Source organism: Camelus dromedarius, chromosome 11 (genome assembly GCF_036321535.1).
Source record: "Camelus dromedarius isolate mCamDro1 chromosome 11, mCamDro1.pat, whole genome shotgun sequence".
Classification (NCBI taxonomy): domain Eukaryota; kingdom Metazoa; phylum Chordata; class Mammalia; order Artiodactyla; family Camelidae; genus Camelus; species Camelus dromedarius.
Genome location: NC_087446.1, coordinates 4381502 through 4636216, shown reverse-complemented (window position 1 = coordinate 4636216; position 254715 = coordinate 4381502). Strand labels below are relative to the sequence as shown.

Below are 254715 nucleotides of genomic sequence, written 5' to 3'. Positions count from 1 at the left end.
TGCTCTTCACTTATGACAACCTGCCTTCTAACTGTGTGTGTGAGTGATTGTCCATGTGAGCAGGTAAGTGATATGTTTGTTGAATGAATGAATGAGAAGTAACAGGCAAACACCCAGTTGCTACCCAGTATGATGACTCTACTGGAAGAGCATCCAGGGATGGAGAGACACCCAGGAGGTGACCAGCCGGGCCTGGGAGACAGTCAGGTGGGAGAAGGCAGGTGGGGAGAGAGCCACCTGCGTGTGCAAAGCCCTGGGGGTGTCGAGGATGGCTTGTTTAGGACAACTGTGAATTGCTGTTGGGGGAGATGGGGCACAAAGTTGGAGAGTTAGAAGGTGCCAGGACCGTGGAGGGCCTCATCCACCAGGCCAAGGAGTGACTGGCCGCACTTGGGAAGCCTTTGAATAATTAAGCCAGTGATCAGACTTGGGTTTGGCTGATTAGGAGACCTTGGCCTTGGTCCAGATAAGAGACGACGGGTTGCGGGAATGAAGTCCAGCTCACAGAGGAGGGCTGTATAAGAGATGTGAAGGCAGATCGCCAGCACAGCTGCAGGTCCAGGAGAGGGAGGAGCCCCTGGTGACCCCCCATTCCAGCCGGGGGACTGCCTGACCTCGCTAAGCACGGCAGACCTCGGTGATAGCCTCCAAATATGGGTGGTCTCCTTTGGGGAGCACTGCTCTGCTCCCTTGGCACTGGTGTTGGACAGAAGGTCCAAAATCAAGGTCCCAATCCCCAGGGCCACACTCTCTCTGAAGGCTCTGGGAGAATTTTCCCACACCTTTCTCTAGCTTCTGGTGTCGCGGGGAACCCTGGGTGGGTGTTGGCTTGTGGACGTAGCACCCCCACCTCTGCCTCCATCTTCACACAGGCTCTCCGGGTCCTATGGACTCATCTTGACTCGATCACGCCTGCAAAGACCCTATTTCCAAATAAGGTCACATCCCCAGGTACCAGGGTCAGGGTTTCAACATGTTTTGGGGAAACAATTCAACGCATAACCACTGTCACTACGTAACACGCCCTGGGAAGGACTGAGCAGGGGATGGAGGAGTGAAGTGGGCAGCGGAGAACAGAACATCCTTTCTAGAAAAGTGTCTGGGAGAAGAGAGGCGGAAGGTGAAGGGGTCAGGATGGGAGAGACCCTCAGAATGGCCTTGGGAGCCTCATTCTGGTGACAATGGATCCTTTACTAAAATGAGGAGCTGGGTTTCAAAGAGAGACCTTTATACGTAAGTGGGGGGCCAACCGCCCAGACCCTCACAATGGCCCTCTGTGCACGGATGGCCCCGCACCTCCTCCCTGTCCTGCTGCCCAGCTCCCACCGGGTCACCCTTGAAGGAAAAGGGGGAGGACAGGAGAGTGGCCAGCACGTGATTTTTTAAAAGAAATTATTTGAAACAAGTAGTTGGATGATTTCAAAATACATTGCAAATGCCAGCAAGCTCCCCGGCCAGGGCTTGGGTTCCCACTGAGCTTTTGTTCTTGTCGGATCCGGGCTGCGCATCTTGTTAATACAGCTCATGTGTTCAAGGGATGTCTTCTGAACATCAACATTTCTGAGAAAACAAGTGGTGTCCCTGGGGGCAACTTTCTTATCCCAGAAGCTCGGGCTGACCCTTTAAGAAAAGAGTACGGTATAGCTGGGCCACTCAGAGTGAGACACAGGAACCGAAAAGCCAGAGGCGTGGGCTTCCCTTGGCGCTGCGGTACAAATGCAGGGTCTCGGTCCAGCCCGGCCCTCCTCCTCCAGGACCTACAGTTTCTCACGGTCCCCAGGCGACCTGTGTGCATTCAAGACTGAGAAACGCCCGGGAGGCTTGAAGTCAACGTGGTTTGATCCCTTCAGGCCTCCCTCTCTTTGCAGACTAGACCCCAACCCTCCTGCCAACATAGGCTTCGTCAGGCCCCCCTTCCTTCCTAACAGGCAGCCAGAAAGCGAGTGACAGTAAAGCTTTGCTTCCTAATCTGTCCTTGTATTTCCACCCTATGCCGCCTTCCTCTCTCATTTCCTCATTGCTAAAACTGTCATCTGGGCTGAGTGTCAGAAGGAGCCATAAATAATTTGCATCAATCAATAAACGCTCTTCTGCGTGGATGCAAATGTCACAATAATCCCAAGTGGCAGGAGTAATCTCCGGCAATAATTACCACCAACCTCCTGTCAGTCATTTGCCTTTCATCAGCCAGCCAGCCAGCCAGCCAGCAAACACGGACTGAGCTCTGAGTGGGTGCAAGGCTTTGGGTGGGGTGCAAAGGCAGAGATGATATTGCCTGTCTGGGGGAGAAGGGCCATGATGGGGTCAGCTGGGAGCTCTGGGAAAACTGGAGGCAGGAATGCCACAGGGGGATGGGGAGGAAGGTCAGGGAGGGGGAGAATGGGAGGAGGATGGGGGAAGAGGACGGTAGGAGGGAGAATGTGGGGGAGGATGGGGGAAATGAGGGGATGGGGAGGAGGATGGGGGAGGGTGGGAGAATGTGGGGGAGGATGGGAGGATGCTGGGGGGGGAGAGAAGGGGGAGGATGGGAAGAGGACAGAGAGGGCTCAGACTACCTGCAGCCCCTTCTTCTGAGAAGCATTGTTCTCTCCTGCGCCCGCTCTGCAGTTCAGCTGGGGACCTTCTTGCAGGGCTGTGCAGCCCACACTGGAGGCCAGGGTCTGTGTGTGTTTCTCCCCATCCCTGTCTCCACCCTCCCCTCCAGGATGCAGGTGCAGCACTCTTTCCTTCTCTCTTTCCCCAGGGCTGGCCCTCTGGTGCGCCCTCTCCTGCCTCTCAGGACCTTTATTCTCCGCTCTCCCACACTTGGCTCATCAGCGTGACCTTCCGTCTCTCTTTCCTGTTACTTCTCCTGCCTAGGAAGGTCTTAGGCTCCCCCACACCCCAAGGCAGTACTTTTCTGTTTATTCCATTACCTTTACTTTCAGGGCCTGATTTATTATTGGGTCTTAGATGCAGGCTTAAAAAAATAGTGATAAAATATACATAAGGGAAAATTCTCTATTTCAACCATTTACAACGCACAGGTTAGTGGCACTGAGTACATTCACACTGTTGTGCGGCCATCACCACCATCATCTCCAGAACTCCGTTCACTTTGCAAAGGTGAAACTCTGTCCCCATTAGCACTAACTCCCCATCTCCCCTCCCCCAGCCCCTGACCACCGTCATTCAACTTTCTGTCTCTGTGAATCTGACTCCTCTAGGAACCTCGTGCAAGTGGCATCCTTACAGAATTTGTCCTCTTGTGTCTGGCTTATCTCATTTGGCATAGTGTCCTCGAGATTCATCCATACTGAAGCGTGTGTCAGACTCTCATGTTTACATGTCTGCATAGACCACACTTTGTTTATCCATTCATCTGTGGTGGACGTTAGCTTTGTCTCTACCTTTAGAGACAGGCTTTTATGATTCATCAAATATTTACTGAATATCTACCGTGGGGAAGGCATAATGCATCTAGGGAAAAAAAGACTCATTTTGCATTTTTCTTTCTGATTACAAGAAAGCCACTGCATTTAGTTGTAGAAAAGCATTTTGAGTTGCGATCGCCAAGGCTGACTTTTAGAACCCTCTGCAGGTTGTATTACGGGCAGCTGCACGGTCAGCCACCCGAGGGCTAGGGCCTGGGCCGGCTGCAGCTGCCATAGTGCTTCTGGGGAAAAAAAATCAGCTGCACATTTGAACAGTTCTTTATAATAAATATTTAACTAGCACTGATGATCGAATAGCCTTTTCAAGCCTTGCATTTTACTGATTTCCTTGCAAATTTGAAATTTTGACAGTCTTCAGATAATCTATCACACCGACTTGAGCTTCACATTTTAATACTCTCCTGACGCCAGAGCGTAATTGGCTCACAGCCACTCCGCCTCCGGGTCTCTGTTAGCCGCGAACTACAGCAGGTGTGGTGGGCGACCTCGGGACACGTTCTAATGTGCGAATCGTGAACCGGAACAAAGGGAAATCTGTCTCACTCATGCAGGAGACCGCATTTGCAGCAGAAGATCGTGCGCCTCCTGTCTGAGTATCCACTTTCTCCATCAAAATGCATTCGGATTAGTCCTGAAGTCAGTTCCATTTGCTCTGCATAAATAGTTTGTAACGCTTGTACTGAGAGATAGAGAGGCAGGGTTCAAATCAGCCATTTCCTCTTGACAGAGTATTTGAAGATTCAAAGTTAGGCCCCCATAAAGGTTTATATCTATGTAAAATAAATGTGTATATGTGCACACACATATGTGTAAAATGTACACACATACGTACATGGGTCTTTTCAATGGCTAATTTAATTCCCTTCCCATGGAAACATCAGCCCCACTGGGCACGCCTTCTTGGTTTTGTGCACGGTGTGTCCCAAGGCCGGGACTCACGCCCCACACCCACCTTGACACCCAGTGTTTGTGGAATGAATGAGCACAGAAGCGTGAGAAGTCAAAAGCACAACTTGCTTTTCTCTGAACCCCGCAACGCGGATGGGGTCACAGGCCAGTCACATAGCTCCACCCCATACCCCACAACGTCCCCGAGCCCCGCTGGACTCTGCTGTGACTTGTGTCATCGCAGCTGCACGTTTTGGTGGTTCTCATTTTCCAAAAAGACAAGCCACACTGCAACAGACTCCTACCTGTGTATAACAGTGCAGACAGCTCTACAGACAAAATTATATAAAAAGTGGAATTGTTACCGACCCACTTTGGAAGTGCTGTGTTCATAGTGCATTTTTAATGTGAGGAAAGATTTTGTGTACTTCCTTGGAGTTCAGAGCAGCAGGATCTGAATCACTGGCACCTTAAAACGTTGGCTTGCAGTGGTACCATCATCGTGACAACTATTAGGACTTTCAGGCAAAAATGTGCTGTGAATGAAATTCAGTTTTGGCACAACCTGCTTCCAAATCCCACCCAGTGCCGGCTTTTGCCCAGCCTGTGAGTTAAGAATGGGTTTATGTTTTACATATTTTGAAAAATAAAATCAAAAGAATAGTTCGTGACACATGAAAATGATAGGAAATCCAAACTTCTATGTGCAAAACAAACTTGTATGGCAATATAGCCACTCACTTGCTTACATATATTGCCTGCAGCTGCTTTCAGATCATGACAGCAAAGTTGACTAGTTGTGACAGGCTGTATGGCCCGACAAGTGGGAAATACTTCCTGTCTGGCCCCTTACAGACCCCTGCCCTGGACCCCTGTCTTCCCCAGCTCCAGTGATGTTCTCATGACATGCTGTCATGGCTAAGTCTCCTGCTCCATCCGGCAGCCGGCAGCAAACTCACTGACCCAAAGTGCCCCCATTCTTCATCGTTCTCCCCTCCACCCAAAGCACAGTCCTCATTCCCTTACTGTGCCCAGAATAGATGGGAGGAGGAAAGCAAAGCCTTTTATTTTGCAGGCAGGTGATACAGCTGTGGTAAATGTATGGTGGGAGAAATTTAGACTAAGGTGTGACTGTCTACTAGGTCTGGCCTTTGTTCTCCCTCCCACGTAAGAGGTACTGGCATTTTTCAAGGAACTTGCTCTCTGAAGCTAGCTAGGGTGGCAGACCTTTTTGAAGAGGGTATAATCTTTTAGGGGGCTTTACTAGTTCTCCTCCATGGAAGATAGGTAACCTGGTGCCAACCTTTCATTCATTCCTCATCTATGAAATATTGACAGAAACAAAGTGTATATGTAGTCGCCTAATATGCAAAAAGAAAACTCAGAGGAGTTGCCAATAAATGGAAATCCAACTTCCCTTGTCTCAAAGTTTGCTGATGTTTCCAAAATCACTTGAGTGAAAGGCTGTTGATCACTGCAGTCAGTGATTTGTGTTGCTCATGTGGTACAGGAAAAAGTGTGAGAACCACGGTTTTAAAATTCCAGGCAAGTATGGTCATCTCTGCATGCTCCTAGCATTTAAAGTGAAAATCATAGGTTCCTCTCTTGCCAGATCACTAAATTAGCAAACTGATTAAATAATGCCGTTGAAAAGACTATTTTGGATGTGATGATTACAGCAGGCTTGAAAATGCTGCCCCGAAGGGCAGTCAGATTGCATCAGAAGTGTAACCTGGGGGAAATACGGCATTTTCTCCATCACTGAATCAATTAAGTATTTCCATCACTTCCCTACACACTTCTAACTCTCCTGAAATTGCTGGGAGGTTTGAAAATGAACAACATAAGGAAACATTTCACAGTCTCAGAGTGCCCTCAGATGAGCTCCCCTTCCTCTCCCAAAGAGCTAAAAGCTGCTTTCTGTGTTTTGAAAGATACCATTTCATTTTAGTTATACGAAGGGGAAATGAGAGAAGGCAATGAAGCTTTTAAACCTCTCTTTAGGTGCTTGCCGAGCTGCCGTATTACCACAGGAGACGTGTTGATAAGGAATGAAACCTGAATGCAGGTGAGGTAGAGAACTCAACTTACCCTGCCTAAGGGTGTCATGTATTCGCTTTCTTTTCCCCAAGACTTGATGGAGGTAAAACGACAAGCAGTGAAATGCACAACTCTCCAGCGCCCCCAGTGATGCTTTCTTACTTCGCTGCTAACCTGTGTGACCACCGGCCCGTCCCAGGTACGGATCACGTGCATCGCCCAGCGTTTCCCGGGCCGTATCCAGGCAAGACCTTCTCGCCACAAGGGTGACCCCCTCTCAACATGGAAAAGAGACCACCTGTCACTGAGCTTCAAATAAGTGGATTTGCCCACTGTGTGTTCTTGCACGTGGCTGCTCTGCTCGGCATGTTTCCGAGATACATCTGTGCCACTGCCTTCTTCGGTGGCTCGCTGGTGTTCCATTGTATGACTTACACCAGCGGCTTGTTCATTCTCCTGCCTTATCACTGCTAAGGCTATTTGTGCGGTTTGCCTCAGCTGAAGGGTTAGGACCAGTTACATCCGTTTGCTCACACAATGCCTGTCCATTCGGGGAAGGCGGAAAGAATGGCAAAAATACTGAGGAACTGAGGTTGACCCAGACCGCACAGTATGGGGCATCGCCCAGGGTCTGGAATCCGGCACGTGCTCGTGGAATGTTTGTTCCTTATTCTTAATTAAGCTGATGAGGAACTGGACTCTTTGGAAGCCACAGTTCAGAAGCAAATCAAATGGTTTTCCTTAATGGGGCAGCTGCATGTAATCTGATTTTCATAATTATTCTCCAAATGTAAAATGCATGCTGGCGGTGGCGTGGGCTGTATGTGCGTAGCATCCTAAGGCATGGAAAACGGAGATGATGGGGACAGGAGCTAAGATCATATTTCTGCTTCTCGTTAAATTCTCTTTCTTATCAACAACCAAGAGTTTCCAACCTTCATTCGAATATAGATGTTTGCTGTTCTGAAAGCAATTTGGAAAGCTGTTCTAGTTAGACTGCTCCCAGGAGAACGCTGTGCAAATTCCCCAGAAGCCAGGCCAGGAACGAGGGAAAATTTCTGGGGTTTAGATCATGGTTCCTCCATCCGCTAAACCTTAAGGAAAAAACCTAATTTATCCACAGACAGCAAGTCATTTCTTGATTGTCATCTGCGGAGCACATGAGTCCAAAAATCTTTTACAACTAAAGCAATAATTTTTTTAAAAAGCTTCCAAGCTGCATTTAATAAGCAGTCATACTCTTCTCTAGTCCAAGAAGTGCAGGGGAAACAGAGCCCACGAGTGCAGCTTTTTTGTCTAAGACATCACAGGCCATCCCTCACCTCGGGGAAGGGAACGGCCATGAACTTTACCGAGAAGTCGTTGCTTTGCATAGATTTCTCAGCACTAAGTCCCACGCTTGCATTGGAAATATGATTATGTCTTTGCATATGACATCTACAAAATTCCAGAACCCTAATGTCATGTGAGGCTTGGGTCACTTCCTCTTAAAATGGAGAATCACTTCATTGTAGCGAGTGGTCCTTCCTGAAGTAGGTGAGCTGTCATCACAACTTGAGTTATCTATCTTCCAGAGATATTCTTTCATAGTCCAATGGCTGTTTCCTTTTATTGAAGTATAGTCGATTTACAGTGTTGTATTAATTTCTGGTATACAGCATAGAGATTCATTTACACATATATGTGTGTGTGTGTGTGTATGTATGTCTATGTGTGTGTGTGTGTATATAAAATGGCATTTTTTTAAAGTAGGGATCTGACCTGTCTTTGTGTATTCAAATTAGCAGTGATGAAATTAAAATTGTAAATTCTGTGTGTCCACTGGGAAGCCCGACTCACTGATGGAACCTAAACAATCAGTTATTTACTGGGCACTCATGTCGTGCCCAGGAGTCTCTTTTCCATTTTCTTTCCCTGGGTATCTTTTCTGCTCACTCTCTCCTGCGTGCAGGCTCTCCATCTGGGGTCTATGGCTGTGCTGAGGGCAGTGGGAGGGTGGGGATGGGGTGGATGTGGGCGTCTGGAAGCGGTGTGCAGTCTCATACGTGCGTTTCTCTAGAGTAGACTGTCTGTCCCGTGCATCAGATTCTCAAAGGGTCCAGGGACCCCTCGCTCTAGGTGACTGTATCCCTCAGCATTCAGAGCTGTCACGTCCCGACTGTCACGTACCATTGGGATCTCAATAGCCACATTCATCATCTTTCCATGTTTTCTCCAGTTTGGTTAGTGACATCCCAAGTCAGGCCATGCAGGTAAGAAGCCTCAGAGCCCTCTGACTCTTCACTCTCCCTAAACCTCAGCCATTTGTTCCCCACGTGTTGTGGTTTGCAGCCCTGAAGGTTCATTCTTTTAAAAAATTTCTAAAATTTTTTTAATTGAAGTATAGTCAGTTTACATTGTTGTGTTAACTTCTGGTGTACAGCATAATGTTTCAGTCATCCATATATATCCATATATTCCTTTTCATATTCTTTTTTATTATGGGTCACTACAAGATAGTGGACATAGTTCTCTGCACTATACAATATATACTTGTGGTTTATCTATCTTATATATAGTAGTATCTGCAAATCTGGAACTCCCAGTTTATCCTTTCCCATTCCCTTTCACCCCTGGTGACCATAAGTTTGTCTTCTATGTCTGTGAGTCTGTCTGTTTTGTAAATAAGCTCATTTGTGTCTTGTTTTAGGTTCCCACATGTAAGCAATATATTTGTCTTTCTCTTCCTGGCTTGCTTCACTTAGAATGACAATCTCCAAGTCCATTCATGTTGTTGCAAATGGCATTATTTTATTCTTTTTTATGGCTGAGTAGTATTCTGTTGTATATACACCACAACTTCTTTATGCAGTCATCTGTCAAAGGACATTTAGATGGTTTCTATGTCTTGGCTATTGTAAATAACGCTGCTGTGAACATTGAGGTCCATGTATCTTTTCAGCATATGCCCAGGAGTGGGATTGCTGGATCACATGGTAAGTCTATTTTTAGTTTTTTAGGGGATCTCCATACTGATTTCCACAGTGACTGCAGCAAGCTATGTTTGCACCAACAGTGTAGGAGGGCTCCCTTTTCTCCACACCCTCTCCAGCATTTATCATTTGTGGACTTTTTAATGATGGCCATTCTGACCGGTGTGAGGTAGAACCTCATTGTAGTTTTGATTTGCATTTCTCTGATAATTAGTGGTATTGAGCATTCTGAAATTTCATTCTTATCTGTCCCTTCCTGCTGCCACAGGCACCTCTGGCCTCGCCCGGTTCAGCAGCTCCCGCATCGGGTGTCTGGCTCAGGGTTTGCTTCCATCATCCTCTGCATCCACCCTCTGCTCAGACCCCTCCAGTGGCTCAGGGTTCCTTGGGCAGGCCCTCCGACCCCATTCCCTCACCCCACTCACTCAGTCACACCAGGCAGCCTGAACTCCTGTCTTGTCCCCTCCCCTCACCCCTCCCAGGTGCCCGTGTCTTTCCTTGCATTCTCCCTTCTCGGACGGAGCCTGCTCTCCCTTCACTGAATGAAGGCAAAAGTTCCCTTCATTGTCCCGTCCTTGTCCCTTCATCTGCATCTTCTCTGCCCGCTCCCCTCCCACCTTGGTGGGCTCCTGACTGCAGGACTCGGCATCCTGCGCCAGTGCGTGGTGTGCACGTGCTCCTGGATGACAAGCTTTGCAGGGCAAGGCTCTGTCCCTGTGGTCAGTGCACTCCCTGCGGGAGGACAGGCCTGGCTCCCATTTGGCCAACAGAAACGTTTGCCGAGGGGAACTGAAGGGGTTAGAGTGCTGTGGGGCACAGAGCCAGCACAAAGAGAGATGGAAAAACAGCCTTAACCACACGTGCAGACCTAGAATCCCCGGCTCCTCCCCCACGGGACCTCCTCTGATAGTCCTTATCTGCTGGTGAACGACTCCACCCACCATCCTGGGCCGGACTGGAAACAGCCTTATCTCTTCTCTTCTCACTCCTTCCAGTTTGGGTCCCCTTCCACCCAGGAGCCTCTCCAGAAACCTGTTCACTTCCCTCCTAAGTCACTGGTTTCTCTGCCTCCGACTGTACTCTTTCTCCACTCACTGCCACACATCACCCAGAGTCAACACGTAGAACCCGAGTCGGCCACATCACCTCCATCTTAAAACCCTTCCTCGGCTTAAAAGGCCTGCCTCGTCCTCTTCCCTCTTCGCTCCCTGGGGTCCTCACACTGTCCCCTCTGGTCCAGCTCTTCCCCGGGCCGGAAGACCCGCCCAAGAGTCCGCGCCAGCGCTTGTGTCTGTGTGTTCACCGCGCCTCCTGGGGAAACATCCCGAGCTCGCCTAGGACAGGTGAGGTGTTCACCAGAGCGGCTCTGCGCCGGCGTTGCCCACCATGCTGGAAGCTTCTTAAGGATGGGGACAGTTCACAGGGGTTCCCCAGCCCCAGTCCTGGTTGTGGGTAAAAAGCTCAGCCAGTGAAATGACTTATGTGTGTGGTTATTTGATGGACGTTGGCCGCGCTGCCTCCTAGAGCCCGGGTCCGGTCAGCAGAGCCCGCCAAGCCCAGGGCTCAAACGTTAGAACAAAAGAAGGCACGGCGAGCCCTCGATCTGTCCCAGCGGCGGCCCTGAGGAGCGGACGCACCGCTTCCCTCGGAGAGCGAGTGTGACGCGCCGCGTGGGAACGGCGGGCAGCCCGCGGGCTGAAGTGGTGACCGCACAGCCCGAGGCGGCGCAGACCTCCGGCGGCGGGAGCCGCAGGGCCGGGGTGGGGTGGGGTGGGGGGGCGGGCGGGGGGCGGGGGCCGGCGTGGGGCCGCGCCCTCCCGGCCACTCCCCGGGGCGAGCGGGCGGCGGCGTTGGCGGCGGCGACCGGGGCGGCTCTCACACGCGCTGCGCCCGCGCCCGGCCGCCGGGGGTCCCCGCGCGCCCCATGTCCTCCGCGCCGCTGCGCTCGCCCGCCCTGCGGCCGCACAGGATGAAGAAGGACGAGTCGTTCCTCGGCAAGCTGGGCGGCACGCTGGGGAGGAAGAAGAAGGCCAAGGAGGGTGAGTGCGCCCGCCGCCGGCCTCCTGCCGCGCACGCGCCGCGCCCCGCCCCGCCGGCCCCGGGCGGGAGGCTGCTCGGCCCCGGGTGGGTGGCTGTCCCGCCCCGCGCGCACGCGCCGCCCCGCGCCCCGCCGGCCCCCGACGGGCTGGCCGCCGGCACCGCGCGCCCGCTGCTCTCCGGGCCCCGCGCGGCGCGCAGCCGTGACCTTCCGGACAGCCCTTGACCCTGGCTCGTTCCTCCTCCCGAGACCTTTAAGCGCTGGCCCGGAACCAGACGCGAGGCCCCCTCCCCCAGCGGCTGGTCGAGTCCCTTTTGGGCTCCTGGCGTCGCCCCGAGGCGCATCGCCGGCTCCTGCTGAGGGCAGGACGCGGAGCCAGCGTCGGGCGAGGCCTTGGTACGCGGAGGACAGCCCCGCGCCCACCCCGGCCTGAGTCGCCATTTACTTAGCCCCGCTCTCGGGCAGCACCGCCCGCAGGCCGGCCCATCCAGCCGTACCTTCTCACCCCTCAGGGCACCCGCTGCGGTGTGGGCACCGGCCCGGGCCCCGCGGTGGTCGCGGATGCGTCCCCACCCGCGGAAGGGGAGGAGGGAAGGGGACGAGGCGCGGCCGGCCTGAGGCTGCGGGGCCTGCCGGCGAGGACTGCAGAGGCCCTCCTATTTTTGACTGCACGTGCCCACGAAAATAATTTAAAAACCCTTCCAACCTCCTCTTCCATTTTAAAAGTTGTTTTTAGAGTTGTGAGAGATGTGACTTCTGGCCTCTTGTGTGTGTTCTTTCAATACTGAGGTTCCCTGGGCTGCATTCCTGAGTTTTCCCTTTGTTCTGGTCAGCAGGTTCTTCCCCTGGGCCAGAGTCCCCATGGGTGAGGGTGAGCTGTGCTGGGGTGGCTGTGAAAAGCCTGGGGGGCGGAGGGGGGCGGAGGGGGGCGGAGGAGAAGCCCAGGAGCTGGCCTCAGGCAGGACATTGGGAAAGAGAGGATCTGGAGTCAGGGGTGCGCAGTGAATTCCTTAAACCTGCCCGCCAGAAAGTCTTCCTGTATTTCCGGATGAGTACCCCCCAGGGACGTGTGTCCCCCAGGGACACACTGACAAGGACCCTGTCCTTGCGTTCATTTCTTCCTCAGAGCTGTGTATTCCTAGGGATGCTTGTGGCACGTTTACCTCCAGGGCTGTGCCTGCCCCACCCTGGGACTTGGGTGGGTGGGTGGGGGTGTGTTCATGCATTTCCCACCAGGGGTGCTTTTACTAAATTGGATGATGCAGGTCCCTGAGGGCAGGGCCTTTCACCTTTGGTTGTTCCGCCATTTAGGATCCAAACTGGCTTGTATTAATCTCTATCAAGTCACACCTCCTAAACGTGAGATCGGTGGCCAGTCGCCCTTCCCCTGATCATTCGCGCTGCCTCTCTGATCTTCAACCTCATTTGCAGACCTCGTGGCCGTCACCAAAATCATTTCAGTTCTTCTTTATGCCTTACAACAATCACAGACATTAATGTCATTCCCTTTCTGGTTCATTCCTTGCCTGCCGCGGGACCCTAGAATAAAAGACAGACAAGGCTCTTGCTTTCGTGGAATAGGGCGTCAGTGGTAATAAGCAAACAGACGAGTCGTGCTGTCATAATACGTGCTAGGAAGGAAAAGTCACAGTACAATCAGATGGATGCCCGGGGAAGGCCTCAGAGCAGGTCAGGTTTGGGTTGAGACCCAAAGGAACCAGGAAGGAACTCTCGGAATAGCAAGTAAGCAGAATGTTCCGGACGATGGTGGCTTTTTATAGGTGACATTTATGCTCCTGGAATACGAAGAGCACATGTCTGAAGTCAGGCACTGGTCCCAAGACCCATAGCGGAGTCCTTGTCCCTGCCTGCATGAGCTGGCGTGTGCCCAGAAAATTGAGGGCCTGTCTGGCTTAATTTAAATATACCAATAATCACAGTAGTCAAAGCATCCTGTGATGAATAAAATAGACATGAAAACAGGAGAGAGATGCTTTCACAGTATAGCTGGTTTTTTTTTTTTTTTTTTTTTTTTTTTACTGAAGTGCAGTTGATTTACAATGTGTTAGTTTCAGGTACACAGCAAAGTGATTCAGTTTCTTTGGTGTGTGAGTTAGCTGGGTCCCCTGCCTCGGTTCTCAAGTTTGGGGTGCCTGGCACCCTCAGGGGTCCCTGATACGAACAGGAGGTTGAAAACACTAATCGGGCTTAGACGTAGGAGTTAGGGGAGGACTGGACTAGGAAGGGCTCAGGGGCTCGTCCAGTCTTGCAGAAAGTGGAGAAGGAGTCAGAAGTCGGAGGCTGAGGTGTGGAGGCTGAGGTGTGGAGGCTGGATTGGAGAATGAGGTCCTGGATGATTGAGAGCTGCCAGTATTCCTACAGGCCTGTTGCCTTGGCAACTTGTCCTCTGTGCCACTCAGTGTGGTTCAGGAGCTGGAGTGCATCCTGGCCCAGACTCGGGGCCCCTGTGGGAAGGCACTTATTTGCCTACTAGGGAGCGATCAGGAAGGGGGTGCTTCGAGGTGTACTGGGGCGCTGCCAGCTGCACGGTGGGTGGGTTTCGTTTCCTTTTTGTTAGAAAGTTGATGGTGAATTCTGCGTGGGGGGAGGTGTGGCCCTTGTGGGGGAGGCTGGGGAGAGGATGCTGGGAAGAGGACGGCACTGCCGGGAAGTTAGAGATTCGGAGGTGCCTATAGCGTTCGACTCCATCCAGGTGGACAGAGCTTGTGGTTGTGACAAGGCACGGAGGGACGAGTTGGGGTGACTTCTTCCAGGGGAGGTCATTTTAGAAAATGCATTCTGGGGTTTGGAGGAACCCATGCAGGAAGTGTCTGTGGATGAATTCACAGCGTGATTAAGGCTGATGTTCTATGGGAGGGAACCAAGTTGTGTCATGTGTTGGCCCAGTTTAGAAAAACGGAACTGTGACTAACTGTGGGCATTGGGAAAAGTGGAAAGGAACACTTAAAAGACCCCAAAAGCTCCAGGTAGAAGGCCCGGAAACTGTTACTATTAAGAGCCACTCATTAGGGTGGTCTGCTTTTACGGGAGCTGGATGGAGAAGGCGCAGAGGGAGACTCCCCACAAGGGCCCCCTGGTGACCAGCGGGCCAGGAGGGGGCAGCTGCTGTGTGGAGTCCTTACAGGCAGCGGCCACCTCTGGGGCAGGGAGGTCCTGGGTGGAAGGGCAGGATGGAGTCCACTCCCCACGGGCCAGGAGAGACCCCCGCCTGCACTTGGCCTCTGCCCTCTGCCCAGACACCAGTGACCAACACCAGGCTGCACGGATCGGATCCTGCCGCAGCCGGGCCTGGAGGCCCTGTCCCTCCTGCTTTCCCAAGGAAGGCAAGTGTTAAGGGAGTTCCTGTTTCCTGATTTCCTTTCTTTCTTTCTTTTTTTTTTTTTGTATATTTTTGAGAGCAGTTTTCTGCTGTCGTTCCCTAATGACTTACAATGTGGAGGTCTTCTCCTAGACTCATTTACCATCTGTACATCTGTGGTGAAGGGTCTGTTCAGATCTTTGGCCCATTTTTTTTAAATTGAGTTAATCGATTTTTTCTAGTCGAATGTTAGGGGTTCTGGGTGTAGTCTGGATACTAATCTTTTGTCGGGTGTGTCTTTTGTAACCACTGTCTCCTGGTCTGCGCCTTGTCTTCTGGTTCTCTGACCCTGGTCGTCTTCTGAGTGTTGGGTGCAGAAACAGAGAGAAGTGAGCAAGATATTGACTGAAACCTCATAAGTTAGATCTAATGAGATGCCAGGTGGCTGCCACCTTGAACTGAAGGTTGAAGGTATTATGTTTCTTTTGTGGACTTTAAATGGCTTCCAGGAGAAAAGCTTGGTCTAAACCACCACACAACATTGTAAATCAACTATACCTCAATACAAATAAAATAAAATAGAATAAAATAAACCATTACTGTTAACCCCAGCGCATTCCCATCAACTCACTCTGTCCTTGAAAGAGTGATCAGCTGTGTGGTCCCTAGGCCCCTCCCACTTCAGCACTGCTCTGTAATAAGAGTACCTGGACAGAGGTGCTGTGTAATTTCGCCCTGCAAGGTAGAAGTTTTCACCTACAAGGTAGGATTTCTTCCTCATTTTGTAGTTGAGGAAACACACCCTTACCTGGTAGCCACTTCATGGTGGTTTAAACCAGTGGTTCTCAGCTGGGGGGTGGGGGGGGGTGAGTCTGCCCCCAGGGGACACTGGCAGTGTCATGACTGGGATGGGGGTGCTGGTGGCATCTGGTGGACGGGGGCCGGGAATGCTGGTAAACATCCTGTGACGCACTGGACAGCCACACACAATGTTGGGTCATTGTGCTGAGGTGGAGAAACCTGGTGTTTGTTTCTTGGGGTGTCTCAGGAACCAAGAGAAGGTTGACTGGCCCCTGGGGTGGAGAAGCTCCTCGGGGCCCTCAGCCTCCAGAGTCTGGAAGCGCCCCCTGGAGTCTGCTGTGAACCCCCTCTCGGCCCAGCACCTGGGGTCCTCAGCTCAGTTTCTGGACGGGGAGAATCCACACACACCCCCCGCCCCGGCCTGGCCGGCCAGTCACAGGCAGATGTGATACGAACACTGAGCCAGCCAGGGAGTGGGGGTCCTGGGGAGAGATGGGGGACCTTGGCAGACGCCCTCTCTGGAGGTGGAGGTGAGAGGACATGGATGACTGTTGTGGAAGCCCAGAGGAAATGCAGATTCTCCGTAACTGCGTCAGGTGGTAGACAGGACGGGGAGGTGAAGGACCCCCCCCACCCCAGTCCCAGGTCAGCCGAGGGAGGAGGGGCCTCGTGAGCCCCCAGGGCCTGAGTTCCCAGGGAAAAGAACCGTTACCTGGCTGGCTGGGAGCTGGTGGCGGGCGGTGACCCAGCCCAGGCCTGTCCTCAGGAGCCTTCGGCTGCTGAGGGGAGGAGACAGGCTGGTGTGCCGGAGACCCACGAGGGACATACAGCCTGGATTTAGGGTTCTGGGTTCTGGCTGGAGGAAGTGGTTCCCTGGTTGCGTGTAAAGGCTGGCCAGGAATTAGGAGAGGAGGGCCCTGGAGGACACCCCAGCTAGTCCCTTTGAGGAAGTGCAGGCAGTTCAGAGCGGCTGGGCTGCGGTGTGATGTGTGGGCCGTGGTCAGCCACAGGGCAAGCTGGAGCGGTCAGTGGGCCCTGTCATCCTTGGAACATGGGAGCAGCAGGTGCCAGTGACCAATCTCAGCTACTTTAGAGGGTCCAGAGGCCGCGGTGGGGTGACCAGTGAGGAAGTGGCTCGAATGTCGGTGCAGGCAGAGTGGGCTTCCCGGAGGTGGAGGCAGCGACAGGGCTGGGAAGCAGCAGGACTCCTGAGACAGCCAGGAGGCAGCAGCTGCAGGGCCTGATGCCGAGGTAGCCACCCAGGGGCTGCCCACAGGTGGAAGGAATTTTGCATAAAAACAGATTAGATGGAGCACCGTTCTCCAGGGCCCCTCCAGACTGGTGCACTGGGGAGGCTTGGAGCCCCCGGCTGTTCAGGCGTTTGCATAGAGAACTGATTGGTGCAAATAGTGACTCTGAAAGACTTTGAAGTGATTTCCACATCCTGTTTTAAGCAGGTCTCGACAACCCCTCCTACTTACCTTTGAAAATAAAACCAGAATAGCATCTTTTGTGGCAAGATCTAGGGAAAGGATTTGTGATGAGTTTGGCCTCCCTTGGCCGGGGACGTGGCCCTTTTAGGGGGGGATCTTTCCCATTTCCGGTCTCTCTCTGCTCACGTGATCGCCTGCAGGGCCCTTAGGAATTACCTACAGATCATGGTTAAGGTGGGTTGGACTCCTAACTTGTGGGAAGGGAAAGAGAGTGGCTGGTCAGAAGTGGAGGGATGTAAGCAGGCAAGGGGCTGGGGCCATGGACACAGCGGGTTCTAGAATGTTCTGTGGGAAGAGATGCCAGTGTAGATCCTATCTGGATCCAGTGGGCTGTGAGGTTCTCTGCAGACCCCACCAGTGAAGAGAAAAACAATGCCACCCCCCTTTCTCCAAACCCTAACGTGTCTTCCTTGAGCAGGGCTGCCTCTCTCCATGGGGGCAGCTCTTGGTCTGAGAGGGAGGTGCTGTCTGCCGGCTCCTGTGTTGCAGCTCGGTCCCCAGGAGTCCCTGGCATCACTGAAATTCACTGTTCTGTTTTCCTCTCTCTGGCTGAGAGGAAGTGGCTTTCAGGAGGCTTGGTGTGGCTTTGTCAAGTTTCCTTTGATTATTATTCTGATTATAATCTTCAAATCCAGCATTTCTTCTTGGTTGTCCCCCAGCTGTCCACATGCACCCGGGGCATTTAAGAGAGAAACACGTAGGCACGGCAGCGTGTCCCACGCTGGGCTTTTTTCTTGGCAGTCTACTGAAATCTCTCGGAAACTTGGCTTCAGTAGAGGACGGAAACGGGGATGCTGGGCCCCGACTGTTCTGTTCCTTACCTTTCTGTGCCGAGGCAGCCAACTCTCCGTGGTGCTCCTCGCATCTTGGCTCTACCTGCGTGGTCCCCAAAGAGTCAGGTCACCTTGGCAACCCCACATTCATTAGAGGAGCTCTGCTTTGAATTCCTGTCTCCGCTCCGTGGAATTAATATTTATCGCACATCCCAAAGTTGCTAACCCTCACGCTCCCTGTCCAGTTGTCAGAATCATTAAGGGATGGTTAGAAGATGTGAGGGGGTACGCGCCTGCTGTGAGCGGGTTTTAAGTGCGCCAGGTGATTGATTTCCCCCTGCTGTGGTCGGCAGAGGGCGGCTGCCTTCACCCAGCTATTGTCTTGTTTTCAGGTGCACGGTTCCATCACAGGAAAGACGTACCCTAAGAAGGGATGTTTTCTCCTTTCATTAGCCGTAGACTTTTTAAATTTCAGATGAAAAATGGCTTTACTTCTTAATGAGTATACTTATTATTTATTATACTATGGAGAGGCTGACAAAACATGTGAGTAAGTTTAGGAGTACGTTATAAACGTACGTTGGCCCGGTGGTGTAAATCTGCGAATCTATACTGAGTGCTCTTGAGGCAGGAGAATGTAAGCATGGACTGCACTCAATTCTAGACGTTTTTGGTGGTTTTTGCCTCATTGCGGTGCTCCTTCTCAGTAACATGTCATACGAGGGACCACTTTCGGGTTATAAGAGAAAATGAGGTGAGCAGCAGGCTGCAGCATCATTGGGTCTCTGGGGCTCACAGCACCCGAGACGTCACGTGGTTGGCGCTGGGATGCTGGGGTGCCGGTGGTCCTTTCAGTTTCTCCCTCCTCTGAGCGTCGAGGGCCATGGAAACCTTCAGATGCTATGTGTTTTCCTCTCTGAGTTTGAAAGCTTTGCGGCCTCACTTCCTCATTTGTGAGGTGGGGAGAGGGAGGGCAGGACCAGCTCTGTCTTTCCGAGCTGGTTCCCAGACGGGCAGTGGGTTCCTGCAGGAGGCTGCACACGGGCTGGTGCAGCCAGGTCTCCGCTCACATCCTCACATCCCCGCTCCGTGGGGCTGTTATTCCATCTCTCTCGGGCTGTGCCTGACCAGGCCCACGTGGACCATGGTGGCGTTGCCCTGAGGGGACGTGAGGATACAATGAGATGAAAGAAGTGAGGGCTTATCAGCAGTCAAGTGCTCCATCAACGTTGGTTATTGATAATGTGGACAAGTGAGGTATTGACCCAGACACTGGCTCCAGAGTGGGTTGGTGGTGAGGGCAGGGCTGGCAGGCAGTTTCCGCCTGAGAGCAAACTCCGCTCTGTCGATAATGGCTGCCTGCCCCTGTGTTAAGGAGGATTCTGAGGCTGTATCTGAGCTGGGGGAAAGAATGCTGGGACTAACTAGTGAAGCCTGCAGTGTGTATGGGAGGGTTAGTTGCTGAATGATTGTCATCCCCCTTTCTCACTCTGGTTCGGTCTCATTTTAACAGCTGGCTGCTTCTTTCCCAGTGTGTCCCATGAAGGCGCTGGTTGGCGGTTGGTAACAGAGTTACTTAAATCCCTCAGCATGTGAACATTTGGGGAACGTTGGTATCCTCCTTCTTGTCCTGGCCCACTGTGACCAGGAACACGGTGCACGCGCATCGGAGGGGTGCACTGCACGGAAGTGGAGGTCCATGCGTTTGCAGAGCCAGCAGGTGTCTCTGAGCGGGGAGGCGGCATTCCTGGAATGTGAGGCCAGCTCAGCAGGGTGCTGGCCCACCTCGGCCTCTGGGGCGCTTCCTTGCCAGCAGCCCGAGGAGTCAGACCATCGGGCAAATCTCAGCACTTTACTCTGCGTGTTAGTAGTCGAGCGCCTGCTCGTTCGGCTCGGGCACTCTGAAACCACTGTCCTTGGCTTGGCTCTTTCCAGCTGGACTTGCTAGTCAAGCAGAGGTGTCAGGAATGTTAATTTCCCCACGGAAGACCGTCTCAGCAGTTTATGCCTGTTCTCATAAGTTGTGTGCTTTCCTACTTTCATCTGAAAAGTTACAATTCCAAAGGACCTACCTTTTTAAACTCTAATGCTAAGGTATTAAAAAGTTAAAGAGGGGCTGACCATTCCTGAACTCCTAGGGCTTGAATCCAGCACTCCTGGAAGCAGCTGTCTGGTTGCTGGAGCCAAGGCCACCCTCAGCGTTTGCTGCGTCTCCCTTACCGCAGAGTCTGCTAGGAGCGTCCAGGCGCTGCTTTGATTATGCGGACAGAGCACCCTTTGAGCAGGCTGGGGGAGGGGGACACCGTACTTGTGGTGCTTGTAACCCATTGCTGGTATATATGGACGCGGAGGGATGTCTTTCTCAAAGCCCAATTCGAAGTGTCTTCATCCCTCTATTTTTTCTTATTTTGAAAATTAATATTATCTTTCAAAGCAAGACCTGAACGCATCCATACTTGATATATACAAACTTAATAGATGATCATCTGAGAAGTAGTGAGGGAGAAGTTAAAAGAAGAATTAAAAAAAAAAAAACAAACACCCAGAATGGAGTCTGCAGTGGTCATGCTCATGGCTGGGGCTTGTTGGCACCAGTGATGTTCCAGGCCCAGTGCTGAACACTGCACACGTTACCTTCTTTGATCTTTACCCCAAACCAGGGTACCACGTGGTTATTCCCATTTTGCAGGTGAGTAAACAGAGGTTCAGAGACGTGAAGTCTCTTGCAGGAGGTCACGCTGCTGGTGAGATTAAAACCCCCGCAGCCATTCTCTTAATTGCCACCAACCTTGTAAACTGGAAGAGTGATTCAAATGCGAGTTATCTTCCCAGCTGGCTTGCAGTAGAGTCATTATCATTCCTGGCATTTGAGATGCATTCAGCCCTAGCAGTAGGAAGATGCTCTGGAGGAGACAAATGAGATCTGTTTTGTGCTGAATGGACTGGTTGGCATTTGCAGAAAGAAGACAGAACCCCAGTGGCTTCATGCTGCTTCAGGACCCAGTCCAGGTCCCCGATGGCCCTCCGTTGCCTGCACAGCTCTCGGCCAGTCTCCCCTCATCTTCCATGGCTCCGGGCCCTCCTGTGCGCTGTTCCCTCTGCTGCATCGGCTTAAATGCCAGCCTCCAGCAGGAGGGGACCCCACGCTGCCCACTGTCCTCCACATTCTGTGCCTTCCTGCCAGAGGTTGTTGGCTCCATGACTGTCTCCTGATAGCCTGTGTCCCCCAGCCCGGTGTGTTGTTGTCTCGTCTCCAGAGATGACAGTGAGAAATGCTTCTGGCCGCTTAGCATGGTCTTTGTGTATTTGCTTGAGTGGGCAAGAGGCAGACTGTGCAATGGTTACAGCCACTGACCTTGGGACCCTCCTTTGAGGGTCTCAACTCATCCTGCTGTGCTCTGGGGCTTTGACCTGAGGGAAGGTCCTTCCCTGCCCTGTGCCTCAGTTTCCTCTTCTGTAAAGAGTACTCAACTCATGGGGTTATTGGGGAATTGAGTTATTAAATGAAATGATGCAATTTAAACTGAGCCTGACCAAGCCACAGAGTGGGAGAAACTGTTCCTGTGATTCAGGTACCAAGTCCACTTCTGATCACCAGCTGTGGTTCTGACACCAGTCCCGATGCGTGTGGGCGTTTTGCCCACACCAGGCACGTCTCTGACACTCGTCGGTTGCCCTGCGATTTGGTCCAGTTCGCGCACCATCTATCGGGAGGTAGCATCCGGTCCCGTAAGTTAAGGGTTTAGTCCCACACGACTGCCCCCTACTTGGGATGCTGATCACAAGTTCAGGTTGTTGTCTGTGCTTCTGACCCACTGGCTATAAACCAGAGGTTCCTACGACCCCCTCCTTGGGTTTGATTAATTTGCTAGAGCACCTCACTGAACTCAGAGAAACATTTTACTCACTAGATTACCAGTTTATTATAAAAGGATGTAACTCAGGATCAGCCAGATGGAAGAGACACAGAGGGCCAGGTATGTGGGAGGGGGTACATCACTCACCCAGCAGCTCCGTTGTTCAACCACCTGGAGGGCTCTCTGGACCCAGTCCTTCTGGGCTTTTACGGAGACTTCATTATACAGTCACGACTGATTAATTCATAGGCTTAGAGATTCTCCAGATCAATCTCCAGCCCCCTCCCCTCCCTGGAAGTTTGGGGGTGGGACTGAAAGAAAGTACCAGCTCTCTAATCGCACGGTTGGTTCCCCTGGCAACCAGCCTCCATCCTTAGGTTACCTAGGGGCTTTTCCGAAAGTTACCTCATTAACACAAGGCCTCTTTTTCGCTCTCAGCACTTTTGAAATTCCTAGAATTTTAGGAGCTAGGGCCAGGAATTGGGATGACAAGCAAATGTATGTATTTCTTATTCTAAGTCACAATTATCACAATTCCTAGAACACATGAGTGATAAAGGACCAGTGTCCAGGATGGGTAAAGAACTCCTACAACTCGGTAATAGGAAGACAAACAACCCAATGAAAGAGTAGACAAAAGATCTGAACAGATGCTCCACCAGAGGAGATGTACAAATGGCCAGGTGGGTCTGGAAAAGACCTCAACTTCAGCATCGTTGGTCGCCTGGGACATGAACCACAAACGAGGTGCAGAGGGGACACACTGCACATCTACCGGGATGGCTGAAAAGAGCCCACCACGACTTGGCGAGGACGTGGAGCGGCTGGGGGCGGGGTTTACAGTGGTGCCATCACTTAGGGAGTAGTTTGGTAGTTTCTTTAAGAATGAAACCTACGTCCTCCCTGTGACCCAGCAGTTTTGATCTGAGATATTTACTCAAGAGAAATGAAGACCTGTGTCCATATGGAACCTTTTGCAAGCATGTTCATAGCACTGTGTTCCTGGCAGCTAAAACTGGAGATGGCTTGGCTGTCCATCAGCAGGAGAATGGAGAAGTGGGTGGGGCCATGCTTCGGAGACAGAATATTATTGGTCAGTGAGAAGGAACAAGGGCCAGTGCACACGACACGGCGACTCTCAAAACCACTGTGCCCAGCCAAAGAAGCCAGACCCAAGGAGGGCGCACTGTGACCCCATTTCTGTAAGGTGAAGGGGTTCCAGATGGATGCAGCTAATCTGTAGTGGTTCTCTGGGGTGGGATGGGGCCTGGCTGGGAGGGGCGGGAGGGACTCTTTTGTCACTGTGAAGAAGTCCTCTGCCTTGATAGGGGTTTAAGGTACACAGGTGCATGCATTTGTCACAGCTAGTTGAATGTGCACTTAAGAATGTGCATTTCAATGTATGCAGATTTTAACGCAAAAGAAAAAAGAATTATAAATAATTCCTGCACTCTAGTTAGTGATATAGACGCTTAGAGGGGACGGTATCCCTGTCTGCAGTTTACTGTGAAATGCAGAAAAGTTAAGACGGTGTGGCAGGCCAATTAATGGCCCCCAAAGATGTCCACACCCCAATACCTGGAACCTGTGACTACATCACCTTACGTGGTGAAAAGGACTTCGCAGATGTGATTAAGTTAAGGACCTTGAGATGAAGAGACTCTCCTGGATTATCCAGGTGGGCACGAGGGTCTTTTTTTTTTTTTTCAAAATGGCGTTACTGGGGGTTGAACCCAGGACCTTGTCCATCCTAAGCACCAGCTCTACCCCTGAGCTCTCTCCAGCCCCCAACAAGAGTCCTTATAAGAGGGAGGCAGGAGGGTCAGTGTAAGAGAAATGGAAACAGAGGTCAGAGTGATGCAGGGCCACAAGGCAAGGAGTGTGGGTGCCTGCAGAAGCTGGAAAACAAAGATCCTCCTACACCCTCCGGAAGGAACATAGCCCTGCTGACACCTTGATTTTAGCCAGTGAAGCCTATTTTGGACTCTGGCCCCCAGAACTGTAAGATAATGGATTTGTGTTGTTGTAAGCCACTGGATGTGTGAACGTTTGTTAGGGCAGAGGCAGGAACAGACAGATTGCTGGGTAGACAGAGAGATGGATGGATGCATGATGAGACAGTTACAGGGAAATGTTAGTGCTAGACTCCATACAGCCCAGGTTGGGGGTACAAATGTTCACTGTCCGGTTCTTTACATGGTTCTATATGTTTGAAAATGTTAATAATAAAATTGGGGAAAATGCCTGGGCCAGGCACGTAGTAAGCATTACAGAGTTGTTAACCATCATTCTCATTAGCATCTCATTATCATTACCACTATGGCCACTCCTGCTTTATCCATCAAATACAGAAGAGGTGCAGAAAGAGAAGAACATGGGCTGGTGGTAACTGGACAGAAATAATAAAATATAATGAGACCATCATGACCTGTTTGGATCATTGCTTCCGTTTAAGAACACTTGAGGGGAGAACTCAAGTGAAGGGATGGGAACTCAGGAGCTAGAGTCCAGTCAGTGTGATTTCCTACGGTTCCCCCATAGGGTCCAGGAGGCAAGGATGCGCAGAGATGGGACGGAAGACACGGTGCTCCGGGGGCTGTGCCGTCATCCTCAAGCCCCCTGCACTGCTGCTCCTGAGAATGTCTGCGCTTTGTTAGGAAGAGAGTGTTTTAGTTAAGTCTAGCTAGAAAACATATTATTAGTATAATGAGATTTTAATGATTTGAAATTTTGTTGGAGCCACACACAGAATTTCAATCTTATTGTGTGCAGCTGGGCTTGGTTTTGTTTTATTTTTTTTTTTGCTCGTGCCTCATTGCAAGGACACATTTCTCCAATTATTATTTAGGTTTGCTTTGCGAGCGCCCTGCTTTTCAGCTGCTCTTTATTTTCTTGTTTAGAGGATCCCTTGGAAGAAAAGAATATCCTTTCTGCAAACACTCAGCTGGCTTGATCAGAAGCAGTGTGTGAGGGCTGTCATTGAAGAGGTTTATGTTTGTTTAAGGTTCACGCCAGTGTTCTGCTCATCGTTCGTAATTGTCATGAAGTGGAAACAACGCAGTTGTCCATCAGCAGCTGAATGGAAAAACGCAGTGTGGCCTGTCAATGCATTGGAATACTATTCGGCAATAAAAAGGAGCAACGTGCTGATGCAGGCTACAGTACAGATCAGTGCTGCCTGGGATCCTCCTTGTACTGTTGCAGAAAAATGTGTTACAGCTCCGTGTTACAGCTCAGTTGTGACAGCAACCTGGATCTGGGCGAGAGACCAAGCAGCACTCTGAGAGTTAGAGAACTCAGGTTTGTTACGCCAGCAGGCCCAAACGAGTTAACACTCCAAGCTCTGGACCCCCTCTGTAGGTTTACACAGGCCTTTATAGGCTGCCAGTTTTACACTTTGCAACATCATATGCAAATAAGATATAACAAAAGTTGACCAACTAGGAAAAAACTTTGTAGAAATAGACCAATCAGGAGTGAGAGTAATAACCAATCAGGAGTGAAGGAAATAACCAATCAGAAGTGAGCTCAGGGAACCAATAGAATTTTAGGGGTAAGTAAGCCGTTTCAGAGGTAAAAAGTGAGATAGAGCCTCTGGGCCGTGGAACCAGATGGTGCTGTCAGGAGAGCAGTGGCCCTGCTTGGGGGTCCTGCCGGTCTTTTTATGGGGCTTCCCGCCTCAGTACGGGAGGAGCTGGGGTGCTTGTCCAGCCTCTGCCCACCCCTGGCTGGGGATGATACCTCGGAAGCACAGTGGAGGCACAGGAAGGTACCCGGGCCCCCGCCACTCCCAGACGTGGGTTTAATGCCATTTGGGGAAGTGACTGTGGAGGATGGAGGCAGATTTGTGGTTCCTGCACTGCCTTCTGTAACGAATACTGTGAAATGGAGTGACTTGTTCATTCATTCATACCTTTATTGCGTGGCCCCGGGAATAAAGCCTGGAATGTACCTGCGCAGCCCCTGCCCTCAGGTGGTCCCAGACAGTAAGGGACTAGGCAGACCAGACCCCACGCTCCCCAGGGACGAGGGGACCTCAGTGCACGTGGTGGGTCCAGCCGGGGCCTGGAGTCAGGGAGGGCGCCCCTGCAGGGGTGCTTCTTGAGCTCCGAGCTGGGGGATGAGTTGGATTTAGCAGGAAAGGTGGGGACGGACAGCGGGAACAGCATGTGGGAAGGCTGCGCGGTGGGTGGGGAAGAGGGTCTGAGCTGTACTCCCCAGGTTCAGGTGCTGAAGCCCTAACCCCTCAGTCCCTCAGTGTGTGTGAGATCTTACTTGGGGGAGGGTCTTTGCAGAGGTAACTATGTCAGAGTAAGGTCATCCGGTGGGCCCTCAGCCAGTGTCAATGCTGTCCTTATAAGAAGGGGAAACCAGGATGCAGGGACACACTGAGGGAAGCAGTGAAGACGCAGGGAGAAGACAGCTGTTGACAAGCCTGGGAGGGAGCCCTCAGAAGAGAGCAGCCCTCGGTCTTGGACCTCCAGCCTCCAGGACTGTGTGGCAGTAAACTTCTGGTGTTTCAAGGCCCCCGACCCCCATCTGTGTACTTCCTCACAGCAGCCCCGGGACAGGAGTATCGCGTGTGTGGTTGGAACACGGAGGGAGTGGGCTGGGGGTTGTGGGCTGTGAGGCAGGGGCCATGCAGAGGCAGGTCCTGGGCCCGTGCCCACTGGGTGGCAGAGGTGACCCTGTCCTCTCAGGTTGAGGACCGGCCACAAGCCAGGGAGAGGGCTGCTCCTTTCTGGGCCTCCTCTTTCAAGGTGTGTGTATTTTTAAAGAGGATGCCTGGCAAAGCAGATTGAGTCACGGGGTTTGGCTGTGGCGTGACCCCAGTGGGGCCAGGGCGAGCAGAGCTGTTACCTCGGGGGCTTTCGGGGCCGGGGGGTCAGTCGCTGTTAGGGGCAGAGTGGTCCTGGTCGTGGCTGTCCATCTCCCAGTGAGCACTTAGGGCTCTTTCCATCCCAGAGGTGTGTATGAGCAGCCTTTACTGAAAACCCGACCAACAGAAACAGATAAAACCCCCCAAACCAAGACGGAAGCCAGGTCAGGGCCTTGCATTTGAACGGGGTGAGATGTAAAAGAAATCCTCTTGACTGCCTCATGGCGGGAGCGTCCCAGCTCTGAGTGGGAGAGGCGCCGGTCGGAATTGTTCAGGTGGTGAGCAAGAGACCCTGCTGCGTTATTTCAAGCGGGAACGTTCGGCTTAGGTGAGCGAGCCTCGAAAGAGACAACAGGGCTGGTCTGGGGAGGCCTGGCCCAGAGATTTGGCGCTGGTGTGACCCTGCGCGGCGTGTGTGGCTCATGTCCCCACAGCATCGCAGGGAACTGCCTCCCCTCCCCCTCCTCCGAGTTAGGTCCCAAGTGCACCCCCAGCCAGCGTGTCCTGTCCTGTCGCCGGGGTGGGCTGTGGACTGTACTTAAACCTGGACGATTCCAGCACTAGGGTCCCCAGCTGTAGGGCCAGGCTCTCTGGCTCCAAGGCTGTGCTCTGTCTCATGCCTCCTCCCAAAAGAAATCAAATGAGAATTGAGTCCCATTTGCAGATGAGGAAACTGAGGCCCCCGAGAGGGGGTGGGGAGCCAGGTCTCTTGCTGTGAGCCTTCTCACTGTAGGTCCCTGTGGCCGACTTCTGTGAGCACAGTGTACGCAGGTGTTGAAATGAACGCTGCCAGCCGTGAATGCGGTGGCCAGTCAGCATAAAAGGGACTCCTTTCCTCCTCCCTTTTCTCATCGCAGACACTGGACGAGAGTGGATGGTCCCCTTCTCAAGGTTAGCCTCGGTCTGATTAGATTTGAATGTCCTCCCACGCTTTGAACCGGTGTAAAAACATCCAGCAGGTGAAAATGTGAGCGGGGGGCGCACACAGTGCAGATGGCATTTGGAGGCCGATTAGATTTCTCCAGCGCTAAAAGTCCCCCTGAGGCAGCGTCCCTACCGCTGCGGTGGCCCCATGATTGCTTTTATTCTCCTCAGCATTGGAGTTATTCAATTTTAAGCCCCATTTCTGAGCGTGTTGCAAGGAACTTCGGGGACCACAGTAGCCCTGGAGAGAGTCAAGCTGGAAATCAAACTCAAATTGGTGCTTCATTCCTATTAAAGGCGGCAGATTTCCGCCCTGAATGCGGGCTCAGCCAGCCGGAACGGGGAGCGAGTGGATTTTAGTGCCCAAGCAGTTGGAGCCTCAGGCTCAGCCTCTGGTGTCTCCGGTGGGGCTTGGTTCTGGATGCTCCCTCTGGGAATGAGCCCTGTGCGGAGTTTCTGTTTTGATGTCGTGGGCGTTCAGGGCCTTGGGTGTGTGCCAGGGTCTGGACTCACCCAAATTCCTTCCTCTGCTTCCCAGTCATCATCTACAGAGGGGTCTGCAAACTTTTACTGTAAAGGGTCAGGAAATATTTCAGTCTTGTGGCAACTGCTGAACCCTGCCGCGACAGCCAGCCAGCGGCCGTAGGAAATGCTGAACGGATGGCCCTGGCTGTGTTCCAACGAAGCTTATTTACCAGGTCAGGCCAGGGGCCGCATTTGGCCCTCACGGCCGTAGTTTGCAGACCCCTGATCTATGACATAGAGTCTACTCTTTCGATTTGGGGTATGTTTTAGCCCTTTCTGTTTTCTTAAACTTTAAATAAGAAGAAATGCCAACAGACCCCCTCCCCAACAATGATGTCCTGCACCCTTTAAGACTCCATAGTTGGCGGGGAGAGAGACAAGACCTGGGTCACTTGTCCCCTCTTGGTTTGGTGACCTTGAGCTGGGCTCAGCCTCGTTCCCTTCTCTGAACAAGGGGTTTGATGGCAGCAGCTCCCTCACCGACCTCCAGGATGGCTTCAAGAGTTAAACTCGATAATGTGTGAAAAGAGCCTCGTGAGCTGCCAGGTGTCATCTAAGTGTGCAGACATTTGTCACCAGGCACACGCATGGAGGAGCACACTGGGCAGAGGCGTGGGAACAGAAGCCGAGGCCGGGCACTGCTTCCGCTTGAGCCACCCTCACGGCCCTCTCGGGCGCTGGGTCTGGCTGTTGCTGTCCCGCCTGTGGACTCCGGTCCCGGGCGGCCTGTGGCTCTCCCTTGCGGCTGCTGGCTTCCTGGCTCCATCTGTGCTGAGTGACAGCCGCGCAGGGGAGAAGCGTAGATCTCCATGACACTTCAGCCAGGCAGCCGTAAAAGTCCGTCTGCCAAGTAGTAGAAAAGGTCTCGTTTGACAGGTGCCGGGTAATAAAAGACATGTGCTTCGTGGCTGCAAATTCCCTGCTGCAAAATCTATATAATTCTTACAAAGTGAGAGAGAGAGGGCCCGGAAGAGCTGTTCCGCTCAGGCTGTTTATAGGCACTGGCGGGACTAATAACACAGCGGAGAATGTTCTGCTGGCTAAGCTGTAGCTGCACATAGCCTGTGACTCTGCCCCTGGGCGTTTGGCCACTAAGGAAGCTGTGTCGGCCCAACCTTGACATGTGCCGGGTCAGTGGTGCCGTGTGTCAGTGAGCACGTGGGCAGGTGATGGTGGTGAGCGAGCACGGCTCTGTGTGTCCAGCTTTGCCACAGCGGGAAGGGGAGAGAGGCAGCTACCCACGTCCCCTCTGGATGGGAGGAGCCGTGTGGATGGTCCGCACTGCACTTAATAAACGATGCTCAGACCAGGAGCACTTTGCTTTTGTTAACATACGGCTTCTCTGTTAGGGCTTGAGTTGTGCGCCCCCGAAAGAAGTGTTCAAGTCCTGATCCCTGGGGCCCGTGAATGTGCCCATTTCAGGAAATAGGATCTCTGCAGAAGTGAATAAGACGTACGTGAAGATGAGGTCATCTTGGAGTCGGATGGGCCCTAATCCAGCATGACCGGGGCCCTTAGAAGAGGAGGGGCAGAGAGACCCAGGCCCATGTGGGGAGGAGGCCGTGTGAGCACAGAGCAGGGACAGGAGGGGTGCAGCCCCCGGCCAAGGGCTGTTGGCCGCCGCCAGCCACTAGGAAGAGGCAGGAAGGGCCCTCCCCGGGGCCTCCAGGGCGTGCGGTCCTGCTTGCACCTCGATCCCAGACTTCCGGCCCCCGGACTGGGAGTAAGTGAACGTCTGTTGTGTTGAGCCTCCCAGGCTGTGCCCGCCTGTTGCAGCAGCTCTCGGACACTGATGCCGTCTCGGCGGGCCTCTGACTTGCTGGTGGTCAGGTTTTCCAGCCAGTGAGGTTGTGAGTGAAATCTGCTGGTCGGAGGGAGAAGTCAGGTTAAACTGCGGGTGCTCCATGAAAGCTCCGTTACCCGAGAGGTGGTGAGAATGGGGACAGGCAGGTGACGCCGGACCTGCTCAGTTGTCGCTGGTAGACCCAGGAGAGATCTCCGACTCCAGCCTGCTCCGACTCTGAGAATGCCAGAGGAGTTCCCGTTCCTGCTGTCACCCCAGTCCTAAATCCATGCCTTAAAAATATTAAGAGATTGTGTTATGATCTCTGTTAATCATTGAAAAGTCGGCAGTTTTTTCTGGAAAGGTCCAAAGAACAGATCCTGTAGACTTCGTGAGCCATCTGGTTCCTATAGAAATGACCCCACTCTGCCCTTGTGGCATGAAAACCACCAGAGAGGATACACAAGCGTGTAGGTGTGGGTGTGCTCCAGTTAAACCTTCTCCACAGAAGGGGGTGGTGGGCTAGGTTTGGCCCCCTGGCTGCACTTTGCCAATCCCTGGTTTAAACCAACAATTAAAAAGACCCCCACGTTTGTATGACATGTTCTACTTTCTAGAATGTTCTTAGAGCAATGGCCATTTAAAGTATCTGTTACTGCTCCCTGTGCCTTTTACAGGGGTCCCCTGAAACGAATATCAGAACATAATGTGGTCAGTGTGGATAAACAGTCACCGTTATCTTCCCCGTGAGAGGATGGAGGGCCTGGTGCCCAGGAGGTACTTAGTGTGTGTCTTGTCCCAAGCTCCCTCCTTCTTGGGAACCCAGGAGTTAAAAAGTATGTCTTGACACAGCTTTGCTAGCAGTGGCCCCAAAGTGAAGATAGCCCACGTGTCCATGGACAGAGGAATGGACAAGAGAAATGTGCTTTATCCATACAAGGGAATACGATTCAGCCTTGAAAAACGAGGGAAATTCTGATGCACCCTCCACCGGGGATGAATCTGGAGGACATCACACTGCGTAAAGTAAGCCAGACACAAAAAGACAGGTACTGTGTGATTCCACTCAGGCGAGGTGACGAGAATAGTGAGATTCTAAAGACAGAACGTAGGATGGTGAGGGCCGGGGGCTGGGGGAGGGGGTGTGGGGAGTCAGTGTTTAGTGGGGACAGAGTTTCAGTTCGGGAAGATGCAGAGTTCTGTGGATGGATGGATGGTGGTGATGGTTGCTCAACAGTGCGGATGGACTTTGTGCCACCGAGCCGTACGCTTAAAGATGGTGAAAATGGTAAATTCTATGTTTAAAAAGTGAAAAAATATTGTGGAATATATTGCACTTACTGAAGAGTATGTACAGTGTATAGAGTAATGAATAAATTCCTGTGGTCCTGCGTCTGGGCTTGGGTGACATTGCCTGCGCCCCTCCCCCTTGGGGCTCTTCTTCCAGCAGAGGGGACCCACCACCCCCTTGAACGTGCCCTTAACATCTGTGCCTTTTCTTGTGTGGTTACCACTTACGCACATGCTCATCTACGTTTTCAGGCTTTGCCTGATTTTGAACTTTATGTGCCTGGAGCCCAGCTCTGCACCCACAGCTCAGCCCAGCCCCACCAGGCAGCCCCGCCACCCACCTGTGTCACATCCCTCAGTGGGACCACTGTCACTTTGGAAGTCAGGAGAGGGTGAGGCTGTGCCTGGGCTGCACGTGGATTTCCTCTGGCTGAGTTTTGATTCGAGGCAGGAGGGCAGGTGGCGAAGGGAGCTGACCCCGACGCTGGTGCCTGGCTCCCAGCTCTGCCCGCACGGTTCCCTCCCTGCTAAATCTGGCCAGGCAAGTCACTCTGCCTCTCTCTGCTTTCGCCAGTTTTCCTAAGCAGGTGATGGGACAGCGTCAGCATGTGGGTGAGGGTGACTCCGTCAGATGCTCAGGCAGGCAGCTGGGTGAGAGCAGGCGGCCGAGTTCTTGTTGGACAGCCCCTGATGCTGGTGGCCTCTCTCATTTTTTTTTGCTGCTTGTCTCAACCTGGCCAAAATGCTCGGCTTGTAAGCCTGTAGTTCCATTTGTGGGGAAATTAAACACATTTAGGAGCAAATTAAATTAAGGGATTTGTGATCGTTAGCTAAGCCAATAATTTTTTGAAAAATGTAATGTGCCAGGCAGGCTGCAGTGCACGGCGGCGTCACAGTATTTGTTAGGGTGAAGGATAATTTTACAAGCCAGTCAAGGCACCTATAATGGAGTTATTTGGCTCTGAAATGAATGAAGTGACTGCAGAGCAGAAACGGCTGCTAAAAATAAGCTGTGTGCTTGTAAAGCGTCCAGGGACAAGAGACGAGGCTCGTGCTGGGTCTCAGCCCGGAGCGAGCTGCTCGCTGTGTCCTAGGGGGCATCCAAGGGGGCACTCGTGACCGTGGTCCAAGGCCTGAATTTTCAGCACTTTGTCTGATTCAGGGGTGACCTCAGCCACGCTCAGGATTGGTGGCTAGAACTGGGGTGCTCACTTTCTAGTTTACAGTGTGTCTGAAGTTCAGCTGGGATCCTGTCTCTGCCCTCACACCTGGGAGTGTGGGGCTGGAAGTGGGGGGACCCTTCTTTGCCTTTTCCTAGTCCATGTGGGTGTGGTGTCATGGTGTCTTTGGCTTGTAGACACAGCACTCCAGCCTCTGCCTCTGTTGTCTCTTCTTCCCTCTATGTGTGTCTGTTTCCAAATTGCCTTTCTCCTATAAGGACACCAGTAGGGCCACCCGAGTCCTGTATGACCCCTTCTTAACTTGGTTACATCTGCAGAGGTCCAATCTCCAAATAAAGTCGGGAGTGGGGAGGGGATAGCTCAGTGGTACAGCACGTGCTTAGCACGCACGAGGTCCTGGGTTCAATCCCCAGTACCTCCATTTAAAAAGAAATAACAAATAAATCTAAATAAATCTAGTAACCTTCTCCCTGGTCTCCTCCCCAAAGGAGAAAGGAAATGTTCTTCAATGAATTATGGTGATGATGGCAGAGCTTTGTGAGGATACTGAAAACCACTGAATTGCACACTTTACAAGAGTGAATTGGGGGGTGGTTGTGCTCAGTGGTGGAGCGTGTGCTTAGCTGGTGCAACTGGGTGCAATCCTCAGTACCTCTGTTAAAATCAACAAGCAAATAAATAAATAAATACACCTAATTACCTCTCCCCCTAAAAAACAAAAAAGAGAAAAAAACATAATTAGTTAAAAAAATAAGATCATATTCACAGGTTCTGGGTGGATGTGAATTTTGGGGGGACAATATTCAACCCATAGTCCTCTGGACGTTGTAAATGTCTAAAACCCTATTACTATTTAAAAATTTTTTTTAATTGAGCTATTGTCAGTTTACAATGTTGTGTTAAATCCTGGTGTGCAGCACAGTGATTCAGTTATGCATAGATATAAATGTTCCTTTTCACGGTCTTTTTTATTATAGGCTGTTACGAGGTGTTGAATGTAGTTCCCTGTGTTCCCCAGGGGGGCGTTGCTGTTTGTCTGCTTTATACATAGTAGTTAGTATATTATTACCATGATTATTACTTTCTTAGAAGAGAGAGTGATGGGATAGATCATAAACACACAGTGGATCATATTTCACCTTGACTCTGCACACTCCGTGGTTCTTCTGGAAGACTGTTCTTGGTTTTGGAGGAAAAGGGCGCAGGAGGATTGGTCCCTCTCTTTTCCTTTGACAAAGACTGTGTGAAGCTTGTGTTTGCAAAGTGCCCACAGCTTACAGACCGACAAACCCTTTTAGATGAACTTCTTTCTGCTCTGTGATTTCATTCTGTTGCACTTTCTTAGTCGCAAGACAAACAGCAGTTTTTTCTGACGTATCCGCCGCTCTCTGCCACCTCGGGACGTTCTCTGAGCTGGTAGCGTGACCATTCTTGTTCCTGGGGGAGGAGAGACGGCGTTGCCGCGGAATGTGGGTGTCGGGTGGAAACCCAGAACCTCATGGACTTGCCGTCGGGGGTGCTGGCTGGAAAGGAGGTGCCGTCATCCCCTCCTCTGAAAGGTCTCACTCTGCTTGTTTGACAGGTACGGAGGATGTGTCATCAAACAGATGCAAAGGCTGCTGTCACTTGGTTTTAAATAGCACTTGTCGCTCTCCTCGTGGTGTGTTGCTCAGCGTGAGGCAGGGGGGTGGGTGGGCTGTCGCGGGTCGCACTTCCCTCTGCAGCGACACTTTCTCCACTTGTCGCGGGAGGAGATCTTCTTGCTCATGGACTGAGAAGCGGGAGAGGACATTCAGAAACGAAAAGTGGCTTCTCACGTGAGAATTCCGTGGTTGATTGTCACAGGGGCATCTTCGGCTGTGATACTTGGGGCGAGGCGAGCTGCTCCCAGTAGGAGACTCGTCAGCGTGTGAGGAGGAGAAGCTGGGGCTGAGCTGGGAGCGAAAGCAACCGGTGGTGAGAAAGGTGGTGGGGGCGGGCGTTTTGGGGTCCGTGTCCCGGTGTTTCGGGTGTGGGTGTGCGGAGGCCAGGGCTTCGAGGGAGTCACACCCAGCGGGACTTGCTGGGTGAAGCCGTCGTGTAACAGAGCTGCGGTAGATGTCAGTACCTACGCGGGGGTCGGAATCAACTTGGGTTCTCGGGCGCAGGCCAGGGCGGTGCGGTTTGATGTGTCTCAAGACAAGAAAGCGGAGGGACCCCACTGACAAGGTGGCCAGAGTGGGCTGCGGGATTCGGATGTCTCCTTCCTCAACGCCGTCTGCTCTGAAGTCGCCACAGACCCCGAATTAGCAAATGCTGGAACGCTGCTTGGGGGGAACGCAGAGCAAGGTTTCTGGTCTCTGTCACCGTGTTTTATGTGTGCTTCTGTTCAGAGACACCTTATTAAGTGTATATTGCTGGCTCCTTAACGTGGAACTCCAGGCCACCAGCACTGTGACTCGTGCCTGAATGAAGCGTGTCGGACACGCGTTTTCCCCGCGAGGCCCCTCGCTCGCAGCGTTCCCGCGCGTGGGAACCCTAGACAGCACCTCACTGCGCCTGGGGCCACTTCAACGGTGGCCTCACCCACAAAAAGCACAAACGTGCAAAACGTGGCCCTCAGTGGCCACGGGGAATCCTGATTTTCTGCCGTTCTGCTGCATGTGTCTGCAAATGCCCTGTACATGTTAGGAGGACTGATTTGGGGGTTCTAGGTCATTTTAGTGAGTCGGCGAATTGGCAGATGCAGAGTCTGCGATCAGTGGGGATGGGCTGTACTTGTTTGGCAAGTGTTTGCGTTTCCTCCAGGCCTGCCCTCCGCCTTGCAGTTAGGAGGCAGGCAAGTGGGGATGGTCGGGGTGGAGAGCGCTCCCCGGGGCGTGGCGGTCCCCAGGGTCAGACCCCTGCCTGTGGGCGTGTGTGGTGGTCCAGCGCTGTCACAGCTGGCCTCTGGTCTGGTCACTCCTCCGAGGCTGCTCTGTGTGGGGTCCACGCTCAGAAAGGACAGGGTCTCTGCTCTTGGGGACCCGGCCGTCAGCTGCTCCTGGTCTAGAGGACACCGCCAGCCCCCCGAGCATGTGGCCACACCTTCCTGGTTACGTGGTGACAGTCGGGTCACTGTCATGGTTCTGTGTGAGGGGGTGTGTCATTCCGGGTGGCCTGGTCTTCCCAGCCCTGGATTCCTTTTCCCTTCGACGTGCTCTGTGGAGGGAATAACACGGGACCTGGACCTGGAGGTGACGTGAGCTGAGCAGAGAGGGCACAGCAGGCTGACGTTTGTCGAGAGGCCCTGCGAGTTTCCCCTAGGCCGGGCTTAGGAGCGTCTGGAGCTTTGGATCTAGAGGCCATCAGAGGTTGATGTCCGATGTCCTGACCTGGAAGGGGGGTTGGCGGGGCTGGGAGGGTCCCTGGCTCTGAGTCATGTGGCTCTGAAGCATCCGTCAGCTTTGCAGGTTATTCTGTCCGTCATTTCCCAGGTTTGACTGATTGCACGAACTGACTGGGGCTGCGGGAGACGAAGGAGGGTGGCGTTCCTCGGGCTTTTCCTGGGGTGGCGCTGGGCGAGGCCCTCAGAGCCCCTGTGGGCATGAACCCGGCCTGCCTCCCGAGAGACGTGTCTGAGGCCATCCTGAGACGGCCAGGAAGAATGAAAATGGTGAGACAGCCCAACGTTTATTGAGTATATAGGCCGACGGCTCCAGTGTATCTTCTGGTTCAAAGTCACCTTCCAACCTGGAGATGATCACGTTAGACAGAGAAAGACAGTTATCATATGATATCACTTATATGTGGAATCTAAAAAAAATGACACAGATGAACTTATTTATAAACCAGAAACAGACTCACAGACAGAAAACAAACGTGGTTACCGAAGGGGGAAAGGATTGAGGGGGAGGGATAAATTAGGAGTTTGGGGTTACCAGATACAAACCAGTATATATAAGATAAATAAACTGCAAGGACCTACTGTAGAGCACAGGGAATTATATTCATTATAATTTTTTATTTTTGATGGGGCAGTAACTAGGTTTATTTATTTATTATAATGAGAGCTGTATTCAGTATCTTGTCATAACCTACAATGGAAAAGAATCTGGAAAGGAAAATGTATGTGTATAACTGGGTCACTTTGCTGTACACCTGAAACTAACACAACATTGTAAATCAACTGTGCTTCAATAAAAAAATAAATAAATGCAACTGAACTGAGGGGGAGAAATAAAAAAAAACAAAGTCACCATCCAGGTCACCCTCTTTCCTGACACACGTTGTCCTTCAACTTAACGCTTTGTTTTCTTAGAACTCAGCAGGGCTGGGGTCTCTCCTTGGCTTTTTTTTAAGTTTTTATTCCCCCTCGGACCTTGTGCACACCAAGCGTGAGCTTTACCACTGCGCCATATCCCCCATCCCCTCTCCTTGGCTTACGGACACTGCCCACCGTGTCCTCACGTCGTTGTCCCTCTGTGTGTGTCTGTGTCCTCATCTCCTCTTCTTAAAAGGACACCAGTTGGGTGGGTTTAGGGCCCACCCATATCACCTCATTTACCCTTGGTCATCTCTTTAAAGACCCTCTCTCCAAATTCAGTCATCTTCTGAGGTCCTGGATTTTGGGGGAACACAGTTCACCCCTAATAAGCTCCTACATCAGGTGGCCCAAATCGAGGGACGGTTAGACCAGGATCAGCTTTGGGACCGCCTTGGCCTTGGGTTCCTCGTAGCTGCTACCTTGGGAACTGGATCTCGACTCTGGATGGCCAATGGTTTGTACCGAGTCTGGGGACCCCGTCCTGCTGATGCCTTTGCCTGGGCTCAGGTGGGTCCACCAGGCAGCTGTGGGAACAGGCGGGTGGGTCCCACGACTGCCGGCTGCCCCAGAGGCCCTGCCGGCAGAGGGCCCACTCCGGGTCCATAGTCCCTGTTAGGCTCACGCATTCCCTGCTTGAGCAAACCTGGAAATTGGCCCGTCAGTCAAGCTACACCTACAGGGAACATGCGTTTCCCTTGGGATGGGAGGATTGCGAATAACCAACATAAATAGGAGTTAGCGACGCTTCTTCCTGGGCACCATACAAATTCATTTATCCCTGCGGCAACCCTGTGAGGTTGGTCATTGTCATCAACTCCATTTTACAGACGAAGGAACCAGACACAGACAGGTGGCCCACCCGGGTCACCCAGCCAATAGGTGGCTGGCCCAGCTTTGAGGTGGGACAGTATGTCCAGTGGCCAAATCGAGGAGGAGTTTCAGGCAAAGGTGGGTGTGGTTCTGCTTCTGCCCGCACCCCCCCCACCCCCCCTCCGTTCTGGCATCTTCCTTGGTCCCCCACCCTGAGTAGCCAGTGCCACAGGAAGCAAATCTGCCAGTTTGGGCAGCCTCAGCTCCCGCTGCGGCTTTGTTTCTGCTATTTGATTTCCGTTGTCGTGGAAACACGTGACAAGTGTCCCTCGTTAGCACTGGTCCTCCTGACCCAGTCAGCGTCCAGGAGATGCGGCGTGGAGGATGCGGGCCTGCATTCTATTCGGAGTTGGGACAATGAACCAGGCCTGTGCCCACTCGCAGACCCTCCTGTCCACCTGCCCCGCAGCCGGGTCTCCAGGCCCAGGCTGAGATCGAAGGCTGATCGGAGGCCAAAGTCTATTGTTCAGTTTTTTGCTGAGCCAGATAAACACGTCTTAAGTCACACACAGGAATGGGTCCTCCCTTCCTTCCTTCTTTGTGCCTTGTGGGTTGGTTTCCTGGGGAGCAGTGTGCTGGCCCGTGAAGCCGTTGGCAGCAAAGATATAAATAATACTTTGTGGTTAGCAGACCCCTATCATGTAAAAACACCCCAGTCCTCCCGGCAGCTGGATCCTTTGTGGTCTTCTTCAGAGTCACCCCAAAGGGGCCTTCCCCTCAAACTGCAAGTCATGGCGTGGTCTCTGCCCACGCCCCTCTGTGACTGTGCTGTGTGTCTCCTCTGTGTCCCCCTGCGTGCCCACCAGCCTCACGCTCGTCTGCATTTCAAACGCCTCCTCCGGCTGCACCCTCTTCACCAGTGAGTGCCCCTGTTTCTTTCTTAGCATTTCCAGCAGGTGCTAAACCCGGCTGGCCCTTATTCCTTCTCTGCTTTATGGAGGAGGGTCATTTAGACCGGCGTGGACCCTGGGCTAGCCGTTTGACTTTCCCCAGGAAGGTGCCGAGGACCTGGTATGAGGACAGTGGGGAAGGGGGCCCTGGTATCCGCCTCTGCCCAGACGGACAGGCGCCTGATTTGCGGAACGAAGCACGCTGGGAAGTTTGCATCACTCTAGAGGGTCGTGTGGGACTTGGGGCTTAAATAGAAGAACGGTGTTGGGAGCATTTTCAGGGACAAGCTGCAATTTGGATTTTTTTGGGGGTATCTGATACAATGGATTTCTCTTTAAGGATCTTTTGGTTCTGTCTTTCCCTTTTAACTGGCTGTTCTTGGCCAGCAGCTGGCTTTCCTCGTCACCTCTGGGAAGAGATTCTGTCTGTCTTTTCTTCGGAAGCAGAGTCAGTGGAAGGGGCTTAGCGTTGGGCCCTCTGGGGGTGAGTCCAGCCTTGCCCTTATTAGCACCAGTCTTGGCAGTCGGCATAGTCACTCTGACGCTCGATTTTCCTGCCTGGGAAATGGGCACAGTGGTCCAACCGAGGTGTGCTGAGCTCCCTGGGGCCCAGGGACTGTTCCAGTCTCTTAACGTGCTTTGTCTCTTGCAGTCCTCGTAACAACTTTATTTTACAGCAGAGGAAACCGAAGCACCGAGAGGCGAACTAACCCGCCCGAGGTCACACAGAAAATGGGAATGGGAGTCAGGATGTTAGTTGGTGCTTTTAGCCTCTGATTGAGGCTTGAAGGCCATCTTCCCGGGACCTGCTGGGGGACAGAGAGAGATGACAGTTATTCAAATGCTCCTGCGCCTCTGACACCAAGAAAGCTCCCCATAAGTGCTCCTTCCTCTCTCCAATGGAATAAAGAACACATACCTTCCCTGGGCTCTGCCTGGTATGTCCTTAAAGAAAGGGACATTGGTGCCCGGGTCCGCACGTGACCGAGACAGGAGCCCTGCCCTCAGGGAGATCACAGACTGATTTTTGCGTTGATTGTTCACATTCCTTTGAGCAGGTTGTCACAGGTGTGTGGGTACGTTCCGAGAGGACAAACCAGCAGTTGAGGGAGGGCCTTAAGGAAATTGAATGCAGGGGGGCTCTTAGTTCCTTCTCTGAAGTAGCTCGTCAGGGACAGTAGACCTCACTATCCATGGCAGAAAGTGATGGCACCAGGCCGAGTGGCCCTTCCCGTGCGACGCTAGGAGTGGGCAGGGATGAAAGGGCTTGGTGGCTGATGGAGAGGCGGGTCCTGCCCGCCCTTCCGGGGCTGTGCTGGGCTTTGTGCCTCTTGCTTTTTCTTACTGGGGGTGGGGTGGGGGGGTGGATGACTGCGTTCTCTGCCCTCCCCTGGGAGAATCACAGAGTACGTGAGTACAGTCAAGGCTCTGAGAAGTCCTGCAGAAAAAGACAGCTGTTTAGCTCTGCTTCACCCAGTATTTCCTCCGCTTCCCGGACCCTGGCGTAATTCATGCAAGACCTAGGGACGTCCACGTCTGTGGCGTTCTCTCGGGGAAATAATCATGGGGACCAAATAAACAGGTGTCTTGCTCATATATATACCGCTGTTTTCCAGTTTTTCACAGTTTCCATTGGACTTCAGAAAACGAGTTTAAAAGCTGTGCTGAATGTGTTTTCTCTGTCTGAAGAGTACAGCTGCTGATGCAAGGAGGAGGTCTGTTAAATTTGCTGTTAGAAAAGGGATCCCCGGGCTCTGAAAGCTTGGGGATCCGAGCTGAGATCCCCCCTCTGTTGTGGCTCTGTGGCCACCTGCCCCCACCCCCACAGCCTGCTGATCAGCCCCCCGGCTCTGTCTTTTCACCCTAAGGTCTTTTCTGGAATAGCTCTGGTCATCGGTGCGTTTTGTCCCCTCCTTCCTGGCTGATGTCTGCTGCCTGTGAGGACTCAGAAGTTGTGCTTGGCTCAGGTCAACGAGTGTGTGTTTGTTCTGGATGTCCAACTTTTTTGGGGTAAGCAGGCTAGGTCCTGGCTCCATTTCTTCCTAGTCACGTGACCTTGATCTTCCTCACTGGTAAAGTGCCTATGACCAAGGCAGTCCACTCGCTCTATTGAGGACCCCTGTGGCCGTCCACGCCTGCCCAGAGCAAGACCTGGGAGAGCCAAGCTGCCTCCTCTGTATCACTGCCCACTGCTGTTCTGTCTCCCCAATCCCTCTCCTGGCTAGCACCTGCCTCTGGCGTCCAGGACCATAAAAGCTTTCTGAGGATTTCTTCAGTGTCCGTGACTTCCCCATATCTCTTATTTTGTGGAGAGGACCTTGTAGTTGGGTGGCCCTGGTTCCAATAGGAAAGTCCGCATTTAGTTGCCTCCTTGGCTGAGTCGCCTGCTTGCTAAGCTTCCATCAGCCGGTCTGTAGTGGCACCCTGGTCCCTGGCTGTCGGGAGCCTGAGTGAGCTCAGGTATGAAGGTGTGGGTAGGCAGGCCCTCGATAGAGGCAGACTTCCGTCCTCCGTGGCACATGCCTGTAGTCTCTGTTCCCACCCTGCGGGCCTTTCTGGGTTGGGGGATTTCAAGTTGGGTGTGGAATGGGACAAGACAAGGGAACTTGAAAATGAAGAGCTGGCAGTTAGCTAAACGGGACTTCAGAAGCACCCTCTGTCTTCCTGGCTTGTTAGCCAGCCTCCTGCTACAGGGCGACCCAGGACAGAAGGACATGCCTCCCCTGCCTGCTAGGAATGTGGGGATGGAGACTGGCAGCTTCTCCCTACACCCTGTGGGCCAGGCTCCTATAAGATGTGACTGCAAAGTTTCCTCCTCCAGGAAGCCTGCCTGAATTGTCTTCCTGGGTCCTTGGCTTCCTCACATACCTCCATTATTTGTCTCCTGGATGCTGAGGCCCTTAGGGGCAGGACCTGGGTGTGAGTCCTTGCCCGCTGATCCAGCGCCAGGCCTGACATTAGTGGACATCCACTAAGTATTCGTTGGATGAGTAAATGAGCAGGTGCAAATGGAGCCAAATCCCATCATGGTTACATGGTTACACTGTAAAACATGCATCGAGAAATCAGGCTTCTTTTACTAAGTGGAGGAAATTAAAAGTTAAAATCAGTGAATTAATGCAGCCATACCTACTCTTCCCCGGCCCCTGACTCTCTCACCTCTCAGACGCCAGCTCCAAATAAAGGGAAATGAAGGGAACCAAGAGCTGAGATGTGTCCCTCCCATTATTTTCTCCAAACAGAAGTTTCTGTGCAGTGGGGGAGGTGGGACAAGCCTTTGAACTTGGGGTACACTTGCACAGAAGTGTTAATCACTCGTAGAAGGCACAGAGGCGTCTGGGGAGGGGAAGGAACGTCCCTCTGAAAGGCAGGGAGCAGGCGGGTGCAGGAGGCTGCAGATCCCTCCCCTCCAGCCATGCCAGGGACTGCCCTGCACACAGTAGGTCCACAGAACTCTCACAGTGTATCTGCTGAAGGCCCTGTGATTATCATTTTACATGTTCTCTCATGAGTCCACAACCCCGAGGAAGAGGATGTATGCTTACGATACATATTTTACCAAGTATTCTGAGGACATCTTTTGAGAGCCTACTATGTGCCAGACCCTGAGCTGGGCTTTGAGGGTACAGACAAGGGACCCTGTACTCAGGGACCGTGTGTTCAAGTTGGAGACAATTTATTAAAACATGAAATAATAACGTCTGGGGCAGGAACAAAGTGGGGTGCTATGCCAGTCACCCAGGGGACTTCAGGGTGGGCGTCCTGGAAGGGCTCTGGGAAGCATGAGAAGGGACCAGACATCTCAGGCTGGCACGAGGCTTCCAGCAGGTGGACCAAAGGAGGCCTGGCTGCATCGGAACAGGCGCTGTTGTTCGGGCCTCTGCGGTTCATTCTGCCGTCCACATGGCTGACAGGAGAAGGTCTCTTGGCGCTGTGACCCCGGGCTTGGGTCAGCGGAGCCTCCAGGCGGCAGCTGTGCTGGTCGCTCAGGCTGTTGGCTGTACACTTGGCTGGTTTGGCTGTCCTTGCCTTGCCCCCAGCTGTCACCAGTGTCCAGAGCCCCCACCCTGCCGGAGCCCTGTGGCGTCCTTGGGGAGGGAGGGTGCCCGGTTGCTAGGGCAACCAGAGGTGGGAGGCCAAGGCCTCGGGCAAGTGGCTGAGCTGCTGGCAGCCCCAGGGAGCAAGGACCAGGGCAGGCTGATCCTAGCCTTTGGGGCAGAACAGTGACCCCCGCTAGCACCTTGCCCCCTAGGATGGAGGCAGGTGCGGGATGGAGGAGGGAGTGTTGGACGTCGCTCACTGCCTCCTCCCCGTGCCTCCCAGCTTCCTGCTGCAGCCACTGGCTTGGCTGGTGAGGGTGTGTGGGTGGGTAGCGTCTGCCAGGGCCCGGTACACAGTGTGATAACGGAGGTGGATGGACACGGCTGTGGGGCTTGCCACCTCGTGTCCACACTGGGCCAGAAAGCAGAGGGACAGAGAAGCCTAGGCTGGCCTGTGTGCCGAGGAGTCCCACCCTGTGGGCTCCCTGGAGGTGGGGGCTGGGTGGCAGCAGGTAGGAAGGAGCCTGTCCCCTGAAGGGTCTGGCGGCAGGGACCCTGCCCCACCTTAGTCTTGAAGCTGAAAGATGCCCGCACTGTAGTTAGTTAGCACTTACAGTCTGCTGAGCGCGGGATGGGGTTTAAGCCACGCAATGACCCCAGGAGGAGGGGAGCGTAGGGCTGTGGCCCCGGGGGATTCCAACGGAGTGGAAGTGTGAGGGAAGGTCCTGGGCTGCCTGCGGAGGTCCCCCGGCTGTGCGGTGTCCCGAGCCCTCGCCTGTCCAGCCTTTCGGGGGCTCCCGAGTGCGCCCCAGTGGGGTCTCCACCTGGGCTCTCTGCCCGCTTCATGCTGGGTGATTCTCCGTGGGGGGCAGCGGGGGTCCCGGGCATCGCAGGTGTTGAGCAGCATCCTGGCTTCCATCCACTGACGCCGGTAGCGCCTCCTACTTCCAGTTGTGACAACCTCTAGTGTCTCCAGACACTGTCACACGCCCCTGGAAGGCAACATTGTCCCTGGCTGAGAACGAGGGACAGTGTCCTTAGGACCCCCACCCCAGGAGTAGGGGACCAACGGAAGGGAGGACCCCTGGCAACCACTGACCTTTTTTTTCTGGGGCCCTCGGCATACGGGTGCCCAGAATCTTCCCAGAACACACATATGCAAACCCTGCGACCCTGAAGGCGTTTTAAAAAAAAAAGGACTTTATTTTTTAGAGCAATTTTAGGTTTACAGCAATATTGAGCAGAGGGTATACAGAGATTTCCCATACACCCCCCCACATGCACAGCCCCCCTCATTCTCATGGCCCCCACCCCAGCAGAATGGTACGCTCACAACCAGAGAGCCTACGCTGACACATCCTTGTCACCCTAAGTCCAGAGTTTAAGTTAGGGTCACTCTTGGTGTCGGACGTTTTGTGAGTTTGGATAACTGTATGATGACACGTATCTTCCATGACAGTGTCACACAGAGAAGTCCCACTGCCCTCAAAATCCTCTCCTCCACCTGTTCATCCTTCCTCCCACCATCCCCTGGCAGCCACTGCTCTTACTGCTTCCATAGTTCTGCCTTTTCCAGAATGTCAGAGACTTGGAATCCTCCAGTGTGTGGCCTTTTCAGATTGGCTTCTGTCACTTTGTAACATGCATTTAGGCTTCCTCTGTGTCTTTCATGGCTGGATAGCTCATTTTGTTTTAGTTCTGGGGGATATTCTGTTGTCTGGATGGAGCACTGTTCACTTACCCATCAGCTCCTGAATGGCCTGCTGCCCTTTTTGCGGGTGTGCAGCTCAGGCTCTGCTGGATCGGGGCAGCAAGGTTGAGCATGGGTGGGAGCCCAGGCCTGGTGCTTGAGGTTGGAACCCTGAGGCTGGAGGGCGAAGCCAGGGAGGGGGCTGCAGGGGGTAGGGGTGGACGGTAGGGGTGGGGGAGAGAGAGCCGAGCCTCCCCAGCTGAGTCAGGTGGATGCCTTGTAGACCTGCTGTCGGTTGATCCATAGTCCTCAGTGCTCGTCCTGCGAGCCCACCCCGGCCCTGTCTGCCCAGAAATCCCCTGTGCTCACCTCATTCAGGCCTGGAGACCCATGGGGCCCAGTAAGACACAAGGGATCCCCTCCAAGTACTCTGGGCCACGCACAGCAGAGCCCAGGATGCGTTTTGAAGGACGCCTGTTGGACCGGCTCCGTGCGGGAGCTGTGAGTGTGTCCTGCGCCTGCCAGAGACCTGGTCAGCAACCCCCATCTGCTCCAGCCCTCTGCGCGCAGACCCTCAAACCCCTCCGGCACGTGCCGCCCGCAAGGTGGATCGGCCACGGTGCCTCCCCCGTTTTCGGAGGAGGACTGGAGGATCAGGAGCGCTCCCAGGCCTGTCGTTCCCGCCCTGCGGCGTGTTCCGTCCCCCGTGGCGTAGAGGACGGCCCAGGCCGCCGTGCTGGGCGTGTCGCTGTCTGGGACCGCTGGTTTTTGCATGTCTAATTGTGATATTATTCACTGCTGAGTGGTCCGGGCTCAGCCCGGGGCAGCCTGCTGTCTCAGTGTCCCAGGGCTGTACGCAGTTGGAGGGGCTTCTGTGATGGAAACGTGCTCTCTCACAGTCTGGGGGCCAGAAGCCCCACACCAAGTTGTGGCAGGGCTGCGCTCCTCCTGGGAGGCTCCCAGGGAGGGTCCTTCCTGCCTCTCCCAGCTCCCGTGGCTCCGAGCTCCGGCTCTTGTGGCCCCATCCTTCTGTCTCTGCCTCTGGCCGTCTTCCCTGAGTCTCAGTGTCTCCGTCTTCTCCTCCTTTAAGGACACCGGCCACTGGGGTGCCCTTCCTACGACCTCATCTCGACTTGCGCACACCTGCAAAGACCCCATTTCCAAATAAGCCCCACTGAGGGCACTGGGGGTGAGGACCCCGGCGTGTCTTTTGGGGGATACGGCTCTACCCGTGATGCGTAGTGAGTTCTTCCCAGGCTTCCACGTCTGTCTGCTCCCAGGGCGCTGGGGCTCCCAGGGGAGGCTGCCGTCAGCTTGGGATGCCTGGCGGGAGGTCCTCCCCGGGATGGGAAGGGAGGCGTCGGGTGGACCCCCGGGAGGATGAAGGTGCCCAGGCGCTTGGGGAACTGCATGGCTTGCTTGTTCGTGTTGATAGAAAGGGTGTCTGTATGTGGCTTTAAAAATTAGAGGTAATATCAGCAGGTAGCTAGGCTTTACAGCTAGGGGAGCAGTTGTTTGAGGAGAGGCAGAAAGCTCAGCTGGGCCTGTTAGTCAGGCTTGGTGACGGAAGCATGAACACCAGGCTGAACGCCGGGGTCGGGGGCCCAGTGCAGAGCCGTGGGGCCGGGGGGCCCTGGATTGGAGTCTCAGGCTCGGGCCGCAGGGCCTGGCCCTCCGCCCTCCTTCGGGGCCTGTTTGCGTGCTTGGCGGGGGTCTCTCTCCCCCGCTTCCAGGGACGGCCTCATTAAGGTTGTGTCTCCACTTCTACTAATGACAAAAGCAGCCCTTGGAGAAGTTAACTTGCTCAAGGTCACACACCCAGGTGGTGCTGAGACCCGGACCTGCCTGAGTCCCCCTCCTCCCTCCCCATCACCCTGCCCCTTCCCCGGCCCGCGTCCTCAGGTCAGGGCACGCGTGGGAGAGGTAAGGGGGGGTGTCCGGATGCAGCAAAAGGTGACCGGTTTCCTGCGAGGAGCATTCTTTTCTTCATCGACTTGCTCACATGCTCCCAACACTGGGTGTAGACGGGTGAGCCTGGGTCCAGAGCCCTGGAAACAACTCTGACATTGGGGCTAGTTTTTATTATTTTTAGTGACTTTAGTGAATGATGGCCTGGGGAAAGAGCTGGTGGACGCTGTAAGCATTTGAAAATGGCCAGTCTGCTCCCCGAGGACCTGCCATGGGGTGGCCGATTCCTGGCAGGATCCTGGCAGGATGAAGAAGACCGGTGCTTCTGGGACAGAGAGGACACACAGAAGTCCCCGGGGCAGGGGGAGGTCGTGGGGCAAAGCTGGGGCCGACAGGGTCAGGCGATGAGCGCACCCCTGGCTGCTCTCCTGAGCACATCCGACAGCCAGGCCGAGGGGCGGCTGGGCGGTCTGACCCCCGACTCCGCCTGCGCCCGAGGCTGCCGTGCCGAGAAGCCCCGACTTCTCATCTTGCAGCTCGTGAGGCTGTCCTGCTCTTTCGCACGTAGGATGGTATGTTTCTGTGGATTTGCCGTTGGGCAGCCACCCTCCTTGGGCCTCCCTGTCGCGTGAGCCGTGACCTGTGACGTGTGGGGACAGTTGTGTTTTCATCCCCGGCTTTGGTCCGACTCGTGCTTCTGTCTGTTCTGCTCGCGGGACCCAGGCGTGCCTGTCTCAGTGACAGTTGTGTCCTCCGAGCTTACCTGGTGCCTCGCACAGAGCAGGTGCTCAGTAAAACAGGTGCAGCTGAAGAAGGTTCTGGGCCTTTAGAACTGGCGAGCGGAAGCTGGGGCTGTCCCGAGGCTGGGTGAGTCTTCTGTGGCTGCTGGAACACACAGGTTCCGTGGCTTAAAACAACACACATCTAACATCTTATGTTCTGGAGGTCGTAAGTCCTAAAGTCAAGGTGTCGGCTGGGCGGCTTTCATTCTGGAGGCTCCAGGGGAGAATCCGTTTCCTCGCCTTTTCCAGCTTCCAGACGTGCCCACATTCCTTGGCCTGTGTCTCCTTCCGTTTTTGAAGCCAGGAGCCTGCACCTTCCAGTCTGTCTCTGCGTGTATTGTCACGTTGCCCTTTTCTCACTCTGATCCCCCGCATCCCTTCTGTAAGGACCTTGGTGATGGCACTGCGCCCACCCAGGCGATCCAGGATAACGTCCCATATCACAGGATCCTTGAATTAATCACACCTGCAGAGTCACTTTTGCTTTGTAAGGTCACAGTTTCCAAGGAGAAGGACGTGGACAACTTTGGGGGAACGGGGACATTATTCACCATACTGTCGAGCCCCCCAAAGAAGTAGAGAGTAGCTCCAACGAGTTCCAGAAAGAAACACCAGAAAGGGATGTTAGGGTCCTGAAACATTCGTTCAGTCATCCCTTCACGAATTCACCATTAACCCTCCAGCTGTCTCTGAGTGCGTCCTCTGGGCTGGACCCCGTGCAGGGGGCTGGGGAGACAAGCACCGTGGACATTAATCCAGTAACGCAGACTCACATGCACCTCAAATGTGACAAGACCAGAAAGGAAAGGGGTGGAACAGAGCAGGTGCAGTGGGGCTGTGTGTGTGCGGTGGGGAGCCTGGCTTGGTCTGGGCTGGCCGGGAGGGAAGCTCCACGTGCCTTTGGCTCCCAGCTGCTCCTCTGGGGCTTTCCCTCCAAAGGCCTAGCCTCAGGAGCCCAAGTGGGTCCTGAAGGTCCTTCTCCTTTGTTGCCTGAGTGTCCCCAACATGCTGGGTGGAGCTGCCAGCACCAGGGACGTGTGGCTTCCAGCATCTCCAAAGCCACGTGCCTGGGAAGGCAGCTGCCCCGCAGCCAGATTCTCATGTTGAGGTGAAACCTTTGCAGACTGCACCTCGCTTGCTTTTACAGGTGGAGACAGGCCGCTAGAGGGCACTGTGCTTCCAGTGTTTTCTGCGCGCTGGTCCCAGGTTCCCTCCCCGTGGAGCGTTTCTGTGGCAGGTGCACAGAGAATCCGTTCTTTCTCTTAAAATGACTTAATGATTTAATCTTCTTATTTTCCCAGCAGAGCACACTTTGGACTTCCCCGGATACGGTGGGGCATTACCGATCAGACTAATTAATACAAGTTTCACTGCACAGGGACCAGCCAGATTTGCTTCACCCGCCTTATTTTTCCCACCGCCGCTTCTGTCTTCTCTTCAGAAAGCACATTTCTCTCTTACCGTGTTAACCTCCTCGGGCTTGTCCTCCTGAGGTTTCGCTGCATCTCCGCGTCGGTGGGATGCATCACACCGCTCGGCTCCAGGGGCCTTGACCGCGGCTGGCAGACACAAGGGGAGACGTCTGTGTGACTTTGTTTTAAACTGATGTGTAGTTGACTTACAACATTGTGTTAGTTTCAGGCCATTTGCAGCAACATGGATGGACCTAAAGATGATCACACTAAGTGAAGTAAGTCAGACAGAGAAAGACAAGTATCACATGATATCACTTATAAGTGGAATCTAAAAAAAATACAGATGAACTTATTTACAAAACAGAAACAGACTCACAGACATAGAAAACAAACTTATGGTTTCCAAGGGGGGAGGGGGTGTGGAGGGATAAATTAGGAGTCTGGGGTTAGCAGATACACACTACTGTATGTAAAATAGATGTGGCTTTTTTTTAGATAATTCTGAGTTTCTCTCGGGTTTCACCCTGCCTCCACCTTCCATTTTTTCTGGACTTTTTTTCTCTTATCAGTAACTAATGATGGATTTTCATGACCAGTGGTTGAAACCGCTTTTATCTACTTACTTGGAACCAGCACAGTTGACTGGCAGGAATGTGACAGACAAGCCATCCTTAAATCCAGGGAACAGACTGCTCACATCAAAGGATCTGCTATCAGGGAAGGATGAATTCGACTAGGATGCAGTGACTGCCAGGGACTTGAGCTAAGGGGGCTGAGAAAACCTGAAGCAGAACGAAAGATCCTTTTAGGGGTCGGGGGCAGCTGGCCTCAGGGGTGTAGTCCAGCTGTTCATCAGAGGGGTGATGGACACGTGTCTGGGGGCTCCAGGAGAGCTCCCGCTACACGGTGTTGGCCCTCAGGGTCCCCGGGGTGGCTAGCACCCTAGCACGTCCCCAGGCAGGCATGTTCTCCTGACCCAGCCTGCTTGGCCCCCCTCTGCCTCTGGCACGCGGCTGCATTGTAATTTCACTCTGAGTCACTTGAGCAGTGCTTCCCAGCCTCCTGTGGGCTCTGAGCTTCCTGCTCGTGGTCACTGGTCACTGGTCCGGTTCCCGGCGGCCAGCCCGGGCTGTCCGCTGGCCGACATCGGGAGGCACTTTTCAGAGCAGGCGTGGAGGGGGGTGGTTGAGTCAGGCTGTGCTGCTGGCCCTGTCCAGTTGCCATCCTGAGGTTTTATGTAGAGTTGAAGTTCTGTTATAATTCACCTAATTAGTATCTATTTTAAATGCTCAGCGACCTTAGAAATGTTCGTGGTGATGCCGGAGCAGTGAATTCAGGGTCTCCGAGCTTCGATCGTGCCTGGTTGCCGTGAAGCGGATGTTTTCACGTCTGGATTCTTGAAGAACTGGTGACCTGGGGGGTATGTGGCCCCTCTCATCCGAATAGTTAATTAATGAGGCCCTTTCACACCTCGATGCTGGCAGATAACTGAGGCTTTCGGGATTTGTTTTGATTCGGTTCCGTTCAGGCGAGCATGCTTTTGTGGGGTCTCCTCCGTGTGCCGGGCCACCCTCTGGAGGCACAGGAATGGTAGGACTTGACCTCTGCCTTTTAGGAATTTATAATCCAGAGTGAGACACCCACACAGCTGCTTGATCAGTAAACTCGGGAGGTGGGGGGCTGCCCGACCCTGCGGCCGGCGCGGGGCTGGTGCGCGCGCAGACTTGCCGAGCGGGAGACTGAGCGACACCAAGTGCTCCCGCTTCCCCAGCGCAGGTGCTGGTGACGGGCTGGGAATGCGAGATGCGGCAGCATTTCCCGCGAGACTGCTGCTTGATGCAGCAGCTTGTTAAGCTGTCAGGACGATGGGCCTGGTTCCGACCCCTCTGCAGAGCAGAAGTGGTGAAGGACGGAACAAGTTAGAGTGTGTGCCCAAGGTCATGGGGACGTTTTGTGATCATCCCCCAAAACCTCCCGTCTGTCCACTATTCTGTCTGCAGCGGGCCAGGGCTTTGGAGGAGGGGCAGGTGCCTTCTGAACAGGGCCACGGAAGAGGGAGGTTTGCAGTGGCTCAGAAAGTGCGGTGTGTTGGGCACCAGGGTGTAGTCACTGGATGTGGAGCTCCTGGAGGGACACAACCTGGCAAAGGCACAGAGGTGTGACCGCGGCTGGCCCTGAGCTCTGCAGTGGAGGATGGGGGTGCGATGCCGTGGGGAGGGGTTTGGACTTCGTTTTGGGAGCGGTGGAGGACCAGGACTGTCCTGCGTTCTGGGGAGGAAGCCTGGAGACACTGTAAGGGGTGGATCAGAAGAGGAAGAGACTGGGAGCAGGCGCCCCGGCGTCCGCAGTCCGACCCCCCCCCGTCTCGGGCCCCTGAGGGCTTTTCTTCCTGATGCATTCCTAGAGGTGGCTTGACTGAGCTAACCCACTTGCTTTCTGCCTGAGAAGTCGACCACATCACCACTCGTCCCTAAAGGCTCGGCCATCCTTTTGAGCAAGGAGCTGGCCCCTCCCGCGTCCTGGTTTCTGCTCGCTGGGCGGTTTACATGGTAAACCTGACATTTTAAGTTCACCTTGAAGTCTTTCTTCCTCTCGTCCTTCCCACAGACAGTTCCTTTTCCTGTGGTTCTCACATTTCTCTGATCACCCGGGGCAAAGGGGAGACAAGGGCTGCTTCTGTTAGACATGGGCTTCTGGGCTCCAGCCTTTTTGTGTTCATGCCTAAGGCCCCTCGGGATCCGGGAGACCTGCTTTCCTTCCCGGTGGCCCCCGCCCCGGAGGCGGCCGTGTGAAGGCGCTCGGCCCGCGAGGTGTGGGAACGTTGCTCTGAAGGCGGGCTGTCCCCATAAGCCCCTAATTGCAGAGCTGAGTCCTTCCTCTCGGGCCCTCACCCTCCGCAAGGCCACATCGCAGTAATTGGGTTCTTGGTGACCCAGGACTGCCGGGCTAATGTAAGCCTTAATGGAAACTCTCTTTTTCCACCCAGTTAAGTGGCTGGAGGTGGAATGTTTTTGCAAGAACAGCCTGTTCCCAGTTCTCCTGACTTTATGCCTCTTCACTAAGCTCTCTGTTCAGCTCCATCATGCCTACATAAACACGTTTGCAGTTGTTTATTCGTTCTGTGAAGGTTTAGGGACTCCTTGTCATATGCCAGGTTTTGTGCAGGACACGAGGCCATGGCCGTGAACAGCACCTGGCCGCGCTACAGCTCCTCGGTAGGGGGCAGAGAGGCGGGCACAGCCCACAACTTCCTGACAGGGGGTAAGGGCTTGTAGCTGTCACGTGCACAGGGAGCTGTGGGAGCCCAGAGGAAGGGCTGAACTCCGGCCAGGGAGTGAGGGTACAAAGAATGTTTTCCTGATGAGTCTGGGCGGTGGAGTGGAACTGACTGAAGTGGAGGGCATGTCAGGTGGTGGGGATGGTTGGGACAAAGGAGTGGCCTCATTGGAAGGTGAAGCAGAAGTGTGGGAGCTGCATCTGGGTCACGAGAGGTGGGGTCTGCACATCAGGAGTCTGGGTACCACTTTGAGGGTTTGAGGGTTTTATCCTGGAGCCGGGGGGAGCTCTGGGGTGCTCTGCACCAGGAGTGACAGCCAGACATTGAGTCTGCAAGTGACAGAAAACCCAGCTCAAAGTGGGTTAAAAACAAAATGGAATTCATTTGTGCATTTGACGAGAAAGGTCCAGAGGTAGCCAGCCTCAGGTAAGGCTTGATCCAGCATGACAGACAGCGTGGCTAAACTGTGTTCTCTTAGCTCTGTTGACCCAGTGCCTTCATCTCCAGGTTCTGCATGGTGGTAGGAAGATGGGCAGCTTCCAACTGTATCCCTTCTGGGTCAAAGCCAGGGGAAAGTGTGCCTGTCTCATTACGCATTCCCTAGCAAAGCCTCCTTGAAGCTGTTGGCTCTAATTGGGCCAAGCCCATCCCTGACTGTGTTCTGGGGAGTGCGGTGTGCCCGTTGGCTGAGGTCTTGGGATGCCTTAGTCCTGTATGACCAGAGGAAGGGCACTTGGATGCTGGGGCTGAAGACCAGCAGAGTCCAGGTGGTCATCGGTGGGAGGGAACAGGCCAGCTTGGGGTGGGAAGAGGCTTAGGCAGGGTCTGCAGGAGGCCAGCTGGCTGCCTGGTGAGAGGTCCCCCCGGTCACCTCAGAGACAGGACACGAGATACAGAATCTGCAGAGGCTGGTCCAAAGTCCAGCATCCTGGTCTCTGCCTCTTTCTTCCCTCACTTGCACACGAGGTGGGGCCTTTTGCCTTTAGTCGTGGTCCTGGAATCAGGTTATCATTTGCAGCCATTCTGCATGTTCGGAACTGTGCCGTGTGCGTCCCTCTCCCAGCTTCTCTCTAGGTTGCTGCTGTGTCTCCTGAGGCTGGCAGTGCCTCCGGGAAAATCCCCAGCCTCCCCCGTGTCCCAGAGCCATTTCTGCTGTTGAACCCATTTTGCTGGGGTCGAGGAACCAGCTCTTTAAAACAGAGGTCTGGGGAGAAGCCAGGGTGGCCAGTGAACACATTCGTTATTGCTGCCGAGACGGCAGCTCTGCATTTGGCTCAAGATTGATGACAGGGGTTCATGGAGGAAGAATGAAGTTCTGGGTTCTCCCCACAGGCAGGAAGTGGTCTGCGCTTCCCTCTGATCCTGCTGAAAGCTGGGAGACGATGTAGTTGGGGGGACCGCAGGCCTCGGGTGGGCTGGATCCCCCCCTGCCCAGCTGGGCCAGCTGGGGTGTGACTCAGTCTTTGGAGAAGAGCTCACTTGTCATGGGAGCTCAGCGTGAGGGCGGGCGAGGTGGGCGCCTGCCTGGTCCCATTCCTGAATACGGGCGCCGCGGCAGGTGCTGGCCCGGCAGGGAGCTGCTGAAACTCGGCCCCTGTGTTGATCTGTAAAGGGAGCACAGAGAGTCGCCCACCAGCTTGGGTTTCAGGAGCAGAGGCGTGTGGGAGTGCCCTCCAAGTTCTTGCTTCTCAGGTGTGTTCTGTGGACCGGCATCTGCAGCGTCCCCTGGGAGCTGGTTCGCGGTGCTGCATCTCGGGCCGCCCAGACCTGCTGGGTCAGACTCCATGCTAGCCCGGGGCGCCCAGGTGCGTGCGGTTTGGAGCCCTGGCCGGGCGCTCAGGAGGCTGAGTGGTTCGCCAGGGCTCCTGGGCAGGCCCCTGCTTATGATGGAGGGGAGGTGATGGGGAGGTCCCCGTGGTGACAGGGTCACTCACAGGCGCCGTACCAGAGCGGTCCTTTTCACCTGCAGGTCTCCCGTGCTGGGACCCCCGAGGACAGATTGCCCAGGCAAGCCCAGGTGGCACTGCACTGCCTCTGCGTCACTCGAGACCGACGTTTTGGATTGATCGGTTCAGTGAAAGTGTGGGTGGGCTTGAAATGGTCCTGAGGAAAGGTGATTCCGAGGTTCTGAGCTGTGGGGGTGCCTCTTGCATCCCGAAGAAGGGGTTTTCCTGAGCCGAGGTGGTGACAGAGTTGCCTGGGGAGATCAGTTACTCCACCCCACAGACGTTCTGCTTCTCTGTTGCCCACACATGAAGGGCGTGGACCGCGTGGCCATCTGCGACTCACTCAGGGGGCAGCGGACACACGGGCTCTCTCCCTGCGGGGTCTGAGTCCTCCAGGCCGACGCTGCACCCAAGGCAGGTGGGGACCCCACGCAGGCCTGGGCGGCTGCACAGCCTGGGTTTAGAGTCCCGCGTCTCGGCCTTTAGAAACCGCCGCTCACCTCCCACCCAGGGGCTGAGCGCCTCAGGACGGGCTCAGCTCCGCAGGCAGGTCACCTCCTGTCTGCTCTGATCTCCTTCCCTGTAGGACGGGCTGTCACCTCCCTGGGTCCCAGCTCACGCCCCCTTCAGTGCGTCTGTTTGCTGTCCCTTTCTTTTAGTTTCTCAGGTGAGACCCGTGCACAGTCACGGCAGAACCCCCCAATCTCCCCCTTTCCCTCCATCGCACGTCCCTTCCGGAGCTGACGCTACCCTGATTCTATATTTTACAAAAATACCACACTGTGTTGTTTCAAAACCTGCTCTTTGAGACCCAGCACCATTGCATTGCACTTAACTAGTGCTACCTTTGTTCCTTAAGAGCCTTCCCCGTGCCGGGGGCTAAGCCAGGCTGTTGGGTGGAAGAGGCCGGGACACGTCCTTCCCATATGTCTGTGGCCGGCCTGCCCTGTTGGCTCTCGGCCAGTTTGTTAGGTCAGTACGGCTGTGAAACCCGGGGCTCGCCGCTGCCTCAACAGGACAGATCTTCAGCTGCGAGCTCTCAGTGCGCAGCCAGTAGTGCCTGCTGACCTCCTGTGGATCTTGCCTTATTGAAATGCTCACACATTTATTTTAGCCTCTCATCTTATTTCATCAAATGGGATGGAACCTTGTGCCCCAGCAGAGAAAACCCCGTAAATCAGGTGTTTCAGGCTGACTGGTCCTCACGCTCTTGTCAGTGCAGATCAGAAACTCGCGCACCGCCGAGAAATTACAGCGAGTTAAATGTACATAAATACACTGAGCTCATTACGAGCGGCTGGCGTCCTCGTGACAAGGTGAGAATCTCATCCCTCAGTTAAAAAAAACAAACCAGATCCTCCACTTTGAAGGTCAAGAGGCCCTTTCTCTGAGGTTGAGCTGCACGGATGCTGGAAGTAATTTCTCTCTTTCCCCACATCTGGGCCAGGAAGGGCAGCTGCTCTCTCGGGGGCTGTTCGCTCTGCCCACCTGGGCAGGACGTGGCCATCCATCCACTGTCATCCCCAGAATCTTGGGGATGGAACCTGAGTTCTTAACCCCCGAGAAGGGCCGGGCCTCACATTTTCAGGCCTTTATGAGGGTGAGTGGCGGGGACTCACTCACCTGCTTGGTGATCGGTCGCTTGTTCTGGTCACCTAGGCTTTGGGTACCTGCCGGGAAGGGCTGTCCTGCTTCGCTGACCCCTGGCTGTCCTGCCTGTGGATGTCAGCATTCTTGTTTCAGTCTTATTTGGGCCCCATTTTAACTCCACTGAACTGTGAGATCATCACACGAAGTACACTTTGGTTTATTTTTAGAAGAACTGCTCTGTTCAGAAGACCTTCATGGCTGATGAATTTAGTTATTCCCATAAATTGTAACACCTGCGGAGAAGCAAGCCCACTGAGTGCAGATGGGAGCTGGAGGTTCGTAGGAAGCGCGCCCTTCCTGGCGGAGGCCTGCAAAGCCTCATTTTACAGCGACCTTGTCAGGTCCTACTTAGACACTCAGAGCTAATCCCTGCCCCACCTCCCCGGCCGGCGGGGGCCTCAAACTCTCGGAGAGATGGGTTTGTCTTTATCCTCCTTTATTTTTCCTGGCAACTCTGAGGACCACTCCGTTTTTTGAGTGGGATCAGTTCTAACTAGAGTGGGTACGTCTTGAGAAAGGCTGCTGAAGTGTCCAAAATTGAGACAGCTTTCCTGCCATTTCCAAGCTCTTCCAGACGCGGATCCGGGTGGGGCCAGCACGGCCGTTTTTGTTGGGGTTTGTCTTTGATCTCGGTTCAGAGGGGCCCGCTGGAATCTCTCCCCCTGATCTTTTGTTCTCTACGAAAACCAGGATGGGTAGATGTGGTGTAAAAAGCCTCATTGGTGGGAAACCATCTCTGCTGTGTTGAAATGACACACTTAGAAAAATGTCAGAGAAACGGAGTGGTCACGCCTCAGCCCCCGAGGGTCGCGGCTCACCCGCCACCAGGTCTTTCTGCTCTTTGCTGAGCCCCGCAGGTGAGCCCCAGCGAGCTTCCCGCGCCTGCCTTTGTGGGGGGTGCGTCGTGATCCGCCTCCTGCTCTGTGCCCCTCTTGGAGTGAGAACCTGTGTGTCTTCAGATCTGTGCTTCCCTTCGCAGATCACCTTGCTCTTTAAGGCAATCTGCTTTCAAAGTTGCCTTTTCCTAATAATGTCAAAAGGGAAAAAGAAAAAAAAAAAAAAGCTGCCTAAAAGCCTTTTTGGGAGGAAAGAGCCTGGGCATAAATAGATAAATAAATAAATAAGTGGAACTCGTACAAAGAAGATTTAAAAAAAAAATCAAAGATGGAGCCTTTGTGCTTGGCCTGGGGTGTAAACGGCCGGCTCTTTGTGAAATGTTTGAGGTTTTCGTTTTCGATGCTCTTTCCTCCTTTTTATGCGCTTGTGATTCCAATAGGAGAGGTGGGGTTTGTTTTCAAGCCTTGCCCAGGCCCTGGGTGGAGTGACGGAAAGAGAGCAGGCTTTGGAGACTCTCACGTCTCCCTCCATTCAGCAGCTGGCACTGACCGAGAGATGGTTCTGCCGGCGCATAGCCTCTCTTTGGGGTGTACCAGGCCCTGTGTCGCAGGTGGAAACTGAGGCACAGAGCAATTACGTAGCTTACCCAGGCTCACCCAGCTTGTCAATGGCCGAGCTGGGATCTGAAACCTGCAGACTGGCTCCCGGGTTCTAAGCTTTTCATTGTGCTGCTCTTCAAATAAAAGAAACTACTATGCACAGGGGCTGAGTTAGCACTGGTGTGGGCAGACGGTCTGAGAAAGAGATAGTTACAGAGCTGGCTGTGTGATGCGAGCCAGGCAGAGGGGAGCCTGGGATGGGAGGGGGCACCCAGGAGGGCTTCCTGGAAGAGGCGGCCAGCAAGCTGAAGCTTGAAGATTGGGAGGACTTAGCTGAGCATAGCGAGTGCAAGAACAGGTAGAACTGGGTTCATTTCTGACTCCAGGGCTCATGGGTGGTGTCCATTAGGTGCCTTCACATCTGGCAGACATCAGCCCAGCCAGGACCCAGCCAGGACCCAGCCAGGACCCCGCCAGGACCCCGCCACTCCCTCGCAGACTTGTTAGGATATCAGATGAATGGAAGGCATGGAAGGTGCTTGGCACACAGTAGGTGCTCAGGAAACGTTAGTGACCCTGTCCCACTGACAGGCAGGAACGTGGGCTGCACATTTACTGTGACTTAGGGTTGTAAACCGGTGGCCCCTGGTTGGGCCACAGTATTTGAATTACTTGTTCACATTTATAAACTGGGAGAATCCACACAAAACCTCAGATTTCCAGCTTTTTCTGAAAGCTCCTGAGATCTGGTGACGGTGGTCTGCACGTCCCACACCGTGCCGCTGGGCTGAGCGAGGAGTAGCTGTCCCTACGGGGCACCTGTGCTGCCAAATGCTCCCCCTCGGCTGCCCCCTGAGCCTGCCTCCATCCTCTCTCCCTCCTGGCGTTTCCCCAGCCCTGTGTCCCCTTGCGGCCCGCGGCCCAGGGTGTCACTGCTGGAAGGTGAACTTTGGTGCATCGGAAGTGCGATGGCTTCAGTTCCCTTGCAGTCGGCTGCTGGGTTTAGTGTGGTCAAGGGCATTCATCTCCAGACAACGGCAGGCACTTAAAAAAGTGATGAATCCCTGGCCCTGTGACCGCGAGCCCCAGCCCCTTTGAGCGCCCACACCCGTCGTGCACGCCAGAAGCCTGGGGATCTTTCTCTGTGACCCAAGAGAGGCAGCGTTTCGAATCTTTGAAGTGTGTGACTTTCTGGCAAAAGGACCAGTCCTTTCAAAACCAAGGCATTCCCAGGATTAGCAGAAAGCCACTGACCTGGCAGAGCGGGGTCCTTGGGGAAAAGCCATGGTTCAAGGGGAGCCCCTCCTTCCAAATGTCGGACGGACCCTCATAAGACGATAATCAGATTTCAACCGAAAGCCCCTCGGTGAAGGGGCTGTGTCCCTCAGAGAACCCAGCCCGCGAACAGCAGCAGAGTCCCAGAGGGGCACTGTGGTTCAGCAGTGTCACTTCCAGAGTCCCAGCTCTGATCTGCCACCCACATACTTTACCTGGATTCCCAAAGTCCCTTTTTTGGATTTTGCCATCTTTCAAGGCCAAGTTCAATTGCTGCCTCTTCCGGGAAGCCTTCCCTGGTTCTCCCTGGGATGAGTTCACTTCTTCCTCAGAAGCCCCTGCGAGGTTGGTGCTGCCGCCACCCCCACGTTACAGACCAGGACACTGAGGCTTAGCAAGATGAAGGAACTGGCTGGAGGCCACACGCCAGCACGTGGCACAGTGAGACCTGAACCCGGGGCTCCAGGCCCCAGACCATCCTTGTTTTCCTCTGCCTTATGCTTATCAGGCCTGTGGAATGTCCTGTTGGCCCGAGCCTGGGCGGTTCTGGGAGAGCATTTCTCCTTTATTGAAGCTGTGAGATCCTGGGTCCTGTTTAGTGTTATCTTTGATGTTCAAGGCCGGTGTGGAAATGTCTCTGTTTTCATGTGACCCAGTTTCTCTGCTTTGAAATGCCGTGCCCGTTCTCCTCCCCTCTCCCTGTGTTTGAGATCAGGCAGCCGGGCTCCTGGAAGCATCTCTTTATCGCCGCAACAGCCACCCCCCCGCCCCACCCCTCCGGTCGTTCCAGTCCTCATCCCATGTCCAGGCAACTGGATGACCTGTGCGACAGCTCCAGGGCTTCTGAGAGGAGGTACAGGCTCAAGGTGAGGACTCATCTGCATGGCTCACCTGTGCCCCGAAGCCCACCTGTGCGGCCCTCCGCCTACAGGGAACCAGGGTCTTTTGTTCTTCCTCTGCTGTGAACAGAACCATCGCAGACAGCCTTGACCCACGGGGACCCCCCTGGCCTCTCTGTCCTCCTGTGATGTTGGCCCAGGAACCGGGAGTGGGGAGCCCCCCGCCGCTGCCTGCACCCGCCTCCCCAGTTTACAGACATGCCTCTCACATACGCAAGGACTTTTTGTGAAAAACCCCATTTCCCTCCTTCCCTTTTCTACCTTTGGAAGCTCTTTGTGGGTTAAAAGACTCTTTGTAACTCATAATAGAGTAAAAACAATAGCTGAAATTTGGTCTCTGTTTTCTCAACGTGCCCAAGTGACGGGGTGGGGTGGGGGGGATCTTGGAATGTTGTTAGGAGACTGGGGTGTGGGCTGATCTTGGGCTCATTTGCCCCGAAGGTGTGTAACATGTGTCTGCTTCTTGCACTGAGGGCAGCTCAGGATTTGGGGAGACGAAGGTGGCTGTGCGTGGGCTCTGCTCTTAGGCTGTGCCCTGCGGGGGGGGGGGGGTGGGCGGGGCGGGGACTGCGCCTGCTCCTGCTGCGGGCTGACCTCCAGGCTGCAATGTTGTTGGGAGGGGCCCACCTTCTCCCCTCTCTTCTTCTAAATTGAGGTGAAATATGCGTAACAAAATTTAGCATTTTTAGCCCCTCTTGCTCCTTTTTAGGTGGACAGCTCAGTAGTGGTGTTAAGTACATTCACATTGTTGTGCATCCATCTCCTGAACTTTTCCATCTTCCCAGACTGAAACTGTCCCCGTTAAACGCTCCCTCCCCATAATTTCTCCTTTCCGTTGCTGTGAATTTGACTCTCAGGACCTCACGTAAGTGGAATCAAACAGGATTTGCTGTTTTGTGTCTGGTTTATTTCACTTAGTATAATGTCTTCAGGGTTCACCCACGTGGTGGCTTGTGGCAGAATTTCCTTCCTTTTTATGGGTGAATAACATTCCATTGTATGTCGGGACCGCATTTGTTTATCCTTTCATCCATCAGTGGACGCTTGGGCGGTTTCCACCTTTGGTCTGCGAATCGCTGTGTAAATCATCACTGCTGTAGACCATGGTTGTGCAGGAGAGCCCGTTTCTTATCAGTCCTGTGTCAGGGCCTTCCTGATGTTAGAAGCTGTGTCTCCCTTGTGAGGGACAGAGGGTGGCTGGTCCCCAAAGCTGGGTCTATCGCTGAGTCCGGAGAGCCCGCCGTGTGCTCGGCTCTGGGCTTGGGGCCTGACGTTTGTCATTTCATTCGATTCTTCCAGAGGCCCTGATGTTTTAAGGAAACGGGGAGAGAGGTTACCAGAGGTGCCTGGGGTTGGGCCACCATGACCTGTCCCCTGGCTACTCTGCCCCCTGCCCCTTCGAGTCCTGGAACTGGAAGTGTTCAAGGTTCAAGGGTATGGAAAGAGGACATGGGTTTCCACCTCTGAGGACGTTTTGTTACGGGGGGGGGTCCTCTGCCTGTGTCACTGGTGATCGCTGACGGAGAGGGCTGGTTTTGTGGCACGTGGTCGGGGACTGTTGCCCAGCAGTTCTCAGCCAGGACTGGGAAGGCGGCAGGTGCCCAGCCTCACCTGTACCCTTTGAGTGGGATCTCGGGGCCGGAGCCTGGAGTCTGATGGCAGCTGGGCTGGTGTGACTCAGGGTGCTTCCCGGGGGTCTCTCTACTGTGGGATCGAGGGGTCCTTTCTGCACGGCAGGATCCACGCTACCCCTCCCATCGCGTTGCCCTGGGGGCCCTGCGACTGTCCACCGACTGCCCTCTAGACAGGGATCCTGTGCTGCCAACTCTGACTTCTGATCCAGTTTGTTAGATCCTGTTGCTTGTTCCACTGCCCCCGACCCTGGGCATCACCTGGTGTCAGCCCCTCAGGATTCTGTCCCCGAACCTGGGCTCGCCTGTGTGCGTGCTGGGGTTGGGGGTCTTCACACCCGGAGTCCACAGCCGAGGACACAGCCGTCCAGGTGGGGAGGGGAGCTGCCTTTTCAGGCCCTGTCGCTGTGATCCAGGCTTTGTCCGTATCAGGAGCCGTGGGCGGATCTGGAAGCATCCAGAAGCTTCTGCGTCTTCGTCATGTATTCCAAAAAGCAGTGAAGCCCTGGCAGGGCTTGGCGGGACGCGGGGACTGTTTGGCTGGGGGAACAATTGCAGAATGTATTCTTGGTCCGGAGCATTCTTCCTTGGACTCTTTTTCTGGGCAGCAAGCCATTTAGGAATGTTTGTTAAGTCCTTAAAAAACAGGAGTTGATTTCTCCATGTTTCCCCTGCCAATGTGTGAGGCCACAATATTCCATTTATATTGACCGGCTTTTTCCTTTCTCTTTCTGATCAACAGTGAGTGACCTGCAGGAAGAAGGCAAAAATGCCATCAACTTGCCGATGTCCCCTGCCTCGGTGGAGATTCACCCTGAAGACACCCTGCTCGGTACCGTGGGTCCTGCCAGCTCCCTGCCGTGGGCCAGCTGAGCTGCCGGGGGGTGTGGTTCACTGGGGGGTCGTGGCCATTTGATCAGATGTCACACAGGGTGGCATTTGAGAGTCTGCACTCTCAGCTCAAGGTCATGTTTGGGAAAGTCTGTAGTGGAAAAGCCAGCCTTCCGCTGTAGGTTTCTGCCGCTCTGATTTCGAATGTCAGTTTCGCTATTATTGAAGTGCGGATCAGGAGACTCCTGCTGCTGAAAAGATGGTTTGCTACACGCATGGTTCCCACGGTGAGGAGGGAGGGCGCTGGGGTTGGACAGGAGGCAGAGAGTGAGGGGGAAATGTGAGCAGAAGCCTTTCTTGTGGATTTCACGGAAAACAGCGGGGAGGCAGAGGAGCAGGTTTGGATTGTCTGGTTGAGGTCACTTCAGGGGCCACTCTGAGTTGTCTGTACCTGGCCTTGGGGTGATGAGGGCAGAGGCTACAGGCTGGGAGTGTGAGGGCCCTCAGTACAAGAGGTGGCTGGGGGATGTGGGCTCTGCACTGTCGTTTGCATTTGAAAGGCACTCATAGGGGACACGTTTGCTGTCCTGGGAATCAGCTAGCTCTGGGAGGGGCAGTCCCTCCAGGCCCCCAAGGCCCCAAGATGTCAAAGCATCAGAGAATACAGAAAATAAGTAACACGATTAATACATGCCCCCCCCCCCAATCTCTGCACGGGCCAGAGCAGCCCCAGTGCCAGGGGCTTGCGAGGTGGCACCTGCCAAGTGGTGACAGCCCCACACCCACACCTACCGCCTGGGGACCGAGTCACAGCCGGCACTGATGGGCGATGGCCTGGACACGCGTTCCTTAAAGTGTGTTTTGAGATTGGTTGGCTCTGGAAGACAGTCTTGGAACATCCACTGTTTCCAAACCCTGGTTCAAAGGGAAGTCCTGACCTATCCCTGTGTCGTGGTTCCCAGCACATGGCCAGGCCAGCAGGAGCTCGTGGGGAAGAAACACAGACGCCGGTTCAGTCCGGCTGACCTGACGCCCAGTGCTGGACGAGCTTGGGGCTGCCCCTGGGGTCCCCTGCGTCTTCCCCTCTCCTCTCGGAAGCAGCCCCTTCACTGTTGGCGGTGGTACATTGTCTTCAGTCTGGTTGGAACTGCTGCCCAGGGAGGTGACCCTCTTCGAGGGGAAACTGGGATGAGCACAGTCTGAAAATGACCCTGATTCAGAACAGGGTTCCCTCCACCCCCACGCTTGGCACTGTGGATGGTTGGCTCTGGATGATTCTTTATGGTGGGGCTGTCCTGTGTGTTGTGGGGTGTTGATCAGCACCCCTGGTCTCTACCCACTAGATTCCAATAGCATCCCCCTCTCTACCAGTTGGAACAACCAAAAATGTCTGCAGGCATGGCTGCATGTCCTGTCCCCTGGGAGGAGGTGCGGGGGGTGAGGGGGCGCAGCTGCTCTGCTGAGAACCCTGCTCTAGGCCAGCAGGAGTGCTCAAAACCGGATTTCTCTTAACTGTGTGGCAGGCTTTTGTTGTGCCTTGGACCTGCTTTTCCCTGGGCCCTAACCTCCCTGCCTTAGTATTTTGCTCAGTAGCTACTCTTGGGGCTTACTTTGCGCTGTAAGGTTCTGCTGGCCCCTGTAGCTCTGTGGCCTTGAGAAGAACTGGCCTGGTCAGCACCTGGAGCTGAGAGCTGAAGGGTGAAGGGGACGTGAAGTGTGGGGAGAGTGTTGGACAGGGAGCCGCAGGTGCCAAGGCCCAGGGGCCGGAGGTGCTGAGAGGCTGTCAAGGAGTCAGTGGAGGCCGGAAGGGCTGGACTGGAGGGTGTCCAGGAGAGCTGGGGAAAGAGGCCACAGAGGGCGGCCACGGGGGAGGATGCCGGCCTTGATCTCAGGAGTGATGGGAGGCTGCTGAGGGCCCTCAGCAAGGACATCACAAGGGACCGCCATGCGGTCCCCTGCGTGTTACCTGCAGCATCTCTCTGAAGCATCAGGTCTAAACATAGTTGGTCAGGTTTTAAATTTTGCTGTGGTGAAGCCTCTGTCACTCAAAGTCATTTCATTCCCACCGACGTGGACAGCGCCCCAGCCGTGGGAGCTTAGGCGGTCCCGGGTGCGGGTCATCACCACCTGCACGTCCTGGGGGCCCTGGCTCCCACCTGGAGCCCGCACTGTGTCTCCTTCCTTTCCTTTTAATGCCCCGTCAGCTTTGTTCCGCACCGTGTCTGACCCTGTGGGTCTCGCCCCTCTGCCAGCCCCTTCCCCAGCACCACGTCTCCCCCTCCGTACGCGCTCGTTGGAGCCCGTGGTCCATGGGTCAGGCCAGAATGCGGAGGGAGGAACAAACAGATAAACAGAAAAAGATATGGGTGAACAGTTTGCCATGAGACATCTTCTTTTTTTTTTTTTTCCGGTTCTTTCTAAGATTTGTCTCCGTACCTCCTTACGCAGTGGTGAGCTTTCTCAGAGAGTGACGGTGGATGAGGGAGCTTTTCCCACAGATCCAATTCAGACCTGTGTGTATGTCCCCAAAAGATGGGGGTGGACACCCCATCGCCTCCCGGAAGGCAGGTCCGCGCATCGGCCGCCCGCCCGGGCCGCGTGACTGCTGCAGGGCCGTTTGATTTGGTCTGTGCTTACTGAGAGGACCACGGGGGTCTGCTTTCAGCGCCCCCCATCTGTGTGAGGGAAGCCGCCCGCCCCCACTGACACTAACCTGACTGTCCTCTGTCCCCCAGAGGAGAACGAGGAACGCAGGGTGATCGACCCCACCTCCAGGGACGACCCCAGATTCAAGGAGCTGGTCAAGGTGAGGATGAGGGTCTTGGTCGGTCTATCCCTGGTAGGGCAGATCTTGGGGTTCAGGCTCTTGTGGGCAAAAGAGCAAAGCCTAGGGGCTGGTCCAGGGGCCTCAATGCTGCGTTCCGGGGAGGGTGAGGAGGCTAGACGGCCCGGAGTGCCTCCCAGGGGCCCAGCCCCACCCTCGAGGCTGGGAGCAGCCGGAGTGAACTCTTCGGCACCTTGCAGACTGGTGTTCAGGGCGGTCCCGCTCTTGCTGGAGCACAGAGGTGGGGGGAGTCCAGAGGAGGCTCTGAAAAGCAGGCACGTGGGCCCCTCCGGCCAGCCCTGCTCATCCTCCTCTCATGTTGCTGCCCCTGCCTGCGCTGGCCGGTGGTCAGATTCTGAGAGTCCTGGAAGCGAGGACAGGCAGGGGGGGGCTGGGGCTCTGCGGCTCTTCGCTGGGGCTGTCGAGGGGGCGGGTGAGGGGCTGGGGGGGTGGGGGCAGCCCTCTTCTCCGTGGTGGTTTCTCAAGCTCCAGCTTAGCGTCGAGGCTTTATTCCAACGTCTGTCCGTGTCCGCGTGCGAATTGCAGTTTTGATGGCTCTGACTGAGTCACAATAGGGCTTCAAAGATAACCCCGGCCGGCAAAGGCTCTGACAGCATCCTCACCCGGTCAGACCCGATGCCAGGTCCGGGGCAGGCAGCCGTGGAAAACGCCCACCTCTGCAGCCCCCGCCAGCCCAGCTGACCCCTGGCTTTGATGACAGTGCGCGCCACAGACAACTTCTCTTAAAAGGACGTTTTCAAAAGTTTCTCCACCTTGACCGTGGCTGTTGGGCCTGACGTGGAGCGCAGCTGCCTTCTCACAGGGCTGATTCAGGACAAACAAAACCTTCGCGTGTTTTACCTTTTAAAAAATTGAAATGGAGAGTGTCATTTTGGGGCCCATCCCGAAATGCTGATTCTTAACAACTTAAATTGCTGAGTTTATTTTGTTAAGAATTTTTCTTCTCCCCTGGACACCCACTTTGGTATTCTGAACAGAAGAGTGTCGGTGAGGAAGGCGACCTTGTCTTTCAGGCACCAGAGTGTTCTCCACAGGCCACGTCTAAGTAGTAAAAGGGGTGCTCTGTGTCTGTCGGGGCTCTGCAGAGAGACGGAGCCAGTGGGTGCAGCTCTGTGTCTGTCTGTCTGTCTGTCTGTCTATAGAGGTTTATTCCAAGGATGGGCGCACGTGACTGGAGGCTGAGTCCCGTCAGCCCAGCTCCTCGTCCCGGCCGGACACCTTCTCTCAGCTTGCACTGCCTGGAACTGTTGTGTGTTTATTTGCTTGGTTTCGGTCTTCCTCCTCCATCTAGAATCTACTCCCCACGCAGTCGGACTGTCAGCATTTTGCTCCCAGGGGAGTCCCCGTGTCAGGAGGTTGCCTGCGCACAGAGGTGCTGAATGAGGGAGCGGGGCTGGCAGTGCCCACCCGAGGTTGTGCCTCAGGACCAGCCGGGAGGGCGTGTGGCCCGCAGACAAGGCAGGCTTCTGCCCCACCCCGGACCTCCAGGGTCCGAGTCTTGGGAAGGGGGCCCTGGGAGGATGGGGTGGGGGGGGGAACCTGTGAGCTGGATGCTGATATAAGTGGTCCCCAGAGCCGCCGTGGGGACCCAGGGGTGAGGATGACCTGTCCTGGTGGTTCAGACAGAACACCTCCATCCACGTTACCTGTGTGATCCTTGCTGCTGTTCAGAATGTCCGTCTTGGCTCTAGGCCCTGATCATCCAACCTCCGACTGATTAAATCTGAGGAGGTCCCAGCAAAGGCCGCCTCCCAGGGGATCCCCATAGGGATCTGACCCAGGAACGGTTGTTCTTGGTGCAGAGCGTGAGCCTGACCAGGCCAGGGTGAGGTCCAGCCGACATCCTCACGGCTGGCACGCCCCGGCCTTGGGACCAGCGCGACCTTTCTGAGGAACCACAGCCAGTCTGCTTGCTTGCTTTCTCTGTTCTCCATCATCTGTACTTTTTTTACCTCTTGTCTTGGCCCCTGTCCTGTCTCCCTCTGTAGCTTTACCCCTGCTGATCCTGACGCCTCAGGACTGTCACTATTTAAAATATTGTGACCTGACCTCTGCTTCCTGTTTAAAAAAAAAAAAACAAAACGCGCTGGCTCTGGCTAAGCCAGGCATTACTTGAAACATTCTCCGAACATCTCTTGTGTGTAATGCGGTGTTACGGGGTGCAGGGGCGTGGTGGGCTCTGGAGTTGGCTTCCTGGATTCAAATCCTGGCTCGGATTAAAGTGGGAGAACAGTAGTGCCCGTCTGCAAGTGTGAGGATGGCATCAGATGCGACTCCCTGTCCTCAAGGTGCCAGGTGCTGGAACCGGGGCACAGACAGGGCAGAGCCGGGACGGAGGTCCACGGGCAGGTCTGTGGTTCAAGTTTAGATGTGAGCACAGGTATCCTGTGGGTTCGAGAACGCAAAGACCTAGCCTGTCTCCTCTTTGCTGGGGTTTCGTCCTGTGGTCGTTTTCGCTAGCATCCTCCAGAAATGCCCTGAGTCTCTTCCAGGGTGAACAGCTGGTGCTGCCCGGGGAAGAGAGCAGTTTATGGATGAGATCCTTTATATGTTTAATGACCCTTGAAAGAAGGAATGGCAGACGTCATGCTTTCCAGAGTGAAGATCCAGAGAGGGGCCTCCGCACGTGAGCATGCTGGCCCAAGGCAGGCTGGTCGGGTCACTGGGGGGGTACCCGTTCCTCCCCACCAGCAGATTTCACGTCTCCTCTTCCAGTTTATTGGACCAGACTCTGCCGGGTTGTTAAGTTCTGTTTTCTCCCTCCCTTTGTCCCCATGAAGAAAGCTGCATGGAGACGGTCTGGGCGGAAGACGGCGTTGTCACCGCCAGGGGGAGGGGGGAGACACCCCGTGCCGCGTCTGGCGCTGCACCTGGCCGGGATGGCCTGCTGCCTGTTGCAATAAGCCTGCGTCCTCAGTGGATTAAGCCACTACAAGCCTGTTTGGAAGTGATTAAAACATAACTGTCATGGCTTTTGGGGAGACAGGCTGCAGATCCTGATTATCATTCAGAAGGAACTCCGGGAAATTTTGTATTCTGGTTAAAGTAAGCTTGAAAAAGATCCCTGCAAAGAGCACTATGCCGAGGGCATCATTGGTCTGCGTCCTAGACGTGTGCCTGCAGGAGTCGGGGTGTGCAAATGAGTACGTCCCTAAAATCATGACCGGTGCCATGTTTAAAAAGTCTTTTGTGAAACAGGGGATTGAGATGGATGACCTGGGCAGTGCGAGGCCAGGGTGATGATGTGGCCAGGAGGAGACTGCGTATCTGCAGGGGCGGCCGTGAACCTGGGCCGTGGATCTGCGTTTGCTTCCCAGAGCTGACCTCCGTGGCCTGTTGTGTGCAGTTTGCCTTTCATCCCTGTCTGCCTGTTGTTTTTATATTTGGACTTGGACCAGGTCAGAAATCCAGATGGGATTTTTTAAGTTTTAGTTCCTTCATAGCAGAAACATCTCTGGAGTCTTTTCCGACAGGACTGTGCTCTGGGCGAGGCAGCCTCTGGAACCAGGCATCTGTGTGCCCGAGAGAACCTTCGAGGTCTGGGCAGCTCTGCTGCTGATTTGAGCACCTTCCACGGGTCTGTCCCTGGTGTAGCCCCTGGGGCTAAGCCCCTGGGGCTGTGGCATTGAGCAGAGAAAGGCCCAGCCCTCGTGGGGCTGGCAGCTCAGCTCGGGGAAGACAGGTGGAGGGACGAATGCTTCTGTGACCAGGAGGCGTGAGTGCTTGGAAGGAAGCTAAAGCAAGAAGCAGGATGGTTTCCTCTCCCCTCTGCTTTAGTCGCTGAGCAGAGACCTGCTCATTGGTACCCAGGGGGAGTGTGTGACTGGCAAGGCGGCGGTGGGTACAGAGGCGCCATGGGATGCACGCTCTGGCCTGCGTGAGGGCCAGCGAGGAGGGCAGTGTGGCTGGAGCCTAAAGAAAAGGGACGAGGGTGGTCAGAGGTCAGATCAGAGATGGGGAGGGTGAGACATGGTGCCTGACTCCCAGGGGGTTGGTGGGGCGGGGGTGGGGACCAGCTCCCTCTAGTGGCCGTGGGAGGACCAGCTGGGCTTGGGGCCTGGTCTGCCCTTCATGCTGGGGCCCTTCCCTGTGAGCAGCTGTGACACCCAGCTGCCCTACGTACGGCAGAGACTAGGTCATGTTTCTTTCTATATGCAGCACCTATGGTGGTGTCCCCGTACACCAGGTGCTGCTGGCGATGCTGAGTCTGTCAGAACGGGGCTCGTGACATGCTGAGAACTCCCGAGACGCGCTGCTGACGTCTGTGTAGATCACGGTGGTTGGTTAGCACTGCCGACTGGATAGTCACCCAGGTCCTCAGAACAGCCCTGCAGAGGCAGATGCAAGCACCTGCATCCCAGAGATTAACTTTTATGACAGGTTTATTGAGGTAGAATTTACATACTGTACAATTCAGTGGCGATTGGCATACTCCCAGGGTTTGTTCAACCACCGCCTCAGTCGATTTAAGAACATTTTCATCACCCCCAAAACAAACCCCATTCCCATCAGCACTCAGACCCTATTTCCCTGATTCCTGGTCCTAACAACCACTTTATCTCTATAGAATTTTTCTGTCTCTGTAATTTACATGTTCTGGATATTTCATATAAGGGGAATCATACAATATGTGACTTTTGTGTCAGGCTTCATTCATTTGGCATTGTGTTTTTAAGATTCATCCATATTGAAGCATGTATCAGAACGTCATTCTTTTTTATAGCCGAATAATATTCCATCGCATAGATATACCACAGTGTGTTTATCCATTCTTTGTTGATGGCATTTAGGTTGTTTCCACATCTTGATTATTTCGAAATAGTGCTGCTACGAACATTGAGGGGTATGAGGTTTTGTGTGAACTTAGGTTTTCAGTTCTTTTTGGCATATACCTGGTGTGAAATTGCTGTGTCCTATGGTGATTCTGTGTTTAACCTTTTGAGTAACTGCCAGACTGTTTCCATAGTGGCTGCACCATTTTACATCCCCCCAGCAGTGTATGAAGTTTCTTTCAATTTCTCTGCATCCTTGGCTACACTTTATTGTACGTCTTTTTGATTATCGCTGCCCCAGTGGGTATGAAGTGGTATCTCATTGTGGTTTTGATCTGCATTTTCCTGATGGCTAATGATGTTGGGCATCTTTTCATGTATTGGCCATTGGTCTGTCTTTGGAGAAATGTCTACTCAGATCTTTTGCCCATTTTTAAAATTGGGTTTTATTTATCTTTTTATTACTGAGTTTTAAGTGTTCTTTATATATTCTAGATACAAATCCTTTATCAGATGTGTGATTTGCAAAGTCTTCTCCCATTCTATAGGTTGTCTTTTCAGTGTCTTGATAGTATGTTTTGAAGTACGAATGTTCTAAATTGTAAGTCCAATTTATCTATTTTTTGTTTGTTGCTTGTGCTTTTGGTGTTATAGCTAAGAAATCATTACCTAATCCAAGGTCATGAAGATAAATCTCCATGTTTTCTAAGAGTTTTTAAGTTTAGTTCTTACACTGAGGTCTCTGATCCATTTTGAGTTAATTTTTGTATATAGTGTAAAGTAAGGGTCCAAGTTTATTCTTTTGCATGTGGATGTCCAGTTGTCCCAGCACCACTTGATGAGACCATTTTCCACCAGTGAATTGTCCTAGCCCCCTTATGGACATCAGTTGACTGTAATGTGAGGTTTATTTCTGACCTCGTGTCTGTTCCATTGGTCTCTGTGTCTACCTTTTTTTGATGCCACTACCATATGTTTCGATTACTCTAGCTTTGTAGTGAGGTTTGAGATCAGGAAGTGTGAGTTCTCCAACTTCTTTCTTCTTTTTCAAGGTTGTTTTGGCTTTTGGGGATCTCTTGACTTTCCACTTGCATTTTAAGATTTGCTTGTCAAGTTGTGCAAAAAGAAGCCATCTGGATAGTGATTAATTTTTATAAATGGCATCTATTATTATTTTTTCTAATTACCAAAGTAATATACACTGCTGAAAACCTGGAAGACAGAAAAAGCAAACAGAAGGCAGCGGAAATTTAAAAATTTTTGTCCCTCCAGGCTTTTTTTTTTCTCTTGTGTATTCAGCTTTTCTTATGCAAAATTTGGAACCATTCCAGAGTTGATAAATGTCTGGGAGCACATTTGGATTCATACCTTGGGAGAAGCTTCTGGAACTGGAATTCCTGGGTCACGTAGCACACACAGGGAGGGGGGTTGCTTTGTCTTCTTTTTGGGGGACAGAATTAGGTTTCTTTATGTATTTGTTATTTATTAAATGGAGGTACTGGGAATTGAACCCGTGACCTCCTGCATGCTAAGCACACACCCTACCACTGAGCTGTACCCTCCCCTACTATGTGTACTTTTGTTCAAGTCTGTGCAGGCATCCGGTTTATGTTTCAGAGAAGTGCCTTAAGTGATGTCAGCCAAGTGGAGCTCTGTTTGGTGGGAATCCTGTTTCTCCGCAGATTTTTCACAATCGAAGCTGTCTTCTTTTGTGATACATTACTCAGTGAACTGAATGCACACCTTGTTGAGAACAGGCTGGTCTAGAGAAATGAACACAGGTGCCCACATGCAACTTGGATGCCCGCGTATATAGCAACTCTGCTCATAACTGCCGAAAAGTGGTGACATCCTGAATGTCCCCAGCTGGTGAATGGATCCGAGAAGTGCGCCTCTCCGTACAGTGAAATTCAGCCCTGAGGTGGAAGAAGTCCTGACACGTGCTATCACCTGGGTGAACCTTGGAAACTTCTTGATGAGTGAAAGAGTCCAGATGTAGAAGATCACGTGTGATGTGATTCCATTCATATGGCGCATCCAGAGCAGCTACATCCAGCGAGAATGTGGTTCTGTGGCTGGAGTGAGCTGGCGAGGGGAGGATGGAGAGTGACTGCTGATGGGACGGAGTTTCCTTTGGGGGATGGAAATGTTTTGGCGGGGAGGGTGTAGCTCAGTGATAGAGCATGTGCTTAGCATGCACGAGGTCCTGGGTTCAATCCCTAGTACCTCCATTAAAAAAAACTTTAAAAAAAAGGGTGAATTGCGTGGAATATGAATTCTATGTCAATAAAGCTGTGAAAAAAATAGTATGCCGCTGAGAGTAGCATCTTGCTGGTGAGTAACACCCGCACGGAATCCCCTTTCTCACCAGAGCTCTGGGCTCAGGGTGATGGGGGAAGGTTTGGGTGCAGGTATTAAGGGAGAGAATTCTATTATTTGTTATGTTATGATGGGCAGGATCTGTGCTGTCCGGCCCATGGCAGGCATGTTACTGATGGTTCCTCATTTAATCCCCGCTCCTCCTCCACGCTGTGATGAACAGATCATCACTTTTTTTGGCTGAGACTCTGCACCCACTCAGGTCCCCGCTAGGAGGAGGCCAGTCCCACCACGGTGCTACCCTCCACCTGCTGTCCTGTGAATCCCATGGGGGTCCCGGCAGCCCAGGTTCGGGGGGCCCTGCAGGCTGGGAGAACCTGCCTTTCCCCTTGGGCTCGCCTGGCCCTGCACTGGGGCATCTCGGTGTCCAGCGGCCCTCAGTTCCTGCACTTGCTCTGGTCACTGCCTGGTCCTCAGGGCACAGCTCAGTGGTCGAGGCTACCACACCTGTCCATCCTGCAGGTTCTCATCGACTGGATTAACGATGTGCTGGTGGAGGAGCGGATCATTGTGAAGCAGCTGGAGGAGGACCTGTACGATGGGCAGGTGCTGCAGAAGCTCCTGGGTGAGTGCACGGAAGGGCGGGCCCAGCCCCTGCAAAGGGCCACAGCGAGGGGTGGCCCCAGGCTGGACCGCACGATTCTCTACATGGCGACATCTGTTACTCGTCCGGAGAGTAGATTTAAGCCACAGCCCTGAGCCCACGGCTCCCAGGGCTTCGTTTGGGCTCCAGGTCACCTGACCTCTCCTCGTCTCTCAGGTGGGCGTCCCCCAGAGCTCCAGCCATGGGTCACACACAGCTTCCAGAACCATCTGCGGCCTCTGTGCTGTTGGGTGCACATGTCCAAGGGGCGCTGTGTCCTCTGGGTCAGCCCTCCCTGCCAGCCTTGTGCCCGTCCAGCTCTGAGCACCTCCAGGCCTGTGCTGGCTCATTCAGGCTGGGAGATGCCGGAGCGGGGCAGGTCCTCAGCTGTGCCCTTGAGGGACATGATTTGGGGGTGGGGGAGGCGAGAAAGGAGACTGACTTGCCGACGCTCTTTTCATGTCTGTCCACTGGGGACAAGTTCCTCAGTGAAATGTACGTAGAGCACTTAACACGGTGCTGGGCACACGTCCTGGAGTCAGGACAGGGTCGTTAACAACAATAGAGGCAAAGACAAAGAAATGAGGGGTCAGAGCAGGGCTGGAGGGTCCCCAGAGTCCCCCTGAGTAACAGGCTCACGGTAACTACATGTTGACCAAGTCAGTGAAGAAAGCCCTGTGGTTTTGTTTCCGGCAAGGACGAAGGCTCCCTTCACAGGAAATGAAAAGGCAGCAGGTAGGTGAGGCTTTTTCTGACTCTGTTGGACGTTGGCACCATCCAGATGCTCCAGGAGAGATGAGCTGTCTGGTGGACAGTGTCTCAGTCCCCAGGAAGCTCTGATGTCCCCAGATCCCTGCGAGGTGGCGTGGAGGGCTTGGCGTCCCCTTGCCAACTTGGATCACTCCCTTCCCAAAGGGCTGTGGCTGGCCCCGCCCCCCGGCATCAGTGGGGCTGGCAGACCTGCTGATCCTGGTGGAGGGGGCTCCCTAGCACACTGCCTGGAGGGTCCCTCCTTCCAGGCAGGTCTAGCTTTGGGGGTGCTTTTCACCGGGAGAGACACCAGAGGGAGAGCAGTCAGGCAGGGGCTGGGGCAGGAGGGGAGCATCCCAGGGAGGGGTGACCCTGGGACCACAGGACGCAGCCCCTGCAGCCATGAGGGCTGTGGCCTTGGCTGAGCATCCGCGCCCTTCCTCGGACCGGGTGCCTCGGGGCAGGGTTTGCGCACACTCAGCACAGTGGCTCTTACAGACGGCCTGAGCTTGGAGGGCACCTGTGGGTCTGTGGGGAGAGGAACTGGGTCACGTAACTGGCTTTGACGACATGGTGATTGATGGCTCACACATTGTTCTGTCCTTATTCAGTCAGTCCTCAAATGGCACATTAGAAGGGACCAGATTTTGTGTTTATTTTGGTCATCCCTTCGCTCGTTGAACAGATATTCTCTGGCCTACTATGTGGCAGGTGTGGCTCTGAACCCTGGAGACTGGTGACAGAGGGAGGAGATCTTGTCCCTACCACCAACACACATCTGGCAGAGGGGAGAAGGAGAGCCATTACAGGGTGGTTCATCCTAAAACAAATAGATGCTTTAGGAGAGTGACAAGCACTAGGGAGAAAATCAGAGGGTCACGGGGTGGAGGGGCTGAGTGGGGTAGAGGGGCTGGGCAGTCCAGGCCAGCCCTCCAGGGAGCTGACATTCAAGCAGACATCTGCATGGTTGGCATGGAAAGAACATTCCAGTCTGGGACCCTGAAGTGAGGAAGAGTCTGTGGTGTTTAGAGTGGCGGAAGGAGGCTGCAGGAGGCGGGGGTGGACAGATGGGGCCAGATCCTGTCCGGCCCTTGTAGACGAAGGCTTTTATTCCAAGTGACAGGAAGCCACCAGAGGTTTTGAGCAGGGCCGTGACCTGATCTGAGTTAGAGTTTTAAAAGGTCGCCTGGGCTTCTGGGTGCGGGATGGATGAGGAGGAGGGTCAGGTGCGGGAGCTGAGAGGTCAGTCAGGACAGCCCAGGCTCTGGATGAGTGGCTCGGTCCAGGATGGAGGTGCGGACTTGGGGAGGTATTTTGGAAATTAAAGCCGCCCGAGGCATCAAGGCTGATGGCCAGGTTTGTGGCCTGAAGAAACTGGTGAATGAGGAAGCCCTTGGGACTAGCATCGGGGGTGGGGAATGAGGAGGGAGGTGTTGCAGCCCACCCGAGTCAGCTGTGGGGTAAGGGTGGAGGTTGGCAGTGCAGAGATGTTTAATGCTGTGGGACTGATGGCCTCACCTGGAGAGGGTGTTCCAATTTCAGTATTTGACTGAACGCCATTGGCCAAGAATTAAATCTCTGTTTGGCTAAGCTGAGAACCCCCCATCTTAGAATGAGCTGCTTTGGTACAAGAATACATCTAAAATTAAGTTATCAAGATTGTTTAATAATTGTCACAATTTTATTATTAAAAATGTTGGTTGGAGCTTTGTTTTGTGTTGTGTCGTTCCCAGCACCGTCAGGTGCTAGGTTGCTCTCAAGGCCATCAAACTGGAATCTGATGATACACTCACTTTCCACACAGGAGGAGAGAGGGGGCCATGGCTCTTAGGCTGACACTGTCCACAGGGATTCTGCTGATGGTGAAGCTGCCCTGGGTATCAGCTTCCTTCCCTCTCTATCGTAAAGACCTAGTTTCCCTTTGACTCTTGGACTTGAGAAGTTGGCTATTGGTGACAAAGCTTGTTTTTTAAAGTAGTCCTTTGAACTGGTTCTTTGTTCACTGCCCAAAGGAGATACTTTCTAATATTTTCAGAAGCAAACATAAGAGTGTTGTCCTCACTTGCATTTTTATTTCTTATTCTTTTTGCGTACACTTCTGGCTTCACCCACCCAATCATTTGAAAAAATTGTGTCCCTAAGCCTTAGTTCTAGTGGCGTGGCTGTGGAGTCTGGCTCTTAGGACCACAGGGCCAGCTCTGGGTGTGCATCTGCACTCAGCCTTAGGTGCTTGTGAATGGTGCCGGCACCCTCCACGGAGGAGAGTGACGGGCATCTAGGGGCAGGTATCCCATTAGAAATCCTTGCCTGCTCAAGGCACATCCTTTTGGTCCCCACTTCAGTTGGCCCCAGCGAATGCGGCCCTTGCTCTGAAGCTGCTGTGGTCATCAGTGAATCCTGCTCTGTCCATCTTGTTATCTGTAATGTAGAACAGGAGGCTGACTTGGGCTCGGGCAGCCTTTTTACCGTGAAGTGGCTGCAACTCTGTCCTGTTTGAGTATCTTGCATAAGGACTACTTGATTAGGCAATTCTCAAATCTCTTGCATGTCAGGTGGTTTGACATACCGCTCTGTGTGAAGGCTAGAACAATGGAAGAGAATGTTCAGATGTTAACAGAACAACACAAGGTCTTGCCTGATCGTATTAGTGCTGTGGTTACACCGACGAGAGGCCTTAATAATCTATGCGATCACGTGACTCTAGGGCCCACGGATGCCAGGAAGGACACTGATGGAAGCGGTCAACTCTTCATTTTCTGAAGGTGGACGCTAAAGCCCAATAGGAGATTCTGGCCAAATGCCAAAGCCAAAGCTGACTTCTGTGCATTTGTAGAGAGAAGAGGTCTGGGGACTGGGCCCTGGGGGAGTGGTCAGTGGTCAGAAGAAGAGCCAGCACAGGAGTCTGAAGGGTCCATCTGGGAGGGAGGAGGAGCCAGGGGAAGGATAGAGAAGAAGAGATTTCAAGGAGGCAGGAGTGAGGGAGGGGAGGACAGAGAACGGACCTCTGGGTTTGGCCAGGTGTGAGTCACCAGTGGGCCCCTCAATGAGCCCCCTCTCCTTAAGAGCAGATTCCGGGAGCAGCTCTCAGGCCCTCTGCCGTGGGCAGGTTTCAGGGGGTGTAACTTGCAGCCTTGTCCAGGTGGACCACTTGTGCGCAGTGAGGGTCCCCACACCGGCGCGTTGAGGGCGCTCAGGGGTGGGCTGTCGTCCTGCTCCTGACTCACGGCACACCCTTCTTGAGGAAAGATGCAGGACCTCCCTAGAGTAATTAGCATGTGCAGCCCCACATTCGGCCGTCGCCACGTTTGCCTGCCACATTTTCCTCTGTCTCTTTCCCTGCCAGGAAGGTGGGGATCCTGGCCGTGCCAAAGCCCCAGGCCATTCCTGCGGCCCCGTCAGAGGGATGCTGGTGACGGGCGGCCAAGGACCTGGTTCTCTTCCACACTGGAGGGTCACCCGAGACCCCGCTGCAGGCGGCACCAGGCACGGCCAGCCGCCTGGGTTTCTGTTACGGGCTGAGCTGTGTCCCGCCTAGAATTCATATGTTGACGTCCTAACCCTCGGGACCTCAGAATGTGACTGTATTTGGAAACAGGGTTTTTACAGTTAAGATGAAGTCATTGAGGTGGGCCCTAAACCCGTAAGACTGGTGTCCTTTAAAGAAAAGGAGATTAGGATGCAGACACGCAGAGAAGGGTGACCATGTCAGGATGTCTATGCGCCGAGGAGAGGCCCAGTCTGCTGACACCAGGACCATGAGGAAGTGAATCTCCACTGTCTCAGCCCCCCATTCTGATGCTTTGTAACGGCTAATGCTCTTTCCTCCCCTTCCCCGTCCTCTCCTCCTCCTCCCCTCGGGCGCCACATTCAGTCTGCGGGGGTGGCTGAGGAAGGGGACGGTGGGGACGTGCCAGGCTCCTCGTCTCTCCCAGTGGGCGAGGCTCTCGGACCACCTGGCTCTCTCAGCCTTGCTTCCTTCCCCAGAGGCCCCAGCTCTGCCCTGTCCCTGCCTGTTGAGCACCTGGGGACCTGTGGTATGTGTTCAGGGGGTTCGTATGGATAGAGAGCTGTGGATTATTCATCTAAGACCTATTAGATACAGGTGGAGGGAAGTCAAAACGCGTAAACAGGAATCACTTCCATCCCCAGCAGGATGCGCTTTGTCGAGCTGCTTTGTTCTGCCCCCAGCACTCACTGCTCCCCAAGCTCACGTTCTCCAGGTGGGGCTGACCCCACCCCACACTAGAGCCCTCTGTGCTGTGTCCGGCCCTAGGACAGTGCCCGGGGCACAGTCGGTGCTCGGGAACTGTTCTGTGAGTGAATGAAGGAATGAATGAATGGTTGACGGAGTATCCTGAGCCCAGCAGGTACTGCTGTGTGATTATAGGGTCCTGGAAGGAATATCAGACTGCTCGTTCTTGTTCTAATGGAGGGAGGGGAGGACGTGGGGACGGGCTTCCAGCGAAAGCGCCTGAAACAGAACTTTGCTGGGGGCCACTTGCAAAGCGGAAGCCCTGTTTGTGCCCAGCCTGGACCCGACTGCCTTTCCGATCTCCCTCCCATCAGTGCCCCCGACAGCAGCTCTGTGCCAGAGTCTTACGGTTCGTCGGGCTCTGTGCCCAGGACTTTGTAATCACCCTCTGGGTTCCTGAGCTCATGATGTTCTGTGATGTGGCTTCTGTTTTGCGGAGGAGACCTATCAGAAAACCCCTAGGTCTTAGAATAAACGAATAGAAGAGAAGCCTGGCCATCCTTCCCCACTGCCCCTCCGCAGGTGTGGCGTCAAGTGTCTCTCCTGCTCCTCTCATCTCAGTCACTGCATCTTGAGCACACGTGACAGTTCTTGTCTGGCTCCTCCAGATCTGCGTCCTGCTCACTCCTGGCAAGAAAATAGTCACGGGTACCTGAATACCTAAGAATCCTTCTTCCCGTGGTGTCCAAGTGATGGAGAAAGAAGAATGGAGGGCACATGTGCAGGGAGGGGGAAGGCTGCATCTGAGACCCTTTTTATTTCCTCATCAAAGTCCTCTTCCCTCTGGGAACCCGCTGGCACCGCCCCCTCACCTCCCATCCCGCCCCTCAGGGCACCTCCTTGCCTCCCAGCTGCACCTTGAATCATCTGTCCGTTCTGTGGACATAGAATGTTCCTGGGTGGGACGCCCCCAGTTTTATCCTTGAACTCCCCGCCCCCTTTCATCCCAGAGTGACTTTCTAAGGAATTGGAGTGGCTTGGAAGTTCAGAGTTCCAGGCTCCATGTCTTGACCGCTCCCCACTGTTGTGTGGGGACCTGCTAGGTGTCTCTACCTGGCGGAGGCGGCGGGGTGGGGAGGTGCATTGTGGCTGGTTGACCAGGTGTCCCTGAGTCCCTGCAATTTTCCCTGATGCTCTGCCTTTCGCTCTTGTCCTTCTCGATGCAGAGAAACTGGCAGACCGCAAGCTGAATGTGGCCGAGGTGACGCAGTCCGAGATAGGACAGAAGCAGAAGCTGCAGACGGTGCTGGAGGCGGTGCACGAGCTGCTGCGGCCCCACGGCTGGGCGCTCCAGTGGAGCGTGGACTGTGAGCGGCCGCCGGGGCTGGGGAGCGTGGGGGGCCCGGCCTCTGAGCTGGCCACCTGGTCATTCCCCTTCGCGTCTGGCCTTGCACTTTAAAACCCGGTCACACTCCTGCTCTGTGAGAGGCAGCCAGGAGAGGAGAAGGCGTGTAGATAAGGGGCCAAGTCACACCCGCCTTGGACTTTCCCAAGCTCCGCAGTAGAGAGGTGTCCTTTCTGGTTGGCTGGATCAAGCAAGGCTTCCAGAGGCAGGGCGGGAATTTGCGTTATAAGACACAAGAAGGTTTCTGGGGTTCTTGGAAGGGCCCGCACCCCCAGGATACGTCTTGGAGCGTACTGGCTTTAGGAATCTGTGGCATGATGATGTTTCCAGCCGAGACACAATACCAGAAAAGTGAAGCACTAAACCAGGAGAGGCTGGAAAGCTCTCTGTCCTGGTGCCCCTGCCCCAGACCCATCCCCAGGGCAGGGCAGCCAGAGTGAGGCTTAGAGGCTATCCCTGCCACCAGGGGCCCCTGTGCTTGGGGGAGACCAAGGCTGCAGTCAGATTTGCCCCTGGTGTTTTGGCCTCGAGACCTAGGGCAGACCCAGGCTCGCTTCTTGGGTTGCAGGGCCGGGGCCGGGGAATCCAGTGCTTAGGAAACAGTAAAGCCCCGCACAGGATGAGGGTGACCACACCTTGGTCCACGTCCTAGAGAAGAGCTGGTGGAATTGGGGGTGGCAGCCAGGCCCCAGGCAGGGCAGGAGTCACTTCTGACATCCCCAAACATCTTTTGCCCTTGTAGCCTGCCCTGTGGAGATGGCTGAGAATTTTAAGCATCCGAGATGCTTAATAATGCATTGTTGCTTATTGCAATAATGCTTAATAATAATATATTATTGCGCTGGGTAAGTGGCCAGGCGACCTCTTTTTCCGGCTCATTCTGTCTCCTTACCACCCAGTTCACTTTTTTTTTTTTTTAACAAACAGCCTGCTTTTGAAAGTGATTGCGCAAGTCACTGGAGGCCAACAGGAAAGCAAATAAATCAGAAGCTAGAACTAAATTCACACAGGCTGCCCGTCAGTCCAGCTTTCCGTGGCCTGTGGCTTTTCCCGTGGTTTTCCTTTGAGGTCTCATTTGCACTCAGCATCTTCCTTGCCTTTTGGACGTGGGCTCCGGGTTCCCGTCTAATGATCTAAACCAGTCCCTTCTTCCCTCTCGACCAGCAATTCACGGGAAGAACCTGGTGGCCATCCTCCACCTCCTCGTGGCCCTGGCCATGCACTTCCGGGCCCCGATCCGCCTTCCTGAACACGTCTCCGTGCAAGTGGTGGTCGTGCGGGTGAGTATCGCCAGCCTGGTGGTCAGCTTGCCTGCAGCTCTGCCCGCGAGGCACCGGAACTTGTTCCTCCTCTAGTTTGCCTGCTTTTTCCTTTGTTCCCTAAGAGGCTACCATCTATTTTTTTCCTCTTGACAAAATGTACGCCTCGCCCTGGCTTCAAGGTAAATGATGGAACAGGAACAATGGCACTGATTTGAAGAGAGGCGGATGCAAAGGCATAAGTGCGTTCAGGTTTAATTTGCCACATTTTTGAAAAGAGCATTCATTTCTCTGCAAAGCCAAGTAGCTGGAAATCAGTCCTCTTGAGTAAGCTTATTGATCACTGGAGAGGGTTGAGAGCAGCGGTTTGAAGTAGTTACCCTGATGCCCCAATCAGAGGCGGCTGCTGCGTTTGTGCCCAGTTACATCCATCATCTCCCAGTGTCTCCTTTTTAGGGTCATTTCTCTTGTTTCACTTGGGAAAATGTAACTGGGAGCCAGGGTCCTCCTGACGGAGGTGGCGTCACCTTTGCTATCTGCATTTAAGGGGACAAGCCCGGCCTTGACTTTGTGTGTGCAGTCTCACCCAGTAAACGTGTATTAAGTGCCTACTGTGTCCCTGGCCCCCCGCCCTGGCTGTTGGTGGGCACTGATGAGGAAAGCATGCTTAGGTCCTGAAGGAACAGCTGCTTCTGCCAGAGCCTTGAGGTTACATTTGGAACCTGGATGTCTCCTGTGTTTATGTTACTGGAGATGTCCAGCTCCACACTCTCCTCTAGTTTTTAAACTTATCACTCCTGTGGTCTCTGTGGTCTGTGAGGCTCTGGCTGATCCTGTGTTTTCCGAAGCCGCCTGACCCTCCTTTACCCTGGGAGCTCGGCCCCGACCCGATGGCTGGGAGTGCCCCTTTCTGGCATCAAGCGAGGGTTCCCTGCCTTTTGACCCCGTTTGCTTCCTAAAGGGGAATGTTTGGGGTTGGAGGTGGTGATGGGGACACGGGGCCATCCCTGCCGCCTTCGTCTTGGATGCTCCCTTGAGGCGACTGGCTGGGAAGGCCTTCCCAAAGACACATGAGAACATGGTTCCCAAACCCATGTACGTCAGACTTGGGGCTCCACAAACGCTGTGCAGCTCAGTAATCAGGATGTTTCCTTTCAGGCCTGCACTTTGGTCCAAGAAAATCTTTTGGGTTTGCAGGACGCTTTTCTGGCCCAGGCAAGCACTCGCGGGGGCTGCCTTCTGTGACCGGGGTTACGGAAGGATTCTTTGGGCCACGTCCAGAGTGGAATGAAGAGGGGAGGAGAGGGCCCGGGAACTGGCCAGACTCAGGCCTTCGACGTCGGGTTATCCAGTCTGAGACGGAGAGATGTGAGGAGGGTGGCAGTTTGTGGAGAGAAGGAATGAAAAAGGGACCGTATTTGCTCCCTGGCAGCGTGGCCTTGAGAGATCACTTGGTTTCTCTCTGAGCTGCAGTGCTTTGCCCGGAAAATTGAGATACTACTACAGACTTAAAGTATTCAGCCCCGTCTGTCCCGTAGCCAGGCCTGCGCCCGGCATCCAGTCGGTGCCTAGCGCACCTTTGACGTGTGCGTAAGTGAACACAGTGTCTCTGGGCCTCCCTCATGGCACCCCTGAGAGTCAGCCAGGGCGAGGCCCCGGGGAAGCCGGCAGCTGCCCTGTGGTGGTTACTCTCCATCACGAGAACCAGCGGTGAGAGTTCCCTGGCGGCCAAGCTTAGGAGAGGTCGGGGAGCTTGGATCTCAAGAGGGGTCCGTGGTGGGCTGCCCCACAGGAAGTGAGCTCCCTGTGCCTCGAAGGGCTCTGGTGGGGGCTCGTGGTGGTGGTTGGGTGAGCTGGCCGCCCCGCTCCGTCCGGAGGTCCGGGCCGCACGGGCTTTCTCTGCCCCGCCACCACCCCGCCCCCTCCCCCTCCCCCGCCATCCTTTCCTCTCTGCTCCTGCCCGGCCCCGGGAGAGGTGTGTCCCGCACCGTGTTAGGGTCCCAGGGCTGCTGTAACAAAGTCCCACCGACTGGGTGGCTTTAAACAGCAGACTTTGCTCCCTCACGTTGCAGAAGCCTGGCATCGACGGGGGCCCTCCGACGGCTCCAGGGAGGACCTTCCTTCCCTGTTCCGGCTGCTGCGGTGCCGGCCTCCTCCCCGTCCCAGCCCTCCAGGCTCTGCCTCTGTCCTTGTGCGGCCTCTTCTCTCGGTGTCTGTGTTTCTGTGTCTCTGTTTTCTCTCTTATAGAGGACACCAGTCCTGGATTTAGGACCCACCCTCATCCAGTATGGCCTCATCATAACTAATCACATCTGCAAAGACCCCATTTCCAAACGGGCCCATTCTGAGGTTCTGAGTGGACCTGGCTTCTGGGGGGACCCTGCGTGTTTCATCCAGTGCTTCCCTCAGGCTCCTCGCCTCTCCTGGCTGCAGGACGTCGGGGATTCCTTTGGGAGCTGGGGTGACCAGAGATACCCCCCCCCCAGCTGCCAGCTCTCAGGGCAGCGTGGAGAACAGGGTCGGGGGGGAGGTTGGAGCAGGTTCTGGCCACCAAAGGGTCACGCTGTAGTCACCTGCCGTCTGTCTGCACCCGGCTTCAGCTGCCCTGCCTGTGATGTGCCGCCCTCTCCGCCTGCCCAGGTGTTCATTTATTGTTCGTTCTGGGATTTGCAGAAGCGGGAAGGCCTGCTGCACTCCAGCCACGTCACGGAGGAGCTGACCACGACCACGGAGTAAGTGGGCCGGCTGCGCTGCTCCGGCCGGGGACCTGCACACCTTGGGGCCGACTTCCACTCTGGGTCCCTTGACCTCGGGATGGGGTTTTCTCACAAGCGTCCGCCCTGGCTTTCCATCCTCCACTCACTCTCTTCACAGTTTGCTTTTGTTAATTTTAGTGTAGTTCTGTTTTTGTTTTTGGTAACAAAGGGCAAGATAGCAGTTTGGTTTGGTATTTAAAAGCGGAATGAACAGATCTTTTATTTCTTCCCCAATAGAAAAATAAACAAGTGTGTGTGGCATAGGAATTAGAAGTTATTTAGGACACCCGCAATCTTTTCTGGAATGAGACGGGGTATGATAAACAAGTAAAAATATAGTTGATCCCATTCAAAACCTCTTTATAAAGAGGAAAAGGGTGAGTGGAAATCTAAAGCAGTGAACTTTCATAGAATAGGTTTGCTAAAGACGTCAAAGTTTTTAGTGTTAGCACTAAGTTATCCTCCAAAGACTTTGAACTTGTCATTCCTTATTTTAGGAGGTGAACTGCAAGCGTGTGGAGAGGGGAGGCGGTGTTTGGAATGGTCAGAGGGGCCCGTGTCCTGACTCACTGACCTGTCTACCTTAGCTGCGTGAGAAGGAGGGAGCCACACGTCCAAGCTAGAACCTGCCTTTGAGATAGTGCCGGGCCGTCCCTTGTCTCTCAGAGAAGGCCAAGAACTGTTGTTCTAATTAAAAATTTTTTAACTCATTTTTATTTATATTTATTATTATTTTAAATGGAGGTACTGGGGATTGAACCTAGGACCTTGTGTATGGTAAGCACACACTCTACCACTGAGCTACACCCCCTACCCCAGACGGTAGTTTTCATTAAGTCTAAAAGGCTTCACACCTATTGAAAATAGCAAATCAAATGGTATGTTTTGCACGTGGCTTTTAGGAGGCCTTAGGACACCCTGTTAGGGATCTTTAAAATTCCCTGCATTGGTGCCTCTCGACTAAATCTGTTTCACATGAAACAGAACATTAAAAATTGATTGTCTGGGCTAACCCACCCGCTCAGTTCACGGAGTGATTAATTACTGTGTCATGAATTCATGTATGGTCTTTCCAAAATCGAGCTGACACAGGAAACCGCTCCCGGCATGGGAGCTGTCAGGTGAATTGGAGAGACGCTGGCCTGTGGCCTGATGTGTGTGCACATCTGTTCCAAGCCCCTGGGAGGGAGTTGGGGGTGGGGGGTGTGGGGGAAGGAGGGGGGACAGGGACGGGGTGCTGAGCCTGGCATGGTGGCCCTGGGGCAGCCAGCTCGGCCTGCTCAGGAGCGGGAGGAGGGCAGCTTGAGGGGCCCTAGGAGTGGGGTGGTGTCTAGTTATCCATCATGGTGTAACAGACCACCCCAAGGCAAGGGGCTTAAAATAACAGTCAGTTTATTTGCCTACAGTTCTGTGGGTCAGCAGTCTGGGTGGGTCTCAGCCAGTCTGGTGGTCGGTGCTAGCCGGTGGGGGGGCCCCTGTCCCTCCCCGTGTCTCTTGTCCTTGCAGAGCCAGGCTTCCTCCGGGTGCCCTCAGGGTCCCCAGAGAGTGAGAGGGCAACTGCATGCCCCCAGACTCCCTGGACCCCCACACACTGTGTCCTTACATTCTGTGGGTCAGAGCAAGTCCCAGGTCACCCTGGATGGGGGAGGGGGAGGGAGAGGGAGACCACACCTGCTGAAGGCAGGAGCAGCCAGGCCCATTGAGGGGGTCGAGCAATGATGGGGACAGGCTGTGCCCGTCTTCCCCAGTCTGGCAGGGGGTGGGGGAGCCCCGAGAGGACAGCAGAGGGCAGTGGGGGCTCTGTCACCAGAGCTGGCTGGTGGGAGATTGGTTTCAACGATTCACAGCAGTGACCAGCACCCAGAGAGCCTGCTATGTGCCAGGCACCGGTACTCGGAGGCTGAGAGGATGGGTTCCTCTCCTCGAGGGTTAGCAGTCTAGCTGACGAGAAAGGACGTGTCTGAAGTGTGATATCCAGCCCAGGGACCTTGTGAGAAGTGCTGTGTGGCCCTAAAGGAATTTTAGGAGGAGGGGGAGTGCCCCAAAGTCAGGGTGCAGAGATGTTTCCAGCAGAGGTCACCCAGCTTCCTGCCTGGTCTCTCAGACTCCAGGTTTGCTCTCTCCTGTCCTTTCCCCTCCACGTGGCCCCAGCCGATCTGATGGAGCATCTAAATTATCAGATGCCTTAGCGCCAGCCCACTGTCTGCCTGCATCTGGCTTTATTTCCCTCAAAGCTCACCCTCCCTGCAGCTCCAAAGACCTACCTTCGGTTTTTCAAGGCTTTCTCCCCACCTCCCATCTAACCTCAACATTCTTCCCATTCCTTTCTTTCTAGGGGCAGCGCTGAGGTCACCTCCTCCAGGAAGCCCTCCCTGTTTGCCAAGCAGGCTTGGCCGGCTTCCTTTTAGTTCCCGTTGCATCTCCTGTGGGTCACATTTCTGGTGCACATGGGCTGTGTTGAATTGTGGGCTGAGGAGTCTCTCTCACCATCAGGCATTACGTGGGCAGGGCTGGCGGGGAGTGTTTATTTCTGTAGCTCCATGGCCTGCACATAGTAGGTGCTAAGGAGACTATGTGTTAAATAAGATGGAACCAAAGGGCTTGCTTGAGTCTAGAGGGATTTGGGGGACAAAGCAAAGGTCCCTGGCTCTCAGAAAGGGAGTGCACAGGAAGGACCTGTGCATTCGTGCTTTCAGATCCCCAGGGAGGAACTAGCTACCCGTCCTTCGCGGTTTCAGCTCTTACCTTGAAATCAGGGCTGAGCCTGTGGTTTTCCAGGATCCTTTAGTTTCATGATTCCCCAGAAGTGCATCACTGAGTGTGATCTCTGGATAATCTGCACCCTGGTATTTTAAAGTTTAAACTCAACAGCTTCTAGAAGACTCATTTCCTGCTGAAATGATCTCCATGTTAACCCCTCCCATGACTTAAGTGTCCCCCAAATGGCATTAAAATGGTGGTTTAAATAATGCTGGTGATTTGCTGCGGTCTTGTGCAAACATTTAGAATCCGCATAGGCACCTCTTGTTGGTAATTAGAGCAGAGAGAGTTTATCACAGTGTGACTCACATTTTTATAAACAGCCCTTCGCCTGGGCAGTTCAGGGCTCCCACTTAGGCTTCGCCTCCCCCTCCTCCAGTGCTGCTTGCTAAACTGGGTTCTGAGCGGCCCGTCTGATGATGGTTCTCTCTGTTCTTGTTTGCAGGATGATGATGGGTCGGTTTGGTAAGTCACCTGGGGGTGGGGTGGGGAGCCTGAGGTCGCCGGGCACTGTGGGGCTGTCTCAGAAGCCCCCGGGGTTCGTGCAGTCACACACGGGCAGCAGGGCCCTGGGTGGGTTTCGCTGCTCCCAGCAGTTCTGGAATCTTAGAGAAAGAGTGTGGTTCCTCCGGGGGCCCTGCATGATGGGCGTGTGGCTTGCTTCTCAGAGCTGCGGGAGGCCGGGCGGGGATCAGATGAGTACGGTGGGTAGTTGGAAGCAAGGACGGGGGAGCGTCTGGGACGTGGCACGTGGTCTCACTGGTGGCGCTGGAGCAGGGAATGGACCAGGAGGAAAGGGAGGGCAGGGATGACCCAGGAATACAGAGCATGATTAGCTGGACTCCTTACGAGGTGGAGTTTTACATGTAGTTGTCCACCTTAAAATCTCCGGCTTAACAAACCTCTTTAGAGCCAGGCAGCCTTGGCTCTGGTCCCAGCTGGGCAGCTTCTGGCCAGCTCCTTTACCTCTCTGTTCCCCAGCTGTGAGATGGGACCATGGGGTCGTTGAGGGGATTTCTAGGGATAATAAGTGTTCGCTCTACTTGGCCCAGGATCCAACACTCGTTCTCTGTTGCTATTAGTTTTCAGCGGCTGTTCCCCAAGTGATGGTCCCTGCCCTTTTGAGGCCCCATCTTCATCTCAGTGAGGATGGCAGATAAAGGGACAGCTTGTGGCAGCGTTTAAACCCTCAGGGATCGGAAGTCCCCAGCTCTCAGCCACAGCCAGAGGCAGCCTGAGGCAGACTCACTGCTTTGGGGTCTATTTCAAAACAAAAAGCCGTCACCCACTCCAAATGCCACACTCACCAGGGAGCAGAGCGGGCAATGCAGCTGCTCGAAGAAGAGTGGAGACCAGGTGGAAGTTTCCCCTCATGCCGTGTGAGCTGCCCCCAGAGCTGATCCCTGGCTGCGGGGGCCTCTGGGTGAGGGGTGCCACCCCAGAGGCACCGCTGGGCTTGGCTCCCAGGCTCTGTCCCTCATGGGTATCACGGGGACCGATGGCTGACACAGTCTCGCGTATGAAGAGGGACGGTGCCCTTTGGTCCTCAAAAGTCTTGAACGAGTGAAATTGCAGCAATTACGTGTCCTTAACTTCCTTAAGCAGGCCTTGCGCGGTGCTGCGGAAATGCAGTCTTCACTGTTCTTTCTAAGTAGCAATTCAGTTCTCTTGAATGTCTTTATTATTTAAAAAAAAAAAACATTAAAAAGGAGGAGAGGAGAGGAAACCCTCCTGTGTCCAGTTGCTGAGGGCTCAGAATAGCGCGGGGGTGCGGCTCACAGGGCTGGCGTGGGGGGGCGGTGTGGGCCGCCCAGCCCTGCCCTGTGTCTGGGGGGCCCATTTGGGGGCGCTGTGCACCCTTCTGTTGCCTCCCTATCCTTCTGCCTGGAGGGGCCCAGACGCCGTGGGGTTGTAGAGGCCTAGAGGTGACCCGGTGGGGCCGTGGAGCGTCTTTAAGTGTGGCTTTGGTTTCCTGTAAGTTGTCACTTCTGTGGGGGATGGGCCTGGTTCAAGGTTTGGGGGACTTGGGGAGAATCAGTTCGGCGGGGGGCCGTGTGTGGCAGCCCAGGCAGAGGGCGTGAAGCCCGGCAGCCCTGGGAAGGGGTGCATGAGGTCTGGTGGACCACATGGTGACTCGCTGCGGAGAGCCAGGGGTCGCGGTTTGACACCGGGGATGGACGCCTCTGCCCTGCTGCTGAGCCCAGGAGGGGCCGCGGCACCCCGAGAACAGTGTGGAGTCTTCTCAGTGCTTGATAGGCCTGCCCGTGCTTGTGAAATGCAAACAGGCTATTAGTGGGTGACAGGCGATTAGCTCCAGCCCGGCTCCTGCTTCTGCTGACGCAGGCCCCCAGGTCTCCTGGTCACCCAGGCGCGCAGTGGCTCCCGCCGGCCCTTTCCCCGGGGCCTCGTGGGCCCCCCAACCCACGCCTCCTGACACCCCTCATCTCTCTCTCTCTCTGGCCTCCTCGCTCTCCCCAGTGTCTGTGCTCCCCCAAGAGCACCCCAGGGGCTCCCCCTTCCGGCTTTCGCACTTGCAGGACCCTCGGCCTGACGTGCTCTCCCTCTGGACCCCCCCGTGGCTCAGTCCCTCAGCTCCCCCGGCTCTCAGCTCACTTTCCAGGGAGGCCCTCCCTGACCACCTGCCCGAATCACCATCCGTTCTCCGGCTCGCCCGGCCCCGGCCCTGCCTAATTATTTCTTTGCTTATCTCTGCTCACAAGGAGCGCCTTGCTGTGCTCCCGTGCCTGGCAGCCTCGGGTGCCCAGGCACTTGGGGCCTCTCACTCAGCCCTTCCCTCTTCCCCTTTGCACATGGCTCCTTGAGCTGTAAGCATCCTGGGCTGGAGTGTGTCTTCCTCCGCGTGCATCTCCAGCCCTGGGGAGGACACCTTCCAGGAGCTTCTGGAACACCAGGCAGATCTCCCACCGGGCTGCGCACAGAGCCAAATTCTGGGCCTCAGTTTCTCACATTAGCGCTCGGGGCAGGGTGGTTCACTCCCCCCCAGAGACCCTCCCCCCTTACCTCCTGAGGACATCACAATCCTGACTGAGGTGGATGGGAGGCCCGTCTCTCCCCAAGGGAACTGGGATGCTGTAGTCTGATCTCCATGGCAACGGGCTTGCTGGCTGCCTCTCCTCCGTGGGCCCCCCTCCCCCTCACCGGGCTGCTGGGAGTTGGGGAGAAAGGAGGAGAAGCTTTCTTCCTCTTCCTCCTGGTCTCCTTACAGCCCCTGGTCTCTCCCCCTCACATCTCCCTGTTTCTGCTAACACTGCAGCTGGATCATGCCATTCCTGGTCACCGCCCTCCACAGCTCCTCACCCCGAGGGACCCAGCCCCTCTTAGCCTCCCCCAGAGGCCACACTACCTGGAACCGACTCTGGCTTTCTCATGCCTCCCTTTGTGCTGTCTCTCCCCTCTGCCCAGAGTGCTCTTCCTGCACTTCTTGCCCCAGCGAGCCCCAGCTCAAACGTCAGGGCTCCTGAGTGAAGCCTTCCTCCGTCCCCGGCCCTGTGACCATGGCCTCAAGCTCAGGTGCTTCCAGGGGCCAGGCTGGGGACAGGGAAGAGGGACGTGGCTGGATATGAAATGAGGAAGGGCTGGGTGTGGTGGGGAGTGCTGGGGTCTGGGGCAGACGGGGGCGTCTGCACCCCCACTTCCACAGGTAGCCTCTTAATGCTGGGGAGGAGGTGTGTAGGCTCACTGTTGCCTCAGCTTCCAGGTCTTCAAGAGAAGCCAGAAATTCAGAACTTTGGGACAAATCTTCCAACTTAAAATGTTGACTCAGACGGACAAAACCCACCTTATTTGGAGTAAACTCAGCGTCCCTGAAGTTGGACTTGGGTGGACATGGGGGCCCCTGGCTGGTTTGGCCCCTTTCCGCATCTTTCTGGACTTTTTGGTGCCCATCCTCTTTGTGCTTCCCAGCCTGGGCCCCTCCCGGGGCCAGGACTGTCCCTGGAGCCTGCGGGGAGATCACCGAGTGCCAGTGACACCCCTGCCAGGTGGTGGCGGCTTGGCCCTTTGTTCACCATCTTGCTTCATTCTCACCCCGCCAGTGAGCCAGGGACTGTTTTTGCTTCTGTCTTATGGAGGAGGGAAGCGCCTTGCTTAAGTCATGGGCACCAGGATCTGGACCCGATCTGTTTTCATTCCCAAGGCCAGGCACACCGCCCGGCCGTGACGTCACCCAGTCTCCCGGGTGCAGGTGAGCGGGGCATGGGGGCGCCGGCCTCCAGACCTCGAGATGGCTCCCCTGCCGCCCTGACTGCAGGCCCAGCGGTGGCCCAGCTAAATATACCCGGCTGATGTCAAGGCTGCTCTGCTCCTGGGGTTTTTCTTAAGCTGCGTTTAAAGTTTATGTTTTGCTTTGTAAAGATTTAGCTTTTTTTCCCCCTTATAGCAGGCTGTCTGAGCATAATCTGGCTTAGATGATTATAAAAATACTTTACAGCTGCTGCGGTGGGAAAGCTAGAGGAGGGGATTCTGCGGGGCTGGGCCTTTTGGTTGCTGTTGGCCTTTAGATGAAAGAATTGGGGGCGCCCTTTCCCCAGCACCCCCCAGGCCAGGTGCACACGTGTGTGTGCGCACACCACACACAGACGCACACACACCCTTCCTCTTGCTTCTCACCTTCCTTCCTGCCACCCACCCCCAAGGCCAAGGAGGAGGCTGCCTGGGCTGGGCTGGGCTGGGGTGTGAGCTGCCTCCCGGGGCCCTTGCCTGTGGACACCGAGCACCTGCCTCTTGGCACAGGCTCAAAGGAGTGGCCGGGATGCTCCCTCCAGGTGAGGACCCAGCTCTGGCTCACTTGGTCGTGACCCACCTTCTCTTTCTCATTTCTCCCCCATCCTTCTCCCTGGGTCAGGCAGGGCCGTGCTGAAGCAGGCCCCAGGCCGGCTCTGGTTCTGGGCTCCGGCCCCCTATAGACAGGTGGAGGGGACTGCCTACCCCACCTCCCCCATCAAACTGGTCTCCCCAGCCCCCTGAGCGCCACACTGGGTTTGGGCCCAAGTTTCAGCTCGTAGTAGAGGGCCTCTACTGGCCGAGGTCCTCTTAGCATGTACCACCCCCAGGCACCTTGAAGGGATGGGCAGCTCCTTGAGGACAGAAGTGGGGGTCCCAGGGCCTTCCAAATGCCCTTCCCCCATCTTCCTCTGTCCTGGCAGTGACACCCCCCAGCCCTGTGTCCACCCTGGAGACTTCAGCCCTCCTGGTTGGGGTCCAGGCTGCAGTGTGCTCTGTCCAGCCTCCACGCGACCTGCGTGGCAGTGTGAGGCCAGAACCAGGCCCCCGGCCCTCAGCCAGCCCTGCTCCTATCTTGTCCTCTGAGACCCCGTGCTGCCGTGGTCTCCAGTGGCCTCACCATTGAAGAGAAGGGATTGATTCTGGGTTAATTTGGAAGCATGATTGTGCCCGTGAGTGGCAGTTAGAGTGGGTCGGGGTCCCTGTGAGAAGGGAGGTGGGTGGGACCCAGTGGAACGGCCCACTCCAGGCCCTGCAGACGATCCCACAGAGGGGGACACTCCGGGAAGCATAGGTCTGGACGATTCTCAGCAGGATTTCCTGGCTGTTTCATTTGCTCTGAGCACTGGCTGCGGGCCCTTCATTGATCTGGGAGCCAGTGACAGGGAACAAGTGAGACAGTGGTCCCAGCCTGCAAGGAGCTGACAGTCCAACAGATAATACACAACAGACAAATAAAAATAAAAGGTACTCTCAAAGTAGTCATTAGGTGCTATGAAAATTGCCCCAGGGTAAGGGGACAGGGAGCGGAAGTGGGGTGCTCTTGTAGAAGCAGATGGTCGTGGAAGGCCCCTCAGAGGAGGTGACATCTCAGAGCAACCTGAAGGAAGTGAGGTGCGTGAACAGCAGGTGCAAAGGCCCTGTGGTGGGCATGTGATGGAGGAGCAGCCAGAAAGCTGGTTAGTGGATAGGGGTAGGGTGAGTGGGTGTGCTGGGGGCGATGCTGAGCCCATCAGACCCTGTGGGCCCATGCGGGAGGGGATGAATTTTATTCGAGGAGTGGTGAGAAGCTGGTGGAGAGTTTTAGTCAGGGCAGGGATCGGAGCGGGCAAGAAATGATGCAGTTTACATGTTACATGGCTCTCTGTGCCTGCGAGGGAGAATGGATCGGAGGGGCTAGGAGTGAAGGAGGGAGACCAATTAAGCAGGAGGTTGTAGCTGCTCCCAGGTGAGAGGAGATCGAGCTTGTATGGGGGTGGTCAGATTTATCAATAAGATTTACCAGCAAGACAAGGAACGTGGAAACAGAGAGGCAAGGACGCCTGGAGTCCTGGGATGTGATGGGGGCAAATGTCCAAGTGCCACCCGGTGTATTTCACGTTAAAAGATAGAAACTGAGTTAGGAGGAACCTTTGAAGCATCTTTTCCTTGATTTTGCTCCTCGTCAGCACCGGCCCCTGGGTTCTGACAGGAGTGACAAGGATTCTAGGCAGGCTGAACATCCCATGGGATCAAAAGCAGCTGGGTCCCAGGGTTGGGCGGGGCTGAGAGCAGCACCCGGGTCTCCCTCAGCCGTCTCTGTGTCTCCACTTGTCCGCAGAGCGGGATGCCTTCGACACGCTCTTCGACCACGCCCCCGACAAGCTCAGCGTGGTGAAAAAGGTAAGCTCTCCGAGGGCGTGCGTTTCCCTCCCGTCTCCCTCCGAACTCCGTGCTGGGAGGAAGGTGGGAAAATGTTTGAAAAATCTCTGAAATGTTTGCCGCTTGGATTGAAGTGTAATTATAGTCAAAAGCGTAACTACAGTGCATAAAATTGGCGACTTTTAACTCAGCATCTCCACTGCCGGGTACCTTCCTGTCCACCTGCCCCGCTTCTGTGGAGTGAACTACCAGCCAGCGCCGGGGAGTGGGGGGTGGTTCATTCCGAATCAAGGCTTTTTTTTTTTCACGTGGAAATGTTTTTCGGCACGGCAGCCTGCTGGCTGGCACTGGCCGCCTTACCCGGAGCTGCAATCATGACGTGCCTGGTAAACAAGCAGGCCTCTGCTGGCAGGGCTGTTCCATGCAGCGTTTGGCCTGGTCCCCTGAGATAGGAGCACGGAGCGGGAGGCCCTCCCTCCGCCCCGGCCGCGTGCTGGTCAACCTACGATTGGAAAAAACTGGGAGCACGAGGCTCTGGAGTCAGGGGCTGGGGAATGGTGGGCTTCCGGGGGGATCTGCTGGGAAGGCTGGTTCTCCCCCAAAAGGAACGGAGACGCTTCTCCCCGCATATGGAATTACCTGAGCGCCTGCAGACCTCGCATTCAGGGAGGCAGCGGTGGAGCAGACGAACTTCCCCTCCTGCCTTTACAGTCTTGACCCTGGGAAGAGAGCTTTGTCTAGGGCGATTTCCCCAAACAGGTTTCTTAATGCAGGACTTCTCAGAGCCTTTAATATGCTGACAAGCATTGGGATTCTCCCAAGAGGGCGCTTGGTAGGCAGCATTTTCCACACTTGTTTGTCTGCAGTGAGATCCGTTTATTTATTTTGGAGTAGAACACATTAAATCCCATGGAACCTGCATTTGGCAAATGTGGGTCCAGGTTGGGACAATGAGATTTTTAGTTTGTGGAGCACTTTGCAAAACGTGGGCAGAACCACCCAGTGATCCTCCTGGGGTGGAGCCTTCTTAGCATCCTTGGGTCATGAGCGACATACCCCCGGGCCTCAGAGCAGTGCCCCCCACCCCCACCCCGGCCACATCCGGCCCCCAGAACCCTGGCAGAATGTGTCCCGTGGACGCACAGGAAGAGGATTCAGGTCTGGCTCCCCACTCCTCAGCTGTGTGACCTGGCAGATTATAGCCCCTCGTCCCAGGTTCCCCATGTGTTGGGACAGAGGCAGCTGCTGTGAGTGCCGTGCGGGAAGAGGGCAGAAGATTGTGTGAATATGATGTGCTGTGATGTTCATCTTTCTCTAGATCTGGTGCTGACTCGGGCTTTGAAAAGGCACGTGTGGCACTGGGGGCCCCAGCAAAGACCAACACAAAATCCTTTGATTTGCCTGATGGCTTCCTCACCTCCAAATTGAAAATTGCTGTGTCAGTGGCTCCCGTACCCCAGAATGAAAGTAGGGGGGACCCTGTCCACCTCTCCAGATCCCTCCAGGGTCTCTCCCATCCCACCCCCATCCAGCCTGGGCCAGAAGATCCCAGGGGGTTCGCACATGTGTACGTGGCCTGGGTGGCTGCCCCGCCCACTCCCCCCACTCCCGTCTCCCACATGGCCCGTCCTCAGCCCAGCTCAGATGCTCCCCCGGCCCGGCGTCTTCCAGGGATCCACGCACCTCCCCCTGCGTGTGCATCACCCCCCCCATTGCGTGTTTCACACGCTTTGGGGTATCTCTCGATTTCTCCGCTGCCTCCGCTGGGTGTACATGTGAAGAGTGACGCCTCTGACTCTTCAGGCTGGGGCTCTGTCTGACTGTCTTGTGTCCCCGGCACCGAGCAGAGTGCCTGGCGCATTTGGGTAGAATGGATAAGGAAGTGGCATCATGTCCAGGGCAGGGAGGGGTGGGGTTGGTACTGAGTTTCCATTAAAGTTGGGTTTGGAAGTTACAGGGGGCAAGTTTTAAATGTTTGCCAGAGAGGAGAAGCCAGTGGTCCTTGGTACGTGCGTACCATGACTCAGAAGATCCCTGCTCACCTCAGCTGAAGCCCTGGGTAGAGTCTGCTTTACTGAACCCGAGATGGGTGTGGCCCGAGGCAGCCTTCCTCCCTCAGTCTTTTGTAGTTCAGGGTCGTTTCCAGGATACGTGTAAACATTTAATTCCCTCCCCTGACAGTCTTTTCCTTCTTGAGGGCACTGATTATCTTCGGTAGGGCTGTTAAATATGGCGCGAGTGTGGATCGCGTGCATGCACGGGCTTGTGCATAGGGATGTGCGTGTCTCCTCCAGCTGGGCTGGATTGAGGCATCATCCTGTTGAAACCGAGGGTTATTGTGAGAACATTTCACTTTAAACATGAGCTTTTTATTTTAGCAAACAGAGGAGACTGTGGAAGCGTCTCACCAAGCCACTGATGGCAGGCGTCGAATCCGTCCTCCCCATGGGAGCTGAACCTCACTCACGGTTCCTGTGTGTCTTTGCCCCCATAGTCTCTCATCACGTTCGTGAACAAGCACTTGAACAAGCTGAATTTGGAGGTGACGGAACTAGAGACCCAGGTAAGCGGTGTTCCGGGCTGAAGGATCCTTTGTCCTGTGCCATTTGCAGCCAGCTTTCTGATCCCAGCTGGGCCACGTGAACAAAACAGACACCACTGTGTTCGTTGAATAAGGACTGCCCATCCCGTAGCCAAAACAGCCCCCGACGTGCTGGCCTTCTCCCAGACCCTCTGTCTTCACTTCTTAGGGCTGCCGGGACAAAGTACCTTAAACACAGACGTTTCTGTCCTCTCAGTCTGGAGGCCAGAAGTCCCAGATCAATGTGTCAGCAGGGCTGGTTCCTTCTAAGGACCGAGGGGGAATCTGTTCCAGGTCTCCGCCGGTTTCTGGCGGCCTCCTGGCGACTTTTGGCGTTGGCTGGGTCTTTAGTTGTACCACCCCCGTCTCTGCCCTCATCTTCACGTGACATTCTCCCGTGTGGGCGTCTGTGTCCAGATTTCCCCTTATTGTAAAAGCACAGCCATGCTGACTAAGGCCCGCCCTCATGACTTCATCTTAACTCGATTACTTCCGTAAAGACTCTATTTCCAAAATGAGTTCCCACTCACAGGTTCTGAGGGTTATGATTCCAGCACCGCTTTTTTGTGGGGGAGACAATTCATCCATCACACCCTCTGAGGTGCCCCCTCACTGCCCCTCGGCCTAGGATGTTCTGGCCCCTCTACTCCAAGGCGGTCCTACACTTAGAACGTGGCCGGCACCTAGCAAAGACTTGCTAATATCCCACTGATGAGTTTGCACAAAATACTTCTCCTGCAGTGAGTATATAGAGCACACCCCCACCCCCACTCAGAGCTCAGCGGCATCGTGAAAATACGTTTCGAGAGCTTGGCAAGCATTAAAGACAAAATATAATTTTCCCAGGATTAGCTGGGTGCTTAAATTTGGCATCTTTTGAGTTCTCGGCGCAGATTTCTCTAATGCGTGGCTGATCCTTCTTAAACCCCTGGGTGATTGCATTCGTTCCTTTCTCTTTCTTTAACTTTTCTCATTTGCTTTTCTAATTAAAAAAGTAATTCAGGTTCATGGTAGAAATGTCTGAAAATGCAGATAAGCAAAACAAATAAAAATCATCCGTAATCCCATCATCACCCAGAGATAACGGTGCTGGGGGCTTCGTTCCACATCATTTCTCTACACGGACGGCTTGTTACACGCAGCTTGGGTCTGTGTTTGAAAGCCAAATGGTCCTTTTTTAATGTGTCTGTTTATTTGTGCATTGTTTGCAAATGCACTTTTTGTTTTAGCGGTTTACTAATATTGCGTATTTAGCCTCTGATTATTTGCAGTTTGACATACTAACTGTCCAAAATCTACTAATTGCAAAGGAACGATCCTCCTTTCTTCTCCCTACCCCCCAACCTCCCCCGTCATCCTGTCCAGAGGTAACTAACTACAGTTAGTGGTTGGATGTGCATTTTTCTAGATGGTTTGTGTGCTGACGTGTATTTTTTGAAATGATGATGGACCACACTGTGTAGTTGTTTTGTGAAGTGTTTTTTGTTATGAAATACATGGTGGGCATCCTTTTGTGTGAGTGTGCGTGTGTTTCTGTCTCATCCTCTTCGTGTTGCCTGGGCTGTCTACAGGCATCACTTTTAACAGCTGCCTTCTATTCTGTCCCAAGGCTGTGCTCCATTAAACCATCCCTCATGATGGCGCGTTTCCCACTCTTGTAAATAGCTGTACAGGGGGCATCTTTGCACACAGCTGCTTGTGCCCTTGTTGACTTCTCAGGACAAACTCCTAGCAGTGGGGTCGTTAGAGCAAAGGCAGGTGGTAACACAGAGGGCCCAGGAAAGTCTGCCCACCGGAAACTCCATCAGCAGCGTTGAGAACCCACGTCCTCGCCAGCGGTTCCCAACTACGGCTTCCCAGATGGGCCCACACCCCAGTATTAATAGCCAGACATCTTAAACTGAGACTCTAGCCTTAAATTTGCATTAATCTTTATTTACTCATTGTCTCCATTTTTTTTCTATCACCACATAATATAAAGTAACATCCTCAAAACATTTTGAACCACTGGTCCACCAGAAAAGATCACTGGCCACAGAAATGCAGTTTTTTTCTTTTGTTACAGAAGACTTTGAGTATTTTTATAAATATGTTCATCATTAAAGTCTTTTTTTTTAATTTTCTTTTTTAAGAAAGTTTTATTATTGTATTATTTATTATTGTATAATTATTTTATTTTGGGGGGTAATTAGGTTTATTTACTTTTTAGAAGAGGTACTGGGGATTGAACCCAGGACTTCGTGCATGCTAAGCATGTGCTCTACCACTGAGGTATACCCTCCCCTGTCATCATTAAAGTCTCATTGTCCTGGAAGTCAGAGAGACCTGGGCTCAAATTCCTGCTCAGGGTGCAGGTGTGCATACATGTGTGTGTTGTCCTTTCTTTTTAAAACCACTTTTGTATTGTGGGCAGCTTCCTAGCTCTGAGGCAGTAACTCAGCCTCTCTGAGCTTCTCCCCACATGTTTCAGCTGGAGACGGTAGATAATGGTGTGGCTTCATGGAGATAACGCATTTAAAATGTTGGTCATAAGTGATGATGAAGACAGCAGTGATGGTGTCTTGGGGCCTCTGTGGGGATTTCCATTCCCTGCAGAGCCGCACCATGGATTTCTGAGTGAGGGCACCCCATCTGGGACCACTGCTCTTGTGCATGTGGAAAACGGAGGTTTTTTAGCTGATAAGCCACCGCACTCTGCTTGGCCCTCACCCTCCTGGGGGCCCCGTCCCTTCCCCTGCCTTCCCTTCTGCATTACTGTCTCTCCTACCCGCCTGTGACACGGGGGTCCTGGGGCGGGTGGGTTAGAAGGTGCCTGGGAAACCAGCACCCACTCTGCCGGTGTGCTATTCCACCAGCACCGCCGCAGCGGGGCGCACGTAGTTTTTACAGACCCTTCTCATCTCCTTAAGGAGCTGAGTTAGCGACTTCTTCACGGCGTGGAAGCATGGACCTCGTGACACCCAGGCAGAGGGTCATTCATCAGTCAGATCACGTTAAACTGGGGCCTGGAACACCTGCCCGGGAAGGACCTGCTCGTTGGCACATCATGATCGTGTCCCTCTGCCTTGGGCTGTGTTTCTTAGTTTCCCCGTCTCCTCCCAAAGGACAAGGCTTCGGGAGATGAGATGCTTAGGATTTTGACTTTTCATCTTAATGCCGGGGGCCTTGGCAGCCTGGCTAGGATGGTGGAGGGAGCTGCTGCTGCTGACTTTTAAAAAGTCCTCCTTTCTGCACGTTCCCATTTTACCCACTGCAGTCGCTGGTCTCGGGAAGCTGAAGGCCTCCTGGGTGTCCAGCGCCTCCCAGCCGTGCCGTTGTCCTGCGTGACAACCTAGCTCAGTGCTGACCATTTCATGGTGAAAATGTTCTGTTGCTGCACCATCTGATACATAAGCCACTGGCCACGTGTGGCTGTTGAGCACTTGAAACCTGGCCTGTGTGACTGAGGAGCTGAATTATTTTTGAGGGGGGAGGTAATTAGGCTCGTTTATTTTTTTCTTTATTTAATGGCGGTACTGGGGATTGAACCCAGGACCTCGTGCATGCTAAGCATGTGCTCTACCACTGAGCTATACCCTCCCCCCAGAATTATTCTGATTCATTTTTTAAAATTTAAATTTAAGACTTTTGGAGATTGGTTGCACAACAGTGTGACTGCGCTTAGCATGACTGAAACTCATGCTCAGACTCAAAATGGTTAAAATGATTAAATTTCATGTCATGTATGTTTTACCAAAATAAGTCCGCATCATTCAAAAAAAGTTTAAAAAAAAATTTCAGTAGGTCCCTGTGGCCAGTGGCTACCAGATTGGACCATCTGGAGTCTGGGGTCCTCATAAGCCCTGGATGTGCAGGAGACCTCAGGGACACCATGTCTGTCTCTGTGAGGATGAGCGGGTCCTGCCTTCCCTCGAGTGCTGCCAGGCCCTCCTCCTGCACCTTGGTTCTCTCCTCCCCTTGGGCAGATTGTTTGGCCCTCCTTGGTCTCCACTGCTTTATCTGTAAAGGGATGATCGCTCCCTGTGCTGGCTTATTGGCTGGAGGGGGTGGGGCTGGCAAAGAGCAGTCTTTTGTTCTAGATTTTTGGCCCCCTCTGTGCGTGGGAGGTGCTGGGCTAGGTAGCAGGTTGGGGGGCTAGGAGGCTGGGGCGAGACTGCAACCTGCAGATCAGGGCCCAGTTATGATGGACACTACGTGCTGGGTGCTCACAAAGGCTCTTTGTCACCACGAAGAGTCTACAGCGTGAACACTGCTCGAAGAAGGGGCTCAGGAAGCTGAGAAAGTGAGAAGGGAGAACAGGGCAGCAAACCCCAAACCAGAGCATAGGGCTCCCTGCAGGCTGTGCATTAACCATGCCAGCAGCTGACCCTGATGAAGTGCTCGCTGTGTGCTGAGGGCTCCCTGCCCCTCCTCTCGCCGGGTCCTTGCAACAACCCGGAGAGGTGGGAGCCAGCGCCATCCCCAAGGTCAGGGGTCCGGTCCTGCCCTCCAGCCGCAGACACACACGGCATCACGTCCAGTCCCGAGCGCGCTCTTTGCGCCCAAGTTCTTCACCTGATTGCTTTCTTTCCTCAACAAGGGGTGGATTTTTTTTTTTTAAACATCTTCCTCCTCCTAACTGGAGACAGCATTCACTGCCTCCGTGCACGGCCTGGGAACGCCACCAAGCGTCTCTCTGTAGTTTGCAGACGGCGTGTACCTAGTTCTGCTCATGGGTCTTCTGGAAGACTACTTTGTGCCCCTGCACCACTTCTACCTGACCCCGGACAGCTTCGATCAGAAGGTATGTGCGGACACTCTTCCTGGGGTCTAGCTGCGTTCTTCAAAAAATAAAAACTGCCCGGAAATGGTATTGCCGTAAGACGCAACCCTCAGGGAAGGAGGGAACCCTGGGCAGTGCCTGATGCAGCCAAGTGTGGTGAGCCCACTCTCTTTGGGGTCCTTCCCTCGGGGTGATGCCGTTGTTAGTAACTGTGCTCAAATGTCAGGGGGGTTGTGGGTCCTTCCCCTGTTCGTACCGCATGGACGTCACGTCTGGTTCTCCTGCTGCTTCGTGAGCTTCCTAAATGCCGTCGTCAGTGGGGCACAGAGTCTGTGGAGTGGCTCTGATGCCACTGTCCCCCGTTCCTTCCCCACTTTTGGGTGATCAATTTGTTTCTGTTTTTTCCCTGTTAAATCAGTAGGGGAACATCCTGAACGTGTATACATATATGTGTATTTTTCTTCTATTCTTGTGGATTGTTTTCTAGGACAATCCCTAAAAGAGGATTGTTTCGGTCAAAGGGCGTGACCTTTACATTTGGGATGTCCTTTGGTTTGCCTCCTGCCGGGGCTTCCCCAGGTCCAGCTGTCCCTGTGGTGTTTAGTGCATCGCTTTTAGCAACTTGGCTGGTGAACTGACCATATTGCTTGAACTCAGGAGCATCTGTCATTTCATTTCCCCAAAGCGCTAGACCCACGAGTCGGAGAGGCAGACAGTGCAAGCGGGTGGCGGCAGCCAGAGAAATGTCGGAAGCCGGGCCAGTGTTTATCAGTCTGCCCGCTTCTGACACCTCGCGGGCGGTGTGCTGGTGGCCAAGTGTCGCTGCCGCCTTGCCCGCCGCGATGGAATCAGCAGATTAGAGAGGTCCTGGCACATTAGCATCCATGGTGAGCCCGCGGAGGGAGCACGGGCGGGAGCAGCATCGGGTGCGCTCGGGGCCCTGCCCATCCGGTGGGTCAGGAAACAGGAGGACAGTTTGGCGAGGGGCACAGACATCCCCAGGCCCGCGTGGCTGCCTGCTGGGGCTTTGTTTTGGAAAGATCTTTTCTCTTCAAATGAGTAAGAAGGCTGGCAAGAAGAGTGAATTTAACCAGGCCATTTGGAGCAGGGTTTCCTTCTGGGGCAGGCTCTGTGCAGTGGCAGGGGGGTCCCCACCCGGCCCCAGCCTTCTTCCCTTTGAGACGGGATGAGAGTCTCTGCCAGTCGCTGCGCTGGCCTGGGGGGCTTGGGTCCTGTTCAGTCCGCCTTTTCCAGGAAGGGGATACTGCTGTAGGGGACGGCACCCAGCCTGGTGCTAGTCCCTGGACCCTCTCGAGGGGACCTGCCGATGGTGGCTCCGAGGGCTGCTGGAGCTCTCCTCGGAGGATCCCGGAATTCTAGAGGGTCCGTATCTAACCCTGTTAGCCCCGAGCCCCGCCCCTGGACTCTCCCCAGTCCTGCTCAGAGGGAGCGATGGCATCGCGGCAGTCGCTGGGACGGTCCTCGGGAGCCGAAGTAGTTATCGACCTCCAGGGCCTCCTGACCGCCTTGCAGGTGATGGCCTTTCCCCACGGCCTAGACCCGAGCCCACTCCAGGCTTCTCCCATGCCCAAGCTCCCAGACATCTTGTGCAGGTGTGGCAACGTGGGCAGTGGTGACATGGGCAGGGGACTGGTGGGAAGTGCCCCAGGGCCTGAGACTCTGAGAGGCACTGGGAATCTTTGTATCAGCGGCCTGAGACCAAGGCTCCGTGAACGAAACTGAAGACGCATTGCAGACTTGTGTTTTTAAACAATTTGCCACTTTGCTGGGTACCTTGGGCCCATCAGTCATCTTCTGGAAGATTCCACAGCGTCCCTCTCTGTGAGGGTGGAATGTGTCCTGGAGACTTGGGGGTCATTCCTAGGAGCAAATACCAGAAAGGAATTTACAGTTTCAGGGGCTTTCCCTTCTGCCTCCCCATCAGATTCCCTCTCCCCGGCGAGGAAATGGGACCTCAGGAGGGTCGCACGGTCAGCCGGGGCAGAGCCCGAAGAGCCCACCCTTTTCGGAACCCTCTACTCCTCTCTCGCTTGGCCAGGTTTTGGAAAACCCTTTGCATTGCAGAGAGAAAGGGCTTCAGGTCCTGCCCGAGGGCGACTCCCAGGTTTCATTGTGTGGCCTGCCGGGGGTTCTCGCGCTCTGGGATCACGGTCAGGGAGGTGGGCCCACATCCTTGTCTGGAGCTGCTTGCTGTTCTTTGTGCCCAGTCCGTGGGCCCAGGCTCCGGGCACAGTGCTGCTCTGCCAGGGCAGAGGTCCCCGGGGGTGGGGCACGGCTCTGAGAGAGAACAGGAGGAGGCTGGCAGCAATTTCCTGCCTGGCGGTTTCGTTGGACTAAGAAAGCAGAAGGAAAATCTCGCTCAAAACCCGACACATTGGGCTGAGCAGCTGCGGGTGGGGCGGGGCGGGGCGGGGCCTCGGGAGCTTAGCCTCTCCGCACACCTGCGCTGGGGCGGGTCCTGCGGGCCTGGAGGCGCTCGGGACGGGCGCTGGGAGGACGGCTGTCCCCACGTTGGGCTGATGGGCTCACCCGACTCTTGCCCCATTTCTTCGTCTTTGCCATCCTGGCTCCAGTTGACTCAGAGCTTGCCGTGCGTGCGTGAATCAGCGGATCTGCACGGTAGTCAGCTGGTGGCCGAGGAGGCAGGACGCGCGTGGAGGAAGGGCACAGGTTCCACACCCAGACTGCGGGGAGCTGGGTGCCGGCCGTCTTGGAGCCCTGCACCTCGCCAGCACAGATGTCCTCATCTGTTCAGCCCGGGGCCGCCTCTGTCAAGGGAGAGGTTCCAGACCCTCCCCGGCGTTTCCTCGGCTCATCCCACCTCTGAGGTCCAGCCAGGTGCAGCCCGCCCCCCAGGCTGGCTCTGAGTCCTGCAGGGGGGGAGGCTCTAATGGCCCCTCCCGCTGACCCCCTCGGCCTTGGACCCGGTCCTGGAGCCTCTGGTCACTTGCAGCCCGCCCAGCCCTGGTGTGCATGGCCTGCCCCCGCTCTGGGCCGCGTCCCCGGTGCCAGGGCCTGGCTCCTGTCGACGCCCGGCAGACGGTGGCCTCTGCTTCTCCTGGTGCCACCATGGCCGGGAAGCTTCCCTGCGGTACCCTGAGCTGTGTGGGCTTGCCTAACTGAGGGTTATTTGCCCAAATGTCCTTTTCCTGGTTAATTATTAAACCCTATCGCAGGTAAACGTGTTATTATGTTTCTGATTCGTTTGCACTGAAATCATGAAAATGTTACTGTTTAAAGAGTTGGTATTTGATTACAAAGAGCCCTGAAGTCCTTCCTAGTTCTGACGTTTGTGATTTATTTTATTGTATTCCTTGTTCCCCCACCCTCACCTCACCCCCACTGGTCTTTGCTGGAAGCAGACGTCTGGCTGGCTGTGATCTGGTTGATCCCTTGCACTGCACTCTGTGGTTCACGTGGACTTTAGACGCAGCAGAGAAGGCTCTATTTCTAACCTCCTTGGTGGCCATTAGCAGAATGCAAGCTCCAAGCATCCCTGTGGGCCGAGTGCTGGCAGGCAGAAGTCGTGCGGGGGTGGATGTGTCCACCTTTCTGGGGCATCAGGCGGGTTGAGGGCCAGGACCTGCGCCCTGCTGCAGCCACCATCAGCCTGACTTCCATTCCAGCAGGGTCCACAGGGCCTGCCCAGTGCCAGGGCCAGCTCGTTTGAGGCCCTCCTGGCAGAGGGCAGGTGGCTGCTCCATGCTGGGCACAGTGCACAGGGCTGGGGACCTTTGGGAGGGGGCTTGTCCTCTCTGAGCCTCAGTTTGCTCGTCTGTCAAAGGAGGTCACTTGTCAGGGTCTGGGGTGGAGCAGGCCCTCGGGCGCCCAGTGTGCCTTCACCCCTGCGTCACCCTGCCGCCCTGATCACTGTGAGGGTGTGCGGACCTTCTGGTGAATGTGCGTTGCCTTCAGCAGCCTCCCTCGCCCTCCCTCTGGCCACCCTGTGCCCTCCCCGGGTGTCCCTGTCCTTGTGGGTGTAGTTATCCCAAAGGCTCACTCTGTCCACACTTGCTCCCATCTCGTCCGTTCAGAAGGAAAGCGGTGGGCGGCGGGTGGGCCTGAGACCCGCTGCCGACCTGGCGCTAACTCTGGCTTCCTCGGCAGGTGCATAACGTGTCATTTGCCTTTGAGCTGATGCTGGATGGAGGACTTAAGAAACCCAAGGCTCGCCCCGAAGGTAATGCCCTGAGCCAGGTCTTAGAGGGGCTGGAAGGCCAGCTGTGTCTCTCCCGTCAGGCCCCACATGAGTGGCTCGCAGGCCGGGCTCTGCCAGCCCCGACTCCCCATGTCCCCCATGCTCGGGGTTTTGGGGACCAAGAGGACTGTGCAGGCGGAATCACCCAGGCCAGTCCTTTAGTAGCCACTTGACTTGGAGGACGGGGCCTCTTCCGCACGGCCTCAGGATTTAATTGTCCAGGTGCCATTGCTCAGGCTGGAGCTGCTGCCTTGAAAGGATATTAAAGGCTGACCGCAGTTAGATGACTGTCGGGTTGACTGGGTCGATGTCCTGAAGCCCAGGCGATGCCCGTGAGCAGAGATGCGGCTCGGTCATGCCCCGTGAGGTCTGAGCGGCAGTGGGGAGGCCAGGAGAGCTGGGGCGAGGGGCCCCTTGCTGTCCCTCCCTGGCACCTGTGTTGAATCATCTGTCCCAGGAACCTCTAACTTGCGTGAGCATCTAAATCCCAAGGACTACTTGGCTCTTCAACTCCCGTTTGTAGGCAGTTTCTGGGTGACGCCAATGCTTCTGGTCCAGGGATCCCACTGTGGGAATCACCACCCGATAGCGATTCACGGATTCTGGTGGGATGTCTTCATTATCTCCACACACGCATACCCTGGGAGGCTTGCCAGCCACTGTTTGACAGCCATCCAGGGACAGGAATTCCATCCTGCGACCCATGAACAGCCCTCCCCAAGCCCCTTATCTGAGGTCATAGGGCAAGCGAGGACAAGAAGCAGGTGCCTGATTTCCAGGCCAGTCCCCATCCCACCAAACAAGGTGGCCCAGACTTACTGGACAGCAGAGGAAGCTGTCAGTCCTGGAAGTGCCCTGCCTCGGGCCACATCAGGTGCCCGACCTTGGCGGGATGGAACCGCAGCTCCCACCTGCCATGCCCCAGGAGCCCGGCCTGGCTGTAGCCAGGGGTCCTGGCATAGAATGTCCCGTGGGTGTTTGGTCCCCAGTAAATGTCCTTGGCTGTCGTAGACCCCACCCCACGCAGACTCATCCGATGCAAATCCTAGAGGGGATAGAGAGGCATCCTTGCCATCCCAGGTGCTTGTCCCATCAGGTGGCGGCCTGGGGGCTCTCCCAGCAGCCTGTGTCTGGGGATGGTGCTACCCAGAGTGTCCTGGATGTCTTTAAACAGAAGCGCTTTGCTGGGGACATGGCTATGTCCACGCGTCTCCCAGGTGTGCACTCTCTCATCGGCCACGGTTTCTCTCTTTCCTTCTGCAGATGTGGTGAACCTGGACCTCAAATCCACCCTGAGGGTCCTTTACAACCTGTTCACCAAGTACAAGAACCTGGAGTGACGGTGGGGAGCAGCAGAGACCGCGGCGGGGACAGTCCGAGTGTTGCGTCTCCCGGGCAGGGCTCTGGCCTCCCCTCCCGGCCCCTGGCTGTGCCCTGCCCCCACCCCCCTGGTTTTGGTGGCTGCTCTTTACCTCCTTTCTGTGTAATTCCGCAGGGGGCGGGACCCTTTGAAATGCATGTTGTAAACACCAGTGCTCGTGTCTGTGGCCTCGCTTCAACTGGGTGCCACGGGGGTGCTGAGTCCCTCTTGTCCGCCTTGATCAAAAGATGAAAAAGAAAAAAAGCCGGAACCCCAGCTCTCAGCCCCGGGGCGGGGGCGCCCTGCCTTCCAGCTGACAGCGGTCCGTGGTCACAGGGGATCCGAAAGGCACCGTCAGCTCTGCCAGGCAGGTGACGGCCTGTCTGTTCCGGGGAAGCCTCCTGGGTGGAGCTCTCCTCTGAAGCGAGGCCTTTTTTAGTAAAAAGTGTTTTACAGTTTTAAAAACTTCCCTCTAAAGTCTCAGGAGCTTTACCTTCGAGCGGAGCCTCCACCCCCACGTCCCTCCTTCCCGGCCACTCAGTGCTGTGCTCACTCAGCTTTTGCGCAGACATCTGGGGCCCAGAGGACCCGGCCACCACAGTCCGCGGGAGGAAGGGTTTCTGAGGCATTTTTTATTTCTTGCCACGGCTGAGAGGGAGCTGGGCCTGAAATACAGCTCGAGACAGCTCCCGTGGGAAGTTTCTGATCTCCAAGGCCCTGTTTGGGGATGGATGCATTCTTTAAAACTTTTAAAAAGCAGAGTGTGTTAGTCTGGTCAGGATGCCGTAACAAAGGGCCATAGACCAGGTGCTTAGACCACAGACATTGATTCTCTCATAGTCTGGAGGCTCGAAGTTCGAGGTCAGGGTGTCAGCAGAGTTGGTTCCTTCTGAGCCTCTCTCCTGGGCTCGTCCCAGCATCTTCCCGTGTCTCCCCTTGGTGTGTGTCTGTGTTCTAGTCTCTTCTTATAACTCACCAGGCAGATGGGATGAGGGTCCACCCCAGGGACCTCATGTTACCTGAATTACCTCTGTAAAGACCCTGTCCCCAAATACAGTCACGTTCTGGAGTCCTGGGGGCTGGGACTTCAACATGTGGATGCTGGGAGGGACACAGCTCAGCCAAAACAGGGGGCAGGAAGCGCTCATCTCACTCCTCGCCCCCGACCTGGCTTTCCGGAGCCCTGCTGGCCCCCTCCAGCTCCCCGTCAGAGGAAATGCAGTTCCTCATGTCTGTGCTGTCCACCCCTCGCCCCCCTTGGCTCAGGGGAGAAACGAGGACCCATCGTCTGGGTCACCCCCAACTCCGCCCAGCTCCCCGGGTGTATGTATGGGGTGTGCGGTGTGCCAACCCCACCCCACCCCCACCCCCACCACCGCCGCCGCCGCCGCCCTGCGCTGAGTGACCTCAGCATTCGCTGTCCCGGAGAGATTGGCCTCTCTTCTCTCTGATTTTCGCCTTCCTGCTATAGATCAGAGCTGTCGAGTAAGTTGTTAATATTAAATTGAATACCAACGCCCAGACTTAGAAAACAGTTTAACATTCTGTCTCGGCTCAGGCTGCTGCCAGGCCAGGGATGGGTTCTGAATCGCCGTCTTGATGGAAGTGGTTACACAGCAGGGGAAAGAGATAATTAAAATGGCATTATGGTGTCTTCAGCGGGATACAGTGACATTAAAGAAGCACGGTGACAAGACAGCCAAGGCTGGAACGCTCTGTGCTGCCTTCGCTCCACGCGTGGAGTCACGGTGCCCGGGGCCGGGAGCCCGACCCTCCTGCCTTGTTCACAGGGGGGCTTGGCGGGGGTGCTGCCGATTGCTGGGGGCCTTGGGGGGGGGCGGTGAGGTCGGGTTTGGAAAGGAGCCTGGGGTCTTTAGCCCGGGCGGGCAGCTCCGGCCTGTTCCACACCACGCAGGGGAGGAGGTGGTTACTCTGGGGTGGGGGTGGGCTGGGGTTCAGCCCTGGGCAGCGAGCCCACTCCGAGCGCTCTGTAAGTGGGAGGGTGACAGGGGTGGTAAGACACGTGGCACTTCCGTCTCGTGATGCTGCTGCTGAAGGCCACATGCCAGCAGTGACCGTGCTCTAGCGTCCGTATCATTTTTTCAAGTTGGTTCGGGAGGAGTAGGTGAGCCTTCTGCTTCCCTGTGAAGGCCTCTCGGGCCGGACGAGTGTCATTTTCCTCCCTTCACTGGTCTGAATCAGATTTGAAAGCGAGGCCTGATGGATGCCTTGGAGGGGGCGGGGAAGCAGTTGCGAGGCTGAAGTGGGGGTGAGCTCTGTGGTGGGGGAGTCCCTCATCTTGGGGTCCGCCCGTCGTCCCCACTGGTGTGGGGGCAGCAGTTGTCTAGATGCGAGTTTCAGGCCCAGAATGTCCCCTTTGTGGACTGCTGCACGCTGGGGCGTCTTCTTGGGGTAACGGGCAACAGAACAGCTTTGTTTTGACCTCAATGGGGGCTCCTTGGAGAACTGACGCCTCCCCCTTCGTCCTTAACTGAGGAAAGTTCTGCCACCCTCCCCCTCCACCGACCCCAGTTTCAGTGAACTGTTTTTCCCCCAGAAGAGGGACCCTTGTCCACAGGGACTGTCCGTTTGTGTCCTCAGGGTGACAGCCTTGGGCCAGGGCCACGAGATACCTACCTTTTATCCTTCAGGGAGGGAGGGGTGGCGTCTCTTTGAGTCTCCCCACCAACACACTGGTTTGGGGGTCAACCACACGGTCTCACACAAGCCCTGAACCCAGAGCCCCTTGTGCCCAAAGGTCCTAAGTGGATGTGACGCAGAGCCGTGTTGTTTTAAAGCAACCCAATATCCCCAGTTTGTGTGCCAGGATTGTGCTGTCGTTTTAATTGCTTCAAGCGGTGTTTACTTTGGATTTCTGGGTATTAAATAAAAGCCACTGAAACCCTGGCTGTGGTGTTGACCTGCCCGCAGGCTGGCGGCGGGAGCTGGCGCTTTCCGGGGGTTCAGCAACTAGACACCAGACGGCACGCTGTTGTTTATCCCCGTAAAGGACGCCGCCTCCGTCTGGCTGCTGGATTTTCTTTCATCATTGTTGTGCCAGCCCCGTGCTTGGTGCTGGGCCCCCGTGATGCCAGCACCGCCCTGCTGCCCGGGAGCTGCCAGTCGGACGAGGAAGGAGCCAGCTCTCACCCTGTGTGGGGAATGGGGGGGGGGCGGGTTGTGGCCGATGGTTTCATGGGCGGGAGAAGAGGGTGGCAGAGCCACAGCCGCGGCTGAGTAATAATAAAGACCAGAGCTGGCGAGCCTGCCCGTTCGCCTGGTTCCAAACCAGAGCGGGCGGTGCCAGCGGCCAGTGGCCTGGGCTGGATAAAGGGCTGCTGCAGGAAGATGGTCTCCTCCGTATACCCTGGGGCAAAGGACCCCAAGGTGACCCCTGATGGGGCCAAATCTTGGGGGTTGCGTGCTGGCCCTGCTGTAAACCCTCCCTGCTGAAGTCATGGGCTGCTTCAGATGCATCCAGCTTTTCTCTGCGAAATGTTAAAACTGTGACTGTGAAAGTGTGGCCAGCCTGGGGAGTGAGGCAACAATACTATTATAAAATGCTAGAAATTACAAAGTGTTGCTGGAAAGAACCTGGGCTTTGGAGAAATGCCTGGGTTTTAATCCAGCTCTGTTCCTGTGTGGCTGCTGGCAAGTTAATTAACCCACACTTTTCAGAGTGACCCCTCACCAAGTTCCTCCCTCCCGCCCTTAAAATCCTGACCAGAGTGGTTCTTCCCAACCCCTCACACATGGGTTGTCGCACTGGGGAGGGGCTGCTGCTGGCACGTAGTGGGTGTGGTCCTCAGTTGCTGGTAAGCATCCCACAATACACAGGACACGCTCCCCTCCACCCAGCAAAGACGCCCCCAGCCCAGAAAGTGCACGGTGCTGGGGCTGAGAAGCTCTGCTGTGAAGCACCGGGTTCCCGAGCCGGCCTGACCTGTGGTTTTACCGGCTGGGATGGTCTGTTAATGCTGGTGAGGATAAAGCATTGTCCCCTCTGATGTCAGTGCTTTCAGGCCAGCAGTGGTCTCCGACCTTCCAGGGGTCTCTGCTTGGTCCCTCCCATTCGGGGGACGTTCACCAAAGGTCTGGTTTGTCCAAATGGCCGCTGACACAGTCATGGAGAGAGAGACAAGTGTGTGGATAGCTCCCAGGGAAGCCACGATGACGGAGGGCCTGGGGTGTAGCCAGGAGAAGTCAAAGCTGCCGGGAGGGGCAGCGAGGACCCTGGGAGAGGAGGTCGGCCTGGAGTGGAGGCGGCATGTGCTAGCCCTCCTCTTCCATAAGTTGTTCGGTCTGCATTCTTCCCGATTGACCCCGTGGTGTGAGTGGCATGCCCTCAGGAAAGTCTCCATCCAGCCGTCTCCTCCCCACGGGGCTTCTGCTGCGGGTGGGCGGTGGGGGTGGAGTCTCTGGTCCAGGCAAGGTCCCTGCCTGGTGGCCGGTCTCTGGGGGACTGTGACATTACATGGCCGCCTGCCCTCAGCAGCATTTGCAGGATCTGAGCATTCAGAGAAGGAAGTGACCTTCTGCGGTCCCCTTGTTTAAGCCTCTCCCAGACAGGAGCCAGCTCAGCACCGACAGAGGGTCATGGGCCCTGCAGGGAGAGGAGCTGTTCCTTCCTTCCCCAGACAGCTTGAGCCTTTCCCAGCCACACTCTGGACCCCTCCACCCTCGTGGTTCTCCCTGGGAGTTATCCACCCACATGTCTCTCTCTCCATGGCTGTGTCACTGGCCGCTTGAGCAAAACAGCATCTTGTATTTGGGAAGCTCAGATTTTATCAGGTTTCGTTTTAAGTGAATATCTACTCTTGGAGGTAAAATTTGATCCAATAAATCGTAATTATCCTCACTAGCTACCAGGGTTAGGCATTACCTTGGGGTGGTGGGTGGGGCCCTGAGGAGCCCCACACGACGGGAACTTGAGCATTCATTTCGTCAGGATTTATTGAGGGCCTACTGTGTGCTAAGCCAGGTCCTGGGGATGCAGCAGGGAACAGGGTGGACACGGCCTCTGCTCCAGGGACTGGAGAGTGGAAGGATGGGCAGGTGATGCAGTGCCGTGAACAAGGTAAGTGCAGACTGGGCAAGTTCGGGGGAGAATTAGACAGTGATGAACTAGTGAAACAGATGAGGTGGGAGGCTTCAGAGGCCGAGGGATCTGAGCTAAGACTCGTGATTCAAACATCCCATCCTCTTTGACCTAGGAGGGCCCTGTGGCTCCGCCCAGCAGTGGGCTGTGGATGGCACAATAGGGTCACATCAAGTAAAATGTTTCAGTGCCGTCGTACATTTAAGTACGTCTCCTTTGCTGACACTGAAACCTACGCAGGACTCTGATGTTCTACCTCACCTCTTTGCAAAATAGCTCCAGGTTTCCCTCCCCATCTGTTGTTTAAATGCACCAACAAGGGGAGTCCGAAACATGGTGCCAGGAAGGGGTACGCAAGGAACAATGGGACGCGCCACAGGACATTGGCGTGATCTTAAAGCGTGTGTGGATCGTGGACAGTTTGAGTATCAGGAAGCCTCTAACACGCTGAATTCAAAACGTGCGTGCGTTTACAGTGATGCTACGCAAGGAGGAAGGTGAGGACCTTTTTCTTTTAACATTTTATGTAATTTCAGACTTAGAGAAAAGTTGCTAGGATAGAACAGAGTTCCTGTATTTATCCCGATCCCCATAAATGGTAACATTTACCATGTTAGCTTTATCCTTTCTGCCTTCTCGACACAGGCACTGCTTAGGTATTTAGATACAGCTCTGTCTGTCTATCTGTCTGTCTGTCTATCTATCCGTCTATCTATCCATCTATCTAGATAATGGTCTGTCTTCCCCAAGTCTCTGAGAGTAAGTTGTGTACATTATGCCCTTTCATCTCTAAATACTTTAGTGTCTGTTTCTTAAAAACAGAAACAGTCTCTTACATAATTTCAGCACCAGTGTCACTACCAGGAAATAACATCAATACCATAGCATTATCTAATCTATAGGCCTTGATTAAATTTTTTCCAGTTGTCCCAGTAATGTCCTTTTGCCAAAAGGAATGCATTACAGTCTCGTCACATCTCTGTCGTCCCCTTTAATCTGGAGCAGCTCTTCAGTCTCCCTTTACGCTTTGTGACATTGATGCGGAAGGAAATGGGCCAGTTGTCTAGACTGTCTCTCAGCCTGGGCTTGTCTGACGTTTCCATAGCGACGAGATTCGCGTAGGGCACTTTTGGTGGAAGCTGTGTGTTCTCTGCGCATCTTAGGAGACGTAGCACGTTGACCTGTCCCATTTCTTGGGATATTTATTTTGATTCCTTAGTTAAGATGATGTTTATCGTGTTTGTGCACTGAAAATGTAGCTTTTCTTTCTAATTAAGTGTTTCGTGGGGAAAGAATTTCTATGTTTGGAGTTACCTTTCCACCAGAAATAACTAGAAAACTGGGCAAAATGCAGGAAACAACTATTTTAGACAACAGCCCAGAGGCAGGGCAGGTCTGTGAGCCTTTGAAAAAGGGAGACACATGAGGTCAGTCCTACCCTTGCCCTGGATGCCTGCCTGGTCGTAATTCCTGGACTGAGTTGAGGAGGGGGAACTCAGAGCCCAGGGGTCTCACTGAATTGAGGAGACAGAGATCAGAGTTCAAGGAGGTCAAGGTTAAAAGCAAACTTTAAAAGTATCAGAGTAATTCACAATTAACTGCCTGTCAGAAGAATGCCAGCACTCCTTAAGGAATGCAGTGAAGTTCACCCAGCAACACAACATCCCTAATACCCAGCATTTGATAAAAAACAAGGCAGAGGAATGTGACCTACAATCTGGAGAAGAATCAGTCACTAGAAGCAGACCCAGAACTGGCGGAGATGACGGACAGCATCCTACAAGACAGCTGACCCGGCTCCTCAAAAATGTCCATGTCATGGAACACTGTTCTAGATGAAAAGATTGTAGAGACACATGAGAGCCAAATGTCACCAAGCGGAATCTGTGACCCTGATTGGACCTTGGAGTAAGAAAATAAACAGAAAAGCTGTAAACGGCATAATAATAATTGGGGAAATTTGAAAATGGGTGAAATACCAGAAAATATTATTGCCATGTTAATTTTCTTGCATGTCACGATGGCACGGCTAACACAGAAGAATGTCCTTATTTCTAGGAGATAAATTTTGAACTATTTAGAGTTGAAGTGTCACAGTCCCTCCCTGCAATTTATCTGTATTTATTTGTTTTTAAATTAGAAAAAAATTTAATGGATGTACTGGGGATTGAAGCCAGAACCTTATGCATGCTAAACATACACTCTACCACCGAGCTGTACCCTGCCCCCCACAATTTATTCTTAAATGGTTCAAAAAAAGAGTGAAAGAAAAAGCAAGAGTAATAAAATGTTAAAAAAAAAATCTGTGGTGTCCCAAATATGTGTAAACACGTCTGACCGTCCTTTATGATTGGATTACCGCATTCTATTGATTCTTATTTTGTGGTTGGCTTTATTCCTCTGATAACCATGTAAGTTTAAAAAGCTAAAACTCTAATCTGTTCTTAGACACAGTGATTGATACATATATGTAAACTAAAAAAAATGAGCAGTTTATTGTATATACGTATTTACATGCAATATAATTTGTAGGTGCAGTCAAACTGTAATGACTTTACCCAATAAAACTGAAAAAGAAAAAAAGAAAAAACTAAAAAACAAATCTGTATTGAGATTTTGGGGTGTAAATGTAATCATATACTTTATATAGTTATATAAGTATAATTAAGCTATGATGTATCATTCTAATATAATTACATAAAATAATTATATAATTTTCCTATATAAACTTCAAATTTAAAAAAATTACATTGCGAGATATAAACATTCTGTGAATTTGAGTATTAAAAACAGACATTACCATGAAAATGTGAACCCAGGAGCACATATATGAGCGTGTGCACACGCGTGTGATGTATGCGCGTGTGATGTGTGCATGTGCGCGCGCCTGTGTGCACGAGTGTGGAGCTCTTCAGGGAAGGAATGTGGGTCATTGCAACAGTCCTTTCTGGTCATGGGCTTGTAATTCATTATTTTTAATCTCTCTTCTTCCACTTTTCATCACACCTGTCCCTCCCCCACCCCCCACCGCCAGCCAGGACGTCAGCTGGTCACCATTCACTCCTCGTGGGGGGACCTGAGCCTTCCTTTCTGAGAATTCTGAGTCTGCTTGTCCCGCCCCCGTGGGGTGGCTGCGGGCTGCCATTTTTACCACGTGTCTTGACAGTTCTCAGGGGCACCCCAGGGCTCTCCGTGTTCCAGGCGCCCTCCTCGAGGACCCTCCTCAGCTGTAACCACCCTACTTCCCCTGCATCTTCAGGCTCAGCCTCCTCCTTTGACGTGATGACCGTCTTCTTGTCCATTGGCCCAGTGGCAGTAGGACACCCTCATGGCCAGGCGGTCATGTGGGCTCCTGGTGGAGGTGTCCCCCTCCTGGGTACCAGGGCCGCATAACTGGCACAGCCCAAGTTGCTCTCCCATCGTCAGGGCTGACCCTGCGTGGGGCTGTAACCCTGCCGCCTCCACTGCTGGACCTGCCAGCAGGCCTGGGCGCCCTCAGCAACCCAAGCTGGATCATTTTCTCTGATCAGTGGATGCTGGGGGTGCCCTATGAGAGCAGAAGTTGGGGTTGAGGAAGGGGTGGCAGTACCGGCCACCAGCTCATGTCATTGGCCTGTGTCATTGGGACCTGCTTGGGCCCGTTCCCCTACCTGCCGCTTCCCTTGGACAGTGGAGGGCCATGGCACACAGTTTTGTAGATCAGGAGATCAAATGACACTCGGTATCTGAAGGACTCCTCAGTGTCTGTAGTCTGCCTGATCTGGCAGCAGAGAAAGGGTGGTTAGCTTCCTGTCACCTAGCACTGTCACCTGTTGCTATGGAAACTCGTAATTTCAGCCTGGCTCATGAAAAGTCCAGCTCGAGTGACCAGCTCCAGTCTGCTCCATTGTCCTGGAATCTGTCCTTAACAACTCTAGGCCTTTGCACAGGCTGTTCCTTCCCCCTGTAATGCTCTCACCCATCTTCAGCTGGCAAACTCTTATTCATCAGTCAAAGCCCACTTCTCCTTTGGAAAAACTTCCTGATCACTGAGGCAACAATGGCCATCGATATTTATCCCTTAAACCCACTTTGTGCCAGGTAGTGCTCTAGGCACTGGGACAAAGGAGACCTTACGGGGCTGTGGTAAGGAATCACACGAGGATCTACCCTTTAGATAAGGCAGTGAGGGAAGGCTTCCTGAAGGAGGAGGCATTTAAGCTGATAATAACCATCAGTACTCAGCCATTTTAAAAGAGGGGGCAGAGGCTTCCAACAGAGGGCACAGTGAGTGTGAAGACCCTGCAGCAGAAGGTCCGTGGCATTTTCAGGAAGTAGAAGAGTCGCCCAGGTGGCTGGGAGGGTGTGAGAACGGGAGAGTTAGGAGGTGAGAACGGACATGTAGACCGCGGGCTGCATGGGGACCTAGGGGCTGGGCTGCGCCGACTGGATTGCATTTTAAGAGACACCGGGAGCCCTTGGCGGGTTTTGAGTGAGTTGGGACATGAAGCGGGTCCTCCGGTTGCTTGTGGAGAGCAACTCATGGGCGGGAGGTGGGGTGTGAGCGGAACTGGCAGCGCGGGTCCGGGTCCAGCCGGGAGGCCCCTGTGTGGTCCAGGCGAGAGGGCAGGGCCTGGCCGGGCCGGGGGCGAGGAGCTGGAGGGACAGTTTGCTGACGGTGGGGACATGGGGTCCGCGGGGGAAGCTGACTCCCCGCCTCTGGCCTCAGCGACTGGGTGCCTGGCGCTGCTGTTTGCAGATGAGAAGCCCGGGGGAGGAAGCAGATGGAGAGAAAGAAGAACTAGGAACTTTGAGTTGCAGTAGAGCTCCTGGGGGGCCCGGAGGCGCGGCGGGGCTCCAGGGCCAGCTTTTCGGTGGGGCTGCGGTGACGCTGCTTTCAGAGCATCGGGGCCTGCAGCCCAGCAAGGAGGAAGCTCCCTGCAGACGCAGCCCAGCAGGCCCTGCAGAAGCCACAGGCCTGGGAGGAAGTGAGCCACTTGCCCCTGGGGCCCCCGCCAACCTAGGGAACCCGGAACCTGCTTCTGTTGGGAACCCGGGGACCACCATTCGAGCGCCGAGGAAGCATCTGGTGAGTCCTCCGCTGTGGGGCTCCCGCTCGTCTGTGATGCCGGGAGCCTGAGCTCACGGCAGGGGGGTTCGAAGGGCCCCCCACGGAAAAGGAGCCCAGAGAGCACGGTCTTGGCCGAGACGGCATAGGGAGGGCGCCGCCCGCCACACTTAGAGTGGGCTGTTCCTCCTGCCCAGGGGCCCAGGGGGGCCGAAGGGCACCGTCTTACTTCTCGTGTATTGAGGTGAACCGTTTCCCTTCCCATTGTGTCATCTCCCCTAAGCTTCATCCAATGTGTTGGGGAGAAAGGCCACCCTCAGTTTTCTGATGAAGAAACTGAGATCCATGTCAGGGAAGGGACTGCCCAGTCCAGCCCCTCCTTGCAAAGAAACATCAGGACCAGAGTGGGAATGGTGTTTGCCCAAAGTCACACAGCCAGAATGAGGGGGAGCCAACCTGGAACCCAGTCTCCTAGCCCCGAGGCCACGCTCTTTCCTCTCCTCTGACTGCATCCTTTGAACCGAATCCTGTCCAAAAGGAAGCCTGGGGATTCAGGGAATGGAGTTGGCCTAGAGGCTCTGTTCTTCCCTCTCCCATACTTCGGGGCAGGACCGGTCTGCAGGCAGCGCCCCGGTGTCCCCTGGCTGGGTGTCAGCCCTGTGACTGCCTCGTCTCACCACACGCTGGGCCAGCCAGGCCTCCCTGGGGGCTGCAGCTGACCACCCGCTTCTGCTACAGGAGGCCCCTACCCCAAATGTGTGTTTGGGGTTGGAAGCGCTGGGGAAGCCCTGGGGGCCAGAGAGAAAGTGGGAGGGCACGGCTGTCCCCCGAGCAGGAGAGGAAGTGAGTTAAGGGAACAGGAAAGAGGTTCTGATTCTGCCAGGCCCCGGGGCCCGGCACCCTACTCACAGCGAGGACGGCAGGCTCTGTGAATGCTGGCCCTTCCCTGCGAGCGTATGCCTCCCGGTCTGGAGGCAATAGCACACAGAGCGAGTTTAGGGTGACTCAGATGCTGACGTCCTCTGTCCCCTGCTTCTCCAGGGCCAGAAAGGCAGCGATGGAGCCAGAGCCCCTCTACAACCTGCTGCAGCTCCCTGGGAAGGTGGACCCACCGGCAGTGGAAGAACTTTCACAAGGTGGGGGCCCGGCGGGGTGGAGGGGGAGGGTCTGCATCGCAAAAAACAAACAGGCCATGCCAGGCACCCAGCTCCGTCCAGCTCTGTCCAGCCCCCGCCTATGCCTTCTGCTTTACACTTGACACCCCTGCTCCTGGAACCTTCTACAGAGTTATCCCTGTATCCCTCATGGCCGCACGTCTCCGGGTTAACCGGGGTGATGATGCGGATACTAACTGCTGTGTGTGCCCACTCCGTGCTGGCGCTGTGCTGAGCACTTCGGATCCGCAGCAGCTCATCTGAGGCTCTGAGGATGGTGTTAGTACCTGCTTTGTACAGATAAGGAAACCGAGACACAGAGAGCATCGGAGCAGATTAACATCCGGAGCCGCAGGGCCGACTTCATTGACCGTCTGACGTTCTCTGTTTATAAATGGCTTAAGCTTGGAAAGCATCACCAGGAAAACTGCTGTGAGGGTGGTAGGGCTTAGCTATTTGAAAAAAATATTTATTTTCTGTTTTACAGTTGGTTTAGAGGTACTTAAATTTCTGGCAGTCAGAGCTGGGACATGGGATGGTTCTGAGTGGTAAGGAGTCTGCTCCAGGAAGGGCCCTGGCCCCTCCCTCGCTCCCCCGCTCCCCCAGTGTTGACCCAGAGCCCACCCTCCTCCAGTATTATACTCAAAGTTTTCTGGATATCTAGAAGTTTCCAGCTGAGCCATGCAAACACAGATGCAATGCATTTTGTGGATTTGCATTTTGTGCAAGGTCATCCCCATGTGCTGACTCCATTTCCCCCAAGGCCATCAGGACTAGGTGATCCCAAGGGTCCTTCTCGGCTCTGACATCTGTGGGTTCTGTGAGTCTAATATTTGGGGGAGAAGCTGCCCCAGGTCTTGGGGCTCAGAGGACGAGATAGGAGGCCTCAGTGTGCTGTCCACACCGGGGAGCCAGACAGACGCAGGTGAGCCCCACCTCGGCCCCCTGGAGCCCGGGACCCTGGGCTCACCTGGGCCGTGGCTCCTTCTCACACAGGTGGGTGGAGTTGGCAGACAAGACACCGTGTGCCCAGTTAAAAGTGGGTCCGAGAGACAAGAAATAAGTTTTCAATTTAAGTATGTTCCCAGAATACTAACAGTGCAGTGTCTGAGGCTGAGCTTGTATTCAGGAAGGAAGTGAGGGGAAGGGCATTCAGGGCGAGGCGGGAACAGTGAGAGCGAAGGAAGGGAGGTGTGGAGGACGAGGCATGTCCGGGAACCCAAGCCACTTTGGACGTTTGGTGCTCTGGGGGTGTGAGGGCATGTGCTCATATGTGTGCCCGTGTGTCTGCACGTGTCTGTGTGAGTGCACATGTCTGTGCATCTGTGTGTGTGCCTGTATGTGTTTGCATGCGGTGTCTTTGTGCAAAAGCCTGTATCCATGTGCGCGCACGCATGCGAGTGTGAAGCAGCAAGGCTGATGATCCCTTGTGGCCGAGGTGCCAGCTCTAGGGGTGACCTGCAGGGTCCCCACATGTGTCATGCTCACCTCTGCTTCCAGGGGAGAAGAAGAAGTTCCTGCCACCCACTTCCCGGAAAGACGCCAAGTTTGAAGAACTGCAGAGGGTGCGACCCCCCCCCCCCCCGGTCTTCTCTGGAGGAGGGAGGTCTTCTCGTCTTCTCGGGGCGGGGACTGTGCGCGGCCCCCTCCCTCCCCAACCTCAAGCTGTGGGTGGCGCTCACGCAGGCCTCTGGGGGACCCACTGGATGGCCGCGTGAAGAACATTTATTGAGCACCTACTGTGTGCCTTGACGGACATGATCCCAGCCAGCCTCACAATGGTTGAGACATCTCTGTTGTCACCTGCATCCTAGGGAGCAGACAGCGAGGCTCGGAGAAGTGACCTGACTTGTGGGGGACACACGGCTGGGCAGGGACAGAGCTGGGGTTTGACTCAGGTCATCAGTCCCAAAGCTTGTGCTTCTCATCTGGCTCAGCTGCCTGAGGTGACAGACAGCTGGAGGAGGGGGCGGGAGCAGGCATGAGTCGCCCAGCTCGCGGGCCTCCTCTTGGCTGCAGGACCAGCGAGGCCCAGGCTCGGGGCCTTCCTTTGTCCTCAGCCTACTTCTCTAGTTTCCATGGGGCCTTTCTTTTGCCGCCTCCAGGGAGGCCACCTGGCTTGCGCTACTTTCAACCCCCAGAGGGTTTGTGCCCCATTTTCCATCTCTTCCTCCCTCCCTCACGTTCCCTCAACCCTTCCATCCACCTTTCCCTCTATTGGGCACCAGGACACAGAGGAGAACCAGCACACCCCCGACCCTGGAAAATCTGGTGGGGTGCTGACATGTCATCTTAGTTTGGGTTCCTCCAGCAGCTGATCCTGAAATAAGGATTTGGGTGCAAATGGTTACTGGGAGGTAATTGCAGGAGATGAGGCAGGAGAGTGGGGAAGTAAGATGGGGCGGGAAGGAGCCACCCAGGGTGATGGAGCAGGTGACAGCTGTCAGAGCTCAAGCCTGCTGGGCACCTCTGGGAGCCAGCATGGGGCAAGCCTCTCTGGGCCTTCTTACCGGTGTAGGGGAGCTGGGCTGTTTATCCGCCACGTCCTGTGTGGCTCCGGCTGCTCCCTTAAAGGGATGGGGCATTGCTTCTCTGCCACTTCCAGCCTGATGAGCACGAGCAGGGTGGGGCTGGCCTCCAGGGACAGCCCTCAGGCCTCGCCCCAGAGGGGGTCGGCCATCGTGGAGGACCTCGGTAAGGTCTGCGGGAGGGGGCGGGACGTGAGCAGCCCCTGTGCTACCAGCCCCTTATACAGGACAGACAACTGCCCACAGCGCCCAGGTCTGTGGTGGAGAGAAGCAAAGGGTCTGCCAGAGCCCAGAGCAGCCCCCTAACTCAGCCTGGGCGATCAGAGCAGGCTTCCCAGAGGAGGTGACATTTGACCTGGCCTTGAAGGCTGGGTAGGAGTTGGCCGGTGGGAGGAGGGCAGAGCTGAGCCTGGTTAGGGGCCAGGTGAGAATTGGCCCCGGGTCAGCTGTCCCTCGGGGCCTGCAGGTGCTGATGGAGTGGATCAACGCCGAGCTCCTCCCCGAGCACATCGTGGTCCGCAGCCTGGAGGAGGACATGTTCGATGGACTCATCCTGCACCACCTTTTCCGTGAGTGGCTGCTGACAAAGCTGTGAAGTCCAGAGAGCGGGGTGGGCCTGCCTCCTCTGCAGAGCCCTCAGAGGATGGGCTGTGGGTCAGTCCCCCCCCAGCATGGCTGCCTAAGCATCTGCCGAGCACCTGCCGCGGACCAGGCGGGGTTAATCCTCAGAACATCTCTGTACTATTACCGTCCCCATTTTACAGACGAGGAAACTGAGTTCTGAGAGGCCTAGTGACTTGTCCCAGGTCTCACCATGAAGAAGGCGGAGGAGTCAGGGGTCTTGGCTTTAACCCGAGGCCACGCGGCCCCGCTGGAATGAGGAGCGAGAGCTGTGTGGGAGGCTGAGGGGGTGGGGCAAGGGGATGGTCAAGGTGATGTGGGCCAGTGGGGATCCTGCTGTAGCCTGGGTGCCCCCCACGTGGAGGGGCAGCACCCTTACTCCTCGGAGGAAGGAGACCGGCTGTGGGTCCCCCTGCAGGGGCCCCAGCTGTCCTCACCCCTTCCCCTCCCTCCCCCAGCCTTCCCCACCCTCTCCCTCCCTCATTCCTTCTCCCGCCCTCAGAGAAGCTAGCGGGACTCAAGCTGGACGTGGAGGAGATCGCCTTGACGGCGGCCAACCAGAGGCGCAAGCTCACGGTGGTCCTGGAGGCTGCCAACCAGAGCCTGCAGGTGGAGGAGCAGCAGGCCCAGTGGAGCGTGGAGAGTACGTGGGCCTCGCCTTGCCTCGGCCAGGGCTGCTCAGGGGATGGGGGGCCCGGGGGAGCAGCCATCCCGCTCACTTCTGTCTCCCGGTGGGAGTGGGGGGATGTGCCGTGAAGTCCCGTGTCACGATGTAAACGCAGCCGCGTCCATAACGCAGCCATGAATTATTGTGTTCCCCGCACCACGCATGCACCGTCCACCTCGTCAGATGGGCACAACCGTCCCGGGTGTTAATTTATTTGAGTTGTATGCGCAGTGCCTGCTCTTAAGAAATGAGTGTGCAAAGCCCCACTCTGTTAACCATTTGGTATGAATTTCCTGTTATTTCAACCTCTCCATCCTGTCCATTTTCCAGTTGAGAAAACAGAGGCCAAAAGGAGCTGAGTAGCTTCTCCCAGGTTGGATGGCCGCCGTGTAGCAGTTTTCCAGCCCAGGTTTTTTAGGCCCCCTGCCGCTACCTTCGCCGCTGCTTCCGCTCTTACACTCAATAATTGTTGTTTGTGATGTTGGCCCTGAATCAAGTCACATTCGGCTTAAATCAAACAATTTGTTCAACCAGGGCCCTACTGTAGGACATTTAGTTGTTCAAACAGCCCTGCGGTGAACATCTGTGTGTTAAAAGCCCGGTCCAAGTGGTGGATTGTGCCTCGAGCTGTATTTGCAGAAGCAGATGACTAGGGCAGAGCGTGCCTAGTTTTAGGTTCTGAATACAGCTCTCCAGACCTCGGCTCTCCAGAAGGCTGGACACAGAGCTCCTTGGGCTGCAGCGGGGGCTGGTGATGATAAGGAACCCACCATGTGGCCCCAGGTTTGGCAGCCTCCGGAGCTCTGACCTCATGCCCCCTCCCCTCCCAGCCATCTTCAACAAGGACCTGCTGGCCACCCTGCATCTCCTTGTGGCCCTGGCCGAGCACTTCCAGCCTGACCTGCCCCTCCCAGCCAACGTCCAGGTGGAGGTGATCACCATGGAGGTAGGGGGCCACGGATCTGAGGATGCCCGCCTGCAGGCTGGGCATCTCAGGGCCACGTCGCCACATCCTGGGTCGGGGGCTGCTGCAGGGGGTGGGGGCTGAACTGGAGTGAGTTCCAGGGAGCTGTGAGAAAGATCAAATCCCACCAGGACAGCAGAGAGGGTCTGGGCTAAAGCTGTGATGCCAAGAGTCCAGTGGGGCCATGAGGAGGACTGTGGGCCAGCCAGTCCCTCTTACTTAGCAGATGGCACCTGCCCGGGGTGTCATGAAGGTCCTGGGTGATGTCAACCGTGCACCTGGGTCACAAGTGGCCATCTGTTCCCAGCCTTCCTGGAGGCTTCACACCACTGAGTCATAGCCACTGCCTCGTCACGTTGACCGTCTCATCCCCTGACTGATGGGTGTGGCGATGGTTCCAGGGACCTTTTGGGCTTCTCTGTTCACGGGATTCTCTCTCTAGCACACACACGACTTGTGCCATAGCTGATGGCCCAGGAGTCCACGGCTTCTCTCTCACACAGACCCTGAGCACCACGGACAGGGCCCACCTGCTCCCGTTCCCCACCCTCCCCTCCTCCAGCGGTACCTGGGTACCCGGGGAGCAGCGGGGCTTGGCTGGAACTCACCCAGCAGAAGAAGTCCAGCCAAACTCCAGAGAAATTCATTCTTACTTTTTCAAAATCATTGCATTCTCCACTGAGTGGTGCCTTGGCTTTGTTGACAAGTATGCAAATCGGAGGTGACTTCATTCCTTCACTCATTCATTCATTCACCCACCTATCATTCCTTCGTTGTTCAGATCAACACCTGCCCACGGACGCCCTGTGAGCCAGGCACTGGGCAGGCTTTGGGGATACCTGGGGCACAAGGCAGGTGGTCCCCATCCTCTGGGGACTCAAGGCCCATGGGAAGGACAGTGAAGCTGGCCGCAGCAGCGAGGGCTGCCCAGGAGGCCACCTTGAGGAGGGGATGTAGCAGAGTAAACCAGGTCCCTCGGGGCTGCCTTGGCCCCTACTGTCTTCTCTAGAGGCAGGTGTTGGTTGTAGAATTTTCTGGGATTACTCCATTTTGGGTCCTTTTTTCTCTCTTAGAGCACCAAAAGTGGCTTGAAGTCAGAGAAGTTGGTGGAACGTCTCACTGGATGCGGGTGAGGGAAGGACCACAGATGGCGGCAGGGGCCTGGCTGTGGTTTCTCGGGCATGGATCGTGGGGCCTGGGGCCAGGGGCTGGGAGCAGACCCACCTGGTCTGGGGTCTCTGGACCTCGACACCATGCTGGGTCCTTAACGCCAGGTGCCTGGGAGCTGTTGGGAAGCCTTCCCCACGTCCTCGCAGGGAGATGCAGAAACCTGACAGCCCAACAGCAGGGCCCCGCAGGCTTCCAGGTGCTGGGAGGCAAGGGCCCAAGCGCTCGCTCGCACCGTCAGCACTGAGTGAGCGCCTACTGTGTGCAGGGCGGGGCTTGTGCTTGAGTGCCAGGTCAGCCAGCCATCGGCCTTTGTCTGTCTGGACGAGCAGGATGCCGGAAGTTGCTCAGCCAGTGAGCTCTTCCCTCCATCCTCCCAGAGGTAAAGGCCCCCCGGGCAGTCCTGGCTGCAGTGCCGCCCAGTCGGAAACACTCACCTTCGGGAGGTGGGGCCATGCACGTGGGCTCCGCAACGAGAGAACCAGAGTCCTGGGTTAGAAGTGGGGGGCTCCCATTAGGTGTGTCTGAACTGCAAGCTGAGTTTAGAAGGGCCTCAGAGAGGGCGGGGCCTGGCCTGTGGCCGAACCTCCCGACTGCCTGGGAGGTGAAGGAAATCCATCTCCGTCCCCACCCTGCGCGGCCCGGGTCCCTGCCAGGGGCATGGTCGGCGGGGCCTCTCGGCTCTCTGTAGAGTGCTTGGCGGAACTTGGGCCCAGAGTCTTGCTTCTAGGGGGTGGGGCTGGGGTGGAAAATTGAGCAATAAAGTCAAAGAAAAACCATTCAAAAAAAAAAAAAAAGAGTGAAAAAAGGCAGACACAAAAGAGTCTGTAGGATTTCATTTCACAGCCTGGAGCAGCCGGCGGACAAGCGGAGCGGTGACGGTCTCCGTGGGCGGGGTTTGAGGGAGACACGCGGCGGGCACTGGGGGGGATCGGGGCCTCGTGGGGGGCGGTGACCACGCCTGGGTGTGCCCACGGAACACGCGCAGGCTCTGAAGTTAGGATTTGTGCAGTTTATGGTGTGTAAAATATGCTCCCCCCGACGTAAAACAGCAGCCACGAAGGACACAGTCCAGACACTTCCAGGCATGGGGGCGTCAGGGGCAGGGGATGAGCCTCTTCTGCAGTTTGCTTTCCGGGAGTGCCCTGCCAGCTTCCGGAGCTGCCAGGAGGGAAAGCAGCGAGGCCAGTCTCTTTGTCAACCTGGCCGCGGCTGAGTCTTGTCATATTAAGAGACCACAGGTCTGAAGCTTTTTTTTTTAACCATGCGTTTGCTTTTTTCCTCCTACAATTTCCCCTTTAGCACAGACAAGGACCAGCCTTCCAGTGAGTACTTTCCTAATTTAAGGAGCTCTTTGTCTGTTGGGTGTGTGTTGAGACAGACACGTAATGAGGAAGAGATGACTGCTGGGGTGCCCACACTTCCTCTGGGGTCCGCTGTGTGTGTTTCAAGCCTCCTTGTCCATATGTCCCTCCTTCTGTCTGTCTGTCTGTGCATCTGGCTTTTCCTTCCTATGAAACTGCTCATAGGGGTAGAGAGATTTATAATTCCTATCGGTGGGGACTCGGGGGTTGTTCAGTGCACGGGCTCCAGAGCCAGGCAACCTGGGTTCAAACACTAATTCCCTCGTTATTAGCCACGTGAACTTGGGCAAGTGTCTGAGCCTGTCTGTGCCGCAGTTTCCTCATCTGTAAAATGGGACTAATAATGGCATCCACCTCTTGGGCTGGTGGTGAGGCTTAAAAGATACTTTGTCAATGTGCTTGGCAGAGAGTAAGTGCTTAATAGTGATTGTTCAGTAATCTTGCTGCTGCTTTTGTGACGGAGCTCGTCAACCACCCGACTGATTGATCCAGACATTTCTTCTTTCATTCATTCACTTGTTAGTCAGTCTGCCTGGCCAGCTGGTCATCTATCCATCCATCCATTCATCCACCCACCCCTGCATCCATCCATCCATCCATCCCACCATCCATCCATCCATCCACCAACCCATCCATCCATCAACAATCCATCCATCCTAACATTTTTCCTCCCTGAACTCTCCCTGCTTAGGACACAGAGCTGTATAGGCAGGGGGTTCTCCAAGGACATCTCACCTGCAAAAGTGGAAATAATGACCTGCAAGGGGCTTCTGAGAACAGGGGCTGAGAAAGCTTGAGTGGAGGAAGGAAGGAGAGAGGAAGTGCAGGGGAGCTGATGGGATGTCTGAGCGTGTGTGTGCGGAGCATCGGCGTGTTTGTTAGGGGGAGTGTTTGTTAGGGGGCCACATGAGTCTGGGTCACACAATGAGGAGCAGGGACACGGAGCAGGGTGCCCTTTCTAGCATGTCCATCCTGTTCTGGCCTGTGTCACCTGGGTAAATTCTCAGTTCCTGGCTCCTTCAGGGACACAATTTCACTGAGTATAGCCAAGAGGTCTGGGAGGGACCACTGGTGTTTCCACCATGTTCACTGGTTTACGGGACATTTTTAACATGTAGGGTGCTCTCTGGTGCTCCTTTCCCCCCTTCACTAGTGAGGGAGCTGAGGCACAGAGAGGTGAAGTGACTTGCTTAGAGTCACACAGCTGCTGAGTGGCAAAATCCAAAGGTGAATTCTTCTACCCGGTTTGGGTATTCAGTGCCTGAGGACCAGAGTCCCCCGGGGAGGCGTGTTGGCTGGAAATAGCAGGAACGCAGCTTGCAGGAAGAGGGCATTAGTCTGAAGACCTGGCGCCGCTGAGGTGGCCGGGGCCTGAGCTGCTAAGTTGCTTCCGCAGGCATGACTCAGCTGCTCGGGGTGCAGGCCTTTTTCGCGCTGCAGGTTCATAATCTGGGAGGGCTGGGTGTCCTTACTCTGCTGACACACAAACGATGGGGAGGACACTTGTGGGCGAAGTGTCAGTCCTGAGCTGGTCCCTGCTCAGCCCCCGTGGTAGCTCCCGGGGACTTGTGGGCGGAGGAGGGACCTGGGGGGGGGCAGGGCAAATTCCTAGAGGAAGGAATGGTGTCCACAGCAGACAGGGAAGCCTTTAAGTCCTATTGTGTGCCCGGCCACTGTGACACGTGTATCACCTACTTCTGAACTTGATTTTTGCAACGACCCCACCCTGTAGGTGTTTTCAGTCATACTTTACAATGAGGAAACCAAGGCACAGAGACGGGAGGCGAGTCCCTTCAGGCCACACAGCCAGGGGAGCAGTGACTCAGTTCTGTTCTTAAATTCAAGAACCTTGAGCTAAAACTACAGCTCCCTGCAGACTGGTTGTTCTGAGAAACTTTGGTGGAAAAAAGTCCCAGTTTGGCACAGAGATAATAGCATCGTAACGAGGTGTTTATCGGCTCTGTCTGCAGAGGACGTCTTTGATGAATTATTTAAGCTGGCTCCGGAGAAGGTGAACGCTGTGAAAGAGGTAAGGGAGATCAAAGCTCCGCGCATCTCCCCCGCGGCCCGCCCACCCACTGCCCACCCGAGTTGTGTGTGGGGGTGGCGGTCGGGCAAAGGGGAGGGAACCGAGCCCTCGTGCTGCACCTGCTGTGTGCTGGGCGTCACGGGTGGGCCTTTAGGTGACCTCGAGTGGGAAGGTCACGAACCTGACCTAGGGGCCTGGGGCCTTTTCTTTCCTGAGTAGGCCATCGTGAACTTCGTCAACCAGAAGCTAGACCGCCTGGGTCTGTCGGTGCAGAATCTGGACACCCAGGTGGGGACTCAGCTGCAGGGTCCGGGTAGGGAAGGGCCGTGGGGTGTGGGTCGGGAGAGGATTCTGCAGGGCCCCGCCTTGTGTGGCCCGGGGCATGTCACCTCCCAGAGCCTTGGGGGCGTCCTCTCCAATGGGGGTGCTGCTGTTGGGCACAGTGGGGGTCCCGTGACGTGAGGGCTGAGGGCTTGGTTTACATTGTTACTACTTTTCACTGTCAAGTAGCCATTTCTCAGCTCTTCTTTCAAAATTAATCTCAGACTATCAGGTACTGAATAAGAACATGAGGTTTCCCTGCGACATTGCATCCGCTCACAGCGTTTATCAGGTTGTGCTGTGCGCCAGGCGTGGCTGCGGGTGTGGACACGGCCCTGCGCCTGCAGGCTTCGTGTCGCCCGGACCGCCGTGGCTGACTCACGCCGAACCGTCCCTGGGCAGGGGCAGGCTCTGACGAGGTCCCCTTCCGCGGTGGGCCACGGCCTCCCACGAGGACGCTGTGCCCCGTAGCTTCCCTCAACGCAGTGGGGAGCAGAGGACCTGCGAGGTTAACTACCAGCCCCGGGCCTTCAGGGCGGTGATGGAGCCTGCTGGACCCTGGGTGCCTTACCTGCACGTGGCGGTGTAGGTGTCCGGCCACCTGGGCTTTGCTTAACTAGGGGCAGGTGGTGAGGCCGGGTCTGGCCACCACATGGCTTCCGGTGGTCTTTCTTAGCCGGAGCTGCTGACTTCTCAGACACAGCCTGACTTTAGCCAACGAGGAACCATGGTGTGGCGCCGCCCTTGGAAGCTAAAACTGATAAAGCCCTCACGAGGTGGCCAGCCCAGAGCAAAGCGCTCGGCATACATGAACTTACTAAATCCTCCCAACAACCTCCTTAGGGGGGAACTGAAGCCATCCTATTTTACAGATGAGACCATTAAGGCACAGAGAGGTTAATTAACTTGTCCAAGGTCACACAGATTAAATGGTGGACCTGGGATTTGAACCCAGGCTGCGGAGGCCAGAGTTGGTGCTCCCACACCACCTCACGTGGTGGCCACCTGAGAAGTCTGTGTGTGGTGTCATGTGGGGACACGGCAGGGGGCAGATAGCAGACTCTCAAGCCAGATGGGCACACGTTGCTCCTGGGCTCTGAGGATGCCTCCTCCGCCTTAGCTGTGTGGCCTTGGACCTGGACTTCTCTGAACTTCAAGCTCATCTTTTAAAATAGGTCTAAGGATACCAACCTCATAGAACTGTGAGTAAAAAATGAGATGACCAGCATCCAGTGTTTCATATATTGCCAGGCACGCTATAGACACCCAACAAATGATACGTTTGTGGTTTTATTGTATTTTCTGGGACGATTTCTTAGGTATGTATTCTACCAGTTTCATCTTTATCTCTCACTTGGTAAAGTAATGGCATTTGGAGAATAATGGCACATGTGAAGATGTCTTTAGGAACAGCTGGATAAAAGGGGCTATTGAAGTCCCTGGCGTTCGGGTGAATATTAGCAGAGAAGATTCCAGGCCAAACTAATAACATCAGAACAGACCTAACATGAGCAAATTCCATTAAGGACTTCGCGGGGTAGTTTCCCCCAATATCCGATCTTGTGTCTTGTGTCTTTGAAGGGACTGAGTGGGATTATATTAGCGTACGATGTGCTGGGATGACAGCTTTATCTCTGAGCACACAGACAGAACAGGCATATATTAATGCGGCCCAGCAAAATGAGCCCGGTGTGAGCTCTGCGTCCTCCTGGCGGAGTGATTCTACCCTTAACCCTGTTTTCTCCAGCGCCTCTGTAGCTCATGGCATAGTGTGTGGTTTAAAACCTGAACTGAGGCCATTTCACAATAATGTGAGAGTAGCTCGCTGTATGGAGCAGGTGCCGTGTGCTAGGCGGCCAAGGCCTGCTCTGAAGGACCGCTGCCCCTCTTTACGACCATACTGCGAGGTCAGGGAGGTCGTCCCCGTTTCTCAGAGAGGAACCTGGGGCTCGGGGAGGTAGTGTGATTTCCGGAGGGCTACGCAGCCTGCAGGAGACGAGGTGGGATCCTGCAGGCTCCCTGCCCCCAGCCCCCTCCTTGCAGTTTGCAGATGGAGTCATCCTGCTCCTGCTGATTGGACAGCTGAGAGGTTTCTTCCTGCACTTGAAGGAATTCTATCTCACTCCCAGCTCTCCTGCGGAAATGGTGAGTTTTCTCAAGACATCCCTTGCTGGTCTCCTTCTGAGTGGACAGACCTAGGGAACTGGTATGACCAGCCTTTCTTCAGTTCCAGATGAAGTGAGAGGTAGAAGGAAATTTGTTTGTTTGTCCACATGTCTGTCCAGCCATCCACCAGTCTCACCCATCAACCCTCACACCTATCCACTGACTTGCCCATTTGCTCATCCACCCAACTCATCTACATTCACCTGCTTGCCCATTCATCCTCCACCTGCCCATCCATCCATCCACCCATTCATCCATCCTTTCATCCATCCATCATCCATCTATCCATCCATCCATCCATCCATCTGCCCATCTGCCTATTCCTGCCTATTCATCTGTCTATCCATTTATCCATCTTCCAGTCCATCCATCTGATCATCCATCCATCCATATAGCCATTTATCCATCCATCCATCCATCTATCCATCCATCCATCCATCCATCCATCAATCCATGTACCTTATCCTCCATTTTCTGAGGTCCTGCTTGATGTCAGGCCCTGTGGGCCATAAAGACAACCCAGCACAGCTCCTGCTTTTAGGACCCCTCAGTCTACACTTGCTGAACCGTCAGTGATGTACGTTCTTCCAGGGCCGTGATGAAGTGCGTTGGTTCTTGGTGGGTGGCCAGCGGGGGACCTGAATGAAAGTGTGGTTAGTAGAACCTGCAAGAGTCAGGAGGGGCCTTGCGTGGGAGGTGGCACTGAAATTGACTAGGCGTGGTTTGCAGAGTTAACTAGGGAGGGCCCCCCAGGGAGGGAACAGCGACAGCAAAGGCTCCAAGGTGGCAGGGGTTCTGGCCTTGTGGGAGTGAGGAGTCCTCGCGTGGATCCTGCAGCCTGGGAGGCAGCGGTGCAGGCTCAGAACTGGCGTGCCATCACCTCCTCCTCGTTCACTGGCCAGAGCAGGCCCTGTGGCCTTGGTGGGGAGGCGGGGGAGCCCTGCGGTGTGCGGTGCCATGAGGATGCAGAACAGGCCAGTGAGGTGCTCTCCCAAGGGCACAGTGGACAAACGTGCCAGTTCCTCCCTGCATCTGAGCAGGAACCATCCTCATCCCCATTTCCATCTGAGGATGCTGAGCTCAGAGAGGGTCAGTAAGCTGGTCAACCAGTTTGGGTCAAGGTCAGATTGGCATCCAGGCTCATCTGTCTCCAAAGCCAGAGGGGTGTCCTCGTCTCCTTCCTGGGGAGCCAGGCTGAGCCCCACGGGAGACGGAGGGGGTGACACCCCCAGGGCTGCCGGGACTGTGTGAGGGCTTAGGCGCGTCACAGCGAGGCTGAGACCGGGGCGCTGACCCTGCACCCAGAAGGCAGGACACTGGCATGTGAGCGACGAAGGAAGGTGGGAGGATGGCACCCGTGGGACGAATGGCTCCAAGCGGGGACCCTCTGTGTTGCTCGGCTGTTGGGGCTTCCTGGGGCGCCGAGGCCTGTGCTCGACATCTGCACACCCCAACCCCAGCACAAGCCAGGGTCAAATGTCCTGACCTCTAAGGCCCCGTGTGCAGCTGGCTTGGTGATGCCACTGATTTTAGAGCCAGCTTCCGAAGATGAGCCACATTGTAGACGAGGGAAAGGAGCAGCTCTGCTCAGACACCTGAGAATGAGTTTACAGTATGTCGTAGGGAAGCTCAGCTGCGGGAAAGCATCGTCAAAACGCTGAAGAGGTCTTTATTGCAGAGCGCGGCCCAACGGCCCTTTCCGAGGGTGGGACACCTGAGGGACTGTTATCTTGGCAGAGTGGCCTCTGGAAATTGAATTTCTCATTATCAGACCTTCTGTGCTGGTGGTGTCTGTGTGAGATTGCCACCTGTTGAGGGAAGAGAAGAGATGGACGGAGGAGAGGCACCATCTGCTCGGCAGAAATGAAAACGCTGGGGCCAGGAATCATTGGCTTCCTCCCACGTGCAATTCCTTCTCCCCAGGGCGGTTTGAATGCATCCTTCTGGGTCGGTCGTAACCTTTCCATGGCTCCGTGGAACGTGATCGTGTTGCTTTCATCACCTCAAACTGTGCATGGAAGAAAAATGACTCTTTGAGTAGAGTGTGGTGAGATGGTTCTGGAGCCCGGGGCAGCTCCTCCAGGTCAGACTGAGCACTGTCGAGGAGCGGGACCCAGAGAAGCGAGCTCCATCGTTGTTCTAGCGTCGACAGCAGCAGTCCTCAAAGCGCGAACTCCTCTGTGGCGAGGCCAGAGCGCAGGACACTCAATCAGTATCTTGTTAAATAAGTGAAAGAACGAAGTATTTCCAAAACACTGGACCTGTGAGGGGCTCTGTACAACGGATCCCATGGTCAAATCACTTGGGAAAACATGCACAGTTTCAAAGGCTCAGGAGATGCCATAATGTATTCAAGGCTCCGAGAAGTCCTGCAGCGAAGGGCTTCCACATGACTTGGTGGAAGCCAGCCTCGGTGTCTCGTTCTCACTCTGACCTTTACTCTCTGTGCAACCTGTGAATAGTGTTCATGACAAGAATGTGAATAACAGTGACAGTCGCAGCCCTTATTTTCTAGAATTTTCCAGTCTCAGGGAAGACTTGGGGACATAGTGACGGGACGAGTGATGGAGGTCTGACTGACTCACTCTGAGGTTTCCTTCCACCTGGTCTGGACATCCCCAGAGGTGTGTCCCACCTGCTTGGGAGCATTGCTCCTCTGTGACAGCCTTGGCTTCTTCTTGACCAGCTACAGAGCAGACAGCTCTGCTGGGCTGATGACCAGCCTCTGCCACTCCCTCTCTGTCATCTTGGACCTACCCTCAGCTCAGCCACTCTGTCCATGTGATGCTCCAACAGCAACTGTCCCCAGGAGAAGGATGCTCCCTCTGCCTTCCAAATCCCTGTGGTCCTGTGGCCACCAGGGAGCCGGCTGGCACAAAGGTCTCCAGCTCCGTGCCCTGGGAACAGCGGGAGTCCCTGCAGGTGGCTGCAGGTGCTCCCCTGGCCCCACCCTGTGTCCTTGGACCAGGGCTGTGGCCCACCCTTTCCCCCTCAGAGAGGGTTCTTTCTCGGGGGCTTCGGGGACCCACACATCTCACTTCCCAGCCCTTGTGGGAGCCTGGGCACAGGGAATTTGCAGGGAGGCCCTGGCTGAGGCCAGCCTCCTACTGTGCCTTCATTATTCCAACTTCAGATCTTGCTTTGTGCTTTCAATTCTGTCTCCATCATCCCATTCAACCCGCATGGCAGCTTGGAGAGGCAGCTGGAAGATATGCTATTTAAGACCAGGAGACAAAGGCCCAGGCAGGACGTGTGACTTGTCGACATGTGACTTGTGACCTGATGGGGGCTGGTGCACAGACATCCAACCCAGATCTGCCAGACCTACCAGGAGGTGACCGGCGGTGGCCTCGGCAGAGCTGGCCTCCTCAGATGGGCCTCCCTTGTCTGCTGCTCAGCCAGCCGGGCCTCTAGGCCCCTGGCTAGATCGCCATGGGAACTTTCTGGCCTGTTTGAAGCAGGCTTCGGGGCCGGGATGGCTGGTAAATGGGAAGATGGGATGAGCACGGCCGGCCAGTCTGGGGCATCCAGCCTGCACGGTGGCCCTGTGAGTGGCTGAGCCCAGTGGCTGCTTGAGGTCACAGTGAGTCGAGGGCTCAGCTGGCTTTAGTCCTTGCTGGTCCTGCTTCGCCCCACACCCTCTCTCCACCACTCCAGGTGGCTGCCCAGAGCAGGACAGGGGTCTTTTCAGTTGTGTCTGAGGCCCCAGGGAGAAACCAGTTCTGAAAAGGCAGGACTCCACTAACAGAAGAGCTGCTCTCAGCCAGGGCTGCCGGGGCTCCCTGAGGCTCCCCACCCAGTGTCCCTTATCAAGGCACAGGGGAAACGGTGGTGACTCCACTTTGCAGGGAGCAAGTGGAGGCCTGGAGGCGCCAAGGGGCTTGATTGAGGTTACCTGGGGACCGAGTGGGGATCTGAACCTGGGTGGGCCTGACTGAGGCCCAGGCACCCTCCCCGGGGCTGGAGGCAGCGCCAGGCAGAGGGGTGGCAGCAAGGACAGGCACCTGGGCAGGGGCGGCTCCTCCAGCCCCCAGCCCGCTTTGCACAGGCATCAGAGTAAGACAGACCCGGTTCTGGCACTTTCTGTCCTGGGAGTTCAGATGAGCCCTGTGGAGACTCTGAGCCTTGGTTTCCTCCTCTATGCTTTACCTGTGGAACTCAGCTGTTTCTGGGGGAGTCTCTGCTGCTCATGGGTTTAGGGACTACATCCAGAAAGGTCAGGATGAACCTATGTTCCTTCCTCTGGCTAAGTCCCCTCACCGGGCAGGACTCACCCTCAGGTGTCACCTCCACCAGGAAGCCTTCCCTGATTCCTGGGCTGTGTGCCTTCGTCGGGGCCTGCCTTTACCATGAAAGGTGGCCCCCTTGAGGCATGCTGGGTGCTGGGTGGGGCTCCTCATCTTGCCGACATCTGATGGGGTCTTGTGATCGTAGCTGCACAACGTCACCCTGGCCCTGGAGCTGCTGAAGGATGAAGGTCTTCTCAACTACGCCGTCAGCCCCGAAGGTGCGTGCAGCGGCCCCATTCCTGGGCAGCCAGAGTGGGCCGCAGGGTGTGGGGACGGACATGTTGATGCAGCCTCTTGCCTGGCATCGTGGATAATGAGTGTTTGTTGAGTTTTCCTGGGGGTAAGGGGTGTGCCCTCAATTTCCACCCACCCTAGTGCAGGGCGACCCTGGGGAGAAGAGATGAAGGACCAAGGTCCCTGGGGGAGGGCTGTCCAGACAGGTGAGACCTTGAGGGGGACCCCACAAGAGGGTGCAGGGGAGGACTGGACAGGAGTTGGTGGTGGCGGGGTCATGTGAGGGGTCCTGGGACTCGGGCAAACTGTCCTGGTCTGCCAAGAATTCTCCTGGGGTTAGCACTGAAGTCCGGTGTCCCAGGAAATCCCTCGGTCCCGGGCAGACCTGGACGGTCGGCTGCCGCCCGTGTAGGCCTGAGCGCAGCCCTGCCCTCCCCCGGCCTGCAGACATCGTGAACAAGGACGCCAAGAGCACGCTGCGGGTCCTCTACTGCCTGTTCTGCAAGCACAAGCTGGAAGAAAACACGGACGGGATGCCCCAGGGACCCCCCAGTTAACTGCCACTGCCTCCCAAAGCTGCCTCTCGGAGCCTGCCTGCAGGGCCCAGCTGGAGGTCCCGAGGGCCGCAGAGGGATGGCCCGTGGTCCAGCCAGCCCTGGGGCCTCCCCTGTTTTCCTGTGTGTCTGTGGCATGCCTGCCCCACCACCCCCTTCGCTGTTTCCTGTTTCCATCCTTCTGAACATCTTTGAACCCACTAGGTGTGGATCTGTTCTGAGTCAACCTCTGGCCTTGCTCAGTTTATTTTAAAAAATGTATTTCTGGGAGGGATTCTGGGAGCCCTCTGGTGTCCTGAGAAGGACCCTTAAATATGCACGAATATGAGTGGACCCTCCACGCAGCCCCCCTCCCCACCGGGCGGGCAAGGGAGGTGCTCAGGGTCCAGTCTGCTGACCTGCCCTGGGGCTGAGGATCTGGCCCTGCGAGCAGAGGGTCTCTGGGTGTCAGGGCTGAGGGCCAGAGGGACCCCCCGCCTTCCCACACTCAGCTGCTGCTGCCCTCTGGCCTCTCACAGAGGGTAAAGGGCCCTGAAATCACCCTCCAGAGGCAGGAGCTCCGCGTGGCTCCAAAACCAGGCCCCTGTGCTCCTTGGGGAAGATAATTCAGTTACTTGGCGGAGGAACTGTGGCCTGGGCCCACACTTATGGGCGTGATGGTGAGCTTTGCCCAAACATCACAGAGAAGAAATCTTTGTGGTTGAGTAGTGGGTCAGATCATCTCCCAGTCTGTCCCCAAGGAGCTGCTGTGTTGCTCCCTTTGCCACATGTATTTCTCAAAAAAAAAAAAAAAAAGAAAGAAAGGAAAGAAATTAAAAACGTCCTTGTAGGAAGACTGAGCAGGGGGTCCCAGAAGCTGACAGCTGGTGGGAAGCAGCCTGGAGGAGGCATGGCGGGTGGGGAGAGGCTGGCAGGGGAGGGCTGGGCGGCTGGCGCCGTGCTCCTCCCCTGCTCTCCCAGCTCCAAGCCCCCGCAGAGGACAAAGCCCACTGGGCCCAAGGTTGTCACAGTTTGACAGCCTTGGATTTGGGGAGGGGCCTTGGGGCATGGGCTGGTGTGGGCCAGGCCATCTTTGCCAGACCAGCTGCCAGAGCTTGGAGGATGTTCTACAGGGAGTGACATCAGGAACCCTTGGAGCTGGTGTCTGGGTGTGAGATGAGCTTGAGTGGGCTTCCCTCCACCCCACCCCCATCCCCGGGTCCGCCTGCTCCCTTCACCTCCTGATTCACAGGTAATTAGGTGTAGATGAGGCCGTGAGGGCGGGGCCCCCATTATAGGATTAGCATCCTTATAAGAAGAGAAAGAGAGAACAGAGCTCTGTCTGCCATGTGAGGGCACACCAAGAAGGCAGCCGTCTGCAAACCAGGAAGAGAGCCCTCCCCAGGAACCAAATCATCTGGCACCTGCATCTTGGACCTCCTAGATGCCAGAACTGCGAGAAGTAAATGTCTGTTTTTAAAGCTGCCCAGTCTATGGTATCTTGTTATAGCGCCCAGAGCTGACTAATACGGATTCTCAATACCATTAGTCATTAGGGAAATAAAATTAAAACCACAATGAGATCCCACTATACGTTCTTCAATTTAGAATGGCTAAACTGAAGAGACAGACAATATCAAGTGTTGACAAGGATGTTGAGCAGTTAGAATTCTCATACATCTCTGGAGGGAATGCAAAATGGTACATTTACTTTGGAAAACAGTTTGGCAGTTTCTTATAAAGTAATACATACATTCACCATATGACTCAGCCACTTCACTGCTAGGTATTTATCCAAAAAAAAAAAAAAAAGAAAAAAAGAAAGAAAACATATGGCTATACAAAGACTTACACACGAATAGCAATACTGTTCATAAAAACCAGGCTGGGGAGAACCCAAATGTGCATCGCTGGCAAAGGCAGAAACAAATCAAAGCTTGTCCATATAGAAGGGTTCTGCTCAGGGACAAAGAGGAAAGTGATAGTAACACAAACCCAGCAAGGATGCTGTCAGCAGCGTTAGGCTAAGTGAAAGAAATGAGACACAGAAGGCTACAAGCTTATAAGAAATTCTAGAAAAGGCAGAACTCTGATTTCCAGGGCTGTGGGCTGGACCAGGTGACTGACAGCAGAGAGGCCCGAGGGAACTTTGGGGTGATGGGAAAGTTCTACACGTGATGGATGTGGTGGTGGTTACGTGACTGTACACATTTGTCAAAATTCATCAAATTGTGCACTTAAAATTGGGAAATCTTACCTTTTGTAGATTGTTCCTCAATAAAGCTATACAAATTAATTAAAAAATGTTCTAATTTGCTGTCAAACCCAACAAAGGTGAGAACTGCCAACCAGGAGAGGGAGAGGCCTGTGTAAGGAGGGAGCAAAGAGCCCTGAGGCGGGGGCCTTGATTTCACACTTTTCACGGAGCCTGGTGTGAAGACGGAAGTGGGGCCCCAGGGGGACGCAGCTGCTGATGCTTGCCGAGGCCTGAGCCCACAGGAAGGCTCCTGAAGGGAAAAGGTGAAATGTGAGGGGGAGCACCTTAATGGAGAGAGATACCTGAACAGGTGGAAGGAGCTGGGCTCCAGGTACAGGGAGGAGCACGGGGGAGGGGAGGCCAGCGGGAAAGGGGCCGACATGGGAACAGAGCGCGTGCCCCCCTAGTGCCTGCCTGCAGCGCATGCCCACGGGGATTGTCGCGGCCTTTGGATGTCCTCTTTATCTTTGCAATATCTCTTGCTCTGAAATCCACTTTGTGTGATATTAACAAGCCCCTCAAGCTTTCTTTTAGTGTTAGCAGGTACTAAAGGCAATCTTTTCTAGTCTTTTCCTTTTAAACGATCTGTGTCTTTACATTTAAAAAGAGTTTCTTACAGTTGCACACATAGTTGTGTCTTCTTATCTGATCTGAATACCTCTGCATTTTAATTGCAGGGTTTGGTTCATTAAATTTTTTTATTGTGGCAAAATACACACAACGAAATTTTCCATTGTAGCCATTTTAAAGTGTGCAGTTCAGTGGCCTGAAGTACGTTCGCATCGTGCGTAATCATCACTACCATCTCCAGAACTCTTTTCATCTTGCAAAACCGAAACTCTACACCCCTTGAATAATAATTCTCCATTCCTTCCTCCCTCCCGCCCCTGGCAAACCCCGTTCTCCTGCCTGACCAGCCTGGGGCACAGCGTCCCTGGGGTTCCCACCCCAAACTCGCCCCTTGCCCTGTCCTCCTAACTCCCCACCTCTTTGGCTCCTCCAGCCTCCGGGCCCCCAGGTCCTGAGACCTGTGGATCGCTCTAGACCCTCGCGTTCTCCCCACCTGAGTACCAAATCCTTTCTGCCGCACCAACCATCAGGCTGGATTAGTAACTCCCCAGCTGAGCTCTCTGTGTCTCTCCCCTCTCGCCCCAGTTCTGCACCAGCATTTGGAGTTTTTCTGTCCTGGGAACCTGATCGCATTCCTGTCTGCTCTAAACCTCCCGTGCTCCTCGGTGCTCGGGTCCTCCCGGCGCTGCTGGCTTTGTGTCTTCTTGCTGACCGTGTTCTAACCCCCCCCCCCCTTCCAAACTGCTTTCAGTTCATCCCCTGAAAGCCCCATGGTCTTTATAGGCCTTTCTGATGCTGTCGTCCCTCAGCCCACCCACCCTCTTTTGTGAGATTATCCCTCACAAGGGGGCATCTTGAAGAGAGACAGGAGGAGAAATGAACTCTGGGTCAGGGTGGACAACGGAGGGCTGGTCCCAGGGCTTGAAGTGGGTGGAGGGAATGGCCAGGGAGCCCCCCACCCCTGCCCTCGCTCTCCCTCTCTCCTCCATCCCAGGAAATCCGAGCCCAGTTGGAGTTGCAGCAGGAGCTGGAAGCAAGATGGTTCTAGTGGGCTGAGCTGGAAAGCATCCAGGGCCTGAGAAGGAGCTGGCAGCCTTGGGCTGGAGTGCCAACAGCCTCGGAGTGACGGGAAATGCCTCGAAGGCCGGGGTGCCTCGGGGCTGAGCTGCTTCCCAAAATAATCCAGGGGGCAGCTGTCTCGGATTCTGAAACTAGGTCTGGCTGCCTGAGCTGCAGGAGGCCCCGGCCCCACACCAGCCTCCCTCTGGGAACAGATGGCCCTGGGAATATTTTTTTCCTTCCCCAAAGTCAGCTGGTAAGCGAACAGCTTGTCTGGAGAAGAGTGTTTCTCCCCTCCCTCTCTCCTTTGGCAACAGATCAAAGCTGCCACCCCCTCCCCCAGTCCCTGCCCCAATGGGCCTTCCTTTTTATAAGACTTGGGCGGTTGAGGCAGAGGGACATCACTGGCCTTCTTGCCTGAGAGTTCACAGGGTCCTCACCTGCTGGCGGGTTTGACTCAGGGAGCAGCCGTGGCCCCTTGGTCTATGGGGACCTGGGCTGAGCTGGGGCAGCAGATTGGCTGGTTGGAAAATGGACAATAGGGATGTCCCAGAAGTGATTCTTCTAAGAGCCAGCCAAGTGACCTGGATTGGCCAAAAATGATATGATTTCATTCATTTATCTACGAATGTTTCAAATCGATTGGGATGCAAATTGCAGGTGAAATTTTGCGTCTGTACAAATCATCATGCACAAGCCATTCCTAAGGGGCCTTCCTAAGCACCCATTGTGTACAAGCCCTGGGCTCAGAGCTGGGGATGCAGAGACGGCTCAGATGGAGCCGGACAAGGCGGTTTGTGCAGTGGTTAGAGCTTGGGTCAGACTCTGAGGCGTAAATCCTGGGTGCATCCTCTACTTGCTCTGTGATGCTGGGTGGACCACTTACCTCCCTGAGCCTCAGTTTCCTTTTCTGTCAAATCAAAGCCATAGGAATCTACTCTTTGTAAGGTCATTATGAAAGTTAAAGAAAAGAATCCATCTAAAGAGCTCAAAACATTGCTGGGCACAGAACATTCAATAATGTCAGAGGACATCACCACCATCATCACCACCATCACCATCATCACCATCATTACCATCATCACCACCACCAACATCATCACAACCACCATCATCACCATCATCACCACCACCATCACCACCACCATCACCATCACCACCATCATCACCATCATCATTACACCTGTAAAAAACTGAGCTGAAAGTCCTTCCCTTCGTGGGTCATGGTGGGGATGCCATGAAAGAAGTCAGGGCCCCGGCACAGCTGGAGCTCAGGGCCAGGCACTAAAAGCTATCTCCTCAGGTGAACCCTGCCTGGGTTTTGTGTTTTCCCTGCCCTCAGGCTCTACTTGCTGGGACCCACAACAGCCAGCACGTCAGAGGCACTAGGTAAATATTTGCTGGCTGAGCCACTGGCACTGACCTCTTACCCGCCCTGGGGTGAGGCAGATCCAGACCTGCCACCCTGACTTAAGCCCCCAAGTTCAAGTCACCTTTACACTCCAAGACACCAGCATTAAAGCTGAGTTCACCTCTGGATTCACTGCTCTGACCTGGGGCTGGTTCCCTCAGCCCCTGGGCTAGTGGATTCACCAGCTCAGCTGAAAACACAGAGGCAAATGAAGGACCTCTGGCTCCAGAATCTCTCTCTTCCCAGTGCCATCTGGAATGAGGGGCAGCACCATGACATCGTGGGAAGTCCTAGGCTCCAGCCCAAGGGTCATTTAGCAGCTGTGTGGTCTTGGGCAAGTCACTGCCCTTCTCAGAGTGCGAGTTTCCTAATCTGTAAAATGGGAATGATCGTCCCTGCTTAGCTTAATCATAGGATAAGAATCATAAAGATGAACTGAAATAATGACGAGCAGAGTTTTGAAGAGTGCTGCTGGCTGAATAACAGCCAGGGCTAATATTTACAGGACCCTTACCTCTCGAGTCGCCGTGGTCTAGACAGCCGGGCTGCTCGCCAAGCCCACTTCCTCTTCCTGTGGGCGCGCAGCTAGACTACATTTCCCAGCGTCCCTTTGCAATTTGCGTCACTGAGTCCTCGTCAATGAGATGTGAATAAAGGAAGATACAACGCTGCCGGTCACCTGCATCCCCTCGCTGCCCCGTGATGCCCGGGCGATGCCAGCTGATGCCGTCAGGTGTGATGCTGTGGGGAGCCACGTGCTGAAGACAGTGGGGCCACAGGTGGAATGGCCCTGGGAGGAGAGCCGCCTGCCAGTCAGGAGCACCTGCTTGGAGCTGTAGATGAGCTGGGAGTGTCTGAGCGCTCACCTGTTTGGTGGAGGTTACAGCAGCTAGCGGCGCGTTGACTCTGCTGTTCAACCTGTTTATTTTGCTTCAATTATATAGCTTTTTTTTGTTGTTGTTTCTAGAGGTTTTTTTCTCTTCCTTTTCAACATTTCTTGGCCATTTTATAGTCTCTTGTTCCTTATTCATATTTTTGATTGCTTCTTTGAATTCTTCCTATATACAGGTGTCTTTATTTTATGTTCTTGTCTGAGGATCTGATGCCCGAGGCCTGCCTCTGCTGTCGGACTCTGCTGTTCCTTGTCCTGACTCTCGCTCGTGGTGCTTCTTCCTGTGTGCCTTCTGTGAGCTCGGCCTGCGGTCCTGTTTCCTTGATCACTGGCAATTCTTTGGGGCCTACGTCAAAAATGGGAACCTCCAGAGAGAATTCACGTCTGCTTCAGCCAGACACCGAGGGTCACTCGAGTTGCCTCCTTTTAAATAAAAGTCTTAGCCTGAGACTTGTGGGCTGCAGGGCTGGTGTAAATCCTACACTGGGGCTGGCTGGTGGCTATGACTTCAGGGAGTTTTTTTCCCCTTTTCCGTCAGTTCCAAGATTGATGCAGGCAATGGTCCTGCTTTTTCTGTCTTCAGGTTTTTCCCTATTAACTTACTCCGACAGTGAAAGGATAGCGCTTTGGAAGCCCACTGTTACGTGAGGCTCCCTGTCTGACCCACACTGGGCAGCCCGGGCTTTCCTCCGCACCCAGAGCCACATGTGGCTGTGACAAAGGAAGCTCAGGTGACCGGCCTTGGAGAACGCCCTGGGGCAGCACCAGCTGCGGCAGCTGCTCACCTCTGGGGACTTCCAATTTCATTCTCAGTTTTCTGGCCTGTGAGGATTTTCCTTGTTCTTGTTTGTTCAGTGTGATGCATTTTAATACATATATTATGTATGTATAAATGCGTGAATGCAAAGCAGCTCCTGATCCAGACAGATGATGGGGAATGGTCAGCGTGTACCCAGAGATAACCTTCCCGGTCACAGCAGCATGTGCCACCAACAAAGGGCTCCTCAAGGACAAAATTAGCGCTCAGTGTGCAGGGGAGATGGAATCTCCTCGAACACGTGGCCCTGGCTGTTCTGGGGGAGAAGACCTGTCCGGGGGACAGAGTGGGCCAAGGCAGCCGTTCTGGAGGGGAGGAGTTGGCCTGAGGGCCCAGGCTGAAGGAGGCAAGAGCCTGGTGCAGAGGAACCAACAGCCTCACATAGAGGAAGGCCCCACATGCTTGCCTGTGGGAGGCAGAGGCCCCCTGGTGTCCCTGGCCAGGAGGCAGGAGGCAGATTCTGTGCTGGTATCAGGCAGAACTTCTAAAGGCAAGGCAGGGCAAGGATGGCAGGGGCTTCCTGAGAGGTGTGAGCAGAGGGAGGGCACCCACCTTTTGGGGGGTCTGCACAGGGTTTCAGCATCCCTGGGTAAGGTAGGAATCAGGTACTCCTAACGGGCCGGGTGAGCACCCTGGCCCAGGTGTCAGAGCAGGCAGACAGCTAGATATGAGCAGAGAGAGGGGGATGCAGGCCGAATGTCAGGAACGGGCAAAGAAAGGGGGACACAGGCCAAAGGGCAGGAAACCCCACATCATGTGAACAACAGGGGTCCTTTGGGCAGAGAAGGAGAAGCAGGAACCTCCAAGCTGAAAAGAAATCACGCATTTTGGGGTGACAAGTGGCCTGGAGGCCGACAAAGAAAGGTGGAAAATGTGGGAAAAGGTGGGGATCCCCCGTGTCCGAATGTAGCTTTTGCTCATTATGCCTTCATTTCAATAAAATCAGCCTTGCAGATCAGAAGTGCCCGTCAGGCACTGACGCCATGACCCTTCCCACCCAGACTGAATAAGGACAAAAATCCCTCCTCCCCTCGGGAAGGAGCTGGGTGGAGATCAGGGAATAGGACCCCAAGCCCTTCCCTCCCCGGTGAGTATTCCGCCCATTCATTTTTACACCCCGTGGAACCAGCTTGCCGAAGAGACTCAGGGCAGCTGCTCCCCTGAGCCTGCCTGCTCTCCTCTTGGGAGCGTGCTCTCCAACACTTAATAAATCCTCACTTTATTTTCTTTCTTCTTTTTATTGAAGTACAGTCAGTTACAATGTATCAATTTCTGGTGTGCAGCACAGTGTCCCAGTCATGCATATACATGCATATATTCATTTTCATATTCTTTTTCATTAAAGGTTATTACAAGATGTTGAATATAGTTCCCTGTGCTCTACAGAAGAAATTTGTTTTTTTAATCTATTTTTATATATAGTGGTTAGTATTTACAAATCTCAAGCTCCCAAATTTATCCTTTCCCACTCCCTTTCCCCCTGGTAACCATAAGATTTTTTACTATGTCTGTGAGTACCATTATGGAAAACAGTATGGAGATTCCTCAAAAAACTAAAAATAGACTTACCATATGATCAAGCAATCCTACTCTGGGGCATACATCCGGAGGGAAGTCAAATTCAAAAGGATACATGCACCCCAGTGTTCACAGAAGCACTATATGCAACAGCCAAGACGTGGAAACAGCCTAAATGTCCATCGACAGACGACTGGGTAAAGAAGTTGTGGTGTGTTTAAACAATAGAACGCTACTCAGTCACACACAGAAATAAAACAATGTCGTTCGCAGCAACATGGATGGGCCTGAAGATTGTCATTCTAAGTGAAGTAAGCCAGAAAGAGAAAGAAAATACCATATAATCTCACTTAACTTTCTTGACCTCCGCGTCTCGTCTCTGAATTCTTTCTGCAACGAGACAAGAGCCTAATCATTGGCGACACAGGTGCCTTGTTCAGACTACCTGGGCCCAGGGCTCAATTGCTCTGTCTTATCTGCCCTGGTTGTCAAAATCTGGGCAGTGGTGGTCAGCACGGCCCACCAGCCAGGGCCCCTCCACCACTCAGGGCCCACAGGGACAGGCAGCGCATCGTGGGTAAGTGACCACAGGTAGGACCCGGAAACCTTGGGTTGTATATTACACACCAGGCACATGTTCTTGCTGCTCAGACCATACCTGTGCGTAACTCACCTGGGCGTTAATGCAGACGCTGCATTGCTGGCAAGCTCCTGGTGATCCCGTTGGATTCGCCTGGTCCCGGGTCCCCCCCACGATGTTCTCAGTCCCTGGTCCAGGTGCAGTTTAGACACTGGGAGGTCTGGAGTCTGCCCAGGTGATTCCAACACGCAGCTGAGTTTCAGAACCAGAACTCCAGGTCACAAAGAAGCGGAAACTCATGGACCTTCCTGGTTCATCCACCATTTCGATAGGGAGATGGCTTTGAGGAAACATCTGTCTTCTCTCACAGGCGATGCTAAGCAGGGACTGACTGGCCAAAGACAGGAAGCCAGTGAGAAGTGGAGAAGCAGAGAAGGCCCCCCCGGCCTTGGATGGCCGCTGCCGGGCAGGATGGAAGGATGGCCGGGATTTACTTCCTTGTTGCACGTTCTAGGTTCCCTGACTCCTGCCATCTCTGGGCCACAGCAGTCACTTCCCGCTTTGACCTTGAACTCACGCTGCACCTGACAACTGTGCCTTGACCTCTTTTATGCAGCCTGAGTCCTCACTCTGTGAGCACCACGTACAGGGGATGTGTCTGCCTCCTTGCTGGGCGCCCCCTGCCTGCACATGTGGGTGTGGGGGCGGTCAGTGAGGACCCGCTGAGAGAGTAACAGGGACACTGTGGAACAGGTCTTGGGGGCGTGCTGGTTACCCCAACCTTCAGTCAAACCCTGCCTCTGCCCTTTGTTTGCCCATGACCTTGGGGGAGGGGCTGGAGCTTTCTAAGTCAATGCTTCCTCTTGTAATGGGTGGGGATACTATTAATAACAACTTCCTCCCTTCCAGCTTCTGTGGCTGCCTGGAAACTTCCCCATTTCTTATGCTTCTGGCTTCTATGGATGAGGAATTTAGCTCAGCTCTGCTGCCAGGGTCTGAGGCCTCAGAGGAAGGCTCCGGAGGCTGGGGTGGCCGGAATCACTCACTCACCTGTCTGGTCCAGGCTGGGCTCAGCTGGCGCTGCTGATGGACCATGTCCCTGGATGTTCTCTGTGCCTTGGGCTTCTCATGGCAGGAGAGCGGGGCTCTGAGTGTCCCAAGAGGAAGCTGGTGGCCTTTGGTGACCCAGACTGGAAGTCACACGCACGACTCCACGGTGCTCGGTGGCTGACACCATCTCACGCTGCTCGTGAACTTGGCCACCGAGTCTGAGATGCGTGTGAAGCAGGCACGGCTTATGTGAGACCAGAGCTGGGGACCCTGGAGGAGATGGGGACTTGGAGAGCAGATGGGACTGTCGAGAGGTTCTGGCCCAAGATGGACCAAGCTGGTGAGCCCTGCAGGACAGGGTGGCAGTGACCGGTGCCTCCAGCCTCCCGCCAGGATGTGTGGTTTGACAAAGGATGTCTCCCTTTGATTTGTGAGTGTTTTTTTAGGAAAATCTTCAGCAAGTGTAAAATCCTTTAAACACACTTAGCTACACATTTTCCAGGCTGCCTCTGTTGATAAGAATAAAATTACACACAGAAAACACCAGCTTCAGGCAAAAACACCCCCAGTCGGCACGAGCCGTTTTGGTCACCTGCTGTGGAGATTGCAGGTGCCTTGAGGGGTCTGTATTTAGTGGCAGCTCCCTGAGCTCCTACAACGTGCCAGCTCCTAGCTGCGTGCGGGCCTCGCAAGTATCATTTTGAATCCTCGTGATAACCTGAAATGGGGGTTGGGCAGGCACTTGTTTGGCAGGAGCCCAGAGAGGGTGGTAACTTGCCCTGGGCCACACAGCATAACTGAGCCAGGAGGCTCAAGTGTGACACCCCGGCGTGGGACTCGGGGGCTGTGACCAGATTCTTGCGGAGTTAATGAGAAGAGAAGGCACAGGGTGAGGGCTGCTCTGCCCTCCCCGGGCCAGCCCCTCATCTATGCATTCCACACTATTCACGGGCTCTTGTCTCCTGAGCGGCTGTCAGACTTTGTGGGAGTTCCCTTGGGCTGCTGTTCGAGCCACCACACACTGGGCGCTCAACACAGCTGAAACTCACTGTCTCACAGTCTGGAGGCTGGAGACTAAGATCAGGGTGCAGGCAGGGCTGGTTCCTTCTGGAAGCTTTGATGGGGACTCCATCCCATGATTCTCTCCCAGCTTCTGGGGGCTCCCGGCAACCCTCGGTGTCACGTGGTTTGTGACTGCACCACTCCAGCTCTGCCTCTGCTGTCACAGGGGCTCCCCCTCGGGGTCCCTTCTGTGTCCGGGCCTCAGATCTCTCTCTTTTCTCTTTTAAGGACGCCAGCCGTTGGGTTGGGGCTCACCCTACTTCCAGGCTGATGTCATCATAATCACAAAGACCCTGTTTCCGAATCAGGGCTCACTCACAGGTGCTGGGATTCAAGATGTGGGCATACTTTTGGGGACTCTCTTCAGCCCACTACCATCTTGGGAAAGGCCCAGGAAGGAGGGGATTGGCCATCTTCAGGCCTCTGAGGGGCTGTCCCTGGGCAGGGGAAGTAGTCACGTGGGCCTGGAGGGCAGGGCTGGGGCAGGGATGAGGCAGAGGAGGTGGACTTGGGTTTAGTGCCAGGAGGCGCTGCAACACAGTCCAATAAACAGAATAAGTCTGGGGCCTCCAGGACTGGCAGGACGGAGGTTCCCCTGGCATGGGGAGCAGCCAGACCCTCCGCTCTGAGCCCGCATCCCGCTCCCTCCCAGCACCACTCAGAGCAAGGTGGAGGCCACAGTGGGTGGGGGAGGGGACAGCGGGGAGGTGGTCTGATGGGGAGGGCACTGCCTGGGGGTAGCACATACCCATCTAGCCCCCTCAAGGCTCGAGAAGGAGGAACAGCTCCTGGGATGGACCCTCTCCCAGTGAGGACATGGAGGATGGCTACCTTCCTTGGGGGTGGTCCCTCCCATCCTCAGAGGGCAGCTGGATCCCCACGCTACATCCCTCTATCCACAGTGCTTCCTACCAGGTATCTGCACACGCGCCTCCTTCTGGACCCCGTTCTCAGCTTAGCTATCTCGGCTCCTGGTCACTAAGGTGGAGCAGCCCCACTGCCAATCCCTTATCTGCCCAGAGTCTCTGCGTTTGTCACTAGTCACACCGCCCTCTGGTCTCTGCCTTGCTCAGCCCTGGCAGGTACTTCCTCCCTCCCTTCCTTCTGCTGTCTGTGCGGGTTCCTGTTTGTCTCTCCACTAAGGGCAGGGCCCCTTGGTCTTATTCACTTCACTCTGTGTCTAGAACAGTGCTCAGCCCATGAAAGGAATTCAAAAAAAGAAGTTTTGCAAAGGAAAACAAAATCTAACATTCTATACCCTCTAACAGTGGAATGAACTGCTTGGCAGTAGTGAACGCCCTGTCATTGGTGGTATTCAAGCAGTAGTTGGATGAGCCCTTGTCAGGGTGCGTGGGAAGGCAGAGCAGGAGGCAGAGCTCAAGCTGAGGGCAACTGTAGCTCCCGCCCCAGGGGCTCCGACCTTCCAGTGCCCCCCACATCCTGCTGTGAGATGCTGGGCGACACTCGTCCCCCCTCTGGCCCCAGTCTCTCCACAGTTCCCGAAACAAGAGGTGGCAGCATCTATTTGGTTGAACCACCCAGATGGAAAAGGAAAGACCAATATTTATTCATTACCATATTCAGAAATTAGACTGGGAGCCACAAATAGACTTTTCTAACGAGAGCCCGTCTGGCCCTGCCTCTCGGGCTCCATCGCAGATTCCTCTTCATGTCACGTCTTGCCGCCTCCCGCACTGGGGTTTGGCTTGAATACATTTGCCAGCCGCTTGGTTATTTTCCAAGGCGATTAATGGGAAGGTGGGGCTCCGAGTGTAAGCAGGATGGTCTTTTAAAAGGACACGAGCTGCTCCCGACAGGGACCCGTCTGAGCGCTGAGCCTCTGGGAGTGGGTGGGCAGGGTGGGGAGGAGTGGGGGCCGATGAAGTGAGGCTGGGGTGCCGATGGCTGGAAAGACCCATTACAGTCGAGGCTGCACGGGCCGGGCCAGGTCTGTTCAGTGCCTGCCTCGCACTTGGCCCCTGCCCATCAGTGCGGGGCTCAGGAGGGGTGATCAGCCAGAGTTTTCCCGACTGTTAGCGCCAGCATTCACGCCCCAGCTATTTCTCCCACCTTCAAGGAAGTTTTCCTCTCCCACTTCTTCTGGCCTCCCCTGCTGTCTCCTTCCCCCTCTCGATAGCAAAGCTCCTTGAAAAAGCAAAACTCCTCCCCATCTTTCTTCAGTCCCCCCAATCCCCTCCAAACAGGGTTTTCACACCACAGATTCCCAGAAGCTGCTCTAAATGAAGTCAGCACCCCCCACCCTGAAAGCCGAAATTCAATGTTGGGGGTCAGACCTCAGCATCCTGACCCACCAGCTGCATCCGACTCTGCCGATAGGGCCCTCTGTCCTGGCTGCCCTCCCCGCCTGGCTTCCAGGACCCTGCGTGCCCTCCTGCAGTGCCTCCTCACTCCTTTGCTGGTCCTCTCTGTCTCCTTGACCTTGAACATGTTCAGTGTTCAGTCCTTGGACTGTCTCCTTTTATTAACCTCTTGTTGCCTCATCCTGCCCCATCCTGCCTGGTGGCTTTAAAACCCGAGATGACAGTGTCTCCCACGTTACACCTCCAGTCCCTCCTATTGGATCTCTCATAGTTTTCCAGCTGCCTCCGTGACAGTTTCACTCGGAGGTCAAAGCCACCTCTTTTGAAGCTCAACACGTCCACCACTGAACATCCAATCTCTTCCCAGCCTCCTTGTCAGCTGGCGTCAGCCTGGTCCTTCAGCTGCTCAGGCTAAGAGCCTTGCATTCATCTGTGGTGACCCCTTTCTCTCACACCCCACTTTCCAATCTGTCAGGAGATCATTTTGGCCCTACCTCCCAAATGCATCCAGGGTCTGACCACTTCTCACCACCCCCACTGCTTCCCTCCTGATGTGAGCCACCTTCATCCGTGCCCCCCTACAGTCTGTTCTCAGCAAAGCCGTCAGATTAATCCTTTAAAAAACATTAAGCTAGAGCACACCGCTCTTTGGCTCAAAATTTTGCAAGGACTTCCCGTGCCTCCTCTAACAAACATCACATCCTCCGCTCGCCCTCACTCGCTTCTTCTTGGTGCCCAGTCGCCCTGCTGTGAGGGAGCCCAAGCGGCCGCGTGCAGAGGCCCCTGTGGAGCAGAACTGAGCTCCCCACCTCGCAGCCCCAGCTGAGCTCCCGGCTCAGAGCCGGCCCCCCCGCCCCCCGCCAGCCCCGCGACGGACGTCGTGCTGATGCCCCACCACCCCAGCCCCCAAGCCGACACCCCTCGGAGCAGGAGACCCACACGCTCAACCCCCAGAACGGTCCTAGTAAATGCTTGTCGATATTTTCAGCTACTAACTTTTGGAGTGATTTGTTATACAATAATAAATGGCCTAAATAGCTGTCCAGCTGAAGGCTGTGAAATGTGTTTTAGGGGCATGAGCACGTACGGGCATATATTAGACACGAATGCCGAAATGTGTTAGCATATGCGTGGTTTGTTTTCTCGGCCTTCTTTGGGTTCTATTTTCCTGTTTTGCTTGGCCCCCTTTTCTCCTTCCCACACTTCCCACTCCGTGTCCCCAAATCATGCTGCCTTTTTCTTCTGAATACTCAGGGCAGCATTTATTAGGACGTGCACACACATATAGAGACGTGTTGCCGTTTGGCGGGGCGGCTGGGAAGGACGGCTTTCTGTTACCAAAATGTGGTCAATGTTATATTCTCTTGTCTGTAATTTGCTCTTTCTTATTCAACAACGCTTTGGGAAAATCCCTCTAAATCCGCTGTAGAACTCCAATTCGTTCTGTTAAACAGTTGCATAAAAATTCCACCGTGTGGCTGCTGGATGCAGTCAGCCATCCCCGGGGTGTTCTGGAGCCCGCACGTACTGGCTCGTGAAAGCCGATTGGGAAGGTTTCAGGAATTTTCTAAGCCAGTTATTAAATGCAGCTGGTAAAAAAAAAAATTAAATTCTATAAACATAATTAAATACATACATTATACTAAAAACACAGGTAACAGGGGAGGAGGGTACAGCTCAGTGGTAGGGCACATGCTTAGCATGCACAAGGTGCTGGGCTCAGTCCCCAGTGCCTCTTCTAAAAATAATAAATAAATAAACCTAATTTTCTCCCCCTCCCAAAGCATAAATAAAAACAAAGGTAATTAATACTCAGAACTAATCACTTCCTCCTTATTTTACTATTATTGATGCTCCAGGTGATTTACATCTATTGCAAAACACAACACGATGCCGGCTTCTGTGCAACTTTTCCCAAGCCTGTGATCTGATGTGTCATGTGGGTGGTTTGAAAGCTGGCCGTGGTGAAAACACATGCACCCCAGAAAGTGGTACGTGTGGCGAATCAGGGCTTGATTGATTGTTTTGTTGATTGTCTTGACTTAGGAAGCATTAACATTAATAATGCAAATTCAACTTAAAAGTGAGTTCTGTCGGCAGCTATTGCATGGGACCAGCAGGAAAAAAGCCAGGAACCATTCTTCCAGGATTTGAAAACTGTGATTCAATCCAACCAAGAGGGCACTCGGGCCATTGATAAATGAGTGAAGCTTCAACAGACGTCTTCTTCTTTCCCTTTTCATCTTATTCTTCAACAAAAATGGAACTATTGGTGGACATTCATGTTGGACCCACACTGGTTCATGGCTTCCAGCTATAGGTTGGCTATAGGTACCAGAGTTTGACAAAAATCTACAGAAAACATTCTGTGAGAATCAGTTGCCTACATAATATTTACAATAAAAGGTGTTGTATATTTTATTATTATTTGTAAATTTTGTGCCGCACGTAATTTATGATAATACATTTTATGATAAATACAGGCACACGCACATATATATGCATTCTTTTTCCTGGAGAGTGGGTTGTTTCTCACTTCGGACACCACTGATTCTGTCCCCTTGTTGGTAAGCATCATTCCATTTCTATTCAACAAGGAATTCCATCCCATCCATGCCAGGTCCAAGGATGTATGCATTTTTAATGTTAAAAGATATTTTCAGGTTGCTTTCATCAACCATTATAATAACTCTCATTTCTAGCATCAGTGCATAGGCGTGCCCTTTTCCTGTACAGCTGCTAATGACAGATTTATAGATTAAGTTTTTTGCTCATCTGATGTAAAGCAGTGTCATTATTTCACTTTGCTCCCCTCCCCCATACGTTTGTTAAATTATCACGTATGCTTGTTACTGAAACTCAGGTCTGGCTACTCACTGCTCAAAAGCCAATACAGAGAGAGGCACCTGTTGGTAGAAAGGAAAGTTTGCTTTATTCGGAAGCTGGCAGCCTGGGTGAGGGTGGGGGTGGGGGTGGGGAGGGCAGACTCCTGTCCAAAGGACAGCTCCCATCCCCGACAATCAGTGGGCGGGACATTTTAAAGGGGAGTCTCAGGAGGGCACAGGCAAATGGAGGGGCCACATGCAGAACAGCACGGTCAGCTCTGACACCCGTCTCAGTCATTGATGGTCTGAGCAGCGTCGTCTTGATTGCTTCCGTCATGGCTGCTGCCTGGTCATCCTGTAGGTAACTCCTTCCACCTGGGGCGGGGTTCCTGCAAAGCAGCTCAACGGACGGGGCTCAGAATATGATCTCTAGCCCTGGGGTTGGAGCTAGAGGTCCTTGACTTTGTTTAATGATTTAACTATTATTGTTGTTTTGCTTGACTATTTCCCTCTGTTTCTGTATTTTCTTATTTCTCTAATTAAACTTATTCTTTGGCTAAAGCTTTTACAGACAAGAGGCAGGTGGAGGATGTGGTGGGGGTAGCGTCCGGGGAAGGCCCCGCAGGGTCCTGCTCTGCTTCATACTCATGTGTATTTCCACATTCTAATCTGTTTCCATGCCAACAGCATATTAGGACTCAATCGTAGTGTCTTTATAACATGTTTCCATTTGGGGGGTGTTTGGGAAGATGATTTATGACACTATTTCTGGGACGAGGGGATGAAGAGTGACTCCTTTATCTTGCTAGGTCCCTTTCAGTGGCATTTAGCACAGGGAGGCTCAGTGTGGACACGGTGGAGACACAGGATGAAAGCGGTTGGATCCCTGAGTCACTCTGTGGAAGAGCATTTCCCTGGAGCCTTGCCTGATAGCATCATCTTTGCCTGAGGGATAAATAACCCTTTGTTTTGAACCCAGCAGAGTCTATCCTGTCCTGGCTAATAATTGATGGTGCTGCATTTTAAAGCTAAAGTACAGGGCATTAGCTTTGTGGCTGGTGGTTGGCGCCAAGGAAACTGATACTGCAGGCTGGGGGTTGGCAAGCCAGGTTATAAATGCTAACACATTTACTTCAATCAGTCTGCATTCATTTACAAGCTGACTGAATGTGCAACACTAAAACAGGAGGCAAGAAAGCAGGGTATTTGTCCTAAGTCTGTCTTGGCTGTTGACTACCTGCAACAAGATTTGCAACGAAGATGTGAATTCAGGAAGGAAGTGGCTAATTTGTAAGCAGAAATAAAGAGAACCAAGAAATTCCAGAAATTAGGGGCTTAGTGATATTGGAAAGCCCAAAATAACTTGGTACAGGGTTGAGAAAGCCATTGAACAGCAAAGACTCAAACTACCGTGGGGCAAAAAGCAGATTAAAAAAGGTCCCAATAGACTCAAGGTAGTTGTCACTGTATTGTGAGTAAGACTTGGGGGCAAAAAGGCAGATAAGCAAAGTGGAGATCAATATTTCCAAAAGAACTCTTGGCGTGGAAGATAGAACTCACTGGAAACAAACAGATCAGAGGCTTAGTGATTTTTCAAGGAAATTGTGTTGTGAAAGAAACCCAAAACTTGGTCTAAAATAAGGCTTTGACTGTTTATGACTTAAAACAAGCCTTGAGTCCCCAGTCGTCCACGAGCAGGCAGCAGCTGAGAGTTTTATGATTCCCAAAGATGGCGTGTTCTCCCATGTCCACTTCAGAGGATGACAGGGTGACATCAAGGGCGAGGGGGAACAAAGAACAAGGGGCTTCCTCCCAGAGGAGCCTAATCAAGAAACCTGCACCCCCGACGGTGGGGGCCAGCAGCAGGGTTTCGGCATTGCTGCAGGGCAGTGGCCCTACCTCTGCTCTCCCCATTTCCACACGGAAGTGTTGGCTGCGGCTCTCCTAACCTGCTCCATCAGGGAACTCTGGGTCTGTATAGGAGGCCGATGATGTCTGTTTCAGTTCATAGATCCCCAGACCTGGAAGAGGTGGGTGTAGACCCTCTGGAGGGCACATGCAGGCCACTTGCTCTAAGATCCGAGATTTCAAGCCAGATTCAGGGACCCACAGCAGTTGGAGAAAGCATGAGCGTGACTTGGATATTTGGGGCACCACAGGAAGACAGCACTGCCCAGTCCCCAGGGAGTTAGGTGGGGCCACGTGGCTGGTTCCGAACAATGAAATATGAGTGTAAGGGACACCTATTACTTCTGAGCCAAAGCGCTGAAGGACTGGTGAGTTTCCCTTATGCTCTGTCCTTCCTTGTCATGGCGACCCTGGAGCCCACGAGATGAGCTGATGGGGAACAGGAGGATGCCTAGATCCTGGGCGCTATGTGGGAGGGGGTTCTCACCTTGCTTGAATGAGATACATATATTTTTTTTATGCTTAGCCACTGGGTTTATTTAAATTAGATTATTTTTGATTTTTTACCTAAACAATCCTATCATCTTGAGAGGTAACATTTTAATTTCTTCCATTTCATTTCCACTCTTACACTCTTTATTCCCTGTCTTTACCTTACAGTGCTGCCAGGGGTTCATATTCAACATTGGACTGAAGTGCTGACAGCAGATGTCATGGGCTTGCCCAGTAGTTCAAGCATTAAGACTTGCAGGATGTTTTCTGTAAGTTTTCATAGGTGTCTTTTGTCTGCTTTAAGAAAGCTCCCTTGTCCACCCAGCTTGTCAAGCATTTTAAAACTTGAGTTGAATTTTCTATTTTTTTCTGTGTCTGTTGAAGGGATCATATATTTTTCTCTTTAATATGCTAGGGCTGTGGGTTCTGTTTATTGTTTTCCGATGTTAAACCAACCTGACGCTTCGGCGATACACCTGATGAGGTCAGGCTGGATTTCGTTTGCTTTCTTCTGATTAAAATTTTTGCATCTGTATTGATGACTGAGACTCACTTTGTCAGGTTTTGGTATCAGTAATTGGTCATTCTGGCCTCTTAAAATGAGCTGAGGTCATTTTATTCTTTTTTATATTCACATTATACTCTTTCCCCTGTTCTCTAGAAGCGCCTGTGTAAGACTGGCATTACTTCTTCCTCATATGTGTAGTTGAATTCGCAAGGCCTGGGGTTTTCTTAGTGGGAAAGATTCAATTTGTTTAATAATTAAAGGGTGCTTCAGATTTCTCTTTTTCTGGTCTCAGTTTTGGGAACTTGAACTTTTAAAGAAAACAGTTCATTTCTTTTCCATCTTCAAATGTTTTAGATATAATTTTTTCATAATAGTCTTCTTTTATTTTTTACTGTTTTCTGGCTGTGTTCTGGTATCTTCTTTTTAATTTCTGATGTTGGGAATTCGTGTTGTCTTTTTTTTTCCTTGATGACTTTTGCCAAGAAGTTATCGATTTTATTAATTTTTTCCCCAAGGAATCAGCACTTTGCTTTGCTGATTGCCTGTTATGTTTGTTTTTTGCATTAGTTTTGTGTTCCTCTTCAGTGTTCTTTACTTTTACTTTGTGTTTATTTGACTATCCTATATTTAATTGGTGGGAAGTATGGCTAAATCATTAGTTTTCAGTCAGTTAAATTTGTATATCAGTTTGGGGAGAACTGATGTCTTTACCATGCTGTTGTTTAAGCCATGGACACAGTATCTCTCTTAATTTCTTTAGACTTCCTTTGATTTCTTTACTAATATGTGCTCTTAAGCTTAAATTTCCCTCCAAGCACTGATTTAACTGCATCACACAAGTTTTAATATGCATAATTTCTTTTGTGCTCAAATATTTCCTAATTGCATCATGAGTTTTTCTTTGACTGTAGGCTATCTGTTTTGCAAACAAGTAAGACTTTGCTAGTTATTCTTTCTCTTCATAGTTTTCTATCTTAGTGGCACTGTGGTCAAATAATGTCCTTTGAGGTTAGTTGAAACTTGCTTAGTTATCCAGTATATGGCAACTTTTCACAAAGATTCTGTGCTTGGAAAAAATTTTTATATTTGTTGGATGCATTGTTCTATGTATGTCCATTTGGCAAATTTCTTAATCATGTTCAATTCTTCCATATTCTTACTGATTTTCCATCTGATCGTCCTACCTGTTGTAAACAGAGCTGTCTTAAAGTCTCCTACTATGACTGTGGTTTTGTCTTCCTTTCCTTAGTTCTATCAGTTTTTGCTTTATGTATTTTGAGGCTATGTGTTATTAAGTGCATACAAATTTAATAAGGTTTTCCTATTGAGTTGGCTCTTTATCATCATGAAATGTTATCCTATATCTTTGCTAAATCTTCTTGTCTGTAACTCTAATTTATCTGATATTACTATAGTTACACCAGCTTTTGGGGGGTTAGTACTTGCATAGTATCCTTTTCCCCATCCTTTTATTTTCACTTTTTTGTAAGTCCTAATATTGTATATATCTCTTATGAATAATATATAGTTGATTTTGGAGGGAGGGCTTAAATCCAATCTGATAATCTTAATCTTTTAATTTAAGACCATTTCATTCGTTTATATTTAATGTGATTACTAAAATATTTGGTTTTAAGTATTATGTGCTTTTTTGTCTTATTTCTCTCTCTCTCTCTTTTTTTTTTTTTTTTTGTCATGCCTTCTTTTGGATAAGTACATTTTGTCATTCTATGTTTCTCTTTATATTAGCTTGGAAGTTATTTCTTCTTTTACTATTACTTCAATGATTCTCCTAAAGATTAAAAAATGCATTCTTAACGTATCCTAATATTATTTGGTACTTTCTTTCTTCCTGGACAATCCAAGGACCTAACCAGGTATCCTGTGATCTTGTAAACTCACTTACTGGTTCTAGAAGCCTTTTTTGTAGCTTCCTTGACTTTTTTTTTTTTTTTTTTGGAAGCAATCATATCCTCTGCAAATAGGGACATTTTTAGTTTCCTTTTTCCATCTATGTGCCTTTTATTTCCATTTCTTGCCTTATTTGCACTGGTTAGAACTTCCAGCAGCATCTCGAATAAGAGTGGTGACAACAGATCTCCTTGCCTTGTCTCTGATCTAATTTGCCTTTAAACCCATTCATGGAGATCTTAATTTCGGTTATTATACTTTTTACTTCTATGGTTTCTAATAAGTTCTTTAAAAAATTTCCTCTATTACCTTTTTATGGCATTAGTTTTCAGACATACTTTTATACATTTTGGGCACATTGAGTACAGCTGTTTTGGAGCCTCTCCCGTGACCTGTTTGTGCTGTTTCTCGTGTCTATTGCTGCCCTGGCTGCCTGGTTACCTCTGAGGGGGGGCCAGACAGAATATATTTGATCAATTGTTTGTAGAAATATTTTGAAGCCCAGGGTGATGAGTACTCTCTGGAGGAAGATAAGCGGATGGCGTTATCAGTTAAGTGGGCGTGCCAGCAATCTGGGATCCCGTTAATCCAATTTCAGAAATTGGGTGTCTCTGGTCCCCCAGATGAAGTGGAACAGAGCTGCCAGGGTGGGCCCACCCTTACTCCCATGGCACAGCCCTTGGGGGGGCCCAGTCCAAAGTAGGGGTTCCAGATCCCTCCCTCCAGCGGTCCCAGACTCCACCCCCTCCCCCAGCCTGCCAAGCTGGAAGACCAGGGCTCATCCTCTCAGCCTCCTTATTCAGAACCAACGAGTCCCCAGGGAAAAAGCAGCCCCAAGTGCCACCTCATTTTTCTGAGTGTCCATCCTCTCCCAGGCCTCGAATTCCGAATTCTTCACTACTGGTATGCTTTCTATTGCCTTCCAGGAGTGTTAAAAAATACATGTGGCCCAGGGTTTCTAGCTGTTCTCATGGTGGGCGGGGTTGTGGGGGAGGCACAGTCTGAAGACCTGATCTGGGGGGTGAATGTTGGAGTGTGCCTTTCAGACTGGTGAAACGAAGGCATACTGGAATGCTGGCAGCGGTGACCGAGCAGAGGGGAGATCTGTGATTCAGGAGAGAGGGAGTGTTGTAGATGGAGCCTGAGATGGGGCTCAGTGTGGACGGGAGCCTCAACGTGCCCCCAAGAACGTGCATACAGCAGCAATAGTGATGTCAGTGCTACGGCCCTTTTCTGGCCCTTTCCCTGTGCCCCAGCCTGAGGTTGGTGGCGTTGGGGAACAGGGTGTGCTGAAAGTCTGGGCCATCAGATGGGACTCTAGCAGAGGGGATGGTGCTGCATCCCAGCAATTGTCCCCTACCAGCTGGTGGGCTCACAGCCCCTCCTGCTGCCTACCAGTGCCCCCTTCGTGGCTCTGTCTCCTTTCGGACGCTGCTCTTGTCCCTTGGGAGGTGGTGTCCATCTGGCCTCTCGATCTGCTCTGTCCTTGGTGCTGGACCCTCGAGTCCTTCGGGAGGGACCTGTGTGACCAGCTGCCCCTAATGCCGCCCCAGACCGCTCTTCAGCTGAGACCCTGGACCCTGATCCTCTGCCCTCCCTGACAGAGTGACAACAAACATGACTGCAGGTTCCCAAGGGCACATTTTGAAACATGAAAGCAAATTTTAATACAGGGGACAGCTGACGTGACACTCCTTTATTAAAACCTAAGGACATCTTTATAAAAACTACTGTATATAAAGACAAAAGCAGTGCAACAGCGGTCCGTGTAAAACACATCATCATCATCATTACATTTTATTATTATTATTATTATTAGGAATATTATTGGTTTTTGGTTTTCCCGAGTATCAGCTCTCAGAGAGACCCCACGCCTGCTCACGTGAAGTGGGGGTTTACAGGGGAGAGGGACGAGTCTGCCCCACCGTGCATGCGGGCCCATGCCCGGCTGACCCTGGGGAGGACACAGACTGAGCCTCTCCCCCCACGGTCCCCACTCAGTTACTGCCCATCACCCAGACTCTGTTTGGTTCTTTGACTGTGCTGTATCCCATTAGCTTTCACCTAGAAGACGGGAAAGAGACAGGGAGGAACCGAGGTGAGAACCCGAGGCGGGCTTCCAAGAAGAGCTTCTCTCGGGGCCCAGTTTGGTTGCAGCTGTGGCCACACTGGATGCCCATGGAGGCTGTGTGGTCTGTACCTTTGGATCACGTGAGTGGTGATCCCCCACTAGCGTTCCCTGACTTTGATGGGATCCTGCACATTTTGGAGGGCAGTTTAGGGCAATTCACAGGGCACCTCCCTGCCAAACCCAGGGTTGCTGTTCACAGTGCCGCCTATAGAAACAGTGCCCCCGGGAGGTGGGCACTGCAGCAGCCCTGAATGTCAGTCCATCAAGGGAAAATGGGTTAGGGCTTTGACGTGATGATAGGAGTTTTAGGTACAGTGTGACTAATAGTCAAAGCCCCTCACTCACCAAGCATCTATCTAGCACCAACTCTCCGGCAGCATCTTGGACTGGAAACTTGGGGGCAGGGGTGGGGGTGGGGACAATGCCACCTCCAAGGTCACTTATTCTCTTTGTGGATTCGAGCATCCCTAACTGTTAGGCACAACTAGTCATTTCACAAGTGATGCTAGCCTCTCCCTCAGACACTGCCTGTTCCCCGACATCTCTGGCTACAGCAGGAACTGCTCCCAGCTGGGCCCTGGGTACGGAGCTGGCTAAATATTTGTTGGTGAGATGAATGGATGCATGCGTGAACAAATGGATTTTCTCAACAGCTGAATTTTCAGGCCAGGAGCCCCCAGAGCTGCCTGCACTCACCTGATGACCGCCTGGTGCTGCGCTTGTGCTGCAAGGCGGGGCTGGGGAGCCTGGTGTGGCGTTGGTCACAGGGTAGGTGTGCTGTGTTTGTTTCCTGGAGGGGACAGGGCATCACCCCAGCCTGGTGATGTGTTCTGGGGCTGCAGGTGGCAGTGACCAGAGTGTCACCCACTCGTTGGGTGGTTGGCCACCCCTCTGACTTTTCAAGTCTGTGAGGACCAGGTAGCCCCTGTCTGATGCTCAGCAGGTGGATGGGAAGATAAGAGTCCCCCAAGGTGGCCTCTTCTGTTCCAGGCCCAGAGAGGGGGGCCCGGACAGATGTCTCTCTGCAGTGACATGGCTGCCCCTCAGCATTGACCAGAAATGCCCCCAGCGACTCCACATGGGGCTCTTATGTCAACTTGGATCTCTAAGTAATCTGCAAATTCACTCTGAAGGCCACCTCAGGCGTGACTCTTCCAGTGGGTGGGGACCCATCAGCCAAGCTGAACAAATTAAACCAATACATGTTTTAAACGTCAGTGACTCTAGGAAACTTGTCTTCTTTTACAGCACAACCTCTAGTAGACATAGTGAATGGGGTGTCTGCAGAGCCAGGGGACAAGGCCTGGGCAGGGACAGTGATCTGGAGGCACAGCGAGGCCCGGGGTCCTGGCTGGCGTAGATGTGGGTCTGGGGATCTCCCGGGTGCGTGGGAGATGGTGCCCGGCCAGCCCCACTGTCTCCTTCTGACTGGAGTGGCTGAAACGCAGTTTTTGATTTGATGGGGAGCTGGGAGGCGTCTCTTGGCAGAAGAAGCCTATTACCTGCCCCCTAACCTTGGTCACGTTTTCCCTGATGACCCCGCATCCTCCTTTCTAGCCCTGGTGCTGAGTTTGCCCAGATAGTTTTTTGGATGATGAGGGAAAATGCCACCCCCCACACCAGGAACGCTAGCTGCCTCCTTGCTATTTCTCGAAAACATCAGATTGGACCATCAGAGAGGCTGGATCTACCTGCAGAAACTCACGTGTGTGCATTAGTGCGTGCACATACGTGCGCATGTTTGTGTGCGTGTGTGTGCGTGTGCGTGTGCGTGTGTTTTCAGTTAAGGCCTGTTCTTTCCTGGTCCCGGTCAGGGTCCTGTGTCTGCCTGGCAGCTGGCGGCCCCAGGCCCGTCTGCACTAGCGAGCTGCTCCTAGAGGGGCAGGGAGATTGCAGAGGTTCAGGGAGGGCAGAGAGGCCCATGGGGGCTACCAGCTATCGGTTCTGAGCAGAGAGTCCCAAACATACAAGACACTAGACACGGAAGAGAAGAAAAGCATAAAACTGCTCGTTAATAACACACAGTTCCCAGTGGGAAAAAGTCCTCACAGATACAGGGAGTCAGTGATGTGAACCAGAGACAAGTTCCTCAGTGGACGTATTGCCAGCCTCTTTTTCTTTTTTTTGTTTTTGTTTTTCTTTTTGCGTTATTATTGTTACTTTTACAAATAGCCAGAAGCTCACAGTAAAAAGTAAAAGTAGGCAGCTTGAAAAATCAGGTTAGGGAGTCACTAAAAATCGTGAACTCTGTAAATCTCTACTTGAATTTGTCATTACCCTGCGTCTCATTCTCGGGACACTCTAACTGGCACGTCTGCCGGCCGCGGTAGGATGGAGGCAGGTTTTCATTGGGACGGTCCGTGACCTGGGGGTCTTGAGGAGCCCTTGACAGTGGGTGGGACTGAACTGCACCTGAGTGACTTCTGGACGTATGCTCGCACCCATGTGCACTGCCCTCACCCCCTCAACCACTCGGAGAGGCAACGAGTGTTGGCACCTCCCTCCCACACCCCCACCTCACACACTTGACAGCGGAGGCTCAGAGAGGTGACGCAATTGGCCCAAGCCCACCCAGCCAGGAAGGGGCAGTGCTGTGGGTCCCTGTGCTCTGTCCTCTGCACCCAGGCTGCCCTGTGTTGGACTGCTAAGTCTGGGATGTGTGCTGAGCTACACAGTGCGAGGCCGCCCGCTCACAACAGAGTGTTCAGACCCCCAGCCCGGCGGTGACAGGACACCTCCACGGCTCGTCGGTCACTCCCGGAGAGACCGCTGGTGGGGCCAGGAGCAGCATCTCGCAAGTTCTCAAGCTCAGGGATGCAAATCAGAGGAATCCTGACCCCGGCTGGTCTCTGTGACAGTGACCTCTGGCTCCAGTGATTGGGGCCAGGAGGCAGGGCCACCTGCTCCTTCTCAGCAGATGAAGCTCCTTCCAGAACCACAGGAAGCCAGAGATACAGGCCTCCTAAATATCTGGCCTGATCCCTTCCTTTTAGTGTCAGGGCCACCGACGGCAGAGAAGGCACGGGACTTGCCTGAGGTCACACTGTTCTCAGTACAGAGCTGTTGTCAGATTCTGGGTCTGTGCCCAGCCCCCTCTCCCCAAGGCTTGGGTTCCTCTGACTCCCGGGGCTCTGCACAGAGGATGCAGGTGTGATGGGATAGAGCTGGGATGAATGGCTGCTGGGCATACCGTCCCCCCAGCGTCCCCCACCAACCCGGGCCAACCCCAGCCCAATGGCTGCCCTGCATGGCCGAGGCCCTTGGGCAGGTCCTGGGATGACTCAGCGTCCAGGGAAAAGGGAGCTGTGCCTATCCCCAATCAAGACCCTAAGCAAAGGTTCTCCCGCTTTGCTTCTGCCAAGCTGTATGCCTGGGGGCCCTGGCAGCGCTGCCTGGAGGAGACGGGACTGAAGCCCTGGGCCTCAGCTTGCCCATGTGACCTTGGGCAAGCCACCTGACCTGTCTGAGTCTCCGTGTCCTAGTCCATGAAATGGGGGAGAATCCCTTCTTTACCGGGCTTTGAGAGGATGAAGAGCCAGGCTGGATGGAAAATCTTGATGCCCCAGAAAGTTCTTTCTGCCTTTCAGAGGATGGGCGGGTGTTACGCTTGTGCAGCCTGCGGTGACTCACAGCAAACCACAGCTCACGGGCTCTCTCTTCCCCTCTTCTCTTTCCGCCCTTCCGCTGCCTCCCAGACAACCTGGGTCTCTGGGTTCCCTGAAACCATCAAGCCTGTGGCTGCCCCAGTGCCTTTGCACCAGCTGTTGCCTCTGCCTGGCATGCTCTCCTATCTTCAGTGTCCATGGCTGGCTCTTGCTGACCATTCAGGTCTGGGCTTCACTATCACCTGCTCAGAAAAGCCTTCCCAAGCTCACCAAGACCCTTGCTAACACTGTTCGGACGGAATTCTCAGTCGGCTCAGTGCTCACCAGTCTTGCTGTCTTCCTTATTCACTGCTCATTTCTTCCCTGGCCTCTCGCCCCAGCTAGAACACCAGCACCACGAGCAGGGGCCTGCCTGCTCCCTGCTGCATCTGACGGGCAGACGGTCTGCGGGAGAACACTGGGTCCGGCTGAGTGAGAGACCTCGAGCAGAGGGGACACACGTTTGTGGAGGAGGGCCCGCTAAGCTGGGTGTCGGGGGAGGTTTTTGGCATCACTAACACCAGCGGAAAGAGGGTACTTACACTGCCAGCCTGGCCCTTGGGGATTTACATGATCATTTCTCAGGTAATGTCCATCCGTGGGTGTGCCCCGGGGGAGCGGGGTGCGTGGCGGTGGTGGTGAGCTCTGTGGATGGATGTTATGGGCTCCAGGTTTGTGTAGCAGTCCCAGCTTCCAGAACCTTCCCCTCTGCATTTCCACAGTGCTCATCACTCTGTCCAGCAAAGATCTGTGTCTGCCTCTCCCACCAGATGCTGGCTCTCCCTGGGGCAGGGACAAGAACAGCCTGGCGCATCTCCCGTCCCCACCACTGCCCAGCACGGGGCCTGGCACACAGCAGGTGCTCAACCAGAATGTGCCATGTGTATGAGGGTTCTGTGGCAGTGATGGTGGAGAACTTGGGGTGATGGCCCATCCACCGAGAAGCCGCTGGGGAGACCCGGGCTGGGGAGCTTGAACTTTGGGTTCTTATACCTCTGAGGTCAAACAGAAGGCCTTGTCTCCTGGCTGTGAGTTGTGGGCTGTTTTTGCAGGCAGTTCATCCCACCTGCCTCCCCAGTGATGAGAGAGGGTGTATGTGAAGACACGCCCCCTAGTGCCTGCCCCAGGGACAGCCTGAGAAGTGTCTCTCAGGATCAGTGTCATTATGGAAACAGAAGCTGTAAGAACAGCCCCCGCTGGCATTTGCAAATCCCCAGCACCCCCTGAGGCACAGTGGGGCTGTGTCCCGTGCTGGCCCCTCCATCTGGCTCACAGCCGCCGGCCACAGCAGGAAGCTGGAGCCCGGACGCTGGCCCGGAGCCCCACCACAAGGTGACCCATGCCCACGAGGGAACTTGGGGGCACCCCAGTAAAGACCAAACAAACAAAAACGACACCCCAAATCACACGCCAGACACGCACACGCACACACACACACTCACAGTCGATGCTCTGACACGGATGGGCCCAGGGGCCCCTACGGCAGGAGCAGAGGCAAGGGAGCCACAGGCGCGACACGCAGGCCCGAGCCCTCCCGGCCTGGCTGGGCCAGAGCAGCTGTGCCGCCATCCTGAGTCCACGAGGGCGCCACCTCTCAAAAGCCACCAGCCCAAAATGGGACTATTGCTTGCGGACGGGTGGCTCAGAAGCCCCTCCCTGCACCCCCGGCCCCCACCCCTGAGTTTGCTCCTCGTCTTAGAAGTCCGTGGAAGGGGGTTTGGGCACAGGGAGCGTTTCCTCCTCCGCCACCGCCGCGGCCGCCTCGACTCTCCCTGGCGTCTCACTGAAGGTGCTCTTCTTGGAGGCTGAGCCGGGTGCTTCGGGCCTCACCTCCCCCATCCTGAGGCACGGCAAAAGGGTTTTCTAGGGAAGCAGAAGGAAACAAAATATCACATGGTGTCTCCTCCATGGGGACGCACTGGAGACACTTCTCTCGGGCCTCAGTGCCAGGAGAAGCCAGGTTTTCTCTGAGCACATGACCTATCTTTGTTTCTGGATGTTGAGAACCATTTGACTTTAAGGCTGGAAGCAAGGCAAGCAGGCACGCCATCACTATGGATCCATACAGCACTAGCGCCCCGGCCCACACAATAAGACAAGAAAGAAGCATAGAACGTCAGGAATGGAATAGAAGACTCCTAATTACCATTACTGGCAGATCATGTACATAGAAAATCCCAGAGAATCAATAGGCTGATTATTAGAACAGAGAGTATAGACATAAAGATATAATTTTCAATCTGTGAGACATCAGATCAACTTATAAAAACCAACAGTGTTTTTTGACCTCAACAATTATCAGGGTGATTATATGTCTCAGCTTGGGACAGTCCCAGTTTACACTGTTTTGACATAATTTTTAATATTGTTCCCCTTTCACCATCAAAAGTATTTTAATTTGGATGACAAATCATATGGTCACCCTTGCTGTAACAAACTAGAAAATATGAATAACAGATACAGAAATCCACTCGTAATAATAAAAAAAATCATTATGAATCTTGGAGTCATATCACTGGATGTGACTGCATCACACAAAGCCGCGGAGAGGAAATCAGGACAGTCCTGACACACAGACGAGCCAGGAGATCAGTGGGATAAGATCAAGAGAGCAAACACCAGCCCATGGAGTACCTACAGCTTTGACTGGCAGAGCTGAGCTGCCTTTTCCCTTTCTGCTCTTGAGATCACCGCCAGACAAGGATAATGATACAAACTCCATCTGTGGCAGGCACAGTGAACCCCCTGGCCTGTGTCCATTTATACCCAGTCACAAATATTCACCTTCCCATACCCCCTTGCAGACAGGAGTGGTCCCAAGGCCCACTCTGGCCAATGTCATATAAGAGGAGGTCTACTGGGAAGGGGACCTGGAGCCAGAGGACGAACGTGAGAATGAAGGACCCTCACTAATGCAGGCGGGGCGGGAAGCAGCCCCAGGCTGCCCACCTCCGTACCACTGCAGCTGGGTTTCTGCTGCTTGCAACTGACACAGCTATTAACTAACAAGCCATCTTCAACCAAGCTCCGGTGCGTGTTCCAGCGGCAAGTGAAGAAGCTGGGGGAGGGGCTCTGGCTTCACCAACAAAGCCCAATTTTCCAGAGTGAGTGATATTCCAAAGGGCAGAGCCAACACCTCACTCTGCATCGCTGGGCTCTGGGTGAGAGAGTCCAGGGAGCTGTCTCCTCTACTTCACAGAGCAAAGCCAGAGCCCCCATCATCTGTTTATCCTTCTCCAGAGACTTACCTCTATGCGGCACACCAAGGGTTCTACTTACTGGTCTAGTTTATTGTTTGTCTCTCCCAAATCAAAGATTAGCGACACGAGGGCCAAGGTATTTGTGTGTTATGTTCAGTTTTGTATCACCAGGGTCAGGTGCCCAGTAGGGACTTAATAAATATTTGTTGAATGAAAGAATGAACCAAGAATTTAAAGCCCAGATGAGCCATCATTTAAATATAAAGTCAACAGAACAACTTTTTGAACACATTTTGGAATTAGAGTTCCCATGAGCCCTTCTTTATAATAGAGGATGCACTTAGGGTAACCAAGGGTAAATGGAGTAACTCTGGCAAGAGCATTGGCGATGAGAATCTATTCAATTTTAGGACTGTGTCTGAAACAAATCTAAGAATTGTGACTGCTGTAGAAAAGAACAAAAGAGAAAACAGAGAACTGATATAAATGATAGTAGGAGGGGTGAAGCTCTGAAGGAGGGAGGTAATATACGTAAACTATGTCTTATTTATCCACAGCTGGGAGTCCAAAAAATCATTTAGAGATGGAAATAACATCAGAGCTAAATGGAAAAACTAATATAATCAGCTCGAATCATTTGGTGGAAGGGAGAGATGGGGAGGGAAAGTAGAAATATTCTAATCTGGGCATTGGTCATTAGTAGGAGGAAAATAAACATTGTCTAAAGAAACAGAGGATTAAAGGCGTCATAGCACAGCATAATTATGAAGAGAACCATAAGATGAAAACCACAGCTTTCCAAATTGTCAGAAGACATACACACAAAAAATAAAACAAAGAAAACAGAGACCATCTGGTGAAAATTGACAACCCCCACAAAAGCTATAAAAACAGAAAGCATATCATAAACTATGATGACAGAACTAAGATTAAATGCAGCTGCCATATTAGTAAATGTTAATGAGCCATACATACTTGCTGGAAAAAAGAGACTCTCAGACTAGATTACAAGCAAACCCACTGAAGGTAAAATGATTCAGAAAGGTTTCGTATGATTAAAAAGTTCTGCAGAAGGATGGAGTGACGTCTGTACAGCAATGTGTATGTATTTAATGCCAGTGAACAGTACAGTGCTTAAAATGGTAAATTTTATGTTATATGTTTTACCATAATCATGAAAAAAAGGATGTGTAGAAATATAACAAACACAAACCACGAGAAAGCAGGGATCTTGATCTGAATATTAGACAACACTGAACTCAGGGCAAGAAACAGTGAAAGAGAAAAAGAAGGCACTGTGTGGGGATCAAGGATGAGTCACCATGAGGACCTAAAAGTAGCAAGTGTCTTTGGACCAAATAACATAGACTCACATGTCATAGAGCAAGAACTCCTGGAAATTTAGGAATAAAAAGACAGCAAAATGCTAGTATTGGTGCATTGTAATTCAACTCTCTGCCCACTATATATTAATTTGACAAAAACATAAATAATTTATAGAGAGCCAAATAACCTTATTAATAACATAGTATTTGTCTGTGTATTAAACAGAATCTACCTTCTGTTCAAATGCTCCTGAAAATGTATACACACAAAAATGACTATCAGGCTACAAAGGAAGTAAATTCCAAAAAGTAGATACAACACAACATTCTCTGATCACAATATACTAGGATTTGAAAATATTAATAAAACCACAAAACATGAACTCTACTACCCATGAGTTTAAAAACTCTTTAAAATAACTCGTATCAAAGACAGAGAGAAAATAAATCAAAGTTGCAAAATATCTAGACAGTAATAAAAATAAAAAGATTACATTTCAGAACCCGTGTGATGCAGCTAAAGCAATGCTTAGAGGAAAATTTATAGCTTTAAATATTGATCTTAATAAATAAGAAAACATAAATTAGCTATCCACCTCATAAGCTAGAAAAACAGAGGCAAAATACCCAAGGAAAGCATAGGAAAGCAATTGAGAAATTAAAGCTGAAATGAAGTTAAAAAAATAAAAGGAAGGAATGAATAAATCAATCCAATTCCTGGTTCTTTATGAAAAACAAGGAAACGTTAACTGTTGGTGAATCTAGTGAAAGCAGTTGGAGGAGATGACCATCTGAAAGTTATCTGTACTTTTGTTTTCCAATTCCACTTCTATGCTATCTCAATCCCTCTAGATGGGCTTTTGCCCGAACTATTCTGCAGAATTTGGCCTTGTTAAGATCACCAAAAACCTCCATGTTGCTATATCCAGTGGTCAGTTCTCAGCCCTCCTTTTGCGTGTCCTCTTGGCAGCACTAAGACAGGTGATCACTTCTGCTTCCAGGACACTCCAGGTCCCTCTCCTGGTCCTCCTCCTCCTTCTCTGGCTGCTGCTTCTCAGGCTCCTCTGGGGGTCCCTCCCCACCTTCCCAGCCTCCTCTTCTCTCCACCTCTATTCCTGAGGACCCCGTCTCCTCCCAAGGATTTAACACATTAATGTCTCTCCAGCCTCAAGCTCCCAACATAGCTCCAAACTGTCTACCTGACATCACCAACTGGATATTTCTTTTTGCCTTATTTTTTTGTAAATTGAAGTATAGTGTAAATTGACAATGTGTCAATTTCTGGTGTACAGCATAATGTCCCAGTCATGGATATGTATACACATATTTGTTTTCATATTCTTTTTCGTTAAAGGTTATTACAAAATATTAAATGTAGTTCCCTATGCTGTACAGAAGAAATTTGTTTTTCATCTATTTTTATATATAGTGGTTAACATTTGCAAACCTCAAACTCCCAAATTTATCCCTTCCCACCCCCTTTCCCCCAGTAACCATAAGATTGTTTACTATGTCTGTGAGTCTGTTTCTGTTTTGTTCATTAGTGTTCTCTTTTTTCTTTTTTTAGATTCCACATGTGAGTGGTATCATATGGTATTTTCCTTTGTCTTTCTGGTTTACTTTACTTAGAATGACAATCTCCAGGTCCATCCATGTTGCTGCAAATGGCATTCTTTTCTTCTTTATTATGGCTGAGTAGTATTCCATTGCAGAAATACACCACAACTCTTTTATCCAGTCATCTGTCGATAGACATTTAGAGACATCTCAAACTTAAAATGCTCAAAACTAAAATCCTGATCTTTCTCCCCAGATCAGCTCTCCCCACAATTTTCCTGAGCTCAGTAAATACAACTCCATTGGAGTCCCAGAGCAGCTTCGGCCCCTCCCTTTCTCTCACACCCACATCCAGCCCATCAGTAAACCCTCCAGCTGTGTCCATAAACCTTGCACTTCCTGCAACCTCCATTGCTACTCCCATGGCCCCCTCACTGGTCAAGTCTCCCTGTTCAACCTCCACACAGCAGCCAGAGGGATCCTGTGAAAATCTGCATCACATCATGTCACCCCTCTGCTCAAAACCCTCACTGGCTCCCGTCTCCCTCCAAGGAGAAGCCACAGATCTCCTCTGCATCCTCTCTGCTCACACCCCTTGTCTTCTCTTTTGTTCCACCTGCTGCAGCCGTGATGGCTTGTTTTATGGGTCCACTTGACTGGGCCCTGGGGGTAGCGCCCAGATATTTGCTCAAACACGGTGCCAGGTGGGTTTTGGTGAGGGCACTTCTAGATGAGATGCACATTTGAATCTGCGGACAGAGTCAAGCGGGTCGCCCTCCCCAATGCAGGGGGGCCTCCTCCAACACGCTGAGGCCCTGGACCAAACAAACAGCAAGGAAGGCAGAATTCCCTCTCTACCTGACTGTCTCTGAGCTGGGTCAGTGGTCCTTTCCTGCCTTCGGATATGGACTTGGACTGGAATCTGTTGCACTGGCTCCCTTGGTCCTCAGGCCTTCAGACTGGGACTGGCTTTGGACCACCAGCTCCCCTGGGTCTCCAGCTGGTCGACTGCACATCTGGGACTTCTCAGCCTCCAAAGCTGCATGAGCTAATTCCTTCTAGTATATTTCTTTATATATAATCTCTTTATATATATAGGTATCTACATAGAGATTTTATACATTTTATATACATTATATACAGGTATACATTTATATATCTAGATTTCTTTCTATCTATCTATCTATCTATCTATCTATCTATCTATCTATCTATCTATCTATCTCTATCCTACTTGTTCTGTCTCTCCAAGAACTCAGGCTACTACAGCACCTACACCAGCATGATCCATCTTTTCTGCCAGATAAACACATGGTTTATTCCCTTATGTCCTTCAAGTCACCTCTTACTGAGGCCCCCTCTGACCACCCTACTGAAAACAGCGCTCCGTCATAAGCCCCTTCCCTGCTCTCAGAAGGTTTTTCTCCCTCACACTTACCACCACCTAACAGTCCATATCTTTTATGTATGTGTTTTAAATTGCCTCTGGCTCCATAAAAGTTGGCTCGTCGTTGGTTCTGGCCCTCTACTGTACCCCCAGGACCAATAACGATGCCTGGCACAGAGCGGGCGCTCGGGAAGGATAGGGAGAACAGACAAATAATGAGAGAAGGACAAGGGAGACTATGCACTCGACTTGGTCCAATGAAATCAGAAAACCTCGATGAAATGGGTGACTTTCCAAGAAAATAGAAATTACCCAAAGGATCCAAGAGAGAATCTAAACAAACCAACTGCCAAGAAGAAAGAGAAAAACTGTCAACTTGCAACTCCAAAGTCTAAAATAAGACAAAGGCAAATTAAAGCCCTAATGAGAACACATCCCAAAGCACAGACAAAAGGAAGCTTCCACAGTCGTCCACTCATCACATCGGCAGAGATCTAAAACACTGAGTGCACTGTGTGTCTGCTGGTTTGGGGGGAAAGCCTCTGCTTCATGCTGACGGGAGGGACATTGTGGTCACTTCTGGAAGGCAGCTGGATGCTTACCAAAGTTACAGATGCACACGCCCTCTGACCCAGCAATTCCACTTAACAATTCTCAACAATTCTCCTACTAATGTGCTCACAAGGGCAAACTTCATATAAGCGCATTTATTGCAGCAATGTGGGTAAAAGTAGAAGGCCAGGATCAAAGAGATGACCATCAGTAGGGCACTGTTCAAAAATGATGGCTCCCCATGTGATGGAGAACAATGCAGAATGATGTTGCGGCAGAAAAGCCAGGCAACCTTCCAGGAGCTCAGTCTGCCGGCTGCCCCAGGACGCCATCCTCAGACACCCCACCATCCTCTGATGTCACTGGGATGTGTGGCTATGGTACCGTCTGGAGGCTGAGGCCTTGCCCCTGAACCTCGGTCTTGCATCTCCCACCGCCTCCTGGGTATCCCCCTTGCACGCCCCACAGGCTTCTCGTCCTTAATGTGTCCAGAACCAAACTCCTGAGTTTCCCGCTAAACCCACTCCTTCTCGATCCTCCCCGACTTGGCTGATGGCAGCTCCACTCTTCCAGAAGCTCAGCTCAGAAGGGAGTCCTTGACGCCTTTCCTCTCACACACAGGTCCAATCCATCGGCCAATCTCATTTATTCAAAACAGATGCAGTATCTAACACTTATTGCCATGTCTACCATCACTACCATGGCCCGAGCCGCCATCCTCTCTTGCCTGGGTATGTAATACTACTAACTGGCTTCTTTCTTTCTTTTGGTGGTGGGGAGGTAATCAGGTTTATTTATTTATCCATCTATTTATTTATTTTTAATGGCAGTACTGGGGATTGAACCCAGGACCTTGTGCATGCTAGGCACACACTCTACCACTATACCCTCCCGCCTCTAACTGGTTTCTCTGATGTCAGCTCTCTCCAGTGCATTCTCCATAAAGGAGCCAGGGTTCTCTGTGCTTTTAAAAATTATGATTATATATTAAATCTCTTCTGCTTGAAACCCTCTAATGGCTTCTCATCACCAAGGCCCTGGAGACTCTCCATGCTCCTCAGAACCTTTCTGATGTGGTCCCCTGTCAAGCCCCTCCTTGTCACTCCTCTCCAGCCACATGAGCCTCTTGGCTCTTCTTTCAATGTTCCTGGATACTCCTGCCTCAGGGCCTTTGCACTTGCTGTTCCCTCTGCCTAGACTGCTCTCCTAGGAATCTATGCACAGCTAATCTTATCAGCAACCTTAAGTCTTGGTGCAGATGGCGCACCTGCACCCCCATGCACCCCCAGTCCCCTGCTTACTGCTCCCTACTGCACCCCCGCCAGCTGGCACACTGCCTCCTTCGTTTGAGTGATCTCTGTCTTTCCCTGGCTCACAAGTTCCAAGAGGGCTGGCTTATCTGGTGGTCTGTTTTCTGCTCTACCTCATCCCTGAGAACCTGAATGGGTGGGGGTAGTGGGGGAACCTGTAGTAGGCAACCCAGACTCCAGCCTTGGAGACCCCACCTGGGGTGTGGACAGTGACATCAGGTGGATAAATGCTGAGACAGAGGAAGATCCAGGGGCTGAGGGAAGGGGAAAGTCAGAGGAAGTCTGCGGAGGATGTCCAGGTGGCTGTCTAGTCTTTGTTTGGCTTCCCTGAGGGACAGCGAACTCACTACCTTACAGCCCACTCCAGCTGTTCAGTGAGCTGGAAAACTTATATAATGCAGACTGAATCTCTTCTCGTAGTTCACATCCTGGCCCCCACTGCCCTTGGTGGCCCTTCTGGGATATGGTGGCGGCAATGTCCCTTCTCACTTGTCCTTGCTGTTCTAGGCTGACGTGGCCATGGGGCTCCCCATTCTCCTAGTCGAGGCAGCATCACTCCCCGCCTTGGCCGAGGGCTCTGTGTGGCTGTCCCTGCTCCTGAGCCCCACGGCCAGGCCAGCCCCTGCACTTCCCTGGAGTGATTTCTCGGGAGGGCAGGAACTGCCCCAGTCGCTCTGCAGGGAGACAACTTTTTGGGGGATGACAGGCACAAAATCCAGATTGATGGAACCTCGGGGGAAGGGGGCGCCGACGGGGAGGGGCGGGCTAGAAGTCTCCCTGGTGCCAGCGTTGCTCCAGTTTGCAAGCTGGGTGGTGGGGACCTAGTGTGTATGTCACATGGGTGCCTTATATGTAAATTTTTAGATTTTTTTTTTTTTGCACAACATGAAATAATTCAAAATCAAAAATGTTTAAAAATTCTGCCCTCTTTTTTTTAGAGGGTAAAGTTTTGGCTGGCCACGGAGGCCTCTCACCACCAGACTTCTATGACTGTTTCTGCTTCTTTGCTCTTCACTTCAGAGGACTTTCTTTCCAGAACAGCCAAGTGGGCTCCCACATGCTGGGAACATCTTCCTCTTTCTCTACTTGACAAACTCCTACTCATCCTTCAAGACCCTGCTCACTGGGCATCCCTTCCATCCATGCAGCTCGTCTGACTTCCACAGGCCTCTGGGACGGTCAGCACCACGTGGCACTGTAGAGGGCTGGGGACAGTCATCTCCACTGGCCTTGGAATCAGGCCTGGGTTCAGATCCCATCTCTGTTCCTCACAAGCTATAGTCACCTAACCTCTCTGGGCCTCCAAACCCACCTGGTGCCACTCCAGTCATGCTGGACCAGTGTCACTGCTGGCCTGTGGGGAATTTCACTGCTGTGGACACCCACTGGCCAGTTGATTGCTATGGCTTGGCCTGTCGTGACACAGCCCAGAGCATCAGCTCCTGTGTGGCCCAGGCACCTCGGGAACACTCTCTGTGCAGCCTTCGGAACAAAACTGCAGCAGATGTCAACTTCTGTTCTGCTTTCATTGGCAGCTGTGCCTTGGCCACATTCGGAGCTGCAGCCCATGAGCGCAGGAAGCTGTCCCCGTGCAGTGGCAGGTCCCTGTCCCCCAGAGCCCCCCTGCCCTAATCCTCCCAGCAACTTTGCTTGTAGATGGGCTGCTTCCTGCCAGACAGCCCCATGGAAACCAGCCCAGCACCATGGATGTTCCTTTTGTGTGGTGTCAAAGTTGGCACCTCCCACCAGGCCTTCAGGGAGCCCTCAGTGATGGCACCTTCTGCCAGGCCTGGGCTGGGTGCTGGGGCACAGACCTCTCAGGCGTGGTTCCAGCCCTCGAGGGCTCTGAGCTGGGGGGAGCCACAGTGGGACCCAAAAACAAGAGCGGCAGATCTGGACTGTGTCAGCGGTGAGGGCCTGCGGGGCGTGGCCTTGGACTGGGGCGGGGGAGTCAGGGGAAACTCTCATGTCAGGAGAGGGGGAAGGCACTTGGGGGTGGAGGGCCCACAGCCTGAGCCAAGGCCAATCAGAGGGGTCACAGTGGGAGACACAGGATGGTCCTTGCTGCAAGGCCACCCCTGGGGGCAGGGCAGCAGCCTGGACGGGCTCGGGGCAGGCAGGCGGGCTGGGCAGCGGGCACCACTGCCCTGGATAGAGAAGCAGGGCTGGAACTGGGCCCTCCCCGGGACGAGGAGGGTTCCCAGCTGGCGTCTGCAACCTAACTGGGGAGATAAGACAGAGCACCTGGCAATTTGAATAACAATGAACAATTTCAGAACGCTGAGAGAGTCTGTAACAATAACTGCTCACGATAAAAGCATAAAAGCCAAGGAGTCACAGGCACAACATGACTAATCGCCAGGTGAACTGAGACAACGCGCCCGCAGCACTGATAACAGCCCGCCCGTATTTAGCACTGATGATAAGCCAAGCGCTGGGATAGGAGCCTTTGGCACGCTTTCCACGGCATCCTCAGCACCCCGAGAGGTGGAGACACTGTTACCACATCTTACAGAGGAGCGGACAGTTCAGGACCACTGTCGGGGTCAAGATGGCAATCCCACGGAGGTGAGATCAGAGTCTCCCAGAGCAGAGCTCTTAGTCACCAAAGGTGTGGTCATGGGGGGCTGCATGGAGGAGGTGTGCTCGTGTAATGATGGTAGAAAGTGAAACGGAAGCATTGAGAAAAAGCAGCTTAAAACTGCAGGAAGCTGCCCCGCACACTGGCTGAAACAAACCTGAAACTAACACTGAAACAGACAAAAAGACTGGTGAGGGGCACAGCAGCAGGAGCTGCCATCCACGCCCGCGGGGAGGGCAAAATGGTCCGGCCACTTTGTGAAACCGGGGGGCAGCACGTGCTGGAGCCAAACCTGCACCTGCCCCGTGAGGACACAGCGCCTGTGTAGGCACAGTTCAGGCTCCCAGAGAGGCCCCTCCCCAGGAGCTGTGAGTGTGACCTCATATGGTGCAAGGGAGTCTGCTGGTGCAAGTAAGTTGAGGACCCTGAGAGAGCGTGGCTTTCCTGGGTTACCCCAGTGGGCCCAGGGCATCACAAGGGTCCTGTAAAGAGGGGAGCAGGAGGGTCACAGTCAGAGGAGATGTGAGGACGGAAGCAGAGGTCAGAGTGGTGAACACAGGGCCATGGGCACAGGCCGCCTCCAGAAACGGGCAAAGGCCAGGGGACAGAGTCTCTCTGGAGCAAGGAACCATTCTGACAACACCTTGAAATCAGGTGTTCCTCAGGCTCATTTTGAACTTCTGCCCTCAGAACTAGCAGAGAAAACATTAGTGCTATTTTAAGCCACTGAGTTTGTGGTCACTGGTTGCAGCAGTGGCAGGACAGGCTACAATAATACCTGAGAGAAAGGTATACACTGCTTCCCCGGGGGGCTTGGATGTGAGCGTTCAGAGCGGCTTTACTGATAATGGCCCCACGGTGGAAACAGCCCAAATGTCCTCTGAAGGTAAAGGGATAAAAGAAGTGTGACGCACCCATACGATGGCATACTACACAGCAGGAAAAAAGAACGAGCTTGTGCTGCACCCAACATCATGGAGGAATCTATCTTATTGATAAAATACCGCGTGAGAGACTCAGACCCCAAGGGCCCACACCATCCAATTCCAGGCTAGGAGCAGCCCAGGGTTGGCGAGGCAAAATGAACTCAGGGGCTGGATGTCAGAGGAGTGGTGTTGAGCGGACGAGAGAGAGCCTTTTGCGTGTTGAAAAATTCACCTTCTCAGACTGAAATTGATGGAGCCAAACTTTGTGTGCTTTAACTCGGACAGTAAGATGTGAGCCACCAGTGCCTCCTCCGGGAAGCCTCCCGGGCCAGCTCTGGCAAGGGCTGCTCTGTCAATATTTTCTGGAGGAACCAACGGAAGCGGCTGCCTCTCAACACTCCCACCTCTCATTAAGTACACAGCACCTCAGGTTCGCGGCTCCCAACTGGGTGAAAATAAACCCTCTGTGCGTGCAGCTTTGCTGATTTACAGATAATTTGCACAGACACCATTTCATTTGCCTGCCACCCCAAAGGCAGGTAGGCTGTCCCATTTCACAGATGAGGACAGGAGGTTTGGAGGATGGGGGTGTGTTGGTTGCCGGACACTCCACATCCTTTCCCTTTTCCCCTTCTGAACTGGTCTCTGTATCCCTCAGGAATGACACCGGCCCCAGCTTTGGTGGGGGGCTGCTGAATGGATCAGCCATTACCATGTCCCCCCGTGCCCCCTCCCTGGGATGGGCACATGGCCCACATTGGGATGATCAGGACCAGTAAGACGTGGTTCTGGGGCCTCTGTTTGAGCCACAGGGAGGCTGCTGCTGCCTTTTCTGATGGATTTGGACTGTGGCTCTGGGAGCTGGTGGCAGCTAACTTGTGACCCAGAAGGAGAGCTGGGCCTAACCTCAGGGAAGTGTAGGTAAAAACTGTGAGACTAGATCTTCATCAGATGGTTAGGGCTGCTGGATGAAGCCTCTCCTGAAATCCACATTTCTCTTCAGCACATCCAGTTGCACGAGTCAAACGTTCCCTTTACTGTGTGAGCCACTCTGAGTGCGGTTTGCTGCTGCCTGCCAAGTGAGAACATTCTAACTGATAACTGTCACTGGCACCAGTGGCTAGAATAGAAGTGACAGGAATGGAATGTCACTTCCAAGATCAGGTCAAAAAGATTGTGCCCTCTTTCTTACTCGGAAACTTACACTCTACCCCCGAGCCCTCTTATGGGGGACTCCAGTGGCCATGTTGTGAGCTGCCCCCCAGAGAGGCCCACATGGCAAAAAGATGCCTCCTGAGGGGAGGACCTGGGGCTGCCGGCAGCCACGTGCATGAGTTTAGAAATAGATCCTTCTCTCCCCACATTCCTGCCCCCTGACTTTCCTTCTGATGCCCGAATGCACTGGCTCTCTGCCTCAGTGCCTTTGCACATGCCACTCCCAGTGCCTAGAATGGTCCCCACTCCCACCTCAATCTCCTCCAACCTCGGCAGCTCACTCTTTTCCATCCAACAGGTCTCAGCTGCCCGGAGAGGTAGAGGTCGGATCACAGAGGGCTATGAATGCCGAGCAGAGGGCCTGTTCTACTCACACAGGCCATGCGAGCCTCAGAAGGGCTTACAGCTGAGGAGGGCTGACCAGGTGCCTCCACGGACGCAGGGCTGGAGGCTGCCCTGGCTCTGGTTGGTGGAGGAGGAGGGGTCCATGGGGAGCTGTGCCTGGCTCTGAGGGCCTCGTTGCTAACTCCCCACATGGACCCTTCCTTCCTGTCTCTTCACCCGCCTGCCTTGAGCACATTTCTCTGGGAGCGGAGGGTCTTTAAACTCCACATCTTAAAGGTTAATTTTTAATGCAGCTTTGGTAAATATTTGATGCCGTTGCTTCCATGGGCACTCTTCATTCTGCATTAAATGCCACAAAGTTCTCAAGACGCTGTCTTTTTCATCCCCCTCCTCCTGCTGTACAAAAATAAAGACTCTCTCCCTCTGCTTCCTGCTATGAATTTTTCAAAGCACTTTCCACATCCATTCTTGTCCCTGATCCGTGTTTCCATTAGACAGGCAGAAGGTCAGAGAGGCTTTGAGTTAAAAAGACACCACAGAAGCATTCTGTCCCTTCTCTCATTTGACAAGAGGGGAAAATGAAGCCTAGGGAGGGACGCGGCTGCCCAAGGTGGTGGACAGAGTCGAACAAGCAGCTGTGACTCCCAGACCAGGGCTCTGCTCCAGGCACTGGGATCCCCGGTGGGACTCAGACTGCCCTTGCCCTTGCCCAGTCCAGTGGGCACAGATGTGACAACAGACCACATGGTCCTGGCTGTGATGGGAGCAGGAAGCAGAGAGAGAAGTCCTCCAGAGGAGGGAGGGAGGCCTGGAGGAGGAGTGACCTGGGCAAGGTTTTGAGGGATGAGTAGGAGTTCGTGGGTAACTGGGGTAGGGAACCCAGTGGTGCCAGGCTTGGGTGAGCGTCTCACGGGCAGAGACAGCATCTGACCCACTGCATTCTGTGTCCCCAGACCTGGCCCGGGGCCCAGGCTTTGGTGCACGTTTTGTAAACCCTCTGGAAATTAAGGTGCTTCCTTGCTCTGGGGACATTTGCACCTTGCCCTTGGCCATCCATGGCTCCTGGTTCCCTGGCCCGGGCACCGTGCACGTCGCTATGCTCCCCCCGGTCTGGACGCTGACCTGGCTCTGTGCCTACTTTACTGCATCCCTGGCTGCCTCAGATGCCCTGACCCCTTCCCTAGGCCTTTCCCACTGACCTCGGGTCAGGACAGAGGCAGCAGGAGGGGGCTGAGGCTTGGGTGGGGTCACACCCTAGTTTGTGAGCGAGCGTGCAATACACACATTCAAGCACACACACGTCACACTGCACACACACACACACATGCAGACTACATCCGCCCACACATTGTATACACACACCCACTCTAGGCTTGGCCTTTCCTGGCTGGCCCTACAGCCAGGGAAGAGGCCATCTCTCACAGGCAATGTGTCCCGAGCCATCCTCCCTCCCAGCCCCTCCCTCTCCCACTCACCTGTGACCCGCCCCGGCCCTCGGATGCATGCTTGTCCTTTTCACCCCACCCACCCTGCCCCATGCCGCATCCCAGGGTGCCCCCCGCCATCACTGATGATAAACACAGGCCATGACCGCAGCCCTCGCCCCACCTCCTGAGTTGTCCTTCCTGGGCTGTGGCGACAATGCACGTCACTCACATCAGACCCCATAGGGGTCCTCGGCGCTCCCTCTGCCCTGCCCCCACATCCACTCCCTCTGTAGGGCCTGTCTCGTCTACAACCAAAATATTTCCTCATCAGTCCCTGTCTCCATCACCTCCGCCCCCCGCCTATACCACCTCGGGCTCTTCCCCGCAGCCTCCCTGCCTCCTCCTATCAGCTCTGCCCGGGGGACGGGGGACACTGTCACCAAAACTCCCATTGGACCAAGTCACTTGATGCTGAAAGCACGTCACCTGCCCCACATTTTCCTTAAACCAGTGGACACGCTCTCTCCCCGCCACGAGGGCCAATAGCGCCCTGCGTGTCCTGCTCTCCGACACACCCACTGCGAGTCACACCAGCAGCCAGAAGAGTGGCTTTTCGGGGAAGGAGGCGAGCAGGGCTCCACCGCACACCCATGTCGATCGGGGCACATCTAGAGGTGGGGATCTGCCCCTTGGAATCGTGTAAGTGACGGTGTCGGCCAGGGTCAGGGACACAGTCGCTGGGTGTTACTATAGGATCTCGTGTGTCCACGCTTGTTGGCAGAGAGGGTCCAGAAAAGGCACCAGCAGCTCAGAAGGGGTCACTGGGTGGTGCTGGATAGGGGAGTGGGGCCTGTCTGCAGTGGGGCTGGGGGCCGAGTGGCAGCGGGGCTTCTGGATGCACGGAAGAGGCCTGCCTGGAGTGGGCTCTCCAGGATGCCTCGTGGGGTCTGCCGGCCTGGGGTCAGTGGTCAGGAAGGAGAGCTGGACGCGGACAGAGTGAAGACAGACTGGGGCCCGGGGCAGCTCTGCAGCCCTGCCTCCCTGGCCCTGAGACCACAGGGCCCAGTGACAGCTCTTTCCAGCCTCCTGAATCTGGACAACTCCAGTGGCCTCACCAGGGAGTGGGCTCTGGGACACGAAGACCCCAGGGTGACCATGCCCACAATAGAACAATCTAGCATGCCGTCTCCCTTGTCTTGTTTGGCTGGACGAGCTGGGACACAAATCCTCAACCACTTCCAGCCGAGGAAAGGGGGCATGTGGCAGGCACCTCTTTTCCTGCTCATGAAGTGAGCAGAGACAGGGAAAGGGGATAACTTGGGGGTCCTTCCTATGAGAGGGGCGCTGGATTAGGTCCTCCACACACCCTCTCAGATTCTGTGCCCGTAATCTCCTTGCTGGGAGGGGATTATTTGCTCCCCCACCAATGTATACCTGGAAGCTCAGAGAGGTAAAGCCACTCGCCCAAGGACACACAGCTGGGCAGCCCAAAGCCCGGTGCCAGCCCAGCCCAGGGGAGTCCCGGGCTATAGCACCCAAGGATTCCCAAAGCCAAGCCCCAGGAGGCAGGACAGGATGAGTCAATCCCAGAGCTCCTGGCCAGGCCACTTGGCCAGCACCCTCCCGGCACCTTCGAAACAACGGGAAGACCATCCTGGAGGGCGTGGATGAGTGAGGAGGGGGTGCCCTTTTGACCCACAGGTAAGTGTCGTTCTGACGGCAGCTGGAATGTCCCCGCTGGGAGACATTTGCTGCGCCAACATTTGCTTCTATTCTCAGAAGCAAATATTTGAGCAGTTAAGGCCAGAGTTTTAATGGTGGGGGTAGGGGAGCAGAATTAAGAAGGAAATTTTCCGTAATACCCCCTGACCCACATCAATGGAGATAAATGCCTCCTTCCCTCTCCCTCTGGCACTTGATCTGGGAGCTGGGCCTGTGAAGGGCCCCGGGTCTGGATGGTTTTGGGGAGCATAACAGCCTCGAGCCTCACCACCGGCTCCCTCCCCCCGATCTCGGTTCTCCAGTTACCCCGCTGCAGCCCAGAGGGCGCTTATGTGGAATTTCTGTCAAGTTGACATCAAGGAGCATCCTCCTTTCTGGCGGTAACGGTCCCCCAGGACCCGCAGGCCTTCGTGGAAGCAGCTCCTTGTTAATTGCTCACGCGAGCTGGCGTCTTTGTTTACACAGCAGCCACTGAAGTTACCGGGTGTGGAGCTTTTAATTAAGACTCCAGACCTGGGAGCTGGGTGGGCAGTGTGGCTCTGCCCTCCCCGGCCAAGCGGCCGGGTGCAAGGGCGGGGTTGCAGGAGCCCCTCCCTGGAAGAGACAGGTTAAGCGGCCACTTGGTGGTGTGTCCCTGGGAACAGGGGCGCCATGGGGCTATGCACCTGCTCTGTGCCAGGCTCCTAACGGGCACTGTCCCCGTCCTCCCGACGCCCCCATTTTCATAGACAAGCAATCAGGCTTGGGAGGAGCGAGTGACTTTCCCAAGGTCACAGGGCCGGTGGATCTGCTTGGCTGGATCCAACGTTCTCGCTCTCCCAGCCCATGGAGCTGCATCCTGGGCCCAGAGACAGTGGGTCTAGATCATCCAGAAGCATCTCCAGTGATTTTCCCAAAACCTTGTTTGTGGTATATTTGCCCCAGGGCTGGATACATGGATTTTCCAGGCAAGTGAGAGGACAGTCAGGATGGATTTTCTGCCCATCACCAGCCGGCATTCCTTGCGGGCAGGGCTGAGACTCTCTCTTCTTCCCACCCCCAGCACTCGCATGGGCTGTGGCCCTGCCCTGACTGGATAAGCACTTGCACAATAACGAGTGAATTGAGGGGGCCCGGGCTGCAGCCACACAGCAATGCAGACTGCTTCAGAGAAGGAAAAGCAGGATGGAGCGGGCAGTTTGCAAAGGGATGCCCGAGACGTGTCTTTGAGGACCCACAGCCGGATGTGTGATGGGGGGTCTGACCAGCCTGCCTGCCTTCTCGCCACCTGCCCCCCACCCGCCCCTGCACTGCTTTCTCTGCACTGGGATGGACCAGGATCGGGAAGGACCAGGTTCTGGAAAGGGTGGGGCTGAGTCTCCCTCCAGAACCGCCCTGCTTCCTGTTCCGGCTACCCCTGCCAGGACGCCTGCCTCTGAGTGTCACCGGAAGCGCTGGGACCCAGCTCGCACAAACACGTAAGGACACGTTTGCTTGTCCCCAGACCCCTGGGGCGGGCAGATCGCTGGAGGTGCCGAGCATCTCTTCATGATACACATACAGGGGCATGCCGGTAAGTACTTAACGCCTGGTCCTCCAGGGGCACAGGAGTCCTATCTGTAGCATTTCCGGCCCATTTCCCTGGTGTAAATAATGCCAACATGACATCACTTAACGCAGCGCTGGGGGAGAGATGGGCGGTCGACACCATTACGCAGGTTTCCATCACACAGATACAGCAGACGTAAAAACTCGAGAGCAGAGAAAGTGGCTGATGTAGCAAAACCACTGGGAAGTGAAGAGGTTTATCTATTATCTTTGCATTTAATATAATTTATTTAATGGGAAGTTACTATCATTGAATTTTTAGAGTGGCCATGCTTAACAATGGGCTCCCAAAATTTAACCACCAGGTCTGTTGAGACAGTGTGAGGTGTGAGATTTATTTATGGATTTGCTTTATCTGTAGCAGAAAAAATACAACTCTTTTTTATATTATTATTAAAGTGTAGTTGATTTACAGTGTTGTGTTAGTTTCTGGCGTGCAGCAAAGTGATTCCGTTATATATATATATATATTCTTTTTCATATTGTTTTCCATTATGACTTATTACAAGATATTGAATATAGTTCCCTGTACTGTACAGTAGGACCTTGTTGTTTATCTATTCTATCTACAGTAGTTTGTATCTGCTGATCTCAAACTTTTAATTTATCCCTCCCCCACTTTCCCTCCTGGTAACTATAAGTTTGTTTTCTATGTCTGTGACTCTGTTTCTGCTTCATAAATATGTTCATTTGTGTCCTATTTTAGATTCCACATATAAGTGATATCATATGATGTTTGTCTTTCTCTGTCTGACTTACTTCACTTAGTATAATAATCTCTAGGTCCATCCATGTTGCTGCAAATGGCATTATTTCATTCTTTTTTATGGCTGAGTAATATTCCATTGTATAAATATACCACATCTTTATTCAGTCATCTGTTGATGGATGTTTAGGTTGCTTCCATGCCTTGGCTATTGTAAACAGTGCTGCTGTGAACATTGGGGTGCAGGTGTCTTTCTGAATTAGAGTTTTCTCCAGATGTATGTCCAGGAGTGGGATTGCTAGATCATATGGCCACTCTATTTTTAGTTTTTTAAGGAACCTCCATACTGTTTTCCATGGTGGCTGCGCCAATTTACATTCCCACCAACAGTGTAGGAGGGTTCCCTGGAAAAATATAATGCTCAAACCAAAGATATGATTGCTCACTGCAAGTCTGAGTTCTCTTTAAAAATGGCTTGACTTAAGGTCAATTAAAAATGTAGTAAGTAAATAGCACAGGGAGGACCACCTAGGAGCCGAAGTCTGGGAAGTAACCGTTGCTTAGGGAAATGGCTTCAATCATCCTGTTTTTGGGGCACAGAAACTAAGCGGGCATCCCGGGCATCCCGCAGGAGGGGAAACACAATTAGTTAGCAAGCAAAAGGGAAGGCGTTCAACCTCACTGCTAATCAAAGAAATGCAAACCACATAGAGGAGGGCGCCCCGTGCTGCAGGGGGGCTGGGAGGCGAGCTGCTGCTGGGGACAGTCCTCTGAGGGAGGGGCCGGCACTGGTATAAGGAGCTGTCACACCGCAGACCCAGTAACTTGCGAGCCTGGAGTCGACCCAGAGGACATCACTCCAACAAGGGAAAACCACAAACACTTAGAGGCGCTTGTTACTGCCCCTCATTTTCTAGAGTGTATTCTTCCCCTTGCGATGTTTTCTTGCCACAGGAGAAAACGTGCAAGCTGCATAAACGCCCTGCTGTAGGGAATGGCCAGTGTGAGGCCAGCATGTGAATCCAGACTACTGGGGAGCTGTAGAACGCTATTCAGAAAAATTAAGCAAAAACCTCAGGATGCTGGCTAACTTAACGTTAAGTGAATATAATTAGAAGAGAAATACAGTCGCCCCCGTAACCATGGGGACTCCATTCCAAGACCCCCAGTGCATCCTTGAAACCGCAGAGAGAGCCGAACCCCATGTATACTACATTTTTTCCTATACTTACGTACCTATAATAAAGTTTAATTTATAAATTAGGCACGATAAGAGTTCAACAACGATAACTAATAATAAAATAGAACAATTATAACAATCCACCGGAATAAAAGTTATGTGAATGTGGCCTCTCTCTCCTCTCGCTCAGAACATCTTATTACACAAATGTAACGCCTTTTCCGTCTTAATTAAACACGTAGCACGCACTGCGGCTGCTACTTTCGCGGTTTGAGGTGCGACAGCAAAACCGGCACAAATTTCTTTTTCCTTCTTCACAATTTCATGGATACAAGGTTTGCTCTTACCGTAGATCTTAGCAAGCTTGGCATACGATTTTTTTCTTTCCTTATTAAGTTGAGAACGTTCATCCTTTCACTTAAAGGAGGCACTCTGTGGCTTTCCGTGGGCACAGATGACTTGCCAGCATCACTGCTGTCGCCCTGCGCGGCCATGGCTAGGTAGGTAAGGGTCACGCCAGCACAAGCACTGCGACACGACGGTGGTTGATCTGATCACCGAGACGGCGGCTACCAAGGACTGTTGGGCAGGACACGCTGGCCAGAGAAGCGAGTCCCGCCCCGGGCGTGAGGTTTCATCACGCTACTCCGACTGGTGTGCAACTGAGAGCTTAAGAATTGGTGATTTCTGGAATTGTCCATTTAATATTTTCAAACAGTGGTTGACTGCAGGCAACTGGACCCGGGTAAAGTGAAGCGTCGGGTAAGGGGGACCAATGCCCGTACATCATTATTGGCAGGGTGTGAACGTGGGCACATAAGAAAGCAGAAAGTGCAAAGCCCCTGTGGTCCTGGTCCTGTGGCTTTTCCCCTCTGCTTTCACTCTGGCACGAACACGCCCCTCGCTGTAATTAGCGCTCACTGAGGCACCTGTCACAGGCTGGGCTCTGTGCTGATCCCTGCAGTCAGCCTGCAAGGTCAGTCTAGTGGGTCCATTTTACTGATGGGAGAACTGAGGCTCAGAGACGTTAAATAATTTGCCCGAGGTTCCCGCTAGCAAGTGGAGGCACAGTCTGAACCCGGCTCTGACTCCGAGACCGAGCGGCTCACCTCTCTGCAAGCTTACTGGAGCTCGGTGGTGAGAGTTCGGAGGCAGCATTTTATATAAACCCATCTGCGCCGTCTTTACTTCTGTGCTGCTGGGTCCTTCTCTGAGGGGCAGGGATTCCAGAGGAAGGAGGCAGGTGGGGAGCGGTGGGGTGGATGGATGGGGACCCTTGGCTGCCTCATCCCCTCCTTGGGTCTCCAGAAAGATCCAGGGGGCTGGGAAAGACCATCATAGATGGCGCAAGGGAAAGGATAAAGACTCAGAAAGCAAATGAAGCAAAACGAACCACGCAGTGCAACCACACGCACGAGGCAGTTGTCGATGGAGCTGGTGCAGGATTGGAAGCCACACGGTTTCTGCTCAATACTGGGTCCAGTTCAGAGAGGGCTTGGTGGGCCTGTGCCTGGGGCCCCAGATCTCACGCCCTTTAGAGAGTCCCTGGGGTCCTGCCCCAGGATGGGTAAGACCTGACCTGCACCGGGAGCCCATCGTCGGGTCCAGCATGGAGCCGGATGCTTTGGCTACCATCTCAGTGTGTAGCTCTCACAGTGGGAGAAGTACAGGTAGAGACGCCGCCTCCCATTCCACGGATGTGGGCTATAGAGTCAGCTGGACCTGGGTGTGAATTCCAGCTCAGCTGCTGTGCAGCTCTGGGGAGTTGCTAACCCTCTCTGAGCCTCAGTTTCTTTCTCCATGCAGGGAGCTCCGAATGGCCAAGCTGCTGTGCTGCGGAGGGTGTGGAATGGCACTGTCTGTGCAGCTGCTGGCTCATTGGTTCCTCAGTAAACGGGCGTTCCTGTTGTTAACAATTATAATCCAGTTCATCTATTTGTCTGACACTTACTAGGTGCCTACTCTGTGCCAGGCACCAGACAGACGAAGATGCTTTCAGTCAACACCTGCTTACTGAGCACCTACTAACAGCACTGGGGGCATGGCTGGGCACAAGACAGACCAGTCCCAACTCTCTCGGGATTCCTTACAGTAGAGGAGACAGACAGTAGACCAGAAACCAAACACAAAAGAGGTGGTGAGCCCCATGCAGAAACCAAAAAGGAAAAGAGAGAGTAGAGAGGGCTGGTGGGCCAAGGGACTGTTGCTATTTTGTAAACCTTGGTCTCGGAAGGCCTCTTGGAGCAGGTGACATCTGAGCAGGTGTCTGGTGGAGGGGAGGGAGCCAGCCGTGCTGGTAACTGGGAGGAGAGCAGTTCAGGCAGAGGGAGTGGCAGGTGCAAAGGCCCTGAGGCAGGGGTGAGCTTGGCAAGCTCCAGGAACCGCAGGGAGGCCAGTGCAGTTGGAGCAAGCGGGGGAGGCGAGGACAGAGGGACTGGGGAGGGGTATCGAATCAGGTTGTGGACCAGTGAAAGAATTTGGATTCGTCCCCTAGTGAGAAAGATATTGGTGGGGTTTGATTTATGTTTTAAAAGGATCACTTTGCTGCTGTGTATGTTTCAGGGGATGGGAGGCAAACGATAGAAGTAGGGAGAGATTCAGGAGACTTTGTCTCCACCCTGGTGGGAAGATGGACTGGAATGGTTGGTCTCAGTAGAGGAGTGCGGATGGAGGATTCTGGGTTCATTTTCTGGGTATCGCTGGCAGGATGTGTGAAGTGGGAAAGGGTGGGGGTCAGGTTGGCTCCAAGGTACTGTCCTGAGGAGGCGGTGGGAGGGGCTGGGGTCCCTGGACGTGCTGGTCCGCCCTGTCCACTGAACACTCAGCAACGCCGCTGGAGACAGACCCGGGAGTCGGGGCAGGTGGTCTAGACGGGAACTGTGGGGTTGGGTGGGGTTCTCAGGCGCGGGTTGAGACAGGAAGAAGAGGTTCAGGGAAGGGCCCTCCAGTGTCTGAGGATGGGGAGGCGAGGAGGGAGCAGTGAAGTGGGTGGAGAAGGGGTGGCCACTGAGAGGCTGGGAGCCACCAGGGGGAGCGGCGCCCAGGACCTGGGGTTCCTGAGGGCTCCCCGCTTTTCCTCAGCCTTTTCCCTCCTCTGAGACTTTGCCGAGTTGCTCTCACTGCCTGGATTGCCCTTCCCCCACGTCAGAAACCCCCACTTAGCCAGTGAAACCCTTTCTGGTGTTGGTCACCCTCTGGCCAGCTGGCACTCAGCTGAGAGGGCTGTGGGCCCTGGGGACAGCCGGCAGCTGTCTTCAACATTGCAGAAAGCCTGCCATACCCTGACGCGAAGCCGGAAATGAGGAAAACATTTGCACAGCAGTTTCTCCTCTTCCCACATCTTGGTTAGCCAGACAGCACCCCGTGAGTCCAACTGCATCGCCCTGCCTTCCCGGGAAAGGCAGTTGGGCTGAATCACCTGCTGGAGGTCCTCTGGCGATTAGGAAATGGGGGAGCAACACTTGAACCCAGGTCTGTCCCTAACCACTCCGCTTCCTGCCTATAAAGATGCAGAGCTCCGTGTGGGCAGAGCCGTTCGCACGCAGGCAGCCGGCTTCTCAGGGAGGAGCGCTCCGTTACCGGGCGGCACTCGCCTGGGCCGGGATGCGGAGGGCGTGTCAATGCCAGCAACTGGAAACCCTCTCATCCTGGGGGCCCAGGGGCCTGGGCATGAGCTGGCGTGATGCTCTGAGAAGAGGAGGAGAAGCTTTGCAGGGTGGGAGGTCAGGAGCCCCCAGCTGGCTCGAGACCTGGAATTGGGTCATGGAGTTACGGACCATCATCTCTCGATGGACAGTGACTGCAGCCATTAGAGCAGCGCTTAGGAAAACGTCTCAATAACGCAGGCGGCTCTCCGTGACATAATGTTGAATTAAAAACCCAAGACACATAATTTTCTGTGCGAAGGCAACAACTATAACGTGAGCAAGGCGCTGACGACAAGAGACGGTTGGAGGGGATGATGGGCCGCATTTGATGCTGAGGCTGTTCCATCCCCTCTTCGCATGTTCTCTGGTGAGCATGGCAATTTGATGATGGAAAATTCTGCATGAAAAGAAAGGAAATGGGACTGCTGCTTGGTGGAGGAAGTAGCTAAAGCAGGGAAATAATACCTGAGACCAGCAGTGAGGACCCTGTGCTCTGGCTCTGGGCGGCCCTGCCTCTCATGCGTCTCACCACCCCTCCCAGCGCTGGAGAAGACTGCCTGGGTTCAAATGCTGAGTCTGCGGGTGACCAGCTGGGTGACTTTGGCCCAGTTACCTAACCTCTCTGTGCCTTGGTTTCCTTGTCTGTAAAATGAGGATTCGTCAAATAAGTGCCTGAGAGCTGGGAGAGAGGCACTGAACCACGCAGACCCTCAATCTTATGTTCTGGCAGGGATGGGGCAGGAACACAGGGCATCCTATCTGAGTGCGTGCCAGGGCTGCCCCTGGGCTCAAGGGTTGCTGTTGTTTTAAATTCACCCGACAGCACCAAACCCAGGTGTTCTCTTTTGGGCCAAGCCCCCTGCTCTTCTCCACTGAGAAGTTTGGCTCTGAGCATCCCTGGGGTAAGGAGGGACGGGCCAGCTGGTGAGAGGTGAGAGGGTGTTCCCTGGGAATGGGATCAACGTCCCTTGAAGCCTTACTGTGTGCTCAGCCCTGGGCTGGGTCCTTTCGTGTGCCCTCCTTCACTTCTCATCACTATTGTCCAGAGGAGGTACTGAGACTCAGAGAGGGCCAGTAACTCATCCGAGGACACACAGCAGCTGAGGCCCCTGGTCTGGGCCTTTCTGTCATCCCCCATCCCTCATGGTACTCCTTGGTAGTGGGACAGCACTAATGGACAAATACCGTCCTGGGTTTTCGCCAAAGCCATTTGCACAAGATGAAAACAGGGAGAGCAGGTGGGGGTTGGCGAGGGTGCCTTCCCGTGTAGGCAAGCCCAGGTGAGAGGAAGCTAGGACCGAGCCGGGGAAGACACGGGCCAGGGTGTCCTGATCCTGCTGGAAGCCCCGAGCACTTGAAACTCCAGCCCCTGCTGGAACATTCACTGTCTTCTGAATCCCAATCAAGGAGGCCTCCTTAGTATTTGATGTGATGCCAAGGAAAGACGATCTCTGGTCCTCTCCCTTTGTCTCCTAATTTTCTGGAATTTCTCGCCGTTGGCTGGTGTCCTCCCTGCAGAAACCACACACCAGAGACTCTGGCCGCAGAGCCAGGAAAAAAGTGACATCTGAGCTCTATGAGGGGGGAGGCTCTGGGGTTGGGTGAACTCCAGGGACCCCACGGGGAAGGCACGGATGAGTTCCGCCAGGGGCTAGAGGGGATTCAAGGTGAGGGAGGGAGGAGATGGGAGGGTGATGGGCTGAGAGGGGAGCCCCTGAATGTCGGCAAAGAGGGTCTGCCCCTCCCTTAGACCACACAAAATCTTCAGACGCCACATGATTTCAAGGGTCACCATGGCCTTTTCTCATGCTGCTCCCTCTGAAGTGACTTTTCCATTGTGTTCCAACCAGGTGACCTCCCCTCACCTCTGCAGGCCTGGCTCAATGTCACCTCCTCCTCCAGGAAACATGCGTGGACTCCTCCCTCCCCTGCAGCTCATTGTGGACTCTCCTGGGTCCTCTGGGCACTTGGTGTCACTGTGCTTGTTCTCCTGAGTGATGCGACACTTCCTGCGCAGACTCAAGCCCCTCCCCGACCAGGGCTTTCTTGGCCGGGCTGGTGGACCAAGGAGAGCTGCTCCTCTCCTGCCAAGGGGGCCAGGTAATTCAGCATCTGCCCTGGACTCCAGAGTCAGCCCCGCCACCCTGGGCTCCTTCTGCCAATCTGGGCTCTGAGGTCACGCAGCGCACCTTGCAGAGACACTCCCAGGTCTAACGGCCACGTCTCTGTCCTCTATTTAAGGGATGGTCCCCAGACTGGAGGCATCAGTGCCTCCCAGGAGCTTATTTATACAGGCAGAGCCCCAGGCCCGCCCCAGACTATGCACATCGGAATTTAGCAAGACCCCGGGGGGCTGAATCCCCATCAAAGTTTATTGAAGAGATACACAAAATATCCCTCTCCCAGGCCGAGTCAGTTTTCCCTTGGGTCGGCTTGGGGGCTGGGCAACCTCCTCTCTCTCCTCTAGTCACCACCTGATCCCTCACCCGCAACCCAGGCCTCCAGATCGGATCGGGGTCCCTGACCTCAGGGAAGGTTTTGAGGGACGAATAGGAGTCCCCTAGAGAGATGTGGAAGAAGAGCATTCTGGGAAGAGAACTGCATGCTAAAGCAGAGAGGTGTGAATTGGTAAGAGTTAGGGGGGTGGAGCCAGGCTTCCAGTGGAAGATGTGAGGCAGGGATGAGGTGGGAGGAGGCTCTGAAGTTGACAGGGGCTGCTGCAGTTGGCTCAGGGTCAGACTTGGTTCTGGGAGAATTTGGACCAGGGAGACCCTGGCTCAAGCCCATGAACTTACTGTGCAGCTTTGGGCAAGTCGCCTAGCCTCTCTGGGCCTGAGTTTGGTTATCTGTAAAAGGGATGATAGACCCGTGGAGCTCAGTCCCCAGGATGGGAGTTACAAGGGTCAGCGGGAACAACAATGGGGGCGTGTCTAGACAGTAAGCATAACCGTGGGTTCCAGCACTCAGCTGGCTCCATGCATCTTAGAGGGAGGTGAGCAGCAGCCTGAGGCTTCAGAGAAAGGGAGGTGGGCTGGGGACGGCCTGGGGGGGGGCGAGCTAGGAGCGGAAGCCCTCCCGGGGATGGGGAGCTGGGGTGAATCAGGGGGAGGAGGCAGGGACAATGGGAGAGGGGCTGGGGTCCTCGGAGGGCAGCTGGAACCTCGTCTGGTCCTCACAACCGCACTGTGAGGTAAGGCTGAGACTGTCCCCACTTTACGGATGAGGAATCCGAGGCTCAGACAGGTCTTGAGGAGCCAAAACGGGATTCAAAGCCAGGGGTGCCTGACTGCGAGCCCCTGCTTGCTCCCCTGGGCCGGCAATAGTGACAGTGATGCACGGGAGCACGGCCACATGGCAGCAGGGGTGACACTGCATCTCGGGGACCCTTCCCCGCAGCTGCAGTGTGGAGCCTGGGTGGCACCGCAGCGCCCCAGGCCTCCCCTCCTTTTCTCCTTTAGCCCCACTTCACCCCGCGGTGCACAGCCTGACCGTTACGGGCACGTGGCTCTGCTGCTGCCACGTCAAGCAAACGGCATTTGCTGAGTACCTACTATGTGCCCTGAACACCAGAGACAAAGCCTCTGCGGTGGGCGTGGCCCTGGCTCCAGGGAGGCGGGAGGTGGACCCGAGCAGAGGCAGACGGAAAGTCAGGCGGAGCTGGGCTTGGGCGCAGGGAGAGCAGGAGCTCCGACTGGAGTGCTGGCGTGTCTGCTGGATGCAAGTGTGAATGTGGGGAGGGAGGGAGAAATGGAGGGGAGGGAGATGGAGGGAGAGGTAAAGGGAGGGTGGCAGGAAGGAGGTGCGCATAGCCGCGATCTGCCTTTCTGCCGCCTGTGAGCCTGCAAGTGTGCAAGGAGGGCCAAGGTGAGAAGTTCCCCAGGTTTGGGAGAAAGACTGTGTCAGGTGCACAGAGGAGACATTACGAGTAACGAAGCAGGGCAGCATGTCACCACTTTTCAGAAGGAAGTGAGCCAGGGCAGCAGGGGCGCCAGACTGAGCCCCTGGGATTCTAGCGGAAAACTGTGCAGTCCAAGGGCATTATGTCCTAAATGAAGGGAAAGCCAGCTTCTCCGCAAGATGAACTGAAGGCGGCTGCACTTCAGCCCTCGGACCCCAAGCCCCTGGATCCAGGCCGGGTCCGTAACTCAGGGGCTGTGAGTTTGGAGGCGGGGGCACCGCAGTGCGCTCCCGGTCGGTGATGTGGTGTGGGCCCGGCCCCGCTGGGCAAGGAGACGGCATTTTCGGTGATGGAGGTGGAAGGAGCGGGCATCTGCAGGGGCCACAGCGGCAGGCACTGCTCTGAGTTACGGCGCCACGGATGCACGGCCTCCGATGCTGCTTTGTAAGCGGCAGCAGGGGGGCTGCGTCTGCCCACGCGCCCCGGAGGAGTTCCTGACCCAGAAGCTCCTCCCTCCTCCCATGGACGAGGCCATGTCTCCAGTGGCTCTGCGAACCCCCCTGCAGAGAGGCCAATGGCCCTGGGGTGGGGCCCTGCCTCCGTCTCCCCCTTGTGGGTTGACCTGGGCAAGACGGTGAACTCCCCCGAGCCCCCCGGTTTCCACATCTGAAAACGGGGCTCAACACCTCTACCCCACAGGGCAGGCGGGAGACAAGACGAGCAGCATGTGGCTGCCCTGCGCCGGCCCAGGTGAACGCTGCCTCCGCCCTCCCTGTCTGTCCTGGGAGGGCAGGGCCCCTACCATGTTTATTTACCTGAGTGTGAGATGACCTCAAGAATCGCCAACACGTGGGGACCAGCCACCAGGCCAAGCCCTTCACCAGGATCAACACACTGAATTCTCAGGGTGCTTATGATCCCCGGTATCTACATGGGGAAACTGAGGCACGGGGTGGAGGGAATACATGCCGGAGGTCACGGAGCCTGCAGGTGACGCAGGTGGGCCTGGAACCTGAGCCGTCTGACTCCCGCCCCAAACAGATGCACCGCTTCCAGTAATGCTGATGGTGACAATGACACTAAAAATCATCCACTTAAGAAGGGCAATGGCTTTATGATTGCACTGGGGCAACCCCACTGACGGAGCCGGTGACAGGTGCCCAGTAACAGTTGGCGCTCAGCAACGGCTCCTTCCTTCTCCCTCCCGTCCTCTGACCTTGTTCCTCCTTGATAGGGTTCTGAGTGTCCACAGGGCCCTGCCTGGTGCCTGACCCCACACAGGACCCGGCTGAGGGCAACGAGGGTGAGGCCAGTGCACTGCCGGGCCTCCCGGCCCAGTGCTTGCTCCCGGCCGCAGGCCCTCCCTGCAGCATCCTGGGGCCTCCCCTCGGGGTGACTATGAGAAGCCTCCTGCCTCAGTCTCCCCTGGAGGGGTCCAGGGCTGGGTCTTGACTCCAGAGTCCCCCAGACCCAAACAAGAGCCCAAAACAGGCATGGGGGTCCCCAGAAGAGGTCTGCACCTCATGACGGAGACTCGAGGAACCAAGGTGCTGAGTATGAATTTGCAACCCTCTTCCCCATCAGCCCTTCTTCCAAGAGGAAGGACTCTGGTCCTGCTCCCAGTGTGGGGAGAAGCTGGGCTGTGGGCCGGGAATGGAGACGCTTCCAGGATCTGGAGAAACTGGGATCAACCACAAAATACAGAGCTGGGATGGGGGAGGGGAGGAGGAGGGAGAGGCCACAAAGGCCGGAGATCTCTGGAGATGAAAGTAGGAAGAGGGAGAGGGAGAGGGAGAGAGACTTGGGAGCGGATCCGAGCTGAAGGGCACGCGTCTCAGCAACGCCCCGGGGAAGCGCTCCCACAGCTGCTGGAACGCGCGTGTTTGGAAGATCCAGGCGACAATTTGGATTACAGCAGCACAGGCTCTGGCTAGTTCTGGGAGAAACACTGATCACAGCCCACCCCCCTCCAGCCACCCGCCCCCACCCCCACCGTGGCACCTCCCTGCGACCACACCCACCACCGCGTGGCTGCAGACCACCCCTTGCCGGGCTGGGTGTGCTCTCGCTGGCGCACCTCCCCTCCTGCCCACAGGCAAGGCTTGCTTAACCTCGGACAGCGTGGCCCCACGGTCTGTGCCACCCCCAGGGGGCGGCACATCATTCTGTGACGGTCACCCACGTCTTCATATGCCCCATTTGTCTCTGTGGCCCTAGCACCCAGCACAGAGCCAGGGTGGGGCAAAGGTAGACAGGTGCACACAGGGCGGTGCGGGGATTCCTGCCGCCACAGAGGGCAGGGAGCCGGAGCCCGACTCCGTGCTCCTGCCTCCATCACGCACCGACGATACCGGCTGTGACCTCGGGCAGGCTTCTCTGTGCTCCGAGCGCTTAGCCCGTGGGGTGCGAGTGACAGTCAAAGCACAGAACACAGCAAGTGCTCAGGAGATGCTGCTGGAACCTCGGGGAACCATGGGCACCCACCAGGAGGCCCAGCAAGGTGACGTCTGCCCAGCTGTCAAAGTCCATCCCCTTTCCTCTGGGCTGGTGGCTGCAGCCCAAGCAGGAAGCCCCTGGCCCGAGGTCACACAGAGAGTGGAGGGCAAAGCCGGAGCTGGGAGGCACCCTGGGGATCCCCCATCCCGCATCCCGCCCGTGGAGGTTCCTAATGATTGTTTCTGAATAAATGATCGTACGGTTATGGAAACACCATTGAGTGTGCACACAGGAGAACCAGGAGGGACACACAGAGGCTCTGAGCTCCGGAATGAACCGTCTCCCCTCTCAGACCGCACAGCCTGGCGAGCTCAGTCTGTCACTAGATGCCATGAGCTCAGACTTCACATACCGTCCCTGCAAGCTCGGGGACTCTTCCCCTCTGCAGCTGTTGTTCTTGAACCCCATCTGGATTGCGTAGCGCAGTGCCGGACACACAGCAGGTGCACAATGTGTGCAACGTGGAAAGGACGAGAAGGCAGAGACAGGCAAGGGTTAACAGCAAGGGAGAGGCTGAGGGCTGTGAGGACCAGACACAGCGACTCAGAAACCGACCAGCATGGTCCCTTTCAGTGTGAGCAAACCGGCCACAACCGGCAGGATGGCCACAACCCAGAAAGACTGGCTCATGTCACCGCCATGTCAGGTGTGCACGGAGGGAGGGATGGAGGTGGGGAGGGGACACCTTCGTTTACATGGTAGCTTCTCAGTTCTCAAAACACGTCGCTTCGGTAATGACATTTTCCAGTGGTTCTCAAACTGTAGTGCCTACAGGATGCCTGCTCAGGAGGCTGAGACCCAGGAATTCATTGTAACAAAAACCCCAGGTGTGTCTGTGACAAGGGATCCACCTTCCAGGAAACCCCACCTTTGGGGCAGGGTCAACGTGGATGTATGGTCGGTGGTTTTGGGTGGGCTTGTGAGTCTCCTCCCCAACTCCTCCCCACTCCTCACGGTGGAGAGCAGGCTCTTTTGCACCCATCACCTCCACATGCCCAGGAGCCCGGCTCGGGGCCCCGCCCAGAGGACCCGCTCGGTCCACATTTGTCAAACTGAACTGAGCAAGGCTGTGTCTTCATCTCCGCATGACAGATGGGGCAATTACTTGATCGATAAGCACAAGCTGATTTAAGTGTATCTTATTAATTATTCAAGTCTTTCATTATTGAAAAGGTCACTCTCTGTTAGCTACTTAAAGGATCATTAACTAGCTTGGTTGCATCTCCAGCAAGTAGGCAGCCAGGATCACGTGAGCACCTACTATGGGCAGGGCAGTTTGTTTGACTCTCAGGACAACCCTGGGGAGGGGGTGGGGGTGTGAACCCTCACTCTCCACGCCTTCACCAGAGTTGGAAGGTTAAGAGGGTGAAGGAACTTGCCTGACGTGACGGAGCTGGAACATGATGTGCTGGGACTTGAACCTGGGCTGGGAGTCCCACAGAGCTCATGGACTCGGCGGTGATCCCCGTGTTGCAGGTTTTTGCACCTGGGTCTTGCAGGCCGGCCTCAGGATTGTGACATCCTGGATGATGTACCCCGTGCCCTGTGTGCCTGTGGCTGCAGCTTAGCCCCCGCAGAGCATCTGAACCCCACACCTGACCTCTGGTCTTGAGCATCTGCCCTCAGCTTGGCTCCTGCTGGGGGCTGATGCCCAGCTTTGGTGCACAGTGGTTCCTGCTCCAAAATGCACAGACTCCCCACCCCCACCAGCTCTGCACTGTCCAGGGACCCCCAGGTTAAGTTACTGCCTACATTTCACCAGCCTGGGGATGGACAGACATGAGAGTCACAGTAGAGGAAATCATGAACATACCCCTTGGGCGCTGCTGGGGTAGCCACCTCATAAGGCCAGCTGAGGTCCCATCCCCTTTGCCAGCATCCTGCCCTCCCCCTGAGCCATCACTGAGCAGCCTGCTTGCGTCGCCTCAGATGCCTTTCTGAGACTCAACATATGTGCATGCTGGAACCTGGCAATACGCTTATTTACTAACTTCATGCTGAAAAAAACCCATCCCTCAGCCCTGGACAGACCGACTCACTTCCTTTGACCAGACAGTGAAAACTTAGAAAGACATCCAATTTCCCATTTTGCCTTGTTAGCCAGGAAACTCACAATCCATTTAATACTCAGTGGCAGCAGCTCTCACACAAGAATCTAAGGAAAAGAAATTTGCGAGCTTTGTTAGCAAGCATGGTTTCAACCTTACATTTTGAATTTTCTGTCCCGGCACATGCACCACGAGCAACTTCGAATCCTTCATGGCAAATAAGATAAGCAAACAATCCAGTAATCGACGAGCCAAACACAGCAGCAATAAGGATCTGGCACCTTCCAACCCCGTCAAAGACAAATGATCGCAGCCACTCACCAGGCAGACGAACTCTGGAAGCTCATCAGCGGTGGGCTGTGGCTGTCTCTCTGCAGCGTGTGCACGGCCTGGGGGGCTTGCGGCAGGGGCCCTGGGGGAGGCTGGGGCTGCGGGGCTGGCTGCCCTGGCCGGGGGGCCCGGGCAGGGTTCCCCCACCGCCGGGGGTCCGGTTTCATCCACCGTCCATGGATGCCCCACCGCGCCAGGTAAACCTTGCAAATGTCGTAGTTCATTGCCGAGTAATACAAAAGATCCAGGACCAGCAGTGTCAGCACGAAAAAGCCGTAGATCCACACTCCCAGCAGGGCGGTGTAGTTGCTGGGGGAGACAGAGAGATGGAGAGAGGCTGTGACAGTGACCCCAAGGGCCAGAGCTCATCAGAGCTGATCTTAAAATGCGGCACAGAGGCTCTTTTGGGGTCTCGGAGGGGGGGTGGTGAGCCCCTTTGGGGGGCAGGGCATCTTGCTTCCTCTGCTCATGCCAACCCCCACTTCCTCTCCATCCACTGCCCTGTGCCCCCTCCCCGAGCATCCCCTCCAAGATACCTCCCTGGGCAGGGGTCCCCCACACTGTTACACCCTCTGGAAGGAATTCTCAGCCGGGCATCCGGGGCTTTCAGGATGCAGTGGCGCCTGCTTTCACCCTCATGCCTCCTCCCCCATTGGTGCCACTCCCAGCCCTGCCAGCTGTCTCCCATGGGGGACCCCTGCTTGCCCACCCTCCTGGCTGTTGCTTATGCTGTTCCTGCCACCTGGGAGGCTCTCTTAGCATCCCCACCGCCTCTTCCCCTCTCCTGCCAGACCCTCCCCATCTTTCTGGACCAAGGGCAAACTCAGGAAGTCTGTTGTCTTAGGACAAACCCACCCAAATTCCAGAGCCATCAACCTCCCGGTCTTCAGCATCCACACTGGGCCACCTCGCACCCCCAAGTGCCTCATGGAACTCAGCCAGTGCCCCCCCCCAACACCTGGGGGAGGCCCAGGGCTGGCTCCCTTCCAGCCGGCTCCATCTTGCTCCCTCTCAGGAGCCCTCCCCCCACCCCACGCAGCAGACACTGGTCTGTCCACCAGTCACATGCCTTTCAAACCCCACTCCGTCCCCTCCCCGATTCTTCTTCATCAGGCACCACCAGACTGTGTGGCTGGGGGTCTCAGAGTCACCCCTGCCCCCCAACATCGATTCTCTTATTCCTGCACCCAACATTCCCACGCTGAGCGCTAGTCCACCCTCCAGAAGCAGAGATGTCGGAGGGTTTTGAGCTGTGAGTGTACACGGCCCCTCTTTGAAGGGAAGCTGGCTCCCGGTCAAGCTGCCTCCTCTCCAGGGAGCATGCCCTGCTTGCCCGGACGCCGGGCCTTTGCACAGGCTGTGCCTTTGGCCTGGCCAGCACTTCCTGTTTGCTTGCCTCCTTCCTCCCCTCTTGGTCTTCTACCACTGACTCTTGGAGGCTGCCTCCCCCAGGAAGCCTCCCAGACACGCTGCCCCTCCTGCACGGCTGGGTCAGGCGCTTCCTCTGGACTGAGTGCCCCTCAAGCCCTCCCCTACCACCCGAGCTGTGCTGTACAGTCTGAGTCTCCCTGGCACCCAGGGAGGGCTGCTTCCTGGACTTGTACTGCAGCTGGGCTGCTGAGCGCTGAACAGTGCTCTCCTGAGATTGCGGCTGTTTAAAGGGACCGATTTATTAATCACTCAGACACCGCCTCCATCTGCTGCCTGCTGTGGGCATCTGCTCAGGTGGGTGTGCGCTGGCGGGTGGCGAAGAGGAGGAGCTACTGGGAGGCAGAGCCAGCGACCAGCCTCGCTGCCCACAGCCCAGTGGGAGGGACCTGCCCTGACTCTCACCAGACACCCCTCGGTGCCCTGGGTCCCGACGGCAGGTCCCTAGGTGGTGGCTGAAGCTGGGGAGCACGAGCCTGCAGCCAGGAGGCCTGGCTCTGGTTCCTCCTTGGCCCGGCTCTGCTGTGTGGCCTCGGGGGACGCCGTGTGTCGCTGGGCCTGGAGGAGATGGTGTGAAGCCCTTCCCGGCCTCAGTTTCCAGATTCTGGATCTTTCCAGCTTGGTTCACCCCTGCCAGCCTTGGCCTCTGCAGGGAGACGGGGGCTGCCCTCCTCGGAGCCCTCCAGCCCCCTGCCAGGGCTGGGCCCAGGCAGGGATGCTGAGTTTCGCTCACACATTCCCTCTGCATGGAATGCCTCCTACCCCCACCCTGGGGGCTCCTCGAGGGGAGGCTTTGCATGTCCCGAGCACCTCAAGTGGAGGAAGGACTGGCAGGTGCTTGGGGCTTGGTATCTGCTGGAGGAATGAGTAACCCAACAATTCTGCATCGTGGCACCTTTGATCCCTTCTGTGGCCCCACCTCCAGCTACCACTTCTAGGAGGCCGGCAGCAGCAGCTGTTCCAGGGGCTTGTTCATACTAAAGTGTGAATGACTGATAGCTCAGGCCCCCAAACTGCCTTATTTCAAGGGGAAGCTAGCTTCGTTTGGAGATATCTGGATGTAGAAGTCCTGCCAGAGAATAGAGGCCAGCAGCCCTGTCTGGCATGCTGAGGCTGGAGTCCTGGGGGACGTCCACATGGACAGAGGAGGAGGACATGGCTTCAGCCCCTGGCACTCTTGCTTTCCCCAGCACCCTCTCTGCAGCTTCCCCTGTAGCCCCCACAGAGTTGCTCTAAGCATCAGGTTTTCCTCGGTGGTTCCCATGGCAGCAGCCGCGGGGGGCTGAGGAAGGGGAGCAGGGAGGGAGAGGTGGGCAGCTGTTTGCAGATGCTGCCCCACAGAGAGGGAGGCCATGACGCCAGCTGGGGGTGGGAGGTGGAATGCGGCTGGGCTTAGAACCACCAGGACTAAGAAATAATAATAGCAACACATGCAGCAGCTGGTGTGCACGGCTGTAAACGTTTTACACATCTCAGCCCATTCAACACTCAAAACATACATGGAAGGAAGTATTACTGTCATCATCCCCATCCTACGATGGAAACTGAGGCTCAGAGAATTAAGAGGCATGTCTAAGATCTCACAGCCACTAAGGACTTGCACGCCGCAGTCCAGCTCCAGAGCACACACCATCAACCACAGCATCATATCATTTAAGGCAGGCACCCCCAGGGTTCTCTGGGCAAACAAGCCACCTCCACGCTTCTGTCTACATTGCTCCTTGGCCTGAAACTTGCTCCCTCCCTCCTGTGCAGGCAGCTGGCCCTGCCCCCACGTCTCAGTGCTGCCACCAACTCCTCCAGGAAGCCTTCATTGATGTCCTGTGTTAGGTCCCATCCCTCCCCTGGGCTCCCAAAGCCACTGGGTTTCCCAGAACACACTCTGTTGTCTTTGCTGCCTTGTAGGACTGTCTGCATCTCAAGATCAGAGCTCCCTGAATCGAGGGTCGGGTTATCTTTATATGCCCAGCCTGGGCAGCTCCCCTACCTTCCAGAGCCTGCCCTCCATGGCTGGCTGGCTGGAAGCATTCTGGTTTTTAAAATTTAATTTAAAAACGTGATCTGGAAGTTAACTTCGTCCAGATGCAGGGGTTTTTGTTTTGTGTGTGTGTGTGTGTGTGTGTGTGTGTGTGTGTGTGTGTGTGTGTGTATGCATTTTATAAAGGGCAGAAGAAAATGGAGGTTGTTTTATGGGGCAAGATGTGAAGCCAGCCAAAGCCACAGATACCAATTTTTCAGTGTATTTTGGGAGAGTTACAGATTCAGATTCTTTTGGTGTTTCCCAAGCAACAAACAAAACCTTCTTTGATGGAGGAATCTCACTGAAGACCTTCCGGGGGCAGGAGCAGTTACGTCAGCTGGCTGTGGCCAGATGGAAGTTCCATCGCCACCCATGGGCAGTCCCAGTCGAGGATGGAGGAGGTGAGTTCCTGAGGCCACTGTATCAGAAAGGAATATGGCTGCAGGGCTCATGGCTGGGCCGGGGCTGGCCAGGAGATGGCTGGTGGCCCCTCAGCCAACCTCACCCAGAATATCTGAGCACTGAGCCCACACATGGGTCAGTGTGACAAGCTGATAACCCTGGTGACTAAATTCTGGGCCAAGGAGGTCAGGCCTGTGTGGATTCAAATTCCAGCTCAGCACAATTCTCTCTCCATGATCTCAGGAAAACGAGCTTTACTTTCCTCCTCTGGAAAATGGGAATAATTCGCCCTACTTAATGGTGTGATTGTGAGGCTTAATGAGCTGACACAGGGCCTGGAGGAGAAAGGACCCAGTGAGTGCTGGCTCTTGGGATTAAAGCACAGAGAGAGTGCTCACTAGATCTAGGCCCAGAGAGGCAAAGTGACTTGCCCAAGGTCACACAGTAGAACTGAAATTGTCTAGTGCAGTGGAGGAGTGTGGTCTTGGGGCTAATGAATCAGAGTCCACTACCACCGAAATACTTATCATCCTCCCTGCAGGCCTGCCCGTGGGGTCTGTCCCTGTACCTCTTCCTGCCCTGCTGACAACAGGCTTGACCACGTGACGTGCTTTGGCCAAAAAAAGGTCAGCGAAAGTGTCAGAGTGATTCTGAGCAGAAGCTTAAGAGTCACCTTGTAATTTCACCATCACTCTTTTCCCTCTGCCTTGGGGACATCCTGCCCTGGAGGGGACTGCTTGATCACAGAATGCTCCGTGCACAGAGCCACAAGGTGACCCGAGGAAACCATGGGGTATGAGTCAAAAATCAGCCTCTGTGTCTTGAGCCCCAGGGCCCCTGGGGCTGCTCATTATCTCAGCATAACTGAGCCTGGATGACTGATACACCTGCCCCAGACCTTGCTGTGCCACTGTGTGCTGTGTGACTACAGGCAAGTTTTCACCCTCTCTGTGCCTCAGCCTTGACATAATGAGGCCAGTGGGACCTTCTTCACAGATAACACCTCTACTCAGATGAAAGGATTTAGTGCAAGTCAGGCCCCTGGAGGTCCAATAAATGCCCATAAACATTCATGTGTCCCCCACCCCTGGCTTGGTGGGGTGAGTTCAGACTAGGAAACCTCACGGATTCGAGAACCTTTTTAGTCTTTACAAGGCTGACTATGTGTATGTTGGTTTTATGCCTAACGGGGCTTGATAGGGTTGAGTGACTGACAAGAACATCCAGAAACTTCTGACCCAGCTCAGAGGCTGGATTCAGAGCTCGAAGCATGTTGGACAGTGACGTAAGGTCCTCAGGCCTGACCAGCTGCCACACGTCGGCCGTCAGCGTGGCCGGAGCACCTCTGGACACTGGGGAAGGACAGAGTGTGGGGGAAAGAGGCTTCACTGCAGCCCAAGAAGAGCGACACGCCATCACCCCCCCTGCGAGGCCGTGAGGGCCCTTCTGCCTTCCTAGGATTCCTGCCCCGTGCGCCCAGCCCCAGCAGCCGTCCGCCTGCAGGAACACCCACAGACTGCGCAGGACTCCAGTCTGCTCCACCTCCGCCCCCCGGGGAGAGCTGACCGCTGACCCCCCGCACCCCCCTCGCCCTGTGCCCTGGAGGCCCTGGGCGGTCGCTGCTGCTAGCATCCCTCTGGAACCTGGCACGGGGAGGTGTGCAGGACACTCCTGGACACCAGGGGCTCTGCTTGAGTGGCTGCAAGTGGCATCTCGCCGTGGCGGTGGGCTTGGCGAGGTTGCTTCTTTCGCTCTGCCTGTCTTTCTGCCAGGCAGCCAGAACCAAAACAGACCATTCTGTTCCTCCAGAAAACACAAATAAATAAGTCATCAGAGCACTCTCCTTTTCCCCGCCTCCCGGCTGATTCACTGGTGGGGCGGGTGTGTGCCAGGCAGCCCTTGTGGCTGACGGCCCCCGTGCGTCTTCATAAAGCCCAGCGGGGGGCACGGCTGTGCTGGTCTGTAAGGATGGGCTGCCGGCAGGCACGAACCTTCAGGGATATTGGAACATCTGGCCTCTCGGCTGAGGACTGGCACGTCCCCCAGCCAGACAAGCCCTTGCTTTCTAGATGCACCTGGGGGTGGCAGAGCCCACTGGCTGGAACTAGGGTCCCGGTGTCCCTTGACCTTGACTGTGGCTGGGACAGGTGACTTCACCAGCCTGGGCCCAGCCCCTTCTTCCTTCCTCTCAGAGTAGCTGTGAGGGCTGAGATAACACAGGCATCCTGCCCAGAGTGGTCAGAGGCCCAAAGGGCAGGACGGTCCCAGAGGCAGACTCCACCTGGCTCTCCTCACATCCCCAGGGCACTCAGGACCTCCTGGCCACGCAGGCCTGTCCCACCCCCTTCACGGACCTATCCTCCTACTCCCTGTGGCCCATCCTCCAGCTGTCCCCTCTGTACCCAAGCTCTGGCTGGACACAAGGCCCTGGTCCAGCTCCCTGGGCTCAGGCCTTCTCCACAAGGCCCCCTAACTCAGGCAGCTCAGTGGGGGCCTCCAGCACCTCTGCTCTGAGCTCTGGATTGGTCATCTCCTGGGTGATCCTGGCCCCTCCCCTCAGCGGGGCCTCAGCCTTGCCCAAGTCACCCTCACGGCTTCTGTGGTGTCCTAGGTCCTTGTCCCATGCACCACGCATGAGCACAAATCCAGCTTAAAGCCTTCACGGCCCTCAGGAGGAAACCCAAGCTCCTCCCCCTCTGCCCCCCAGCCCAGGAATCACCCCCCCACCAGCTCCTGCTGCCTCTCCCCACGGCTCCCCTGGCATTTCATATTCAAGCTGCAAGGAACTCGTCCCGGAAATGTTCCTTCCTCTGAACTCTGTGGCTCCCACCTTCTTAAACACTTTTGGAGGCGGGAGACCAAGCACCACGCCTCCCTCATGAAGCTTGGGACTGCAGTGCAGCCAGGGTGAGGGGTACACCCAGTTCTGGGCAGGCGCGGGCCCCCTCGGGGCGTTTGTCCGTGTCTGAGGGACGGGGGGCGGTGGGACGCTCTGCGAGGTTGAATGAGGAGGGACCCCTCCAGAGCAGCACTCTCAACTGGGAAAATCCTGCAAGCCACACTCGGCAGCGTCAGGAGACGTGGCTGGTTGTCACATCCAGTCAGTGGGGAGAGGGTGCAGCCAGGGTCCAGTGGGTGGTGGCCAGCGTCCCACAACACACAGAGCGACCCCCACAAAGAAGGACCAGGGCCCCGATGTCCACGGTGCTAAAGAGGGGTCGCTGCTCTAGGCCCTCCATCGGTGGAAGTCTCAGATTTATTAAAGCAGCCTCTGGACTCTGGTTAGCTCCCATCTCCACCCTGACTGGCTGCCTCAGTCAGGCAAGTTACTCAGCCTCTCCAGGCTCCACCTCCCTTGTGTGTAAAGCGGGCTAAGGGTGCGCTGCTAGGTGCCTTCAGAGGGTTGAGCACAGAGCCAGTCCCGTGCCGTGTGCTCCGCAAATGCTCACTGAGTTTCCAGAATAAAAGCTAAGCTAAAATTCCTCAGTGTTTCCATGCCTCCCCAGAAAAGGGATTTGTTTTGTGGTCAGACTCTTCATTATCCGGAGACAGGACCCACTGTGCTGAAATGGTGGAGTATTCCGTGTGAGTCTTGTATAAATGTGCAGAGCACAGAAACCTGTGGGCTTCAGAATGAGGATCCCAGTCACCACCCACCGAAGCCTCGGAGAAGTCTGGCCGCCTTGCTAAGCCTCTGTCTTCTGCCTGGCTTTCAGCCGGCAACTACAACACTTCAGGGTCCTAACCCCAGTCCTGGCACCGCCCTCCGCACTCAGGGAATTAGTCTTTGGTCTTATAAAAGGCTTAGGTCAAGTTCTAGGCTTGATTCCAGCCCTCGTGACAGACAAAGCTTGCTGAACTACTTCACATAGAATTATTCTAAGGTCTGAGCAGATGGCAAGATATTCAGGGGAAGCACCAGTGCATTTGAGGAAGGAAGGCTGGGGGAGCTGGCCTTGGTGGGAGGAGGAGAGATTTGGATGACAGTCAAGGGATTTGCATCTCCTGCCTGACCAAAGGGAAGAGGCAACTTCCCTCAAGGGAGCATGGCATGGTAGCAAAACATTCAAGCTCCAACATCAGAGAGATGGAGGCTCAGACCCCACCCCACCACTCCCAGTGGTGTCACTAATCCCTTCAACAGTCACTCAACAAACACTCCTTCCAAGTGAATTTTTCCTTATCATGAAAAAAATATATCCTTCCAAAGAGTCAGCCTCAGGCTTATTGAGAAAATATCTGAAGCATCCCCATTAAAGCCAAGAAGGTAAGACTGCCTGACAATTTTAAAGATGATTTTAGAGGTACTAGCCAGCACGACTGGAAAAGAAAAAGAAGTGAGGCACAAAAATTGGAAAGCAAGAGATAAAATTATCATTGTTACAAAATGGCGTAATTGGACACCTAAGAGAATCAGCTGAAAAAGTATTACAAAGATAAGAAATTTCAGGAAGGTGGCTGAGTGAAAAATTCATATTTAGAAATCACAGGGTTTTATCATTTAAACAGCAGTTGGTTAGAAGATATAGAGGAAGAAAGACTCTATTATACAATAGCAGCATGAAAAGAAGTAAGTATGAATAAATGCAAAAGATATGTGTAATACCTGTATGAAGGAAACTCCAAAACACTATGAAGGAAAATTTGAACAAATGGAAAGACATACTGTGTTCTTGGATAGGAATATTTCACATCATGAAAAGTCCATTCCCCTTGAATTAATCTATGAATTCAATGCAATCTCAGTAAAAAAATACTAACTAGATTTCTACTGCACAAACTAATTCTAAACTTCTTATGACCAAAGAGCTGTAAGAACAGACTAAGAAGACATTCAAACATATCAAAAGCTAGTTAACCCAAAGAGGTATAACACATGTGTGAACAGACCAGTGAAAGCCATCACAATCTACCCAGATCCTCAAATTTAGTATATTATAGTATATGGTAAGTTTGCATTTCACATCAGTGAGGAGAAGATGGACAATTCAATAATTGGTGTTGGGATAACTGTCTACCCATTTGGGGGAAAAAAAAAGTTGGATTCCTACTTTCCATCCAAATTAAAAAACTTACAGTCAAATAAATTCCTGACAGATAAAAGATTTGAAGGCAAAAAGTGAAAACATAAAAGAAAACATGAGGGAATTTTTAATAATCTCAGAGTATGGAAAACCTTTCTCAGTATGATACAAACCCCACAAGACATAAAAGAAAAAAATGGGTACAATTAGATTAAATAACAATTACAAATTAAGCATGATGAAAAAAATCATCATAAATTCAAAGAACACACAGAGAAAATATTTTCAATATATCCTATTTCCTTCATATATAAAGAGTTCCAGTAAACAAATAAGAAAAAGGCCAAAAATTCAACAGGCAACAACAGAGGACATAAACAGCTAGCTCACAATAAAAGAAATACACACTCTCAGATGTGTGAAATATGCTCAGTTTCACTCATAATAAGAGAAATAAGTGGATTTTTTTTGATCCTATGTGCCTTTACTTAGCATATTTCCACTGCTTTTCTACCAGCAAACTCCTCCTCTTTCTTTACACTGAGAATCCCCTCCGTCAGGGCTCTGGTCTCATGTGTTTTAATCACCTTAAAGAAAGGGGTTACATGGGATTAACCTCTGAGTCAAGAAAGTCAACCAATATTTGTTGAACAAATAATGAGTGAAAAAGGAACTTGGGGCCTGTGGAGTCCAGGCCCAAGCACCTTCCACGCCCAAAAGCCTTCCACATCCTTGACCTCATTTAAATTCCACAGCAGTCCTGAGAGGTAGTTTTTACGTGCCCAATTCTCAGACAAGAAGGCTAGAGTCCAGAGGGCAGAACAAGCCAGAAAACCCATCACCTGAAGACTTTCCCAGACTCTTAGGTCCACCCATCCTTGCACTGGTTACCCAACAGCTGCCTGGGAGCTGGGGTGTTCTGGCAGCAGCCTGGCTCGTTGCGTGCTCAGGGCAGTGGGGCCGCGGCCTCGGCGTGGTACTTACTTGTGCATGTAGCCCTCGGAGCCGGCCGTGAGGTTCGCCTGCATCACCGCCTGGAACTCGGTCTCGTTGCAGCAGTATTTGAAGACCGTGTTGTTATGGTGACAGCAGAGGATGAAGGTTTTGTTGTCCGAGAGCCGGGGGCAGTGGAAGCCGAAGTGGTAGCGGCCTTTGTGGTCCGTGTATGGCTCACAGACCCGGAAATGCGCGGACAAGACTGGAAAACAGAGGCCCTGGGCTTAGTGGGGCTCCTCACCATGGGCAGGACCTGGTCGGCCTATCCTAGGGTCTGGCTCACCTCTTCCCTTGCTGGGAAGACTTGGTGGACCAGTGTGGCCCAGCCTCACCTCTGCCGAGAAGCCTGCTCTGACTCCTGTCACCTCCCCGGCGTGCCTCGACTACAGGCCTGCTTACACTGTGCTGCGCGGACTGGGGGCTCCTCGCAGGCAGGGCTGCATCTGAAGCCCCACGTGGATCACCCCACCAAGGGCTCTACACACAGAAGGCACTTAATAAGGAAACGGCATTAACTGAGCACCTACTGTGTGCTTCATAGGCTCAAGCAGATTTAATCCATTTGGCCATCCTAGCAGGCAGGTCTGGGATCCCACCTTACAGAGGGAGAAACCGAGGCTCGGAGGCCTAGAGTGACCTGCCTGAGCTGGCTAGTTGTAGTGGAGCAGGAATCCACCCAGGCCTGCCTAGAGTCAAGGTCCAGGGCCCTCTCCACTCCTCCATCGCCATGTGGACTCACTGACAAGTCCAGGCTGGGCGGTGAGCGGCATGGCTGCCAGAACCAGGTCCCGCGGTAGACAAAGCAGTGTCCCCTCCGGATCTTGGCTTCTACTAAGCTGGCGCCTGAGACCTGGAGGTCCCCAAGGGCCTGCCTCAGTGGCCCCAGCTCACGGCGACAAAGCTGTCTTGGCCTTGGACCCCCTTTCCCCCAGCTCGGAGGCCCCTATTCAGCTACCGATGGCGCTGTAAGCCCAGGACACTATTTACTAGCGGGGCCGGTGGCGATAAACAGGCGTGAAAGCCTGAACAAATACGGCAATGGAAAAAAACCTGGAGCCGCCGTCTCCAGCTTCATTAGTATCTTCATAAAAAGGACTGCTGTATCTAATTTGTATCGCTCAAAAGGGGCTTCCCAGGCTGAATACATTTCTCCAACCACAAAGGTTATGGTTTTGCAGAAGCGCCTCAGTTAGTTGAAAGCTCTGTCTCTGCTGAGAGGTGATTAGACTCCAGCCCACACAGCTCCCAGCGCCCGGGGCTGCCGAGGGGAGTCCCAGCGGGGCTGCGCTGGCTGGTGGGCCTCTGGGCCTCACGTGCTGCAGCGCCGAGCCTGGCTTGGGGGGCCTTGTGTAATCCTGTGCCCCTTCCGCAAAGTACAGCACCCTCTTCCATGAGGCAGGGCAGGACCACTTCAGGAGAGGGTTCCAGTCTTTCAGGAGTCCGAAGGGCCCTCCAGGCCCTTTTCTCAGCCTCGGCCTTGGGAAACAGAAGACCCCCTCATGGACACAGAGGTCACTAAATAAACCTCAGGTTGATGGACCATCTCATTTAATCTCATTATTCCCATTGTACAGAGGAGAAAACTGAGGCTGAGAGCAGTGGTCTCAAAACGTGGTCCCTGACCTGCCGCACCCATATCCCCCGGGGACTTGTCACAAATGCAGTTTCTCGAGCTTCTCAGCAGACCTTCTGAATTAGAAACTTGGGGGGGCGGGGCGCAACCTGAGTCTTAACTCGGGGGATGCCGACAGGCTTGGTTTGGGACCCACTGGCCTGGGAGAAGCATGCACTGGAGGCTGGAGGTGAGGGGCAGAGGTGGGAAGCAAATTCTGGCCACCGTCCAGCCCCTGTCCAGGTCGAGGGGGCAGCCTTGCTGTGAATCTGCTCACACTCAGTTCGCAGGGAACTGGCTGTGCCAGCAATCCCAGGGGCTGGGCAGGAAGACTAGCTGGGGCTCTGAGGCTGGACTGGGAGGCCTGGGCCAGCTGGGCCGTGGACAGGGAGGGGATGGAGCCGGGGAGGGGGCCTGAGAGCTGGGCTTCGGAGGAGCCACATGTGCAGAGACGGAGGTGGGAGGGAGGCCCAGCCAGGGAAGCGGATATGGAGAAGCCCCTGGCGGCTCACCCCGGCCAGCCCTGGATGGCCAGCACCACCTGCTTTGGCCATTTGGCAATTACAAGGAGGCCACGGCTGCTTCCTGAGGAAGAATGTGCCGGAACGCAAGGAGCCCTGGGCCAGGAGCCAGGACAGCTGGTCTGAATCCTGGAGCACGCAGGGTCACCCGGCCATCACAGCCTCTCCTTGCCCTCACTGATAGAGACCGGCGGTCCAGCAGCCGGGGGCTCCAAGGAGCATTTGTAAACAGCAAAGCGTAGGGTCTGCTTGGAACAGGGAAGGTGTAAGTCAATGAGTGGACGATGAAAGGCGGCAACTTCCGGCCTCCAGTCACGGGCACAGTGTGGCTCTCGGGCCATGCCTGGGGCCCGAGGGCAGAGGGACTCTGCTAGGAGGCCAGCAAGTCCTGAGTCGCCAGGAAAACCGGCCCAAGTGAAGAGGGATCACCAAGTGGAGAGTGACTCTCTTGGGTCCTGGGGTTTTGGGGCCAGAGAGAGGAGCACGTACCACCCCTGTCTGCAGGGCTTGGGTCAGCATGGCCATCACTTCACAGACAGGTGACTGTCCACTGACCGTGTGGCCTTGGGCAGGTCGCTTTCCTGGTCTGAGCCTCAGTTTCCTCACTTGGAAATGGGTGAGGAGTTCTCTCCCAGGGGACAGCGAGGACAAGACAAGCTAATACAAGGGAAAACAGTGCGGAAAGAGCGCTGTGCACCGTGGCCCCAGACCCTTGGCCTTGGCCTGGCTTTGGCTTTGCTGTCCAGGGACTCCTTCAGAGCCACACCCCCCAGCAAAGGGTTAAGGGCCCGAAGCTACAGGCCGGTGTCAACAGCTCTGCCAGAGCGAAAGAACACAAGAGGGACAGAGACAGAGGGAGACACAGAGACAAAGGGAGGCAGACAGAGGAAGAGACGGAGAGAACAGGCACCTGGCTCAGACCAGGGCTCGCGCTGGGCCACCCCTGCTGGCAGGAGGTAGGGTGGACTCCAGCCGGCCAGCTTCACTTTGGAGCAGCCCAAGAACCTGGTCTATGTTCATCTCTGTAAACAGGAGAGTGAGAGCCACCTGCTGGGGTGACTGCCAGCCTGGGAGACCAGTCCGGTGCTGGGGCGGGGGCGGCGGCCTCGCGCCACCTGGGTGAGAATCCAGCCCCAACACTGGTTGTGTTGTCTCAGGCTAGCCAAGTCTCGGTCACCTCATCTGCGGTGACTACAACCTTGCCTGACTCTGACCTGCTGGGGTCAGGAGAGAAATCACTGAATTTGGCCATCAGCCACCCTTAACCCCACAGTGTCCTCAAGAATCTTCCAGCTGAGCTCCCGTGGCAGGCATGTGGGGGCACAGCACACAGTGGCTTCTCACCAAACAGCATCGGACGTTAGCTTCTCACGAGGGGGACCCCAGCAGGGCAGGGGACTCGAGGCACCCCCATCAGCACCCAGGAGCCCGACTGGGCTGGCACGGACCCCAGGAAGGGACCACTGTCCCTGTCCCCCCCCCGCCACCTCTCGCCCAGCGTCACGGAGGGTCTACCTGCGGAAATGAGCAGCGAGAGGACGGCGAGCACGTTCAAGGGCTGCTGGCCACAGCTGGTCATCGTTTGGCTTGCATGGATCCGTCGAGAGCTGCCTGTTGAAGGAGAGCCAGGAGAGGCCGGGTGTGGGCTGTCTCGCCTGTGGTGCAGACACTGGCTCTGCTGCCCACGGTGGGGACGGGCAGGCGCGGCAGGGAAGTGGGTTTGCTGGGTGCAGGGGGCCGGGCTGTGGATGATGGAAACGCCACCATCCAATTTCCTTTCTGGAATGAATGACCTTCCCCCACCAGTCACCGTCACCTCCCTTTCTTTTCACGGCAAAATGAGACTTAATCAAAGGAGGACGGATGGCTCAGGTGGTGGAAATAACCAGTGGGCTGAGGCCGGCTGAGGCTGGTGAGCGGGCGCCCGAGTGCACAGGAATGAGAATGACTGGGGAGCCTGGCGACTGGTGGGGAGCTCGTGTACCTGTGGGGACTTGCGGGACCCAGGTCTCCCTGCTGTGTCGCTAACCGTGTCTTTCATTAACCCCCCACAAGCATGCATCGAGCCGGCCCCTTCCAGGCATTAGGGACACAGCAATGAACTAAATCAACTGGAAACAGAACTCAATAGAAGCTGTCCCTGCCCCGGCTTACATTCTACTGGGGAGGGCTGATAGCCCCCAAACAGATGAGTAGTTCAAATGCTACGAGGCCCCTGGGGTTACACCCCAAAGGCTGAAAGCAGAGATTCAAACAGATACTTGAACCCCCCAGAGCAGTGCAATTCACAATAGCAAAAGGTGGCAATGACCCATGTGGTCGGCGAGTGGGTGACAAGTAAACACGACTTGGCGGGAGGTCCTATAATAGTGGAACATTACTCAGCCTTAAAAAGGAAGGAAGTTCTGTCACAGACTGCTGTATAGATGAGCCTTGAGGTTATTACACTCAGTGAAATAAGCCAGACACAAAAAGACAAGTACTGTTATGACCCCACTCATGTGAGATCCCAAAGCAGGCAAGTCCACAGAGGCAGGGAGGAGGGCTGGGGGAGGGAAGTGGGGAGTGAGCGTGTCATGGGGACGGGGTTTCCGTTTGGGAAGATCACAGAGTTCTGGAGATGGACGGTGGTGACTGGAGGAAGTGCTGCAGAGTGACGGGGCCGCAAGTGCAAAGGCCCTGAGGTGGGAGCAGTGGGGAGGTCAGTGGGGGGTGGGGGGAAGGGCAGGTAGCAGCAGGCCACCTAAGGTATCCACCTTACATCGGGTTGCTGAAGCCTCAGGACAAACCTGAAGCGACAGGTTACCTCGCTATTACCAGCCCCTCCCCTAAGGGGTTTGGGAATGGAGGCTGGGGAGGAGGCCCAAGTGTCGTCCGTGTGCACGGCATGGCCCACTGAGAGCCCTGCCTGGGTTGTAGCTGCATGTGGCTGGGAATTAATTTGCTGAGCGCCTATTATGTGCCAAGCTCTGGGCAAGGCGAGGTGGTGCACACCACCCCCTTGCCTCACGGAACCCCTGGTCTGGGAGAGCTCTGGGACACCGGTGTGGGTCCAAGGCAGCTCTGAATCCTGCTTGGTGGTGGCAGGCAGAGGCAACCCAGGGTCAACCCAGAGGCCGGAAGCTTCAGAACAAGGAGACGGTGCCAGATTCATGGCCGAACACAGGATGCTCACGGCCAGGTCCCGCCCTGCTCTGGGGCCTTGGTCTTCTCACCAACAGCATGGACAGCAGGGAGGCACCGAGGGCGTCAGGTGCTGCTCCTGAGTTTGGTAAGCAAGAATAAGAAAAGGGGGTGGCCTGGCGGTAAGATGCCTTAATATGGCGATTACTCATGGTGGTGACGTCGGTGTCAGCCCCTGGGGAGGGTGCCCCTCCTTCCTCTGCACGAAGGCCTCTCTACCCCTATGGACTGTGAGCTGTTTAATTGCTCGGAGCCTGGTCCTCCTCCCCGCCTCCCTCAGGGCCCTCCTGGGAGGATGAAGGAGATTAAAGCATTTGAAAGTGCTTAGGAAAGGATTTCATACTGGAGAAACCTAAGGATCAGCCCTGGAAAACGCACTGGGGTGGTGGTGGGTGCTGTCTCCGAGATGCCTCTCCCCCAGCAATGTGGCCCCATCCCACAGATGGGGAAGCAGAGGGCCCCCTGAGGGCTGAGACAGGTCTCCAGAATCTGTGCCCTTCTAGCCCCTGAAGGCTGGGGCTACCTACTTTTTGAGCCGGGGCTCCAGTCTGAGAGTGGATTCCCTGAACAAATGCTGGGGTGGGGGTGGGGGTGGGGGGGGTCCACCTCTGTCATGTGCCCTGCCCTCCCTCCTGCTGCTCATACTTATAAGCCCTGCATGTATTGGGGGAGGCTGTCTAATCACACCTGGGGTGCCCTCCTCTTTCCTGTGAGTCCAAATCCTACACTACCTTAGAAGCTATGTTAATGCCACCTCCTCCAGGAAGCCTGCCTTGATTCCATCAGCTGGAAGAAATTTGTCACCCCACTGAGGCTTATTGTATTCCATCTCTTCTCTTATTAACATGTTAATTCATTTATTCATTCATGTATTCCCTTCATAAATATTCACTTGCAAACCCCTACTCTAGGCTAGGGTCTCTGGGCTGGGTTTTAGGGACTCAGGATGTGCTGGGTGAAGGCATCCCCCAGCTTATGCAATGGGTCCTCCTGCCCTCCTCTAGGGACCATGATAGGCCTGGGCTTGAGCCAGCCAGCGGGGGGCACCAGCCTCATGCTTGGATCAACAGCAGCCCCCAGGTCTGTTGTGGATGTGTGGTCCACCAAGCTCCGGTGTGCCCCGCCTTGGTGACGCACTGCACGTCCGTCCCCTGTCCAACAGGGCACTCCTCGTGGTCTGCTCAGTCGCCTCCGCTCAGCTGGGCCCCTCATGCCCACCTGTGGCTGCCTCAACAGGTGACAGAAGCCACAGCCCCATTTGTGGGGCAGAGGTTGGGGTGGGGGCCTCCGGGTGGGGGTGGGGACTGCCCTACCACCCCAGGTCCCCAAGGCAGCTCAGTGCCAGCACTGAAGGCTGAACCCGTGGTGGAGAGAAAACCCCACTGTGCGTCACTGGGCATTTACATAAAAATTCCATTTCAAACGACCTGAGACGGCAAAGCTGGAAGCCAGGTTCTCTATCCCTGGCCAGGTCGGAAGGCTGCTTTAGAAATGCCATGGCTGCCATTTGTGCTAGGTTTCCACGAGAGGGCCGGCTGCAGGGTCACGCCATCAACAACACTGATATTCACCGCGACCCCTCTAGGGGGTCTGCAGCGGGGAACCTGGGCATGTCACGCTGTCAGGTGCCGCCCCCTGGGACCTCCCCACTGGTGATGTTTTGGGAAAGCCTCTCCAGCAGAGGCAGGAGTTGGGGCTGAAAGAGTGATGCCCCTCCTTGCGCCCCACCGGGCCCGGCCCTGCTCTGGGGGCTGTAGCCATGGGGCTGCTGTCCCGGGTCTGGCTTATACCAGCTGAGTTCTTTACAGGTCCTGGATGCTGGCTTTTCACCGTGTTATCTCAGATAATCCCCCACGGCCTGATGAGGTAGACATCAACCTCCCATCTGGTAAAGAAGGACACTGAGGCTCAGAGAGGTGAAGTGACTTGCCTGAGGTCACATAGCCACTCAGTGGCTCAGACAGGAAGCAAGTCCGGCCTCCATATTTGCTCTCCCTCCCGGCACTATAGGAGCTTCCAGGGCCTCCCGAGCCCTCCCCCCTCCCGCCTCCCCCCCAGAAGCACGTTTACCGTGGACAGATTCGATTTATGGTCCCAGGTTCCATCTCTGAAAATTGGTAAACTATCCACAATGGTAGCTTGTGACCAACAATAAAACTCAAAGAACAGGTAGAACATTCTGGATGAGCGGGACTCCCCACGCTCTGGCTGCCTCCAGGATCACAAGTCAGGCGCGCATCTCCGCGTCCACCCCTCGGGTCAGCCAGGGAGTGCTGTGCCCAGATCCGAGGATTATTTTTAAACACCGAATTTGGCGAGGCCTGAGAGGAGAGGCAGGAGGGCATGTGAAGAGAAACAGAGCCGAGAAAGATGAATTAAACCCCACCAGCAACAACAGCAGAGCCTGCTTTCACGTCAGCCGGGCTAGGCAGGGCGGGGGGAGGGAGGCAGGGCTGGCGGGCGGGCCCTCGGTGCTGTGTGAGGGGCTCTGCCACGGACTCTCTGGAGGCCCCACGCCTGGGGGCCACTGGCCCGATGCCAGGAGATCCCACACCCTCTCTTGGTTGCCAGCAGACCCCTTGTCAGCCCACCTGACCTCCCCTGGGTGTGGCCCAGAGCATCACCTCTTGCCTGGATAAGGCCGAGGGCCGCACGGCCTGGAGGTTGGGCCTTGGGCTTGGGCCACCCTGCCCGGCCCCCCTCTTCTGTAACCACACCCATATGACCTGGGACAAGTCCCCTCAGTCTCCTCGGCCCCCAAAAGGAGATAAAAATAGTATCACATCCACAGAGTCCTTGCGACGACTGGCTGAAGGGAGGCCTCAGAGCACTTGCGATGGGGCTGGCGCTCCAAAAATGTCTGTGGGGTGTGCTCCTTGCAGCCAGCTGCCTCTGCCCCAGCCTCGCCCACCCACCCACACCTCCTGAGGGGTCGGGGCAGCTGCAGGCTCAAGTCCGTGCTCACTCCGGAGGCCCCGTGTGGTCTGACCCTCGCTGCCGCCTCTCACTCTCTCTGCTCCTCCACTCCAGCCTCTGGGATCTGCCTCTCCCCTGGGTCTTTGCACACCCTATTCCCCAGGCTGGGGACACCCTTCCCCTCTCCTGCAGGCAGGCAGCCTGGACCCAGCTTCTGGGGTCAGCTAGGTCCCCGACTCTCAGAGTTCTCCCTCTGATGCACCTCTGGGTGGGCTCTGGAGGCTGGCATGGGCGAGAGCACGCTGCCTGCTTGGTTTGTGTCTCGACCTGAGAGCAAACTGGGGTTAGAGAAAAGCAGGTGGCAGGCGGGGCATTGAGAACCCAGACCGCTGCTGCAGGGGACTGGCCTTTAGACCCTGCCACCTGAGCCTGCATTTCCCGACATCGAGAATAAAGGAGGGCACGTGACTAGTTACACACTGGTCACCCAAACACATGCCACCTGGCCCCTCCCCTGCAGGGCTGCAGCTCTGCGGTCATCCCCGTGGCGGGGTGAGGACGGGTCCTGTCCCAGCCTCCTGGGTGCCGGTCGCTGGTGGCAGAGCACAGGAGTCAGGCCCTCTGCTCAGGCTGGGCCTTCCCTGGACATCTCTCCCCCCAACTCTGGTGTTCAAATCAGACCTACCCCAGGCCTGGCTCCAGTGCCCGCAGGTCCAGGAAGCAGCCTGGGCTGCTGCTCGCCCTCTCCATCCCCACTGCCCAGGGTCATCTTCTGGATGCTCATCAATGCACACATGACAGTCTCTACTGGGGGCCACGCCCAGGGCTGGGTGCCGGTGGGCGTGGGGTTAAGCCACAAACAAGATGGACCGGGTCTGGCCACCACGGGACTGTGGCCTGGGGAGAGTCAGGAAGCAATGGATTCCATGGTGAATCAGAAATCAAGCCTGGACATTCTTCTTACCATTCGTCATAGTGTGAGTGCTGCGAGTTAGTAATTAAACAGGGGCAGAGCCCTTCGAGGCCTCACAAACCGTCCTGTGGGCAGTAGGTGCCCAAGAGGCGGGGGCTGGAGCTAACGCCGGGGAGAGCAGCTGCCAGCCCCGGGGCCGGCCCTGGGCCGGAGCGTGCTGAGCACTTGACTCTGACAAGCCGGCTTGCCTACACCCTTAGGCTGTCCCAATGCCCTCCCCAGGGTGGGGACAAGGAGGGAGGGGCGGGCCAGAGCCAGGATTCAAACCCGTGGTCTGCTCCTGTGCCCTGTCTCCAGGCACAGATGAGTGTGTTCACACCCGCAGGCAGCACACGCGTGCACACGTGTCTGCAACACACGCGTGAACATGCGTGCACGCGCCCCCGCAGCCCACACGGGCACACGTGTGACCGGCGCACCTGTGGGAGCACACACTGTCTCAGCGGCGATGTTTACCCTCCAGCCAGTCCCCGGGCTTCCAGGGCCTTTCCTGGCCTTGCAGACCCAATTCTGAGTTTGCGAACTTTTGTTTTTAGGACAATGTCCACTGAGAGGTTATGAAATCTCACTCAGAAACCAGAGTCCAGGAATAGCACCTGTGGGAAGCAAGGCCAGAGTGCGTCCTCCTGACCCCCCGGTGCCTGCGGAGGGAGCGGCAGGGCAGCCAGGCCAGGTGGCCGGAGCACACACACGGAAGGACAGATGGACACAGGCCAGACGGCGACACGTTCTCCAGCAGCTGGGGCTGCACAGCCAGCAGTCACTTGGCAGTTTCAGATGAGTCCCCCAGAGCCTGTGTCCTCCAAGGCCTCCCCTGACCCCTGCATGAGGCTGAGGACCCTGCCGTGTGTGCTCACGGCCTGTCCACCTTTCCTCAGAACACAGATGGCTGTTTATAGTTGCATGCTTGGCACAGGGGCTCCCTCTGAGCAGCGTCCATCAGCTCCCTTAGACTGTAACCTGGACAAGGACAGGGACCCAAGACCGGCAGCATAATTCGCCAGGCCCAGTGCAAATGAAAAATGCAGAGAACCATTTCTGTTCAAAACTCTTCAGCAATTCAGCAACAGCAGAGCATTAAACCAAGCGTGGGCCCTTCCGAGCCTGGGTCCCTGTGCGACTACCCCGATCACACACCGTGAAGCTGGCCCTGCTGCCACTGCTTGGTTTGGGCTCAGCACCAGGCAGCATGGGCCCGGCACATAGTAGGCACTTTATAAACACTTGTTGGATTGGTTGAATGAATGCAGGCATCATCATCTCCATTTTTCTGATAAACAAGTCGCTGGCCCTGCTGCCACTGCTTGGTTTGGGCTCAGCACCAGGCAGCATGGGCCCGGCACATAGTAGGCACTTTATAAACACTTGTTGGATTGGTTGAATGAATGCAGGCATCATCATCTCCATTTTTCTGATAAACAAGTTGCAGCTCAGAGAGCCGGCACGATTTATCTGGAACTGAGGGGCTGGCAGGATGGGATTTGAACTCAAGTCTGTCTGACTCCAAGCAGGGGCTCATGGTGGGTGCCGGTAGGGGAAACGACAAAGGTTTCTGAGTCCGTCTCCCCTGGCCTGGAATCTGAGTGCTGCCGCTAAGTAGCTGACTGTTCTAGGCAAGTTATCTCACTGGCCTCAGTTTCCTTATCTGTAAAATGGAAACCAGGCCTGTCCCTGCCCCCGCCTTGCTGGGGTATTGAAGAAAAAAAAGACCAGAAGGGTTAGCAGGGCACCCAGCACATCTAGCAGGTGTGCTCTGTAAATGCCTCTTAACTGATGTTGCCCACTGTCGTTTCCAAAGCCGATGGTTTAGGCACCTGAGATGCTGCTCGGTGCCCCCAAGCAAAGGAAGGTGTGCCTGAGTGCCACGCCTACCGAGCTAGCCCCCTCTCCTGTTTGGCTGGTGCCTCAGTGAGCACTACTTGCCTGCTGCCCCGCCTGCTGGTTAATTGCTTCCCTGCCAGGCACCAGCTCCTTGAAGTGGGGAGGGGACTTCCATGCCCCTCTATCCCCCGCAGAGGATGCTCTGCGCACAGTAGGTGCTGAGTGAATGTTTGCTCCCCAAAGAGCAACACTCACCGTCAACACTCTTAGGCCTAGATGCCAGGTTCACTTTATTGCAAAGAGCAAACTTTCAGATGGAACAGTGGAGATGCAGGCAGAGGCTCAGCCTGACTTCTACTGAGACAAGGTGTCAGCTTTTACTGCCAACACCAGCAGCAACCTTGGGCATCAGTCTCACGGTGGCAGCCACTCACCTAAGCCAAGAAACCCCAGCTCCAGGGCTCCAGAGGGCTAGGTCCCCCAGAGTCCAGGGTAGCCCAGGTGGGACAGCTCAGAGTCCTGAGTGTACATCCCCTGAGCCCCACTGTCCCCATATCAGACAGACATGACACCACGTGCTCCACAGGGCTACTGCAGGGTCCACTCCGGAGGGAAGAGGAGAGTTTGCACACCGCAGCATGGGGTGTCCTTGTCAGCAGGACCACGGGACATCGTGCAGGTCACCACCAACTCGGAAACCACTCCTGCCCCCCAAATCCCTCCCACAGGACAACATTCTAGTTGATCTCCCGAAGAGCTCTCAGTCCTCAGCGACATCCCAACCCCCACCTCCACCCACCAGGCTCTGGGTTCAAGCTCTAAACCCAGCTTGTTTCCGCGGTCCCGTCCTGGGCCCCGGCCGGGCCCCCTCTGCCCTCACGCAGGCCTCCGTGCGTGTCACTCTCCTGAGTGCTTGAAGGGGGCACAGCTGCCCTCCCCGTCTCAAAGGTGAGGAAACCGAGGCCCAGGGAGGGGAGAGGTCTGCCCAAGGGCACACAGCTGGGAGAGGCTGGGCTGCAAAGCCCAAGGCTTGGATGCTCTGCCCCTCTTGGGGCCACACCAGGTCTCAGGGCAAGTGGTTAAGGGGAGGGTGTCGCTGAGACCTCGTGAGGCCCTCTGTTCTATCCGTTCTCCCGAATTATTTGGCTACATCATGGAGATAAAACAACCCTTGGAAATCCCAGGGGCATTTTTTTCCCACTGGAGAAACATAAAAATATCACATGAAGAATGAATCACTTAAAGTGTCAGGGCTGGGAGAGGAAAGACAGGCACGCAGGCTGTCGAAGGGCAGCCCGGGATTTCTCTCCCAGTTCTCGGAGCCCCGATGCCAGCCTCCCTCTGTGGGAGGGGCCTCGGCCCAAGGGACCCTCTTTCTCTGGGAAGAAGAGAAGCCGGAGCCCAGCCTGTTTCCCATCTATAAGTGGGGGTAACGCACCCACCTTGAGGGGTGTTGGGAGGGGCCGAGGAGGTGATGGAGGCATTCATTCATTCATTCCACACCGAGTGTAATGCTGGGTGGCACTGGCTGGGGACTACAGATACTGGTGGGCTGGACAGACCCGTCCCACCCCTGTAAAGCCCACCTAATTCATACATGCGGTGACTCGGTGCGTCTGAGCTCAGAGGAGCACCCTGACCTGGTCTGGGTCGGGGGTGCCCCGGAGGAACAGGAGATCCGACAGGTCCCCGGCTCATCCAGACCAGGTTGGGGGGCCTGGGGAGGGAGCTTGCCAGCAGGGAACTGGCACATGCAAAGGCCAAGAGGTGGGACAGCACTCCGGGATGGGGACGAGTCTGGCACAGCAGGAGCGGAAAGAGGGGGGAGCAGGGAGACAAGGCCAGAGCGGCGGGCGAGGCCTGGTGAGTGCTCCCGGCACATAGTAGGTGCTGATGGGCCTCTGCGGGGCCCACCCCCACAACTCACGAGGACCACCATAAACAGGGTCTCAGCCCTCTCAGGTGAGGAAGGGGCGGGAAGCAGAGCAGAGGACAAGTGAGGCGGGGACAGGAGAGCCATCTGAACACCTACTGTGTGCTGGGACTTCTGTGCAGGCAGATCTTATGTCTGAATCTGACGAGTGAGGGGAGGGAGGGAGGGAGGCACTGGCCGACACTCGCAGGGGCCGGCCATGACCCTGAGGGGGCCCCGGGGTCTGTCTTCCCCATCCTCTGGCTGGCCACGCTGGACTGGCCAGCAGGGTGTGCATCTAGGGGATCTGGGCGGGAAGAGGAGATGGGAATGGGCTCCAGGTCATCAGGGCAGGGCCCCGAGGGCAGCTGAATCTGGGGAAGAGCTTGAAGGGAGAATGGGAGGTGGAAAAGGGGGCTGGAGTCGGTCCAGGTGGGACCGGCATGCCCCTCCCTCCACTTCCTCTGTTCTCCCTCACTGGTCCATACAGCATGGAGCTTGTCCCAGCATCTGAGCCTCTATTCCCACCCGCCCTCTGTGTGAGGCTCTTGACGCAAAGACTCTAAGGCACAGGGATGGTCAGCAACTTGCCTGCGGTCACACAGCCTGCGGCAGAGGAGCTGGGATTGAGCAGGGGGTCCCGGTGCCAGCAACTGTGCGCCGCACAGGGCTCCCAGCCCCTCCGCCCAGAGCCTGCTCTCCCCCCGCCTCCCCTTCACTGGGGACCCTCACATCCCTCTGGGCCTGAGGGTCTCTGTGGCCTGCTGTGCTCCCCCCACCCCCGGGGCACTTGTCCAGGGCAGGGACCCTGGCTTTGCCTGGGCTTAATGAGAGTTTGCTCCTGAAGGAACTCGTGCCCCCGTACAGCGTGGATTCGGGGACGCCCTTATCTGCTCAGCTCTGGGATGCAGAGACCAGAAACCCTGCCCCTCCAGCTGCCGGCCTTCCTCCATCACTATCAACCCTAAACCCCAATAAAATGAGAGCGACTCAGCCAGGCCTTGTATAGGCAAAGGAGCATGGTAGCTGGTCTGTGCAGAAAGCCACGCAGCTGGTTCTTCCGGGGCAGGGAGAACTGGGAGGTGGCCCTGGCCCTACGTCGGCAGTGCGAGCCCAGCTCAGGGCCAGGGCCGCCTGGGGCTGCCACGTGGGGACTGTCCCCGGAGCCAGGCTCAGGTCTGCCTGGCTTTGTGTCTTCACAGCACGTCATTGAGTCCCATTTCACAGGTGAGCAAACTGAGGGTGTCCCCTCAAGGTCTCACAGCTCGGAAGCAGCTGACCTGGGGTTGCAGGGGCGCATCTAGCTAGTGCTTCACGCCACGAGAGACCGTATGTGTGAATTCCCCACAGGGCCCTCAAGCTCCTTGATCAAGTGCGGGTCAGTGACGCCACAGCTGGAGCCCGTCCTCTGCGCCAGGCACTGCCCCGGGAGGTGCATCCGTGAGCGCATTCAGCCCCCTGCCCTCTGAGGACGGAAACACAGACTATGGAGGGGGTGTGTCCACCTGACTCCAAAGCTGGGCTGACTCCCTAGGTCTCCTCTCCATGCCGCTCCAGCCCACCCCAGCCAGCAGCAGGGAACTTCTTATCCAGGCAGGGCTGCCCATCCCAGCGGCTGCTGGAAACACATCATGTGCACATCTGCACACAAAGGGCCCACAGGCCCAGCAGCCGGGTCTCCCCGGGCACCGCCCCAGCCCACAGCCGTCTCCACACTCAGGCTTTCTGTGTCTTGTCCCTCTGCTCCGCCCTCAACTGGCATTTCCGTGGTGGCCAGTGCTACGGTGGCATTTAAAGCCAGCCTACAAAGGAAGCCGGCTCAGTCTGCCTCGCGCCCATCGCTGGAATCCTGCCCGGCCTGAGCTGGGCCAGAGATGAACCGCCTTCCTTGTCCCCTGAAGACACAGGTGCTCTGCTTAAGGCAGAAAGAGTGCTAAGTTCAGACAGGCCTGGGTGCCCCTTACCTAGTCACCATCCATGTGGACAGTGGTGGCCCAGAGTGACTGGTGCTGTGCTGGGGAAACCAGGGGGCCACGGGAGCTCAGGAAAAGCAGCTGGTGGGACTGGAAGAGCGGGTGTGTACTTAATCCTCACGACTGGGAGATGCTGTGATTAGCCTCAATTTACAGATGTGGACACTGGGACACACAGAGTTTAAGTAACTTGTCCTGGGTCACCCAGCGAGTTGGTGGTGGAGCTGGGACTCAATTCAGGAGGTCTGGCAGTGGGCTCCAGGGGAGAGCAGGAGGGCGTTCCTGGCAGAGGGACCAATCACAAAAAGTGAGGCGAGGGTTCGTTCAGCGCAGTAAGTTACGGGACCAGTTTGGGGGCAGCGCTCAGCCAGGTAACGAGGCTTCCCCTCCTGCCTCTGGTCTGAGGCTCAGCACAGCAGCAGAGAACCGAAAGGGAGGGCCCTCAGCTTGGGGTCCGAACGCACAGGCTCTGCCACGTCTCAGCCGTGTGACCCTGGGCGAGTCCCTTCCCCCCTCTGAGCCGGGTGCGCCGTCATATGAAAGTGCAGCCGCGTCACTACGTTTACTTCTGGTGATGCCGCCACGCGGGAGAAGTTCCTCTTTACCTGGGGGGCTGGGGAGTCAGATCTGGAGGGAGCACGACCCACAGCAAGCTCAGGGAGGCCCAGGGGAGGCTACTGTCACGGCGTCCTCCTGCACACAGTGGGTCCTCCGTGACCGTGTGATGAGCAGCGCTAACGCCCCTCCAGGCTCAGCGAAGGCCCTGCTGACTGGCGGGCACGAGGTACGAGAATGTTCTCGGCAGCACCATTTATGAGAGGAAAACCCTGCAGACAGCCCAGCTGGAAGACGGGAGGACGCGGAGCAGAAGTCCAAACACCGAACGCTCCGCAGCTGCCAAAGTGAACCACAGCCACACCAATGTCACGGGGCGTTTTAGCAACCTGGGGCTGGGGGAGAAACTTAGGTCCCCAGATTACAATCTGCACCATCACCTTAGGAAGCTAAAAAGAGCTGTGAAGCATGCACATGACCAAGGCACAGAGGGCAGTGTGGGTCGTGGTGGGCCCTGCGGGGACTGGGGGTGGGTGAGGGCACAGGGGCCCATGTTCTGGCCATCACCTTGGGTGGTGGGTTCAGGGAGGTGGATCCCCGGTGCTGGGATTTTCCGATTCCAGTAAGGATTTGTCTTCACATGGACTCCCAGCCTCCTCCCTGTGAGCCCCGGTCACCCGGCCCCTTCAAGTGCTTCCTGGTCATAAGCTCTCGGTGACTCAGTTTCCTCATCTATAAATTGGGGGTGCTGGTCATGAAAGGTCCTCCTATACTCAGCAAAGTGCCCGAACCAGGTGGACCGACATGTCATAACCCAGGCACGGAACCCCACCGCCACCTGTCACCTGCCTGGGCAGGCCACCTGGCCACAGGGAAGCTCGGCTTTTCCTCTGTAAGTGGGAGTCTTGCCTCCCCACCCTCCCAGGTCACAGGAAGATGAGACATGAAGCGGGTGCCGTGTGCAAGGTAACCTTGTCATTCACAGAGTGACATCAGTGATTCAGGGGTGGCAGCCCGGGTCTCAGCCTGTTGGGGGTAATGACTCCAAACACATGCTGGTAACTGAACCCACCACCAACTGCAGATGCTGGGGAAGGGGGAGGCAGCAAAGCCCCCACCAGGCGCCAAGCGCTCTCGGCCATGCCCTTGACATCCTGACTTCCCAGGATCACGCTCTCCCAGCCCAAGGAGAACAAGAGCACTCTGACTTGCCAAGGGGTCGCTGTTACTAACGGCAGGCCCTGGTGTGGAACTCAATATGGAACAGACCAAGCCAGGTAACCCAGCGGGGGCACGGTGAGCCCTGGGGGGTGTTGTGCCTGGGGTGAGGTATTGGGTGAAGAGTGTAGCATGTGACGGGGAAGAGCCAGCGTTTATAAGCTCAGGACCTTGGAGAAGCAAGGGACCTCTCAGACCCTTGGCTTCCCTTCTGTCTGATGAGGATGATGTTTAGAGTAGGATGAGTGAATGGAAACTGCTGGGAGAGACCTCGGAGGTGGCTGGACCGCACATGCCCGCAGTGTGGTCTTGCGCTCTGCTTGGGAGCTGGTGAGAAACACGAGATGTCCGGCCAGCTGGGACCTGTTGGACTAGAACCAGGGTGGGGGCAAGGGATTTGCGTTTTACCAGCTTTCCAGGGGATTCTGGTACACCCTCAAGTTCAGGAACCACTGTGCTAGATCAGAGACTGGGAATTTTTCTGTGAAGGGCCAGACAGTAGCGGTCACGGGCTTTGTGGGCCGGGTGCCTCATCACAATGATTTAACTCTGCCGTCACAGCAGGACAGCAGTCGGAGGCCACACGGACTCATGGCGGAGGCTGTGTTCCAACAAAACTTTATTAACAAAACCAGGCAGCTCAGTTTTCTAAACCCCTTGGTACCCAGAGTGCAGTCCGCAGCCTGGCGCATCTCCTGGGAGCTGCCTGGAAACGCAGGCTCTCTGGAGGCCTGCGCCTCCTGCCCCGGAGGCTGTGTGCTAACCTGTCCACACTCGGGGAGCAGGCGGCAAGCTCTCCAGGTAGCCAACAGGCCCAGTGGGGTCCTTCTAGGTCTGATGAGGGGGGCTGGGCGGTGGGGGTGCTGGGAGAGGGGCTGCCGAGCGAGTGTAACAAACCACGGCACGGCGCAGCTAATTGGAAGCAGATGCTGTTGCAACCAGAGACTTGTCAGCTGTGATTAAGCGAAGTTGCCTTTAGGCCAATCAACTTCAAAATTATGCAAATAGGGTGGCAGCCGAGACCACAGGGATGGTGCGGGCGGCTGCCCCACCCAGCCGGGCACTCCTAACCCCCCTTGGCTGGCCTGGAGGGCCCACATCCACGCGTCTCCCCCAGACCTAGCTCCACTTCTGGGGTGAACAAGCCTCCTGCCACACTCTTGGTAACTGTACCAAAGCTGCTGACCTGAGCGGGAGGAAACCAGCAGCCACCCAGAGCCAGGCCGGGCCTGGACCTCTCTCTCTTGAAAGTGCCAGCTGCCCCACTGGTGAGCCAGGCCTGGGTCACCAGCCTGGTCAGCCACACTGGCCCTCAGTGAACCAGGCCAGGCCTCACCTGGGAGGCTGCACCCCAAGAGGGCTCCCTGGTGGCAACGGCTGAACAGGAGACTTCCAAAGGTGGCTCTCGGCCGTCCTCCCAGAGCGCTTACAAACACCGGCTCACCTCCCGCAATTCTCCTGGGCCCCAACCTGGACAGACAGTGGCCTCTTCTGCTCATCTCCACCCCTGGGCCCCCAGACTTGTTGCACCTCAAACTGAACTCAGCCATCCGAGCCTATTGGGCTTTGCTGCCTCCTCCGGCGGCCCCTCCCACGGCCAGTCTCCCAGGGAGCCTGGGGGGTCTGCCACGGGACTGGTGTGAGGGGCAGGGGCCTGGAGACAGGGAAGACCCCTCCAGTGCCTGCCCTTCAGGTCCTCAACCTGGTCTCAGAGGACGGCGGCCTCAGGTCTTAGGGGATGGGAGGGAAGCCCGGCTCTCAGGCCGAGGGGATCAGGTCCAGGCACTACCAGGTGTCTGGCGGGAGGCTGGGCTCTGGAATCAGACCAGACTGAGCCATTTCACTGGCGCTTCTCTCCTGCTGTCTGCTCCCCCTCTTCCCAGCCTGGGGCACCTCCTCATTGAAGCCAGCACTTCCTCTGTTTAATCTGGCTCCTGCTGTGTCCTCCCCAAGTTGGTGACCCATCCTGATGCTGAGTTTGTACTCTGGAAACAAAAGAATCGCTCATAGACATGTCTGCAGGTGTTCGGAGTGGCCAGAGGCCTCTGACCATCCCCCAGGGAGGCTCTGACACGACACCCTGTCATTGAAGACGCACAGAGCAAGGGACAGAGCACAGAGCCGGCAGGGAGGCCCCGTCCTCAGCCAACACCCGCCCTGCCCAGCAGGGAGGGGCCCCGCAGACACTGGGGCAGAGCCTGGTGCTGGGAGGACGAATCTTCATCATGTGGGTCCTCCAGGGGCAAACGTGACTCCCATCCTAGCAGCCTTCCTCCTTTTCGAAAATGAACATTGCTTATAATGCAGACAAAATTGCTAAATTCCACAGCATAGGTTGACACCCAGGTAAACAGTACTGTGGAGGTCTAATTAGTGTGCTGCTTTGGCGGATGCTGGCTCAAAAGTTTCTGGGGAATGGAGAGGTAACATCAAAAAGCGGTGGCTAAAGGTGGACTAGAAGCCATCTGGGGCTCCCAGGGCTCTCCAGCTGTCGAGGCAGTTCCCCCTGGACTGAAGCCCACGGGCTCCCGCGTGCAGCCACAGAACCCAAACAAGAGTTAAACTGTACATAATAACTGGTCTTCCACACCGTGACAGTGGGAGAAAGAGATGATTCTGGAGCTCTTACTATGTGTCAACCCCATGATGGGCATTTGACAAATGCTGTCTCCTTTAATTAAAAAAAAGGGAGTTGGGGAACTGCTGCTCATGGTTTGCAGATGAGAAAGCTAAGAATCAGAGGAGCGGTGTCACCTGCCCAAGGTCACACAGCTGCTGAGCTACTGGGACGCGGTCCCAAGCTGGTCTCATTTCTAAGTCAGTGTTCTTTCTGGGCCTCAGGCTCTTGGCTTCGGGTATTTGAGAGGAAGTGAGGGATAGAGAGGGAGCTGCCATGCCTTCAAACCAAACCGCTGGGCATCTCCCCCTCTCCCAGTGCCTCGGGGGGAACAGAGGAGACAGTCTGGGGAATCAGCTGGTCCCACTTCCCACCTGGAGCTGGGGCCCGCGCCCGCCCCCACGCGCAGGACATCCCGGCAGATCTAGCCCCTGCTTGAACTTCTCTGGAACTCAACTCACCGCAGGCCCTGGGGAGTCCCTTCCCTCTGGGGGACAATTCAGATTGAAAAGCTGGGAGGGGGAACCTGCACTCCTGCCCACCTCTCCACCTCCCCCCATCCCTGCCCACCCACTCCGGTCTGGCCCCACACGGAACAGGTTTATTTGAAAACAATCAGCATTTGGCTCAAGTGATGAATGATCCCACACCGGGAGGAAAGAAAAGGCTCATCAGTGTGGGAGGCCCCACGATGCCTCAGGCCTGGCTCCTGGCCCCAGGGCTGGAGGGCCGGGGGCTACGGGGTGCTGTGCGTAAGGGGGCACATCGAGGTCTCGGGATCCCAGCTCTGGCTCCAATCCCACCTTCATCACTAACAACGTGTGACCATGAGCAGATCACTTCACGCAAAGCCTCTGTTCCTTCCTGCCTCCCTCCCTTTCCCTCCTCCACCCAGCATCCCCGCAGGAAATTTAATGAGCACCTACTAGGTGCCAGCCCCAACTCCAGGCCCTGAGGGTACAGGAGTGAACCAGACAGACACACCTGGTCCTTCACATGGAAGGCAGGATGGTCTGGAGAGCAGGATGGGGGCGCTCCATGTCCCCTCACCCACTGTCTGCACAGCAGAGACCTCCTCGGCTGCCTATCTTGGTATATCCACATCTGAGGCCCCTGCAAGCTGTCGGCTCCAGAGGCTGGAGCCAGGGATGCCACCTGAGACCCCGGGTTGCCCAGCCCAGCACTGGGCACAGAGGCGGAGGTGGCAGGGATGGGGGAATGATGGGCCAGGGCAGTGGTGGAGTGGGCAGCGAGGAGGTGAGCGGCCCTGGGCACGGCCCCGGACAGTCCACAAATAAACTCCAGCTCATGCCTCTTCCCAACGGAGAGAGAAAATAGCTTTCACACTATATTTTCTGATTTTTTTTTTCACTTCACTGCTTCTAAATCGATCCAGAACAGATTGTCCAATTGTTTGAATTTCAGGAGAAAATTCTCCTAATCTTTCCCTAGTCCTGCCCAGAATTCTGCCAGGTCTCAGCCCTCCCCCAGTGACCCCACATCTCAGCCAGGCCCCAGCTGGACATCCGGGGCTGCCCCAGGCTTACTCACTGGACTGTGGACCTACAGGGCGATAGACAGGGGCTCACCCGGGAGAGGTGGGTCTTCACCGAGACGGTGCTCAAGCCCAGATTCACTGGGAAAAATGGCTTTGCTTTCCCAGGAAGGGCCAAACTCACCCGGCACTCGCTGCAAGGCAGCGGAGCCCCACGGGAGCCTGGTAGCTTGGGTGGAATTGGAGGCTGCAACATGCCTTCTTCTTCTACCAGGAAAGTACTCTGGGTGCTGGGTTGAACCATACAACATAAGCAATGGGGAAGAATGGTCATCATGCCCGTTGATGATGGCAGTAGCAAATAAGTGTCATCTTGGGCACTTACAGGATGGGCCAGTTGGGACTGCCTGGGGGGCTGTGCACATCCTGACTCCATGCTGTGATGGGTTGATTAGCAATGTCTGCCCTAGGCACAGCAGTGGCTAGTGGTGGGTTGATTAGCAATGTCTGCCCTAGGCACAGCAGTGGCTAGTGGTGGGTTGATTAGCAATGTCTGCCCTAGGCACAGCAGTGGCTAGTGGTGGTACTTGAGTCACAGATCTGGATCCTGGGTTTACAGAGTAAAGTCCAAACTCCTTAACTAGCCAGAGTCTGTGGAGATTAAGCCACTGGTGACTTCTACAGCCTCACCTAGACAGCTTTCCACAAATACCAGAGGCCAGCCATGATGTCCAGGAGTTCCCCAAACTTCTTCCTCTGGGTTCCATATGCATTATTCCATCTGCCTTAATACCCACCCACCCCTTGCTCATCGACCTGGTCAGCTCATCCTCCATTTCCTTGGGGGCCACCTCCTCCGGTAAGGCCTCCTTGATGTATGGCCCCTTTCCCCCAGGCAGATCATTCCCCTGGCCTCTATTCTCACCCACATCTGTGCAGTCCCTTACGTGTGACTTGCACCTGGACAGCGTAGGTGACTATTTCCAGTCTTCCTGTAGAACAGGAGCCCCTGTGACCCCAACCAGGACAAACCCTGGGTGCGATCCTAGCAGTGAATAATCACATGACCCAAACCCAGGCAAATGGTGTGCCCACTCCTGTTCGACCCCAGGCCGCTTCTGAGGAGGCCACAGGCAGCAGCAGAAAGCAGACTCTCGATGTGAAGGACCCCAGCCCCAGTGTACATCCTCACCAGCTCTTGCCAGGCCCCACCTTTCCTGAGGGGCTCACTGCCCCATGTCTCTCTCTCCCAAAGAGAAGGAATTCACATAACAGAGACAAATGAGTGGGGACACGTGGAGGGTTCCTTCCTAGAGCGCTTTGCCTCCGTGACCCTCTGTGACCCACATCACAGGTGGGCCTGCTGTGGACCCCACACTGCAGGAGGAAACTGAGGCAGAGAGGACGGAGGTGGCTTGGAAGGGCCACAAAGAAGTGGGGGGGGGGGCAAGAGTGTGGTGACCCGCACGCCCATGCCAGCGCCCCTCCTGACCACTGAGGGTATTATGCCATCCCCCACTCCTCGTGGGAGAATCCCAATCCTGGCTTTGCTACTTAGCAGCTGTGTGCCCCTGGGGAAGTCACGTCCCTCCTCTGAGCCTCGCGGAGAAGGATAACCCGTCCTTGCTCATGCGTGTTCTGAGAGTTAAACCAGGCGGGGTTTGCAAAGCACCCAGGCTGGGCTTGGTTTGGATGCAAGGACCACCCCAGCAGGTCAGGGGTCCCGGGGCTTTGAGCCCAGCACCCCATCCCTGGGGATGCTCTGTGGCGATCAGCAGACCTAATTCTGCCTGCAGGTTGGCAGGGCCCTCCTGCCCTGCCGCTTCCCTGACTCTGTGCCTGGTGCCCCTTGGGAAGGAATCAGAAGGCCCACAGGCTGGTGGTCCCATCCTACCTGCACTGTGCCTCCCCCCAGCTCCAAAACCTCCCTGCAATCTCTCTTCCACCATGTGGAGCCCAAACACCTCATCCAACTTCTCCTGTACCTTTACAAATCACAAACCATGCTCAACACGTGATCTTTGCGCATCACCATGCCCCCAAAGGAAGACAGTATTCTCCATATTATGGAGGAGGAAACAGGTTCAGAGAAGCCCCAGAACTTCCCTGCCCTAAAAAGGAGGAAGCCACAGTCTGAACTCAGCTCTGTCCAGCTCCAAAACCAAACTGTCAGGGACATCAAGCAACCTGGGTCCCCAGACTTGGGCCACCATCCCTGGTCCCCGGAATGGGGACAACAAATATTCATTCAGAGAAGAGAGATACTATCTGGCTACAAAACTCATTCCATCTCAATGCTCATGGCCCTCAAAGAGAAGCCTCTGCCCTAGTCCTCGGGCCCCTTCCGGAACTGCCCTGATCTTAGGCTTTGGGTGTTTCCTGATCATTCATTCATTCATTCTTCATTCACTCGCCCATCCACCCACCACCCATCTATCCACCCATCCACCCATCCATCCATCCATCCATCCATCTATCCACCCATCCATCTATCCACCCATCCATCTATCCACCCATCCATCTGTCCATCTATCCACCCGTCCATCTGTCCATCCATCCATCCGTCCATCCATCCATCCATCCATCCATCTATCCACCCATCCATCTGTCCATCCATCCATCCATCCATGCACCCATGCACCCATCCATCCATGCACCCATCCACTCAGGCACCCATCCACCCATCTAACCATCCATCAAACCACCCAGCCATCAGTCCATCCCTTCATTCACAGATGTGTCCAAAACACACCTGAGCCAGAAGTTGGCTAAGAGCTAAACCAAGAACAGGGTGATCCCTACCCTTGGAGGACAGAGAGCAGCTCCACTGCTTCTGTAGCCCCTGGGTGCTTCTGTTATTAAATGTTATTAAATGAGCCTGGAATGTTACAGTATTTACCCTTAATCCTCAAAACCACCCTTGTCAGTTATTATGACTATTATCATCAACATTATCAAGCTTATTTTAAAAACAAGGATACTGAGGCTCAGAGAGTGAACTTAGCAGCCTGACACTGGCCACAGGTAGGGGTGGAGCCAGGGTGTGGACCCAGGCGGGTGAGCTCCAGGGCTGGCTCCCTTGCCACCCTGCTCTGTGGTTGCCATGGCACCGGGCAGGCACCAGAGTGGTCTAACGGCTCACTTGATTCATTTCCTCACTCAGTCAACAACCAGTCATGGAATCCCCTGCTCTGGGGGTTGCCGGGTGATCAGGTTTGGCTTCTGCCTCCAAGGATGCTTCACCGAAGGGCTGGAGCAATATTAACAGAGTAACAGTGAAGTTCCTGTTCATAGAGGGAGAATACAGAGAGCCGATGTGTTTTTGAATACATACTATGCGCTAAGCTGCAAATTTATCTTATCTGGTTCTCACAATAACCCGTTTTGCAGATGAGGAAGCTGAGGCTCAGAGGTTATGGAACTTGTCCAGGGTCACAGAGATAGGAACCAGGAGAGGGGAGACTTGTCCAGGGTGGAGCCCCGAGCACGGCCTGGGTGATGCCGGGCTGTTCTCGCGGGATCTGCGCCAGGAGCTTCCCTGCAGCTCCGCTTGTCGCCCTGGCGATGGGCCTCAGCTCAGAGGCACGGCTCAGTCCCCAGAGGCCTCGCGGTCCCAAGGATCAGATGCCAGGCAGTTCCGCTCAGATGATGCTATAGTCCTGATCTGCTCCCCGAAAACTCTAAACCAAAAAGCACTTCAGAAGCCAGCCCATGGGAGGGCGCGCTGGACTTGCCCAGCTGAGGGCTGAACTCCACTGGCTGGGCCTCTGGGACTCAGTGATGACGCCCAGCTTCCCGCAAACGGGCAGGGAGAGGCTCCACCCCTCCATTCTCTGGACGCAGAGACTGTGGCTCAGCTCTGGCATGGGCATCCCAGGACCGCCATCCTGAAGCCCAGGGCGTCCCATAGCCAAGAAGGAGGAGGGAGGCTCAGGTGGAGGGAGAAAGGGGACCTTCTAGACTTTGGTATTAATGTCTGTAATTCTCTGATTTAATTTTCAGAATTTCCCTCTAGCAGCTTATGATACTTGTTCTGCTACCCGCAGAGAGTCCATATGATCCAGAGCCTTGGGATCCAGAGCTCTGACTGTGACCCCGGCCACCTCTCGTTCCTTCTCTGGACTCTGTGCTCCTTAGGGAAAGGGAGACTGGGAGACTGGCGTTGGGTTGCCTGAGGGGGCTGGATGATAATGTAACAAAGGAACTTGGAAACATTAAAATTCGAAGATGCCACTGGGAGGCCATGCCTGTTTGAGACCCACTGAAGACTTTCCTCAGGGTGCTCCTCTGCCCTGCTCTGCCCAGCACACTCCTATCCACCCTCCAAGACCCAAGCCAAAAGTTACCTCCTCCAGGAAGCTCTCCCTGACCCCTCAGCTAGGGTGGGAGCTCACAGACGTCTGTTTTCCTTTCATTCTCCTTCCCCCAACAAACACACCATAAACCCCACCAGGGCACAATCCTGTTTCCATGGTCTCTTGTCCCCTGGGTCCAGCACAGGGGAGGTGCTCCGGAAAATACAGAATGAGCGAATGCTTAAATGCGTTTTCTGTTAGTCTATAAATCCAGCTGCACATAGAGGAGTCTCCCGACAAAGGAAACGAGCCCGCAGTGAAGGCAAATCACCGTCGTCGTTTCAGTGACCTGCTCAGGGAGCCGCGGAGGAAATTCTCGCGCTGGATTATGGAAGGAATTTGCCTTTATTTGTAATTTGTGCCAATATCTAAGAAAGCGGCACTTTATTTTCAGCCCATCGTGTGCCGAGGAGCTTTGAATCTGGCGCAGGAGACAAACTTTCCCAGCCCCATTTCCCAATGCAAATCCTGAAGCTCTCCGCCGGGCACTTCTTTCAGGCTTGCCAGGAAGGTATAATCAGATTATGTAGCTAGGTTTTAAAAGATCACGGTTTGTCTCATTTTCCAGGGAAGTGTGAACAAAAAAAAAAAATCTTTTTTTCTCCCAGGGCTCCGTTAAGAGCTTCCAGAACTTAATTCAGCGTTAAATGCGTGTAATTGGGGGAAACGCATGCATTATTTCTTAATTTCTTGAAGGCAAGTTTGCGCACATGGGCCGAGGTGGTCGGGGAGTGCGCCCCCGACAGGGGAGGAAGGGGCAGCCTGTCGACAGCACGCCAAGTGAGGGCTCCGCTTGTGTCTGAAGGCCAGAAGTGTGGGACCAGTGGCATTGACATTTCATCTCTCGGCTTCTGCTTTTCCGCCTGGGTGGCCAGGGAGGGAGAGGTTCTGAAGGCCTTTCCTGATGGGAGCATCTTGGGGTTTTCAGAGCAACTTTCACAATCCAAGGAGTCTTTGCATCCCCCTCCCCCAGGCCTCTAGACAATGGTCACCAGGCCTGCATGACATCACGAGCATCCTTGGCCTTCAAGGATGTGCAATTCACCATGACCTTGAGCATGCCACGAGCTCGCTCTGGGCCTCAGTGTCCCCATCTGTACGTGGGTAAACCGACAAGCTTCAAGCTCCCTCTCAGGCCCCGAAGCAGCAGCTTTTAGGATTTCTCACCATCACAGCACAGCACAGCACACAGGCCTTGGAGATGCAGGGGTTAGGTCCCTGACTTTATCTGTACCCCGCACAGCTACAGGATGTGGAGTAAGGGGGCTCCCACACCGAAGACTCTGCCAGTGCCTTTTCCCCCGACAACCCTCATGAAACGCATGAGATGGGTACCAGGTATCAGCATGCTGAGCGAGGAAACCCAGGCCCAGAGGGCAAGCACCTTTCCCAGAGAGTAGTGACGTCAGGAGACCCAGAGAAGGCCCTCCAAAAAAATGTCCAACCTAGTTACAGCTAAGTAGGAAAGGAGGGAGCAGCTTGCCACAAATGGGCCAAGCTGGGGCGTGGGACGGGGGTACATGAGCAGAGCCAGGGGTGCTGGGACAGCCAATGTCTCCGCTAGAGAGTTATTCATTCACATAGTCAGTCATCAAACAGATCCTGAGCCCTGGTCACGTCCAGGCAGGGAGCTCCCTGGGGCGGGTCTGAGGGGCCTTGGGTTCTTCTTTACCTTCCTAGGGGTTCAAGCATAGAGAAGGGGTCAAAGAGTGTGTGTGCTGGAGGAGGGAAGGCAGGGAAGGAAGAAAAGAGAGGGGGAAGGAGAGAGGGAGGGGGAGATAGGACCTCTCCCCCACCAGGCCCTGTGCAGGGAGAGACCAACACCAACGGAGTGGGTAGCACCTGATGTCCCCAAGAGAGCAGGTCCCAGGGTGGGCAGGGCCTCTGGTCACCTCCTTACTTTCACTGGCTCCAGGTGTTCAGGACGCCATCTTACAGAAGAGTGTTTCGCAAACAAGGCCTCACGGGTTTGAGGAGTTGCGTACTGCTTCAGTGACTTCTAGAGAGAGTGGCGGGGCTGGGAAAAGCCCCTCTGGGAGGGCTGGGGTCTGCGCTTATTCGAAGATCAATGTGAATCTGCCGTGTGACTCGGCTGGGGAGAGGCTCAAGCAGGGGGCTGAGTCGACAGAGGCAGAGCCCCGTCAACATGGGAGGTGATATCTTTCATCTGAGCCTAAGACAGGCCACGCTCTGGATCAGTCCAGAAGAGCAGAAACAGGACAACTGGGACGTGAGACTCAGCGGACCCTGCCCTGCAGTGGCTCACCGCGCCGTGTCTGAAGAGCCACCGCGGTCGCCGTCAGGCACAGGCTGGGCCCCAGGTGGTGTGGTTGGATGGCGATACTAGCTGGGCTATTTTTAACCTCTTTGGGCCTGTTTTCTCAGCAGTACCACAGAATCGATACTTGCCCGCTCACAGGGCCGGCGTGAGGACGGTGCGAGCTGATGGGGCTGGTGTGTGCTCCGCACGTGCCCAGCGCACAGTAGGCCTCTGGGCTCTTCCTGTCAAGTGCAAGCTCAGGGAGCTATACCCTTATGCTCATGGCAGTGAAGTCATTTATCGTGGACTCGGACAGCTGAGGCAGCCAGATCTGGAGTCCACTGGCTACCTTCCCCTCCCAGAAACCACGGGCCTGGCTGGGAGGTAGCCCTCTCCGTGAGGGTGGCCGAAAGGGGGAAGCAGCTGGGAAGGTTTGGCTGATTGTCCCAGAGAGATTGGCAACCAGATTCATCCTTTTGTTCTCCCAGACCTCCCCCTGTCCACCCCAAGTAGGGGCTCCCACCCATGGACCATGGCCACGTCCAAGCTCCAAGCCCGACCATCCTCCCCTCCTCCCTGCCCCACTGCTGCTCGCTAACCCACACCAGACTGGGTGCTGGCGTCCCACTCCCTCGCCTTACCTCTGCTCCAGCCGCACCACCTCCCCCTGCTCCCCAGTCCCCAGCCACCCCCCACGCCCCCCTCCAAGCCCTGCCTTCCCTGTGCCTCGTGTGTGTCTGCCGCTTTGCCCGTGGAGGGGCCTATGCCCTGGACACCTCTGTTCCTCCCTTCTGGCTGACTCGTGCCTGCTTCCTGGACGGGGCTCCCCTCCTAAACACTCTTTGGGTTCTGGGGCAGATGCTTCCCACCTGCGCCCCCACCACTCAGCTTCCCCCAGGCAGCGCTCCAGCCCCACTCACTGGCTTGTCCGGGGCCATTTTCCTTAAGAGCTGCCGAGGACAGAGCTGATGCCCTTCAGTAGCAGACATGGGGGCTCACCGAGGTGTCTGAAGAAGGGGAGTGAGCGAAGGAATGAATAAATGGAGGGATGGATGGATGGCATGGACCGAGAGAATGGCTCTCAGCCAGTCTCCCTATCCCCCTTGGGACAGGCCTTGCTCCCTTTCTCTCTCACTCACAAAGGTCTGGGCAGCTCTGGCCCAGCTCCCACCCATCCTGTCCAGTCCAGCTGCAGTGAGCTCCAGGATAGGTGGCCTGGGAGAGTGGGGGTGGGACATACACCCCCCGCCACGGCATCAAGCCAATCTGTTTCCCTCACCTCCCTCATCAGTCCAATATCTGCCAGATGCCTGAGACTGAGTTGGGAATTCAGTGTGATGGTGACAGTAAAGAAAGGGGCAGAACCCCACCCCCTACCCCCTCGGCTTTCAGCTTGAACCACGAGGGGCAGGGGCCACCTGGCTGCATTGAAATTTCCGGCCATCTCTTGCTTACACTCAGCCCCCAAACAGGACAGGCACAGCAAGCAGCCTCTGGAGAGATGAGTACAGGGAGGTGTCCTGCCCTGAGCAGTCACAGGTCGAGGGGGCGGTAGGGGAGGGACTCCCAGTCCTGGACAACCCTGACCAGCATGGGGTTCGTCCTGGGCTAACACCAGGGACTCAGGCTGGGTTGCCTGCTTCCCAGCCACCTTCAGACCACCTGACAGGTGCGGGAACAAGGGGTGACGGAGAAACCCCCCTTAGCCTGGTCTGAACCCAACTTGCTGGCTCAACAGTATTTCAATCACAGCCCGGGGTGAGATTCACAGGACACAAGTGACTAAAGACACACGGGGGGCTAGGCCCTCATTCTACAGACTAGGAAACAGGCCCAGAGAAGGGCAGGCAGCTGCCTGGGGCACACAGAACTCATTGGGCTTTCTCAGTGTGACCTCACAGCAACCTTCAGAGTGGGAATGACTCTCGTGTTACTTTACAGATGGGGAAACAGAGGCTCAGAGAGGTCAAGCACCTTGCTCAAGGTCACACAGCTCGGGGAGAGAGGGCTGGAGGCCGCCAGCTGTGATTCCCGGTGCAAGGCACTTTCTGCTGTTCCCATCCCAGCCTGGGCTTCCCTGGGCAGGAGGAGCAGTCACTGAGCCAAGGGATCAAAGAGGCCGAGAGAGGCAGGATAGACAAGAAGAGGCATTCAGACATACTCCCACGGCAGATTATATAACTCCCCTCTCCAGCCCCACCGCCCCAGAGGTGCGGCCCGGGCAACCGCACAGCGCACCAGACCTAGGCTGGCCGGCTTGGCCCACCAGCGGGCACCGGCTCTCTCCAAAGAGATGACAGTTGGAGGTGCCAGGACACTCTGCCTTTTCCTCATTTCTGGTTTCTTCTGGCTGAGTAACAAATACTAATAAGAATAATGATAATAATAATTAGAATAAATATAACCTTAAGACGCTTGGGGTCTCATTGCCATGGCAACCGCTGGCGCTAATGAGCTTCGGAGGCCGCCGCCGGGCCACCCGGCCCCAGGCGCGGATCAATATTGATTCGGCCCCAGAAGGCGGCGGCGGCTCCACAGGGGCCACGCGGCGGGTGGGTAGTGAGGGGCGCGCACTTGGAGGGGCCTTCCTCATTGTCCGCGCCGCCCAGTTGGGAGCTCCAGAACCGGCCGGGTCCGCAGCGTGGCTCCGGAACCTTGCCCGGCGCGCCTGGGGCTCCCGGCTCGCTCCGCGCCCGGAGGAGCCTTCGGGCACCGGTCCCCGCCTCGGACGCGGATGCGGGTCTCAGCTGCCGCGTCCCTGCACGATGCGCCCTAGACTGCTCCTCGGACCCGGGCCCGTCCTCTCCAAGGTTCAGCGACCCCGACCTTGGTGAGCCCTGGCGCGGACCCCAGTGCCAGGGCACCGGCTGCCCGACACGGCTCCTGTCCCCAGACTTTCCTTGGGCGTCCCCGGACCCTTTCTACAGCACCCCGGACCCCCGATGCACCGAACTCGCCTCTCCCAGGGCGCCCACCCCTCCCCGCCCCGGGCATCCGCACCCCTTCTCGGGAGCCAGGGCACCGAAGACCCGCCCCCCGCTCGCCGGGACCCTCCTCCGCCAGGAGCTCCGCCCCGACCCCGCTCCCCCGGCTCTCGGACCCCGGCCCGGCGCGCCCCTCCCCCGCGCGACCCCCGCCCGGCCTGCCCGGGGCGCCGCTCACCTCGTGCCCGCCGCCCGCTCGCTCCTCGCTCCGCCGCCGGGAGCCGGCGCCCGCGGGGCTGAGCCGGCTGCTGGGGCGCGGGGCCGCCCACGCCCCCGCGGTGCCCCCGCCGCCGCCGCCGCCGCCGCCGCCGCCGCAACAGTTGTCCCGACTCCGGGGGCTGCGGGGCCGCGGGGACTCGGGGCTCCGGGGCCGGCGCCGGGAGGGCGCCCGCTCCTAGGCGCGCGGGGCGCGGGATCGGGCTGGGGCTCCGGCTCGCGGACCGGCCGCCGGCCGCCTACCCTGCCGGCCCGCCCTGCCGCCCGCCCGGCGCTACTGGGCGGCCCGCGCCGCCCGCCCGCCCGCCGGCCCCGAGCCCCGCTCCGCGCCCGCCGCTGCCGCCGCCGCCGCCGCCGCCGCCGCGCTCATGCTCGCCGGCCCCGCGCTCGCCGCCGCCGCCGTGCCCACTTCACTCTTTGCCGCTCGCCGCTCGCCCTCTGCTGCCCCCTCTCCCCGCTCGCGGCGCCCGGCCGTCCTGCCCTCGCCGCCGCCGCCGCGCGCCGCACTCCCCTCCCCGGCGCCCGCGGCTCGCTCGCTTGCTCGCGCTCTCTCTCTCCTCTTCTCATTTTTTCTTTCGCAATCTCTCTTCCTCCCCTCCTGCGCGCTCTCTCCCCATTCGTGTGTCTCTTCGTTTTTTCCCTTTTGCAGCCTCCTTCTTCCTTTCTTTTGCGGTTCGTTCTTTCTTCTCACTCTCCCTTTTTCCTTTCCTCCTTCCCCCCTCCACTTCTTTCCTTTCTTCCTACTTTTCCTTTCTTTTTCCTTCTCTCCTGTTTTCCCTTCTTCCTTCTATTCCTTCCTCCCTCTTTCCCTCTCTCCTTTCTCTCCTCCTCCCTGCACCAGGTCTCCAGTTCTCCATCCCCCCAACCCCACCGCACACACTCACCTGCCTCCTCCTGGCTGCTCCCCGCGCTCCCCTAGGCCCAACTCCGGGGGCTCCCCCAACTCCTCCCTGTGGGAACACCAGAGCCCCTTCTGCCAGGTGGCCTCCTGTCCTCGCAGCCCCTCCTGCAGGCTGCCTGCCACTGGAGGGCCCCACCTGCAGTGCTCCTTCCCCCGGCGGCGGGTGTTAAGCAAGACATTCCTCCTGCCCAGCCCCTGTAGGAGGTGGTCAGCGGCAGCATTAGACTGGGGCGGAGAATCCTCTACATCAAACAAGATCCTCCGTCCAGTTTCCAGTGGGAAAAACCCAGCTTCCCTGGCTGCCTTGACGGCTGCGTGGGCTCCCCTCTCCTTTTCCAGTCCCCCTTCTCTCCATCCCTCGCCCCTAGCAGTCCCCGATCCCCCCCCCCACTTCACCCCTCACCTGCAGGACGATGCTGTGCTGCAGCCAACCTCAGTAAGCCTGCTTCCCCAGCTTCCCCGACACCTGTCCCTGACCCAGTGACCTCTGCTGGTGGAGATTATGTATGAGGACGTTGCATCCTCTTCAAGGACCCCGCAGAGGAACGAGGGTGAGGGTGGTTATCACTTGGTTGTCTGGGGAGGGGAGCGACTTTGAGTGCCCTGGAAGTCAGCCACTCCCATGCCATTGGGTCTGGCTGCATCTTTACAGGCGCTGCTTGAACCTCCCCAGGAACTGAGCGGAGACCTTCACACACTTTACTTTACTTCTTCCTCCCACAGCGCTGGGCCGTGTCTTCCCTGTTTTGCAGATGAGCTGAGGCGTAGAGAAGTTAGGGCGCTTACCCTGAGCCACACAGCTGTGGGGGGATGGAACCAGGCTCCAGCCCAGAGTCCCCTCACCCCCGGCTTCCAAGCCCAGTTTCCCCACCTGGCCAGTTTCCTTCCCTAAAGAGGTCACAGCAGCGTCTTCCTCAAGGGGTGCTGTGAAGACTAACTGAGGCAGGGTACTCGAAGCACTTTGCCCAGCTCCTGCAAACCCTCCCAGAGGGGAGACAATTCCATGGGATGATGGAAAACAAGGACCAGAGAGGCTAAGAAACAGGCTGAAGGGTCCAGTGCGGGAGGTGAGCAGGACTTGGGTTGAGAGGGGACTATCCTTTGAGCTCCCAGCAGGCGAAGGCTGCGTCCTGGACATCATCACAGCTATATGGTGTGTGTGAGGGGTGTGTGTGTAAAGCATGTGCGTATGCGGTGTGTCTGTGTCTCCATGTGTGACACTTTCAGGGCGCGCTGAAAAGCCTCGTATTCGGCAGAGTCCCTCTTTCCCAGCATTTGCATCACCGAGCAGGGCTCTGTGTTTGTCCCAGGTCTGGGTCTGGCGCTGGACACCCAGAGATGAGACACCCAGACAAGCTTACAGCCTGGTTGGGTCACCACATGGGATGTTAAACCTCCACAAATTCCGATTTTCTATAGGATCCCCCTTCCTGGCATTCAGGACGCTCCTGCAGCCAGCTCCAGCTACGTCCCGCCTGTGGGTTCCCCTAGTTGGCCCCTACATGTACTCTTGAAGCCTCTGTTACACACCTGCTGAGTGCTGGGCTGCCCTCACCGTGCTGCCAGGGCCCTGCACCTTCCCTTCGTATAGTCAGGCTCCCCCACCTTGCACAAAGCCACATTGCCTCCCTGAGCCTCAGTTGCCTCATCTGCAAAATGGAAATGTTTGCACCCGTCACAAAGTCACATGAGGATTCAATGAGGGGCTGTATCAGATAGGAAGCGGTCCTGCCGATTATCCCAAATACACCAGTGCCTTGATCCGCATCAGCATCCCTGCTGTCCCCCCAGGAGCTCACAGAGCTGGCCAGAGGATGCACGGGCTTTGGAACCGGTTGGACCTGGGTGGAATCTCAGCTGGGCCACTCACCAGCTGTGTAATGGGGGGTGAGTTCACTTCTCCCAGTTCCTGGGCTCTGCGTTCCTGTAACCTCCATAACCAATATTCACAGACTGAGTGCCTTAAAACAACACATATTTATTCTCTTCCAGATCTGAGGCCAGAAATCCAAACATCAGTTTTGCTGGGCTGAAGGCACGGGCAGGGCTGCCTCCTTGGAGGTCCTAGGGGAGACTTCTTCCAGCTCCCGGAGGCTGCCTGCATCCTTGGCTTGTGCCCGCAACACGCCAGCCTTCTAAGCCGGCACCCCCCCCACCTCTTTCTGCCCCGTCTTCATGTGGCCTGCTCCCCTGAGTGTCAGAGCCCCTCTGCTCCCTCTCAGAAGGACACCTGTAATGGCGTTTTGGGCCCACAGATAATACAGAATAATCTCCCATCTCAAGATCCTTCCCTTAATCACATCTGTGAAGCTCCTTCCTCCTTGCCATGTAAGGTGCCATCCCCAGGTTGCAGGGGTTAGGAATATAAGGCTATCTTTGGGGGCGGGGGAGCATTCTCAGTCCTCCGCACTGTGTGCACCAGTGGGAGCAGGACCGGGCAGCCTCCTGGAGCCGCTGGGAGCTGGAGGTGAGCCCAGCGTGGAGCCCGCCCCGCAAACGTGTGTGTCTCCACCCTGGGCGGGGCTGGGGGAGAGGTGCCGGGGCTGGGTGTGTGGGCAGGTGAGTACCCAGACCACGAGGGAGACGTGACCCCCATTGCTAAGCACCTCCTGGGAATCGTGAATCCTGGGAGTCTGCCGCGTGCTCCCTCCACCCTCTCCGGCTCCTTTAATCCTGTCCCTATTTACTATTTCTCTGCCTTCGGGAGGCCTGCTCCCCCGCAAACGCGAAGCTCCGGGGAGGGGGGGGCAGGCGGGCGGCGATGACTCACCCTCTCTCCCTCTGCTCCCTGCTCTCTCCGCAGAGGAGAGCAGCCTTTTCAAAGGGCTGGCTGGGGAGGGAGCTAAATTTAAAGCCAGGCTTGCCGAGAAGATCACCTGCCACATCAGAATTGCTGCCGTTTAATTAGAAGTTGGGGGCAGCCAAGGTCCAGTGGACATCCAGCCTCGGCATCTTCATCCCCCACCTCCCTTGGGGAGCAGCCCCCCACCCTCCCAAGGAGCCCCTCCAGTTCCTCCTTCTCCCTCTCCAAGACCTTAGGATTCCCACCCCAAACCCCCATTTCCCAAATTCAAGACATAAGGAAGTTGTACGCTGGGAGGTTTGAAGACTCCACGCCCTCCCCAAGTCACCCACGGAGGATGTGGCCAGGCCACCTTTTGGAGCCTCTTTCCTTCTCAATCCAAAGGGACTGAAGTCCCCAGGCTGCAGTCCGCTGCTACCGGAAGGCATCAAGCCCACCCTGTTTACCTGGGAGGAGACAAGCCCTGAGCAGGGGAGACTGGGCCCCAGGCCCCTGGAGGAGCCTGCCCCGCCAGCCAGCCTCTGCTGCCCAGCCCTGCCCCGCCGAGACACAAGACCTGTTAGCTCACGGCCATCCTTATGCCCCCACTGCTCCCACTCTCCCAGCTGGCCGTGGTACCCACGTGTGACAGGGGAGCCACAGCCTCCTGGTGGCTGCAGGGCTGGATAACGTGGGCAACAGGATAGCCCAGGGTTTAGGCACTGTGGCTCTGGAGCTGGAGTGCTGAGCTGACCCCTATGGTGGCCTGAGCCAAGCCCTCAGCCTCAGCTGGCTCTTCTGTAAGAGACTGTGAATCTCGACTGCTCCGAGCCAGGTGCATAGTAGGTGCTCAGTGTGTAGAAGCAACTGCTGTGGCTCCTGGTTGTCCTGGAGATTTGGGAGACCAGATGGGGTGAGCAGGTTGTCTGGTCAAAAAGCCTCCCTGAGGCCAGACACACTGCACTGACACGAGTGTGTGCTGGGCCAGGGGCCATAAACTCACTAGGGCCTCCTCTGGACTCCTGCCAGCCTCCCTCCTGGCCACAAGATGTGACACAGTTTCTACTCTGGCCCTAGCAGAAGGCCTGGCAGAACCATTCACAGCCCCTGAAGCCAAGAGAAAATAGGGCTTCTGTCTGCATCAAAACATTGGCAGACCCAGTTCCAAAAGGGCCCCATCCCCTTACCCCCCCAGTGTTACTCCACTGTGGCAAAAGAGGTTTTCCAGTTGTAATTAAGGTTCTTAATCAGTTGATGAATAAGATCGGGAGGTTATCTGGTGTGCCTAACCTAATCACGCAAGCTCTTTAAACGCAGAGAGCATTCTCCGGCTGGCAGCAGGAAAGGAAGACTCAGAGATGCCAGCAAAAGGGGAGATTGGACACTGGGGAGGCCCGTGCTCAGATGGAGGGGCCTTAGGACAGGGAAGTGAGAGTAGCCCCCACCAACACCCAGAAGGAAACGGGGCTCAGTCCTGCAACCGCGAGGAACCGACTGCACTCTGCCAGCACCCTGAAGAGTTGGTGTCTCCCCAGACTCTCCCCAGAAGAGCCCAGCTTGGCTGTCTACTTGATTTCCACCTCATGAGACCCTAAGCAGAAACCTAGCCGAGCCCACCCTGAATCTGACCCACGGAACTGCGAGATGATGAACGGGTGCTGTTTGAAGCCGCTCAATTTGTTACATGGCAATAGAGAAACCAGTACACTCGGCAACCGCTTGTGCAAATCAATTAATTTTTCTGGGGCCAAGATCTTTCAGCCCATCCCTCCCACTGCAGACCCCTGGGCTGGTCTGTGCACGGCACAGCCTGCCTTAGCCACCACTCTGCCTGCAGACTTCCATGGCTACACCTTCTCAGGATGATGTCTGAGCTGCTGGTTTGGCATTCAAGGCCCTCTGTGTTCTGGTCCTCACATCTGCACGAGTGGCCCTGCCCCACGTGTGCTGTTCCTAGAGTAGCCTTTCTCCCTCATCAGGCGTGAGTTACGAATCGTCACGGCTCCCCGTTCTCAAGCACAGCGCCAATGCGTTCCCAAGTCTCTATTTCTTTAAATACACCCCCCTCAGAGTGGCTTACGTGGATACTGGGGAGATGTCAGCCAACATTCTATGCACAGTTGCAAATTCCCCTTTTTGGAAAAATTTTAAAATGAGGAAGAAAAGACACAGTTCCCATCAGGGTCCTGCTATTTGCTTGGGGCAGCTGATTCAGGCAACAGGCATCGATCCAGAGAAACGCAAAAACTTGGAAACCCCCAAGGCTCAGAGTTGCCTGGTCCCCATGAGTCAGGAACCGTTGTGTGGTCCAGGGTCCCCGGGAGCGTGTCTGCCACAAAAGGGCAGCAGGAACCAGGAAGGAAGAGCAGGAGTGGGGGTAGTGGGGCACACCCACTTGTACTCCCAAAACCTGAAAAACAGGAGACCCCAGTGTGTCCTTGACCTCCTTGAGCCTCAGTCTCCTCATCTGTACCCTGTCACTGAAAATAACCTCCACTTAGGTGGCACCGGGCTCTGTTCTCATTGATGACAAGCCTACGGGATAGGAGCTGGTACCCAATCTGTCACTGTAACGGTTTTGTAGGCGGGAAGCTGAGAATACAGGTGACGCACTGTGACACTGGCTCTGGGGTTGCGGGAGGACCTGGTGAATGAGCGAGCCCTGGCTGCACAGCCACGGGGCCTGAATCCGGGTTCCCCTCCTGCCAGCTGGTGGCCTTGGGCGGATGGATTCACCTCCCAAAGCCCGTCTCCTCATCTCTGAATCGGGATGACAGTGGACAGGCGGACAGCAGAAGCCAGAGAGGTTCTTCTGGGGGGCGTGAGAGAACCCAGCCCGTACCTCCGGGGCAATCACCCCCACCCCAAACCTTCGAGGCATCAGCTTACATGGACAGTGACAGGATCCTTCCTCCACGTCTATCCCAGGTTTAGATCTGACTGCAGCTGGCGCCTCACAGGCTGAGTCTCACCAGTGTCTCAAACCCAGCGCGGCAGAGGAGGAGAATAATATGATGCAAATTGGTAGGCTAGAGGCCTGTTTCTACCCAGCCCAGCACTCCCCAGGTCCGGAATAATAACAACAACAATGATAATCAGGATAATTGGCATATGCAGAGAGCCACGTGCCCTCCACACCCATTTACACGTGGGGAGGAGGACGCAGCAGTAAGGGCACGGATCTCAGAGCTGCAGGAAGGGGGCCCAGAGAGGTCGTGTGATGGACCTGAGGTCACACAGCACATGAGAGGCAGGCGTGTGCCAGAAGTCCGAGGACTCCGATGTGCTCTTCCCTGGCAGCCCTTCTGGGGGGCTGGGGTGGGGGCGCAAGGCAGCCCGGCCATAACAGGAGCCTCAGCTTTGCAGCAGTAAGGCCCTGGCAAGTCCCCCGACCTCTAGGATGAGGATCCACCTCCTCTCTCTCTTTTTTTTTAATTAATTAATGTATTATCGTATTACTTTAGCAGGGAGCAGGTAATTAGGTTTTATTATTTGTTTTTCAGAGGAGGCACTGGGGATTGAACCCAGGACCTCATGCGTGCTAAGCATGCGCTCTACCACTTGAGCTATGCCTTCTCCCCTACCTCTTCTCTTGAATTCGGGGAACTGCTACTTGGGGCAGGAAGTGTGCCTTCTCTCTCCGCCCTACCTGGGTGGGCACGTGGTATCAGCTAAGGTAACACAGTCTTAACCGAAGCCAAGGTAAGGCTCCCACTTATTGGGTGCTCTGTGCCCCACAGTGTCATGGGGGTGGTCTCCCTGAATCCATCCTAGGAGTTGCTTCTCTGTGTTCCTTCTGACAGATGACAAACAGGCCCAGAGAGGTCAAGTGACTTGCACAGAGTCACACAGCCAGGAAGTAGTAGAGCTGGGATTTGACCCTGGGTCTGTCCCTTCCCTGCCCGAGCCCTTGGCCTGTGCTCTTGACCTCGATGAAGGAGGAGCAAAGTAGAGATCCCTGGAATGGGACACGTCCTGGCTCTGCTGCCCCAGGCCTCAGGTTCCCCGCCTGCTCCGTGCTCACTGCCGGTCGGGCCCCTCTGGCTCCGACATTGTGAGGCTCTGGCAGACTCAGGCCAGCCCTGGCTTCTTTCAGGTTTAGCTCAGCCATTGGGAGGCAGGTTGTCTGGGGTTCCACAAATCAGGCCTGCTCGGCCTGGGTCGGATTTCCAGGCTTCTTTGATTTTGCTGAGCGGCCTCTCCCGATATTATAAATGGTTTGGCTTGGCCTCACAGAGCCACCTTTGTTATTGCAACATCTCGTGTTTCCACAGAGTTGGGGGAAAGAGGAGCCTTTGGTGCTGGGTTCCAGCATCTGGCTGAATTCTGTTCTGGGGAGGCTCCCAGCTGTGGGGAAGCCGGCCCTGGCCTGGGCCGCAGGGTGGAGCCTGTGGCCCTGGCCAGGTAGCCCCCGCCTGTCTGGCTGCCTGCCGGTCACAGCCTATTCACCGGGCGACATCTGTGATGAATCAGAACCTCTGAAGGGTGACTCAGAGGCCTGACAGGGAGCGGCTGGAGTGAGAAATATGAAGGAGCTGTGCCTTCAGTGCAGGCTGGGACACCCAAGGGCCCTGTCCGAGGGCTCCCCCAGCTGTCTAGGGCCAGCTGAGCCCTGGTGCCTTTGGAAGAGGGTGAAGGGGAAAGCTCCTCCAGCTTCTAGAGCCTGGACTGGTGCGCCTCATGCCAGGCCTGGGGCTTTGCAGTCCCCCATAAGCAAGGTCTCTTGCTTTTGCACCATTTCAGCTGAGGATTGGGAGAATCAGAGGGTGAGTGCCTTGCCTGGGGTCACACAGCAGGTCAGTGGAAGCTGCTACCTGCCTTGTGTTAGAGTTCCAAGTTTAGGACCACTTATACCATTTACATCACTTTCTTGATCTAAGAAAATGTGGCCCCACTTCGGTGTCCTGGAGATGCCTCTGTCTCAGCCCTCCCCATCCTAGACCCAGACCATCTGAGGGCCCAGGCCCTCTGCAGTCAGTTTTGCTCACATATCGTTCAAAGGCCTCCCCAGAACATGATACCTGGTACTGGAGCCCAGCTGAAAAGAAGACGGGCTGCTTTCTGCCCCAGAGCACCATGGGAATATCCTGGGGTGCCACCTGCAGAGAGGGAACCCCAGAACCACGGCCTGCCAGAGCAACCTTCCAAGATCAGTGACGTGAGCCCTAATTACAGATGAGGAAGCTGAGGTTTAGAAAGGTCCAGTGACTTGCCCGAGGTCACCTAGCACATGAAGCCTCCTTGCCACCTTTATGTCCTATTTTAACGTGAAAATTACAAAATAAGCCCCAGCTTCGGCGTCAGACTCTTGGGTCTGCCTTGTATCAGTGGAAGTCACCTTCCTTCTCTGAGCCTCGATTTCCTCATCTTTGAGATGGGGACCACAGTTCCTAACTTTCAGGGACCCTGTGATATGTGGTCGATTGAGGCCATATCAGTGTCTTCACCCCAAGCCCGGCACACAGTAGGGCCTCTATTTTGCTAGCCCCCTCTCTACCCATGCTGGGAGCTAGGGCCTATAGTCTGGTGTTTACTGATTGTAATGTCAGGCACTGGGTCTGAAGCACCTACTGTGTGTGAGGCACTACGCTGAGCACTTTGCGGCATCAGCATTGTAAAAATAACCACAAGCAACGCCCCTGAGCCTCGTGCTGGGCATTTTTCGATGTGTCTGGCAAGCATCACATCAGTTACTGTGAGGTCATGACCATCTCACAGACAAAGAAACTGAGGCTAACAAGTAGCTTTCCCGAGGCCCTTCAAACCTGGGTCTGCCTGACCCCAGAGCCCAGCTCTCAAACCTGGGCCAGAACCTCTGGTCCGAAAAGCTGAGGTCTCATCCTCCACCTGTCAGGGGCCCTCCGGGCCAGCGTGGGGAGGAGGGAGAAAGCAGAGTCATCGTCAAACACAGCAGGGAGAGGGGCTGGATGTGGACGGGCGACGGCTGCAGCTTACGGGCCACGGGTGCCTCCCCAGAGGGGGAGCCCACAGGGTGATGACCCACCAACGCCCTTGGCCAGGCAGACAGTGCAGGATGGGGTCAGTGCCGCGGACACAGGGACCAACCTGTGTGGGAATTCTGCCCTTAACGACGTGGGCTGCCACCTTTACCAGTTGCAGCCAGGTGTTTCGGCTCCACCAGGCAGAGCCCCAGGAACCCTCCATCTCCAGCCCCGCAGCCACTCCCCCTAGTGGGCCATCCTCCGATAGGAGCCAGAGGGATCTGTGTGGCGCTCAAATCTGACAGCATCACTCTCCTGCTCAAAACCCTGCTGTGGCTCCCTACTTCCTTCTGGATGAAATCTGCATTCACCTGCCACCAAGCTCCATCTCCTGCCACAAGGCCACCCTAGGCTTGCTCTCCTTTTCTGAACAGACCAGGCCCCAACTCTCTCTGCTTTCTCTTCCTGGACCTTCTCTCTTGCTCTTTTTTATCTTTGAGGACCCAGGTCATTTGATTCCTTCTCCTGGAAGCCTTCTCTGAGCCAGGCTTCTCCGCCAGACACAGCCCTGGCCATGCTGAGTGATACTGTGCTTCCATCCCCACCCGGAGCTCTCTGAGGACTGGCCCGGGTCTGACCCGGCTCAGTGTCCCCGACACTGTCCACTCAGGGCCCAGACTGGAGCGGGCCTCAGTGTGAGACAAGTGGTTCTCATGGGCTAGGCTCAGCGAGCTAGCGCAGGAGGCCAGGAGCAAATGACATCGCTCCCAGCTCCCCCCGGGACACCCAGCGCACAGTCTGGCCACATCTGCAAGTTGGCACCAATATTTTATTAATAAGTATACTTGGCATTTGCCTCGCACCTTTCATCCTCAGCTCAGCTCTCTGAGCGCATCCCCAACTTTAATTGATTCTCCCCACACCCCAAATAAGCTGCTCATCCCACGGCAGATAATAATGTGCGAAGTCCGTAAAAGTGCCGTGATTCATTCCACGGTGTAATTAGAATCCTCTCTTCCTCATCTCCTAGGCCCTTCCCAGTTCTACTCCTCCCTCCCCTGGGCTGACAGGTGGACCCAAAACCTTCAGCATGGAGTGCTAATTTATTATTATTATTATTATTATAAAGCCATGCGCAAGCTTGCCATCTCAGCAGCTTAGTTTTGTCATCAGAAAAAAATAACAAGATAATTTTTGCAGTGGTGAGAGGCAACCAGAGAGGCAGTGGGTGGAGTGGAGCAGCACTGGAGCTTGGTTTGTGCAAACTAGCTGGCTCAACTGGTGCTGGGGAGGGCCCTGGGAAACCATAGTTTTAGGCAGCTCGCCCTCCTGCAGGAAGACTCCCCTGATTAGTCAGCTCAGATCGGCCTTTTCTACCTCCATCTGGCCTTTGGAGCCCAGATCTTTGTTGTGATAGGTGATTGCTCTGTGTTGGCCAGCCTTTCCCAACAACACTAGAGTCCTTGTGTCGGATTCAAGTTTCCATGTGTTTGCATCCTGGGAAATGAGCAGAGAACTGGACATTCAGTAATGAGGATTTGTGGACGTGTGGAGGAATGTGGGAATGAGTGAAAAGATGGTGGGTGGGTGGATGGATGAATGGATGTGTGAGTTGGTGGGTGGATGATGGGCGAGTGGGTTCATGGACAGATGAATATGGGGAAGATGGCTGGCTGGATGGATAGCTTCATGGGGAAATGAATGAAGGGACGGGTTGATGGATAGACGGAGAAGTGAGTGATGGGCAGATGGGTGCTGATAGAAGTGTGGCTAGATGGGTTACTGGGTGAATGGTGAGCAGGGGGTCTTTGGATGGACAGTGACAACAGTAGTAACACTCTACCCATAGCTAATGTGTGTTGAGGCTCCAGGCACTGTTCCAAGCATATTAATAACTCACTTAATGCTTGTAACTACTACTAGAGGAGATTGCACGGAGGATGGGGAGATGAGGGCTGCTTGACTGTGTGTTTTGGTGGGTAGACAGGCAGGCAGGAGCCTGGCTGGATGTGTGCTTTGTGATGGAGAGGTGGGCAGGGCTCGGTCAAGCAGATGGGGTACTGGGTGGGCCGGGCAGGGAGGCAGAGGAGCAGTGGACAAGAGGTCAAAAGGATGGGCAAGAGCCTGAATATTTTCTATCTGTTCCACATCAGGGCAGGGTGTCCCGTTCCCTAGACACTCACGTCTGGAATCTCACGTCATCCTTGGCTGCCGTCTCATCCCTCCAGCCCACCACCCCTTGGAGCGCCAACTATCTACACCTCTGACTTCAGACCCCACAACTCTGGATAGATGGGGTCCCCAGCCCCCCTTAGCTGCCCTAGGCCCTCCCACGCACCTCCCACGTGGTGGCCAAAGGGATCGCGGCAAAACACAGTCCCAGTCCTGTTACCTGTCTGCCCCAAGTCGTCCTCTGGTCCCCAATAGCCACGGACACCTAGCCTTCTTGGCATGCCCAGCGCTTCACAGCCAGTGACTGCGGACACAGTGAGAGCCCCTGCTGTCCTCCCACGGCAGGCTCCTTCAGGGCCTTGGGTCAGGACTCACGTTGTGCCCCTTCTGGATGCCAGTCCCACCACCTGCCTCGGGGCCCAGTGAGATCCCTTCTCTCATGGAGTTCCCTTCACAGCCCGCCATCTTCAAGTTAGCGCAGGAGTTTCCAGCCTGGCTCTGGAGTCCCCGTGGGAGGTGACCCTTGGCTTCACCACGGCTGGCGTCCCCGTGTGTAAAACAAGGAGAAGCAGGCCTTCTGGCCAGCATGGTTGCCACAAGGACTAGTGAGGTGCGAGGGGGCTTACTGTGGCAGCTGACACGCCCAGAGCTCATGACCGGTTGGTTGACTGTGATTATTATGAATACAGTGTCTGCCTTCCACCCGCCCCTGCCCCAGACAGTGTATGTCTGAAAAATAAGGCTGGGACCACTGAACAGACTAATCAGCTTGTTGAACAAATGTTTATGGAGCCTTTCCTGTGTGCCAGGCGCTGTCCTGGGTGCTGGGGAGGCACCTGCGAAGACAGGCATCCCGGGGCTCACGCCCTTGGCACCTGCGGGCGAATGTGATCCCTGTGGAATCACTTGTCTGCCCAAGTGACTGCAGACTGGACTGGTGAGAGGTGGGGCGTGAGCCCACCTCGTTCACCCTGGCCGGTCCTCGGGACCAGGAGCAGCCTCCACCTTCCGGAGCAGGGTGGCCCCTCCGTCAGCATGTCCAAATCTGAGTCACTGCTCTCTCGGGGACAAGAGGGTGACCTTGCTTATGGACCCTGAGGAGCTAAGAATAGCTTGGGAAGTTGAGCACCCTGCCGCCCTCCCGCCCGTGTGTGTGTGTGTGTTGGGGGGGGGACACACCCTGCCGCCCTTTCGCCCTTGTGTGTGTGTGTGTGTGTTGAGGGGGGACACATCCTGCCGCCCTCCCGCCCCTGTGTGTGTGAGGGGAGTAGGGGGGGCACACCCTGCCCCCACCAAGTGGCCAGCTGCTGCTGGCGTCTCTGGGGCTCGGCTGAGCCCTGCCAGCTGTTTGAGAGGGAGGAGAGGAGCCGGAGGGAGAAAAGGGATTCCATCTCTGAAAGCGCAGGCTCAGCGCTCAGCTGTTGTCCTTGGGGCCCTGCCTGGAGCATGGAAAGGTGTTTGAGTCCCTGCTGGGTTACTTACTAGTGGGTGACCTTCAGCAAGACACCTGTCCTCTGGTCTCTGTTTCCCAGGTGAGGAAGCAATCACTCCTTGCTTCAGGGTGTGGAGCTGGCTCGGGGCTGCCACCCTGATCCTGCCACCTGCCAGGGGACTTGAAGGGTGGAGGCCCTCGTCCCAGGCCCCTGCCCTCACCCTCCTCCACACTGCTGCCTTGGCCTCCCCTGTTTCCATGTGAACAGGCCGGAGCATCTAGCAGCTCAGATAAGCATTGCTCTGGAATCCGATAGCCTCAGACAAACCCCAGACCAGCCACTCACAGTCTTTGTGACCTTGGACCAGTATTTTCTCTCCCAGTCCATTTCTTTCTGTATGAAGTGAGAGTTCTGGCCCATCTCGGGCGCATGGTGCTGTAGTGGGAGATACGTATGCAAAACGGCACATAGTAGGTGCTTTTGAGGCACATAGTAGGTGTGTGGTATTGGTGACATGCTTCCTCGTGCAATGGACTGGGTGTGGTGGCTGACACAGTGGGTGACCTCTGCAGGGCCAAGCTGGGAGGGAAAGGAAAGACTGTGCTCTCTGTGACTCCGAGGGGGCAGGCCTGGGACCAGCAGGGAGACCGTTTGAGTGGATTTGGAGGAATAGCCCCCGGCCCTCAGGTAGAGAGCTCCCCATCCCTAGGGGTAATCAAATATAATCTGGTCTTCTGCCTCCCAAGGATATTGCAACAGCAATTCACACACACATGGGTGGGTTAGCAGCCCCCCTGGGGTTTCATGCCACTGGGGTTTATCTGGATCTGGGGCCAGTAGAGACAGACTGTGTAGACTGTGGATTAAAAATCAGACCTGACCCTGCCAGGTCCCTGCTTTGGAGACTTCCATGCTCCCATTGCCCTGGAGGGCAGGGCGGGGAGGAGGAAGGATGGGATCATGGTGGCTCTGCACACTCCCAGTCTCTGGCCACCAAACTGCGTGGAGGACAGACAGGAGGCTGATGCTACAGCTGGGTGAACGCGGATGGAGCAGGGGGACTTGTGACCCAAATGTGGCCAGAGGGCTGAGGGCTTTTGTTCAGGGACCAGAGAGAACAAGGAAAACGCGTGACTGTTAACAAATAAAACTGCCCCCCATTGTGCTGCCCAGAGCTCCAACCCTGCAACCAAGTCATCACGGCCACCTCCGACTACGATCAGACTCCTGCTCCCTGACCACCCATTTGGTGGAGGAGGAGCCTGAGGCTCAGAGAGTTGAGGGGACCCTCTGCTGCTGAGTAGGACCCTGGGCTCCAACCACCGCTGCCCATCGCTGCATCAGCGAGCGGTCCTCATCTGGCGAGTTGGCCAGCATAGGTCACTGTGCCGGTGAATTCCCTGCACTGCTGGCCTCCGGCCCAGGGGCGATTCCCCACTGGGCTTGGGTGGGCCTGCTGGGCTCCAAGGGCTGCAGCTCCAGGAGAAGAAGGTGCCACTGCCCTGCAGCGTCCCAGCCATAGCTCTCCGGCCCATCCACCTCCCAGCCCTGGAGCTGCACAGAGTCCTGAGCTGCTGGCAGAGCCACAGACCGGCTTCTCCTGGTGGAGCAGCTGGAGGTGAGCGCACAGGTGTTTGCCTGCCCCACCGCTGTGACCTTGCCCTGCAGGTCGGGCGCTTTCCCAAGACGGCTGACTTTGTGCTCTCCTCGCTCCTCCTGACAGTCTCCTGATACCCAGTGGCCTCAGGGGGATCTTATACAATCCATGTAATAAGGACTATTCTGCACTAAGGTCTCAGCTTAAACCCTCCCGCCAAGCCTGGAATAAGAATTCATTCATTCAACAAGGGTATAGTGGTGAACGCTGCGTACCAGGAATTGCTCCCTTGGAGAGAAGGTGGCAGGGAGGAATTCTTGGTTATATTTATAACCTTGGCACTCTTGTCCATCTGTGGACCGCCAAGTCCCAAATCTCAGCCCTAGTCTCTCTCCTGAGTGCCAAACCTGCATTTCCAAGTGCTCAGGCCCCAAGTCCGCAGTGGAACTCTGGGTTCTCCTGTCCTTAACCCCCTCCCGCAGGCCCTGGCTCCATCCTGCCCTCCAATCAGTTGCCTCTCCTTGGCTCTGCCAGGCTCTGTGGGCTTAGGTCATAACCACAGTTTGGACTGTCCACTTCCGTCCACGACAACCCCATTTGAGCCACCGTCACTCTTGCCTGGACAATTGCAGCAGCTGTCCAGGGTCACCGTCTCCCTCCCCCTCATCCCCGCACCCCATCCCGGTTCCTGGCCGAGTGCCGTAGGCTGGTGTCTGCTTAGCACCTGTAGTGGACAAACAGAGCTGAAGTTTGGACCAACGTGTCGAGGAGGTACCAGTGAGGCAGCTTCCCCAGACGCCGAAAATGAACAGGGACCTTTCCCCAACTCAGGCTCCCCAACGGATCAGAGCAGAGGGACACTGGAGGGACCAGTGGCTTCTGCCCTATCCTGTCTCCAAGGGGGAGGGGTCTGCCGCCTCCTTCACCGCCAGCCTGACGGGACCAGCTGGAGAGTCCGTCCTGTGTTGCTGGAGCTGTGGTGCCTGGGGGGCCCTGAGCCCACCTGGGAGAACAAGGGACCCCAGCAGTGAGTCCCCCGGGCATGGGTGTCAGAGAACCAGGGGCTGGGGGTGGGGAGCGGCAGCAGCCCGGAGTCGGGCTCCGCATTCGAGAAGCCCACCTTGCTGGTTTGCGGAGGATGTTAAGACAGGAGGCAGCCAGGGTGGGGTTTGCGTTTGGAGCCCAGGGGGCTGTGGTTCTGCTGACTTGCTTCCTTGGTCGAAAGGAAACACAGCAGAGCCCTGACTCAGCCCAGGGCCCTCACTCTCTCTCCAGCTCCGCAGGCTAAGTGGCCCTGTCCCGGGGCCAGACCACCACACACTGTGTCCAGGCTGCTGAGCTCACTGCTCTGTCCATCAGGGTGGGGCGTGTGGGGCCCTGGGCCTTCCTCCTGCCTGGGCCTGTGTACTGGGTCTTGGGGACCTGGAGGCACCTGTGTCGACGTGGAGATGGACGCATGAGCTGACCGTGGAGATTTCGAGACTGTTACAGGGTCCGGGCAGGGTCCCTTTCCAGCCCAGAGAATGACCCCCGGTGTGTAAGGCAGGGGACTGAGGCAGAAGGGGGAGGATTTGAGCCTCATGAAGGACCCGTAGCTTGTAGCTAAATCCCTGTTCCCGGAGATCCCAGGTGGTCCCCCACCCCCACTCCCTGCGCCTCCCAGCAGGTGTGTGGCAGGTGCTCCGTGGGTGCCTGTCTGTCTGTCCCTTTGCAGAACTCACCAGAGCCAGTCAGTGGTAGCCGCAGGACTGCCACCCTCCATGGCCCCGTCACACCCAGATCAAAGCCCTTCCCCGCAACGCAGTTGTCCTGGGACCCACACGGCATCTCGGCTCACCTCTGTCAAATCTCTTCTGAAATGTCAGCTCTTCCATGAGGCCTCAGGGGGGCTCACTGCCCGTCCTCCTGCTAAGATTCCCATCCTCTGTTCTGTTTCTGTTTCCACCCTGTATGGCCGAAGTGCCTCCTGACCGGCTGTGCGTTGTGTTCCTTTGTTCTGTTGTGACAAACCCCGTCCACCTGGAAGCTCCCCGCCTCTAACCCCTGAGGCAGGGCTCTGTATCTGCTCACCTTCTGCTGTGGCCCCAGGGCCCGGCACATAGTAGGCCCTCAGCAAAAATGAGCTGAAGAACGAACCAACCAGGATTCTGCGGAGACACCGGGCAGACCACGGGCAGGGAGCCAAGCCTGCTGCTCTCCGCTGTGCAAGTGTTTTTTTAAAAAAAATTTGTGTTTCATTTATCAGAAATCAAGGCCGTGTCAAGCATGGTAATATATCTAAATTGGTTGATTAAAGCGTAAGGAAGAAAACGGTACTTTGTGGCAATTAAACTCAAGCCACGGGGAGATTGAGAAATATTGGGGTCCCTTGTGTGGTTTTTGCAGACGGAGTTTCCGTTCATAGTGAGGCCGTCATCCTCTTTATTTCATTATTTCTGGGGGCTCTCTGCACTGCTCCTACCCAGGGTTTCATGATATTGCTATAGAAAGGGATTTCAATAATGAAAATCGCACACCGTTTGTTCTTGCAGGATTGGGAGCCGAGCTGTGCAGAGAGGATGGCTGGGGGGCCTGATGCGGCAGGACTGGGATCTGGGTGTTGAGGTTTCTCTTGCCTCCAGATAGGGATGCTCGGGCCGGGTCAGAGGTTGAGTCCTGGGCCAGGGGCACCTGAGGTAACCAGCTCACTACCGAGGCCTCCTTTCCCCTGTCCTTCCCACCGACCCCTCCTCCAGTCCAGCTCCTTTGTCCTTCCAGCTGCTCCTGGCAGCAAGCACATTCCTGCCCCAGGGCCTTCTCATTGGCTGGCCCCGCTTCCCAGGTAGTTCTGCTGCCCCCAGTCTCTCCGAGGCTGGCTTCCTCCTTCCTTCCCACCTTGGTTGACGTGTCATTTACAAGAGGAAGCCTCTCCCAAGCACCCTTCACCTCTGACGCTTCCCATTTGCCTTCTTGGCTTTTTTTCCCTGAAGCATTCATGGCCGTCTGCTGCCTCATACAGGCACTTGCTTATTTGAGAGCAGTAAACAGACTCAAGAATTCTTTAAGTGGTGGGAGGTCAGAACTGAGGGCTGAGGGAGAGGCAGGGGCAGGGACCACCCTAGGTTTCTGGTTTGAGGAGCAGGGTGAGGGGTGGAAACATTCACCCTGATGGGGAACCAAGGCAACACGTCCCTGACCAGCTGCGGGTTTCCCACGCGTGCTGGTGCCTGCAGCGCCCCCATCGGGTCCCTGCCCCAGCTGGCCTGTCCCCAGTGCCCACCTGGCACTCAGCCTGGCCTCCCTCATCCTGTGGCTGGCCCAGACCACCTGCAGCTCTCCCTTGGATACCCTTGGGTTGCTGTTATGAGTTGAACTGTGCCCCCCAGAATTCACATGTTGAAGTTTTAACCCCTAATACCTCAGAATGTGGTACTCTATTTGGAAATAGGATTGTTGCAGAAATAATGAAGCTGAGGCCACACTAGAGTGTGCCTAATCTAACATGACTGGTGTCCTAATAAAAGGGGGACATTTGGACACAGACACATACAGGGAGAAGGCAGTGTGAAGATGGGGACAGAGATGGGGGGGATGTGTCTACAAGCCAGTGAACGCCAAAGATCGCCAGCAAGCCCCCAGAAGCGGGGGGAAAGGCCTGGAACAGACCCTGCCCAGAGCTCTCAGGAGGAACCAGTCCTGCGAAAACCTTGATCTCGGAGTCTGGCCTCCAGACTGTGAGCGTATAAATGTCTGTTATTCTTAAGCCCCCCAGCCTGGTGCTTCGTTACAGCAGCCCGACACGCTGATACCGTTGCCGAGTTCCGACCAGCCGGCCCCCAGCCCTCACCCTGTGGCCCCGCTCGCAGCCCCACCCCGTCTGGAACTGTCTGTCTGGGAGGGACGTCCTCGCTCATCAAACAAGAAGTCAGCTCTCCTGTCCCTGGTTCCTCATTTGAAAAATGAGGGTAATAATACCCACCTCCCACGGCTGTCACGAGCCTTCAGTAAAGGGCAGCGGACGCGCACCTGGTCCGTAGTACGGCTCAGTAATTGGTGGTGGCAGGAGTGTCCTGGTTATTTTTATTGTTGTTATTATTAACACTGTGATTGTCATTAGCTGTCAGTTGCCAGGAATGAGCTGGCTGCCATGGAGACCAGAGAGCCTCGCAAGGGGTCCTCTGCCCACCACCATGTGCAGAAGAGGGACAGATGTGCATGCATTCATTCAGAGTTACTGTTGCCACCTCTGTGCCCAGAAGCATCTGTCCTCAAGGAGGGAGGCGCAGCAGCAGTGGCTGCAATGCAGCATGATCTGGGCTCTGATGCTAGGACCCTGATGTGCTGTGGGGGCCCAGAGGGCACCTGATCTAGCCTGGACAGGGTGGTGGATGCAGGGAAGGCTTCATGGAGGAGGTGACTTTTGAAAAAGGTACAAAAGAAAGGGAATCTGCACATCCTGGCTCCCAACTCCCGCACCCACGTGCAGTGTGACTTTGGGCTGGCCCCTTACCTTCTCTGGGCCTCTGTGTCCCTGAATAAAAAATGCAGGCCTCCAAGTGCTCATCCTCCAGAAGAGTTTGGAGCTCATGCCTAAGTCTCACCCCACCAGGCCCTACCCTGGGAGCCAGACCTCCCGCCAGGCACTCGCTGCCTCACAGCCAACATTCTGGCCAGTTCCGAGAGCTGCCTGCCTGAGGATAAAAAGAGAAACTCCGAACAGACATCGGAAACATTTCACGACTCCCTGCCCTGCTGCTCCAGTTGAGGAGAAAACAAACAGCCAATTCAATCTCGCTGAAGACCCACGCCCCGCTGGGCCGAGTCGGGACCGTCCAATAAACTCCCAGTTCTTTTATTCAATTTCGGCTCTGCGGCCGGCCACCTGCCTGTCCTTTTGAGCACTGAAATAGCGCGATAAATGGGGAAGCGGGAGCTGGGCAGATGTCACCGTTTCTGAGTGGCCCCTTGCACACCACCTGGGATTTTGTTGTCCCTGTTGGAAGACAGAATATCCCAGTAACGTGCAGTCTTTCTTTGCCGGCAGATTTAAGGCATCTTGTAAACAGGAGCTGGAGGAGAAAGCAAGCCCTGATGCAGAGCACCTGTTCTGCTCTGAGAGCTGCCTCCCGTGCTGTGCCTGTGGTCCCTCCCCTCCCTGCTCCTGCTTCACAGACGTGGCCACGGTGCCGGGAGCTGAGCGAGCCCACCCAGGAGGGGAGCCAGGGTGCGAAGTCGGGGCTCTGACTGTCAAACTTGCTGTAGGCCAAGACACAGAGTAAGATTTTAGGGGTGAGCAGCTTCAGGAAGATGGCCAGGCTGGTGGGGGCCGAGGGGCGTGTGATAAAGAGAAAAATTGCATCAGGCGCTTGCTAAAAATGGCTCTATTCAAGGCCACTGCAACACGGGGCAAGAGACTGAAGTCAACTTCCGAATATGGCAAGGACAGCTGGGGGTTCCCAGCCAAGGCACAGAGTGAGGGGTCAGCGGACGGAAACTTACTAAGAGGAACTTGATTAAGTATCAAGGGAAGGGGAATTCTTGCTAAACTGACCCCAGAGGATTCTGGCTACAGGGTCAGGGACTTCGGTACCAAGGGTGGGGGATGAGGAGAGTGAGGAGGGGCATCCTTGATGAACTGACTCAGCAGAACTCTTTGCTCAAACTGGGCTTGGCAGGTCAAGGTCAAAGAGAAGACACTCAGGAAGCCTGAGGAAAGTTTTCTCCAGGAGGGAGTCTGTCATGTGGGGCTGGAGTGACAGTGAATATCCAGGCCTCCTGGGGGACTAGGCAGGGCCTGGAGGTCCCGGGATGTGGCAACGGGGAGGCCGATGTCTGGGGCTGGGAAGAAGGCGACTGGGCTGTGATTTGGCCCCCTGACTCAGATTCTCCATCTGTCAGGTGGGGCCCCTTGTGCTGACTGGACCCACAGGGGAACAGCGTCAGCCCAGAGAAGGGGCTGGGTAATGATGCCTTCCCCGCCGGGCCCCCTGCCCTGGAGCCTGGGGCTTTGTAAACCGAGCTTCCACACAACAGGCCCACCGCAGCCAATGTCATTTGGGGGAGAAAATTCCAACTGAGACAAAGACCCATGTTCTTTGCTACTGCAGCTCCCGGCCCCGCGGGGCCGTCTCGTTGGGCTGTTTACAGCTGGCAGCCAGCTGGGACCGCAAGTGGGGAGGAATTCAGAGCTGGGGCCAGTGGGGCTTTTCATTCCGTGAGGATGTGTCCTCTTTGGGTATTCCTGGGTGATGTGGCCATGGGCTGAGCTGCTGGCACCGATGGAGGCAGACAGATGCATGTGGGGACCAGATTTGTCCTCCAGGATCCCACCAACCTCCGCTGTGACTCAGTTCCAGGACAGCTAGGGACTTTGGAATCAGCTTGGGCCCTGTGAGTAGATGTGCAAAGGGCAGGCCCCCGAGGCCATCGCACGGAGGTCGGCAGGGCCCAAACCAGAGGGGAGAGGCCGCCCGGCTCTTGGCTGCGTGTCCCTGGTGCTGGGATGTGAGGCTGGCTCACTGCCCTCATGCAGAGTGAGTTTATTCCCCCAGGGCAGCGACCCTGCCTGTGTCATCCTCAGATCTGTCCGACAATTCCCGAACA

The 254715-nt window shown here is 54.9% G+C and overlaps 3 protein-coding genes, 1 long non-coding RNA gene and 1 other non-coding gene across 13 annotated transcripts; 2 read left to right on the top strand and 3 right to left on the bottom strand.

Annotated features, from left to right (window-relative positions):
* Positions 1-11188: 11188 nt before the first annotated feature.
* PARVB (parvin beta) lies at positions 11189-105944 on the top strand. 3 transcript variants are annotated; one of them, XM_064491383.1, is made up of 13 exons: positions 11189-11373; positions 60934-61023; positions 63758-63828; positions 71481-71583; positions 77770-77910; positions 79113-79228; positions 81881-81939; positions 85169-85188; positions 91286-91347; positions 93821-93889; positions 98589-98690; positions 102798-102870; positions 104152-105944. In XM_064491383.1, exons 1-13 carry the CDS (start codon positions 11259-11261, stop codon positions 104226-104228), a joined length of 1098 nt encoding a protein of 365 aa, XP_064347453.1. In that variant the 5' UTR covers positions 11189-11258; the 3' UTR covers positions 104229-105944. The 3 variants fall into 3 exon arrangements, with proteins under 3 accessions (XP_064347453.1, XP_064347455.1, XP_064347454.1); XM_064491385.1 differs by lacking the exon at positions 11189-11373 and adding an exon at positions 34065-34153; XM_064491384.1 differs by lacking the exon at positions 11189-11373 and adding an exon at positions 38084-38211.
* TRNAG-ACC (transfer RNA glycine (anticodon ACC)) lies at positions 82703-82774 on the bottom strand. The gene has a single exon. It is a non-coding gene; the product is annotated as a tRNA-Gly (tRNA).
* A 7722-nt stretch (positions 105945-113666) lies between the features above and the next one.
* Positions 113667-134259, top strand: PARVG (parvin gamma). Of its 6 annotated transcripts, none has more exons than XM_010983448.3 (14): positions 113672-113817; positions 114055-114414; positions 115435-115529; positions 117048-117112; positions 118542-118644; positions 119199-119339; positions 120194-120309; positions 121401-121456; positions 122797-122819; positions 124829-124887; positions 125107-125175; positions 127252-127353; positions 131809-131881; positions 132310-134259. In XM_010983448.3, the coding sequence occupies exons 3-14, from the start codon at positions 115451-115453 to the stop codon at positions 132351-132353; spliced, it is 930 nt and encodes a 309-aa protein (XP_010981750.3). In that variant the 5' UTR covers positions 113672-113817; positions 114055-114414; positions 115435-115450; the 3' UTR covers positions 132354-134259. The 6 variants fall into 6 exon arrangements, with proteins under 6 accessions (XP_010981747.3, XP_031319269.2, XP_010981750.3 ...); XM_031463408.2 differs by having other exon boundaries at positions 113674-113817; positions 132345-134259; XM_064491381.1 differs by having other exon boundaries at positions 113711-113817; positions 114085-114414; positions 132345-134259.
* A 6528-nt stretch (positions 134260-140787) lies between these two features.
* On the bottom strand, positions 140788-142816 carry LOC135322462 (uncharacterized). The gene is made up of 3 exons (XR_010383030.1): positions 142585-142816; positions 141628-141786; positions 140788-141344 (listed from the first exon to the last, which is right to left on the bottom strand). It is a non-coding gene; the product is annotated as an uncharacterized LOC135322462 (long non-coding RNA).
* A 12482-nt stretch (positions 142817-155298) lies between these two features.
* Positions 155299-234285, bottom strand: SHISAL1 (shisa like 1). 2 transcript variants are annotated; one of them, XM_010983444.3, is made up of 5 exons: positions 234191-234285; positions 206344-206439; positions 202684-202897; positions 192817-193134; positions 155299-161249 (listed from the first exon to the last, which is right to left on the bottom strand). In XM_010983444.3, coding segments are annotated over exons 2-5 (597 nt in total). In that variant the 5' UTR covers positions 206408-206439; positions 234191-234285; the 3' UTR covers positions 155299-161248. The 2 variants fall into 2 exon arrangements, with proteins under 2 accessions (XP_010981746.2, XP_064347450.1); XM_064491380.1 differs by lacking the exon at positions 234191-234285 and adding an exon at positions 233269-233330.
* Positions 234286-254715: the final 20430 nt, after the last annotated feature.

Excerpts from the sequence above, each read along its gene's own strand:
- PARVB (XM_064491383.1), top strand. The coding sequence starts at position 11,259 with ATGTCCTCCGCGCCGCTGCGCTCGCCCGCCCTGCGGCCGCACAGGATG. Across the intron at positions 77,911-79,112 it reads GCTCCAGTGGAGCGTGGACT|CAATTCACGGGAAGAACCTG; the intron begins GTGAGCGGCCGC and ends CCTCTCGACCAG. Across the intron at positions 98,691-102,797 it reads CGGACAGCTTCGATCAGAAG|GTGCATAACGTGTCATTTGC; the intron begins GTATGTGCGGAC and ends CTTCCTCGGCAG.
- PARVG (XM_031463408.2), top strand. The coding sequence starts at position 115,451 with ATGGAGCCAGAGCCCCTCTACAACCTGCTGCAGCTCCCTGGGAAGGTG. Across the intron at positions 118,645-119,198 it reads CATCCTGCACCACCTTTTCC|AGAAGCTAGCGGGACTCAAG; the intron begins GTGAGTGGCTGC and ends TCCCGCCCTCAG. Across the intron at positions 122,820-124,828 it reads AGACAAGGACCAGCCTTCCA|AGGACGTCTTTGATGAATTA; the intron begins GTGAGTACTTTC and ends CTCTGTCTGCAG.
- SHISAL1 (XM_010983444.3), bottom strand. The coding sequence starts at position 206,407 with ATGACCAGCTGTGGCCAGCAGCCCTTGAACGTGCTCGCCGTCCTCTCG. Across the intron at positions 202,898-206,343 it reads CTCGCTGCTCATTTCCGCAG|TCTTGTCCGCGCATTTCCGG; the intron begins GTAGACCCTCCG and ends TCTGTTTTCCAG. Across the intron at positions 193,135-202,683 it reads TCCGAGGGCTACATGCACAA|CAACTACACCGCCCTGCTGG; the intron begins GTAAGTACCACG and ends TGTCTCCCCCAG.